This window comes from Colossoma macropomum, unplaced genomic scaffold (genome assembly GCF_904425465.1).
Source record: "Colossoma macropomum unplaced genomic scaffold, Colossoma_macropomum, whole genome shotgun sequence".
Taxonomy (NCBI): Eukaryota; Metazoa; Chordata; class Actinopteri; order Characiformes; family Serrasalmidae; genus Colossoma; species Colossoma macropomum.
In genome coordinates, this window is record NW_023494787.1 from 15,478,127 (window position 1) to 15,766,484 (window position 288,358).

The 288,358-nt window shown below is 39.1% G+C and overlaps 2 protein-coding genes across 2 annotated transcripts; both read left to right on the forward strand.

The window, feature by feature from the left end:
- Window positions 1-21,614: 21,614 nt before the first annotated feature.
- thsd7aa (thrombospondin, type I, domain containing 7Aa) lies at window positions 21,615-190,546 on the forward strand. Its single transcript, XM_036566242.1, has 28 exons — window positions 21,615-22,053; window positions 90,061-91,138; window positions 99,409-99,657; window positions 106,410-106,591; window positions 112,986-113,141; window positions 118,836-119,039; window positions 130,225-130,419; window positions 138,066-138,318; window positions 142,322-142,437; window positions 143,861-143,993; window positions 144,460-144,563; window positions 149,373-149,567; window positions 150,507-150,773; window positions 155,147-155,325; window positions 155,725-155,730; window positions 155,839-155,972; window positions 156,577-156,730; window positions 157,601-157,742; window positions 159,633-159,748; window positions 159,826-159,943; window positions 164,158-164,303; window positions 166,615-166,789; window positions 171,810-171,983; window positions 174,001-174,096; window positions 177,665-177,747; window positions 180,420-180,633; window positions 182,122-182,209; window positions 187,546-190,546. The coding sequence occupies exons 1-28, from the start codon at window positions 21,912-21,914 to the stop codon at window positions 187,631-187,633; spliced, it is 5,187 nt and encodes a 1,728-aa protein (XP_036422135.1). The 5' UTR covers window positions 21,615-21,911; the 3' UTR covers window positions 187,634-190,546.
- A 10,979-nt stretch (window positions 190,547-201,525) lies between these two features.
- Window positions 201,526-243,931, forward strand: nxph1 (neurexophilin 1). The gene is made up of 2 exons (XM_036566243.1): window positions 201,526-201,961; window positions 241,760-243,931. The coding sequence occupies exons 1-2, from the start codon at window positions 201,908-201,910 to the stop codon at window positions 242,522-242,524; spliced, it is 819 nt and encodes a 272-aa protein (XP_036422136.1). The 5' UTR covers window positions 201,526-201,907; the 3' UTR covers window positions 242,525-243,931.
- Window positions 243,932-288,358: the final 44,427 nt, after the last annotated feature.

Consider the following 288,358-nt stretch of genomic DNA (forward strand, 5'->3'; position numbering starts at 1 on the left):
CTTCACCTTTTCCTGAACTGTAGGAAAATGAGGCAGCTGCTGTGTGTGCTACAGCGAAATGGGCTAGAGGCCCAGATGTTCAGCTTCACTTACCACCTCCTCATAGATGTGTTTGTGAGTGCTGGAGGGCAAAAAATGCTGTTTGTTCGCTTGTTTACAGTCATTAACTCAGTTAAGTGCTTCTCTGCTTTTAAAGTTTTAACCCTTAGAAGCTGAGAGTTCTTACTTTTATTTTGCCTCAAATATAATATCTTAGGTAATTACATAGTGATTTACATACTAAATTACAATCACAGTCAATTCCTATGTCAGAAGATTTGAATCTGCACTTCCACAAAACAAAACTACAACAAAAGCATTTTATTACATTCAATCATAATAGAATATCTTGTATACTTCTCTTACACAAGCACAAACATGGCATTGATTGAAAGTTTTGAGTCTGTTAGGTCTGCAGCGATAGAGTGATGTAATTCATCACTGGCGATGATTGACAAATAACCCAAATACACTGATTCCAAAACTAGGGTTTGTCCTGATGCGCATGGTATTAAGCTATTAATTTTTTTCTATATTGGGGTTGTGAGATGATACATGCTGTGAATCATATACAAATAGATTTCACGTTATGAAAAACAGGATATTGAGGATGGTTTCTATAGTTCTATTTTACACAGTCCATTATATTGCAAAAAATTGCAACCATGAACATAAAACTTTGCTGTGCAGCTCTCGGAACTGGGAAAAAAAAGGTTTGTTTAGCTCACCTTGGAGGAAGCCTTGAAAGCCAGCTTTGAATTTTTTGTTCTATCTTAAATGGTGCAGCAGTTACACTTTGGCACCAGAGAAAATTGAACGTCTTCCTTGGATGGTTAAGTAATGGAGAGAGCAACCTTGGCTGGATCAAGCAAAGTGAACTCGGGTTAATCTCCGGTTTGTGAACACATTGGTTGCTCAGTGGAGTACAGTAATGACAGGCAAAGAGTGGTAGACTGAACGGCGACAGTGTGCCAACGTTGCGTGAATACTGGTGCTAATTCCTCAACTATGCTAACACATTTGTGAAGACATCACCCAAATGTATTACATTTTATCAAGAAAACTATTTCTCCGCACAGGATTCAAGCAGCCGTCAGGTGCCGATTCTGAATGGGCAAAACAAATAAGGGTGATTGTAGCTCCAGATAGTCACTCCATTGTTGTATAGTTCTAGATTCCACAGTTTGTTAGGAGTGATTGAGCCACATTAGAAAATCCCCTCTCATTCCATTTATTTCAGCCAGAAAGTAAGAGCCACACATTATATACAAACACGAGATCCAATTGGAAATGAACATGTAAAGCTCAGTTTGTTTAACTTTGAGATGCATTATTTTTATTTATTTTATGTATTCTAAGAACATTGCTTGTGCCAGTTATTCCTTACACAAGCACTGTCATCTTTTTTGGGAATAAAATTGGAATTACTGAAAAAATTCAGTTTGCATTTCTTTTCTGATTCTATATCACAATCATATTGTGTTGCAAAAAAGGACAATATGTTTCGTATCATGACAATTGTGTATTGTTGCACCCATTCAAAAGCACTTACTGGGAACGAAAACTAGAGAGGTATAATCTCATTTTAAACAGCTTTCTAAATAATATTACATAACACATAATGTTTTATATCCTTTTACAGTGGTTTATTACAGGGCATTAATAAGCTATTAGGCTAAATTTTTCACTGTCTCTGCTGGTTTCCCTGAGAACAGCATACTGTCTGATGAACTGATGAAAATACAGTACTTCATGGTTTTCCTCAGGCATCTGTTGTTGAATTCCTGTGCTCCTCCTCTATAATGATGGAAAACACCTCTTTTTTTTAATATAAAAAGCAAGTGCACATAGCTTTAGAACTCACCAGTTTACTCAAGCATGTGCTGTAGTTTGAAGGTTCTCCACAAGCATGCAAGTCACATTCATGTCTGTCTTTTAAAGAGAAGAAACAGCCATGAACCCGCACCAGCAGGGGCTCAAGAATGCACGTTAGCAGTCACAATTTTCAAAACAAGAATTAAAATAGTTTTCAAAAAATGTTGAGACAATCAGTAATGAGTTATTTAATATGTGACATTCATTCAAACCAGTTAAGATTAAAAAAGCATATAAGAGGTAGGTCTAAGTAGCATGTGTGTGTGTTTTTTGGTGGTTTTAGGGGGTGAGTATAACTATAACATTACAACAGATAATCCAGTTTTTTTTTTTAACAATTAAATATTGTGGGATCTGTTTTTAGATATCACCACACTCCTGACAGAATTTCACCTTTCAAGTTCACATTTCACTGAGTTAGAAGTGAAATATAATTAATATCAAATTACACATGCTTTAGTACAGTACATCTAAGGGTTTCACACCAATGTTTTTGAATTACATATTAGTTTTGTCCTTCACTGTTTTGATTGTTAGTCATCATTTTATTTTTTTTACATTTTGAATGTAAACCAGGCTGAACATTTTTGCAGTTCTGCATCACCACACAGACTTTCTGTTAATCATGATTCATTTAGAGCTTGACTCATCTCACTGTGCCGGTAACATGTAGCTTGTAAACTGAGAGGTTTCTGAGGACGCTGGTATTGATCCCATTTGTCCTTGGGCTTGGCGAGTGACATTCTTTCAGAAAGCAACACTTCACCAGACAATAGCAACAATTAGAACCTGAAACTGAATACCTAACCAAAACACAAAACCCTTTCTCTCATATTCTGCTGATGTATTTGCTAAAACAAGGGCAGATCAGACCCATAATGTCATAGTATTTCTTTGACACTATGAATATTTGTATGAGGAATGTATTTTCTGTGAAACTAAAAGGTTCTTTTAAGGGGAATTCAACTTATTTTTTCAAATTTCTTTATAATTCTATCATTAAACAAATTCAGAGTATTATTCAGAGTGGTTTGATGTGAAATACACACTCTAGAGAAATTCAGTCTGAATGGTTCACAGTGGAAGTGATAGGAACCAGACTTCTGAAGCATTTAATGCTGGTAAAAGCTATATCACTACATTATACATTTGTGAATATGCTGCCAGATGCTTGAGACTTTGTTTTGAAGTAAGGTTTCACCTGAAATTATTTTAAATATACATTTAGGGCCAAGAAGTACATACAAATGCATGTTGTAAGGTAAAGTAGAAACCAAGGATTTTTTTTTTTCAGATTTACTGCTGTATTATCCGCACTACTAAAGTCAGATGACATGTGTAGGTTCACTGGTCATTTTGGAGAGCAAACAAAATTTGCATTGTAAACATTATGACCCCTGATTCCTATCACCATCACTGTACATTAAATTTGTTGTTGAGTTTCTCTACAGTTAACCAATACACATCAAACCCCTTTGAATGACAGTATATATTTCAACAATTGACCTACGCAGATAAACATGGTGAATTCCCCTCAAATGTGGTGCCAAAGAGGAGCCACTTTTGGTTTCTTAAAGAACCTTTTAATAGATGTTTTTTAAGAACCAATATGGAGCAAGCCATTTTTAAATTGAAAATATTAGCTCTGTTAAAGTGAGTTCACTTCAACCACCTTTGAAATGTGATGTGTGAGCACGAAGAACCTTTTAAAAAGATTTAAAGAACCTTCACATATTGTAAAGGTTGCATACCAATTAACTGTTTTTTTCTAGAACCATACGTCCAAGCCATGTAGGAATTAGTGTACGATGTGACAACTCTCCATAGATCAACCCGGCTCAACAAATCTGAGTTAATGCATGTGTATCACTGGGTTTGTGAGTTTGAGCGTAATCCCTATTGTCTTGGAGCATGCATGGCATCACTAGGCAGCCTCATATCTGCAGGGTAGAAAGCATGAAAAGCCCCATATTGCACACTGTGCCAACAGAAAGGCTGCGATGCGGAATCATCGAGGCCTGCCGTCTGATTGGTGTTGAGCAATGCGAGTGGGGCGTAGGGGGGGTGGGGAGATACCCCAGACTCAAAGTGCACTGTCTCTAGGAAGGAATGCTGCTGATGCTCACTCATTGGCAGACCAAGGAAAGATTCTGGGGGTCGTGGGGGTGGGGGCGTTGGAGGGCGTGAAAAATAGGGGGAGGGGTACCATGCTTCCAGGGTGAGTAGGATGAAAACGAGTGCATAGCTTAGCTCTCGTTATGGCTAATATTCTCTCACTGTAATGGGAGCACATGCTGAGGTAGCGGCAAGCCTTTCCTGCTTACCGTCAAGCCCCAAAATGACTGGCTCTGCAAGTACGCTAATTAGTCTTGAGCTTAATTCTCACTTTCCAGAAACCCTTGTGCTCACTTTTGTAGAATGCCTGGAAACGCTCCAGAAATTTTATTTATGCTTTACTGTTTTGTGCTGTACTTTTATGCTGCACCGTTTGATCTTTTAGTCACAAACAACAAGGCTAATAAGGAGTGCATGTTTCAGTTGGCTCCCCCCTCTTCATTCCATCCTGCTGCCCTGTGGTACAGTAATCCGGCTCATGCATATCTATGCTTTTCAGCTTCAAATCTGTAGGTTTGCTGACTGATTCATAGTTTAGCATCATTATATTTTCCAAATTTATCACGCCATCAGGAATTTTAAAGTTTGCGTTATTAATATTAAAGAATGAAGAAACATCTTGTAAACACATTACAGAATCAGAAACTAAGATTACTTACTATTCACTTATTATAAATTTAGATTTTATGTATTTTGAACTGTTCTTTCAAAACAGTCTGAAGCACCAGCAAATGACATACATTGTAGTTATCTGTCAGGTCTTGGACACCAAAGTACAATCAATAGGATTGCAACTGAAAAGTAATAGGGTTGCATCGATACCGATACTGTATTGGTATCAGCGCCGATACTGGCACAAAGCAAAAGCCAGTAGACAGAACTTAACACATCAGCAGTGTGGGCTGACATGCAGCAGTAAAAATGCTCATGGCAGAATCTGTTAGAGCAGCATTTGGTGAGAAAAACGTGGTAATGGAGCTGCTTACCTGAACGGCCACTAGCCGGGCCTGTGCGTCCACTAGTTCCACTTGTGGTGTCAGCCTCCGTTGGTCAGCTGTATCACTCAGCAGCGGGGTCTCGCGGCCCGTCTCTTCAACCAAGCCAGAAAAAACACTGCAAGTTGCTAATACTGACAACGTGAACTATGGTGTTATTTACTGAACTGACACTCAAAGATGCAGCATGAGAGAACAAGATGTATGTATGAGGCAAATGACTTGAGATATTTGGATGTGAAACAACATTCAGCTCCGTTTTTGAGCCAGAGAACTTTTTAACTGTTTTGCACAATAAAGATAGTTTATTGATCCCGAAGGAAATTTAGCAGCCAGTAGCAGTCACACAACTCAGGACGGTATTGGTATCGGTACTCAGTATCGGCCGATACTAAAGGATCAGGTATCGGTATCAGAAGGGAAAAAGTGGTATCGGTGCATCCCTAAAAATTAATGTTTTTGTGCACACTGACATGCAAGTATAGATGATGTAGTACCCAGCACTACTTCCCTTTAATATGGAATAAGGCATTTTGCATTATAAAACACTTTTGAAGTGAGTTGACTTTCGCTCACTTTAAAATGTGGAACCCTTCTGGGGGAAGAAACTGCTTTGGCAGCCCAGGTGTCCGGAAGTCATGTGATATGTGCTATGATAGAGCTTCTTTTAGCCCTTCAGTTTGACACAGCACTGGGATGGGAAGGAGCCCGGCAGCTGTTGCTAGGAAACACAGTGCTTCAAGAGTTAGGCCTCTCTCCTGCTAGCTGGCGAAAGTTGTGAACTCCGAACGCTGAACCCAGAGTGAGCAGCGAAGACAATAGCAGTGCTGTCAAGGTTATAAATACTTCAACAAACTTCAGCAGGGCTTTCGAGCAGGCTTCTCCAGGCTCACCAGCTTGGTTTGCTAAGAAATCTTTGTCACCTAGAATGTAATACAAAGTATTCCACATTCAGTTTCTGGTCTAAGGAGGGTTTTTTTTTGGAAATGTTGGCCTATAGCACACCTCCTTTCCTCAGTCCTCATAACCCTAAAGCAAAGCTGACTCAGGATGCTAGAGCTGGGCAGTACTGATAAAATTCAATATCATTATATTTTCAGAATATTTCACCATATATCCTCCTGAATGCTGGTACTTAAAGAATGTATTACACACCTGAGATGTTTTGCTTATTTTGGTTGCACTATTTTGCTCTGTACCTTAAATATAAATAATATATTAAAAATAAATATAACTATATTTCCTTGTGCTTGTTTGAAAACAACGGTATAACACATGAGTGTCACACAAATAATCTTAATTCAGTCTTTATATCATATTTTACCCATATCATATCTTCTGGGTGGTGATTGTGTATGCAAAAGACCACTGTTTTTATTGGCTATCTCAGTAGAAGGGGCAGTGCAGGAAGTGTGGCCACTGTGCCTTGTTGGAAAGCTCAGTAGTGGCTACTTTTTAATTCACTTTGTAATTAACGCTTTTTACCTGTTTGCTTCTGCTAACGTAATAGTAATTTCCACTAATAAGCTGGTAACGGTTGTTAATATTTACATGTTTCTAAATATCACTGGTGCCTGTTAGCTCAGCTGTTTGTCCAGCATACTCTACTGAGGACAGAATAGGGTCCAGTTAACCCACAGAAAGCTTGCTAACTCCTTTGAAAAAGTCTTCTGAATCAGTGACTGATTCAGAAATTTACAGAAATTTTAAGGAAGTTTAGTGCTGGTGAAATGTGACATTAGATCACATTTTACACTCTCCTTACAGCTGTGACAGCTGTGAAATATAAAGCCTGGCTGAGTGGATGTGTTTATTTGAGTGGGTTGCACCATCGAGTAGCACATCCTAACAGCCCTTAGAATCACACGCTTTCTGTGACAATATCAAGTAAAGAATATGTGAACTGGCAAGGAAAATGTAGTTTTGTTTATATCTCCTTTGAAACAAAAGGAACCTTGCATAAGATTGTAAGTGTTCACCAAACTTCAAGTTTTATTCACCTGTGTAAAACCAATAATCACTATTTCGTGACAATACTGTTATATCGGTAAAAGTGATACTGGTCGGCACTACAGCCTTTCCACCAGCCGCATTGACCCCCTCTTTTCTCCTCTCCTCACCTCTCCTCCCCTTCCCTTATCTCAGATTGATCCATATCAGCCATCAATAGCAGAGCTGTTGATTTGTGCTGTGAGCCAGCCCCCCTCAGCATTGTCCGAAGTCCGCAGGGGATTGGCCGAGTGGATGCTGGGCCGACGTGTTTAACTGCAAAACATCCTGCTAATGGAATTAATTTGGTGGGAGGGAATTGAATTAGGAGCCAGAGGTCTGCATGAGAGCACTGAGGCATCCAGAGGACCGGTGAGTGGGGAGGAGCCTGGCCAGTCTGCTTTTCCGCCCAGCTGTTTGTGGAATTATCAAATCAATCAGTCAAATCCAGAGAGTGGAAACGCGAGATAAGACTGAATGTCAGCCTGCTAGCATGTGGGCTAACTGATACAGACGGCGCTTGTGATCTAACCTGGGCGATACCCATTCTACAGTTTACTCAGTGGCTTATGCAAATGGACATATGAAAAATCAAATTTAGTGTAGTTCAGTGACCAAGGTCACAGACATAACATACTTCTGGAGTAGAGATGCAGAGGTCAGTGAGAAAATTTTTGATGGGGACATAAAAATATAATAATGTATAAAACATATATATAGAGAAAAAAATGCATTGAATTTACTTGATTCAGATGTATTTTTCAGCTCCACATAATATATTACATCAACACAGTGATTCATAATGAAGTAAGTAAAGTGAAAGACACAACTATGGTGATGGAATATATTTTATTTTGCGTGGAAATGTTCTTTTCTTCGGTATATGCATTTAGACACAAGTGTAAATTTAAGGACACAAATGTTATCTTATTGGACCAGATTCATAAAACTCAGCCTCAAGTGCGCAACACTATGCAAAACGTGCAGCACAGTAATTAAGTCCTATTCATAAAGTTACCATGGCGGTGATGAGTGTGCCAGTCTCTCCTTACTGCTGCAGTATTTTTACATATGACAGGTGAAAGCCAATCAAAATCGACATGTCAACGAGGTGATACATGCTTCTATGCATGGCCAAAGGAGGTCAGTGTTTGAAGGTGGCGTGACATCTAAAATACTATGTATTTTTATATATTTAGATTTAAATTGCACACCCTGCTGTCTCTCATGCTGGACGAACTTTATGCAAAAGAGCAGAGCGTCAACCAATTACACTGTTGATAAGAGGATACAGAAACCACATGAGTCAGGCCTATAATCAAGTTACATATGCACATCTAGAAGGAGGTTATTACAGTGGTTGAAAAGAATGGGTGAGAGAGGGAAATAATTACGTTGGCTGGAAGTTTTAAGTTTTTAAAATTTAGGCTGTTTCAAAACACAGGACTAGCCTACAACTCCTGCTAGTGTTTTGGGACATGCCTCCAAAGCAGCGAGCTGGCTCTAAAATGCAGAGTTACAGTGCATGCGTACTGTACATTTTCAATATATATAAACAAAGCAAAATTAACATACAAACTCCGCCCTACAAAAAACCACATGGGTCTTTGCTGCACTTAATTAAGTTATGTTTTTGTATTTTTGGGCATTTTTCTGTTATTGTTTTTAGCCGTGGCTGTTTGACAGTCCTGAGATTTGGGAGTGCTGTAGCCCCCTCAGGACCCCCACTTCCATCACTGGGTGAGACAGAAAGAAAAGAGAAAGCATCCAAATATCAGCCCTACACTGTACACAATGCTGTAAATTTAGTTTTTATGTTACAGTAAAATACTGTTTTTTATTTTACAGGATCGTACTGTGAAAGAATGGACATTTACAGTGATTCATTAGTTTATAGTGACATACCAGACAATGCAATGCACAGTGGAAAGTCTGCATTATAAGAAATTGTGTGATTTATGCAACAGCAGAGTTGCCAGTAATACACTGTATATTCACAGTAAATAATTATGGAGCATATATATACAGAAAAGTACTGTAAAATATCTAAATTATGCCTGAAAATCTATTTTTATCTAGTTGCCTGAGCCACGTTCAAAACATTTGTATTTCTGTTAAAATGCTTTGAAATCATTCTAAAGAAAGTCACCTTGCTCTTCTTCTACTCCTACAACTCTACTTACACTGTTTGCCATGACTCTTAATCCATCACATCAAAATGTGCCTTTTAAATGTATTACCTAATCAACTGAGTGGGTTTATGTGCATAATTACTTGATGACCTGCATGTGTGACTAAACATGTTTGAAAACATCGTTGAGAAGATAATTCAATCCACATCTGACTGTTTACTGTCGCACTAGTTTAGGGACTGAGTTTGTTTATGAATCGCTTCCAACACTTGCAAATGAGAGAAATGTGTGGTAATGCAACGTATCACACAAATGGTAAAGCACAGCAGTTATCCGCATTTATGAATGAGCAAATGTGTTACGCTATTTTCTCTTAACGTCATCGTAAATCAGGCGGAGCGATTTATAAATCTGGCCCACTGTCTTTACATCACATACCTTGTCTACATCACTGAACTGTGTTATGGGAAGCCCAGTGAAGTCTTTTTCTGGTCATTCTTCTTGTCTGATCCTTTCTGTTTTTTCCATAGCCAGTGGCTAACCTTATCAAGCGCAGTTGACCGATCCTGACAGGCCTAAGTATGCCACCCTTACCTGAACAACTCTAGTAGAATACAGAACACACACTGCACCACCTCCACTGAGTGGATAAAACAGGAATCATTACATATGTCTCTGTTTCTGTATGTGGCATTTACTCACTGTCTGAATCAGTGACCTTCTCTGTAGGACATACATTGTGTTATTAAAGCCACATCGATCCTTATGATATGTTGCTTCAGATGGTTTAAATCTGACTCGTTTTAAAGTCCATGCCTGCACTCTAGTCGCGTAGCTTTACTGCCTTGACCTCATATCATTGTGTGGATAGTTATCTCAATTTAATTCCTCAGCATTCATGGCCGAGTAGATATGACACTGTATTATGGCTTAGAGTGTCGTTCATTGTGTTAGAACTGATGTCTTGTATTCATTAGATATTTATGGAAGGCCTTGGATGGCTGCCCAATTAGCATGTTATCTAACTTACTGTTAGATTAAATCGTAAATCATGTGCTAATTGATGCCAAGTTGCTCTTATCATATAGACTCGCCCCTTTTAAAAAGTCACCTTCAACGGAATAAGGAAATTCAGACGTCTATTCGTCACTATACAACTCCATACCTTACATATTAGTACATAGTTTTTACTAAATACTGCATAATAAGCTTTAAGGTTAATAACTGAGTAATAAATCTAGAGTCTAACCCTTAGAAGTTGCTGTTGTCTTAGGCAATAAAATGTATTTTTTCATAGCTCTTTGAAACAATTGGAGAAATGCTGTCAAAGGGGGTAGTCTTGTGGGGCCGGATGTATTCTTGCAACCGCAACGTCTGGGGGGTCAACGATGAGGAATTCTGGGGTAAATGTGGGTGGGAATGTTGACTTATTAGCACCAGAACAAACTTAGTGTGAAATTTCAAAACCAATACAACACCTTGTGACGGTGGAGCTCAAAGTAGGGGGCGATGGTCCCCTCAACCTCATCCATCAGGCAACAGTGCTGTCGTTAACCCATGATTGGCTGTGTTTACATGCAGAGATTTTTTGCCAATCCGATTGAATACATTCTGATTATAGATCAAGATTGAGATGTTTATATGTTCACTCTGCTCAACAATCTGGTGGAAAATCTCTGTTTACATGCACACTAGAAGTAATCCGATTCAACATTAAGTGTATACGTAGAGCACCACTTAGTGTAGACGTTACCATGACAACGATCATCACGTGAGGCCGGACAGAGTGAGACGAGCAGCGGTGAGCAGTGCTTGTGTTTTTATTTGCTTTAAAAAAATGGCAGACTCGTGAATATGTACATCACATGTACTTATTAAAGAAGGGCGAGAGGAAGACGTCGTGTTCTGAGACACATAAGCTGGACGCCCGTCCCACCGCCCTCTTTTAAAGCTCAAAGCATAAACTTCGTCTTCTCTGCAGACCAGTTTCTGCTCCTGCCATGTTGATTGTTATAAACTTTCGCTATGACGTGACGCACATGTGCAGAACATACTTACAATCTCTGATTGGGAATGTAATCAGATACAGGCGTTTACACGGCTATTATTCTTCTATTTAACTTTCAATCGAATAGAAATTGTATTCCAAATGGCCTCAATCGGACCAGTCTATTCCAATTGAGTTGTATACATGGACATATTCTATTCCGATTGAGCTAATAGTTGGATTATTAACGGATTATCAGGCTGCATGTAAACATGGCTATTGTGATGAAAGTTGGCTGTTAGTTCATACAGTTATTGTTGTTCATACAGTCTTGTTTGGAAGAATTAAAAAAACATCCTTTACATGTTTACCATGTTGTCACTACTTGACATCAGAACAAAGAAGTGCAGATTTGAAGCTGTATAGAATGCAGACATATATTTTTTAGTAGGTCATTACATAATTAAATATTTAATTAACTTCTTAGGTAGTAAGTTAATAAAAGCCTAGAGTTTAAGGAGTTACATGTTGAGTTAGGTACTGTATGTATGATTACGGTAGCTGTCTTCAAGAAAGCCATGGCAGATGTTTCATGTTCCAGTGACAATCAAAGCAGAATCTCCATTCTGACAACCAGGCTTGATGCCTCCACCTGGGGGACAGTACCTGTGACCCCACCCCCTCAGCCATCAGCTCTCATCCCCCCACTTTGCCCTGAGACCACCTTCAAACGTGTAGTCCCACCGTTGCACTACATCATGTAGACAAGGTCATTAAAGAATGAATCAATCGAGCACACACACGCTGCTCCACCGCATCAGTGTTTAAGCCCGCCGTCTTTAAGGATGACTGCAAAACAGCAGGGGTCACGTTCATTTGCTTCCTCGCCCCCTCGCGAGGTCTGGTTGGGTCAGCTTCTGTCTTTTCTATATCCTCCCACTTTGAGCTGAAAACTTGTTTGAAATTAACTTGGTGCATAATGGGTAATTATATTAGTGGCTGATAACTGAATGGAATGGAAGGGAATGGAATTGAATCTCCATGGAAATTGCATTACTCACGGTGAATGAAGGGAGGAAAAAAATTTCATTAGGTGCAGCGAGTGGCCGCTCGTTGTATGAAATGCACATCAGTGCGTGGAAGAGTGAGACCGCTTACTAAAAAAAAAGAAAAAGCTTTCCTTCATTTATTTTGGTTTGCTTCCCCTGAGGACCAGCCTTATGTTGCTTGAAGAAGAGCGGGTGGTAAACCCGTTTGAAATCCTCTCAGAAATGGCTTTCCCCCCGTGCCCCCCTCCTCTGTTCCGTGTGAAGTGGGGTTTGGGTGGGCGTCTAACAGAAGGGGGGTCCCCCGATGCCTTTGTCTGGTGTGCTTACGTGCTGGGAGTCAGTGAAGCAGAAGACAATGGAAGCGTGGTGGGCTCAGCCAGGATCGGGTTTAGGTTTGGCGAGGAGCGTGCCTGGCTGAACTCATTTCAAGCTTGATTTGCCTTGACAAATATGAGCTGCTTAGATTAGCGTTCATAGGAAGTTTTAAGTCCATTATTGGGAAAGTGCTCGGGACAGCCTATTTAGGTCTTACAGGCTGGGACGCTTTGCTCCTGAACTGGCAGGTTTTGGAAGTAAACGATGGCAGAAACAATGGTCTACATGTGGGATTACAGATCTAAGCAAAACAACCTGGAACAAAATCATAGATGGTCTATTTCTGTGGCTCTGAGAGTGATGCAGTCCTAAAGCAGTACAGACAATGATCTGTGATTATTATAGAAATTCTCCAGCATTTTTCAGCCTAATCACTATATGTCACATCTGTAGCATATGGTCGATTATCGTGGACTATAATGTCCCTGTAATTAGTAACAAACAGAAAAAAACTGTTGACTTACAATAGGAGCTAGTGGGCAGATGCTGAAGCATTGGTTTTTATTATAAGTATGTTCTGAGTCAGCATTTATTTTTTCTATTGTATTACAAAGTTCATACAAACACATCAAAATTATTGTATCTTACAGTTGAGGCAGATTTTTTATTCTTTATTGTTTATAAATGCGTGGTAAACTTATAGGCTCTATTTGGAAGAACTCCATTTAAAGCCCTTTGTAATATGCTGGTGCTAACTGAGACTTCATTTATGTAGCACTGCTTTTCTATATTGTTAGACCACGTGCCCAAACTGATGGCAGATGATTTAAAGAGGGGCCCAGTGGGTTTTTGCTCTCTCTGTTTCCGTTCCCCACACCTTATTGTGAAATCGCATGTAATTAAATCCTTGATCGAGGGCTAATCAATGCTAAATGTTTAATTACATTACGACACTGGTCCTTTTTGTTCTCCCTCATTGTCTTCCCATTTTTGCTCCCGCAACTCCGATAATATTTGCATATTTAAATTGGATCAGCTTGGCTGGGCATGCCCCTCCTGCCTGATTGGTTGGCTCCTTGTCCTCTGCCCCACCCCCACTCCAGCTGTTCTCTGCGGTTTGAAAAATAAGTCGGGCTGTCAGCGCTTTCTTCAAAGCAAAAACAGTGTGCGGGGTCCGCGGTGTGCTGTGCCCAGTCCGCCTGCTAACCTTAGATATGGATATGACCACAGCAAGGCTGACTTATCTGGAGGCATTTGTTGCATTTTCTCAGGGTGCAAAGGCGAAAGTTCTCAAGCAGTATATTTCCAATTCAATATCAATGTCACCAATATTTTTACTGACCTTTTCTCATGCAATTGAAATGGCTCCCTCAGTGGTTTCTGCTTACCATAAAAACACTAGTGCATAACAGAACTGTAAAAGTGCACATTAGGAGTCTTCGGTTTGAAGATAGGAAGGAAGAGCACTGCCATGTTTATTGATGTAAATGGTGATTTTAGCTTCCTTAGAGCCAGGACATGGTCCAGAGGTCGAAGAACATGATCTGTGTCTGTTTTATATTCAAGGAATACAACTTATAGTCCTTATATTCATGAGTGTATGAATTGATTTTGTTTTCAAAAGTGCTGGAGACAACGAGAGTCAGGCAACAACAAAAAGTAATGTGTTGTCGATTCTCAAAATGATATTACAGCATGTAAATATATGTGTGCATGGCCAACACACACACACACACACACACACACACACACACACACACACACATACATACATACATTTACTATGTAGGGATTTAAATACTGGATCCTGCACCTCAACAATGCGAAATATACCTAAGAAATAGTCATTTGGGACTCATCCATACTCGATAAATGATGCACCCAATTGTCTGTAGAGGCTAGAATGTTCAAACTTCTGGGAACTGTTCAGGGAATACAGAGCCATTTGGGATTCAGCCTGGGTTTGATGCTACTTCTAACTGAAACATGAACATTTGAAGCATATAATCCATTCAAGTAACATTTTTAGATTGTTATACTGCAATTTTACAGTTAATCATACCGTAAGTACTTTAATTCAAGCCTGTGATATTAATGTTGGAGTTGTTTAGGCTGTTGGCTCTTTTAGCCTGTTGGCTAGCTGACCAGCCTAGTTCTAGTTAAGATCATAAGTTGTCAGCCGCTCAGTTTAAACAAAAAACGAGTTCTTACTTCATCAATATACTCAGTGGTCCATGCGAGCAGCATGAGATTCAAAGATTATTCCATTAACAGCACAAGTTTTATTTTCTCGTGACATGGCTCAGTAATACATAATTCACTTGTTGTGAGGTGGTCATAGGTGTGCGTATATCGTGTCAGATTTTAGGACCAGAGCTATCCGTTTTATAATAAACAGTTTATGCTTGATGTTGCTTTAGCATCTTTAGATTGTATTGCATATAAACAGCTATACCCAGACTGCACTTTCAAAAAGTGGTGGGGACAAAATTGAGATTTTTAGAAAGTAGTAGTGACTCGTTCCTGTGTCCCCAGCATAAATTATGCCTATGCTAATATTCCAGTACACGTCTTATTGTTTGTACATTCCAGATGCTTATTGTGTTATGGAAATTGCATGTACTTTGGATTTGATCTCAGATCTTAAGTACATCACTGGCAGTTTACAGTGAAATTCTTTGTCAGCTGCGTGTTAGGTCTTTATTTTTGTAGTGATTGTGCTGTGTTGACTATGTAGCACAACAGTGAACAATGCAGTAATTTATCTCATTGACATGACACGGTGTTAATCAGGTTGGTAATTGTTTCCATCACTTGTAATTGCGCTGAAATAATTGTGACGTGTAGCAAACACCCCCCCACTTTACACACACACACACACACACACGTGTCCTGTACACTGTCACCACCTTCTAAATGTAGTCCTCAGAGCACGTGTGCCTTTTGTGAGAGAAAGGAGGGAGAGCTTTGTGGAATTGCTTTGCAGCCCAATCTATTGTTTGGCTAATTTCTCTGAGCCTGCAGTGGGAGAGTGTGTGACAGTGGGATAAATGTGTTTTTCCAGCCCCAAATGAATTAGGTGCTCACACATGATCAGACTACAGTGCTGCGTGTGCTTCTTCTGCAGCTCGTTCTGCAGCTCCACACCACCAGGATCTTTCCTGAATACAGCACACAGTCTTTTTAAAAGAGCTTTGTTCTTCACTTTGCTCTTTTCAAGCTTTGTTTGTTCTGTTTGTTCGCTTTTATTCTATACCATATATCTGCGTACAGTGCTGACTTTATTGCTGTAACTCTCTTCCTTTTGAAGCTTCAATTTGTTCTTATGGTTTTGTTCTGTAAACACCCCCTTTCTTTCATGTGCTGATGTTCACAATTGAGGTGCAGCAGGAGAGGCCAACTGGGTCTCTCTTTGGTGCTTAAATGGGTTTGAGAGGATATGTGTGTGTGTGTGTGTGTGTGTGTGCGTGCGTGTTTGTTTGATGTTTATATTTTATTGACAAAAATAAAAAAAACCCCAGAAAAACCTATGTTATGACCAGCAAAATGGATACTTACCTACTGTATATATAATGCACATATTATTATGTAAGGTTGGACACTGTATATATGATGTATATGGAACATATTATAACATAACATCACATACAGTATATTGCTGTTGTTGGAACAAAACCTTGTATCTCCAAAATGGTAACTTTACAGGAGAAGAAAAAAACCTACTTTACTTTTAATGTAAGTCAGTGGAACCAGACTTTTTTCCAAGTCATTTTGGGCCGTTTCTTTTAGTCCATTCATCATGAAATTTACGTACTATGTAAAGGGCAACAGGCATTTTCAAATTATGCCAAAAACTGCAAAACAACAGAAATGGAGATATGAGGTTTTGTTCTGACAACAGCGATATGTATTGTATATGTGAAATACTGTTATTACACAAGTTAGAAGCCGTATATATAGCATGTAGGACATGTAATTATTATTACATATAGATACATAGAGTATATGCAATGCTTATGGCTCATATTATCACATATCGATACTTATATATCGCTGCTGTTAGAACAAACCTCGTATCTCCAAAATGGTAACTTTACAGGAGAAGGAAAAAAACATACTTTACTTTTAATGTAAGTCAATGGGCTGTTTCTTTTGGTCCATCCATCATGAACTTCACCCACAATGTAGAAGTCAACATGCATTTTCAAATTATGCCAAAAACTGAAAACTGAAAAAATGAAATATGGAACCCATCTTTACATATAGGTACATATAGGTATGATGTCCTGATATCATACCTATATGTACCTATATGTAAATCAAGTGTGTGTGTGTTTGTGTGGGGAAGCGAGTGTTTGTGTGTGTCAACATTGGCTGAAACTGCAGGACTTTATCACAGAGCACAGCACTGCTACATTTGGAATTTTATGTGGGAGCAGCTGAATGTGCAACATCCCACCCAACTGATTGCAAGTAATCAGAGTTGCTTTTTTGCCACATAATGCAGCCATCCACCTCCTCGCCTTCCTGAGCTCTCTCTCTCTCTCTCTTCTCTCTCTCTCTCTCTCTCTCCGCTGGGCTTACCATATGCGGATGCACAGCACTTGCCATGACAAATCCACCAGCTGCAGTGCTGTGTTGCTCCCGCCAGATAGACTCAATAGGAAGTGTTTTTGGATCCTTTCCAGCCTCTTCATTTTTGGCCTGATGCCATGCCAAACATGGCCATCAAACTGACCTCCATGAGCTTCTGGCATGGTCACTGTTGAAATTTCAAAAATATTACACCTGCATATGTTTGCAAGGTTTGTGGTGTTGTTGAAGTTAATTTAGTGTAAAAATGTCAGTTAGACTGTTTCCTGTGACACTCAGCATGGCCAGTCCTGACACCATCTCCACCCCAGCCCACACAAGCTCTGTGTCCATACATGTGTTTGTATCTGTGTGTATGTGTCTGTTTTGGTACATTTACAGGACAAAATTTGAACACCAGAGGAGAAAAGCTTGCAGTATCAGGGTCGACAAAATGGACAGAGAAAAGTGCTCATTGAAAAGCTGTTTGTTAAAAAATAAATAAAAATAAAAGAGACAAACGATTCCTTTCTCGTTTCTGAGTTTAAGGCAAGGATTAGATGCTTACAGTACTGTACCAAAGTCAGAAACCCTTTATTTATTTAATTTCCAGCCAACACAGAGATTAAGTACAAGTTGTCTATTTTCAGAGTCAGGAAAAAAGCAGAAAACATAAGACTAAAACAGAAGACTAAACAACTAAATATAATATCTAATATCTAATATAATAGATAATTTCAGTATCTGCTTTGTCCACTATTTACCTTTATTGCAGTTTGCTTTCAGTTTTTCAAAGAAATCTGCGGGAATATTTTTCCGCACCTCCAAAGTTCAGTATTAGAAGTTGGTTACATTTTCTGCTTCTCACAATCCCAAACACATTTAGTGATTTTGAGGTCTGGGCTCCGGGGTGGTTAGTCCATTGTTCTAAGGACACCAGCAGCTTCTTTGTTTGATTTTGCAAATGTTCTTTTTGTCTATTACCTTTTCTTAGTAGCAGCTTCTTTTGCTACACATCCTTTCAGATCCACAGTGTTGAGGTTATCTTCTGACAGTGGAAGGATGAACAGAAAAAGTCTTCTCACTTTTGCACAGTAATGCATATAATACATACAGGACTTGGTATTATCATACATGAGCTTTTACATAATACATATGAAACATTGTTATTACGTACAGCTACACACCTGAAAAAGTTGGCTGTTCAATTGTTCTTTAATAAAGACAATGGTTCTACATAAAACCAAGAACACTTAAAAAAAACATTTGTATGCTTAAAGTGTTCACTGCATCATGTAATGGTTCTTTAGATTGATGGAGAATGTGTTGTACATGGTTCTGTATAGAACCTTTTCAAAAATGGTTCTATCCAGCACCAAAAAGAGTTCTGCTGTTGTTGCAAGCTTGACATGATAACAATTGAGGAACCCTTTTTGGTGCTTTAGAACCATAAACAACACTTTCTCCATTGATCTGAAGAACAGTTACACCATACAACAAACACTTTAGGCATGCAGATGTTTTTTTGAATGTTCATGCTTCTATGTAGAACCACTGTCTTTATTAAAGAACGCTTGAAGAACCATCTTGTTTAAATGTGTGTTTATATGTGGTAACAATACGTTCCATAAGAAGAACCATTTCACCACACAAAGAACCCATTAAACATGCAAATGGTTCTTTGAGTCTTCATGATTCTATATAGAACCATTGTCATTACTAAAGAACCCTTGAAGAACCATTTTATTTAGACTGTACTTACACATATGATGACTTATACACCGATCAGGCATAACATTATGATCACCTCCTTGTTTTTACGCTCATTGTCCATTTTATCAGCTCCACTTACTATATAGGTGCGTGTTTACAATTACAGACTGTAGTCTACAAGGTGGACTGACAAGGTGTCTAATAGAGTGGACAGTGAGTGGACACAGTGTTTAAAAACTGCTGTGTCTGATCCACTCAGACCACCGCAACACCACTAATACACCACCACCACATCAGTGTTACTGCAGTGCTGAGAATGATCCACCACCCAAACAGTACCTGCTCTGTGAGGGTCCATGGGGGTCCTGACCACTGAAGAACAGGGTAAAAGGGGGCTAACAAAGTATGCAGAGAAACAGATGGACTACAGTCTGTAATTGTAGAACTACAAAGTGCACCTATATAGTAAGTGGAGCTGATAAAATGGACAATGAGTGCAGAAACAAGGAGGTGGTCATAATGTTATGCCTGATTGGTGTATATGGGATATATAAATGACCCCATGTCCTGACAGTGCACAATAACAAGGCTGTGTGTATTGGTCGGGGGAGTTGGAGTGCTTTCCGTCTGTTGGTGCTACAGCTTGGCTAATTTGTTCAGCGGTTTGCTCACTGTGTCTCGGGTTGGCAGGGGGTGAGTGCTTTCCTTTATTATCCTAATCGCTGTGAAACGACTGAAACGGACATTAGCTGGGGTCTGGCGTTTAGGGAAGGGAGGAGGGAGCAGGACACACAGTGGGCATCCCTCTGGTTTGTGCGTGTGTGTATTGTGTGCATGTGCGAGACAGTGATCCATTATTTTCAGGTTACACGGGTTTATAGTTTTTCATTGTAATATTAATCACTGGCGTTGTCCATTGATCTTACACAAGCGCTGTATTCTCCGCTCATTGGGCTTATGTGCTGACATGTTGATGTAGCACATGTTCTTCTTCAGAATTGAATTTGTGGAAAGACCCCTTAGGCGCTGTCTCGGTAATGATCGCGGAGACGGTATCTCATAACTTACCTTCGTCTGCAGGTTGAATATTGTACAAGGTCAAACTGTGCTTTCTTTAATTATTCATCAGGAATTTGACTTCTCCTTCTCTGCTGATCTTGCCTTCCTTACGTTATATTTCTTCATGTCAGTAAAGCGGTTTACTCCTCCTTTTTTTGTCTCTCACATCTTTTCTCTGAGTCTCTTTATAGTGTGTGGTCCCAGCTGGTGCTTGTGCCTCCCTCTGACGCTCTCTCTTGTTCTTTCTGTCTCTTTTAGTTCAGCGAAACCACACACACACACACACACACTTCACTTGCCCATGTCCAGCTGCTTGTTTGTGTTTGTGAGGGAGGGAGAGAGGGAGGGAGAGAGGGAGGGAGGGAGGAGGGGAAGGAGGAAGGGAAGGAAGGTGAAGAGTGAATTAATAAAGGAGAGAGATAGAGGGAGGCATAGGGCTGTGTAGGCCGTGCAAGAGTGGGGAGAGAAAGAGAGGTAGCTGGTGAACAGACAGACAGCTAGGAAGTTTTGAGAGAGAGGGATGGAGAGGAAAAGAAAAAGAAAGAAAGAATTCAGAGAGTGAGAGAGGGAAAAGGGAGAAGGAAAGATAGCAGGTGAGGAGAGAGGCAGGGAGGGAGATCTGAGATGAGGGAAATGCAGAGAGTGAGCGAAAAAGAGGAAGGAGGAAAATAGAAAATAGAGAGTGAGAGACAAAGAAAGAAAGAAGGAGGGAGGGAAAAATTGAATACCCAAAGAGAGATAGCAGGTGAAGAGAGGCAGGGAGGTAAATCTGAGAGAAAGAGGGAGAGAAAATACAGAGAGTACAAGAGAGGGAGTGAAAGAGCGAAAGCGCAAGTGAGAGAGAGAAAGAGAGAATGGAGGTAAAGAGGGAAATATGAGAGAGAGAAAAAGAGGGAGAGAACACAGTGAGAGACAGGCAAATAGAAAGAATACAAAGAATGAGAGAAACGGAGCAGAATAGAGAGAATACAGAAAGAGATATCAGGTGAAGAGAGAAGCAGAGAGGTAAATCTGAGAGAGAAAGAGGGAGAGAGAGAGTACAGAGAATGAGAGAAAGCAAGAGAGAAAGAGTGAGCAGAATAGAGAGAGAATACAGGAAGAGAAACAGATAGCAAATAAGAAGAGAGGCAGGGAGGGAAATCAAAGAGAAAGTTTGAGCGAGAGAAGAGGGAGTGAGAGAAAGAGAGAGGGAAAGAGGGAGCAGAATAGAGAGAGAGTACAGAAAGAGGGAATGAGAGATGCAGGGAAGGTCATCTGAGAGAGAGAGTGAGGGAGAGAGAATACAGAGAGGGAGAGAGAGGAAGTGAAAGAAGGAGAGACAGAAAGAGAAAGGGAGCAGATCAAAGAGAATGCAAGAATAGAGAAAGAGATAGCAAGTGAGGAGAGAGGCAGGGAGAAAGATCTGAAAGAGAGAGAATTTGAGTGAGAGAGGAGAGCAAGAGAGGGAAAGAGGAAGAGAAAACAGAAAGATAGAGAAAGAAGGTGAGCAAGGGAGCATGCAAATAGGAGGAAGAGAGAAAGAGATTGAGTGAGAGCGAGAGAGTGTTAGAGAGAGCTGGTGAGAAAGAGAAAGCGAGAGAGTGTTAGCCAGTGAGAGGAAGCGAAAGAGCGAGAGGGGGGGAGTGGAGAGTGAGAGAGAGAGAGAGAGAGAGAGAGAGAGGGAGCGAGTGGGAGGTGCTGCATCAGCTTCAGTGCAGGCGGGACGCTGCAGCCGCTCCAGCAGCAGCAGCCTGAGCCGAGGGATCTATTGTTCCTAGTGTTTTTTTCCTCCTTTCCCCCCCACTCAGACCCCATTCTGCTTCACTGGCCCAGGCACACAGAGCGAGAGAGAGAGAGAGAGAGGACAGGAGAGCAGAGGAGGAGTGGACAGTGCTTGGTGGATTACTCTTTGCTGGAGGAAACCTCGTGCGCGTGTTAGGGAGTGAGAGAGAGGGGGCGAGTGAGGGACAATAGCAGGCTGTTTCTGCTCGTTTCGCTCCGGCTCTCCGGCTGAGTGTGCGTGTGCTGCTGCGCTTTGGACTCTATTGGACCAAACCTTCACTGTGTGGATCTAAGCGGCCGTGCTGAAGCCATGAGGCTGCCGGCCGGCGGGGCTGCAGGACCACGGCCAGCTGCCCGGCTGCTCAGGGCCGCTCTGCTGTTCGTGGGGCTGTGGGACGTGCAGATGCAGACACTGACCAACATCAATAAACCCACCTACATCTGGCAGACAGGTATGGCTTTTCACTTTCCCTGGATAAAGTCCAGTCGGAGTCTGTCCACTCTGTGGTCAGTGAGTTTGCCCTGCTAGTCATAAAGGAGGGCACACTGACAGATGAAAGGGTTGGTTTGATTTGTATGGATGAAGATTACACTGATTTTATTCGTCAGAACTGTTATTTCGCTTTGCTTCCTTTGCTTATCCAGGGATCTCTTTGACTTGAATAAAAGCACTTGTTTGCTAAATTGAATGGGAAAATATTTCTTACAGTTACGGTAACATTTAAATTTACAGCATCTTGCTATGTGACCAGAGTGATCGTTGTGTGGGTGTTACCTCATTAGGGGTTCTGCTGTGGGAGGGGTCAGGCTAATTAACTTATTGGACATAGCATTTACTGGCATAGGCAATTAAAGAGAAGTGTCTTACTGTACAGGCTTGAGAACTACAAGTATAAGTGAGTATGATGGGTTCATTTTAAAAGGTGTTGGATGAATTGGATGAATGCTTGTAGAAGTAGGTGAAAAGCCTCTAGACTTGCAAGCTGATGTACTCCGGATAAATGAAATGCATTTCCATAAGAAACTTGATCCTGAATGAGTGTGTTATCATAATACTGCTGTCAAGGATATCAGCCCAGTAAGAATAAATAATTGAAGAGCTGTGTAGAAAGCATCACCTCTCTATGATGCTGTGGGAGATGTGGACTATGAGGATAGTCCAATGCATCTGGATGGGCAACTAAAACAACAAAAAAGGTGGATATAATTCTAAATTTCTTGATGTACAGTAAGTTTCTTGAGTGACACTGAGGCTTTCTTTAATATGGAAAATACTGCAGGTCTTTTTTTCTGCACATGGACAGATGCAGATGGGAGACAACGCCGTCTGTTTTGGGTGGTGCCTTCCTCTCCCCCATGCCTCCCTTTCTTTCCCTCTCTCCCTCCCTCCCTCCCTTCTTCTCTCCCTACATCACTCTTTCTGCAGTCGATTTGAGATAACCTCTCATCCTCAGGGGGGCAGTCACTTACTCAGGCATGGGACAGGCCTGGGGAGTGCTAGAGGGTGCGAGACTGATTTGGATGCACTGGGGTGGGAAACTGGCCAGAATGAACTGGGGTGGCTCCTCTGATCAACCTGGGCGATCGATGGGTCATTTGCCTGCTGTCTCAGCGAGGAATGGGTGGAGAAACTGCAGATCAATGGTCTGGAAGCAATGGGACCTCTGGTGTCCAGCATGAGGAGATCAATGCACAGCTTTATGGCTGGACAGGACTGAGATGCTGCAGGATCAATGGAGGATCCGCTCAGATCCATGGCCTGACCCAGATGGGGTTGGATCAATGCAGAGAAAGGTCCATTGCAAGCCTTCTGGACCTGGCTTATAACTGATCAATGAGTCAATCTGATAGATTCCACAACTTGTTATAAAATAACTTAAGAGCTAGTTGGATAGAACACATTTTGTTCCATTAGAGTGTCAATCCCGCTGTTAACTGTGCGACACACTGTTGTCTATACAAGAGCTAATTTAGGGGGGGACAAGCTAGAACAAAGGCAAAAATAAAAAAGCAAACTTCAGACTACAAATATGTCTTTTCTCCTCAGCTACATTTGGACTAAGGAGAAAATTTTATGAATGATTTGAAAACTGTCACTTTAATTTTATTGCTGTTTTTTCATGTACAATTTACAACTGTTTTCAAACATTAAACATGCCCTACCTGCTAATTTTCTGCTGGTTTCAGGGGGTTTCATCTTTAGTGTAATGTGATGTGCGCATGAGTGAGTGATTCATCATTATTTCCCCACACAGCTGTTTTCATTGCTGAAAACAGCAGCTGGAAAAGCCAAAGCACTGTGCCATGATACAACTCTCTGTCTCCTTCTGTGTCTGTTTCTCTTAGCTCTTTAGAGGAGTTCATCCGAGTGCAGGAGATTACGCAGAGAGAGAGAGAGAGCGAACAGATTGGCCGGAGCAAGATAACCTACATACAACACAACCCTTATTTTGTTCACACATAAACACATATGGACTCCCATTCATATGGTTTGGGACATGCAACATCACGTATAAGCAGTGCTAAGCAGAACAATATCATGCTGAGCACTTTTGTTAAAACGGACCCATCCAAGCTCGCCCACAAATACATTCTTTGCAGTAACTGTGTTGCAAGGTTGGACAAGCTTTGCAGAATGTTGGGAAAAATCTCTTTTGAACTAATGAATTGCAGTGCAGAACCCAGTTTGGGTAAAAAGAAATTTTGAATACATTATGCATTTAAAGTGATATTTATTTTGTAGGGGTATGACATTCTTAGAGCAGTTTTTGTGCAGATTTTTGTTGTGCAATCAAGCTAATGCTAGTATTGGCATAGCTAGCTAGTGGTGCCAGTTCAGCCCTCATAAAGGCCCAATCCCATTTCTTATTTTTACCCCTGCCCCTAGTTTTTGAGTGTCACCTTGTCCCTTCATACTGAGTTACAAGGGGTAGTGGTTGAAACATTCCCCTATGAAATGGGACAACTCTTAAATAAAAAAGAATATTATTAACAGGCTACTAGTGGTGCTCTGTAGATGACCCTGCCAATCTGCAGTGGTAGGAGAGGAGGGTAAAGTTCAGCAACCTCACTGCTGGTCTTTAGGTAAATTTAGGGAATTGCATGCCTTCAAAGGCAATTTATTATCACCCACCCCTAATTCTTCAGTGATATGAAGATGAAGTCAGCTATTCTCCAGCTTCTTGTTCAAATTCTTCCATTCCACCTTAAATGGCCATTTAAGGTGAAATGGGACATAGTATACTAGCAGCGATTTTTATGCTTTTTATGACAAAAGGGACCATAATATACTGAAATGACATTTAACTAAGATAATACAATGGTTATCGTTATTTTTTGACAAAGAAAATTCTCACATTTGTGGGTTTCTTTGGTCGTTTGTGCAGCCATCTTGTTGGTTTTTCTTTTTTTCTTTTTACGCTCCATTTGGAGTGTGTCTCTGAAAAACCTCTGTTTGTAGGGCTATGCAGTCCCAAACACTTCACCCTACCCCTATTATCTCAGCAAAAATCAGGAGGGTAAGGGCTAAGTGGTAGGGGCAGGGGTGAAGTGGGATTGGGCCAAAGTAACTCGAACAGTGGCCCGATTGTTTTGAGTAACTATGTTCATGGTGCAGTCTGAGGTAGATGGCTGTAAGTTCACGTACAGAGCATAATTTTCTCCTTTCCAAAATAACTGTCCCTGCATTGGACGTGACCTTCACTGGTCAGTTTTTGCGTTCCAGTGGTTTGATTGGAGAAAATGAAGCAGTTTAAACTTAATAAGAAATGGTAACATATGAAAATGCTTAGACTACAGGACATTTTTCCTGGACAACCAATATCCAGGACAATCCAGAACAATCCTGGATGGGTGGCAAACTAACCTTAGCATGGTGGCAAATTTTATGACATTGACGTTTCCAACTTAGTTTTGCAGGCTACACCGACATAGGGCAGCTAAGTAGCGTTGCTTTTTTGAACATTTTAATGAACCACATCTGGGGACAGAGCCTAGCAAGGTGTGTGGGGGTTGCCTATGGGGACTCATTTGGGACCAAATCAGGTTTTTGATGAAGGCACAATAAATTGTGTACCTTTGACAAATAAGCTTGCCTGCATGCTGCAGCAGAGGCTGCTGTATACAGCTGTACTGAGGAGCGATATGAGTAGCTGGGGGAGAATTCCCCTGTTTCCCTCTGGAGGCAGCTCGATGTATGAGTGTGAAGAGGGGGTGAGGGGTGTATTGCAGCGTGCTGCTTCATCTCTGAGAAGCACTTGAGATGCTTTGATCCAGAAAATTCTTTTATCTAAATTAGCTGAGGCCAGTTATTGTCAAATGCCTAGTATATGAGTTCAGTATGTCAGAGAAGCAGATGGAGAAAATAGTAAAATGTAAAATGAAGTTGTTTGTAAAATGTTCAGATCTGAACATGATTGTTTTTTAATGTTATGTGCAGTGCTGCTGGGGAACCAATGTAATTTTGTCTATTTTTGATGACATTACTAAGCATGTCTACATTTTTGAGTTTTCTCCACATTACAGTAGACATCAGCTTGCACCATGGGCCCATACATTGTTTTAACTGAGTTATTTAGTGAAAAAACGGTCATCTTGTCATCTTGAAATCTGACATTTGTTGTCTATTTGTATAGATAACTGTGTCAGAAATCACATAAGCAAGTGTATTCAAGACTACTTGACAGCTCAGTGTGGTTTGAACCAAGTGTATGATGATTTAGGCAAGTAGTTTGTAATGCTAATTGGCGGGGTATAAGCTTCCATTGTTTGTTAGCTCCTTTAGCCTAGTAGCTCCAGTACAAAACTAAAGACCACTAAAGAATGTTTGGATGTAATACACTGACTACATTCGGGGTAAAGGGAAAAATCTAGCAAATTTAAGTGTTTTGCCAAACTGTTAGTCTACTGCAGGAATTATTTAAGCCTATGTTATGTTCAATAGGTAGGTTGGGTTGTTGTTGTCTCAAGTCTATGTTGGGTACAAATGTAACCTGCACTCTTGGCTGACAGCACTGATGTGCTTTCATGTGGTCCATATTTTACACCATGTGAAAACACTAGGTGCCCTACATTGTGTGAACACTGCATGATGAATGGACCAATAGAAATGTTCTATAATCAATAGAACTATAATTAAATTAGCATTAGGGATGTCAAGCAATTAAAATAATGGAAAAAGAAGCTCTCATTGGGGTCAAATTTGAGCAAAGATAAATCTGATTAATCACAATTAACTACACAAAATGTGATTAATCATGACTAATCACATTTGTCTTTGCTCACATTTGACCCTAAAGAGAGATTTTTCTCCATTTAAAAAGCAGAGTGTTTTATTATAGCGATATAAGTGGAGAAAATAGGCTATATCAGAATGTACTGCATGTTACAACTCCTTCATGATTGTAGCCTTTGGCTCTTATACCGCTACATTATGCCTTGTTTTGAAGGGAACTGGAGCTTTCCACTTAGTTAGTTTGCTGCTCAGTGATTTTAGTTTTAATGTGAGCTCTGTCCAGTGCAGTTGGCCGAAGACGTCCTCTCGTTATTGAGGTTACTGATATTACCTGCTCACTCACTGCATTAGTGGTGTGTTTGACTCGTAGATAACACATCAGCCTTGGTTTATTTTGGTGATAAAGAAGTTCACATCTTGGCCGTAGCTGGAAATATCTGGTTGTAGGAAGAGAGCTGTCAATGTACTGCCTTTTAAAAGCTGTATTTGAAATACAGGGCTACAGTCACACAGTCAGTCGAAGCAACATACAGCGAGGGAGCAGCTGAGCTTCAACCTGGAATTATGGATTGTCTAAAGGGTCAAATCTTGAAAATGTGTGAACAGCAATAAAAAAAGTAGCATTAGTAAGTTGACACCACAATTTAACATACATTACACATTGCGTTTTTTTTCCCATTGCAGAAAAACAAGGTTCTGTTACAGTGGCTTGGGGTCGTCCTTGTGTCCATGGTGGCTGAAATTTTTACACATGCACACTACAAAACACAACGAGCTGATCTTAATCGACAGGGCTGGACCCCCTCTTCACTCTGCATTGTATTCAGTGATGAGTTCAGTCACCTTCCCCCATCTGCCCTACCCATCCTTCCCTTTCCTTCTTACTGTGCTAGTGTGCTGGCCCCGTTCTCTAATGTCCACTGATGCTCATAAAGGACACTCTCTCCTTTTCTGTCGTCTCCTCCTCTCTTATCCTTTGTTCCTCCTTTTAACCTCCTCCCCCCCTCCCCTTCAGACTTTTTTTTTGTCAGTCTGACCTTTGACTCTTTAGTGTGAAGGGTCTCTGGGGGTCGTGAGGAAGGTGTAGAAGCAGGTGGGGGTTAGCGCCAGCGTTAGTGGGCCATGGATCAAGTGCTTAATTCAAACATTTCCACTCGGCCAAGCTTCAGTGGCACAGTGGCCAGCAGAGACTACAACAAACAACAAACGCCGCTCCGCACTGCTGTGCGGCCGTGAAGACGACAGACGCAGATTGCAGTCAGCCCAGCCTGCAGAAAACAGCCAGGATTGGAGGAAAATGAGAGAGGAGCATATGGATGAACTCAAAGCACAGCTGAGCTTTTTCTGTGGGGTAATTATGCCCAGCCTCCAGGTTGGATTGTATGGTGGAGGCAGAAAGAAAGAGAGAGAGAGAGAGAGAGAGAGACAGGACTAATGTAGAAGGATGAAATTAGTTGTGTTTTCCTCTGGATTCATCATGTGCCAAATTGGCGCTGATAGTTTAGCTGTTTGACTCTCCAGCTGTTCCCAGCAGTGCAGTGTACAAGAGCCATTCGTCGAAGGTGGAAGCAACTCATATGAACACTTCTCAGTGCTCACTGCTTTCTCATCTCTCTCTCTCTTTCTCTCTCTCTCTCTCTCTCTCACTCACTCCTTGTCTCTCTCTGGCTTCTTGTCTCTCTTTCTCTATCTCTCTTTTTTTCCCTCTCCTCCTCCCCCTTTTTTCTCCCTCTGTTTCTCTCACTCTCTTTACTTCTTTCTCTTTCTCTCGCTCTTTCTCCTTCTCTCTTTCTCTGTCCCTTTCACTGTCACTCTTTCCCTCACACTCCCTCACTCTCTCTCTGTCTCTCTTGCTCTTTGTCTCTTAGTCTTTCTCTCACTTCTTGTCTCACTTTCTTTCTCTGTCTCTTCCCCCTCTCCTCCTCTTCCTATTTCTGCCTCTTTGTCTCTCCTCTCTCTTTCTTTCCCAGTCTCCACCTCCTCTCCTTTTTCTCTCTTTCTATTTCTCCCTCTCTTTTTCTCACTGTTTCTTCTTTCTCTCACTCTTTCTCCTCCTCTCTTTCTCTGTCACTCTCTTTGTCTGTCCTTCTCAGTCACTCTCCCTCTTTGTCTCACTCTTTTGCACCTCTCTTTCTCAATCTCTCCCTCTCCTCCTCTCTCCCTCCCTCTTTCTCTCTAGTTTTCTCTTTTTCTCTTTCTTTCTAATCTCTCTCTGTCTCTCTCTGTCTCTCTCTCTCTCTCTCTCTCTCACTCTCTCTCTCTCTATGTCTGTCTATCTGTCTCTCTACCCATCTGCTCTCTCTGCCCTTCAATTCTGCATCTGCCTGCTCTATTCATTGTCCTCCACTTCTCCTGAAGAGTGAGGGAACGTCCCTGATCGGTATTCAGGGTAGCCAAAAGGATGACAAAAGATGGACTGACAGTGTGATTTGTTCCGCCTGCCCTCTCTTCTCCGTTTCCCTTTTCTCTTATACTCACACTCACACTTCTGTATGCATGCCTCATTAGGTTGCTTATAATGGACTGTTATTGGAGTGTGTGTGTGCGTGAGTGTGTGTGAGTGTGTGTGTGTGTGTGTGTGAGTGTTGGATGTGAATGAGCTGTTTTAATTATCTGGGAGTTCCTTGTTCTTTAGAATCATGTACTTTTGTATGCCTGGTTTCTCTCTGCCTAGAGGGCCAACCCATCACTGGGCTGCTCTCTGAGTGTTTAGCCAGTGTTCATTAGCACACTGATATCAGCAAATAGCTCTTTATTCTGTGATAAGGCAGTTTTAAAATAAGATTCTATTAGAGAAATGTTTTAACGTTTCAAAATGTTTGACGGTGTAGATCAGGGATCATCAGTCTCATCCACAAAGGGCCAGTGTGGCTGCCCAGTTTTCATTGCAACCAAACACAACACATAAAACGGATTAGTTATTTGAAGACTGAGACCTACTGATTAAACGAGTGAATGAAAACCTGCAGCCATGCCGGCTGTTTGTGGATAAGATTGGTGACTGCTGATATAAATGAACAAAGTTGACAAATTGTTTGTTGATACTTTAAATGTTTTTGACAGGAAAATAGTGCAATTACTCATTAATTTGGTGTTATGTGACAGAATTTATCTCATGACTCCGCTACAGTGAATAACCTACACTCCTGGGCAAAAAGCCCAAAAGATAATGTTTTTTACTGATGGTTTTTGCTGGTCAGAGTCCAGATTCAAACCCCATAGAGAATCTTTGGTCTCACATTAACCCTGGTTTGGTGTTAATGTTTTTGTTGGACCCACCACATTATTGTATTTTTTAAATCAATACAGTCATAACAATTTATGTAAAAATATCAGATGTTAAAATATCACAAGTGGCCAGTGTAGGGTCCTCCTTTAGCAGCTGTAGCCAGTCAGCAGCCTGTCTATGTTGTCCCACCCTCTCACACACACACATGTACAAGCACAAACTAGCTCGGCAGTGTTTTTCAGCTGTTTGAAGTTGTCAGTGTTAAGTGGAAAAATACTGACTTTCTGTGAAAGGTTGCCTGCCAATTTAAACTTTAAGATTTATAGAAATGAAAGTGAAAAGGTATCACATATTAAGTTACTTTATCTATTTGTTTAATGATTTGATTTTAAGACCGATTAAAGTTAAAGTTTTTTGCCAAGGAGTGTAGAGTGGGACATTCCCATAAATTTGGGCTTAAAAGGGGATCTCCTTGCATCATTTGATTAATTTTCCGAAATCGTTGGAGAAGATTAAGTGTGGTAATTATACATACACAGCATCTTTGTCATTACAAATCAATTTAATGGAAATGGGCTGCCAGCAAAGTATTGAAAAAATATTTTAACTCATTTTTATTGAATTACCTGCAAAATGTGTATAAAGTATAAATGGAAGCAAACTTAAAGATATTCTCTACACACATGACACATTTCCACATCAGATGCCCATCAGACATAGGTAACTTGAACGTAGTGGCACTGTTATAAGTGTGTGACGGGTGAGGAAATTAACCTCGGAGTTGACCTCTGAGTGCTCTGTCTAACTCCTGTGAGCTGGGTAGGAACTTGGTGCACTAACCCAATGACACCAGTAACCAGATTAGAGTGCAGAAAGCCTGCCAACGCCCCTGATCCCCTCCTCTTCCTCTTCCTCTTGCTCACGTTCCTGCAGTAGGCTTAGCTGTTCAGAAACGTGCAGGGGGGGATTTCACTAATGCCTCTAAACTGCTTTAAACCAACACCTGAAAAATCCTGAGGGAGCCCATGCTGTGGCCCCAGACAGCAGGCCTAAAGACAAGTGGGTGCCCTAACAATGGGGAATGGCCTAACACAGAGCAGACAAGCAAACACTAGGCATGCACTTTGTGCTTATTTGAAGATGGTGCCGATGGTATAGAAGAGTGTCTCTCTCTCTCTCTCTCTCTCTTTCTTTCTTTCTCACACACATGATCTTTCTTTCTCTTTCTTTTACACTCACACCTTGCTTGTCTCTGAGGGGCTGAGAGGTGCAGTGCCATGCTTTATTGGATCCTGAGATGTATGAAGAGTTATAAATAGCAGGTAGGCTGCAGCATGCAGCAGCTGAGCTCTGCTGCCAAATCCTCTCTGCAGCTGCTAATGGGAGACAGTGGAGTGGAGGAGCTGCCAGAATCAAGTGCATAAGAAATAGGCGTGAAAAAAAAAACGGCTAGTTGGGGTGTTTTGTGTGTGTGTGTGGGATTTATTTATTTATTTATTTATTTATTTATTTATACAGGACTGTTCTGTGCCTAGAAAACATATCAGAAGAGCTTACCATCATATTGCTCACAATGAGCCACCTGCAGCAGCTTTTAGCACAGACAGCACACAATCAGCAAGCCAGCACAAATTGAATAACACCCTGGAGCCGGGAAATGCATCTGTAAACTGCCGGAATAATATTTTCACGCTTAACGTTAAAAAAATAACATTCTCACAATTTCCCTGCAGTATTTAAACAAGCATTATTCTTAAATTATTCACACAAGTCAAAAATATGTGACCATAGAGACATGTACATTTATGGCATTTTGACGTGTTCTTATCCAGATTGAATCATGTTAGACTGGCATGCAAACTAAAGTTAGGTGTCTTGCCCAAGGACTCTCATTAGTATAGAATGGGGTGCTTGCCTGTACAGGGAATCCTACTCCAGACTTTCCACTACACTATACCAACTACAGTTAAACATGCAGAAGGGCACATCTGTAATAATGGAAGAGAGATACAGTACTGTGAAAAAGTCGATGACCACCCTTTATTTATATAATTCCAGTCAAACTGAGTATTCATTTTTGAGGGAAATAAGAAGAAATTGTTCAACAGAAACTTACAGAAGCCTCAACAACTAAACATAATACATTTTTTTTCAGTATTTATTGTGATTTTATTACAGCTCCCATTCTTTTCAGAGACTTGCTTTCAGTTTTTCAAAGAAAGCTGCAGGAAATCTTCAAAGTTCAGTTGCAGACGCTGGTTGGTTTTTCTGCTTCTCATGATCCAAGTAATCTAAATAATCTATGGTGCCTGCAAGTAATCCCAAACACATTATTTAGACTCATCAGTCAGTAAAATCTTACTCCACATCTCAGTTGTACAGTTTTGCTGTTCTAGTACACACTTTTCTTTCATTTTGAGAAAAAAAGTTCATTTTCTCAGATAGCTACACATCCTTTTAGACCCGTAGTGTTGAATTATCTTCTCACAGTGGAGGGTGGACAGAAACACCTGTGGATTTTTTCAGTTGTGAATCAAGAATGGAGCTTGATTTTCTTCTCTCTTTCATAGATGAAAGCTTTTGTTTGTAGACTGTTTATCTGATGGTGACATTTGGTGGCCTACCAGGTCTTGCACAGTTGTCACGAGTCCCATTTTTCTACATCTGTTAATACGTTTTATTTTTAAACGTCTGTTTTTTCCACTTATTTTCCTTTTACCTTCTCCTTCCTAATGCAAGTGGGTCTTATCAAATCCCATCAGAAATCTCATAAAAATGAATAACTTTTACTTAATAGCTGCTCTGACTGCAAATGAAATAAATGAAGGGTGATCTTTTGCACAGTACTGCACACTCCTATTGAAGCTGATGGTAAGAGCCCATTACAAATGAAAGAAAACTGCACACTCAGGCTTCATGTGCTTAATTGAAATACCCACCACTGCAATCAATGGGCCATATCTGGCCATATATTACAGCAGCTATGGTGCCTGCTTATCTTCTCAGGTCACGAGATATTCTGCACCAGTAGAATAAGCATTGAGCTCTGCATGGGGAGACGAAGTGAGTTGTAAGCAGGAATCCCCCAGCCTTCTTAATCACTGTCTTGCTAATTAGCTAACAGTGATCTGCCACCTTTCTTCTTAGGCCCTGACACCCTGAGTCAAGCAGCGAGGCCTGGAGTAGTGCTGGACCCATCTGAGGTGTCTGAAAAGATTAACCTTTACCCGGCCATATGTGTGTTTGTGTCCTGTCGGCTAACACCTTGTGAAAGTTTGTTCAAAGACGATTATGCTTTGCTTTGTTACATGCTAGTCTTTGTATTTACCTCCATTAATACATAGAAAACTTTGTTAGCGTAATAAAAATGTGGTTTTAACTTAGAAATGTTAGTTAAAAGAGTTAATTGAACTTCAAATAGTAAGTTAACAGAACAAAAAATATTTTTTTATGCCCTGTTGACTTTATTTGAAGATCATCTAACTCAAAATTTTAAGCCCAGTAACTTACTTTCTTTTAAGTTATTTTTTTTACAGCGTATCCTCAAGTTACCTGTGGAAATTCAATAAAATGCAAGTGAAGCGTTTTAATAGAATAAAAGCAGAAGTTGGGTGGCTCTGTACTTGCATGTAAATGTCAGAGTATATGTAGAGGGAGAAGAGATTATCAACCAGACATAGTCTGGATATCAGTGTGAAGAAGTGTGAAGAGCAGCACGAGGAATTTTTGCATCACTTTAAGTGGGACTGCAACTTTGTTTTTCACATTTTTTTTCACAGCACATCTTCTCATTTTGTAGTATAGATGTACCGCATGACCAGGCAATGCTTGCTGCACCCAACAGCTCAGACATGTAAACAGTCCCACCATGAATTCTCATCTTTGGCATTTACGTCAGCTGTACAAATACCAGAATCATCATCTGTTGGAGATCAGGGGGATCTTTACTCAGGATTAGCCACACCAGTTCGTGGAACACATTGAGTGGAAGGTAATCTCTCTTTAGATTGTGAGGGTCTCGTGAAGGGGCTTTAAAAGTCTGATAATACAGTGCAACCTTAACCCTTAAACGTCAAGAGCTATTGCTTTCGATTCGTTAAACTATTCATTTACACATACATACTGTATGTGCAGTAATGTTATTTCATCAGGCCTCTTTGAAATAAATAATTTTCACACAATGAAAGGCATGTGTAGTGGGGAGGAGGGAATTTTATCTATGTCATTTGTCATAGCCTGGTCTGCTGGGTGTGCTTCAAGTGAGTTACAGTAGTCAGTCAATTTATCATACTTATGATGAGTGGTCAGCCATTGTTCCCAATGAATCAGCGTTCAGATCAACCCTCACTTTCCCACATTGCATGGTCCCAATGCCACCTCCTCTGTTAGATTGTGTTTTCCATTCAATAGTGAAGAAGTTCATGAAAGTGCAAAACAAGAATCAACATCAACAACAACATCTTTTTACTTCGATAGACATGCATTCAAGAGTTCTCATGAATTTATGGAGAGATTACATGAAATTTGGCATACACTGATTGAATACATATCACTGCTGTGAGAAGAAGACTTTTTATCTCCATTTTTGTTGTTTTTCAGGTTTTGACATAATTTGAATGTACCTATTACCCTTTACATTGTAAATTGCATGAAGAATGGGCCAAAAGAAATGACACAAAATGGCTTGGAAAAAGTCTGGTTCCATTGACTTACATTAAAAGTAAGGTAGGTTTTTTCCTTTTCCTGTAAAGTTACTGTTTTGGAGAGACAAGGTTTTCCGACAACAGCGATATATTACATATCTCTATTTGCATGGGTGTATAGATGTATGATTTTACATTGTGTGTGTGTGTATATATATATATATAATGTTACTCTTTCTTTTATACGTTATTTTATTATTCAACATTATCTCCACATTACATTTTCTATTAGTAGCTTCGGCAACAATTGTTCACTACAATTCATGCCAATGAAGTTATTTGAATTTGAAATGTGAATTTGAATACAGTCTGTAATGGTTATGAGAGCAGAGAAACCTGGCCTGTCAGACAAATGTGGTGTAAAATTGGAGAGAAAGGAGCGTTGTTGATTTGTGATGGCTCATGTCTGTGAGAATTTCATGGAAATCCACTAAAGCTCTGTTCCTTTGCGCAGCAGCATGCATGCCAACATATTCTGCACACAAAACACAGGGCTGTCACTGTCTTAGAGCACCAGCTACACTGACACACGAACACCGAGTTTACCGTGGAGGAGGAGAGGAAGAACTGACAGGTGTGTGTGTGTGTGTGTGTGTGTGTGTGGGAGAGAGAGAGAAAGAAAGAGAGAGACAGATAAACAGACAGATAGACGCAGAGAAAGACAGAATAGAGAGAGAAGATGGAGAGAATGAGAGAAAGAGAGAGAGAGGGAATGGAGAAAAAGAGAGTGAGAGAGATAAGACAGAAAATAGATAGATAGATAGATAGATAGATAGATAGATAGATAGATAGATAGATAGAAAAAGAAAGATAAATGACAGAGAGGGTGGGAGAGAGAAAGACACAAAAGAGAAAATTGAGAGAAAGGTAGATGGAGAGGGAATAGAGAAACAGAGATAGTGAGTGTGGGATAATAGAGGGAGACGACAGAAAAAAGATAAAAAGATAAAGTGAAAGATAAATAGAGAGAGAGAGAGAGAATTGATGTAGAGAGAGATAGAAAGAGAGAGAAAAGATAAGAGGTAAAGATAGATAGAGAGGGAATAGAGAAACAGAGAGAATTGAGGTAGAGAGAGATAGAAAGGGAGAAAAAAGATAAGAGCTAAAAAGAGAAAGAAAGAGAAATAGATATAATATATATATATATATATATGTATATATATATATAGAGAGAGAGAGAGAGAGACAGACAGAGAGAGAGAGAATTGAGGTAGAGAGATAGAAAGGGAAAGAGAGAGAGAGAATTGAGGTAGAGAGAGAGAGAGACTGTTTGTATTAATCTAAATGGCTTGGCTTACACTAAGTCGCGGTCATTACCGATATGGGGCTGCTGCATGGATTATAGATTAGAGTTTATTCATAAAACTTTATTTAGAAAGCCATAAGAGGATTGCAAGGTTATAACCTATTGCACTGTACTGTCCATTGTATGGAAGTTGTAACGTGAACACTGGTTTACTTTTTCAATTTTTGAAGTGACATGAAAAGGACTGAGCTGGTATTACATACTCCATGCAGCAGTCCATAATTCATATAGCATTTTAAATGATGTACAAGACATCATGACAGTGCTGTGGATCTATATTACACGTGGCCTTAGAGGCAGAATAAAATTCTTATATGTGTATCACATAACCACAAAATTAATTTACAGTACACTTCATTTTTTTTCTCTCTCTCTATAATCTAACTTGCTTTGGTTTTGACATGCTTTGCAGTAAAGGGCCCAGAGAGAACAGCGAGGGTCCATATGACAATGATCCTGAGTGAACATGACCCTCATTTCCCTCATCAGCAGTTTGCTCTCACCACTGAGTCAGAGAGTGTCCTAATCCAACATGGCGTTCCTTCATGGCCAATCCTTTAGCCTTGAGTTTCAGTTCCTCGTCATTAAAACACTTCTCCATCACTCTCTTCCCTCTGTCTCATTTATCGCTTCTTTTTTCTTCGCTCTGTGCTGTGAACACCCACCTTTCCGGGCCATTTCCTCAGCAATCGCTCATTTCCTGTGCAGCGTGCTCGGCTGGACGTTCATACCATCATCGCCCTGCAGATGTTGTCTCTAAAAGCTGTCAGACCAGCGCTGATCTGAAAGCAGTTTGTGGATGTTATGTTAATACTGAGATGATAGACCGGTAATAGACTGGCCAGTGACCGAACTGAGTAGAGGCCGAGAAGGGTCAGAGACAAATTTAATTCTCTGACCCTGCATTATTAATCGAGTACTTCGGGAATGTGCTAGACGCTTTTTTTTATTCTTCCCCCAATTGTCTCCCCAATTTAGTCGTATCCAATTCCACCCATTAGTTAGGACTCCCCCGGTCACATGATACTACCAGCGATAAGAGGGTGAAGGCTAGGGCAGGCTTCCTCCAAGACCTGTGAAGCACCACTGCATCTTTCCGAACTGCCGCTCATGCAACATCATTAGACAGCTAAACGCACTCTGAGGAAACGCCAACTGGCAGATCTGTTACGTCAGCTAACAGACGCCTGCACTGACTAGCATCGCGCTGAGTGATGGAGGGAGAGGCGGGGGCATCCCGGCCATGGATGGCTGTAGCATCACCAGGGATCAACTCTCGATCTCCTGATGGTAGGGCCAACGCTTATACTAGACACTTTTAAAGTAGATAGTGTGCTCACACTAGGAAATGCAGGAGTGTCCTGGAATTTACTGTTAATACTCAAACAATGTTGTAGAGCTTCCAACAAATATGATTTATTGAACATTACCTCAGTCTGCTGTATGTAGCGGAAGGGGATTAGCTTTCAGACGAAGCTGGAGTTTGAGATCAAACTTTTAAATGTGAGTTAGATGTCTTTGTCATTCAACAACTGTATTTCCATGCAAAGTTATTACAGTTGAAATATGCACCTAACAGTGATTCAGTGAGTCAGTGACTCGGACATTAAAGTGGGACAACCAGCCATTAGACTCAATTTCCAGCCTTATATGTGTGACTTTGCCTGTCAGTTTTGCTACAGCTTTAAAAATAACCTTTTTATCATAGAAAAGTCTTTAGTCTGAGGGACAAAACGGTTGGCTAGTATGTAGTTTGGATAATAAATCCTGTAGGACAGTAGCTAATTTAGCTGAAGTTGCCGGCTAATCTAGCTGGAGTTTTAGCAAGTCACATTCTTTCAAAATGCATTAATTTTTTCTGGATTTGCTAACATGCTAGCTTGCATACTTGCTATACAAACTGCAGAACAGCCAACCATTTAAAGTTAATTTACTTCTTTCCTTCAAACACCACATTTACTGTGTTTAGCACTTTGGTGAACGTATTTCTGTAATGACCTCTTATTTGAAGTTTTGGACTTGAATCCCAGTAACTCAAGATTTGACTCGGACCTGAACCCCAGTGACTTGAGACTTGACTCGTACTTAAGCCCCAGTGACTTGAGACTCGATTTGGACTTAAACCCCAGTGACTCGAGACTCGACTCAGACTTAAGCCCCAGTGACTTTAAACTCGTCTTGGACTTGAACCTCTGTGACTCAAGACTCAACTCGGACTTAAACCCCATTGACTCAAGACTTGACCTGGACTTGACCCCCCATGACTCGAGACTTGATTCAGACTCGTGTACAGTACTCGACACACAGACTTTATGTACATTTGCGTACATGTCTGCCATCTAAAGATTTCAAAATGTAGCAGTAACTGGGCATTATGCTAGAGCTAAATCTGTCTAAGGTTAGGTAACTTCTAATTTACAGGTGATTCAATAACATGATACAATTTGTAATTTATCATTTCCATTTAGTGCCTGACATTAGTGTTTAATTTTCTATACTACTTGATGATACTGCATTGGAAAAACGTGGCACTAGATAGTGTGTACTGCACAAATATAGTGCACAGCACACATTTGGCATGTTATATTGATGATGATGCTCCATTCCTCACTAAAGAGTGGCGTCCCTGTTGCCATGCTGGTATGAATAAACTATGTAAGGATCTCTTTGGAGTCATTTTAAGAGACAAAAACAGAACAAAACAGTCCAATCAGAACAGGCTTTGTCAGGTTTGTAGGACATCAGCGAAAAATGGTCAGCATAGATTACTAGTACTCTGGAAGTATGACTTCATGGCCTTTATTAACCCCTTAAATGGCCAGGGCCCACCAGCAGGCCCAAAATCTTATTATACACTTCTGTTACCTGAGAATAGCTCAGCCAGTTTGCATTGAAGTCCCTGTAGTTACTAATAAGCCTTAGTATGTAATAAGCCTGAGATTTTAGAGGGTTAATACAAACTTAAATATAATCAAATGCTATAATACTGAGATATATGTGGAAAATATTGTGATACTGACTTGTATAAGTCTAGCCCAGATCTACCACTTAATAGAAGGCTGCATTGTGGTGTGTCGTGTCTCTGAGTGTGTTAATGGGTTTGTAGACATGCTCGTCAGTGACACGGCCTCTCAGCAGTGGCCTCAGTAATGAAATGCACAGCGTGTTAGCCATGAGTGAGGTCAACCACACGCCTGTCTGTCACACTGATCCAGCTAGCCATCCCCTCTTGGCAATTCGCACATGAGTAAAATTATACGGCCTGCCTCATCGTTTACAGCGGGTGCTGTTAAATGAAATGTCACTGTGCAACATACCCTTGCGCTCAAATAGCTGTAATTTGTTAGCCACTTGAAGGGCTAATAGTACGTAAACATGACAGAGGGAATTGTTTGGTGTTTCTCTCTTGTATTGTCAGCTAAAGGGCAGCGGGGTGCCACCTTGAATTCCTGTTCTGTGAGTGAATGGCCTGTGGTCATTACTCTGCACTACGAGGAAAAGCCTGAGAGGGAAGCAGTTTTTTCCCTGTTCATTGTGAATTTTATTGCATTGATTTCATCATTTACTTATAGCCAAATATGGAGACAGACTGCTGGAAGCAGGATTTATGTGATCAGCGATGCATGCACTTTGCCGTGTTCAATAATTGCTACATTGTTTTGCGAGTGTTCGTCCGTGTGGGGGTGTGTGTGGGTAGTAGTCATAGAGTGTGTAGTTCCTTAAAGGGCCCATGTCCTACATTTTTCTTCCACGTATGCCATTGTGTGGCTTCATATATTAATAAAAAGTCATATTATTATTGTGTCTTTAAGACTGATATATTTAAATAACCTGTTTTCTGATTGGCTGCTCTGTTTTCTGCCTCAGTCAAAAAGCAGTCCAGACTGAAACACTCCTTATAACTTTAACATGGGTGGGGCTAAACTGTTGTAGGCTGAATAGGTGGATATATGGAAATGCATCTGTTTTCATGACATTTCATTCAGAATGGGTCATTTGTGCAGGTTTTGGAATATGGACTGTGGGCAGTGAATGGCAGGTTTTGAAACTTTCACAATGTTTACATACTACACCAAACTCTCTCACTTCAAAGAAGAAAAAAAAAAGAAAGAAAAATATTATTCCATGATATGGGGCCTTTAAAGGCAGCACACAAAGCTGGGAATCCCGAGGCTCCTCCCAAAGTATGTGTGTGTGTGTGTGTGTGTGTGTGTGTGTGTGTTCTTTTGGTTTGTTTGTACCCCAGCAGTCAGAGACAGTGTTGGCTTTCTGACAGCCATAGAAATGATAACGGGGGAGAGACAGACAGACAGACAGAGAGAGAGAGAGGGAGAGAGTTAGAGAGAGAGAAATACAGGAGGATGAAGAACAGGGAGAGATGGAAAAACAGAGGGGAGGGAGAGAAAGAGATAGACAGAGAGAATGGGTTAGAGCCATGGAGAGAGAAATAGAGAGAGAAATAGAGAGAGAAAGAGGGACAAGCAAGGAGAGAGAATGATAGCTTGATAGATAAGAAAGATAAGATTAGAAGGAGTAGGAGAGGGAGAAAGAAATACAAAAAGAGAAAAAACGGGGAGAGGAGAGAGAGACGGAGGGGGGCACTGAAAAGTGGGAGAGACAGATGGACATTTAAAGACAAGAATGGATTAGAGAGACGGAGAGAGTGATGGAGAGTGAGAGAGACAGAAAGAGAGGTGAGAGACAAAGGGAGAGGTACAATGAGATAGATAGATAGATAGATAGATAGATAGATAGATAGATAGATAGAAGAAGAGCAATTGAAAAATACACAGAGAGAAGAGTGAAAGAGGGAGAGAGAATTAGAAAAAGGGTAAGTGAGAAATGAATTGGATAGCTAGCTAGTTAGAGAGAGAGAGAGACAGTAAAAGAGAACGTGATAAGGCAGTAAGCACTACAGTCTTTTTCAGTCTGTAAGAGACACACGTTCAAAAATTGATGGTGTTTTTGTAAAGGAGGCATTAGAGGCTTCGCTGTTGAGCAGTTTGAGGCAGTTTCTTTGATTGCTGTTTGAGTTGCTCTTTCAGTACATCTTTACAGAGGAAAGAAGAGAGTAAAAGGAGAAGCTTGTTATTTTACGCAGGAGCTGGTCAGATTGAGGCAGAGAAGGAGAGTAGTAGAAATTGCTCACTAAATACTTATCATGTGCGGTTGTAGGAGAGAGGGAGGGAGAGTGTGAGTAATGAAGTCTGGGCTGCTCTCATTACTGCGGGACACAATAACACACCCCTCTCCTCGCCTTGGGTTCTCTCCACGCCAGCGCCCGCAATTCCGAGTGTCCTTCATCTTAATGGAGCACCATCGACAGCCGGAGAAAAATGAACTTCGCATGCCCACAAATGACACACACACACTCCATCATGGCTCTCCGCGCCGGCCGCAGCTCGCACGAAACATCAATGCAGAGAGGAATGAGGGAGAAACCCAATCAGACAAGCAGTGGCTACCAAAAGCCCATTCAAATCAAACATAATCACGGCAAATGTGGAACAAACCGCACAGGAGCAATTAGCCTGCCACATCTCTCCATTCTCTTCCTCGGCCGTACGCCTGTAAAGAGATTCTCCTTTGAAGAGCACGGCCTCATTAACACAGTGAAATAAGCAACAGCATGAAGAAAAAACAGAGGGAAAGGGGGGAGAGCACAGGGGAGCTACTGCTCTCTGTCAGCTTCCTAACGCAAATTCTAGATTGCCATAGAGAAGGGCCAAAACGGTTCTTTGGAGATGCTAGAGAAGAGTCAACTTTGGTTCCCTGAAGGAAAAGGTTCTTTAGGAAACCAAAAGTGTTTTTTCTCTATGATCACATCAAAAAAACATTTTTATCTGTATTTTTATGCTTCTGTCAAAATGTAAAAATTTTGACTTATCTCAAAATAATGACTTATTGTCTTGAAAGAATGTTGAACTAAAGGCATTAAAAAATATGACTTATTATCCCAAAAGGAATAATAACTTAAAAATTACTTTTACATTTAATGTCTCCTTATTTTAACATAGTATGTAAAAACTTTGAGAAAATAACTCATTCTTTCAAGATACTATGTCAGAATGTTGAGAAAATAAGTCATATATTCAATTATGATACAATAAGTCAATATTTTAAGATATTTTGAGAAGTAAAAAAAACCAAAACATTATTTTGAAATGCTACACCAGTATTTTAAACATTGCTGCCAGAAACCGAGAAGAAGAAAAATAAACGTGTTTTTTTTCTCTTCTAATTGGCAGAAATGAGATTCTAAGATTTTTGGCATCTTTAGGGCTACACCATATACTGTTTGTTAATCATTACTGCAATATTGACTTTTGCAATACTCATTTTGTGGGTGTTTTTATTTAAAACAGGCAACTCATGTAACCCAATAAAGTAATAATTTTGGACGAAAATAATACAGAGCAGCTTTTAGCCTTGTTACATCTGTTTAATCTTTTTAAAGCAAACTGTAAAGACTATATGTAGCATTTTAATTGCAATATGGTATGTTGTTCATATTGCGCAGCTCTGAGAGACTTTTAAAGTCTATTTGAATGTGTATGTGTGTGTATGCGTGTGTGTTTGTGTTGGGTGAATATGATTTGTGTATGAAGGGGTTAGAGGCTCTTTTGATCTCTCACCTGCTGCCTGCTTTTCTGAATTCTGCTGATAGTGTCACCCTGAGGCTGATAAGCAGGCATTCTCCTGTTTGAACGTTTCCTTCACTCCTCTCACTCTTTCATACCAGTGCTTCTCACTCTCCAGCAGGAGAGGAGCCTCTAAAATTCTGTTTGACCTACACTCTCAATCTCCCTCCCTCTCTCTCTCTCTCTCTCTCTCTATTGACATGACACTATTACTGGTGGGTTAAAATGATACAGTATATATCAAAATATATAAACAAAGACAGCAGCACTGTATGAACTGCATAGTAACAATATAACAAGTAGCTTGTATTTTGTCTGTTGTGCCCAGAAAATGTTAGAAGAGAGTTAACAGAAATGTTAGAATATAAAGGGAAATACCATCATAGAACATGCGTCAGGCTCCCGTACTTTCGGGCCAAAACACTGCAGACTTCAGCCCAAAACTGCCTCATTAAACGCACCTGATTCAGCTCATCAGCTAATTAGCAAGGACTTCATTAATCGAATTCAGAGCGTGAGATGAGGGTAAAAGCAAATCTTCACAGCACTTTGGCCCAGTTTGACATCAGTCCATCAGAGAACGCATTAACGAAATATACACATAACAGTTATAAAGTTACATTTTTGCCATTTTGCCCACCCCTTACAACGTAAGATACATACATTATAATAAGATATACATACATATTTTTCTTTCTTTTATATATATATATATGTATATAGTATATATATATATATATATATATATATTGTAACTTACTTTCACTTAGAAAATCAACAAAATGTTTCACTTGACCAGGGGTGCCCAAATTTTTGCACACCACTCTCCAGTGAATGAAATATTGCCTTAGTGTAGCTGAGTGTGTATTTATTGGAAGGACAAAGCTGGGTCCGTTCTGTGGCCTCTTCCCGTCATTGTCCAGTTCTGGCACACTCCATGTCTTTTATCTGCAGATTTGGAGCTGCAGCCTGTTCAGAGTTAGAGCTCATATCAGTCAACATGTCTGCTTAAATCCACAAGAACAAACCAGCAAAATTCACTCCTACACTTTAAGCACAATACAAGCAGTAGATGATTTAAGCTGTCTGGATGTTTGTCTGAAAAGGCTTGCTATGGATAGCAGCTCCATATTTAGAAACAAAAGCCATTCATGTAAGGAAGCTGTCATTAGTGACTTTATATGGTGCTTATTTTATGTGTAGTTTCCCTTATTTGTCTGCTGTGTACCAGCCGTCTGTTGAGAGTACCCAGGTGGCTTTGCTGTGGAAGGTCAGAGGAAGTGCACTTCTCACAGAGAGTTTGTGTGTGTTCAGCTGATAGTCCATTTTTTTCTCGTGACCAAAGGAGAGAGTTTGTGTCTCTACTTTCAGGAAATGATTTAGTGCTATCAGGACAAATACTGTATCTGAGTGATACTGCATTCTGCTTGCTATATTCTGCTTGCACTATCTAGGCACATATCACTGTAGACAAGGCATGCTGGACACTGTGGCCAAAATATTGGACAGTATGGCAAGAATATCAGGCTGTATGGCCAGAAACAAATGGCCTTTGTTTCCAAATATGGAGCTGGTACTTAGAAGCCTTTTCAGACAAACATCCACTTAAACGTCAGCTTATGTCATTTTCCACTTGCCTTATATTTAAACTGTAGAGCTGAATTTGAGAGATTTGATGTACATCATTGGTGTCATGCAAAAACCATGTATGTCCATTTTTGTCTTTTTCTTTACATAATTTGAAAACTCCAGTTACCCTTTGTGTTCAAATTTCCAGATGAACAGACCAATAGAAATAGTCCAAACTTACTTGACAAACTTTACTCAAACAAAACTTTTACATTAACTTCTATTGTAAGTTATTATTATTTTTCTTTTTCCTGTGAAGTTATCATTTTGAGGGTACAAGTTTCTGTTCTGATGATATATACATATGATAGTTTAAAGCCTGTATCTAATAAAGCAAGCTGCTTGTTGTATCGAGGCATAAAGGCATGTAAGCAAAGCCTAGTATAGCCACAATTTAGCATAGAGATGCACCGATACCACTTTTTCCCTTCCGATACCAATACCGATACCTGATTCTTTAGTATCGAGTACCGAGTACCAATACCGATACTGACTCTGTCTAACCTAACTCATATATAAGTCCTGATATTTAAACAGTTGCATTTTTAAAAATATTTATTTTGGTAAAATCTGTGTTCTGCATCACAAATAAAACACACCCAGCTTGGCTTAATGGCATTTACTTGTTGGATTATATTTATCAGATGCTTAAGAAAACTTAGCTTATTTACTGTGTGTATTTACCATTATGTAATTAGTAATAAGAAGCATGTATAACTACTTAAGTAAATGTAAAATATCTTATATCGTATATTGTGCAGAACAGTTAAAAACAGAACTGAACAGTATACAGATAAACCTGTGGTGTTTACATATCAGCACACAGCAGCTTCTCTGGCTCAAAAACGGAGCTGAATGTTGTTTCACATCCAAATTTCTCAAGTCATTTGCCTCATATGTGCGTCTTGTTCCCTCGTGCTGCATCTCTGAGCATCAGTTCAGTAAATATCACCATCGTTCCCGCTGTCAGTATTAGCGACTTGCAGTGTTTTTTCTGGCTTGGTTGGAGCGACAGGCCGCGAGACCCCACTGCTGAGTGATACAGCTGACCAATGGAGGCACACTGCAGGCAGGGCTAGTGGACACACAGGGCTGGCTAACCATTCTAAATTGAAGCTAAATGCTATCATTACACAGAGAGTCCGGCGGTTCCTTTACCACACAGTAAAAGACGAGCGATTACTAAAAGAAGCAGCTCAGCCGTTTATGTACACGGGTCCGTAAGCATGTTTGTCTCACCAAATGCTGCAGTTACAGATTCTGCCATGAGCATTTTTACAGCTGCATGTCAGCTCACACCATCAATGTGTTGTTAAGTTCTGTCTACTGGCGCGTATGCCAGAAATTGCTTTGTGGTGTCAGTCATAGGTATTGGTATCCCCATCACCGATGCCGATACTGTGTTTAAGTGCCAGTATCGGTGCCGATACCAATACAGTATTGGTATCGGCGCAACACTAATATAGTCAAACCAGAAACAAATGACCATTGTTTCCAGATAGAAATCATCAAGGCAGCTTAAATCATCTGCCACTTGCCACATTAACTGCCATTAACTTTACTACTTAAAGTAATTGTACTACTTCATTTTGGAAGATATTGTACTTTGCTCAAGTATTATTAAAACTGAATACTTTTAATGTACATTTTTCCAAGAGGACAAACATACTGTCCTTTTTACTCCTTACTTTTTCTTTTAAACCTTCAACATAGTAAAATAGACACAGTATCCATGCTTAAGTGCAGTTACTTTTTCCAGCCCTGACTTGAGAGTTTGATCTTGTGAACAGAGAAGTAGATGCAGTAGTGTTTACATATCTGTTGGATAAAGACTGTTTAGTATTCACTGGTAGTGACCACAGAGAGTTGGAGTTCAAAATTAAAGCGGCTTCAGTTGAATGGACTTGCCAAAAGCATTATTCAACAGGACGACAGTGGCATTTATGTTGATTTCCCGCCGTCTGGCCGCCACTTTTATTGTTAATCAGTCATTCCAATAATGCTCTGCGCCCAGGGGAGCAATATGTGCTGCAGTTGTCTCAATAGAGGCCATTGAAGCGCACAACCTTTCATTTTGCTTAGTAAAGAGCTGTTGAGCATGCAGGCAGAGTTGAATACATAATGCATGTCAAAAGCATACAGTGCATGACTGTGTAATAATTGTCACCATGTGAGATTCTGAGTAGAGATATTATGTAGGAAAATAAACAGCGATCGTCATTTACAAATAACACTCCAGCACTTTTATCAGGGGCACAGAAAAGACTGAGAAATATAAAAACCCTCTGCCATGTAGAGTGGGGAGAGAGAGAGAGAGAGAGAGAGAGAGAGAGAGAGAGAGAGTGAGTTGAAGAGAGCAGGGGACAGAGAAAGAGATGGAAACAGATAAGGAAGAAAAAGAGAGTAAGAAAGAGATGAAGAAAGATAAAGAGAGATGGAGAGTAGAAAGATGGAGGAGAGGGAGAGGCAGAGAGAGATACAGAGAGCAATAGAGAGAAAGAGGGAGAGATGGAACGCAAGAGAGTGATGGAGAGAGAGAGGGATAGGGGAGGGAGAGAGAGATGCAGAGAGCATGAGAAAGAGAGAGAGAGAAAGAGGGAGACAGAGAAGGAAGTAAAAAGAGAGAGAGGGTTGGAAAAAGAAAGAAACAGAAATGGAGAGAGAGAGAAATGTAGAGAGATGGAAAGTGAAAAGAGAGAGGGAGTGAGGAAAAGAGAAAAGAGAAAGGGAAAGAAAAAGAAAAATGGGTGGAGAGAGATGAGCAAGAGGGAGTAAGAAAAAAGGAGATGCTTAAAGAAAGAAAAGAAAGATGAAAGACAGAAAAAGAGAGATGGAAATAAAGAGAGGTTGAGAGAGTGATAGGGAGAGTAGGGACAGAAAGAGAAAGAGAGAGGTAGAGAGAGCAGTAAAGAAAGAGAAAGACAAAGAAAAAGAAGAGAGAGATTGAAAGAGATGGACAGAAAGAGAGTGTAAAGAGAGAGGGGAGGCAAAGAAGTAAGAGGGAGAGAAAGAGAGAAAAGAGAAAGAGGGTAAGAAAGAAAAATGGGAGGAGAGAGCATTGGAGAGAGGTGAGCAAGAGGGAGTAAGAAAAAAGAAGAGGCAGAAAGAAAGAAAGAAGAAAGAGATGAAAGACAGAAAGAAGGAGAGAGATGGAAAGAAAGAGAGGTTGAAAGAGTGATAGAAAGAGGAGGGACAGAAAGAGAAAGAGGGAGAGGGGAGGTGGAATAAAGGGGAGAGAAAGAGAGAGGTAGAAAGAGCAGTAAAGAGAGAGAGAGGGACAAAAAAAGAGGAGAGAGATGGAAAGAGATGGAGAGAAAGAGAGTGTAAAGAGAGAGGGGAGGCAAAGAAGTAAGAGGGAGAGAAAGAGAGAGATGGAATGATGGAGGGAGAGAGCAGAAGAAAGACAGACAGAGAGAGAGAGAGATTTCATTCGTCTCTGGCTGAAATTGAAGACAGCAGCCCTTGTTTCACCCCCAGCCCCCTCTCACTGTGACCAGCGGTCTCTGAGGAGCACTTATTGCATTGTGGGTAATTTCAGTTCACCAGGACAATTAGATTTCTCTCTGTAAACGTTTAAAAAAAAACTGACTGTGGTTTGAGGTTTAGCAAAATAAAGCCCCACCATTGCTTTGCTAGGGATGTTTTGTGTACGGTTCTATGAACAAAGGTGCCAAAAAGGGTTCTTTGGAATGAGAACATAGAAAATCCACTTTTTAGTTCCCTAAAAAGCTTTCAGTGGGGAGTTCTTTGAAGCAATGGTTCTCAAACCAGTTGTAAGGGACCCAGACAGCCCACGTTTGTGCTCTGTGCCTATTTGTTGGGTGTTGTGATGGAGGTCTGGGGGGGCCCTGAGGACCAGTTTGAGAACCACTGATCTACAGAACAATTTTGGAAAATGAGTTTTATAAGTGTGAAGAACCTTTTAAAGAACATTTGCGTAACGTAAATGTTCAGTACCAGTTAAACGTTTTTCCTACACTCTTAAAAAAATAAGATACCACAAAGGATTCTTTGAGCGATGCCATCAAAGAACCACTTTCGGTTCCCTAAAGAACTGTGTTTGTTTTTACCAGTTTAAGGGTTCTTCCTGTAACCTTACCAGTGGAGAATCTATCAATTTTACAAAGGTCCTTTACATTCACATCTCATTTACAAAAATGGTTGTCTAAAGAACCATTGGTAGCACTTTACTTTACAGATCCGTAATAAGTGTGTAATTATATGGTAATATTATGGTAACAAGTTGTACTAACTTAAATATGACATGCTTTAGGGAACCAGAAGTGGTTCTCTTCTAGCATGTTTACTGTATAATATACATAATATTTTTTGGCATCTTTATAAGAGGCTAGAACTGTCCAAGCTAACAGCCTTGTTTGGCCTTTATTTTGTCTGTGCTTCATTGTTTATATTGAGCTTCAGATTAATTTTACTTTCATTCTCTTTCCAGTCATGTGTGTCTAAGACGTTAATTGCTCCATCAGCTGTGTTTGTATATGTTTGATTATAGCCCTGAAATCCATTATATTGCTCTGTTCTCCAGAGCAGTAATGGATGGAGTCTCTGGAGTAATTGAGGCTTGTGTTCTGGAAGTCCCACACAGCGGTGAGGCAACCACAGCTAGAATTCAATTATCACCCAGTTAACACTTTCTTAACATATTCACACAGTGTGGTGGAGTTGTGCTCTTGGTGGTTTTAAAACCTAATTGAAAAGAAAATTTCCTCAGTCATTTTTTTCTTCCTTTGACAAACAGTGAAGGAAAGCAGACCAGAACAGCTGCAACTAATCGACAATGTCATTTTTCATGGCAAGGCATGATGCTTTGCTCATTCTGCAGTAGCTGATGTAATAATAAAATGACACTGAAACAATGTCACCTTTGCCAGAATAATTATTTACATATGTATGCCTGTGGACTCACTCTTACTTGCCAAAGTTATTAGAAACGTGAAGCACAAAACTGAGCAGCCAATCAAAAAAGAGGTTGCATGTTTTGTTAAAGTTAAAACGTCTCCTGCAAATTCTTCAAATTTTGAGTGTTGAGTTTAACATTTTGGGGGAAAAAATACAGACAATAATATAGGTGCCATAACTTTTTCACGTGTCACATTTTATGTTTTATTTTTTTTCCTAAAATAATAAATTCAGCAAATTAGTAGTAACTGTGCATAAACATACATGTGTTGACCCCTTAAATGACCTGTCCACGGGCCCAAAGTTTTATTGCACTCTTCTATAACCTAAGAGTAGTTCAGCCAGTTTGCATTGAAGTCCCTGCAGTTACTGAATAATAAGCATTAATATGTAATATGTCTGGCGTTTTAAGAGCTAAACTTATTTTCACATAGAAAATCCACAAAACATGTAATTTGATGGTTTGTTAAAACTTTTGCAAATTATTGTAAATAAGTCTTAAAGGCGTAGTAACAACAACGACAGTCTATTTAGTTCTAAGGGATAAAGAGAGTTTGTAAAATGGTCATGCTTTTATGAATTATGGCTGTTTTGTACATAAAACCACTCAGATGTCACAAACAGACCTCAGGGAAAAAAATAATAAACTACAAGAAAAATGTAGGATATGGCCCTTTAATGTCTTTCTTTCCAGAGGCATGGCTTGGTTTTCCTGAAAGGTGATCTAGATCTAGGACTCTATTTCTCGACTTCCCGCCGTCTTGTGGGAATTCTGGGATTTCCCTCCATTCCATTAGGGTCAGAGCGCCATCGCAACCCGAGGGCACAGGAGCTATTTCCCCTGTCTGCACCTGAAATGATACTTTGATATTAAATATTAATGCTGGTTATTTTGTGGCAGCGCTGGCCTCAAAGACTGTTGTGATTTGTCTTTTTCCCTTTTCAGTGCACACATTTGTCATTACGTTCAGATAATGTCGAAGGAACTCAGGGAGGCAGACAGAAGGAAACATGTTGTTGCAGACACTGTTCTGTGCCTGAGTGTAGCGATAATAGAATGTCATGTTCTAGGCTGTGATTGGAGATAATGCAATCAGATGGAAAATAACAGTCGACTCGTCATGGCTGCCGCACTTTATGCTGTTGCTATTCAAAGACACTCTTGATAAGAAATGTCTCTGTATTGATCTCTGCCGCCTAAAGCCCTGATGGGGAGAGAGTGGTGGGCATATATTGGCAGATGTTAGCGGAATAAGAAAAGGTCTGCTGCTACTGTGCTTTTTTATTCATTATAGTGAGCAATGGTTTTGTAAAACACATCTGATTTTGATTCAGTCAGTACACCTTCTCTAAAACATTGATCTTTTAACAGTTTTTTCTCTTTGTCGAGTGTAAATGTCCAAAAAAATCCAAAGAGTAAAAAGAGCAAAAGTGAATCCAATAACTAGCAGTAGCACCTCTAAGTAAGTCAAAGTCTACAGCTAAATGTATATGAAGCATATCTTTTCATAGCTGCTAATTTAATGCTTCATTTACACTCAATGTGACATTCACTATATCCAGTGAGAGCTTCATCCTACTTGTTTTCACTGAGATGGGTCATTAGAGAACAGTGACAAATTGTGACTAATAGAGCTAGAGCTTTAGTCTGCATTCTAGTCTAGTTCTATGCTAGTGCTAGTGCTTAGGTCCCACAGCTATCAGGCGCCCCCTAAAAACCTTTGGGTTATTACTGTACCAATAAGTTGTCAAGTGATGAGAGGCAAATAGTGACTGGTTAATCATGTCTCAAAAAAGAATGTATGCATCTGGAGCCATCCATCCATCCATCATCTAAACCGCTTATCCTTCTGGGTCGCGGTGGGGTGCTGGAGCCTATCCCAGCCATCGTTGGGCGGAAGGCAGGATACACCCTGGACAGGTCGCCAGTCCATCGCAGGGCCATCTGGAGCCAAATAACTGAAAAGAAAAAAAGATGAGAAGAAACTGATGAGGAGAACTTCCAGAAGGCCCACAGCAACATTTTTGCTCACAAAACTGGTTCCACCCTTTATAAATCAAAACACGATTCGATGATTCCTCTGTCAGTTCCTAATTATGATTATGTTGGTACTTAATCTGATGTGTTAGGCCTTCAGTTCAGCTCCAGTGGGAGAGCTAACTCTGTATTTATCTAGATAACACAGGGAAAAAATTCTGATTGGACAATTTTCCCGTCGGAATTTTCAATGGTTTTCGTTTGGTTTCCGACCAAAACTTCAACAAGCATGATGATTCTATTAAATAAGAATAAACTAGAAATCATTAGGCCCTTTCTGAAGAGGCCCTGAGGGTTCCCTCTGTGTTACAGAGCAAAAAGCACATCTTTGGCCTGAAGAGTAAAAACCTCACACCGAAAAAAAAAGGTTTCAGGAGGGGAAATGTAGTAAAAGTAAAGTAGGTCATCGGTGAAGAAAGCGCGAGTGTAAATCTGCTAACAGCCACCCTCTCTAATCCACACCAGCATAGAGCTGTCTGCTCTTGCTCAGAAAAACAGAAAAAAAAGCTCCCTTAGCTTGATTTAGGGCTGTAGCCTTACTGCAGCGTTGTCTGCTGAAGTAAATATTATTTTAGAAATGCTGAAATGTTCATATGACTACAAAACATAATTCATAAACCTGGCTTCATTTTCACGTATGGCTTTACCAGTTTATTTCAGGTGATGCTCCTACTCAGCTCCTGCAGCTTGTTAGTACAGCCAAGGATCTACAATCATATACAGACAGGCCTTTTTTTCTGATCCACACCCTTTTTTCGCCTTTCATGTTGCCATCAGCCACAACCAGCCGCACTGCATGAGCTCTGCAACCTGCTAATGCGGCAGCATCATTAAGCCTGCTGCTACTGTGCCTATGAATATTTCAATAAAGGCCTATGCTAATTCTCTCTATTAATATACAATAGTCAGTGGCATACAGCATTTGAAGATTTCCATAAGCTATGCATATGAGAAGTAATGAACATGGCAGGGAATCAATCAGAAGGTTTTTTTTAGATGAGATATCATATGTAGAAGGAACAGTTCTTTATGAAGTGAGGTGCAAGCATGTGGTGCACAAATATCAGATCAGACCGAAGCACACGAGCTGACGGAGAGAGAGGGTAAAGACATTACAGCCTCGTGCATGATCATTTCAGGTTGTGTTCAGCCTGATCAAATATTGCCTGTAAAGCACTTTTATAGACTTGAGGTAAGTGTGCTGATGGAAAAATGTAGAATTCCAGTACTTGAACACATTTTCTCAGTGCATGATTTATGGTAACTGTGGGCTGATGCTGATATCCAGTGTTTTTCATACTTTTATCGGCCAATTTCAATGTCAATACATACATATTTATACAATATAGAAATTGGCACTACATCAATCTGGATGAGCATTACAGAGAAATAATGTTTGTTTCTACAGGGTCACAAATGCACTTAAATGAATAAAATGCAGATATTTTGAGGCAATAATCCAGCATCATCTAAATGTTTTGCTCTCCCAGAGTATAAAAGTACCTAATCAAATATCAGTCTGAAATACCGATCAAATCTAAACATTTGTCCGATGCCCATAACTTTCATTTAAAGCAATTATCTGCCAATACAGATAAGATTCTGATATCATTGTGCATCCTTAATATACATCTTGATATGTTTTCTGCACACAAGTTGAAATGGACAAAGTATGGACATAAAAACTGTGAAAACAATATATTTTTAGTTTAACACCTGCAACGTAAACAGTAAGACTTATTTGACGGCCACCTACATAATGCATGCATTAAACAATACTTGAGTGTTCATGACCAGTTTATGCCACTAATAAGATAAAAACATAAGATGTTTTATGAAGTAAATGTAATAAGCCAGGCATTTTATGTGGTTGACATAAGCGAATTTAAAAAAAAAAAAGAGACAGATATTTACTCCACTTATATGGCTGTTATGAGGCATTATTCCCAAATAATGGAGCTCATAAGGCAGAGACCCAGTTAAGAACAGCATATATTGTAATAATTTAATAGAATTTGTGTTTTTACACTTTTACAGGAAAAAAAAATAGGTATTTATAGTGTTCTTTTAAAGGCCTCTGCCTAGCCAGGCTCCATTACTTTGGAATGATGCTTCATAACAGTGAAGAAACCATCTTATGACAGAATGCAGTTCTGAGATGAGCCGGTCATAAACACTTAAGTACCACTTTATAAAAAGGTTATTCCATGCTTATGTATGTGTTATGAAGTCCTTATGAAAGTAGTGCTCAACTGAACTGTTACCAGATTAACCATTTAAGAAGTAACAGAGGTGAAAATCAAAGAATTGGTAGAATTCTCAGAAATAAGAAGAATAGTGGACTGACTTCTGTAATTCTGTGATTCTATAAGCTATTTGTTACTAGGCAGTTACTACGCATTGGATGCTGTTGTAACATACACTCTTTTTTACATTCATGTAGGTGCTTGGTTTTCTCAAAGTACTGATGATTAATAATTATATACATAATGAAAGCAGATTGTTGCTTATTTTTTTCATGGTAACTAGTGATGAAGATCCTGGGCTAAAACTAAAACTGAAATTCAGGACATACTTGGTCAAAAATCAAAACTGAAAACTTGGTGATTGTTGTTCATCCAAGGCAATTCATTATTTCATTGTGCTTTGCATTTTGGCACTGTAGATGTGAATTTTTCATCTTTTCAAAAACCAAGGCTGCAGATGCTGTTAGCGTGCTAGTGGGGACTTTTGTGCTTCTGTTGTTTTGCTGTATTCAGTCACTGTGCCCTCTCTTGATACTCAACATGAACAGTTGTTATGAATCACTTGTCTAACGTCCCTTGTAGAATCTGTGAAATAGTTTCGTGTAGCAGACATTACTCTGCTGCTGTTCAAACTGTTTTAATGCATCAGTGCTGGCTGGTTCAGGAGAGCTAAGGATAAAAAAGAGGTCTCTAACCACTATTTCTCATTTTCATTATCATTAAAATAAGTTGCATAGTCTTTTATTTTGACACTTCATTGTAAGCTTGTTTAATCTTTGTAAATGTTTCTCTTTCCCTTTTTCTCTGGCTGAAACAGAACTAGGCCACAGGATGGACTGGATAAACTCAAGGGGTTAGCAATATGATGATACCAGCGTATGCAAAAGTTGGGGTGCCCCTGGTCAAATTATATGTTTTGCAGATTCACTAAATGAAAATTACACATCCTCTACTGAGAGCACAGTTCTGCACATTTTCAGGCACAATTACTGTTTATTTGCTAAATTTAACATAGTGAGAAAAAAAGAAAATGTTATATTTAATGTTTCAGTTTTTTCTAATATGTTAAACTCAGCAAATACATGTCATCAGACCAGGGGTGTTCAAACATCTAAATATGACTGTGTGTTATCGTTATCATTAGGGATGTAGTGAAATTTCAGACACTGAAAAATGGTCAAAAATGGCACTTTTGGTTTTCAGCAGATTATTCTCATACATCTCTAATGGAAACAATAACAAATCATCATATTGTGAACCCCCTGAGCTTATCCAGCCCATGCTGTCCCCCCAATATATTCTGAAAAAACAAGTGTGGCCTAGTTCTGTTCCAGCCATTGTAGTCCTAATCAACACCCCTACTACACACCACACTCTGTTCCTCTTCAGTCACACACATGAGCACACTTGCTCCCCCACTTTATCACACGTTTCACCACCTACACATACACACACACGCTATCACGCATGCACACACTCCCTAGGTGCCACCATTCTCCCATCTGCTGTGTTTAGAGCCATTAGCATGGATAGGGGGAGGACATGTGGAGGCAGGAGGGAGTCCCCGGTGACCATGGTCTCCCTCACACACACACACACACACACACACACACACACACTGTAATATAGTCTTACACATTCTGTAGATAAATGCACACCTACTGATATGAATCACAAACTTGTTACTCAGATATGGTCATGCAGTTTTGGCTATGTAGTTTTAAACCCAATTAGCAGGCATGTATTAGTGTTAGTTTTGGTTATTGTGTGTGTGTTACCACTCCCCACACCCCCCAATTTTCATTGAAAAGAATGCCCTGCAGGCATGCCAGAGAAAGGTGACTGCTTCTCGCCATCTGAGGTGCTAAAATATGCCACACTATTCCAGATCTGTCCAGTCCATACGGCTGCTGCAGCGCACAGGCTTATACCATATGTGGCACAGAGGTGTATTCCCCCACACACCTAATAATGGCCGATATGGCAAAATATAACATCATGATTGTAATGATTTTTGAAGGGTGGGAGGAGTGTTGACACCTGGGGCTGGGTGTGGAGACGGGGAGCTTCCTTTATTTATACGTAACAAAAAAGTCACTCTGCTTTTCAGACCACATATAAAGTTAAAGAGCACGCTCGCTGGGACTTTTCAGGCTTTGCTTTGCTTTGTTTGGCTTTCTCTCAGCTCAGCTCTGCCCTCGGGTCTCCGTTGGTCTGCTTCTCTCTAGGCTCTGCCACCTACTGACTAAAGAGATGGCTGTAAGCAGGCTGGCAGAACCAAGGCACAGGTGAATATCATCAGCTGCTTAGCCCGCTGGTTCAGCCCGACTGGCTCTCCGTCCTGCATATGACGCTTGGCCACTCCCCCTCCTCCACAATGATACTTTTTAATGATGCAGGATATGCATGATATTTAGTTTTTCTAAGGCTTGCCAACAAATTTGTTTGCTCAATTGTTGCCCCAGCATGCGGAAATCCTAAGTCTTTTGCCTGAGAATTGACTGGGAAGACACAGAATGGGCAGAACAGGCTAACTACTGTATCTGATACATGCTTAGCTTAAGAACAGTGTCACATTTAAAGAGTAATTATACCCTAAAGCCAATGTTTTCATGAAACACTGAAATATAAAGCTTTGTAGTAATAAATGGCATTGATCTGGTTGAAATTTTAACATTTGTTTTCAAACTGTCAAAGTAGCATCATCACTAATGTCATTTCAGCATCTGCAGCGCCCCCTCTGGTTAAACTCTGTCATTGACACACACAACGTAGCTCAGTAATACAGTGTAAAATTCGTTTGTCCATTTAGCCTAAAAATTACTTCATATGGTAACAGGTAATGTGAAGGTAAAAGTTAAAAATTGCAATGTATTTACTTGAGTTGTACAAAACAAGTTAAACTGCTTGTTTTCATGTGAAGTAATTTTTTTAGGGTGAACAGACAAACCATTTTGTACAGTGTAGAGTATGAATTTACATCACAATATGCAAATCAATCAACCAGTGTTACCTCCCTCTGATGACTGTGGCTGCCTCACGCTGTGCTGAACTGATACATGAGTTTGAAATAGACTGGGAGAACACAGTCTGCAGCAACATTTTCTCATTCAGTTTTTGCAAAAATAGGCAATTTAAGAAGGAACAAAAGGAAAAATCAAACAATTAATAATCATAATGGTATAACGGGCTGTTTACTTTGTACTTTGCTATTTGCTCTACATTGATTGTTGTTGTGCATAGTCAAGGCAAGTCAGTCAAGTCAAGTCATAGTTTATTTATAAGCGCTTTTTACAACAGACGTCATCACAAAGCAGCTTTACAGAAAAATCTGGGTCCAAGCCCCCATGAGCAAGCCAATGGCGACAGTGGCAAGGAAAAACCCCCAAAGAGCAAGAACCAAGGAACCAAGACTCAGCAGAGGAACCCATCCTCCTCTGGTTGTCACCAGATAGCAAACAATAACAGCAGAGTGAGAGTTGATCATTAGTATAACATATGAAAAAAGGAGAAAAGTAGGATTAGCAATGTCTATGATAACAAAAATGCAGCAGTAACATCAGGAATAGACTCTCTATAATTGGCCTAAATGTGTATTTCTGATAAATGCAGTTGATCAGTGTTCTAGAAGTACTAACCAAGCCTATAGTGTAGTTAAAAATTCATACAGTGATGTAATTTATCACAATACTGACAGCATACCCTCATATTGTCCCCAGTCTACACCACAAACCCCAAGTCACCTAAACCCATTTGATAAATACACACCACTTGATGGTTGACTCTTTAAGCAATTAAACCTCCTGTGTGGTGCTAGCATGGTCTATTATAACATTTTCATACCCTCTTTAGCTGTCTGCTTTTGAGAACAACATTGCCTGGTTGCTTGTTGAATAATTCAGCAGGCGGATTCTCAGTCATCGAGTGGAACATGAGCTGATTACGCTGGAAAAGCAGCGCTCCCCCTAGTCCTCTGGAAATTGATGCCTTGTCATTTTATGGCTCCTTAGTTCAAGGTGCCCTCCTTGTATACAAATCTGCCAGCGAGATGGGAAGTCATCATTGATGCGTAATATTAACATCACGCTCAAGAAATACGGCCACGTCAGTGCATTTACAGTCACTCGGCCCGCTCTGTAGGCCTGAGCCTTGATGCTGTATGATTTAAGGACCTTGCTAGAATGCTAGATGGTAACATTTAATAGTGCCTTGGTTATTGTCCCAGCGTGCAGAAAGTTGGAGAGAATGATACGTGGTTTGGCTGAGAACTGACTGAGAAGACATGGGAAGGACAGAATGTGTTAGCTATTGCATTAGAATGCTAGATAGTGAGTGCCTAGCATCAGAGTGTGTAACATCAGAATATTAGTGCTAACATACAGTACAACACCAGTACCTCTGTTGTTGTCTCTTCATGTAGAAAGTGGGGGAGCTTCCTACATCGCTTGGCTGAGAATTGACTGAGAAGATGCCCAAAGCACAGAATGTGATATCTATTCAGAATGGTACATGTTGAATGCTTAGTGTTAGGGTGTGTAGCATCAGAATGCTACATGTTAACATAACAGCAGTACCTATGCTGTCCCAGCATTCACAAAGTGAAGGAGAATCCTACATGGTTTAGCTGAGAATACACTAAGAAGATGTCCAAAGCACATCATTTATTAAGTATTGTTACTGAATTCTAGATGATGAGTGCTTAGCATCAGAATGCTACATGCTAACATACAATATCAGTGTCTTGATCATTGTCCCGGAAAGCGGGGGAGCATCCTACATGATTTGGCTGAGAATCGACCATGAATATGCCCAAAGCACAGAATGTAATAGCTATTGTATGAAAGTGGATCATTATTAATAATTAGCATTGGAGTGTGTTGCATCAGAATGTCAGATGCTAACATACAACATCAGTTTATTGTCCCAGCTAGAATGAAATATGACATCAGAATGCTAGATGCTAATATATAAACTCCATGCACAAAGTGAGGGGGTATCCCAAATGGTTTGGCTGAAATTTGACTGAGGAGATGCCCAAAGCACAGAAGACTTGACTACTGTGTTTGAAAGCTAGGTGATTAATGCTTTAGCATTGAAATGCTACATGCTAACATACAACATCAGTGTCTTGATTATTCTCCCAGCATGCACAAAGCGGGGGAGCATCCTACATGATTTGGCTGAGAATCGACCGTGAAGATGCCCAAAGCACAGAATGTAATGACTATTGTATCAAATGGAACATTATTAATGCTGAGCATCAGAGTGTGTAGCATCAAAATGTTAGATGCTAACATCCAACTTCAGTACCTCGGTTATTGTCCAAGCTAGAATGCTGAAATTTGGACAGCATCATACATGGTTTGAATAGAAAATCGCCTGAGAAGATTCCCCAACCACAGAATTGATCAGAATAGTAGATGATAAATTCGTAGCATCAGAGTGTGTAGCATCAGAATACTAGATGCTAATATGTAACACTATAGAATATAATAGAAACTCCCAGCATGCACAAAGTGAGGGGGCATCCTAAGTGGCTGAGGAGATGCCCAAAGCACAGAATACTTGACTACTGTATTTGAAAGCTAGGTGATTAGTGCTTTAGCATCAGAATGCTACATGCAAACATATAATGTCAGTGCCTCGATCATTGTTTCAGCATGCAGGAGGTGGGGGAGCATCCTACATGGTTTGGATGAGAACTGACTGAGAAGATGCCCAAAGCAAAGTACATTTAATTACTGAATCAGATTGGAAAATCGTGAGTGCTCAGAATCAGATTTGCATATCATTGAATTCCTAGATGCTAATATACATCACCTTGGCTGTAGCCTCAGCTATAATGCAAACAATTAAAGGGCATCTTGCATACGGTTTGAATGAGAATTGACTGAGAAGACACAAAAAGTGCAAAATCTGTCGACTATTATATTAGCATGCTACATGATGAATGCTTAGTGTTAGAATGCATAGCATCAGAATAGATGCTTACATACAACACTCAGCTGTTGCCCCATCATTCAGAAAGCAAGGGAAAATCCTACGTCCTTTGGCTGAGAATTGACTAAGAAGATGCCCAAAGCACAGAATATTTAAGTATTATAACTGAAAGATAGATGATGAATGCTTAGCATCAGAAAGTGAGATGCTAAAATATAACATCAGGGCCTCAGCTGATATCCCAGCAGGGGAAACATCCTACATGGTTTGGCTGACAATAGATTGAGAAGATGCCCAAAGCACAGAATGTAATAACTGTTGTATGTGAGACCAGAATGTGTTAACTATTGTATTGAGTCCAGGTCTTTTTCACTGTGTACAGTGTGTCACATTGCTAGTGTACAGTGTGTGATTATAGACTTTTGTCCTTCTCCCTCATTGTTTCACAAGGACACAGCGGTTTCATGTCTGCCCTTCGGAAAAAAAAAATGTTATAGAGCAGGTAAATGGCTAAATGGCTTGTGCTGGCAGCGCTAGGGCTTGTGGGATTGATTTCTGTGCTTGTGCCTTTTCAGCTCGCAGTCGCGCTGACACACTGCCCTCATATCGAGCACCACTCTAGCATAGCTGCAGGGCACTTTGCTCAGCAGAGACTGTAATGTACGAGCGTGTGTGCGTGCGAGAGTGTCTGATTGTCCCTGAAAATGTGCTTTATATAGATGTACATATTCATAAGGGAAAGCTGCTTTGCTTTCTATTCAGTGCCTGCACTGAAATCCCAGCAGAAGCTCAGGGCCGTGAATCCACCTGTGTAGAGAGAAGCAGGAAACAGACAGGAAAATGAATCTTAATTAGTCTTACCAGTTGGGCTGCATGGTAATGGCTAAAACTGATATTCACGATTATTTTGCTCAATATTGATACCCTGATTAGTCCTATTTTGTCATCCATTTAAGAAGCAAAATGCATTTCTTCACTTTTAAATAACAATATAGACACTAAAAGTGCAACAGGGCAAAAGTTGATTTGAAGCATTTTTGAGGTTTGAACTGATGTAATGTGTTCCTTTTGTTCATCTACCTGAAATTTTTGCTGTTTTTTTTTCATACAAAGTATTTGAGTTGAATAAAAATTGTAAATTTGCTTGATACCACATGACAAAAACTAATAAACCATTTCCACAATGTAATACAGCCAATTATCTATCATTAGCTACACTGTCACTGTCCACTGTAGATGCTTTGTAGAAGCTCAGCCTTTAAGTAACATTCAATTAAATATCTATCAAATGCAACTGAACTGTAAAAGATTTTCTTAAATCTAACTCTAACCTTAAGCCTAACCCTAACCTTAACCTTAAAGGAAAACCTACACCTACTCCTAGACCTAACCCTAATCAACTGAGGATCACCAGAGAGTTTGTGAATAACATGAGTATCAGTAGACCATCTATAGGGGACCATCCGAGTAAAGTGTGAGCTAATTTGCTCTCTTGTTGGTTTTAATCAGATTTCTCTGTTCTTAACAGTATCAGTTGGGTACCCCCAAAGGTACAACATGGTTCTTAAGGTCTACTGTACACCTTAAGTGAGGTTTAAAGGAGCACTACATTCACTTTCCCAGGAGAAAGGAGCAGATCTGTACCGTTTTATAGCTTTTCTAAGTAGAAAAATAAATTAAAAAGCCTGGAGTCAAGACAGAGCATTTGGAGTTCATGCAACTGCAATGAAATACTGCAGTTATGTTTGCTAACTAAAGGTACTGAAGATCTACCCCTGAGGGTACCACCCCAGTAACAGCCTTTGTACGCTGCTGCACTCACCTCAACTCGGAAGTGGTAACTCGAAACTCAGAATGTTCAGCTTCTGTAAGCAACTAGCTAGCCCTATAATGTTAGTGATTTGAGTGATAACTCTATCGATCATGATGTATTTACCTTCCCAAAACAGCAAACTATACAGTGAGTGTAATAGATTCAACCAAACACTGTCCAGGGATGCAGGAAGATGTTTTAAGTTGGGGGTGCTGGAATTTTTAGCAGCATATATGTGACGTACAATGTGATGTCAGACTAAACACTGTGTTTTATTTGTTTATGTATGCATACGTTTTTGAATTGTTTGGATAACATGAAACAGAAGGTATCATAACACAGAAATCCATGCAGCAACTGCTGATGCACACCCTGTTTATGCAAATAAGCGGAGCATTGACCAGTCAAATTATTGATGTGAAGCATGGAAACCATGTCACACTTATAGTCAAGGTACACATGCACATCTAATCTGTTATTAACTAGTGGGAGTTTATTACAATGAACAAAATACAAACTCTACCCTACAAAAACACACAAATCTTTGCTATGCTCAAATTAATAACTTATTTTTCTGTTATTGTTTTTAGCAGTCGCAGTTGAAATCTGGGAGTGCTGCTGCCCCCTCAGCACCTCCACTTCCTGCAAATACAACTATAATCTCATTAAAAGTATAGAAATGTTATTTTATTACTGTTGGCAGTGTGAGCATGTTTCTAATGCTGAACTGGGAGTTGAGGACACCCTCCCAGCTTCCAGAGTTGAAATTCCCAGTTGATAGGCTTTAGTTGAATGCAGCATAAGTTTACCAGCATTGCAAATAACAATGATTAATTAACTGACAATATCATGACCATTAAATTATGATTAATAATAGAATTAAATTATGATTAATTGTGCAGCTCTACTTATCTCTGCTGTTCAGTGACTGAAAGATTCCTATCCTCTCTAAGGAATAAATAATATTTTCATGGAAGTGTTGCCCAGTCCTTTGTCGCTTTAGCACACTCTGTCCAAGCCTCGTAGTTCAAATAGTCTGTGAAAAGTTCATACTGTACTGTACTTGAGGTCTCTTTCTGGGCTGAAGTGAGGCAGTGGAACTGAATGCTTTTTTTCCCCTATAAAGTTACAGCAGGGTCTCAGTATGCAGTGGAGGATCCCTGTGGATTTCCTCACATCATTAAAGAGCTGTCGTAGCAAAGCCTGGCCAAGGGGACCTCTGAGCGACCTTGTGCGGGCAATGCAGCTTTTAAATGAGCTGCATCTGGGGGAAAGAAGGGTGTAATTGTATGCCAGTGTGTAAATCACATACACTGAGTTCTCATAAACAAGCTGTTAAGGACTATGGAGTGGCTTGTGCCTTGAAGTGTGGTGTTGGTCTTGGGTTTGCCATTATGTGAGGACAGTTGCAATAGTGAGATGCCATGATGTGGCATTGTAATGACAGTGTCAGCTTAATGTGGGTTGCTTGACTTTTATTGTGGTATTTTGCGTAATGTGTGATGAAATGGTATATGATACAATGTAAGGACTTAACCTTGATGGAATCTCAGGTCTGCAGGTAAATCTAGAGGTGTTTGTCTTCTCTTGATGGTGTTGAAATAATTGTTGTTCGTAGTTAGAAAGCTGAACTAAGGAACTATTAATTAAAGAAGGACTATTGGACTCGGTACCTTGCGAAAACTTTGTCTAAATTGTTTATTTGTCTACACTGTCTAATAGTGCGAAGAACCATTAGAGACTGCTTACAGTAATTTTGCCATGGCTAATAGGCAGTGGATCTGTTGGGCCCCAGTGCAACAGAATTAATGGTCCCCTCCGACAAAAATTACTTTCAATGAATCAAAAAATAATAATGCAATTTGTTTGTTTACTCTCTATTATTATGTCTGGAATAAGATGATGACCTCAGCGCATGCCTCACTAGCATCTAATATTAACCTGTATGTTTACATTCAACCAATTTGTATCACAATAGTTAAACGTCATAGCTGCCTGATGCATAAATAAAAAGGTTACATAGATTCCTGAGAACATTTGCTTTTCTTTTTGATAGCAATTATATCTTGGTAGATTATTTGAAATAATTATGATTTTTATATGATTTTAGAATTACAAAGAACAAATATATAGAATCTGTTTGAAAATGGTTACCATGGACAAGATGATAATGAAGATTATGAAGATGAGAGATAAATAAAATCAGAGCTGTCTGTGCAGTATTGATGGTTGACTGGTGGAGTATATTGTTAAGAAATTGGATCTCATGGGTGTACAGTTGGGTCAGTATATATTTCTAGTATCCAATATAGATTCCAATCCATTTTAGGGGGTGTGGTCACTGCAGGACCCCCTAAGGCATAGGCCATAGTACAATTACCCCATAACCATAACCTGCCAGATATTATGCCACTGTTAATGGATTTTGTTAGTCAAAAACAGGGAAAATCATTGTAACACTTAGCCTCTCTTTCTCTGATCGCTGTCATAAAATAGTGACAAAATACAATATGATTAAATATGTTCAATTAATGATCACAGTGATCAATTATTTTACCAAAAAATATAGTTTAACTACAGGCAATGGCTGCCAAGTAACATATGGTCCATGAACAGCACAATGGTTTTAATACAGAATACTGCAAAACAATGCTAATAACATGGACCTCTTTCTGTGGGCCCTCTAGTGGCCATCCCATTGAATGGAAATTAACTTATATGTGATGTTTTTAATCAATACAATCAAAAATATTTGTCCTTGTAACTCTGTTATCAGATTAACTAGGACATTATTGGCTCCCAGTGTGTGAAATGTTATGACTCTATGTTGAGCTGCTAGTGAGCAGTGAGGGGTGAAAGAGGAGGGACGAGAGCCCCCTGCTGTGAAAACAATGGTCTTGCAGAGATAAATCGGACACAACTGCAGCTTCCTTCGTACCAAAACATCACATTTCAACGCAATAAACACTTTTTTATAAGCATTGACGTGCTTGTTCACCTACAAAGACAAAAATACAGTTTGCTTCCATTTTTGTAAATCATACACATATCCAACAAATTATACTCCTTCTATGATATTGAAAAAAATGAATTGTGCACAAAACTGCACTATGAAAAGAAAAGAAGAAAGGTTATAACTTAATTCAATTGATATGTGTTGCCATATACGTATATCAAGTATTGTAACTTTGAACATTAATCAGAGTTTAGATCTGTTTTGTAAAGCTTTATGTAACTCAATGTCAGTTTTATTATTTTTCTCTAGGCGTACAATGATTATAACATCAAATGTACTCTACATTTAGTGTGTGGGCCCTGATCCAATCATTTGAAATATCATTATTCCTGCTGCTTTACAAACCAACAGGTATGTTCTATAGTAACTGTGCCAGAAGCAGAAATGGAACAGGCCCGGGGGACACATATTTTGGACACATATTTTGTTTAGACTGAAGGCGTGATTTACCAGGGGAATACGAACAGCTTGAGACTGTCACCTATTCACACTGCACTTGGAGAACAGGAGTAAGACATCATACAAAGTCATGCTGAGGCAGTCAGCCCATACGGCACGTTTCCTCCTTCCCTAATCTTAACCAAACTGAGACGTTGGATGCTAAACTGACATATCAATCACTTGAGATCAGCATAATGTCTCTGAAAGTTAAATACAACTGCAGATAACTCTGTTATGGTAAACCGATAAGGACTTTGCAATCCTTCAGAATCCTCTTGTGTATGGATCTTATCCTGTAACTGGTGTGCAGTAATCTTCAGTAAGCTCCCATGACTTACAGAGGTTTAAGTTCAATGCACAAAACACACACATACACATACACACACACACACACACACACACACACACACACACACACACACACACAAAGACTCACACTCAAGCACTCTTCAGCATAATGTCCTTGGCTCTGACTGACTGACAGACAGAAGGGGAGGGGTCTGTTTACTTTGGCGTTCAGTGGGTGAGTGGGTGAGTGGAGAGTACAGGCTGAAGTAAATGCCCCTCTTGCAATCAGGCAAGTAATCACCAGCTCTCTCACTGTTAACTCAAGTGACTTAGCTAAATATACCAGACATTCAGCAACACACATGATTGCTGTTTTCTGCAGAAAACATAATAAAGTATAAAGTCATCACAGGGCATCTTCTATTCAAATTACTCTAATTATATTATTGTTTTGCTATCTGCTGTCGACCAGAGGAGGATGGGTTCCCCTTTTCAGTCTTTCAGGTCTCTTCCTCTTGCTCTTAGGGATGTTTTTTTTCTTGCCACTGTCACCCTTGGCTTTCTCATTTGGGGCTTAGACCCAGATTTCTGGAAAGCTTCTTTGTGACAATGCTCATTGTGAAAAGCTCTGTGTAAATAAATCTTGCATTGAATTTTAAATTGAAACCTGAACTAAAGTGAACATTTGAAGCTTGTAAAAGACTTTTCAGATGTTTTATATGATGCTTGTAGCAGACATTACCAAATTTTTTACCTTGTATGTAGCACTTTTACAATAACTCTTTAACGCTCCACTCCATCTCTCTCTGACTGAAACCTTGGTAGGCTGCCATTCATATTTACACTCTGAGACATTTCTAGAACTTCCAGAAGGCCTTGAGTGATAATGATTCTCACAAATTTGGTCCCACTCTTTGGAAATCAGAATGTGATTGGCTGATTCCCCTGTCACTTCCTAATTAAAAGCCTTGAGTCCAGCTCCTGGCTCACTTGGCTGTATCCATAGCTACCCAGAGTACCTACATCTACCTGCATTAGGCTCATGGATTAAATAATACACCAACACTGTCTTTCACTTTTGAAACTACAGTGCTGATGTAATATAGTTTATGGAAATGATGTACTTATTTGAAGTAAATTCACTACATCACTTTTGTCAGTGCACACATGCTCCCTTTTCAGCTCTTTATGTTTCACATGTAAACAGTTCTGAAGTCTTAACACACTGAATGACACAGGCATTGAAAGCTAGTGCCACTGTATGCTGAAGTAGCTTTTCACATTGGTCCTTATTCAAAACCCCTTCTTGACTTATAGCACCATGGCAATGGAATTCATTTTAAGAGGAGACAAGAGAGCAAATAAGCAATATCATGTGTGTAAGATATTCTTTTAGTAGTACACAGGAAGCATGGGGCATTAAGTTTACTTATGCATTCTGACATTCTGACCTAAAGCCAGCTTTTATGTTATATGTTGTCTTAGTGCTACTCTGTAGTGCAGCATGTTGTCCCTCACTGTCTTCAGTTTGACAAAATTCATTATTTTATGTCAGTTTCATGTTTTCTTTCATCATAAACCCTTAGGGAATCTCTGTGGTGTCAGCTAATCCTAGCCACGGATCTGTTGGCTAATAAAGACAACCAAGCTAGTACAGTGTTGTCAAACAAAACTATAAAGAAAACTGATTCTGTCTGCCATTTTTTTACCATTTCAGCTAGAGAAAGGTATCTGGACACCTGAGTTAACTTTAGGTTGTTGTCCTCATTTGATGAGTCATGTCTGTTGTTTGAGTAATTCATTCCCTCCATGAATGAAAAAAAATCTCAACATATCTATGGGCCAGTGAACACTGCTGTTCTTATTTCATTTTCAGTCAACATTTTGCTATAACCCAAACTAACCATTGTTTATTCAAAATACACCAAATTGTCAACAACACAATATAGGCACGTGTAGTAGACCTTGAAATATTACATGAATACTTGAAATATTCAAAATGTAAATGTCCCCAGGAGCTCGGTCTTTTAAACCTACCTATTGTAGATGTAGCGATGGTTACATTTTACATTTTGGCCAGAGTATTAATACTGTGATAGATGTGCAGAAATATCCCGATATAATTTTTTTAGCACCTCATATCTGTGCAGCAGTCTGCCAAGCCTGTGGTAATATAAGGCAGGAGATTCGCCTTGGTCAGACATCATTGGGTAATTTCAAGGTCATTAGACAGCAATTGTCTTTTCTTCTTTCACTGTTCTATGCTGCACATTTTCTCTTCAACCATGACTAACTCTGCTATTACCATGTCAGAAGTGGCTTATTAAAAGCTTATAGGGATCAGAGGTTGCTGTTAACTGGGTTCTTTTCGTTATAGTGTAAAACCCGGGGTTTTGTGCAGCTCTGCCCCTACGCGCACTCTATTGCATCTCTCTCTCTCTCTCTCTTTTTCTCTCTCTCTCTCTCTCTCTCTCTCTCTCTCTCTCTCTCTCTCTCTCTCTCTCTCCGTCGCTGAAGACAATAAATGGATTCCATGTTTGTAGTTGCTGCCTGTGCCTGTCTGATAAGCTCAGAGCAGATCTTGCATAGTTTGTGATTTGTCAGCTTTCTCAGCCGGCTTTGATTAATCAGAGTTTTGAAACTTCTCAGAATTGCTCTCAGAAATCACAGTGAGTGCAGATTACTCCTTTCCCAAAGCAGGCATTGCACAGGCTTTTTATTTATAAGGCTTTTCACGCTCACTGGGGTGAGAAATAGGAGTGACTCATAAGAGCAACTCTGAGCCTGTTGTGTGTCTACTTACAGCCAGCATGTTGCTACGACGTAAATGAGTGGGATTTTTCTTCATGGTCTGACTTGCGCTTCACTGCACATCCTCCTAAATCGATAAACCCAACGTATATGTGCTCTGAATCACTGCCACTAACAGCAGATGCAGAGCTCACCTGCTGTCTCATAGCTTATGTCTTATGTGTGATGAGTTTGAAAAATCTAGCACAAGTGGGCTGTTCGATTTCAGCCAACAGTCAGAACTGCTGCTGTACTGCAGATGGTGTTATAATGACTGAGATGACGTTTCTACACACTTCACTGTATGAGGAAGCAGCTGGGCAGGGTGTTGTCGTGTTACCAGCTCCGGCACCAGAACAACTTTGTCGTACGCAGGAGAGCAAAGAAAATAAAATGAAAAAGTGAGGAGCGGTAGTTGGAAGGGTTTGGGATATATTTTATATATTTGCATGCCCCACAATGTCTTCACATTGGGCTACAGCCTGTTGCTAACAGTGGTATAGTCATCATCCTATCTATTTCAAAGCTACAATACAATAACATGACTGTGTACACATCAATGAGAACACAGGTGTTACAGAAACCCAGCCGACACTGCAACACTCTTCATGATAAAGCTCCTGATAAGGCACAACTTATTTTGACCACAACACAAGGACATCATAGAAAATGTCTAAGTCTTTAAAAAAAATCTGCATCTGTAATAACAATATTCTAATTTAAATTTCTGACAGGTTTCCTGTCATATGTATATGTAAATGACCTCTACTCTGATTGTCTGCTGTTTTTTTTTAGTTTCTACATATGAACTGTATGGCCTGTGGAGTAAATTATATTCAAATGGTTTCAAATGAACAGTGTTTACATATTACAGCAAACCTTTTTATTTCCAAGAAAAGTGAGAAAAATTAGGTTTTCCATGATATATAGGCCATTCAGTGTGTTCTCACACCCCTCTGACAGGGGGGTCTTGCTTTTAAATGTTATGCAAAATTATTTATATGTAAAAGAAAACCCACATTTTTTTTTCTTCAAGAAGTGTCTAATCTCTGATCTGTAGAATGTGTTTATGATCGTTAACATTTCTGTTTTAATAATTTCAGTAATTTCATAAATTCGTTTTTCCACTACTGATTTTCTGCCTGTGGCTGTGTTGCTTTAGTCAGGCTCATGTCTGTTTTGCTTGGCTCTCTGAGTCTACATAATGGCTCCCTGCCACTTGCTGGCTACACTCAGCAGATCATGTGGAGATCCAAACATGTGCTGTTGCTTAGCACACTGTTTAACCATTCCACTTCCCTCATTTCCCTAAATCCTCCCCAATCTGTTCAAACCATCATCTACTGGCAGCCCTCCTCTCCAATCAGATCCCACTTCCCCCTCTCGCTCTCTTCCTGCCCTTTCTGTACACAGCTTTGTCTGTATCTGTCTTTGTGGATTGCTCACTTGTGAACTGTTCTGGGCACAACTGCTTGCCAGCCGCTCAGCTGTGATAGATTTTGATGCTATTGATTCAATTTGTTTTACCACTTAGCTTATAATATGACACATGATGACATCACTATAATTTTCATCATCATCATCATCATCATCATCGTCATCGTCATCATCATCATCAGTGTTCTCATCTTTTGTACTCCTCGGGAAGGATTGTTTTTTTCATGCTGCAGTAATCAAGTCAAGTCAAGTCGAAGTTTATTTATGTTGCACTTTTTATAACAGGTGTTGTCGCAAAGCAGCTTTACAGAAAAATCCAGGGTCCAAGCCCCCATGACCGTCGCCAATGTTGCAAGGAAAAACTCGAAGGAAAAAAAAGAGCAAGAGAAAGAAACATTGAGAGGAACTAAGACTCAGAAAGGGAAAACCGTCTGGTCGACACCTGATAGCAAACAATAACACAAGAGCAAAACGAATAGAGGATAAGATTTTGACGTTAGTATAAAATATAACAGACAGAAAAGGGGAAAAACAGTTGAAGCAATGGCTATAATTAAATTACGTAATTATGTATTATATAATGTAACTATTGCGTATGAGTATGTCAGATTAGTTCCATCCGAATCCATCGTGCCAGTAACTTTTTATGAGCTACAAATTCTTGTGTTTGTAAAGACTATGTAAGTTTTTAACTACTATAAAAATGAGTGGCACGAATAATCCCAGGTCATATCCTGTGGGAGAGAAGCAGGCCTGGTTGGGGCTCTGCCTGTGTTTGATTGCTGAAAGACCCTGTAGTGTTCTCTCTCCACTCTAGTTCAGCGGTGACCAGTCCTGTTCCTGAAGATTTCAGATCAAACACTCATGGCTCTAATGTTGAGATGCCTCTCTTAATATGGTGGTTTGTCACCAGAAACAGGGCTGGGCAGCCATACTTTTTCTGGACATTCTTAGGATAACTGTAGACATAAAATGTTTTTGGTCAGTGTACTCTGGCCTTGATTATGGAGGCACTCAGTGAGGCATTGATTTGTATTATTTGTAGCCCAAATGAACCTAATAAGTATTGGCCTACATCAAGCGTGCATTGCCAAACATCAAAATTTGTAATAAAACAAAAAGGTTCCATTCTTTTTGGGAGACTTAAGAGTCTTGGTTATGAGCTGGTTGCTATCTTTGCTTCTCACAATCCAAGTAATCCAAATACATTGCACGGTGTTGTTATCTGGACTCTGAGGTGGTCAGTCCCTTGTTCTGAGAACACCAGCAGCTTCTTTATTTTGTTGTTTCATTTGCGTCTTTTTTTCCTTTTCTCAGTAAGGCTTCGACACATCCTTTCAGACCCATAGCATTGAGTTGTCTTCTTACAGTGGAAGGATGGACAGAAACATCTGTGGATTTTTTTTCAGGTCTGAAGCAACAGTGGAGCTTGAATTACTCCTCTCTCCCAAAGATTGAAGCTTTAAGTGCTGTTCATCTAATGGGAACAGTTTTCGTGGTCTACTAGGTCTTGCATGGAGTCCAATTTTGTCTATATCTTTTAATAATTTTAATTGCAGTTTTCTCTCTTTCTGTTTTTCCACTTATTTTCCTCTGACTTTCTGTTTATTTTGCCTTTTTAGATTGTTCTATTGTATCTAATCTGTTTAGAAACATCTCCTAAAAATGGAATAATTTGTACTTAATAGCCATTTTGAGTGAAAATGAAATAAATGAAGTATAGTGTCTGACTTTTGCACAGTACTGTATATAATTAATACAGAGATATTTTATTCAGCATGACATCTAACTTCACTGAAATGTCCAGAACACTTATCTTGTCAGACTAGCTCTTTAGTCATTATCCTTGTCTGCTCTGTGCTGAACCTTTAGAATCCCCTCAGGAGAAAATGAAGTTGTATTCTCCTTAGTATTAGACCTTTATAATTTACTGTCTCCTTGGATTTCTTTTTGTCTCACCAGTGCATCTACATGATGTTCAAACATCAGCAGATGAGTTTAAAAGTCAATGCTTCATGTCCAATTTAAGCCTTATTGTTTTAAAAAAGCAGACCAATGCAGTGAACAACCCTGCTCTAGATTTGACTTCAACACTGAGCAGCCTTAACTTCTGCGCTGAGGGGTGCAACCTAAAGAGTTGAAGGTGTGCCAGTCTGGGAAGATTTCTGAGGCTCAGCTACAGCAGGGGGCTTTTGACGGATTTGGCTGGTGGGTTTGAACCTGTTATGTCTCATCCTGACTGGGCCAGGCAGCTATCTCCTCCACATCCTGACTCTGCTGCACTGCTCTATCAGTACAAGTCCCAGGCGCAGTGGATTATGTCTCCTCTCTAAATAGACGTAGACGGTCAGATGAGTACCTAAAACATATAAACAATATGCCTGTTTGTTTGTAATGGTTTAATGTCAATCCATGCACAATAGCATTATTAGTAAACAGTCATTACAACCATAAGCAGAAATAAAAGTGTAGAAAAATTGGTAACACTTAATAAGGCTTCATAAGGATACATGACACTTACATAAGATTGTCATTACAACTGACATCACCCTACGTAATTGTTTATAAATGCTTATTATAACAGGCTTCATCTGTCATAAAGGCTACTTTGATCTTTGACTTTGATCAAAATTGGTAAATGTAACCTTTATAGCGAATAAAGATAATTGGAACAAGCATTTATAAACAGTTATGTAGGGTTATGTTAGTTGTCATGACAACCTTATGTGGTGTCATGTTGCCTTATGAACAGCACCCTATAGCAAAGTGTTACCGAAAAATCAAATGCTTCATTTTCTTTTATTTGTGCTAGATTTAACCCCCTAAACGCCTACATTACACTGAAAAAAGTGATGCATTGATTCAAACATGCACATACTTTTCCCACTGATAAACTATGCACAATTTTGTCTTCCACTTTACTTAATTTTGGCAGTAGTGAACCATGACTATTAGATCTAGGCCCTCAGTTTGAATCCTTCATGTCAAAACAAGAAGAAAACCCACCTCTTCAGTAATGCTAATTTCTGCTTGTGCCCTCATGGATTTTCTAATAGCATTATAGTGCTAAGATAGCGCTAATGCATGTGAACGTTTTGGCCTTTCTAAATTAAGCAGACTTTTAAAGCTTATAGAAAATTCCAACTATTTTATTTGAAACCTGCTTAGCTTGTAATCACAGTCAGTGATGTATCTAGGATTCCAGAAGGCTTAGAGTGACGGGTTTCTCTCAAAATTGGTTCTAGCCATTGGAAATCAAAACATATTTGGTTGATTCTGCTGTCTCTTGGTAGTTAATCCAATGTGTAAGGCCTTTTATTCAGCTCCTAAAGTCCTAACCAGTGGGAGAGCTTGCTTGGCTGTATTTACCTATATACTGTAGAGAAAATAGATTCTAACTGAACAGTTTTCCATTGTGCATTTCAAGATTCTAACCCTTTGTTTTCAACCAAAACAAACAACAAAATAAGACTATTACTTAGGGAACGATTTGAGAGGGGATGCAAGGAGATGCCATTCCCTTGTCAAAGGAAAAAAAAGACAAAAACCATCCCCCTTGTAAAATGATCACCCCCCCCCACCCCCCCACTTGGAAGGACTTAAAATGTGTATTACTGATATTTTCATTTTAACCATATGTGAGATTTACACACTATGGGAGCTCTTCATCTCAAACAAACGATGTATGATTAGGGCAGAGCACGCACAGCTATGGAAGAGATGCTTATGTAGAATCACATACTTTGGCTTTTTGCTATGCTGTTTGGTACAGGGCATGCACCTGCCATCAGGGTTGCCAGAGATTTCCCGCCAAACTGGGCCAATGTGAAAAATGCAGTCGTGGAACAAAATAATAGTTTCAGTTTCTGGTGGGCAGTTTAAAGTAAACATTGGGATGGAGATTTTTGCTGGACTTAGCAACCTAATCCACCATAAGGAAACTCTGAAAATGGTCGGCTGAAATGACCCTCCCCCAAACACAACAAGCATGATGGTTCTATTAAATAAAATATTGTTGGACATCATTACGTCTTTGAAGACCTAGAAGACCCTGAAGGTTCCTTTCTAGTTTTTTGACAAGAATTGTATAATTTATTACACGAAGACACTTCCAGCTTACTTGCTTTAGGCAATTATTCTGTTGATGTAATATATTTTATTCATGTGCAAATGAAATTTCAGTCATGTCAATCAAGTAAAAGCAATGTGTCACTTTTTCAGTATTCATAAGTTGCATTATTGTTTCATTCATGGAATCATTTATAGCAGTTAGAATCATTTCTCTCAAGATCAATAAATGAATAAACCTGCAGTTGAAGTGGTTAAATAATTTTACAGTTCAATGCTGTGATTAAATTTAATTTGTCTTTTTGATACTCTTGCTTTGATTCTGCTTCTGCGATGCGGAGAGGGAAATGAATAGCAGGCCGTTTGTGGAAAGGAGCGGTGGTGAAAAGACACTGGTCACAGTAGATCACAGCATATGCTGAAGTGATGTGAACATGATGTTAATCAGAGCAGCAGCGTGGAGCCTGTAAACCCGCTGTGCGTGCAGCCTCTACAGGCTCAGTGCTCTGCTGCCAAGCATCAAGCCTGCAGCTTCTCTCCCTCTCATTCTTTCTCTCGGTCTCTTTCTCTCACTCTCTCACCCCTTTCACTCTCTGTCTCTCTCTCTCTTTCTCTCCCTTTCACTTCTGTGTCCCTCTCACTCTCTTTCCCCTATTTCTCTCTCTCTCTCTCTCTCTCTCTCCTCTCTCTCTCTCTCTCTCTGTTCTTTATGTCTGTGTTAGTTTTTCTTCCCCCGAGCATGACATATCTCACAGACGAGTCTGTTCAGATAAGTCTCAGTGAGTGCTGCGTTGTTGACCACAATGTCCACCCACTGTCAGGACTTCTCTGCCTACTACTGTCCACTGTCCATCCATTTATGACTGACCTACAATCCATTGCTTTAATAGTAATAAAGGAATCATTTCATCACTGTCAGAAGAACTCCAATTTCATCTTCTTTTCACCATTTGAGCAGCTTTCCCCTTACATCATGAGAAAATGTAATTCTATTTTATGTATTGGCTGTTTAATAGAAAAAGATACATGAGAAAATTACAAAGCATATATCATAGCGTGAGTATCTATGGGCTAATTTGTAGCGATGGACCATGACTTAGTGCTAGGCCTTTAGTTCGGGACATAAATGTCAAAACAGGGGAAAGAAGTAGTTTGCAGACTACAGAGCATTTTGCTAACTGTATATGAAGAATACCTTTTCATAGCTACTAATTAAGAGCTCCATTTACTACTGTGGCAAGCTGTAAACATTCAGTGAGAGAGCTTAGTCCTGCTTGTTTTAGCTGATATTGGGTTATTAGAGAAGAGTGACAGACTGTGACTATTAGAGCTTGAGCTACAGTACAGACCATTAATGTCAAAACTTGGTCAGAAACAAGGAAAAAAAATGCTTCTATGATAATTTTATTTTCTGCTAGCACCCCTATGGGGTTGCTTGTAATATGTTAACTATTGGCAATTCAAATGAACATTTTTTGGCCATTCTAGATTGCTAGGATGCTTTTTCTCACAAAATTGTTCCCATTCATTGTAAATCACAACATATTTTTTTAATGATTAATTACCCTGACATTTTATAATAATGTTGGTGTCAATCTAACATGTAAGGCCTTTAGTCCAGCTTTAGTCCTTATCCATAGGAAAGGTTGCTTGGCTGTGTCTGCCTAGATACCACAGAGGAAGGAAATCCTGCATAATCACTACAATGCTTGCAGTTTAAATTGAAAAAAAAAAAAATGACAAACTGATATATTTTTATTTCACAGAAATTAGTAGGCCTTCTCTGAAAGTGTCGAAGGCCCTGAGGTTTCCCGACACCTATGTAGATGGGCATTTAACATAAAGCCCTAAATAAAGAATAAAACAGAGAAAAAAGAAAATCAATACAACAGGATTTTGTGACAAATGGACCAATAGAAATGGCCAAAAGTAAATCTTTAAGTCAATTGGTTATGTTAACATATGTTTAGTTATTTCCCTTCTTCTATGTTTTGATAGATAGAAGATAAGAGGTTTTCTTACAACATTGTCAGTAAGCTTGTTGCAGCTATATCTGTAAAACAGTGTGAACAAGGGTGTAAAATTCACCATAGAATGAACTCTGGTTGTGCAGTTAAACTGCATTCTGCAGGGGCCTCCAATCTCCATTCAGGTTCCCTTTTGAAAACAAGCTTTCACAATGGGGAATTCCTTGTAAAATGAAAGATAAACAAATAACACAGAGGTGTTGCTTAATTGAATTGTCGGTGAAGCTCTTGCATGCAATCAGCACAGCAGCTCAAACACATCAGCAGGAATAACCTTGGCAGAGCATCAAACCTTTGTGTGTGATTGTGTGTTTGGAGTGTTTTCACCTTGGAGCCACACCGGTGCTTTTTTTGTCTCCCCCTCACCCATCTAATTAGTCTGTGACTATAGCATTAATGGTGTCAGTGTTTAGATTTGATTTATTTTGCTGTGTGTCAGAATTAGTGGAGACTCAGCAGCGGTGGTCTGTGCAGGGAGCAGCTCAGCAGCTTCGGTTCTGGACAGAGACGCATTTCTGAATTTAGAGTAGAACGGATAAAGGACAAAGGATTTGGTGTGTGTGTGTGTTTTCAGGAAGCTAGGGCTAAACACTGCGCTCTTTGTGTGCGTTGGGCTCAAACTGTCACAGTGTGCGGCGTCACACCCCTCCAGATTTGGGCGATGCTTTTTTGTTTGTGTACAGTGCAGTGTTGTCTTTCATCAACAATAGCAGCAATGTTGGCAGCATCCTACTGGCACTACAGCACAGACCTCCACCCTATCTATCTATCTATCTATCTATCTATCTATCTATCTATCCATCCATCCATCCATCCATCCATCCATCCACCACCCACCCATCCAAACATCCCTTGATCTTTATCTTAGATAGATAGATAGATAGATGGGGAGGAGAGGAAGGAGGAACAGATAGATAGATAGATAGATAGATAGAAAGATAGATAGATAGGGAGGGAAGGAAGGAGGAATAGATAGATAGATAGATAGATAGATAGATAGATAGATAGATAGATAGATAGATAGATAGGGAGGAAAGGAAGGAGGAATAGATAGATAGATAGATATAGATAGATAGATAGATAGATAGATAGATAGATAGAAAGATAGATAGATAGGGAGGGAAGGAAGGAGGAATAGATAGATAGATGATAGATAGATAGATAGATAGATAGATAGATAGATAGATAGATAGGGAGGAAAGGAAGGAGGAATAGATAGATAGATAGATAGATAGATAGTTAGATAGATAGATAGATAGATAGATAGATAGATAGGGAGGGAGGGAAGGAAGAAGGAATAGATAGATAGATAGATAGATAGATAGATAGATAGATAGATAGATAGATAGATAGATAGATAGTTAGATAGATAGATAGATAGATAGATAGATAGATAGAGAGGAAAGGAAGGAGGAATAGATAGATAGATAGATAGATAGATAGATAGATAGATAGATAGATAGATAGATAGTTAGATAGATAGATAGATAGATAGATAGATAGATAGATAGATAGATAGATAGATAGATAGGAAGAAGGAATAGATAGATTCTCTCGCTCTCTGTCCATTCTCTCCGTTCTCTCTGCTCTCTCTCTTTTTTGGCTGTCTAACTGAGAAACTGACTCAGAGTTCTGAAGGCATTGGAAGGCATTTCTTTTTAAAACAAAGATCTCCAGAGAAACACTGAAAACACAGGCTCTGCTCTGCTCTGTGTCTGAGTTCATCTGTGTTCTTTCTGTACATATTTGTTCAAATGACTTTGTGTGAAGTGATCTAATGGACTCTGATCTAACATGGGCCTCAGTGCTGCACAAAAGTAGAAAATGATTTCTGTTCAGTGTAGCATGTGTCTGCATAACTTACTGTGAGGATGGCCACGTTGGCTGGGTGTTTAGATGTGTCTTTTACTTTGTATATATGCAGTTTGTATACGTGTGTGGGTTGGTGAGTGTGTGGGTGGGAACTTGTAATTAATCTCCGTTCAAAAAAAGTAAATCTCCCACATATCTGGCTTAGCATGCAGCTCTGCAAGACTTAAATATTAAAAATACATGTGTGTTTTCTGTGTTCATGTTTTCTCACTCTCAGATTTTGTTGTATGCGTGTGCATTTGTGTAATCAGAACTGACCTATCCAGGCTCTGCTCACAGCAACTGATGCAAGGTTGGAAAAGCTTTACAGAACGTTGGCAAGAATCCCACTTAACTTAATGAGAAACTGCAGCGCACGACTCAGTTTTTTTAAAAACAGCTCAATTTGGAATACACTATTCAAATGATTCATTTTGCATATGTGTGGCAGGTCATACTGTTAAGACTGAGTGTGTTTTTTTAAAAGTGTAATCAAGCAAATCTGTCGCTGTGCCTGTGTTTTTTTTATAAATTTATTATACACTTTTCTCCTAAATTGGTCATTGCCAATTCCACTCACCTAGCTAGGTTGCCTAGGTTGCAGAGCGGCACACCAGGTAACCACCCTGGAGGCTGGCAAATGCATCCTCTAAAACACATGAAGTCAACACATCTTTTCAAACTGCTGCTAACACAACATCGCTGTACAGCTCAACACGCTTGAAGGAGAGCACTAACTGCTAATTCTGTTCCATCAACTAACAAGACACCCGCATTGCCTAATATTGCGCTGAGTGATGGGAGGGCCATCCTACCCACCCAGAGAGAGCGGGGCCAATTATGCTGTCTTGGGTCCCATTTCGAAAACTCTTTTTAATGTGCCCTTGCACACTTTGACTCACCATTCAGATGCATGTACCTCTATGGCACAGCTTTTCTGCCATTATTTTTGGGTTTGATATGAGAAGTGTGTCAGATTACAGTGACATTTGGACAAAATTTGCTTCCACAGATGGCTGTGGTATTGCCGGAGATTGAACTTGTGATCTCCCAGTAATAGTGCCAACATGTAGATTATCGTGACACTTGGGACCCCTGTGCTTACTTTAATTCAGTGCAACAACATAGTGCTGCTCTGTATTGTAGCATTTTAAGCTGGAAACTCAACATTTTGTAGAGAAACCTAACAAATGTTACACAGTCTATTTTTAATAATATATATGTTTTTGAGTTACAATGTTTCATTAGGTCGTATGGGAGTTTTGTAAGCTTGCATTTGTGGTCGGAGCATAAATAAATAAATTCTGTGATGTATTTCTCTTTAGAATTTTTTGTTAATTAAAAAATCAGTGGTTCTCAAAGTGGTCCTCAGGCCCTCCAAGATGGTCCACATTTTTGCTTTATCCCCCTATATGTTAGAGGTTGGAAACTGAGCCAAAATGGCCACTGTCTTGCGAGCCCTGAGGTTCTGTTTGAGGACCACTGTGCCCAACTTGAATATAAAATCATGCTGCCACATTTCTACTTGAATGTGATTCCTGAACGAAGAGAGAAACCAAAGTTTAAGAAAACAAAAGACCAACTTTTCTAAGGCTGGATCTTCATGCTGTGCTGAAACCTGACAGGCCAGGCAGGTGGTCACACATTTTAGACATACACTTTCGCTGTGATTAATGCATATGCTCGCATAAGTGCACATACACACATACTGGTGCATAATGTCTCTGGAAATCTGTGTGTCAGATGGGATTCACAATATTTCCTGCTGTGAACCTATCGTGACCTGTGTTTTCCATGCAATGTGAACGCACTTCAAGCAGATGTTTCCACTGTTCAGAAGGGAAAGTGTAAAAGCTTTCCACCACCACCACCACTGCTACTACTACTACTACAGACACACATCCTCTTCAACTATTGTTATGCTCCCCCCCTTGACTTCCCTTCACCAATGATTTATAGATGTTGGCAATGTAGCGCAGCCTGTTTGTTGATATCGGAGAGAATGTGCTCGTGTACTGGAGGGGATTGGCTTTGTTGAAGCACGCTCTCGTTGGCTCTCTGACTCATACGCTGATGCGCGCTCTGCTGTGCCCTGGCATGGGTGCTGCATGCGAGTAGGTGTGTGTTTGTGTGAGTGTGAATGTACAGCAGCTTTTGGGATCTAAAGATCAGCTGAAGTGTGAAAATCTGCTCTTGGTTGATTTTATTACTTATGTATTTTTAGGCAGTCTTTTATATGAACTTTTGCTCTTACTGAAAGAACAGCTGCTTTCCTTTTAGCTAGTTTTATTGCCATGTAGAACGATCTTTCTTTACTTTCTAAAGCCTAAGTGAAGTGTTTGGTAGGAGAATATTATCACTGTCATAAGAAACCTCATAAAAGTTTTTATTTTTTAGTAAATGCCATTTGAAAATGCCAGCTGCATGAAAATTTCATGATATTTGGACCAGCAGAAATGCTTGAAAATTACAAATGCTTTATTCCTTCTGTTATAACGTTATGAGGAGAATTTCAGAGAAACTTTTAAAGAGGGTTTTCATGTGCCTAGCTGTTCCCAAAGCATCATAGTAATTATTCTGAAAAATTCTGATCAGAATTAACCACAATGCTACAAGCATGCTTCACTCGCCCATTTTGATAAAGCTTCTATTACCCCCCTTCCATTGCACATTTTCATTCATTCCGAAAATTTTCCCACGGTTAAAATTAGGCTGGGTCTGGATCACCATGCTGAATGAACTTTCTGCCCTATGCTACCCATAAGTAATTACAAAAATATGCAACATACTAAAATTTATCATGCATTCTGCCTATGCTGGGACACCTAGTAGCATGTTTAATAATTGTTCTAACAGTTAAGCTCAAATGCTAGAAAAGTAAGCTTTATTGTCATAAACGTGCCGTATCTGGCTGAATCTTACATACTTGTGTTATATCTGTAAACTACACTTTGCAGCTTCTAGTATCTTAAATCCTGCATACAAGAAATTTGACCCCAGTTAGTGCTGCATCTGTCACTGATGTGCAGTAGATGATACTGAAAGGAATGCCTGCAAGGGTGTAACGTCTTTATTTGATGTTGTGTGACATCCTAAATGAGGCATGTAATGCCCTCCTGCAAAAAGGATGAAACTCCTGCTCTTATAAAAGATGTAAGAATGTCATTTTAAGCTTCTGGTAGCATGCTTCTTCTGCACTTGGATGACTGTTGTACACATTCTCCAGATAAAACAGTGCACTCAGACCTCTCTCTTCTTTGCCTTTGTATATGGGACAAAGGTGCTTCGTCCTTAACCTTTTGCCTTCCCGGTCCAGTTGACCCATCTATGATCCGCCCACAAATGCATAATTCCTTTGAAGCAATTGAGCCCCTTCAGCAAAAAAAAACATATATTAACCATTTTACCTTTTTTGGATTATCAGATGTTTTGATTTCTACTTTATTAACTTTTACATTAAAAAGCCAAACTAAGTTTAATTACTTTTTAGTGACCCATTTGTTTTAAATGCAGGGTACAAAGTTATATCATACCATGTTTACATGATTTTCCATATGTTCCATATCACACCGTGTTTATATGATGTTTATACAAGCCTTACAGGATATTGACAAAAATCCCATTCAAGCTTACAAGAAATTATATCAACCTTTTTTAGAGGTGATATATACCACTGACTTTGCAGTTCAAAATGCTGAGCTGGGCTTTGCCGTTGTGGCTTATCTAAACTATACAGGTTGGAAATGACAGCAAATTTGCCACCATGCTAACAAAATGTACCCGGTCACATGCATATAAAATACATCTTATTTGAAATAAATAATTACCTCTGAATTTATATGTTTTGTCAATGTGATATATATCCATTTATCCTTTGCAACAGATGGTATGAAAAAGCATTATTGTGGGTAGAGCACAGTTGTTCAGTTGTCATGGTACTGTAGCTATAGTCCTCGTCCTTGTCCTGGGTTTCCTCTCTGACTCATCCTACACATTATTGTTACTACCTGTGTTTTGTTTGCTTCATATATTTAGCATCCTTTGTTCAGATTCCTCATTGTGAGGTCCCTCGTACGTTTCAGATATTTTTACTTGATGTAGATTTAATATTTCCTTTGCATTCTTGTTGTCTATTTTGACTTATTTTATTTGTGTTTAGGCTTTTTCTTACTTCTGTACTGCTTGCACTTTATCCATTCCTCAGCCTTATTCTTTTCGGATATGCCCTAATAAATCTACTCAAAAGTAAAGGAATCAGAAATGAGAGGATTCTCGGAGATGGCATTTATTTTTGATCTCAGCAGGAGAGTCATTTTCATTGGGAGCTAGCATATAGCCTGGATACAGTGAGCTCCAGACAAAAAGCTCTGTCATTAACCTTTAGCTGTTTGATCTCCATGGCTGAAGATCAGAGAGAGGAAGATGGAGTCCTGCACGGGTCACCTCGTATGAGGCAGAAAGCATTGTGCATTGACCTCATTGCATGGCGTATATTCTTGAGAATGGAAGCCAAGCGCATGGGTTCCTGTGGTCTGTTGAAGGTTGCCTTCTCATGTGGACGTTTGGGATGAAAATAGAGAGAGAACTGAGATGAGATGAGCAATGATACATTTTGGTAGAGCTGATAAGAAGCAATGGTCTTCTGTCTGAAGAGCTTCATTCTAATCTCTGCCCTATGCTGTCTCTGCTGCAGCTACTCAAAGGATTGATGCAAAGCCAATGTTCTACCACATGGAAAGGGCTCCCCAGTGTCCCGCTGTGAAACCAACACAAATCGTAGATAACCATACACATAACATTTTTTGGACCTTCTTCCTGCTCTTGACCATGAGAATCAGAAGAGAATATGAAGCATTCTGTGGAAAGCAGGTTGTAGCAGCTGACTGTTTACCAGGCAGTGACTGACTGTAGGGAGTCTGCTGGCAGAGAAAGGTGTCCATTCACCACAGAGAAGTGTGACAGAGCTGTGTGAGATGATTAGGGGCATTAGTGTTTGGCCACGTTGGCCGTACATGAGTTGGAGATATTTGGGAATGCCAGCCAAGTCCACATCTTGCCATGTGGGTGGCATGATGGTGCTATGAGCTGTGCGCCGTCAGTCTGGATGCCACTTCCCATCAGGTGGGCTTATCTGCTTGGGCATGGCCAGAATCTTACTTTCTCTTTGCCTGCAGTCCAACTAAGACATGGAGACACAGTATGATGAGGATGGATGCAGATACAGTGAGATGCAGAGCTTAGATACAGTTTGGCAAACAAGGGAACATGAAATTACTGCTGTACACTTCAATAAGCACCCCCGATTCCCAAATCAATAAAAAGTTATCATTGTGCAACGGCAGCAATATAATATGTGCCCTGCATTCTTATACGTAAGTTATGCAAGTTAGTTTTTTGTAAGTTATTATTTTATTTATTATATTATCAACTTTTTAGTTCATGCTTAGTTACTGTTTCCATTCTTTTATTTATTTTATTTTCTATGTTTTTCTTATTTTTATCCCTGTTTGATTTGTCATTTATTCTTTTATTTTGTCTTCGCAATTTTATTGTTTTACTCTGATTTGATTGATGTTACTTAAATTTCACTATTATAAATATATATTTTTCTTATTTGATATGTTCTCACATATGTTTTTTAAAAGTTGGCTTTCACTTAATAAACTGCAATTTGTGACTGAAAACATCTGGGCTTTTGTGAGATCCTGCTGGTGTGAGGGTGGTTTCCTCCTTTTCAATGATGCACACTAAAGTTTATTGAGTCCTAATGCTCCCCCTTGTGGAGAATCATCAGGCTGCTAAATGTGAGTGGGTGAGTTACAAGCCAGGTCTATGTATTGGAGGAATAGACTTATGGGGACTAAACATGTGAAAGAGGTGATTCTCTCAATGGTAATAGATATAGGCAGATTGACTATGGATATGTATATCTACCACCTACATTATTGGATATCATTGAATCTCTGCTAGCAATAGAGAAGGCTTATGACAAGATGTGGTAAGACTGCAGAGAACATAGGAAGCATCATGCAAATTTAAGGATCATATGGAAAAAAAAAACGAATTTTCTATTCTGTTTTTAATAAAGGAGGTTGATCTACTATGAAAACAGAAGTGTTTAGTAGTGTTTTTGGTACACAAAACTGTGTAACACAAATGTTATAAGTAGGCAAGAAAAATGTAGAACATAGCCTCTTTAACGTAACAGCATTTTTGGCTTAGCTACAGTCCAAATCTTACCAGTAGTCGGTGGTGAAGCACTGGCCTTTTCTTAGTCTGCCGTTCATCATGTGGGAGTGTAGGGCGTCTGAACACAGAGCGAGTGTCCACCACGCCTCCACCGGTCCAAAGCCTCTGCATCCAGCGGAGCTGGCAGGGAGCGCATTTCACACTGCTTTCCATTTTCCCCGGTAAATGCCAGCTTCAGCCTGGCACGGCGGGAGAGCGCATGGACGGAGAAGAGAGGATGCAGAGGAGAAATCTCATTACTGCTTTGGAAATGATTTCGCACAGATCTCATTTTTTTTCCTGGCAAGCAACAGTGACGATAAGCCACAGGAAATCTGCTGCCCTCCACCCTCCTCCCCCACCAACTCCCACCTCTCCATTGCCCCATCCTCCTGCTTGCTTGTCCACCTCCATGTGGCGGTCAGCAGCAGGGGCCAGGATTCTGATAGCTACTAAGCAGACTAGAGACTTTTATCTCCGAATAAGACAAATTAGTTATAGGCTGTTTCACAGACCCCCCCACTGCAAAAACCCCATACTATCCTCAAATGATAACCTCTCTCCCTTTATCGATTCACACAGGCCTTTGAAGTGCCCTGGCTGATTACAGGGAATAAACAGTATGGACAGTGTAATTGATTCACTGCTAATACAGGAGAGAGGAGCAAAATCGTAACAGTTCACAGTGTAATGTGTTAGTTATAAGTGCTCAGGTTTCTGTGAAATACTATAGACAGCCTTTTGAAAGTTTTGCACATTTGCAGTTTTGTGTGGCTTGCTGGTGGGTTTTCAGAGATGTGTTTGGAAATGAACGCTGTGGGTGTTAATTCAACATGGGAATTTGCTGTGCATGTGTAAGCAGGCTGTGTATGTGTGTGGAGGGCTGATATAGGCATGTGAATGGTAAGCAGTAGGTGGTGAAAGTAAGAACAGACCTCTGAAGTTGTGAACATTTTGTAGTTGGCATCATGCCTATATTAGGAACTCTGGGTCTAAGCTGTTTTTCCCTATGGGAAAATGAATGGTGTTTTCAAACACCACTGCTATCGCTTTATGTGGTAAGCTAAATTGTTCCAAACCCAAAATGTTTTATTCAGTGTAGATTTTTCCCTCTGAATGTCACTGGATCCTCTGAATTACAAGGAGTTGAAATATGAATGTTGCTACATGTAAGCTAACACTGCTGCACATGGACCTGACATCATAAAACTAGCAAGCTCACCACAATAAAAGCTTTGTCAAATGTGGTGGTTAAGCTAGTTTAGCAGTAATAGCATAACATTTGAGTAGCTGGTGTTGTTATAATAGTTTCCAATAGTTACCTTCACACTACGTCAGTTCAAGGGAGCAGGATTGTTAGAGTACCTATAGCAATATCAATATTTTAGTTCTTAATGTCACAATAGATTGAAAACTATTTTAACTATTGAAAATTAAATTTTCCCACAGAAAAAAAAACAAGGTCTATAATCCATTCACTAATGCTTGTGCCATGTCCTCTAGCTAGATACTTAAATTAACTGGTTTCCAGCAATAAAGCAATGCTGTATGTTAAATGTCACAAGGCTCAGTTTTTTCCAGATTGAAAATTTCAGTTTGCCAACCTTTCAGCTTGATTCCAGGCAGGAATGGAGAGTCAACCCCAAAGCTTTGGATTCAGTTGCACACAGTTACCTTCAAATTTGCCTTCCACAACTTTAAACAAAGTGTAATACAAAGTTAAATTTAAATCGGGTTACAAACAACATCGTCAGCGCTGTAACATCTACTCACCCAAAGGAGCTGACAGAGGAGAATCAAATACAACTAAATACTTTACCTTAAATAAGCTAATTACAGTAACACTTAGGACCTCTGTCTTTAATTTTACTTTTTATGTTTTTATTTTGCTTTTATGACATTGTTTGAATGATCAGTTTTAATCATTTCAAGCTATTGTTTATTTACTTTTATTTGTATTGTTTTTCACTCAAACTTTTTTTTCTGTTGATGTTCCTTTTGATTTTATTTATGTAAAACACATTGAATTGCGTTTGCGTATGAAATGTACCTTATAAGTAAACTTGCCTTACAACTTCCTTGCTAAGGTCCATGATAAGTAACATAGTTTATTATAATTTGAATAGTTAATAATTAATATAGTTTTAAAATACTTTTTTAAAATTTTGCCAGATGGCCTTCTCTATGTCTTAGTTTTTGGAATGAGAGTATTGCAGTGGGTAGCGCTATCGCCTCACAGCAGGAAGGGTCTGGGTTCAATTCCCCGGCCGCGTGACCAGGGTCCTTTCTGTGTGGAGTTTGCATGTTCTCCTCGTGTCTACATGGGTTCCCTCCAGGTACTCGGGTTTCCTCCCACAGTCCAAAGACATGCAGTCAGGCCAATTGGACACGCTAAATTGCCCCTAGGTGTGTCTGCCCTGTGATGGGGTGGCAGCCTGTCCGGGGTGTATCCTGCCTTCCGCCCAGTGACCGCTGTGATAGGCTCCAGCACCACCCTGCAAACCCAGAAGGATAAGCAGTTTAGAAAATGTGTGTATTTGGAATCACCTTGATAAATTGACTCCATATGAATCCCATCATAATCTGAGGCGACTAACATTTCTGGAATCACGGCAGCCCTGCCAATCACTAGAAATGATGTTGTTTGACATCACCTGGTGTATGCTTGATGTTTTGATTGGCTGTTTCATTAAACTCGTTACACAAAGCCCTCTTCCAATTTCTTTCCCGACCAGCCATTTCCCATTTCCCATTCATTTATATGCTCTTTTTTATCTATTTTTAATAAACCAGCCTTGGCACCACAGGGAAGAAGCAATGAATGTGTCAACCCAAATCCCCTAGCCCTTTTACCCATTCTCTCTCTCTTCTCTGTGCTCCTTTGGCAACCCTTGGCAAAGGATGGTGGGTGTGCTGCCCAATTCTGCATCCTATTATAGTGCGCTCCTCCCTGGCGTCCTGTGGCCTGTGGATAACCACGTCACCCTGTGACACGCTCGTAAATTACCCCGAACACCTGCGGCGGGCCTAGAGCTCTTTAGAGAAGAGGCTGCGGCTCTCCCGGGGGAGGGCTAATGTGTTACAGCTCTAAACACATCACGCCGCTCCCATGATGGAGCACTGGTTAAGATGATAAACCCCGCCTCGCCAAGAGTGTTTACTCGCATGAAAGATGAGTGAGTTTCTCATCTCTCTCTCTCTCTCTCTCTCTCTCTCTCGCTCTCCTTTTCTGCCCTCAAGAATCAAATCAATCTTAATTTCTCAGGAGAAGCCTGTGTTTACCTTAGCTAACCATGTGACAAAGTGCTTAGGGAACGAGATAGAAATTACCGGCCGCGAGATTGCTTTAGTCAGCAGGTTATGTCTGCTCTGTCTGATAGGGAGGAAAAAAAGCACCTGAATGCATTGAAGCTTTTGTTGTGAAAAAGGTCAGTGTATCATAGCTGACATAGCAATCTGTTTTTGCGGCGCGATTCACATTTGCTTGTTTTTTTTTCCCCCCTCTGTCTCCCAGTGAAAAAACCTGGGTATGGCTGAGTGTGGATGACTCTTGCATCTGGGCCAGTTTCTTGTGGTTGGTATTGATCTTTATCGACCAGGCCGCTGCAGCTTCAGCTGTAGGCTAATTCTGCCCGCTGCTTCTTCCGTTGACATTTTCATTGCCCTGCCTCGTCTTTATCGAGTGGGGCCATAAAGCAGGGCTTCAAGCGGCTTCTGTCCTCCCTGCCCCTGCTAAATCACTCTCCAGCCCGGGCACTTTGTGCTGTAGCTACAAGAGCACTGAGTTAGCATTCTCGCACGGCTGTGTCAGAGAGGACATCCGACAATGCTGAGCAGCTTTTCAGGAAAATACTTTACAACCAGCACTCAGGCATTCGCATCAGGCAAAGACATCAAAGAGAATCGCTCATGTTCAGACTTCAGGCAGCAATGGCTGTAAAACTGAGCAAAGAAATTGCCAATAGACAGTGAAAAAGTCAAAATTGTCAGTACTAACAGAACACTCCCATGTTTTTGCTTCAGAGCTCTGACAGTGCTTTCAAAGAAGGAATCCGAAAGCTGATGGGTGCGTTCAGAAGGCATAGCATAGCACCATCAGCTCCCATTTACTGCAGTTTTTGACCCTCTGGTTCCTTTTCAGGCAGTAAGAGGGAAAGTGAATTGAAAGAGAGAGAGAGAGAGCGAGCAGAGAGGGCTTTTTTCAAAGTACACTCACCCACTTCCCTAGAGCACACATCGCAGGCTCAGTTTCTTCTGCTTATGCAGCTCATTCCAGCCCAATCCATCACCACTGGCAACCAGCTAGTCATTCCTGGTATACATCCCTCCCCTGAGAGCTTTATAGCATTCCTGAGGATACAGGAATATCGATTCAGGAAGTGATCATTTGGTTCGATGGTATTTCATGTGTTTGGTTTAATGTTTTGGATTTAATGCCTTAAGTGCATGCATACTAGGAGCATTAATTAGACTCTCTAAATGAAGGGTGGGATTTCAGTCAGGTTATTGGAACTAAGGCTATTTCTTCATATGTGACACAGATGTGTGTCTGTGAGGCAGTGTGAACAGCAAAAAACACATTAAATCTGACATTTTCAATTCCGATTTGTTTTCATATGTGGTACTGAAATCCGATACATATCCGATATGTGGCAACGCGACTCTGAACAGCCAGATCAGAATTCATGCGACTTTTATGTCAACTGAACTCAACATTTGTCATAATTTTGCACTGCTGAGACCTAATAAACATTTGGGGTAATTGGGGTAATTATAAAAATTAGAAAAGTCTTAGCCAAAACCTTCAGTGTTTAAAGAGATTTTGAAAGAAAAGGCCGAACACAGCCGCAAGAGAACAAAAATGCAGTGTGAAAGAACAGTTAAAAGTCTGAAAGCAAAGTTTAAAGAATCTGAGGACACGAATAAAAGAAGAGACCGTAACGTATTTATGGCGAGCTCGAACACATTCTGGGTAATAAGCCCAGCTGTCAGTCAATGAAGATTCATCCTGTGATACTAGTGAAGATGAGACTGAAAGCTCTGGGAGTGACTGGCGTTCGTTGGTGTCGCATACAGGTCACGTTTTAAAAGATACTGTGAACAGGCAAACAAAAAAATCGGATTTGGTGAGAAAATCAGATTTGGACAGCTTTTACCTGCTGTGTGAATGTAACCTAAGCGTGTGTCAGGATAGATATTTGTCTATTCAAGAACATTCATTTCATCAGGGAGAAAGGAAGCACTTTCTTTGTGTGTAATTTGTTGAAGACATCACAGTAGCTTTAATCCCTTAGGCCAGAAACATACTTTACACAAGTACGCGAGCAGAGGTGCTTTGAACTACGCAGACATGATGCGTTCTAAAATGTGTCAGAGTGTAATATGTAATGCAATGCAAGTGCAAGCTGCATTCTGAGTGTTACAGCAAGGGCCACAATAATGAGAGCCAAGCGTGGTCAAACTGTCTTGCACCACCATCATGCTTTCTTCTTGTCAGATGTCGTAGAAGACGAGCAGCTGGATGAGTCTCTTGCAAAAATTATTTGCTCACATAAACTTATATATAATACATCATCACCTTTTTCATTCTGATGGAACAGGTAAAGCAGCTCACGCTCCTCTGCTGTTATTGTGGCTTCTGATGATGTATCTTAAAGGTGGAAGGAACTTTTGAAAAACTACAACCGCTTTTTGGGGGCAGGCTGTTTAGATTTTTTTTTTCTTTTGCTAGTGAAGGAAGCCTGATGGGTAATGTTAGTGCTAGCATGCTGAACATCTTATTGCAGCCATAATATAACCGTAGTAACTGCCTTCAAATCATCATTACAGTGGGGAGAGCAGATTACTCAAATGACAGAAGTGACTCATCAGATTGGGAGGACATGTTAAAAGCTAAAGTTAACAAGGCGGCTACATCTTACATCAGTTTGGCTTCTTTTCTCTGTCTGAAAGGTTAAAGATTTTTATCTGCTATTCATTTTGTGCTGAATAGTGATAGAATCATTGTATTGTTCATGACTTTCTTTGACTTCTGAGGAGTTGCGTTAATGCTAGCTTGGTTGTACTTATTAGCCTATAGATCAGAGGCTAGGCTAGTAGTCAGGATTAGTTGACAGAGATTCCCAGTGGTGCAATGATGTTTTTGCTCTTTGCATGCTGGGTATTGTAGTGAGAGAACACTGATGAACAAAAACATGCTGCACTACAGAATGCTGCATAACCCAACAACTAACATTAAACTTAGTTTCTAGAGCAGAATGCTACTTTAGGTAATCTTTCTTGTGTGATTTCTGTCACTGTATTATGTGACAGAAATCACACAAGAAAGATTGTAGGTAGAAACATAGACAAAAGTGTGTTGTGTAGTTAAAAAAGTAGCAGCAGTATCCATCTTGAAGCCTGAGTTTTGTCTGTACTCTTGTTCATTTTTATTTTACCACATTTGTTGTAAGAGGGGAGTTAGATTTTTGCCTGCACCATTGTTTTAAATGGTTAAACAAGATTGTTTTTCATTTCAGTGACCTTGAGGCCAAGTTCAAATGATTTTTATAAAAAATAGTTGGTGATACACTGAAAATTGTCTAAAAATCGTTCTTCTTCTCTCTCTCTTTCTCACAGGGCCCTGGGGCAGGTGTATGGGCAGTGAGTGTGGTCCAGGGGGCAGTCAGAGCCGAGCAGTATGGTGTGCTCATTCTGAGGGCTGGACCACACTCCACACCAACTGCCCGCAGAGTGAGCGGCCCGACAACCAGCAGAGCTGCTTCCGTGTCTGCGACTGGCACAAAGAGCTGTACGACTGGCAGCTAGGTGCATGGAACCAGTGTGTGCCCGTCTCGCTGCGGAACCCTGGGGTGCCGCGGCCGGCCGTGTGCACACGGGGTGAGGAGGGCCTCCAGACCCGTGAGGTGGGCTGTGTCCAGAAGGCCGATGGAGCGCCTGCTGAGGATGCCATCTGCGAATACTTTGAGCCCAAGCCACGGCTGGAGCAGGCCTGCCTCATTCCGTGTCCGCGGGACTGTGTAGTGTCTGAATTTTCTCCCTGGACTGCTTGCTCCAAGACATGTGGAATGGGCTTGCAGAACCGTGTGAGGTTCATCCTGGCACCACCGCTATTTGGGGGCTCTGCCTGCCCTAACCTGACCGAGTTCCGCACCTGTCAGCCAGGTAACTGTCCTGGTCCAGAGAGCATGTACAGCCTCAGGGTTGGCTCCTGGGGGCCTTGTACCACTACCACGACCCCTTCACGCCAGGCCAGGCAAGCAGAGCCTGACCCACCTAGTTCTCCAGACAGACCAAATCGTCCAGGTAGACGCAAACGTCCAGACAGGCCAGATCGTCCAGATAGACCAAAACGTCCAGACAGACCAAACCGCCCAGACAGACCGAAACGTCCAGACAGGCCAAATCGTCCAGACAGGCAAAATCGTCCAGACCGACCAGACCGTCTGACGAGACAGGAGCGGCAGGCAAAGCGGCGCAAGAACAAAGAGAATAAGGAAGCTAAAGGCGAGCGGGTGAGGGAGAGGATGAGGGACCGAGGCAGGGTCAAGGATCCAGAGACTCGAGAACTTATCAAGAAGAAACGTACAAGGAACCGGCAGAACCGGCAGGGTGGGAAGTTCTGGGACTTGCAGGTGGGCTACCAGACAAGGGAGGTGACGTGTGTGCACCGAAGTGGGACCACAGAGGAACTCAGGTTAGTCTTACTGATTCGTGTCTCTACTCACAAACCCACTACTCATGTCTTTGCCCACCACTGCACAATGCTAAAGCACAGCAGCTACACTCTTCACAGGTTTTTTTGAGTAATAACATAGGATAACCACTTCTGGTTCCCCTGAGGAAGCACTCAGTGGAGAGCTCTTTAACCTTTTGCCAAAATTTGAACTACTTTTTTGAACAAACACATCAATAGTATGAAATGATGAAGAAAATCAATAATAATCAGAATTAGAATCTTTATTTGCCAAGTACCAGATCTTTTGGTGCAGATGTCAACAAAAAGATATCCAGTAAAAAACAAAAAAAAACCACAACTGTTTATACACAAACAGACAGTACAAGTAAATACTTTGCAAGTCATTTAAAGGATGTGCAATGGGAGTTAAGTATAGTTACAAGCAAGTACTGAAGTACATATAAACAGTATGTATAGCTAAAATTGAGCAGCTAATAGAAATGTAAACATATTTATTGAATATGTATATTGCGATAAATCAAAGTGCAAATGTGTACTGAGTAGTGTAAAGTGGAAAAGGTTCTTATTCAGAAGAATTATGGCTATTAAAGCAAAAAGATGTTAGAACTCTCCTTATTTAGGAGGATAATGGCCTGGGGAATGAATCTGTGGAAGTGACAGTTGGTCTCAGTCTTTAGGGTTCTCATTCTTGGTCTCTGCTTGAAACCGCTGAAAGAGAGAGTGAGCGGGTGTCAGGGGTCAGCCATGATTTTCCTCGCCCTTCCTCATCCTAGACAAGTAAAGATCTTCGAGGGTGGACAGCCAACAGCTGATTATTTTCTTTGCACATTGCACAGTTTGCTGCAGCTCACGCTTCGTATGCAAAGATGCAGAGCCAAACCAAATGGTGATGGAAGATGTGATGATGGATTTTATAATGGCAGTGTTGAACTGGACCAGCAGTGCTTAAAGCAGCCCAAATGTCTTGAGCTGTCACAGGAAGTACAAGAGCTGCTGGGCCTTCTTCGTAACTGCCATGCTGTGTCTGTCCCATTTGAGATCCTGTTGGACAAGCAGTTGTGGATCATGTAGCTGACAGCTGTGGGGACATTGAGCTGCTGCAGTTTATCTAGTAGAAGGTCAGGAATGATGGAGTTTAAAGTGGAGCTAAAGTTGACAAACAGCACTTGGGCACAAGTGTTAGGGATGTCCAGGTATATGCCAAATTAATGGCATCATCTACAGGCCTGTTAGCTCTATATGCAACTACAGAGTCCTGGAGGGCATCAGTCATGACTTTGAGGTCCTGAAGTAAAAGTCTCTCAAAACAAATCATGACTACAGAGGTTAGAGCAACTAGTTTGTAGTCATTCAAGGCAGGAGATCTTCTGCTTTTTAAGAACTGATATGATGGCAGAGATCTTAAACAAGCGGGTACAATAGACTGGGTCAGGTACTAATTAAAGAGATCAGCAAGGATGAGAGAAAGCTGTTCACAACGGTGCCTGAGCATTGTAGGGGAGGCACCATCAGGGCCAGCAGCTTTTCTAATTCTGTTTCCTGAGAACACGGCTGACCTGCTGTTCAGTGATAGTAGTGGGAAGTAGTGAGGAGGGGGTTGTAGGTTTTGTGGGGCTGAGAACAAGGGGGGATGAGGTTTGAAGAGGCTGCAGACAGTGTGTAGCAGACACACTTAAGCTAGACTGGGGTGGGGATATCCTTTGTATTTCAAATCTTGAGCAAAGGTTGTTGAGCTGGTATGGGAACAGAGGGTCTGCTGCTATGATTTGGATTCCTTTCCAGATGTAAGAACAGTCATTTAAGGAGAATTGCTGCTCCATTTTTCACTGTATTTGTGTTTGCCAGCTTTGACTGCTTTGTTGAGTGCGTGCCTTGCTCTTTTGGATGCATCATGGTCACCACTCTTTTCCTTGGCTGTGGGTAGTTTCCCGAGCTCATTGGATAGCCAGGTTTTGTTATTATTGTGCATGTAGATCTTTGATGGTGTTTAGGTCTCCTCACAGAAGCTTATGAAAGAGGTGACAGCATCTGCATAGTCATCCAGGTTGTTATTTGCAGATTTGAAGAGGTCCAAATGTTATGGTTTCAAACTTTTGCCTATATGAGGGGATTAGTGGATGGTGGAATGGTTGGAGTTCCCAAGTGGGGCACAGGATCGATAAGTTTCACTCTGCACTACCAATTTTTTTCAGTTTTTCAATGTCAAACAATGACAAAACATGGCAAATATGTAAAGGCAAAACCTTTCATCAAATACCCCATAGTTTACATTTTAAACACAAATGTAGGACTAACTGGAAGTTTAGAAACTAAAAAACTGACCTTCACAAAAACTTTAAATTTTGAAATCTAGAAGCTTAGAGCTGAACTAATGTCTGTGCTGAACCACAGAGAGACGCCTCCACCAGCTTTCATGGGTTCGATTTGGTTCAGCAGTGCACTGAGTCCTCTTTACTCCCTTCCATTCTCATTACAACCTTCCTCTCAGACACACAGAGCTAACTACTGCTAGCAATCTTTACCACACACACAAACACATATACAGCAGTGAATTAAAAAGAGTCGCTTTGCAGGATTTTGGGTCAAAAAAACATTGAACTTAGTTGGATTATGCAACCTACTGCATACACTCATTTCATTTCTTACTCTGCTTGGTCTTTGGATTTGGCAGGGGCACTACAGAAAGGACCGTGGAAAGTTTAGAAGTAACTCAGAGACCCTTATGGCCATTAATATTAATCATATCAGTTGCTTTTCTCTGATCTGAAATATTTATGCATCTTCTTCGCTTCCAAATTCCTAGAAAGTAGAGCAACCTTTCCTCCATGGTGAGAATCTGGCCTGGAGTGATGTTTTTTCTATAATACTGGCTGAATTCTCTCACACCATGTTGTTTTATTCTCTGCCAATTGCCCCTTGAGTACAGTTGCTGGGGAAATGTAAGCATCTCCACTGTAACATTTTATTGTTTACTGTACTTGCCAAGATCTTGACTCAAACTGTTGAAGAAAAAACACATTGTAAAATTGAACTGGAGGCATAGGAGCAAAGGTTTCATGCAACAGTTCAACTAAAGTGGACTTCTGTGGCACAACAACCCAGCACTTTTACAGCCATTTGAAGCCTTTTGTAATGTAATGTACTGTCGGTTTAAGTAATTGTATTTTCAGCAATTGTTCCAATGCTGTGAAAGCATGTTCTTCATCTCCTCTAGACTAAGGACATTTTTCCACTTCCATTCTTAGCTCCAATGCTTTTTTCACTGGACAACGGCCCAGTACCAAATATTATGGGTAATGATTAGTTGGTGCCTGCTCTAGATTGGTACCAACTGAATCATTCTCAAGGATTTCTCCTCTGTCTTTGGTATCACTTGCAGCTGAAGTCACTGACAATTTAGCTAATTCTTTACTCTTCTAGGTGAAGATAAAGTGACCAAGCACTATCAATGACCAATAAGTGCTCTAGAATATAAATTAGAAAGGTATGTTCATGCCTCGATTGCTATTTAGAGTTATTACTTAGTAAAGAGTACACTAATGTGACATAAGCTAGTTAGGACACTAATGTTAGTGTTAAAATTCATGTTAGCCTCCACAGAAAGATTAAATCTGCTCATATTTTCACACTTTTCAAAGAAAACTATAAATTTAGCTTGATTCTATATTTGATTCTGTGTTATTGTGGACATTTATGTGAGCATGTGAGAGCAGAAAAGTGCACTATATTATTATGTCAGCACATTATTATTAGGGTCATCATTAAGATAACTTTTAAGCAAGATAGCTAAAAACAAATGAGATGGTTTCAACTTGTATGTATAAAATGACCAAAAAGTCAATTAAAGACATTAATCACGGTTATCATGATGGTTCCAGCTGTTTGGGTTTTTGTGTAGGGGAAAACAAAAGCCCTAAGTTTGCAGTAATTGGTTTATTTTTTGTCAGTGGGAGGATTAAGACTGATAATCAGTCCGCCTCATAGCAGTTGCAGAGGAAATACACAGGTTTTGAAACAAGGCTCCCAAGGGAACATTGGGAAAATCAACAGAAGAAGAAATCTAATATGCACAACTGCAATCTTAGATAAACCAATTTTGGTCACTCAGCGTATTTGTTGATGTTGGATAAAGCCATGACTGTCATTATTGTGATAAACTAAATGATCATTCAACCTTACCCGGCCATTATGTTCAAACAGCACTGTAGAGGCTGTACAATTGAATGCAACTGTATATACTTCCTGAGATAAGATATATTTTGTATTGAAAAGACTCATTATGCTTCTTTCCAACTGGCTGCTTCTTTAAGTGTTTCCTTCCATTTAGAAATAGTTGTTTTTCCTGGCTGTTCTATCTGCCATTGCGTTTGATGTATAATATTGGAGAGCATGATTCTAATTGCTTTTTCCCATGAATGCACGTGTTCTGAGAATCAGGAGTGCATCTCCAGTCTTCCCTTGTCCTCTGTCTCTTTGAAGCAGTGGCTAAAAGATGACTCTTTCTTTCTTTTTTTCCTTTTCTTTTTCTATATTCAGTAGAATGTATATTTCCAAGGGGAATGACATGGCTGAAAACTATTCCTCTCCGCTTCAGTGAACTATGATTCAGATTTATGATTCAGAGAGGAGAGTGGTGTCACAGCCAGTGCATTTGAGCTACTCTGTGACATCACAGATGGCAGAAGAGGCTTAGCTGACACTGATGACCGCATTAATGCGACTCGTGCGCAGGATCAAGTGTGTTTTTGTGAGTGTGTGTGTGATCATTCTATTTACATCTACAAGCAGAAATAGAATTGGTTACTTTTTATTCTTCTTTGTATTTATTCTAATGTTATGCAGAGTTTTCACTGGAAAAAGCTCGCTTACTGCTGAGAAAATGTTTTAAAGTATTTGCTCAGGCACCTGTGACATTTCTACACCACTCAAACTGGTTCTCTTTGAGCCGTTTGACCCATCCGATGCATTTCCAATTGGTTGTGCATCTCCATCATTGTTCTGGTTTGCCTCAGCGAGAGTCATCAGTGGTTCAGATCTGTTTTCCAGGTGTAGAGATGGTAGCTTAGCATTGGCGTACTTAGACCAAGTAGCAGTTACCAGAGTTGATGATGCTAACTCTAATGCAGACTCAATTTAGACTTGAGTCTAGCACCTTGTATACACCAACGATTGGAGCCCTCTGTCAGCTCAGCCTCACTGTTCAGAGTCTTAACAGCTTTGCTGTCCGTTGTTGCCAGGAGTTCTCATAGCACTACAAGTATTCTTGTTTTGAATACAGGGATCTTTTGCAGTTGTCTATGGCTCTGACTGAAATAGATCACTTTTTGCATTTTAGGGCACTATTACATACCTTGGCCATCTTCCTTTTAGTGTCCAAATCCTAAAATATAATTCCAGAGTGTTTCTAAGGAAACTGTCTCTCACAGTGCATTTGTACTTTCTAGTGAACAATGTGTGTCACTACACCAGCTGAATGTATAACAAAGTACATTGCAGGTTTTGGTGCTACACATGGTAGCGCACTCATCATATAGCAAAAAAATTGAACGGTAACTGTTACTGCATTCATGAACCAGAAATTAAACATATAGCCTAGTCAAATTTTGTACTTTTTCTGGCCCTCATCTCCTATGCATTTTTGAAAAAGCTCTGCTGGTGATGCTGTGGTGGTCCCAGATTGGGCATAGTTAGGCAGCAAAATGACAAATTTCCCTTGTAGGACCAACAAAGTACATAACGCAACATAACATAAAAGATATGGCTGCATGTACAGATACAAATAAAAAGAATATGTTGTTCATGTGACTGGTGAAGACTGCTGCAGACTGAAGAGAAAATGTCCAAATTAATTTATTGATTAATGGGTTTTAATGCTATTTCGTAAACCAAATAGTTCACCCCTGTGTGGACCATTCCATTGAATTGGTTTAGTCAGAGAAAAAAACAGACTTTTAAATGTCCTGGGCTTTAGACAAAAATTTTTTGCTTTAGGTGACCTCATACCCCAGATAGCGAGCATTTATCGGTCCACTGGCTTGAAAAGGTCGGCACCCCGCTGACTGTTTGCCACTGTTGGTCCACTCTCAGAGCAAACATAACACAACAATCATAACACTAACAAAACCTTACCAAGTGTTTTGGTAGTGTTTCGATTGACAAGTTTAGCTAATTTTGAGCAACTCATACATACATACATACATCATCTAAACCGCTTATCCTTCTGGGTCGCGGTGGGGTGCTGAAGCCTATCCCAGCTGTCATTGGGCGGAAGGCAGGATACACCCTGGACAGGTCGCCAGTCCATCGCAGGGCAGACAGACAGACATACACACACAATCACACCTAGGGGCAATTTAGCATGTCCAATCAGCCTGACTGCATGTTTTTGGACTGTGGGAGGAAACCCACACAGACACGGGGAGAACAGGCAAACTCCACACAGAAATGACCCTGGTCGCCCGGCTGGGAATCGAACCCAGGCCATTCTTGCTGTGAGGCGACAGCGCTACCCACTGCGCCACCGTGCCGCCCTTGAGCAACTCAATGTGGCTAAAATAAAGCTCCATCTATAGATTCGAACTCTTTGTGTTTCTGTCGTGACATGAAAATGTGGAACTCATGATGAATCTAATTCTTTGAACTTCACTTTAAAAAGAAATCAAAAAGATCTTTTTAAAAACAAAATCTTCAAAAAGATCAAAAAGACCTTTTTAAAAAACAAAAATTTGGGGTTAGGGTTTGGCACAGTCACCTCCCAATAGAAATACCTTATTAATGATGATTTCATGTATATTTAGCGTATTACTATCTTTATTAATACCTTGGATAGATAAAAATAGAATGTAACCTAATGTTTGTGAGTATCTACGGTCCAAATACTTTTTACTGCGTAACTGCAGTTTGAACTAGTTCAGTAGAATTGTCCATGTAGCACAATACCAATACGGGAGTAGGGATCAATTTCAGTCACAGCCTATGACAGTTTGAGCAGCAGTATAAGTTTGAAACGTAAGGCGTTGTGGTTTTGTGAGATCTGAAACAGTCCAGTTGTACCTGGGTAGTAGATGGGTGTGGGAAAGAATTTTGAGGAATGAAATTTGGAAAAAATATCTGTTCTGATTGATGTAGTAGGGATCTCCGTTCTGGGTTTGAGAAGACTGAATAACAGGAAAGAAAAATTACAAGCAGAAAGTGTGCAGCCAGTGGGTAGAACAGGAAGTAACATAAAGGCAAAAAGCCACTTGAAGCCATGATTTTGGCACAGTTAAAGAGTGTTACGCACACCATGAAGCAGAATAATGCTCTGCATCTTGTGGCTAATTGCTTTTATGTCATTGTATGTGCAGTGTCCTTTTTTTGCTCTAAATGCATCAGGTTGTAGACTGTTGATGCTCAGTGCTTTAAAAGCACTGTAAGCATTTAGCTGTTTCTGAACCAGCCAATACCCTGACTTCAACTGGGTAATTAAGACACAGCAGGAAGTGAAAGTCTACCACCTGCGAGTCTCTAAGGACCTGCAGAGACTAACACAGTCTTAATCATTTCGCCCTGCTTGCCAGGCGTGCCTTGAAAAATGGATTTTGATGCCTTTTAATTAGAATTCATGGAAGTCATAGTATCTACATATCTATGTTAAATTGTAATCAGAATGGCTTTTTTGAAAACAAAAATAACTGAGGAAATATGCTCGAGGAAAAAAAAATCCTGGTGAGAATTTAGGTCAGAGTGTAAGCAGCATTAAGAGTTTTATCTGTCTGGAAATTCTGTGTAAAACCATAATCATATATTTGGATAGCATCGCAGATTATCAGTCCATTATGGTGCTCTTTTGATTCCAGCAGTGATGGGATAATGTTTGCATCTTTGGAATACTAGAGAAAAGAAACTTTCTTATATTGGGGAGGTAAAGAAAGTGTGAGAGTCCTCTAAGAGAAGAAGTGAAGCCCTCTGTCATCATCTGTAATTGGCTATCATCAGGCAGAATCAAGCACTAAAAAGACTCTCTTGAAGAACTGCTCAATCACCATCCTCTAAAAGCCTTCTGTCACTTATTATGCTGCATTTTACATCTTGCTGACAAAAAGTGAATTTATAAATGCAGAAATCTTATTGTAGGAGTGCTGAATCCCAGAGTTTTTTTAAAGAAAAGTGAGCACCTAATGTAATTCATAAGCTTATGTGTTGGCAGCCGTTGGCTCTAAAAGCAGCTGGAAGAACCTAAATTGTATTGCATTGGTAACAAACACATTCTCTTGCTCTTTTTGCAGCCTGTGCAATCAACAAACCCTTCCAGTACCATACCAAGCCTGTGTTATCATCAAGGACTGTGAAGTGACTGAGTGGTCTGAATGGTCAGCCTGCTCGAAGGAGTGTTACGACCTGAATGGGCCCAAAGGTCAGCGGACACGCACACGACGTATTCAGCAGTTCAACGTGGGCGGAGGTGCCGAGTGCCCCCATCTGGAGGAGTCCGAGCCATGTTCTCCTCAGGGGGAGGGAGTTCCACCGTGTGTAGCGTAAGCCATGCAAGATTTCTTGTTTCTCTCGATTGCAGATGCAGAATGACTCTGATATGATGCAGTACTCAACATGATAGGTTTCAATTCATTTTTAGGAAAAGATGAAACTTTAGATGTGTTCAGAATGATGAACAGAGCTGTACAGGACTTTATGTTTTTAAGGCACTTTGTATGAGTCAATTCTTTAGTCTTCAGTAGAAGATTTTAATTTAGTCTCGTGATTAGCTGCATACATTCTACAGACACAGCTTCAAATAACCTTTTCATTTTAGCAAAAACTTTAATCCAAAGCACAGAACGAAGCACTACGTGTGGTGTATTTTCCACAGTAGCAATAAAATGCACTTTCCACCTGTTTTGGAAGTGACTCAGTTTTTGGGCTATGCAGTTTTTATTTCTTCAGTAATGTTGATATAATATGTCACTGCTGTCAGAAAACAAAACCTTGTATCTCTGTTTTTCAATTTTTGACATAATTTGAAAATGCCTGTATCCCTTTACATTATGTGTAAGTTTCATTATAAATGGACACAATAACTTGGTAAAAAGTCTGGCTCCATTGACTTACATTAAAAGTAAACTGTGTTTTTTCGTTCTCCTGTAAAGTTACCATATTGGAGATACAAGATTTTGTTCCGACAACAGCGATATGTTGATTGAAGTTTGCATGATTTAGAAAACGAAAGTGAACTGGCTTTTCGTCTTGATAGGTGAGCGAGCAAGTGAACATTAATAAAAGTGTTTTTATACTGTTGAAATGCATTTTTCAGTATGGCAATTGCACTTGTTTTTTAAGTTAAGAACACTGCAGTTGTGCTGACCATTTTATCTCTGCATGGCCATCTTTGTGGAGAGGTTTGAATTGTTTTCACAGCAGGGGGTTCTCACCCCTTCCTATTCACCCCCCAATGCTCACTACACACAGTGAGCAAACAGTGTCCTAGTTAATCTGATAACAGAGATATGGAGGGAAATTTGTTATTTGATTATATAATTTAAAATATCTGAGTCAGCTTCCATTCCACCAGCAGAATGGCTTCTGTGGGGCCTGCAGAAAGACCTTGGCTAACGTAACATAGGTTAGGTTTAAGCATAGAGGAAAAATCAACTCAAAATGGTTGGTTAGTCTATACTTTGTATAGCAAGTATGCTAGATAGCTAGCATAATACTTAACCCAAAAGAGGTTTGTGCTAATCTACATTTAAACTTAACCTGAATTTCTTATTACAGCGAGCATATTTGCTGTTCAAACTACAGACTAACCAACCATTTCAAGTAGTTTTCTTTCCTTTAAATACCACATATACTGCATTTACTGTAGCACTTCATTCTGTCCATCACACTGAACATTTTTTCTGTAACGAAAGACTCATTATTTAAGCCTTATTCCTTATTCCACAAGTCTTAAGTCTCGAGTTCAAGATGAGTCATGAGTCAGTTAAGGACAAGTCAGAGTTAAATCAGCTTGTGACTTAAGTCCATTTGTCTATTCATGAGAAAGCAGCATAACATCGAGAATGAAGTTGAGATTAGATCTTGAGGTGGCAACTTGAGTACACACTTAAAAAGGGGCTCTTCAGGTGTTCTTTAGTAAAGCCAATGGTTATATATAGTTCAGTGACAACTCAAAGAAGCATTTGAATGCCTAAATGTTTCTTCCTCATGATGGATAACATGTCATATAAGGTTCTTTAAAGAACATTAAAAATTTTTTCTCTACAGTGTTAGAAATAAAGAAAAAGTGCACGTACATTTTCATTCATCAAGATACAAACAATGTTGATGTTTCCTCAAAGGTACAACATTGGTTTTAAGGTCCAACTGAGCACCTTAAATCGATTTTTCCCAGGTGAAAAGTATGCATTTGTATCTTTTCATAAACTAATGGTTTAAAACAGAACAATAAAATAAAAAGCCTGGAGACGAGACGGGGTGTGTGGAGTCAGTACAACCTAGAAAATATAATTTCAGTGGATTATGGTACAATTATGTTCCCTGACTAAAGGTACTGAGATGGACCCTTGAGGGTACCACGCCGGTGACAAGACGGGTACTGCCCCAGTGACAGTTTACTACCTTTTTGAGAGTGTATAGGACCAAAAAGGGTCATTGTTGCAAGTCATAAAACCTTTTTGAGAACATTTTGCTCAGACTTTATGTAATTCACCTTTTAATTCCTTCTTTTTTCACTTGAAATATTGACTAACTCATCTAAAAATGCATTCCACTGTCTAGTTTATAATATCTAGTCTATATCATATAAGCTACTGTTGAATGAAGAACAAGGATTGTTAATTAGACAAGGCATTCCACACTTCAGGATGGCATTTTATGTCTTTATGTAGTGTAGAGTATGTTTCTTTAGCGAGCCGCTAATCAGCAGTATTTTCAGACATTTTTTTGAAAATGGCATTGATTTAAGCCAACTATGGCAGTGTTTATGTCATAAACACATTGTCCTCTCAGTGGGATTATTAACGTTGAATGGCTGCTCCATGCTGAGGTATGTTCGCTGCTGTAATAACAGCAGTTTGGCCTGGTGTTAACAGTGGGGAGAACAATAATAAGCCTCTCTTCATGCCTATCGTCTGCTGGGGGGCTTTTGTGCAGCTCATGAGGGGAAAACACAGACGGAGGGTTGGGGTAGGGGCAGGGCTGCGGCTGCCTGCTGGAGGAGACGGGCAGGGAGCAGCGGGCGGGGGCACTGGCACATTGCCAGGCTGGAAGGGGGAGGTGATGAATGGAGAGAGTGTGAGAGGACAGGCAACGTGGCATCTAATCTGATCTCCACCACAGATGGGCCGGTCCATGCTCCATCACTCAGCAGCACACCGCTCACTGCCTCCCTTAGAGAAGAATGTGTGTCACTCAAAATTAGCCCCAGCTGGTCAGTTCCCAATGAGATGTGATGTGTGGTCCAGAGAGGTCTTCTCCTTTAACCCCACACATGATTGTACTTCCCCACATGGCTTTACAGCTAGTGTTTCACTCTGCAGAGTTACTGACTCATTCTGCGTTATCAGTGGTTAGTATAGCATGGTGTCTTCTATGTGGCAAACTGGGGTTTGGTTCCCCACTTGGGCAAACATGCCACACTACACCAATAAGAGTCCTTTGGCAAGACTCCTAATGCTATATTCACCCGCCTTGGTAAGTAGCGCTGGATAAAAGTGTATACGAAACATCATAAATCTAAATTATTATAGAGCTAAAAATGACTTTGTCTTTTAATTTACTTACTTTTTAAGTACTTACCTTATAATAACTGTGTTGATGTTGTACTTTTATTCTTATGTAAATTATAAATACATTTGCACAAAGAAATTTCAGTGCACTACTTTTTCACAGTACTTTCGTCTACTTTTCTTTAACCCTAGAATGCATAAAGAATGTCAAATTGACCCAGTATGTTGTCATTTTTTGGAATATCTTATCAACAAAAACTTTTAATTCCTTGATATTCCATGTATTCCTTGAGGAATCTTGTTTGTGAGCCTCACAAAAGTCATTACTATATTTCTTCATCATAAGTTCTGAACATGTAACATTTTTGTACCAGGGATTAATCAAAAATGGTTGTATATCGGTTTCAAAAGACTTTTTTTTATGAGTAAAGGGTTCATTTATTTCATATTTCTGTCTATTCTAAGAACATCTCAGCACTTGTAAGGCCTCTTCCATACTCTCATTTTGTCCCATGTCAGTTACTGTTCAGAATGTTCTGAATTTTCAGAATTGAAGTTTAAGATAAAAACAGGAGACATTTTCTTTGAAGAAAACCATTAATTCCTATATGGGTCATTTTACCCTTTTATGTATTTGTGTAGATTTTTGAGTCATGCATTTAAGGGTTAAAGAAATAGTTACATTAGCATTCAAAAGCTTGGAATCACTTGATGATATTATCAGTTTTTGTTATTTTACATATAGTAAGAACTTGTTAACATTGGAAACTATTCCCCAAAAGGTAATTTTAGAGGTTTTATTCTGTATTGCAAGAATTATGTGAACAAGAAGTGAACAAAATGATGTATAATATACTGCAGGTATCTATTTACTTTATTTTTGGTCAGGTCTGAAGTATCTGCCTTTTGAAAAATTATGGACTCTGGATAGTAATTTAATTATGACTTTTTATTTTGTCATTCTTGAAGTTATACAAACTTCTCAGCCATTTTAAAATAATCTACAGCTCTTTTCATCACTCATAATAGATCTAGCATTCTTCATTTTTATTTACGGCTTCCTAAGGTCCCTCCAATTATTAAGCTTGAACCGAAGTAGAATATTAAAATCAATTTATACACTTTTCTGTAACCAAATTGGTTGTTTTATTATTAAAAACATTTTTCCAAGACATGTCAGCTGGGATAGGCTCCAGCACCCCACCGCGACCCAGAAGGATAAGCGGTTTAGATGATGGATGGATGGATGGATGTCTGGTGTCTGAAGTTTTTCTCCTTAGTTTCGCACTGCAGTGCTGATGGAAGCCTATACTTTGTATAAACTACATGTCTAAATCATCACACACTGGCCTCAAACTACATCAGGTTGTTAAGTAATCTCAAATAGACTCGCTTGGGGTTTCTGTCATACCCTGTCTTACCATTTTCTAAAAAAATGGACAAAGCTGACACGTTTTAGGCTGATGACTGTGGCTACTCTTTTTCTCTCGTTCTTCTGTTGCTGCATTTCTTATGTTGTCAATATTAAAAATACTTCACTTACATAACATCAGGACATCACATCAAAATGTTCCGTTCCGTTTAAATTTATCTTTATGGATTTTATTTGTTCCAATAGACATCAGATAACATCAGACAATCGGTTTTGCAGATATAGAACATTTTGATGTATTCATCCCACTTTAGGATATCAAATGTGATCAGAACTGATGTGGTGGCTTTGACCCTTAAATAGAACAGCTTTTTTTGTCCCTTACTTGTAATGAGAACGAGGGAAAGTAATGCAGGCAGGAAGGGAGATGTGAACCCTCTGACATTCTCTTACTTAGCAGGAAAAACACATCACTGTCTGGCTTCCAGACAGGGCTGTGAGCAAAGCTGAAAGTAGTCTGAGCTACTGCCTTCTCTCTCTTTTAACTGGAATGTCAAGAAGGACCCCATTCTGTGCTGAAACTGTAGCATAGTCATATTAGATGATCATGTATTGCCTCTGAATAAATCAGAATAAAGTTATTTTGTGTGTTGCAGAGTTGTGTGTAATAGTTTGGGCACCATGGCCTGTTACATGTGTTGTTGATTTTCTACAATTAAATAAGTACATATTTCAACACACCTCTGCCATTTTGATGCACAATTACCATTTTTTTAATAGATTAATAAATAAAATAAAACAAGGCCTGTGCAAAATGTATATTTTATGTTGTTTCCAATATATTACAGTAAAAACTGTGCATTCAAATGTGCAGAAAATTTCATGTTTAAGTTCCCTGTGGGTGTTTTTTTACTTAGAAAATCAACAAAATATCATTTGACCAGGGACGTTCAAACTTTATCATACAAACTGTATGTACAATATGTAATTATTGTGATATTCTCTGCTACAGTGATACATACTGAGGCACCAAAAAAGCATTTGCACGTGTGCCATACTGAAAGATGTTCATTGTGTTGGCAAATCAACATCAAACCAAGTGGCATTTACTTTATGTAGATCATTCCAAGACTAATTCCAAGGTATTTCTCAGTGCTATGAAGAGCAGCATTCAACATGTCCTGTAACTGAATTACATCTAATGTCACTCTGTAACAGTCTGCCTATCTCTTGCTTTAAAAGGAGTAACCACTTGACCATAACAGCTGTTATATTTACAGAATCTAAGACCCCCACCCCAACAAACACTCTCATTCTTTCTCTCGCCCACCTCCCCCATATCACATCTGTAAAAGGTGGTGAGGGGTCAGCTGTTCAGACGGTGGCCTTTAAAGCTTCTTACATCCAATGACTATTGAACTCCCTCTCACCCATTACTGCTTACGCTCTGTTTGTCATCGCCACTTCATTTAGCCAGAACTCATTTGTTGATGACATTAACAGTAATGACAACGAGAGTCAAGATGAAAACCTAAATCATTTTGGCTTGTGCATTTCTGAGAATTATTTTTTCCTCTCAAATTAATTAAATAGGGTATCTGGTGCCAAAGTTTGTTTGTCTGTATTGTTCTCCTTTTGCTGTCTAATAGTCTAATAGAAGTTTCTGACGCTGCAGGCGATTCTCCCCGGGCGCTGACAAATGATTATGATGAAAAATATATGCGGCTCATCCAAGCATAAAATATCAAAGTGCGCACAATAAAATTACCCCCATTAAAACCGAGCCAGGCGGTCTGTCTGTGTAATTCTGCCTCTGTGGAAGGATGTGACTCCCTCGTTTGTTTGTGATTCCTCCGTTTGACTCATGCTGTGCTGATATGATAAATCAGAAGGTTGCAGCCCTGCCGTCAGAGTCGATCAGGCTCAATAAGACTGTGACCTAAACACAGAGACTGGTTCAAGCATGGCCTTGGACTAGTCCATTAGAGAATTAGCTTCTTTCATGGCTCCACTTTATAGAGAGAACTGCTGTGGAGTAGGAGGTAATAAGAAGGTCACGGTTTTCTGTTTTTCACTCAGGGGTGTACAGCAGAGACCATTATTAGAATATTAAATTAGAATATTATTCTAAAAGTTTGTTTTGAGGCCCATCTCTTACTTCCTCTCTCTCTCTCTCTCTGTGTGTGTGCAGGTACACCTGGAAGACTACTGAGTGGAGTGAATGTAGGGTAGATACTCTACTCAGCCAGCAGGACCGTCGGCGTGGTAACCAGACCGGATTGTGTGGAGGTGGGATGCAGAGTCGGGAGGTGTACTGTGTTCAGGCCTCCTCTGACCCACCATCCAACCTCAGCTCCCTCAAGAGCAAAGAAGGTAACCTGTCTGCTCATCACAAACAAGCAGAACTTGACCAGTAAATTCTGTGTAGGGCAGGGCTTCCAAAAAATGGCCTGCGGGCCCAAGTTGGACTGTGAACCCCCAGTCCATCAGAACCCCCACCCCAGGCCCAGCTAGAACCTAATCATAAGTGTGGCATTTGGAAACTTCAGAGGGAGGAGTGGGCCAGGGGAAGGGGGGGTGGTGCAGCATATCATGCAGCCCCCCCTAAGAAAATATGGGATGGTAAATGCACAATAGGACATTCAGGAGAAAATCAACAGAACCACATTTACAGCAAATCGTCAAAGTTCTGCTCATTTAGGAAATCTGTGTGCTGATGTATCTTCCCATAACATGCATCATGTCCCTAAAATGCATCCACTACAGAGCAAGGCATGCAAACTTTTAAGCCTACGTTCTTTATTTGCATATAGTTTTGACTTTTTGCCCACAGCCCACCACAGACATTGTGCATTGGCCCCCCAAAACAAAACGTTTAGGCACCATACTATCATCAGTGTATATATAATTTTTATGCCAAAATTGTTGTTTTCCCATAATCTTTGTTTGACACGTCGTGACTTTTGTCTGCCTTGAAAATGTGTACTGTGGTTTGATTATATCACCAGATGGTGGGGAAAAAATAACATTAACCAATAATACATTTAAACCAACTACACACTTTCATTCGCACATTCAGATGTACCAGTTGTAACTGATACTGGTATCTCTGTACGTTTTCAAAGATGAAAGATGGAACTCAAATCTAACAGGGCTTGAAAATCTGTCACACACGTGCTGGCTGCTTTTTATCTCTGTCCCCTTTCACCCACCTGGAAAGCAGCAGAGCCTGTCTGGTTTGCTCCTGCTGCTGCAGAGGAGAGGAGCTGACAGGCAGGTGGACTGACCTGGCTGCTGGAGCTCTGCATGCCTGACAGAGCTTTCCATTCATTTATTTAGGCTGGCATTGCACTTTAGGTTTGCAACAAGCTGTCAGATGCTGTCTCAGCTCGTGTTTAACACAAGAACAAAAAGCGAAATGGAAACTTTTTAAGGAGTATGTCTTTTCAGATCATCTCCTTCCCAGTTCAGCTTGTACAGATTCATAATTGCTTCCTTCTGTGCGATTTTTAGTTCTGGGCTGGATAAATGTTAGAAGAGCTCCTAAGAAGCTCCTAAGTGCATATTAATGCATTTGGTACTTTGATACTTTAGTATTTTAATAAGTTAATGCTACCAAAAATGGAAAAAGCACACACACACACACACACACATACATACATATACATGCACACTCATTAAGTATGATGTGACATGGCCAGAGAGCTGTGTGTAACCCCATGCTGGGCACTAAAGCTGGTAGCATGCCCGCACTCTTCCACAGTCTGACACAGAAAGTCCCCTGCCATCTGCTCTGAGTGTTGAACTGGCGACCTCTCACAGAACTTATTCAGATGGCCACAGCTGCTCCCAAACTGCCAGTCAGAACAAGCTCCTCCACAGAGAGAAGAGCACAGTGCAATAAAAGAAATCTGGTCAAAAAAATGGCATTGTACTCTGCACCTTTTCTGTGCATGAGGCGGTCCTGGCGGGTGCTGTTAGGATGCTGACAGTGCTCTGGCACCAGCAGCAGTACATATGTATACACACACACACATATGTACACACACACATATGCACACACACACACACACACACACACACACACTGTTGTTGCTCTTGTGCTTTTTTTCAGGGACACCACCAAAGTTTAGTCCCAAGTGCTCCTAAACACATTCTGTGATGTTGAGATCTGGACGCTGGGGTGGTGTATCCATTTTTCTGAGAACACCAACAGCTTTCTTTTTTTTGTCTGTTTCCTTTTCTCAGTAATGGCTTCTTTGTGGCTACACATCCTTTTAGACCTATAGCATTGAGTTTTCTTCCCACAGTGGAAGTAGTTACATGCTGTATTACAAGCTGTTTTTCATACAGGTAAACTTTTTACTATAGTATATAATATTATATATAAAACAAACCGAAGAACATAAAAAGCAAAATAAAATCACAAGGCAGAAATGTACATGAAGGCAGAGCAGCACAGTAATATACAGTGAAAGAGTGAAAAGGTTACAAGAGTGAAACAGTGAAAGGTTACAAAAGGTTTTTTCTTCTATGTCTGTGATGAATGTAAAATCAATCCGGTGCTTTTCTCTGCTGGAATTTTAAGTTAATAGAAGGGGCTACATTGCGTACAGTTGACCATGTGGGTAATGTACTGCTAGTGTGTTGAATTATTCACAGATTTTTGTATTAATATGAGGCAATTAGGGCGGCTCTGCATAAGGACTAGCACGGTGTGTTTTATGCAAATTTAATCTGGTCATTTGCTTTCAGGGTTGATGCATAAATCCTATAGTAAGACTCACTGGTGGCCAGCCACATTTCTCCCCCTACTGCAGTGTTTAGCATGCGCAGTAAGCTCAGTAATATGGGTTGTTGTGATCCCCATATGTGTCATTACCATAGGAATGTGGAAGCTTTGTAAGCGAAAGCTTTGTTTGAAACCCAAAATCTGTTTCAATCATTTGGGGATTAGGGCCGACTTCCCAAACCCAGGTTATGAATGCCAAAACTGGTGCTGAAACCCAATTGTACATTTTACATTTCAAATAAAGGCAGCTTTCAGTGTTTTGCTCTGCCAGTGAAAGCAACATCTCATCCAGCTTCCTGCTCTGCTGTTTATTCGTGCCCCGCTAAAGCTTCCTCTCTCAGCGGGGGGGCTGCAGATTCTCAGACGACGGAGGAAAAGCAGCTGCTGTCTCCGTCTTTATCCATTAACACACCGCGGTCGCAGGGAGCCAGAGTGCGAGAAAGGCAAGGCAGTGTTTGAGCAACAGTGCCACTGATGTTCATTAGTTCCACCCTGGCTGTGTTTCCATCCTGACTGTAATCGACGTGGCACCCTGTCGTGGGCCTGCACAAGCGCTTCTGCGTGATGGCTTTGTTACAGTTCCGCTATGCATATCTCCTTTGTGGGTTACGTGGAGTTATTGATGATGATGATCCAGCAAAGGGGCTGGTTGCTGGCGGCTAGTGAACGGGCGAGGGGGCTGATGGGATATTGGTGCCCTAATTAGGCTGGGGAACCCCTGGGTGGGCAAAGTGTGAACCATCTGGCCTATGTGCGAGTGATGTGCCACCTGAACAAGGTCAAGCCACAAGGAGAGAGTCATTAATCAGGCTGGGTTAATGAGAAGGTGAGGAGAGACATTTCAGACTGAGACACGACCAGAGATGAGTATTCATCCATCGGAATGCCATACGATCAGATGGTCATGAAGAAAAAATGGAAGACATAGGATCATGCTGAATAAAATGGAACTGAGTTTCTTACAGAGCAGGACTGTTCCAAAATCAATCCAAGCAAATGATGCTGTCTGGTGGCGAAAAGGATTCCGGTAAAACTTTCTGTGAATTCTATGAAACCCCCATCTGATGTCATACTGAGCAAGAAGCTACTGTGAAGCAAAAGCAGTGGATAGTGAGAGGGATTTTAGAGGAGACCCATTATTATTATTTATTCCCTCACTGGTCCTTTACCTAGACTAATCAGCATTGCAATAATGTTAATAGCATCTCTACTGAAGTTGCAATACTAAGTTAGCACCAAGTTAACAGTGGTGTACATTGATTTTGGCCCACTGGATTTAATACTGCCTCTGCTACCACTAGTTTTTTAAACATTTCACAAGACATGCCTTTTTTTCATTACATTTGCTTTGCTGTAAAATTAAAAACCTTTAGTGCTAGTTTGCTTTGGAACATTGTAGATGAAATGACTTTATTTTATCCCATAACCTAATTTAATCTATGCCTTTTTTTACTTAGAGCTCACAAATACAACATGGGTTCCTTTAATTGATTTATTGTATATGTCATTCAGTGCTAAACTGTACACATAATGATAAGTAGATACATTTTCACAATTTAATAGAAGCTTGCATAGACATGCTAAGAATGACCATAAGCTGCTATTCCATTCCAAATTCCACGTGTAATTCATAAGTTGTTAAAAATATCATAGCCCTGTATGTACTTATGACTAGGCAGTTTTGCTAGTGATTAAGCATTATTTACAGTTTTAAAGTTTCTTTGAAGTGTTAGCATAGATGTAATTTTTAGAAGTGTAAATTGAATTGGACCTTCTATACACTGGCCAGGCTATAATTATGTCCTTGTTTTTTTTTCGTTATCAACATAGTTGAGTGTTCAATTATGTGTGATGGTTGGATACGAGGTTATAGCATCAGGGTATTCAAAAACACATTTTAAACCCACTTAAACATGCCTAGCCTAACAATGCATTTGATGACCTATATGAACTTATTTATAGCAGTTAGCAGACTTATTTATTTCACAGTTGGGTTGAAATTGATAATCAGCCAGTAAGTCCATTTCACACATCTTACCCACCACACAATACCCCCCAAACCTACGTACACACATACACACACACATGCATGCACATTTTAAAGGTTCAGCTCCATCAAAGCACACACCTTTTGGCTACACAGAGCAATTTGCATGTGAATGAAGTGAGGATCTGTCACGGGGCAATGGTGGCAGATCCATCAGTGCTGTGACCTTGCAGAAAGTCACCTACCACTCAGTACGCTGCACACACACACACACACACACACACACACACACATTGGAGGACAAGGATGAAGGGAAAACAAACATTTCATGCACCCAGAGGATGTTTCAAAATTAGGGATGCATCTGGATATAAAAATTAAAAAAAATCAAAAGCCTGGATGATTTCATGCTTTTTGTGTGTTTAATTCCACGAGGCCATGAGGAGCAAAACCTTAAGAATTGCACTTCTGCATTTTCCTCTGGATTTGCTTGTGCTATTTCTGTAGTTCTTATACATCTTCTTTAGCAGTGGGGAGACCTCAGGGCCTTCAAGACCTTCAAAGAATGCCTAATGGTATCTGTGAACTAAAAAAAATACGTCTGCAGTTTTTAGTTAATCTTTATAGAATAGAATCATGCTAGTCTTATTGAACCCCTTCAAATTCCAGGCTTATTACATACTAAGGCTTATTATTCAGTAATAATAATACAAGTAACTACAGGGACTTCAATGCAAACGGGTAGAGCTATTCTTATGTTATAGAAGTGTGTAATAAAACTTTGGACCTGCGGACGGGCCCATGGCCATGTAAAGGGCATTGTTGAAATAGTCTTATTTCATTATAAAGTTTTGGTTGAAAACAAAGGGGTTCATTTTTTTTTTAATTTTGGGAAATTCGTCCAAGCCAGTCAAGCTTGCTTTCTCATTGGTTAGGCCTTCAGGAGCTGAACGTCAAATTTACCACCTGCAATATTTGGAAATGTCAGTGGATTCAATCAAACAGATATATTTTTTTTATATAATTTTTTTTTTTCAATTTTTGCCTGATTTTCTCCCCAATTTAGTCGTCTCCAATTCCACCCGCTAGTTAGGACTCCCCCAATCACACACAATACTATCAACGCTAGGATGGTGAAGGCTAACACAGGCTTCCTCCATTGGACAGCCGAACGCGCTCGGAGGAAAGCGCCAACCGCCAGATCTGTTACGTCAGCTAACAGACGCCTGCGCTGACTAGCATCGTGCTGAGTGAGTGATGGGGGGAGAAGGGCAGCCATCCCACCCACCCAGAGAGAGCGAAGCCAATTGTGCTCTCTCTGACGGATGGCTGTAGCATCACCAGGGATCGATCTCGCGATCTCCTGATGATAGGGCCAACGCTTAGATGGTTGCGCCACTTGGGAGCCCAATCAAACATACTTTACAATTTTTTTAGAAAGAAACTTCAGTCTGGACCTTCTGGAAGCTCTGTATAAGCCACTAACTGAATATGAGGTGTGGCCTAACCAGGCTTCAATTATTTGTTAGGAATGAATAAAGCTCTATATCAGTGTTCTTTACTAAATGAGTCAGTGTAAAACTGCAACACAGAAGGCAAAATAAATGTTATGTGTCTGTTACAAGCTGAAAATAAAATATGAAATGTCTTTTACAAGTTTCAAATGTCAAAGTGTTAATCAGCTGTAGGTTATCACTAACTTGCTACTAGAATCCCATAGGGACGCTTGCATTATCATAGTTTTTTTCTTTGTGTTTTGACCAGGTTTTGATTTTTATGGCTCAAACTAAAGGCCTAGCTCCAATAGTCACAGTTCACCTCTGCTTATTAGTGTGATCATGTAATGTATTTTTCAGCCTAGTAAAGGCAAAGCTGTATGTCTATAAGTACAGAGAAAATAGCATACATAATCACAATATGTAAAAAATGAAGGATAAACTGTACATCTGTATTGTTGCATCTTGGTAATCTTTTGTGTTTCTCCACAGCGTCCCGGCCCGTGAACAGTGACCTGTGTTTAGGAGTGCCTCCAAACACCACTCAGCTGTGTCACATCCCCTGTCCAGTGGAGTGTGAGGTGTCTTCCTGGAGTGCCTGGGGACCCTGCACCTTCGAGAACTGCCAGGACCAGAGCTCCAAGAAAGGTAAGTGAATACTGGCATAACTTTATTATGTACAGCATGTTTTAGTCTGTACAGTGTCACTTTAACCCCTTAAACAGCAGGCTTATGATTCAAGTATTAATCGTAGTTCAGTGAGAAATCAAGTTTTCACAATGTTCCTCTTATTATTAATGTAGTCAGTCAGCCAAGATATATTTGGTGTTTGAGGCTTGCATCTTTAGTTTTGCACAAAAGCTGCAAAGCTAGTGTTATCCTTAAAAGTACAGTCCCGTAGCTAAATACAGCAGTAGCAGCCATACTGAAGCCTGAATACTACACTTTTGTGTTTTTTTTTAGACAACAGTGTGACATACACCACATAAGCAAGCCTATTTGAGATTACTTAAAGGGGAATTCCACAGATTTTTCAAACTTTTAGCGTAAAAGTAATAGTAGTAAATCTAAAACAGTACATTTTCTTTGAAGTCTATTTTGTCTGCATGTACCTCTCCCCCATGAATGAATTTTAAACAATACCTTTTAGTCCATGAACATCTCAAAACTATCATCAAACATTGTTTCAGGTATCAGGAAGAGTATTTGTTGCCATTTCATGTAATCATTTTCTGTGAGAGAGCTTTTAGAGGGCAGTAAATGTTTTGGATGTCTGCTTTCTATCACCACTGTGAACAATTCTGACTTGGTAAGTTTCTCTACAATAAACCGTTTCACATCAAACCACTCCAGATATCTTTGTTTAGATGCAAATTATGTATTTATGTAGATATTTAAAAAACTGGTGGACTTCCCCTTTTAAATTAAAGCATGGATTGTGGCAAGATAACCTAGACAATGTTTATTGGTGAGGTTTTAGCTTCCATTACCTGTTAAAAGGGAAAATCTGTGAATTTTTCAAGAACATTGCATAATTTAGTTGTTAACATGTAACCAGATTCATTCATGAAGGTTTGGTGTGAAAGATGTAGATCCAGTGAAAATCCAGTGAAAATAGGGCTCTAAATGATACTTTAAAAACAGTTATTACATGAAATTGTTATGAAAACGTGGTCTGGTGCCTAAGACGTTGTTTTATGATTATTTTGAGATACGATTTTGGCTTAAATTTAACAGCAACACTGAGGTGTTTTAAAACTCAAGCAGCACTGCTGTGTCTGATCCACTCATACCAGCGCAATGCACACTAACAAGCCACTACCATGTCAGTGTTACTGCAGTGCTGAGAATGATCCAGCACCCAATTAATGCCTGTTCTCTGGTGGTCCTGTGGGGGTCCTGACCATTGAAGAACAGGGTAAAAGGGGGCTAACAAAGTATGCAGAGAAACAGATGGACTACAGTCTGTAATTGTAGAACTACAAAGTTGGTGAGTGGAGGTGATAAAATGAACAAAGAGTACATAATGAAGTGGCTGGTCAGTGTGTTTACATATATACAGATTACCTTAAAACTTAGAAGACACATATAGGCTCACTAATAATTTTGCATAGTAAATAAAATGTCTACAGTTGTGCTGTAAATATCACAAACCCTGGTTCCTATCACCAGTAAATCACACTACTATATATGGCTTTGTTAGCATCTACTGTATTATACAGAATTTTTGAAAAACCTGTGGAATTCCCCTTTAAGGCATTAACTCGTATAATGTGCCTGGGCTCTGAAATTCCTTTTATACGTTAAACACATTATGTGTGATGAGCCCCTTCACCTCTGAGCTCAGACTGCATCACCTTTTGCCTCTCTCCATCAGCACCTGTACTGTGAGCTTATCAGCAGCTGCTGGGAGAGAGAATGCATTTCCACAAAAGCTTATGTGCTGAGGGGGAGGAAGAGAAGACAGTGAGTGAAAAAATGAAAGAGCTGATGACAGAAAACGTGCAAGATAAAGGAGATGGAGGTCAAAGGGTTAAAAAAAAAACACAGAAAATGGGCTTTCCTCCTTTGTGTGTTCTTTATGGAGAAAGAACTGACGTCTGAGGTAAGAAGAGCCACAGCGCGCGTTGATGCTTGCTCCTCGCTGCTGGTGCTGACAGTTGGTACTAGTCCAACAGAGATACTGCCACGCTGGCTGCCTCCCTCGTTAATTACGGCTGGGACAGCGACCTGTGTGCCATACTTAATGCATATTGACTCTCCCCTAATGAAGCGACTCAAATGGATAGAATGGGAAGAAATTCTCCCTCATGTATCTTAATGATGGATACTCTCTGTATCCGTCTGCCGCGTTCTCTTTCTTCCACGCCCACGCTGCTTTACTGTACAGCACACACGTCTGTCGGCATGCTTCGACGCTTGTGTCCAGATATGCATTCATTACCCAGAAAGCCGTAGGCTAAGGGAGTCACACAGGGTGCTTTGTCTTTTTTATGTCTCATATAAGTATCAGCACACTGTGATCTTACAGCAAAACAGATCAGCGTTTGTCAGCTCCCCGAGGAGAGTACTCTTGCCTTGCTTAACATGAGCAGAAGCTGCCAGAGACATATAGTGACCTTTCATATGTACATCTAAATTAGTCAGTTTTGTGCTTTGAAAATTGTAGTAATTGATGGATCCATGTTCCACCCACAAATGCCTTCTTTTATTAACACACTGAGAAAAAACTGTATCTTTCGGAGTACAAACACTGTTACTGGGGTGGTACCCTCAAGGATACGTCTTCAGTACCTTTACACAGGGAATGTGTACACTATTCCCTTCCAGTTTTAAACTGTGTTGATTCCATTGACGCTGCTCAAAAAAAAAAGTTATGAAAAGGTTTAAACTTTTCAACTTTTACATTGCAAAGTGAATGTAGAATAATCTTTTAAAATTCATTTAATGTACATAATTACACAATTGTACATTTTTCGTACACTATTAATAACAAATGTAATAAATATTTTGTATACATTAGGGAGATAGATATCTATCAGAGAGTTAGATATTTTTTTAGAGTTAGTTTTTTTTGTTGCGTAATCAATCTAATATTAGCACAGATGCAAATCTGCTGTTGTTTCCAAAGCAGTCTGAATAGTTTAAATTAGCAGCATACATAGCCCTCAGTAGCAGAGGATTTTAACCTGCAAGCTCAAAGTTATATGGCGATTCTTGACAAAGTGCACTATAATTTATTTTCAGATTGAATGAGTCTTTTGCCAGTGTTTTGTAAAGCAATAACTGCCACAAAAGCACATTCATGGCTAGAACAAATCCATGAAATCTTATAATTAAAGGTACCGTAAAGGGTTCTTGGAGATGCCATAGAAGAACCACTGTTGATTCCCCAAAGAATCATTTTTGAAAAGAGATTTGCAAGTTTAAAGAACCTTAATATGATATAGGTTCTATACCAGTGGGTATAAGGGTTCCCCCTTTGAACCTATTGTGGAGATTCTTTAATAGTTTTTCACAGTAGCCATGCAATTTCCACCTATTTGGAGGCTCCTCAGTTGGGCTGTGCATTTTGTTCTTCAACAATGTTGGTTGAATATATTTGTATGATGGTAATGTGTATAAAGTGATATGAATATTTGTCTTCAAGCAAGTCAGCATTTCTGACAAGTGTTTAAATGCTGTTTTCTATTGTGGAATGGACACAGTTATTTGCATATCAAGAAATCTGCAGTTGAGTTGTCCATTTCATGGACAGTACGGCTGTCTTTGGGGAAAGGTGTGAATGGTTTTTACAGTATGAGGTTCTAACCCCTCCCCCTTTTGACCCTCATTGCTCACTAGCAGCTCAACACAGAGTCAGCACAGAGAGCCGGTAGTGTCCTATTAATCTGGTAATGATGTCAAAGGGAAAACATTTTATACGAATATATGAATCAAAAATATCTATTTCTATTCTGGCATTGGAATGGCCACTAGAAGGACTGTAGAAAAAATGGTTCTGTAAAGAACCATTCATTGAAAGTCTTTATGCATTGCATATGACTGTGGATAGGCCAATTATCATAACATTTGTAGCTTTTACTAGGCATCTTGTAAGTGCTTTGACCTTATGTTGCCTATGTTTACAATGGCTCACCAGTGGTGTGCATGACTCTGACACAGATGAAATTTTTGGAGGCTCTTGGCCCTCAGTGTTTGTTACCTGGAGGCTCCAGACTGCTGCAGTGTTAGTGGATCCCCCGGTGCTCTATTGCTGGCTGATAAAAGGAAAAAGACAAAGCGAAGTCTCACCTCCTACACACACATACACACACTCTCCCGCACATCACATACACCTTCACACTCCTCAGATCTGATTAGCAATATGTGACACAATTCCCTCCATCCCCCTCTTTCTCCAGTACGCTAAGGTCTGTGTGGATCATGTGGTTAAAAAAGGCCAGCAGGGAGACAAGGACAGAAATAATCAGACAGAAGTGGACACCTCGGCCATCTTGGCCCCGCAGGCCCCCTCTGTCCCCCTCTGGTCCCTCTTATCGGCTCCAAACAGGAATGGGGATTAAAACAGTGGCCTGCAGAGTTAAGGGGGTTGGGGGGACACTGTAGGTGACCTTGGGCCATCTCTGGGTCCAGCCCCCATAGACCTGATTCTAAGTCTCGTATGTATTACGAACTGCTAAATGCAGTATTCCCCTTGGAGGAAATCTAGTGTAATGAGTGAATAATAATAATAATTATGTTCAGCAGTTCCAGTAATTTCCGTCATCTTCTCTGCCTAATGGGCTGCCATGTTAAATGCGCTATGATGATTATCACTCTAAGCATGAAGCTTCAGTCGACAGGACTTAATGCCCTCTGTTAGCTCTTTCAGTCAAAGTCAGCTAAAAACTCAGTGGTTCATTTCAGTTCAGTACTTTACTTTCTGTAAAAGTAGGTCTTAATCTGTGATAAAACAGACAAGATCTGGATCCAGCACTCCTCACATTGGATTTGGCACCTATTGTAGTGGATCCGACAGCTTTTCACCTGTTAAGTAAGTTCATGTGATGATCTGTAGAGATGCAAGAAAAATTACACTAATATTTTCTACAAACCATGCAGTATATTTAACATAAAACGTGGAATGGTGAAATAAACAGCAGCACGCTGAATGCACTTTCACTTTCAACTCCTATTTGGGCGCACAGAAACAGAAAGAGTAAAGAAAGCAACACTGACACTGTTTATCACTCGCGAATGCGCCACTTCTGCTGTTATTGTTGTTATCATCTCTTAAATGAGCCACATAACACTGAGCAAACCACTGGCTTGTGATATTGATTTATTAACTAATGAAACTCATATATGAACGATGTACGAACCTTGTCAACATGTAACATCATGTATACTAGTCATAAAATCCAACATTATGATGAAACCTCTCACATATTTGTGTGTCTAATGCACACTCAATTATATAATTATTATTTTTGTTATGGGACCTCCACCTTCCCATTACCCTGCTGGAGTTATCACTACTCATTATTCCAAGACCTCATCATTTCCTGCCTGGAAATCTGTTTTGCAGTCAGGTGTAATAAACATGACAAACAAGCAAGCATATAACATGCACAGATGCACACAGTACACATAACACCATATGCAATTCACTGAAATCACAAATGAATGTTATAAACACAGTATCAGGTTATGAAAGAGTTTGTCGATCTGTTTTCATACGTCAGAATCTGTGGCCTAAAGGACAAAGCTGGTGGGTTGAGTGGGGTTTCTGGATTATACGTGTAGCTGTGAAAGAGTAAAGCAGTGTTAATGACTGATTGTTCTCTTGGTTTATGGCAGGTTTTAAGCTGAGGAAGAGAAAGATTGTGAATGAGCCCACGGGCGGAACAGGAAACTGCCCACACTTGACGGAGGCGATACCGTGTGAGGAGCCCAGCTGCTACGACTGGCTGCTGGTGAAACTGGAAGAGTGCATTCCTGACAATGACAAAGAGTGTGGACCTGGAACCCAAAACCCCCAAGTCCAGTGTATCAACAGTGACGGTAAGAAACCCTCATACATGAGAAAAGTCTTTTAGAACAAAAGCATTCTTGTAAAATGGAAGTTCGTTTCATACTCATGAGAGGTTTTTCTGACACTCATTCTAAAAAATAAAGAGTCTTTGGAGTTCTCTAAAAATCTTTCAGTCAATGGTTTAAATCCATGTATCCAGGATTTTACTCCAATTATTGTTTTTTCCTAGAAAAACAAGTTCAAGCCAGGAACCAGTTAAAAACCCTTATTTTTAAGAGTGCTGTTGCCCTCAGCTTGCTCACTTGGGGGAATGTGGACCTGGATTTCTGTAAAGCTACTTTTGGGTTAATGTCTATTGTACTTGATAGTTTTATATATAGAATAGTTTTACATATTCAAGGTTATAAGGTTAAACATATTTGGTTATTATTTCTTTAACCCCCATACAACTTTAAGTGCACTTTTACAATAGTGAAAACACATTTTATTCCTAAAGTATTTATGGTGCTGAAACATTTACAAAATAAATGTAGTTGAGGACTACAAATAAACAAGATTCAAACAAAAATCAGCTTAACGTTTCCCCCACAAACCTGAAATATCCCTAGTTATCTTAAGTATAAAGATTAAAACAGGACACATCTCAGTTAGAATGGCTGCAACAAAAAGCTTCTTTGTTATAATGACTAAAACAGAAAGCATGTCTTAGGAAGATTTTCCCTCAAACTCATTAGGCTATTGCATCTATATACAATAAAGCTCATTCATGAGTGATCACAGACTGCTTTTGTGTGAATATGGAATACTTTTTCACATTTTTGGACTGAAAATGCATGAAGTGGTTTCCGAATACAGTTAGAAACTACGTTGTACGTATCTAATAGGCAAACATTACAGAAATAAGACTCCGCCAGTCTCTGAAAGCCAGTGTCCTTGAGCACAGAGAAAAGCTGATCATCCCTTATCATAAACTCCATCACTTACCATGTAATAATTTTAGCTTTAGTGCTGTCTGAGTTGAATTCTCTGTGTTTTTTAATGGTTGTGCTGGAAATGGAGTAGTCTTAGTTTTTGCCAGGAACACTTGTAGTTATCCAGTTTTGCCTTTGGGAAGCTATTAATGTTCCTCAACATGTCACACATTCAGGAGAGTAATCGTTTGTTGATTTAAAGTTTTTAAGAGCAGTGCTGCCTCATTAAATCCTAGCAGTACACAGCTTGCATATAACATATTTTCAAGTATTTTTCAAATGCTGATGTAGATCCACATCACAGAAGTTCTGCTCACTGCAGTTCAGCTTCATAGGCTGGCGTGTGTTTTTTTGAGGACTGGGCTGTAAAGAATTTCACCAATAATGTACTGTGTCCCAGCCAGTGTGATACTTTGTGTGTTTCACAATTATAGCAAAGGACCCCCATCTGGAATACAACTTAATTTCATTTAATTCAGTTCTCCATTATTTACATGTTAAAAGAGTTAGCTGAGCTGGAGTAATATATGTGAAGCAGGGTGAATGCAATAGGTTTATACTTAAATAGTGGTAACACTAGTTACTATTGACCTAGCTAGCTTATGCTAGCTAGTGATTTAGTACCTTGCCAGCTTACCTAGAACAACCTTTACCAATATTAATTTAATGGATACCTTTAATGTCAAAACTTTCACTTTGTGATGCATCCTTTTTCTTTGTAAGTATCTGATTAGCACTGCTGCAATAATGCTAAATTCAGCTAGCTATAGGATTCAGTTTCTATGGCATTTGCAGGGTCATGTTAGCACCAAGCTAACTGTGGTGCACATAACATTTCCACATTGAGTTTAATAATATGCAGCTCTAACTTAAACACTGACTTTTGGAGCTTGTAAAACATGCATGTAGTGTATTTTTACTTTGTATCATGCAGCTTTTCAGTGAATCCTTAATCCTAAGTAGTTCAACTTAAAGCCTAACTGTAGGTATTATTAAAGAAGCCTGTTAGCCTGTTAGATTGTGAAAGAATAGCTGGAATTAAAATATTAACAATTATCATTATTTTTTTTTGGTAGGATTTTTGTCTCTTAAAAAGTATTTCAGATGCAATTTAACCACAATTCAAAAAGTATTTTTACCTATCTATCTTTTTCATCTCCTAATATATATAACTTCTGTAGTTACAATAACATACTACTGTAGTCTGAAATAAAAATACAACACATTATGTCATTACTGTAAACAAACATTACAGTATGAGTGCTGTAAATATTAACTACACTAACTACCTGCCAACTTCGCTGGCAGTAAGTTACTGTGACTTTACTTTTAGAGTAATTTTTAATAAAATAACAGAAAAACACTATGCAAAATGTGGGAATCAGGGCACTGTGAGTATAGATCATGTGGCAAAACAATCTAGTTCATAGAATTAATCATGCTAATTAAGAGTACCCCAGTAGACTTCATGGTTTGTTCGGGGTTCATGTTCTAGCTGTGGGTGAAATGCCCTGAAATGACAAACCCAGACTGTTCAGTGCAGCTCAATGTGCTTCTTGAACTCTATCCATAGGGCCTCTGTTCTGGACCACTGCCCAATGGGGTAATTGCTGTTTTTATAGTGTCTGCTGGTAGTAGGCTTGAATTGTTCGAGTGGCCAAAGGGTGGTTTCGGAGCACTGTGTGGAGCGTGATTGGTGGCTTTTACAACTGAAAACCCAGCATCGCTGCAGTCTGCTTTCTAACTAGCCCAAAGGCTCAGCACTGTTGACTAGTGTTTGGCCATTATTGAGCTGACTGAACACAAGGTAGAGGGAGTGAGCTACGCTGGCACCATCTGTGAGATCAGAGAAACACATGCTTTACCTAGGGACAAACATACACCTATAACTGTGACAAATAGCTCACAGCGCAGTCATCCGTGGACAAGAAGATACTTCACAGTGGCTCACGCAGAGCAGTGCCGTACAAAACACTGAGGAAAAGATGTTGTAACCCGCCTCTACCCCACCGCCACCACCCACACACCCGTAAACAAGCACAAATATAGACTCTTTTACTCCTAGTCTGAAGAGCAAGATATCAAGGGACATAAATATTATATCACTGCTTTGGGAACATTCTGGTGAAGGTCTTTAGTGATAGATTTCTTAACCTTATACAGATTTAATAATGTGTGCACAAGCGTTCCCATTCCCGATAACATGGAGGCTGAAAAGCGGTCCTGTCTAATGAGTTTCGAGCCGTTCGCTTCTTTCTCGGTGTTCAGTAGACGTGTTTTAAGTGCATCTCTGGGAAGTCAGGCACCCAGACATGTTGCTCTAATGCATTTTTAATGGGATTTGGAGGATGAATGTTTTGGTTGACTTGATGAAGGACCGGTGGGAGGGATATGGGAAATTCACTACAGTTTAATTGCAATTCTAATTTATCCAATCTAATTAATTTCATATAATAGAGAATTGAGCATAGCTGATTGAATATTGAATATATAAGAATGTACAAAATTAATTCTGGATGACTGAGAGGGGAGGATATATAAACGAATTGCAGTTGAATAGGGTGATTCACTGCAATTTATCAGTAAGAATTAACCTTAGTTTATGGTGAATATAAGGAAGGAACATGATTAGCACAGTGCTGGAATAGTATCGACTGTGTTTCTTTTTAAGGTAAAAAGTAGTCTTGAGAATTAATGAATGAATTATTAGCGTGTGCCTTGTAATTGTTCTTCACATCTGCGGATTTCACTGCTTGTCTAAGTGAATTTTGGTGTGCGGACATGGCAATTACCAGGAAATTCGACCTCGGCATCCACACAGCTAATGAGCACCCAGGGGAGAGGGAGAGAGAGAGTAGTAAGAAAGGAAGAGAGAGAGAGACACACACACAGATGTGTGCGCGTCTCAATCAGCGTGGTGAGTCTCATAATCACTGTCCCCATTTCACACCAGCTGAAAGAGTCCTACTGCCTGAGCCTCAGCTGTTGCCACGGTGATGGCTCCCCCTTCCCCCACCAGTCCCAGGAAGAACATCATTTTTTATTTGTACACGCTTGTGATAATGCCACGTATGTCTGTCTCCGTTTGACTTCTTATACCACTTTTAGAATACCCCAGCAATGTGGAGTGGTCATCTATTACTAACCGCTGTAATAAGGATAACATATTCATCACATTTTAGAACAAAAGCATAAGTTTCTAGCAATATATGTGTATATAACATAACTGCAAACTTAAAGTGGCACTCCGGATAAAGAAAAGCGCAGCATTTATCTTTTGTAAACACCCTGACTGACCTCCTACAGTGGTACTGCAGTAGTATCTGGTACGAGTTTCTCCAGTTTAAAAACTAACGAAACCCTTTTCTGATGATGTATCTTGAAGGTGGGAGGAACTACAAACGTTTTGGGGAGCATCCTTAAAGGTGGACTACCCTCCCCCTTTCTGTCTTACAGAATTATGCCAGAAATGCTCTTAGTCAAAAAGGTTCTATATAGTACCAAAAAAGGTTCTTTAACTTATTGTGGAATGCTTTTTGATGCTACACTCGAAAAAAGATGCTTCTTCCAGGGTTCTTTAGTAAAGACCATGGTTCTATGTAGAACCAAGAACACTTAAAGAACAATTTGCATACTTAAAGCGTTCTTTGCATCATGAAATCGTTCTTCAGACTGATGGGGAATGTGTTGTGTATGATTCTTTATCAGACCTTTTTCAAAAGGGTTCTACATAGCACCAAAAAGGGTTCTTCTATTGTTATGGTGTCAGGCTTTTCAAAAAGCTTCTTCGTAGAACCATGGAGTCTTTAAAAACATGGTTCTTCAAAGGTTCTTTAGTAAAGAAAATTATTCTATATAGAACTGTGAACACTCAAAGAATCATTTGCATGATTAAAGGGTTCTTTGCATCGTGAAAGGGTTTTTCAGATTGACGGAGAATGTGCTGTAGATGGTCCTTTATAGAACCTTTTTGAAAAAGGTTCTATATAGCATCAAAAAGGTTCTGCTATTGTGACAATGTCAAGTTTATAACTACAGCAGAACCCTTTTTGTTGCCATATAGAACCCTTTTCAAAAAGTTTCTATATAGAACCATCTGTAGAACATCCTACATTAACCCTTTTCTTGACTAAAGAACCCATGAAGAATCGTCTTTTTAAAAGTGCACAGCACATTCTCCATCAATCTGAAGAACCATTTCACAGTGCAAGGAACAATGTAAGGATGCAGATGGTTCTTTAAGTGTTCATGATTTTATGTAGGACCATTGTCTTTACTAAAGATCCTTTGAAGAACCATCTTTTTAAGAGTGTATATAGAGAGGTTCTTTTATGAAACATTTATGCATTTGAATGGTTCTTTTAGTGTTCATCGTTATATATATAACCGCTTCCTTTACCAAAGAACCCTCGAAGAACCAGAATTTTTAAAATTGTAGCTAACAATACTACTAGACAGCCCAATATCATGTCTGTATTTGTTAGCCTCTACATCAGTGTGCCAGTATTCAGGACTTCTGTATTACCAGGAGATTCACAATGGCTGTATGGCCTATTTGTGTAATGCATGCTGGGTATGATAGTGAAAGGACGTTGATGGACAAAAACACAAAAAAGCATATAAAATCACAAACTCTGTGAAATGGATGAGGCAGAGTGATGCAGTGCTGCACTACAGAATATTACATAACATGACTAATAATTCATTAAATGTTAGCTCTTGGCTGGAATGGCCCTTAAATGTACTTTTTATGCTTGTCTGCCTATGAATGATGTTTTACTTATTGTATCATTGAATAGTAAAAGTCTGTTCTGTTCATTTCTCTTCTATTTGTGAACTGGTAATAGCAACACTTGGTGCATTGGTAGTCCAGGATAATGCCTTTGTGGCTAAATGTAATTATCATTAATGAGTACAGGGACACAGTACTGTGGAAAACAATAGCATCTCAAGCCATTTAGTTCTGCTCCTTCTCCTTTTTCCTGCCGCTGATCCCCATGAGCTTGCAGTATAACGACCCATTTAAGTCCAGGTAGCCTACCCTGCTTCAGCGAGAAGTAATACCATTTGTTCAAGGTCACCTCTCTCTTTGTCCTCCTTCATGGTCAATGAGATCGTGAACAAGGTGTTCTGGCCTGCGTGTTGAATCATTCTTATAAATGAAATTAAAGCTCAGTGCATGTCAAAGTCAGCTCGAATTTAGCCAACCCCTCTTTCTCCAGATTAGTTTAGAAAGAGTATGGCGCTGTCTCCTTTGAATGTGACAGGACCCAAAAGAGAACAACGCCAGACGCTGTCTGGTACTTTTCCATTTGAAGAAGCACATATGAAGGTAAAGCAGGGATTTCCGCACATCTGTGCTGTTTAAACCAGAAACGTCAAACACGTATGGAGCTCCCTCTGGGAATGTTGCACACATGTGTAGTTGATATTAGACGTTTTGTGAAGAAAGACTGAGTAAATATGGAATTTACACTTCAACACATGAACCCAGGGGGTTGTTTGTTTTACAGACTGTTGACTTTAGTTACAATTGCACTTTATTTTGAGGTAACAAAGCTTGTATATTGCCAAAAACCTTGTTTCTCCAAAATGATAACTTTACTGGAGAATGAAAAAACCTTCTTTACTTTTAATGTACGTCAATGGAACCAGAGTTTTTTTGGGCTGTTTCTTTTAGTCCATTCATCATGAAATTTATACACAATGTAAAGACCAACAGGCATTTTCAAATCATGTAAAAAACTATATAAACAGAAAAATGCCAAAAGTGGAGATACAAGGTTTTGTTCTCACAGAAGCGATAAACTGGCTGTACATGATTGAATGGAATTCTTTGGCACGATTATGTTTATACAACAATTCATATTTTAAATGTAGAATAGACCACTGGTCAAAATACCAGTAGTTTGTCATTTTGAATACAAACAGAAGTTTTGTCTGCTTTTCAAAGACACATCTTGGTCTTAAAAGACAGGTTTCCATCCAGCTGTTGAATTAAGTTCAAGCAAATAACTGAAAAATATTATGCAGATTAGGTTGAGTTTGCTTCAGTTCTGTGCGAGAGAATAAAACTGAAGCTCATAAAAACACTTCTGAGAAATTTGGGCCGAGTTTATAGACAAATCTTCTCTTTGCAGCTTCTCTTTGCTGTTCTTGGCTATATTTTAAATCTTGTGAGTGCGGAGACGGAACCCGCTGGCTTAGGAAATGTTCATTAATCACCTGCAGGCTTCTTTTGTCTGTCTAATATCAGTGTTTGTTTTTTCTTTGAAAAGATAAATGTACATTTTAATGGCTTCATTAGTTTACTGGTACCTGCCACCTTCTGTCATGTTTTCTAGCTTTTGCCAGGCAAAAGCACAAACATGTGATCAGTCATATGACTTATTTCTATTTCAGTTTACATTATTGATTAGGTGAAAGCATTTCCATTGTAATTTATCACGTCTTTTTATCTGTAAAAAACTGTATCCATTGCACACTTTAATGCAAACTGTGTCTATTTTAAATTTTACACTTTTTTTATTCAATATGTCAAAAAACACATTAAAATACATGGAAGGAAACCTAGTTGTCACAAAAGGCAGTGAAAACAGTCCTTAAGAAACTCATCAATGTCAAACAAGAGATGTAATGATTTTTTCTGCCGTTGAAGACTTCCTCTTGGATGTGTATCCATGTCTGTGGTGTGAGTTGGGCTAACTGTGTCCCACCCCCTGCTCCTTTGCCCCCCCTTTCCCCCAAGCCTTCCCTCCCTCCTGGCCTTTTATTGATCCCTGTTGTCTGCTGCTGATGAGAATGGATCTGTTGTGTCCCACAGGGTCCTGGTGTGTCATCTGACTCAGTGCCTCTTCTGTCAGTTTGGGCTTTTTTTGTGATCCGGGATGACCAAAGCAGGGTGGGGTGTCACAAATCAATACAGGGCAGCTCACAGAACCACAGAGGGGCCAGTGCCTAAAAAAGTCCTTGAGATGACCTCAGTGTGGTACATATCCACATTGATTTTACCACCAGCTGGTTTATTTTTCACTGCTTAAAATAGAGGTGTCCAGCTTTAGTTCTGGAAGGCCAAAGTCCAGTTTAATGTATTTTTTCTGTTTCTGTTTTCATTTATTCAAACACACTGATCCAGGTTACTCAGCTTCTTAGAGCAGGAAAATAACTGAACTGTGCTTGACTCTGGCCCTCGAGGATGAATATTGACCTGTCTATGCTCTGTCCAAAAATTTGTTTTTTCATAGCAACTGTTATGAGGTTGGACAAGCTTAGACAAGACACTGTAACTGTCTTTGTGTAGAGTCACTTTGTAATATTACGTTTTAAAATGTTACACTGCTGAGCTGGACTATGCTGTGAATTGAAACTAGACAGGTCGGAAATGATAGTGACAAGTTTGCCACCACGTTAACATTAACTTGATTATACAACAAAAAAACCTACACTTAAGCTATTCAAACAGTGTGATTTTTCACATGCATACAAAATACATGTGATTTGAAGGTAACATCTTAGTGGTCATTCTGCTGGTGAAACAGAAATCAAATGGGATATTTTAAATCAATATAATCAAATAAAATATTTTCCCCATAACTCAGATTAACTATGACACTGTGGGCTCTCAGTGTGTGAAACGTTGTGACTGTGTTGAGCTGCTAATGAGCAATGAGGAGTGAAAGGGGAGGGGCGAGAACCCCCTACTGTGAAAACAATTCACACCTCTCCACCAAGACAGACATGCTGAAATAAAATGGACAGAATGACCCGCAGCTTTCTTGATATCAAAAGTGCCACATAAAAAACATTTAAACACAATAAAATGTTTTTATAAATGTTGACTTGATTGCTCACCTAAAATGCCAAAAATCCAGTTTGCTTCCAACTTTGTAAATCATGCTTATTGAAATATATTTAATCAATATTTCTGAAGCAAAAAAACGAAAGAAGTGCGTAGATCTCTGAGACAGGAGGAAATTTTATAGCTAATGTGAAAAAGGGTAATGCCCTCTTAATTTGGGTATTTTGCCAAATTCTGACTGACTGAATTTATCATTAGGTTGAATGTGATTTTGCTAATCTTGTGTAAATCTTAAATCACAATAGTTGATATTAAAAAAATGCATTTTGGGCAGAGTGTGGAAATATCAGGTGAACGCTCCCTCCTTAAGTCGTTCCTGCTTTTTGAGTCCTTTAAGCTACTTATTACGTGGTTTCACCTTCGTATATAGGCTACCCTTTAGAAACAGTCTATTAGGACTGATGAAGATTTTATTAGCTGTGTGAAATGGACCATGTCCAGGCCTCTGTTTCTCCTGTTCTGTCACTAAATGGAAATGAAGTCTTGTTATGTTAGGCCTCTCTGCACTAATTTGGTGTGGGACAAAAGCATGATGGGCACTTAAGTTGTCTTAAAAAGGCACTTGGCTTGTCTTGAGTGTGCATGGCTTCATTCATGTTTCCAAACTGCTCTGGATCTGAGGCTCTCCAGTGTGCACATCTGTCAAATCCATTTGGCATGGACCCAGGTTGAGGGATGAAGTAATGTAGAATTAATGTCTGCTAGAAGCCAGTGAACTGCAGCTGAACCTGCAGCCTGTACGGTTGGACTTTTCCACTGCATTAGCCTATGTATTAAGAAAACATAAGCAGGAGCTATGTGTATGTATGGAGGATGCTGCATCCTTTTTATACATCTAAGTAGGTCTATATTGGATCTTATGAATATGCATTAGATCCGATGAATGTATGTACACTTGATTATATGAATATATGAACATACATATGGGTTCCTGTGCTGGAAGCTGTTTAATAAGAGATGTGTGAAATTATGAGTTTCTAGATTGAGTGAGTGGAGTGATAAGTAGAGCGAAGATGGCATGTTTTAACAGTCTAGGAGCGATTCTGTTTGCGGACGGATGTTTCAGATATGGAATATCCAACAAAAGATTTTAAAAATGTAATCGCTCTTAATCACATTATCTTTTGTATTTAATCACAGTTAATTGTATTTGTCTTATTTTCCCAAATTTCATTCTAAAGAAAGGTGTTTTATATTTAAAATCAGTGCATTTTGTTTGAGATGTAAGTGCACAAAATAAGCTTAATTACAATGTATTTATTATTTTCTTTAAGTCAATGTCTTTTTTTCATCATGTGTTCACAGGGTTCACATGAATCTGAGATTCACAAGATTTCTATAGAATGGATACTGTTTCCAGTTTTCATCAATGATGTTTAGTGAGCACAAGATGTTCCAATTATTGGATATGTCATATACAGTCATGTACAAACATTTGAACACGTTTTGTTGATTTTCTAAGCATCAGTAAGTTAACACATCCTCTACAGAGCACACTTCTGTACATTTTACTGGACGATTACTGTTTATTGCTAAATTTAACATATAGAGGGGAATAGGTTATTCCCCACGTTATTGAGAGAAAATGTGACTTGTGCAAATGTTATGGCACATTTTGTATGTTGTGTTTAATTTCTTTCTAATGTGTTAAGCCCAGCAAACAAATAGAAATTGTGCATTAAAATTAATGGAAAAATACCATATTTAAGTGTGTCCTCCGTAGAGGATGAGCTAACTTATTTTCACTTAGAAAAAACAAAGCATGTGGTCTGACCAGGGGTGTTCAAACCTCTGCATATGACTGTATATCATATATATAATCAATGGTTCCAATTCTGTGACTGTAGCTCTCTGGCTCTCGCTGTTCACAGGTTTCATGGATTTTTGTTATAGTGGACGTCCTTGAGAGGAATTGGAGCTTTTGTTAGTTTGCTGCTGGTTGATTTATCCTTCAGTCTTCACCGAGCACTGTCCAGAGATGTCTGCCAAAGCTGCTAAAAGTATCGCTGTAAAAGCCATTTAAAAGCTATATTTGAATGAGAGGGCTGCAATCGTGGATTCTATCATAGCAGCACACAGAGTGCTGCAGGTGGACTTCAGCTGGCACTGCTGTGGATGCTTTGAAGGGTCAAACTAGGAAAATGTGCTGAGAGTGTTAAAAAAAATAGTGGCATTAAAATCAACTTTGACAGCCAAATAATTATATTAATGTCACACATCAGTATTGAATCATTCAGTTTGAGCTTTACACTTCTATGGCAGGAACAAAGCTTTTGAAGTTTTTTGGGAAACCTCATAATGAGGTTTTATTACTACAGTAAGTGTATCTTCTTATGTTGCTATTTGGTCCTTGATAACAACTATCTCTGTGTTTGCTTCACTCAGGTGACTTTGTGGACAGGCAGCTGTGTCGGGATGCCATCCTCCCCATGCCCGTGCTGTGTGAAGTGCCGTGTCCGAAAGACTGTGTGCTGAGCCCCTGGACAGCTTGGTCACTCTGCTCTCACACCTGCTCAGGGAAGAACACGGAGGGCAAGCAGACCAGAGCGCGTTCCATACTGGCCTACAATGCAGGAGAGGGTGGGTGTCTCTTTAGTTGTTCATTGATGCATACATTTACTTATCTTTCATTCTCCTGGTTTAACCTTTAAAAGTCGAGAGTTATTATGCTAATTTTGATAAGGACATGCATATGTAATGGGGTAATTATATAATTAATTACATAATTACTCACTCAGTTTCTTTTTTGTTTTACTTTTACAAAAATCATAATATCTACTTACACATTTTATTTCAGAAAGCAAATGTGGCATTGGTCGAAAGTTTTATCTTCTTGTTTTACTGAGTGAGAAATGTTTAATATAGAAATCCAGCACACGTTGATGGTGATAACTGTGACTTCTGATGGTTAACAGTGCTGAATTGCTTTTCCATTGTGCACAGTCTTTAACTTCTTGTTCTTTCTCTGATCCACTCTTGATGTAACATCTCCAACATTCTTTCACAGCGACTGCAAAAATTGTAGCTTGGCTAACAGTGATGCAGGGTAAGGATAAGTGTGCTGAGTAGGAGCAGAGCTGCTTGCAGTGGAAAGTGGAATGCGTCTTGCATTGCATTTGACAGTAGCATTGGCTATAGTGAAAACACCAGCAGTAATTAACCCTTAACCCCTTAAAGTGAAAAAAAACTGGTAGTGTCTGAAGATTTGAAACCATTGCTTTTAATGAAGGTGACCACACCACCGACATCTGGCAACTTCCAGCACTGCTCAGCTTCTCTGAGCACCAAAGCATGGCTCTCTGCATTTTGCTATTACAGCAATAGATTATACTCAGAATGAGACCACAAATCAATAGCAAGTGACATTTGACTTGAAATATACTCAGAGAAAGGGACTCAATTTAGAGTCTTAAAGATAAACAGACAAATGCTAATGGTCTGTTACCTCAGATAATGTCACTAGCTTTTTTTTCACCTTGTACATTTTAACTTGAAAACAGTTTGTAAAGAGTTAGTTAGCTCATACCAAATGTGGTAAATGTACCACATGATGTTGAATTTAGTAAATTTGATTCCATTAAATCTGTATGTGTAGAGTGTACAATTAAGGGCCCATCCATAGTATATCTGGATATTTATGACGATATTTTTAAAAACGTTTTTTTCACTGTTTTTGCCCCTTACTCACATCAAAATGGCATTTTCAAAAACACTGTCCAGGTGGAGATTTTTGAAAATGTTTAGTGTTCTTGTGTGGATGAGCAGCAATTCTGGGGTTATTGTGTTTTTAAATTAATTTGGCTTTACTTTTTCATTAAACCACAGTGTGGAGGTGTCAGAATGCACTCAGTTCTTAATTAAGTATCACCTTGACACTATTAAAAAATGCCTAAAGATAAAGTGATTCTAAAGATGTTCCTGATGATTGTTTACTAGTGTCAGATTCAAAATAAATCCAATCTCCGTTATTTAAATGGAGTGAAAAACTAGAAAAACTCAGGTTCTGTGCCTGATCAGGACTGTGTGCATATTCTAAAGATGACGGTGTAATGTCAACAAACCCATGGCAGATGGTATGTTTTCTTTAGCTTTTTAAAAACAAAATAATCTGTATGAAATATTGAATTATGAAGATGTGACAGCCTGCTAATCAAAGCATACTCTATTTGTAATGTTTCCTTCACTTTGTTAGCTTTTCTTCAGCTTTGTGTCTGTATTTGCACAGTGTGCAAGCTCACGATGTTCTTGAGGTGTATGACATCTTTATGGGGTATTATCTCCCTGAATCGTGTGCTCATGCAACCATTTTCAAGTTGTTTTTGCATTCTCGAGTGGATATAGAGATTTTTTTAAAAGCATATCAAGTGTGAACGAAGAATGTTTTTGGTTTGAAAAATGGAGGAAAAAAATCTTTAAAAATATCCAGATACACATGGACAAGGCCTAAGTTAGAATGATGTTCATCACTGCACTCACATTCTATTTGGTACAGCTGTGCTATGTCCTATCACCTTATGATGAGCGGTGCGTCTGGTGTGTGGTTGCCTTAATGTTCCGTTGACAAATCCAGATTTTCCTTCCTACCTCTACATACCTTACATACTAGTTTGGTAACACTATACTGTAAGATGGTGTTCATAAGACTATATGACACCTACACCCTTCATGACAACTGACATAGACCTCCATAAATAATTTTGATGTCAAGTTGACATAAAATCTTTCACACGACACTGATTTTTATGAGTTTCATTTTACCATTTGTATGATATAAGCTGTCACATCATCAGCCTGTCAATGTGATATACACTAAGCTACAAATTCAGATGTTATAACACGCTGTGTCACCCAAAAAAGTATCATGACACAACCCAGTGTCAGAAAAAAAACTGTCACCTGATTTCAAATGTGATATCAACTTGACATTAGAGCAGCCATTATGACAGACTGTTGGAACAAGTCTTCTTAAATGTTTATGTAGGTTCGTGTCAGTTGTCATGAATGCTTATAAAGATGTAATGTAGCCTTATGCGCACTACAATACATACTTCTTACTGAATTATTCGAAGTGACTGAGCAAGCCTTAATATTAATAATTAAATAATAAACCTAGAGTTCACCATTTCATTGAATCATCTTGATGGTATTCTAAACATATAAAAGGCCTGTTCTCTTTTTCAAAGGTCTTTCTCAGGTTCCAAAGGTTCCTGCTCTTTTTGGTAAAATCACAATCTTCTCTTCTAGGGAACCCCAGCTGTAGTCGCTTTTGCTGATGTAGAAGTATAGCCTTGCACATATTTAAGTAGGCCTGAGTAGATGTATGAATATCTAGCAGCACAACCATCCCCCGCTCTGCTGGTTCTGCACTATCCCATGCTAGGAGACCCAGAGGTAATGAGCATCTCAGAGTGTTAAGTGATTCAAACCTCTGGTGGGCCAAGCTAGGAGAAAGAGAGTATGATCTGTAATAGAGTGATGGTGAAGCGAGTGCCTCTGGGTGAAAACCCTGTCCCTGCGAGCTGCCACTCACCGGCCAGTATTCCATTTCAGCAAATATGATGTTTGAGCGAGTGGGACTGGCATTGCTGTCTGGGAGCAAATCAACTCGACTTCATTTTTATATCACAGCCATCAGTTTAATAGTCATGCAAGTGTCTCCACTAGACTATATCTCTACCAGACCAGAACATGTCACTGCCAGGAGAAGCATATTAATATGAGCAACACATGGAGGGAGGCAGTTTTAGGCGCTACGGATTTAGCACGCATGTACGCCCGCACCTGCACGCGCAGAGGAGGTGAAACAGTGCTACGTGCTGCGGCGCACGCTTGATTAGCCCTCAAACGATTTGGCAGACAGCGTCCAAAATGGATGACAAGCGTCTGACAAACCAGGTGTGTGCTGACTGCAGCATGAAGTTGTGTGTGGACACACTTCTGTCTGCCATCTGGCTCTTCAGGGGATGATGGAGAGCTGTGTGTTGGCACCGTGTGGGCGAACTGTGGATGGGTGTAAAAAGGCCTTTTTCTCTACACTTAAAAAAGAATTGTTCCAAAATGATTCCTGGCTTCTAGAAGAAAAACGTCAGTTGTTATAGACCCTCTACATTTAATCTTTACATTTTGAATCTTCTTCTTACTACACATTTGATTTACAAAAATGGTCCCCTGAAAATCCATCCATCAAAAGGTTATTTAAAGGGGACCTATTATGCTTTTATAGTTTTTTTGCTTTCTTTTAGTGTGTTATGTAGCTTTTCGTGCATGTAAACAGCCTGCAAAGCTACAAAGCTCAAAGTACATACCAGAAGAAGTCTCTCTCTTCTACAGTAACCATTTTTCTCAGCTGCCTGAAACACCTTGTTGGGATTCCTGCCCTGTTCTCTGTTACAAGATGACTCAATCTCATAATACAGTCCTTCTTCCCCACCTACTGGCAAGCTTGGCACGCTCTCACACAACGCACAGTAGCTACTGGAGCCCGGGAAGAGTTTGTTCAGTTTTCCAGCCATGTTGAGAAGATGCTCACCCGACTTTCAGGATTGGACTCTGGCTGACTATATAACTGAAATGGCAGAGCCGGTGCTGTTAGAAGAATATCTACACAGGTGTTTACAGCTGCTCAGGAGAGAAGGTTCTGTCTGCAGACTGCAAGACAGGGGCAGAACGTGTAGAGGTGGAACCGCTCTGGTGGTTGACCAGTTAGAACAGATTGGGCAAGCTAACCAATCAGAGCACACTGGCAGACCTTAAAGACACAGGGGCTCTAACAGAGCAATTCAGACAAAGGATGAACAGAGATGTACAGTATGAGAAAAAATAATGTGTTTTTGGAACACTGACATATGTAAATCTATTCTAGTGGACCCCCAGATAAAATGATGAACATAGAAGATGAGCATAATAGGCCCCTTTAAGGAATCAAAAAGTTATTCTTCAGTGAACCCTTTTTGGAACAAATTTTTCGGCCTCAGTCCAATCTGAGTACATCAGTGTCTGCCGACTTGCTGTTACCAATCTGAAGCAAATTATATCAGATCTGACATTTGTATTTCCACATATAACACAGCCACATAATTTAGATAAGATATTGTCACTGTCCAAAAAAACTCCAAATGCCAGTTTTACAGAAGAGCGCAAAAATCTTCATAAATTGTAATGTCAGTTAATGTAAAAAAGATTTTATACCAAGTAATTTTGAACCATTTTATTTGTCTGTTTATTGTGAAATTTTCACACACTGTCAAAGGCTGTTGTTGTGTTTAAATGATATAGAAAAAAATTTTTTCCAAGGAAGTGCACAAGCTTTGTTCAGTTTGGATCAGTAGGCATTTGTTATCATTTTGTTTAATCAGAGACACAATAAATGAGCTTGTGTTGGCTTTTTTAGATGCCATTCTGTACATATCAAATAAATACAGCCACAGCGTTGAGAAATCACACGATTAATGGAGAAGAGCAGATAAAACAGCAAAAATAATCTACATTTTTACACCAAGCCTAATCAGAGTTAATACAAAAGTAAAATGACTGTTTTAGTCTGTGCATAAAGTGCCATTGCAGGCTGATATGTTTTGGCTCTCTGACTACTTTGTAAAATCACTATTTTATAGTGAGTTTATTATAAACTATGATCCAATTTTGACACCCCTGAAGACTTAGTTACTTTAAAATGCAGCGGTAAAATCATTTATGATATAGGCATAATGGTTCACACTCTGAACCCTTTTCTACTGCCTGTAAAACAGAATGTTCATGCAGTAGTCTCATTTTCAATCGGTGGCGACTCATGACTGAAAAAAACGTGATGCTAGTGTATTTTGTGTGCTGCTCATGATAAATGGCAAAAAATAGACTCAAAGTGTAATAGATGTGCAGTCACATTTTATGTGCCAACATTTAGACTGAAAGGCCACCAGTCGAAAAAAGAAGAGCTGCGGATATTTCACATTTTATCTTCACTTTTAATTACTTCGACACTGACATAGGTTGGGGATAATGTCCTTTTATGGAGGTGTATGTATGTAGCTGATCCCTGATACAATAAAATATGCTTAGATCAGCCACGTTCCCAGTCCACTGGATTGAATATGGATGTTCCTATTCATTTGTATGAGTTTATGAAAGAGATGAAGCTCCTGGCTGAGCTTAATTACACTGAGTTATGTAAGGGCACACTTTTGCAATGACACAAAGGATTACCGTGCGTCCAAGTAGCAGATCAGTAAATAATAGAGGGCAGTGTTAATGTTAATCCTCATGTGAAACACTGTGTGCTTTCTTGGAAGGGTTCATTAACTTGCTGTAATACAGTACAAGATGCTTTGGAGGTTCTGAGGTTTTTTGTGCTGTGGAGAAGAGTTTTCTTGGGTTTTTAGGACATGTTGTCTGAGCTGTTTTTAGCACATTATACTTAGCAGTCCTAACAGTTCTCTGCAAGCTTTTTTAAACGCACCTAATGAGGGATGTGTTAATGGTCAATAACCTCTGTAGAAGGACATTATCCAGCACCGCTACAAAGGAGAAGTCAATTATTTGTAATTTCCAGTTGCCTCGGAAGAAGAAAAACCTCTTAATGTATGATTCATCCATTTTTCCCCACTCCAGCATTGATTGTGCTGCGGTCAGTGCCCACCACAGAGCCAATAGCTGACCCCTCAGTGGGGTTCCTTTGACCTGGACACTGCAACTGCTAATGACAACCAGCAACAGTCAGGGGTCACTTATGGCCCACCTGGGTCCCTCCTTAGCAGGGCTCTTTATGGCTTTGTTAAAGGTGGGCTAGTTTATCATCTTGGTAGCACTCTGGGGGGGGGACGACTTACTGAGTGAAGGATAAATTCATTTTATTTATTTTGCAGGGGACAGCTAACAACACACCACAGATGCACCAAATACACCAAACACAAAGATTAGCAAATGAACAAATACTGCATAAACAGACTTTCTAGTTCACATTTGAGTCATCAAAGCACAAAAAAGCTGTAAAAATTTCCCTCTGCAAGAACAAAGCAACAGCTGCCTTGTGGTATCTTATGAAAAATAAATGAACCTTATCACGGGTAATGCCTGTTAACAAACACTGAGGGGGTTTTGTGTGAAGGCTTAGTGAGCTAATCAGCTTGTTGCTATTCTAACCCGATCTGGTCAGAGCTCATTAGAACCACTTTCTTTCCAGCTCATAGTTAGATGTGAGATTTGGCGGTGTATCTGCAGTAGGCTGTGAGTCATCAGTCACATCATTTCATAGAGACACAAAACATGCAAATATGACGTTTTGTGTTCTGCTGAGAGGCTAGTGTGGCTTTGTGGCAGTGGATTAGTTTGCTAACATTGGGCCATTGTCTCCATTATTCATACTTCAAATTTCAGTGTATTTTAAACATTACATATTCAGACATACAGTACTGTGCAAAAGTCAGAGAGCACCGTTAATTTATTCATTCAATTTCCAGCCAAAGCTGCCATTATAAAAAGGATATTCATTTTTCAGTGTCAGAAAAGAAGCAGAAAACATATTTAACAGAAAATTTAACAGAAGCCTCAACAACTGAATATAATATCTTTTTTTTCAATATTTAGTGTGTCCAGTCTTTGTCTTCATTGCAGCTTCCATTCATTTTCAGTCATTTGCTTTCAGTTTTTTAAAGGAATCTGCAAGGATATTTTTCCAAACATCCAAAGTTTAGTCTTAGAAGTTGGTTGTATTTTTGCTTCCCATCATCCAAGTAAACACCAGCAGCTATTTTTTGATTTGCAATTTGTCTTCCTTGAATTAATCACTTATAAATACCTTGTACTTATACTTAGGGAATTACTTATACCTAGTGTGGTCTCTGAGCTTTGCACAGTACTGTATAATGAGGAAATATGTGTACATATCATTACTGCTGTGATAAAACCTCCTATGTCCATTTGTTTTGCTTTTTATTTTTGAAAAAAAAAACTCTCCTTTACATTGTGTGGACATTTTATGATGAAAACCAATAGCAGTGGTCCAAAATCTCATTACATTAACTTATAATCAAAGTTAAGCTTTTTTTTCCCTTCTCATTTAAAGTTACAATTTTTTAGTTGTGAGGTTTTGTTACAACAGCTACAGTGGGCCTGTATGTTTTCTTCTGTATGGCATAGATGCAGAAGGCTGGTACATGTTACTACAAATAGAACATGAAAATCAAATTGGTAAATTACCATTCTAATGCAGCTGTGCTCTTCGTGTCCAGGTGGGGTCCAGTGTCCTAACAGCAGCTCCCTACAGGAGGTCCGAAGCTGTAATGAACACCCCTGCACTGTGTACCACTGGCAGACGGGCCCGTGGGGTCAGTGCATAGAGGACACCTCTGTCCCCTCGGCTAATGGCTCAATCAGCCGCAGTGGAGCTGGGGCCAGCGGCACTGAGGCGTCCTGCTCTGTGGGCATGCAGACCCGCAAGGTCATCTGTGTGCGCGTCAACGTGGGCCAAGTGCCACCCAAAAAGTAAGATCCAGTACTGTTCACTGTCGGTCACACTGTGATTGTGTGCTTGATTTCTTTGCCTTTCATGTTGGATTGGTAAATGCCTTTGCATTAGAGCTGTGGATGGGCTACAGGCTGAAAAATATGACCTCATTGAGTGCAGTACAATGAAAAACTTGAATTAATTTAATCTTAAATTAGTGTCTTCTATACAGTACAAACTGTAAGAAGGGTTTTTTTGTGTTTGTGCTGTTTCACATTTGAAATGAAACAATGACTATGAGGTTAATGTGCAGAATCTCACATAAATCTGTATGGATTTTATCATATTGGAATCAAAGACAGTTTTAATGAATAGCCTCCCATTTCCATGGTCTTAGTTATGATTGTCATGTTTCATTCTTGGTCAAACACAAAAACAGGGTTTTTCAAAATTTCTTCAGAATTCAATCGTTAAGTTGTAAACAAAGTCATTCTGAGTGCATTGTTGTGGAATGGTGCGTTGTAGAGAAGCTTTTATGAGCTTTTATATGTAATGATGATGGTAAAACAGCAGTAAATCTGAAAACAAAACATAAAAAGTCTTCTTTGGGTACTGTTTTGCCTTTCAATACCTGCATGTCCCTTTCTGCCATAAAATGATGCAAAAAATACATTTTAGACCAAAACTTTGTTGCACAACTATCATAAAACAATGTCTCAGGCAAGGAATTCATAACCATTTTGTGTCATAACTTTATGTGAGGGAGCTTTTAGAGACATTAAATGCTTTGGACATGTGGTTCCTATCACCACCACTGTGAACAATTCTGATTTAAAAGGTTTCTCTAGAACAGAGCATTTTACACGAGACCAGTCTGAACGACTTTGTTTACAAAGTTCTTAACATTTTAAGAATTTTTGAAAAATGAATGAAATTTCCCTTTGAGACCACAGCATGCTTCAGATACCATAGCAGGGATCAAGGTAAAAACAGACAGTGGGCTCAGGAGTATCAATAAAAAAACACACTAGGAAAGGCAAGAGACAACACAAAGAAACCAATAAACAAAGAAACAAACAAACAGAACAGAACAAGGAAAGGCTACACTGTTGGGGGTGGGGATCTTAGTGGTGGATCTGATTACCCTTCAAAATGCTGTATGATGTATGCTGTTCCTTTTTTCTCCACAGTTTTCTGATTCAATTATTCAGTTTTGTGTACAGGTTAATGTTTATCTCATTGATGTTATAAAAATGTGTCTTTCCAGACTTAAAGGTAACATCTCTGAGATGCTGGTACAGCTGATTTTGACCCCCTATTTTTTGGCTATGCCTCTGATTAATTAATGATGACCGGCTTTGACTGGTCATATGCAAATGTCACATTTGATTACGATCAGATCACTCAAACCACATTTGGAGGTGACCACATGTACCACAAGAGTAAATTAAATGTGTTTTTTTCCATATTGTATATCCATACCCAATTGTATTAGTGGAAATAAACCTGCTTAACACTGACTAGCAGGTGAGAGGACAAACAGTAAAATAAAGGTGGAGCGAGGCTGGAGTTATCCCCAAACCAAGTGCCTTCTTGTACTTCTGGCCGATGAATGTGTCCAACCGAAGCTTGTCAACTCGCGTTGTAATGGGCTGAAAAAGTAAACCAAAGGTGTAAACAGTTTCATTATTGGTTCTCACTTTTTCATCACTTTTTCAATAAACCATATGGAGCCTTATCCAAATGTAAAACTTTTTTATGCAACATTTAGGTATTTTTGAATTTCTGTTTTTTCCATTCAGTTTTTTAGTGTTCACATAAAAAAGGTGGATGGAAAACTCTTTACTGTTACCTTAAAGTGGAAGGACTCTAAGAGGACATGGATTCTTATATTTTTAAATACGTAGAGCTCTAAATAAATTAAATTTAAAGCTGACATTCTGGCCTTAAACCCTAACATTGTTTCACTTTGAATCCACTCTGCCCATGTACACTGTCCAATTACTTATGACACTACTGCACTATATATTTTCCTAATTTAGAGCTATTCTGACCTGTCTCCCATGCTTGTCCACCCACCGTCGAGTTATGACTTAGATTCAGCACTGATCCACAGCATTTCTATCAGTTAATGGACTCCATTCTTTGTGTGTGCCAGGCTGTTTCTATCTGTCTGGAGTGTGATAGATTTTAGTAGCAGACAGAGCCAGTGAGAGGAGGAGCTGCCAGCCTGTTGTTTTAAGCGCCTGGGCCTGGTCATCCCCTGGAGCTGGCTGCTGGGAGAAAGAATTATCTATTTATTTATTCAGCTTAATAGTAGAATGATTGTGTCAGTGGCTGTGGAAGAGTGAGCTGCCATACTGACCCCATGCTGGCTATGGAAATAAGCCCCACTTTCTACCTGGGGTTATTCTAGCACCGGCTTTTACCTGCTACACTCATATGCACAAACTCACACTCACATTCTCTTTCTATAAACGTTGTTCAGATAGAGCTTTTGAAGAAACCATTGATAGGTTACCTACATATGGACATCATAGCACATGTGTAAGCATTGAATAATGTATTTATAAAGCAATACTTGACTATTTATAAACAGCTTATGCCAGTAACGATGCAAGATGACATAAGATGTTTTATGATGTAACTGACATAGTGGCAGCTTTCATAAGGCTACACAACACCTACACCTATACCTAATGTATATACATTTATAAAGGCTTATTCCAACAAGCATCAGTGTCATAATACTTGCTGACGTAAAATGAAATCAAAAATGACAAAAGCAGCCTTAATGACAGTTGAGGCTTGTCGGAATTCATCTTTAGGTTTATTTCAGTTGTCATAGTAGGTGTCATGTGGTCTTATGAATGCTGCCCTCCAGTAAACTGCCACATGCTGACAGATATTTGTTCCATTTATAACACTGTTATAAAGCATCATGCTCAATTAATGCACCTTACAAGGCAGATGCCTAGTTAAGAACACCACATATCAGCTTAGCTAGCTCTGTGATTTCGATCCCCTCGAACTTAAGTGATAATTTTGATGCATATTGTATGTATGAACATACATATCACTGTACAAAAATCCTGTAATTGAGTAAAAGTAGAAAAGGTCCCTGGCTGAATGTCTGCTTGAGTATAAAATGACTTGCTTTTAAACATAATTATGCATCAAAAGTAAAAGCACTGAGTTATTACCCTTATTTTGCTATATTATTTTGCTGAACAATTTCAACTTAGTAGACTCGTCTGACCTGCAGACATAAAGAAGTTAGTTGTTCATGTCTGCAGACACAGGTATCCTTAATAATAATCAAAATAATTATACTTTAATTCAAGTAGAAATATATAAAACTTATATATGGTGTTCTAATAAGTTTCTTTACTTTGGAAAAATGCTTTACAACAATGCTATGAAGGAACAATTCTCTGTCACTCTAGTTTAAGGCCCATTATGTCAGTATGATGTCATTTAATTCATAAAACATCACAGCGAATATTGATATCAGCTGCTCTTTAACCCCTTAAACCTGCCAGCAGGCCCAAAGTTTTATTACACGCTTCTATAACCTAAGAATAGCTCAACCAGTTTGCACAGAAGTCCCTGTAGTTACTGAATAATAAGTCTTAGTATGTTATAAGCCTGGAATTTTAAGAGGTTACATTTGCTATTCAATGCCAATGCATGTGTTATAAACTCCCTGTGTAGACAGCCCTCAAACTGAGTGTTATCGAAAAAGCTTCTGAACATGCTATGCTGATTGTTATAAATTTCTCAATAGGGATTCATCAGCCCACTGGTGTGAAAATCACGGTCTGACAATTGTATGCAAAAGTTTAGGCACCCTTGGTCAAATTACGTATTTTTTACACATTATCTACAGGAAATGCACAATTCATAATATAAAATCTGGCACATTTTATATTTTACATCTAATATGTTAAACTTAACAAATAAATAAAAATTTCAAACAACAATGTTCAGAAAAATGTCTGTGTGCATATATGACTGTGTATGTACGTGTGTTTTTCGTAGGTGTCCAGAGAGCCTGCGTCCAGAAACCGTGAGACCATGTCTGCTGCCATGTAAGAGAGACTGCATTGTCACCCCGTACAGTGACTGGACCCCCTGTCCCACTACCTGCCAAGCAGGTATATCCTTTTTTTCAAGCTCACATTAAGCCTTAAGGATAACCAATGGCCTGGCCTTCATAAGCTATATATTGAGTTCTAATCCAGTCGTAGCCTTCAGTCCAAGCCAGTCTTAATGTAGCCCTCTTCTGTTTCTTTTAATTGTGGCTGTGCTGAGCCTTTCGTTGCTCATTGTGCAGAGATTACTGACGTTATCAAGGAAATGGCTACATTGTTAAGAAGATAGCGCTTATGAATTACAATCAGCGGGGACATTGAAAACATATTAGACTGAACAAATTAATAATTAGCAACTATCTGTGGATTCACGAAGCACTTAAAGAAGCATGTTGTTCCAGCACTGACAGTCTATCATTACTTTAAAAATAGATTGTTGCCTGGCAACCCTCGACACGTACGGAAACAGAACAAATGCTCTAATAAGCAAAGTGGAGGCCGGTTTCGGCGTAATTTTCTGTGTGAGGCAAGCTGCTTCAGTACTCCAGACGCTTGTTAACATGCTTATTACGTGTGATCGTCATCCAAGGAGTGATTTGTGTGGAGTATTGACACGGCGCCTTTCAAGGAAACATCTGCTGGAGAAATCCTTTACTGTCTACCCACCAAAGTCTTCCTTTCCATACACTGTCTTTTCCTGTTGAGCTTTCTATTCAAAGTGGGCTTTATGCAGATGCAAATATTTGAAGTGTTAAGAGACACCATATTGTTATATGTTCAAAGCCTTGATAGTTATTTTTATGCTGTTTGTAAGCTCTGCTGTGGAGTTGGAAGCATAAGCGTACAGTATTAAAAACGCTATGTTCTTGTATGCTTTTTGATGTATTTCTTTCCCAAAGATATTATTCTTTTTTTTGTAAAATTAGCTTTAAATGAAAAATAAAAAGTATTTTGAACAGTTCCTTTTTTGCTTTAAATAGTTCGGTCTGAAATCAACCCACTGGAGTACCTTCTGCTGACTTGATTATAGTGATTGTAGTGACAGGGCCAAATTAGCAAATTATCCACATCCACTTCACACATTTCATTGAAAATGAAGGATAGGAACTCGCCTGTGTAGTTAGCCAGTTAGTACAATTAATGCGCTGGTAAAGTTATGCCATAGTAACAGCTTTAGACAGTGTGTTGCTGTGCGGATGGTGCAGTCTATCGCAGCTAGAGCATCAAACAGATGATGCCAGCACAAGGAAACTATATATATTATGTGAAATGTAAATTTAATAGCAATAATAAGGTGTATTATCCACTGCATTGAGTAAATGTTATATTGCTTTAGCAGCTATAATGAAACAGTGCCAAATATACTTTTGCAGGTCAGAGAAAAGTACAGTATTAGAGTATTACACAAAATGCAAAATGTCAGAGATTGTAGTTTGGGTTACTGGTTTACTCATTCAGCCGTGACCATGTTTCTGTCCTTCTTAAGGTGGAGCCACTAAGAAGAAACAATCAAGGAAACGTATCATCATTCAAATGCCAGCCAATGGAGGTCAGGACTGTCCGGAAGTTCTCTTCCAGGAGAAGGAGTGTGAGGCACCTTCTGTCTGCCCTGGTTACAGGTGAGCACAACACAGAACTTACTGTGGTGTCAGTGAGGCATGGCAAGGAAACAGAGTGGAAAATAGCAATTGCTCTTTTATTAGCAACGCATGTCTTCAGCACAAAACAGAAGGCTTAGTGGTTAGCCATAAAAAGCAGCTAGACGAAGCCGGCGGGAGTTAACAAAGCCCACCGCACTCCTCCTGACAGCAAGCATAAACAAACACCAATGAAAATGTCGATGTAATATATGCTGAAACAAACAACCAGAAAAAACATGCTTTTTTTTAGCAGGTAACACTTATTCTAGTAAAACATCTGCATAATACTACATTTACAGGCAGCTGGGGGGCTCATGCACACACATACACAGGCACAGCACCATTACAATATACAGTTAATCATGTCATTCTAGTGTATTATTTATAGAAGTAAGCTTGAGAAATCATTGGAGTAATAGCACTGTGCACTCTATTTGTGCTAAAGGTGGAAGACTCATAAGTGGCGGCGGTGTCAGTTGGTGCCGTGGTCCATTCGGCAGGACAGCCCTGGAGCTCAGGAGACATGTGGACCAGGACTACAGGCTAGAGGTACAGAGAAACAGGGGCACCATAAGAGGGTGGAAGATTTGAACGATTCCAAGGGCCTAAGAGATTAAGGGCCTGCAAAGTTTGGCCCTTTTTTTGTTTGTTTTGCATGTAACTCTTACTGAAGGCTTAGTGAAGGATTCTTAGCTGAACACTCCATTCTCTTAAATGTTAATTAGAGACCATTATTAAAGACTAGTTTTATAAACAGTGCCAGCAGTGGTCCGGTGTCTGCTTTGCATGCTAAAGCCACTCTCTTTACCTATAGATGAATAAAGGGAGTATGTTTATGGAACATTTAGTGGGCTTTCAATAACAAATCTGTCCTATACCAGTCAAAAACAGTTCATTATAGAGTTTTGCTTTGACAGCCAAGATTCAACTCTTTTAAGAAGCATTTTTAAATTTCAACCGGTTGTATACAGTATACTCATATGCAGTCATGTTGCCTATATTAATATTCACTGCATGCTGTGTTCTAAGAAGGAAGTTTATGAAAAATTTGGTATGTTTTAACATTCAGCAGAGAACACAAATTTTGAATCTAAACTACCCTACATTGCACTAAAAGAACTTATTTGATCTTCTTTTCATGCACAGTTTTTATATTAGTCATCCGTTAGCCCTTCCTTAGTGGATAGTTTCTGATCATAGGACCACTGTTGGCTGGATATTTTTGGTTGGCAGACTATTTTCCACAATAGAGTGACTCTAATGTGGAAATAGAGACATCCTATAGACTGTTGGTGTGCTTATATGGTAGGTGTTTATGATAAAATGGCCACTGAGAGTTGGTACAAGGTAGATGTGCCTAGTAAATTGACCATTCAATGTGTGTAATTCACCAATATTTCTTTTAGTTCCTGAATCATATCTTGATATTAATTACTAACAAAGAATCTGTAGTATAAAGCTGTGCTATGTAAGATTTTTTTTTTGTGAAAAGCGGAGAACTAGCATTATATGAGAGAAAAAAATGCTAAAATATGGTATGTGTGCACTGCTGTAAGTCGCCCGGTAAAAACTACAATAATAATCTAAAAGTTAGAGGTGTCATAATTTGTGGGAGTTTTTCAGATTAAGTCATAGGCCTTACATATTAACATCAGGCTCTAAAAGAAGGTCCGGCTGTATGTTTAGGTCTAAAATGCAAAATTAGCATTGTACTATGATGAAGATATGATGACAATAGCAGATCATTCACTCACATCCTCAGAAGACATGTCCTTCACCAAGTTTTGACTGAGTTCTCCGTGAATACTCTTTCAATGCAATCGTCATATTCATCCAGATTCGTGGGAAGGAGTCTGGAGCATAACTGACATTATGACATCTTTCTGCATGTTTTGTGCAATTACACATTTCCACCAGAGAGGTCTCCAAATCCCCAGAATTTACATAGTGTAGATTGAATTAGCTGTAGGATAAGCTATTGCAGTACTGCTGTTCTTAAGTGCCTTACCTCCATAAGTGCAAGGTTGTGAGTTCAAACATATTCATGGCACACTGAAAAATGATCGTCACTCCATATGCGATTGCCACCTGCTAGAAATGTGTTCTTCATAACATGGTGGGTCTTATCACAGTGAACCCAGTTGGTGCTAACAGGCTTTCAAGTAAGGAAAAGAGCCTGTTCAAAGAGGGCAGGTAAAGCCTAATCTGAATGAGCTGAATGCAGAAAGAGTTCAGAAAACACCCACGATCGTTACAAAACAAAAATCTTCAGAGCTTTGTGAGATGTGCTGGTGTGTTTGTGTGTTTAGGTGTGTTTACTATGTGTATAAATGAGCTTACAGCTCAGCAGGGAAGTGTGTGGGATCGGAAGTGAATTGATCACCATCTCCTACCACTTCTGACAGTTTCTGAGAGTGAGGGAGTTAGTTAGCATCAAAGTGCTACCCTGGGCTCTTCTGCATACAACATTAATCTCCATGTAAACGCTACAGGATCTAAAGGAGAATGCATTGCAAGAGGTTAAGGAACCTCTCAGATGCAGTGGAAAGCTCAGCCCCAGGCTCAAGCACATACTGATAAAACCCTGATAAAAATTCAGACCCAAACACGCTCATCATACGCCAGCTCAGTGGGACCACTGAGTATTTTGGCTAGGTGAGAGTGTACCAATCCAGTGGTTTAAAACTGAGGATAACAGATTTGCTGTAAACTGTAGCAGGAGTATGTACCCTAAAGACTGTTTGATTGTCAGTTTATCTTTGTCGTGTGGAAGAAAAGAACAGCTTAGCCCTCCAGGTTTACTCAGAAAATAAGGTAGCAGTGTGTGACAGATTTAACTTGCTAAGCTGAGCAGAGAGGACGAGAAGATCTTTTGCATAATTGAATTAATTACGAAAGTACTAAGAATTAAAGTGCTTGTTAGAGACTACAAAGGAGCCAAATAGGGCATAAGTGAAAACACTGAAGTCTGCAGTGCTAATAAACGAAGAGCACTAGACAAAGAAAGTAAAGCTTAAGAGGCTATCTGCACATCTACTCTCAGACTTCTATTAGCAGCATAAAGAAAAGAGGCATTACACTGGATCAGATCATAAGACGGGCATCTTTTAGCGGCTCTCTCTGCATTAGGCCTCATTACCTGTAATAGTATCCTGCTAAACACAGACACGGAGAGGCAATCCAATCCAGGGCCTTTTACCCTCTCTCACTCATACAGGTCTGAATCTGTTCAACTCTGCCAGTCAATAAGCATTACACTGCCCCCATGCTAATCCATCACCGGTAGTTAGTTTATTCAATACCTGTGAACAAGTGTGCAAGAGTGTTTCAAGATGTGTCCATATGAAGAAGTGAAGAAGCTGGCTTATAGGTTCTTTCCTTGTTTTCCTTGTTTCCTTCTCTTATCTTTTTGACTGTTTGTCTTCTGGTTGTTTTTTTTGCCACTTTCTGTGTTACTGAGAAATGCCACCATTGTGTCCTCTTTTAAATGCAAGCTGAAGACCTCCTTTTCATCATTATTATTATTATTAGTATTATTATTATTACTACTAAAGTAGCAAATCATCACATAAACATCAAATCTCAGTCAAAAGTGAGGGAAAAACACCCCTATGATAATGCTAAATTCTGTTAGCAACCCTAAACATAAACATTTGAAGCTTGTAAAAGACATTCCATGTTTTATTAGAAGCTTCTAACAAACACTAACATTCACTCTCAGAAAAGTGTCACTGGGGCAGTACCATTGTTGTTACTGGGATGATACCCTCAAGGGTACATCTCAATACCTTTAGTCAGGGAACGTAATTGTACTGTAATACTATTTTTTTCTATTTTTTGTATTGACTCCACACAGCCCATCTCGTCTCCAGGCGTTTTATTTTATGGTTCTGTTTTAAAACATTAAGTTATGAAAAAGGTACAAATATGTACTTTTCACGTGGGAAAAACTTATTTTAGGTACTCAGTTGGACCTTAACACCACTGTTGTATCTTTGAAGGTACATTTACATTGTTTGTACCTTGATGAACAAAAATGTACCTGCACAGAACCTTTATTTCCAACAGTGTATATTTTACCTAGTAGCAGTTTTACAGTGACTCATTCAGTAAACAGTCCTGGCATAAAGCTGTTTTGCATTTTTAACATCTGACTGAAACCTTAGATTGTGGCTTGTATTCACTGTCAGTGATGTATTTGGAACATCCAGAAGGTCTGCAGAGGCTTTTTTTCACAAAATTGGTCCCATCCTTTGCAGATCAAAGCATCATTAGTTGAATTCACTGTCACTTTCTCCTTGTGTTGGTAGTTAATCAGTCATGTAAGGCCTTTAGTCCAGCTCCTGAAGTCCTAACCAATGGGACAGCTAACTGGGCTGTTTCTACCTAGATACCAAGGGGAAAGAAATCCTCAGTCAACGATTTTTCTAGGATGTTTTAAGATCTTTAATGTTCTGCTTTATACTGAAAATGTAACAACGAAATAAGCGTATTGCTGCAATGCTTGCAGAGTTTAAATGCAACATAAATACAATACATACAAATAAAATAAAAAAAAGATATAATGAACCCACACCAGCACATCCATGTCATACAATATATTTCCAGCTCCTGGCCTCCTCCCAGCTTCATTTATCCATTCAAAGTTTGTTTACCATTTCAGATATACCAAATTGTGGACCTTGTAACATGATTTGAATCATATTGTGAGCTAAATGTATTGTTACAGCCCTTGTGCATGGTGCCTGAACAGAGGCATGGGGCTAGTTTAATAAGCTGAGCTGGCTGATTAGGGATGTTGAGAGAGGTTTCTCTGCAGGGACAGGCCTGTCCTGATTGGATCATTTTCTGTTGGTTATTTCAAGAATTTAACCTAATAATTTTCGACCAAAATTTAACAATAAAATAAGAGTATTACTACAACACTTGCATGCCCTGCGATGGACTGGCAACCCATCCAGGGTGTTTTCTGCCTTCCGCCCAATGACCACTGGGGTAGGCTCCAGCTCCCCCCTACCCACCCCCCATGACCCAGAAGGATAAGCATCTTAGAAAATGTGTGTGTGTGTGTGTGTACAACACTTGCAGCTATAAAATAGAATAAATGTGACGATTGCATTGAATAAAAAGTCACAAAAAATTACAGACATTTTAGTTATTTTATTATACAGACATCATTAAGGTTTTTCCAAAGCCCTGAAAGGCCCTATTCTGCTTCTTTTACTTCTTCTTCTTCTTCTTCTTCTACTTCTTCTTCTTCTTCTTAGTAATAATAGTAGTAGTAGTAGTAGAAGTAGAAGAAGTAGTAGTATATTACTAGATTACTGACATCCTTTCTCTCCCTCTCTCCCTCTGAAGCGGTGTCCTGCAGAAAGCAGGATGGTGGGCAGGTTGACATTGGGGTCTGTCTGAAGCTGGCTGGTCCGATGCCCTCCCTCACTCAGGCCTGTCAGCTCCCGTGTCAGGATGACTGCCAGCTGACCAGCTGGTCCAAGTTCTCATCCTGTGCAGCTGACTGTGTGGGTGTGCGAACTCGCAGGAGGGCACTTGTGGGTGAGCTGCACATATTTCATTGACCCATTTTTCTCACTGGTCAGGCTACTTCTCTATTCTACAGCTTGAAATATTTTTAAGCTTAATTTAAAATGAATGTTTATGATTTTTTGACAGATTTGCATGTGATGTTCTGTTTTGATTGTTGTGTGATTCCAAGGAAAATGTCTTTCGAGTTTGTGTTCCTGGTTTCTGCTTCTGTTTCTCTCTGTCTCCTTATTTTGCTGTGTATATGCATTTGAGGGCATGTTGTGTAGTCACTGACCAGCGGGGATGACACTGTCCAGCGTTGTCTCTGTCCAGAAATGGAGTTGTCTTGACAACTTTGATGAAGTGAAGGTCCCATTTGAGTCCATCTATAGCTGATATCTGTAGGCTGATATTTGTTTTTAAATTATTCGGGTGGAAAATCCTGCACAGTGTACAAGGTCTTATTTAGGGAAGCCAATTAGCCTATGTGTTTGATCATTCTCTGAAAGTAGCTTAAACATTTGTTACAACTGTCACTAATTGTCTATTTAAAGTGCTTACTGCAAAGCTGAGAGGGGGTAATTGTAATCTGTGTACAAGTCGTAACCGTCCTTTAAGAGATGTCCTTGAATTGCAAAACTTTGCAACAGGATTACACAGGATTAGGCCTATGTGCCTTTGGTTTAGACTGAATAAATCTATTTACTCATGGTCAGCAGATCTGAGGGAATGTTTTAGGAGTTAGGGGAATGCAGAATGCTATCTACAGCCTATTTCCAATGCTTTTTTGAGGAATACAGAAGAATGAGAAGTGATGCATCTTAACTGAACCTAAATAGCAGCCCATTTTCATTTACATTTGAATCCACTCTGACTTTGAATGACGTCCTTGATGTTCTTCTGAGTCCTTGTAAGTTCTATTCAAAGCTCTGAACTGTGTGCTTGTGTGAATGCTTTTTATGCTCTAAGGTAAAAGTAAGAAGCGAGACCACTGCAAGAACACTCAGCTGTACCCACTGAGCGAGACACAGTATTGTCCCTGCAATAAATATAACGCCCAGCCGGTGGGGAACTGGTCGGACTGCATTCTGCCTGAGGGAGGCCGTGTGGAGGGCCTTCTGGGCATGAAAGTACAAGGAGATATCAAGGAGTGTGGTCAGGGCTACCGTTACCAGGCCATGGTGTGCTACGACCAGGACAACCGGCTGGTGGAGACCTCCCGGTGCAACAGTCATGGTAAGATATGAAAATATGCTTACTAAATACAGATATCCCCTACAGGCCCAAAGTGTGGAGGCAACACTGAACGTGCAAAAATAATCATAAAATGTTATCCTTAACGTAGAAAGTAAACATAGAGCAAAGGGTTTGACTGAAAATCTCTAGGAATAGCATCCAAGTAACTGAATCTTCATTTGCTTAGCTGCTTGTGATTCCCCTTCAGAATTTATGTTAACTCAGAAGTGGGAAATCTGAGCTTGGAGGTCAAAATTCCATCATTTTAGACATTTGCGAACTCTGGTTTGAAACACAAATCCCTCCTTGAAAGCAAGTGCTCTTATCAAACAGCTGCCCGGCTAATGTTAAGGATATGAGTATTAACTTTAACATTCAGGATGTATTTACCTCCTCAAGTTAGCAAACTTTATGGTCAGTGTTATATATCTAATCAAATGCTGTGTCTGTATGTTGAACAGTCTGAAGCAAATGCTACTGCAATCTAATTTAAACGTAGAGAAGTAGTACTTTGTCACTGTTGACAGTGTGAGCAGCTGTGTTGATATGACCACATGCTGAAGAGCACGTCCCTGACTTTACAAGCATAAATTCCAAGTTGTTTTTCCTAGTTAGAGTTTGAAAATTCTGAGTTATGAGCTTAAGTCCAACTTATTGCAGCCCTAATCCTCTGCGTTCATCATTTCCTCCAGTCAGATGCTCCTGAAGGCTTGATGAAATGAATCAGGTGTTTTAAATTAGGCTTAGTTTGTAAGTAATAAAAGCAGTGAATGTAAAGGACTGATATCAACAAAGTGTATGAAGGGTTTTCTCATATAATATGCTGGAGTAAGCCTACATCACTGCAAACTAATGGGATATTTTGGATTTTTATTTTTTTGCTTAAGCTAGATAAAAGGTTTTGGTAACAGTTACTGAGGTGAAAATACATTGAAATTGACAACTGGTGCTTGTTGGAATAAGCCTTAATAAACTTTTATGTACATTTATGTCATTTGTCATGAAAGGCGAATGTGGAATGCTGTACTTATGTAAAGTATTACCAATATTTCTAAAACTTCCCATACTTTCAGCTTGCACTATAGTTATGGACTGTAAGCTAAGAAGTGCAGTTAATACTAGAATTCACTCATATGAAAAAAAATCCTCAGAACAGATTTTGCGATGCTTCTTGGCTGTGCATTTTACCCATTATGTTTTAGCAAACGAAAACATTGTTAGACCATTTTGTGCGAACTCTCCATGATCAGTTCCCTTCATTTGGTCCATCTCAACAGGAGACAGGAAAGCACTTGCCTCATTGTGTGCGCTTAGTATCCACTGATGGGAAATTCAATAGTAGCAAATCAATGTGGAAAGCGAGAGCCCTGCTGCATCATTCACAGCCTAAATCTGTCAAGGCGTCTCCAACCGAGCCAAATTAGCATTCTGCTGTATGCATTGTGGAGCCCAGGAAAGAGAATTGGGCATCAGTGTTTGGGAATTTTAGATTGTACCGTGGAAGTGCACAGGGCTGCCTCAAAGCGTAGCGGATGATGGAGCAATCTGATGGGTTTTGGGGGAGATGGCGGATACTGGTGACGTTAAGTCTCCTTCTTTTTATGAGTCACAGTCAGGTTTGATTTCTCTGCTCTCGTCTGGATGGTGTAATCCCAGCGTGAAGCCTGTGAGAGGCTCAGAGACTCAGCATCCTGTGCCTGGAGCCGTGCTGCTGGAGACAGCTCTCCTTTTTCCTCCCCCTCTCTCTGTCTCTCAGTGCATCATCTAAGCTGCTCTATCTACCTCATCACTCCAGTCTGAACCCACAGTGTTCACCATGTGAAGCACGGCTGCCATTTCATGAGCTGGACTGACATGCTGCCTCAGGCAGTTTGCAGGGGGTCGAATTTGTGTAGCTTTTCAACCTATGAAAGAAAACCTTTAGGCAAGCAGTAATCTGTGCTTGCTGACTACAGAATTGTATATAAAATAGATATTAAACCCAAGACTGCAGTATTTCCCTGAATTAAACTTGCTAAATTGTATTTGTAGATCTTATTATATTCTGTACTTTGAAAGGATGTTCTTCAAAGAAGATGAGCGTGCTGAAACTGCAAGGCATGAAAGTAGCTGTGGTGGGTTGAGGCATATCACTCCAAGAATGAAGATAATTGAAGAAAGACATGCACACAGATCTAACTATATTGACTTTATCTTAAACCATCACCATGGTTACTAGCATGCCTAAGAGGTTTCCCATGCCCTGTGGATAGGCTGAATATGATCTCTAATTGCTTAATCCAGATAAGAGTGATGATACTGAGAAGCATGAGAAAGATCAATCACTGAATTCTAATATATCTTTTTCATCCTTATTAGTGGAAGATTGCTTGTTCCTAGAAGGAAAGATTAAAATTTAAAGTCCTTCAGCCACAACATAGTGTCTAAAAATGAGGTGACTAAAGATTTTAAAGGGATTTGCTCACTCATTCTCATAAAGGCCCATGTCATAGAAAACCCATATTTGAAATGAAAAAATAAGGTATGGTTTGGAAACATGTTTAAAAATGTGGCATTCACTCCCCAGTTCTTAGAGTTCATACAACGAAATAAAGCTGCTAAAAAGGCCCTTTTGGGTTCATTACGTTTTCTTGAAAAAGCCAACTTACTGTTCTTCACTTTCTTCTTATTATTATTCTGCCGTCAGAAATTTGCATCACAAATGGTCCATCTCAACAGGTCCATCTGTCACAGTGACAGTAAAGATAGTAGGTGTAGATCTCAACCTAGAATAAAACAAATACAGAGGAAATGAATGGTGAAATGTTCAGAACTTTCAAGTCTGTCTGCCACAAATGATGTTACAAATAATACCTCTCACTCTGACCCTCATAGACATTGCATACAAATTGACATACTACCTCACACCTTAGCAATGGACACCATAGCAATGGCCTAGCAACCACCTGGGAATCCGTAGCAATGGCCTAACAACACTGTAACAACCACCTGGGTACCATAGCAACAGCTTAACAACAGCTTAGCAACACCTTAGCAACCACCTAACAACTGCCATGCAACACCTTACAAGCAAGCCCTTTGAGTACAGCTCGGCTTGACCCGCCATCCTTCAAGGCACGTGGAAGGCAAGCATCTAGACTGTTCTCTGTGCTGGCACCCAGGTGGTGGAACGAACTCCCACTGGCTGTCCGTACAGCAGAGTCTCTCGCTATCTTCAAACACAGACTGAAGACACACCTGTTTATACAGCACTTAAATGAGCACTAAATTAAGTATTGATTGGAATGTATTGTACAGCACTTATGTATTGTATTGTATTGTATTGCACTGTTCTGTGTTTAACTCTGTCCCTTTTTCACTAGGTGTCAATGACCTTCTGATTCTAGCAGTATCTGAGCTTAGGACTGGCTTTCTCTCTAACCTATTGGTAGCTAGCGAAGATTCTTGCTCTGGATAGACAAAGCACTTTTTGTAAGTCGCTCTGGATAAGAGCGTCTGCTAAATGATGTAAATGTAAATGTAAATGTAAAAAGCAAGAATACCATAGCAACCTTGTAGCAGCACCGTAGCAACTGCCTGGAATAACTTTCTTTAAACCCAATTTAGTTATCAAAGACAATCAACAGTGTTTAGCTACTGCTTTAGTTTTTAAAGCGCTTTAAGCTGGCTTTGTCAAGCCAACTTAAAGTCTGTTCACAGACTTTACCTTCCTACTTAATTTTGTGATGTCATGAAAAACTAAAACGCATATATACACCTTTTTAGCCTCCATCAGTTAAGCTCTGTCTGTTACCATTGAAGCTATAAGGAGCGTTTCATTCTCGATAAACGATAAAGAGAGGATGGAAAATAGTAATGTAATAATGGATCTTAAGGAAAGAAAAATTGAAGAAAAATTGATGATATGGGACCTTTAAAATGAATGAATAAACAAGTTAATAAGTGAATGAATGAATGAATGAATGAATGAATCAATCAATCAATCAATCAATTACTTTTATTCTGCATCAGTGAATAAATTAAGTACTAATTAAGTTGCTCAGCACTATGTTGCAAATATTCAAGCCATTTTTATGTAAACATATTTTGTAGACTTGACACTTAAGCTGAAAACAGTGACAGTAAAGATAGTAGGCATAAAAGATCTTAACCCAGAATAAAACAAATACAGGAACAGAACAAATGAAAAAGCTGTACAGTCACCAGCAATTGACTTGCGTAACAGAATTATGAAAGCTCCAATAGCTAGTGTCATAGCAGTGTAGCGCATGATCTGTTTTGGGAAAACAGTTATTTCAGGCAATGAAGCTAAAAAATTGGTTCTCTCGCTGTTCTATTTGAGATGTTTTGACTCATCTTATCTGCTTGTGTAGGTTACATTGAAGAAGCCTGTATCATTCCCTGTCCATCTGATTGCAAACTCAGTGAATGGTCAAACTGGTCACGCTGCAGCAAGTCCTGTGGAAGTGGGGTCAAAGTGCGCTCCAAATGGCTTAGAGAGAAGCCTTACAATGGTGGTCGACCATGCCCCAAACTAGACCATGTTAATCAGGTAAGCTGGTGACTTTGAACTGCGTTTGTTCACCACCTGGGGATAAGGAAGGTCTTTGGTCCATTTTAATGTTTAATTACATTACCAGGGTATCATTAATATTTAATTACAGGACCAAACAGAATTATATTTCTGTTTAATGCACAGCAAGGGATGTACTATTATATATGTATCATGTTTATTTAACATTGACATTAAACATTAATATTAAAACATGTTTATTTCATGTTTTATTTAATGTCGGAGATAAAAGTTCCGACTTTATCTCGTAGTTATAGACTTTTAAAAAATAGGTGAGCTAGGACACTATGATGGGTCTGGCAACTCAAGTGTTCTTTGTTAACCCTCTCTTGTTTTTTTCCCCACTATTTCTTCTTGGTCATTGAACTCACACCGTAGGCTCAGGTGAGTAATACACATTTTTCAGGAGAAGTAACCTGCTTTGGCAATGTTTAACATAGATCTGATACTGGTTGATCAATATGTAATCAAATCCATGTGGTATTTTAACAGGTATATGAGGTTGTACCATGTCAGAGTGACTGTGGTCAGTATGTTTGGGTGGCTGAACCTTGGAGTGTGTGGAAAGTCAGCAATGTGGATCTGAAGGAGAACTGTGGGGAGGGAGTGCAGACCAGGAAAGTTAGGTATGATTTGCATCACCCAGATAAAAATATATGATTCATGATTCCTGTTATGTATTTATGCTACATGTACGCAGCATTTCAGTGTTATTTGTGGCTTGATGTGTGATTGTATTTATCTGAATAGGAGTCTATCATGTACGTATATGCACTGGGTACAGGAAGCCACTCCTGTACTGTTGTGATGTTTTAGGTGTTATGTATGTATATTTGTATGCTGTTGTCTTTGTAGCAATTTCTACTGGCCTTGATCATGTGGAAATAGAAGCTTCTATTTTATTCTATTCAGGGCTCCAGACAAAAAATTAGCGTAAGGAGCCACTGGATCCTTAAAGAAAAAAAAAATCAGGCACCAGTATATTTTTTTAAGTGCCAAATAATAATATGCAAAAAAATAAAGCTTTTCAACTCACCTCAGGTCACCTCTGTGATTCAAGTATCTCTGCCCTCCATTGTGCCCGTTCTATTCTGCTCTATTCTATTCTATTATATTATATTATATTATATACTATTCTATATCTGCAGACCACAGACTGCCACACATATAAGTTCAAACTACAACCAAATACAAATACGTTACCCTTAAAAAGTTGTTTATTCTTTGTAGGTGCATGCAAAATACAATTGATGGTCCTTCAGATCCTGTTGAGGACTATCTGTGTGACCCGGAGGAGATGCCACTTGGAGCCAGAGAAAGTAAGCTGCCCTGTCCAGAGGACTGTGTCCTGTCTGACTGGAGCCCCTGGAGTCGATGCCCACTGGTGAGAAAATGATGAAGTCTGTTTATTGACCAGAGAACTTATTTTACAACTTTTCTTAACACTATTGGTCTCATTTTGACATTGCAGCCTCCTTCTTTTCCCAATGGCATTTTAATATATGTATCTGAGCCCCAGGCTCGCATTCAGCACAGCATGGTGTGTAATATGAAAGTGGGTTCAGCCCTTCTTCAAAGCACCGGTGAGCATGGAGCTCTTTCAACCCCAGAAACCTCCGTCTGACACCTCTAATGCAAACTGACTGGTCGGTGGGAGGCCCTGACTCCTCTTCCCCTACCGATTTTCCATTCTCCTGTTGAGAGGGTTGTGCAACACAGCATGTTTCTTAGAGCTGCTCATGGGCTCAGCTCACACCGATTTAAAGTCATGCCATTCGGACTCAGCAGGGGCCCGGCAGCATTCGAATAAAAAGAAAAAATGGGCAGATAGGAGGGGTCCAAGAAAAGGTAGATTATGCTTGGTTGGTTAGGTCTCACTGTTATAAATAGCTTGTGGTGGTTTAGGTTGGTAAAAGTGGTCATTATGGAGGATTCTTTGGGGGGGGGCTATTCTGTCACATCAAAATGTGATTCCCAGACACTTTGCCACAGAGCAGCAAAGGATGTTAATTACCATGCATAGAGAAAGTGTCCCTGCAGAAGAAACGGCAGGGGAAGGGAGACCCTCCAAACGAATGTCTTGACATGAGAATTTTTTCTTAGAAAAGGTTGGCAGTGCTTGAAACAGTAAGACATTTTTCCTGTCTAAAATCATTCTGCTGGAAACCTTCTGACAGTATTCAGCATAAACTTTTCTCTCTTGTCTAATGTTTAATTAGAGTTAGGGTCACTGAGAGTTTTCTGCTTCTTTCAGCCATGCAATGCGAATAACACCCGAGAAAGGACAGCCAGCCCAATCCGTCAGCCCGGCGAATCAAAGCAGTGTCCACCCACAACTGAGCGAGAGCCGTGCACTCTCAACACCAACTGCTTTCACTACTCCTACAACATCACAGGTACCTGTCAGAATTTGACAGTGAACTGGTTTAGTGGTCTAGTGGTTTTGTAAAAGGAATATATCCTGTTAGTATAAGATGACTGTCTGTGATCATGTTTTGTTACTCAGTGGTCTGGTGGACCCACCCCATTATTGTTTTTTTTTAAATCAATACAGTCATAACAATTTATGTAAAAATACCAGGTGTTTAAAATATCACAAGTGGCCAGCATAGGGTTCTCCTTTAGCAGCTGTAGCCAGTGAGCAGCCTGTCCATGTTGTCCACCCTCACACACACACACACATATATAAACACATTCACACACACACACACTTATACAAAGACATTCACACACACACGCATATACAAACACATTCACACACACACACACACACACACACACAAGGCCAAGAAATCTGTGGTTGAAATAATAAAAAATCACATCAATTTTTCTTTTGGTAAACTTTGAAAATGGGTCCCACAGACCCGAACACCACACAAGGGTTAAATTTGTCTATTGTTTACTTAAAATATAAACCTTATCATTGGAGATTTGTGAGTGAGTGAGAGAGAGAGAGAGAAATAGAGAGAGAGAGACAAAGAAAGATTACAAAACCCTGTAATGCTCATTTTTTGGAAGAAGGGAAAAATTTGAAGTTTCATATACGCTACTGTAACAACATTTTATTTGAGACATCTTTGGACAATTTGAGAAATTTTTGGACAATCTGTGATTTTCATGTTTTTCATATAATTTTTTTTATGTCCAGACAGAGAAAGCATGACAGAGAGAGAGACAGTACACTATAAAACACTGGTGTGAATGCAAATAAAGCATAAATACAGTGAAACTAAACAACATCTTTTTGGCCAAAACAGCACAGTGGTTTGAGTTTGTACAGAGTGGTGTGCACCGCTTGCTGAACAGAACTAGTAATCAACACATTGTTTGTTCTGAGACCTCTCTCTGACTCTGATTGATCCATGTGTCACATAGTTGCTTGTGTCAATGCACGTAGCCTCTAGCAATGCTGAGATGTGCCTGGAGTTCAGTTTATGTATTTTTACAACAAACTGTTCGGTGGTAGTTCAATTTTATTTAATTCTTTCATTTTTTCAAGTGGTAACACTTTATTTGAAGGCTACTTACATAAAGACACCATAACACATGCATAAGTATTAAATAATGTATTTATAAAGCAGTATTTGTGTCTTTATGAACAGCTAATGCCAGTAATCGCAAGATCACATAAGCTGCAGTAAATGACGTTGTATTGACACTAGGGTTTTGTACTTTAACTCATGTAAAACTATGAAAATGATGCTTCATAATAGTGTTATAAATAGAACAAATGTCCATCACTTTAGGTTAGGGTCCTTTATGTCAAAGCAATGCCATTTACTTCATGAAACGTCTTTTGTTGTCTTGCGGTTTCTAGCATAAGATGATCATAAATATTCAAATATTGCTCATAAATATGTTGTTCAGTGCTTATGCATGTGTTATGTAGTCCCTATGTAGGTAGCCTTCAAATAAAGTGTTACCTTTGAAGTATACTGCCAGCTGTAGAGGCCATTGCATAGATTTGTTATTTTCCAATAAATGAGTTCCATTCAGCAGCACACCTGATTCGATTCAATGAAGGATTGGTTAGTTGAACTAGAGATTGGTTGGTTACAGTAAATGCTGGCCTTCCTCGAGAAGAGATTTGAAAATGGATAAGTTTCAACAGTGAGAGACATATAATCACAATGTATTGTTTTTTTGTATTTATTCCGATGTTAGTGTTGTTTTGAACAAATAAATGCCTGTTGCTCAAATAAATGGCATTACCTATCAAGATTTTTATATAGTTCTGTGTTTTAGAGGATTATAGTTATACTTAATGATTCTTACCGTGTTTTCAGACTGGAGCACATGCCAGCTGAGTGAACGAGCTGTATGTGGCAGCGGCATTAAGACGCGCATGCTGGACTGTGTGCGCAGTGATGGCAAGTCTGTGGACCTCAAGTTCTGTGACGAGGTATGATACTACCCTCAGCAGATGTGTTGTACTACTCTTATGACAATTATTTGACCATATGATTCTCCTTATTTTAGCTTAACCTTGAGAGGAAATGGCAGATGAATGCTTCCTGCGTGGTTGAGTGTCCCATCAACTGTCAACTGTCTGACTGGTCCTCCTGGTCTGAGTGCACTCACAACTGTGGGCTAGCAGGTACACCAACACCTCCAAGATGTGCTATACACACAGAGTCTAGTGCTTCCATAGACTTACACAGACAAACTGATTAAATGGGCCTAGACAGAGCTAGTCAGAATTGGCAGGTAATATTAACTATCACCTATGGATGACTTCATAAGCCTTAGGTGGTGAGGTTTTTGTGGAATAAGAAGTGATGTCAGTTAATATGATCAGTTTCTCAGTTGTTAGTTTTTCACAGGATTGCTCAGAGCTCTTAGCTGTCTTTCACAATAACATCAGCAAAGTAATGACTGAAACCAGAGACATTTTATGGCATGAGAGCGATTATGTTATCGCCCAAAAGCAGCATTTGAGAGGAGGATAATAATGTCCTTGTGTGTAATTCCATCAGCTCAGACGATTGATTGGGGGTCCATTATGTCTGTGCGCCCGGGGCCTGCAGAACCACTCCACTGCAGGAAGCTGCAGCGCCAGCGGCCAGCTGTAGCCAAAGCAAACGCTGCCTCCACAGAACACCTGCACTGGCCTGAGCTATTGTGGCAACCTTAATCTCTCCCCAGGCACAGGGGATTTTCATGAAACTAGTCAAGCAGGTGAACCTTCATCTCTTAATAGGAGGAGATTCAGCTTCTCCATCTCACTGATAGAAGCTCCATTCACACAAAGGCAATAATGACCAGCATTAGAGACGTGCACGGGAAAGGACAGGCGTGACTTGTTTCGTTATCAAAACACAAATCAGAGAGCCAGGCACAACGTGTCCTAAGGAGGTGCATAAATAATCAAAATAAATTCCTTTGTGAGTGTTCCTGTGCCAAGCGCTGCACAGTGACAGCTGGTGCTGGCTTCCCTGCCCAGTAGCCCCTGGCCCCCCCACTGTTCACCCCTGAAATGCTTGGCACCCAGGACACCTGCAGCGCATGAGGAATAACAGTGAAGCACTTAGCGTGAACTCAAACTACAGAAAAGAAAACTGATAGCACATATTCTGTTACCAAAAATGAAAAAGTAGTAGTGATATAGTGAGGTGTAACAAAACATTTGATTGCAAAAAATGTGACAGTGCTTTTAGTCTTAGTCATCACCTTCAAAATTCAGTCAAAAAATTTTAAGAATATTTAACCCACCAAAATAATAATGCTATTCTCTGATAGCCCTCCTGTGGGAATTCCAATAGTGTGTAAGCACTAAGCCAACTTTCTGGCCATTCTAGATTAAACACAGACGTTTTAAGCTTGTAAAAGACTTTCCATGTTCTTTATTTGAAGTTTTCAACAGATCGTAGCACCTGTTTTACCTTGTTTGTTGCAGTGACTCTGTTAGTAAAGGGCCATGGCATAGAGCTGCCGCTGTTTTCCATTTCTAACATATGACTGAAACCTGACTAGACTACATTGCATATTCACAGTAAATGACATATATAGGAGTTCCAGAAATCCCACAATATCTTTTTCTCAAAAAATTGGTTCCACCCATTGAAAATCAAAATGTGATTACTGTCATCTTCTAATTATTTTGGTAGTTAATGTAACACGCGAGTCCTTCTGTCCTGCTCCTGAAAGTCTAACCAGTGGAAGAACTTGCTTGGCTGTATCTACCTAAATACAGCAAGGAAAGAAATCTTAGGTGAACAATTTTTTGTAGGGTATTTTAAATCTTAAATGTTTTGCTTTCAGATAAAATGTAGCAAGAAAACGAGTATTATTAAAATACTAGAGTTTAAATGCTACATAAATACAGTGCATACAAATAAAACAGATGTAATGAACCCACACCAGCACTCCATGTCATACAATATATTTCCAGCTCCTGGCCTCCTCCCAGCTTCATTTATCCATTCAAATTTTTGCTCTCTATTTCATGATAGTACCAAATTGTGAACCCTGTACCAAGGTTTGAATCAAATTATGAGCCAAATGTGCCTGAACAGAGGCATGGGGCTAGTTTAATAAGCTGAGCTGGTTGATTGGGGATGTTGGGAGAGGTTTCTCTGCGGGGACAGGCCTGTCTCAGCAGCCTGTGGAGAAGATGAATTGGCAACTCGTCAGACTTGCTGGAGGGCAGTGTGTCAGCACGGGATGCTCTGATCGTCTTTAACATTAAGGAGCATCGCGATGCACGCTGTAGGGCCATGTGCACTCATTCTCGTTAAAAAACAGCTCAGAAGATAATATCAGTTGTCGACCCACCATGGCCCGAGGATTTTTATTTGATGCAGCATCTTTATTGTGATAGCATAAACATGGGCTAGTCAGAGACTGTGGCTGCTAGCGTAGCGGGCTAATTGGGCGTGCTGGACTGGGTGACCTTTGGATGCAAACACTGGGGGAAGATGTATGGCTGTGTGTCGACACAATGAATGGAAGAAGTCGGCCTTTAGGGTTCTTACAGCAGTCGACTTTATTTCTGAGTTGAGTGCTAGTGGCCTGTACTCTGAGCTCAGCGGGGAGCCGAGCGCCTTGAAAACTGTGTCAGAGCACTGGCCCCTAAACCCAGTGAATCGTGTTAGATTTCATAACCAAGGCTATTCAGTGAAAGCCATAGCTCCTGCTTTCTGTCAGTTCCCCAGCACACGACTTACAATTTTACATGCAGTGACTTTTGTACAGCTTTATAGATTCTAGTGTTTTTGCAGCCTGCACAATGATACTGCCTACCATGCAAGATAATTGTCAAGTAAGTTGTAGGTAAAAAAAAGCTCATATATATTCCCCTGAGACAGTGGCTAATCGCTACAGCTTAATTGCAAGTGTCTCTTGGGTTCCACTCTTAAACAGCAGGAAGCGTTTAGGATAAGAGACGGCTCTCCTGCGTTCTCTCCCTTCTTTCACAGCTGAATTGAAAAACAATGGAGATGAATATTCAAAGCAGTCCCTGGCACTGGAATCAGGCTTGAAAATGGCTCTGCTGATTAGGTTATTTCCAGGAGAACAGAACAACTGGAGCGATATTACTCAGAGACAAATGTTTCAGGTCACACGCCATTTCGGAATTGGATATCAAGTTATAACATGTGGTAGTGTGTGTAATATGAAACGCTTCCCTTACAGTAAAAACAAAAAAAGACTTTTTCAAGGACTCTGAAGTGATTCTGCTGGAGGGTGAATCTAAAAAAAGAGCTTGTAACAGGAGAGCTAAGCGTTGTACATTTCTTTTTCAGTGTGTTTCAGTGCTGCTTAGTGGGGAACTAAAGATTTTTTCTCATTGTTTCTTATTCTTGTATTTTTAAGCAAGATAGAAAAAACTAATTTAGTAATAATTATAATAATTAATGATAAGTATGTGATTCTCAGCAACAATGACAAAGTCTTCTGCATGGAAAACCTAAAAAAGAACTTTTAAAGGGAGAACGAAGGTGTGTTTATTTTCCATTGTGTAAAGGAGAATTAAAGGTCATACATTTAAATGGCTGTTTAAAAACAACAAAAATAACAATTAGACAATTAATTTAATCAAGTTTCTTGGCAGGAAGTGAAAATAAAGCTTTAAAAATACATATATAGAAGGATAAGACTCTCTCTCTCTCTCACTTTCTGTTTTTGCTCACTTTTGATCTCTTCTTTTCCTTTCTTTCTCTTTCTTTGTTTCTCTTTCTTTCCTCTCACTTCCTCTTTCACTTTCTCTTTGTTTCTCTTTTTTTTTCTGTGTTTGTCTGTCTCTTAACTATATTACAATTGGCTTATTTACTTAGTAATGTTTTTTGTCAAAAAAGTGACAATAAAATGTTAAAAAAGCATATATAGGGGAATGAGAATGTACAGTACTGTGTAAGTCTTAGACACCTAAAGAAATGGTTTAAATTAATTTATGTCAGCAGTGAGTGTATTTCTGACACTAAAAACTATATAACATTAGAATAAATACAATTAATATTATTACAATAAAAGTAACAAGTATTTGAGATGTTGTAAGCTGGTTAGATGAACAAAGTTTGGTCTCAGATTTTTCCATGACACCCCAGCCATCCCATGGATTTGTGCATCTCAGCAGCACTTCTGATTTAGTATAGCCAAACTGGATGATAACTACAAGTAATACCGGGCTTCCTCGAGGAGAGGTTTGGTGCTTTTTTTGAAGACAGTTGGATCTTTAGTCGACATTTGAAGGAAGCAAGGGACTCAAGGGAAGTTTCTTTTGAGTTGTGTTTTTCTTTTGAATTGAAGTAAATGTCTAATGTTAATTTTCATGGTCAAAGTGTTCATTTCTCCTGCTCTTTTGCTGTGCAGGGAAGTTGTGGAGGCGGAGGACAGTGATCCAGGCGTCTCAGGGCGATGGCCGACCGTGTCCCTCTCAGCTGGAGCAGTGGAAGCCGTGCCCCGTTAAGCCCTGCTACAGCTGGAGATACAGCGCCTGGTCTCCGTGCAAAGCTGAGGTCAGGCTACACTCCAGCTTACTGCATTCTGCCTCAGGCGTGCTCTTAATTCTCTGTTTTATGTGCTTAATAATTGCTCGTTGTCCGACAGCGTTTCAGTTCTTTTGTCTAGCGCAGTCTTTAGGCTCCTTTGCTCCTCTCTCTCTGCCTCATTCTTCTCTTTTCCTTTGCTTTTTCTCTTTTGCACTTTTGCATTTGTACTGTCTTCCTACTGTTGTCATGTGTCTAGATTTCCAGGCTCATCGGGGGGTTTAATTAAAGACAAGCAGCAGAAGACATAGCTCCCCCAGTCTCTCTCTCTCTCTCTCTCTCTCTCTCTCTCTCTCTCTCTCTGTTTTCACCCTCACTTACCCATAGACTTTTCCTCTCTCAGTTTCTCTCTCTCCCTCTGTTTCTTCTCCACCTCTCTCTCTTTCTTTCTCTCTGCCCTCTATTGTCTGCCAGCTCGGTGCCACACGCCCCTGTCACAGTGCATGCTCTGAGGACTGGAGTGAGGCAGTATTGTAGTGACTCCCTCCTTTGTTCTCCACTGCCTGGCTCTAAGTCGTGCTTTCTGACAGAGAGGCTCAGGGCTTGCTGCACTGTCTCGGCTGTGTCTCATGTTTTGAAAGATTTCGGATGGATACGGGGGAAAAAGATGATGCTGAGAGTTGACAGATTGAAATGCGTGTCAGACACTGAGCATTACACTGTGCACTGCAGTTCTTGGAGGATGTGCTGTTTGTGCCCCATATAGGCATTAGCAGGCTGAATTGCCACAAATCCAATTTTTTCTTAATATGACACAAATCAGAAATTTCAGAACTGTGTAGACAAGCAAATCTGATCTTTTCAAATCTTTTCAAATTTTTCAGATCTGAGCCAATTTCAGATGTGGTCCTAAATTGGATACATATCTGATTCGTGGTCATGCAAGCTCAATGAGAAAAGTCAGATCAGAATTTGTTTTGTTTTTCACTGTGCATTCACCACTATTATGTGTTAATGTGGCAACAGTGACTAACCTGATGTTAAGACAAGCAGTGCAAAAGCAATTAATCCCTTTTTTGCCTTCTTCTTTCTGTAATTATGAACAGCTGAGAGCTATTTAGAGCAAATTATTGTCATGACAAAGGCTTATTCTGCAGGTTAGTTTGTTTGTTTTTATTGATTAGGATTTGTACATGCAGAGTGTTTCAAGAGACAAGTTCTTTCACATTAATGACGGATTTGAGTCACTTACCCACAAAAATGTTAACCATCAAGGTAAAACGATTGGATCTTAGGAACTGAGATCCTGTTGGTGTGGGTTCAGGCCAGTTTTCTCCCTCTCAATGATGCACACAAAAGAGGCTTAAGGGCTAATAGCTCCCCTGTGGAGAATTTTCAGTATTAACTTGCTTAATGAGTGAGTGAGTTAATGAGTCAGTCAGTCAGTCAATCAGTCAGTCTCAAGATGCATCTATGAGGTTACATCTGAAAATTAAGAAGTATGTAATGTTGTATTGCTTCCATATGTGGTATAAGTGCAATAAGAGAAAAGCTCTTTCGCATTCACAACAGATTTGAGTCACTTACCCACATGAATGTGAACCATCAAGTTAGAACGATTGGATCTGAGCAAAAAAATTGGGACCGAGCAGTGCGGCTTGTATTATGACAGTTTTGATTCAGATTTGGACCACTTTCATATGTGGCTCTGAAATGTCATACATACCCGATATGCGGCAATGTGACCCCTGTATGGACAGCCAGATCAGAATTTATGTGACTTTTACATCAATCCAACTTAATCATTACCATAATTTCTTGCGCCCGAACCCTTTATGGCAACATCCTCAAAATGCCTGTTACTAGGGTTACGCTTTGCATCTTCTTTTGCTTTAGAGAAAAAGCGAGACCAGTGTGGTGTAAACCAACAAGCATGGTGCTGTCTAATGAGAATCATACATACAGCTATCCAAACTGAAGTTTACTTCAAGAATATTTGATTCACAGCAGGTAAACAAAATAAACTGTGCTTTCTTTCTCAGCTTCCACAAATAAAACAAGCACAGAAATTCATTTGTACTCTTATCTGTAAACTTTGTCCAGCATGGTTGTTCAGGTTTCTGCTCTTTGTCCTTAAAGTTGAACCACTTAACCCAGGCTTATTACATACTAAGGCTTATTATTTAGTAACTACAGGGACTTCAATGCTATTCCTAGGTTATAGAAGTGTGTAATAACAGTATGGGCAGCCAGTCCGTCAGTCTGAAGACACGTCTATGGGGTTACATGTGAAAATGGAGAAGTGTGTAATGTGTTGTTTCTGTACGCGGTTTATGTGCAGGGTGCTCGATGTGGAGAGGGCCTGCGCTTCAGAAACGTGTCCTGCTTCGTTTCGGATGGCTCTGGGAAAGATGAGGGCAGTTTGGTGGATGAGGAGCTGTGTGGAGACTTGGAACAAACGGTGGATGGAGATAAACAGATCACTCTAGAGGAGTCCTGCACAGTGCCCTGTCCAGGTAAGGTCAACCACACACACAAATATGCATATGCATGAGCCTTTGATAGTGAGTGTGTGCAGTATATTATAATGCTATAATGAGTTTTATTCTATCAGAGTACCACATTTGTTCAACACTTAGAAGTTGCAGTGATTGCCAGCGATAACAAAAGTTATCAGCAACATTTGTGTCAAAATGTGGATGCTAAACTTTCAATCAGTAGCACATTTGATATTTTATTATAGTTAGAATTTGATGAAAGGCTATTGTTGTGCATTCAGTTGTAGCTGTGAAACAATCCATTAGGTAAAGTCAACATAAAAATTTGACATTTTTGAGTTTGTCATTTCTTGACATAAAAGAATAATTAGAAGTGTAGACACGGATCTGTCGATACAGAATGTAAATCTAGTATAAATGTAATATTATTACCTACCTATGTATTTAATTATGGTGTGTTCATTTTTGTAACACTTTCATTTTCATTTTTTAAACACTTCAGACCTACTAAAATATGCCTCTCTGCTCTGAGGGGTATTATATAGTTCGCTCTGGTGCTGCACTGACATTCTTAGACATCTGAGGAATAGCTGCTCTTCTGTTTTTCTTTATATATCACACTAATGCACAAGCTTCACGCTCAGTGAATGTGCACTTTCACTTTATTTTCCATAGATCTAAACACAGTTATCACTCTAATCACTATTCCTTGTTCTGTTCTGTAAATTACATTAACATCAGCCACTTCTCCGCAGACATGCGACTGAAGAGCGTGTCACAGAGCGTTTCTTAGGCTAGACCTGCTAAAGCCATTTGCTTTTAAATCACTCTCTGTATCAGCTCTGGTTTAGCACATTTATAAGGGGCGATGACTTTTATGAAGTGAAGTAGAAGCAGGTTTCCCAGGACCCCAGGACACTGCTCTTCTCACCCGCTGTCAGAGTCATGCCTTTCACTCAGGCATCAGGGTTTACAGGGGTTCCAATAAAAGCTCTACAAACCTGACTTATTCCTGACAGTCTCCACATGCTGTTTTATTGTGCTGCAAATCTGATATATGTTCTATTTGCTCTTACTTTGTAAGAACATTCTGGAGGTTATATAGACTTATTTTAGTGGCACACCTACACACGGCTCTGTCTCTCAGCTGAGTGCAGCAGAGTGGACATGGAAAATAGTGTACTGATGTTTATGACCATTAAATATAGACCTCTCATAGATCTCTGTCTCTCTCTCTCTCTCTCTCTCTCTCTCTATTTCTCTCTCTCTGTCTCTCTCTTTGTAAGTCTCTCTCTTACTTCTTTTTCTCCATCTTTTTCTCTCTCTCTCTCTCTCTTATTTTTTTCTCTTCTCTCTCTCTTTCTGTCTCATTGTGTCTCTCACTCCTTTTTCTCTCTCCTCTCTCTCTCTCTGCTTCTCTCTCTCTCTGTCCATCTCTCTCTGTCTTTCTGACTCTCACTCTTCTTTCTCCCCCTTTCCCTCTCTCTCTTTGTCTCTCTTTATCTGTCTCTCACTTCATCTTCATCTTTTTCTCTCTGTCTCTTTCTCTTCTCTCTCTTTCTCTCTCTCTCTCTCTCACTCCTCTTTCTCCATTATCTCTCTCTGCTTCTCTCGTTCTGTCTCTGTCTCTCTCTGTCTTACTTCTTTCTTCCCTTTCTCTCTCTCTGCTTCTCTCTCTCTCTTTCTCCTTTTTCTTTCTCTTTTTCTCATTTCTCTTGATCACTCCTCTTTCTCCCTTTTCTCTTTATACTTCTCTCTGTCTTTTTCTGTTTTTCTCTCACTCCTCTTTCTCTTTAGTCATCTCTATCTCCTCTTTCTGCATCTTCCTCTCTCTGACTTTTTTCTCTTTTTCTTCTCTCTATTACTCTCTCTGTCTATGTTTCTCACTCCTCTTTCTCCCTTTTCTCTCTGCTTCTCTTTCTTTCTCTCTCTTTTTTATCTCTCAATCTCTTCTCTGTCTTTTTCCTCTCTCTGCTTCTCTCTCTTTCTCTTTTTGTCTCTCACTCCTCTTTCTCCACCATTTTGCTCTATCTCTATCTCTCTCTCTCTCTCTCTCTCTCTCTCTCTCTCTCTCTCTCTCTCTCTCTTCTCTGTTTAAATTGTGATAATAATGCTGGGATGTACAGAATCATTTATTTTTTTTAACTAAATTTTTTCGGGCTCAGCCAGCGTGTGTGAGTGACAGATATATCCCTGTGTTTTGACATGTTCTGTGTAGCTGAGGCAGAGAGTTGTGACACAGGTTTTTTTGCAGCAGTGAATGTGACAGTAATGATTCACCAGCATTCATGTGTGTCTGTGTATGTGAGGGAGGAGGAGAGACGAAGAAAGAAACGGTGAATATTTGGGGTGCGTTGTCAATTAGATGAAACCAACGACACTCTTTCCGCATCTGTGCTGTGTGGACCGATTCGTTACGGAGTTCTACTGTCAGTCGCAGGCTGTGAACTTTGACCTACATAAGGTCAAAATATCATAATGGAATGATTTTGGATACATATTGCGATTACAGCATACATTACAATATTCTGAAAAAAAACATTATTAACTCTTGATGTGATGCAGTTAAAGGCTCGCGTGCATTTTGTATTCAAAATTGTGGTAACGCTTCCATATGGGGGGACTTTATAACACCCTTGTAATGCCCTTATTAAGCCACTAGCTGGTGATTAAATGGTTGCTCCTTAGTACTTCATTGAATAATAACAAGAGTGAATAAAGCATTTGCCACAGCAGTTTTATTTATGTATTATCAGGTGCACATGCCTTACCTATCAGTGGGCCTATAATATGCTTATTTTCATTTGATTCCTATCAACATTACTACCAATGAGATTAAAATTAATATCCACTAATTAACTCTATATAATGACTAACTTACAAAAAGGTGCCCCATTTAAACATTGAGTCTGCATGAACTGGCCTGTTAGAGTCTCAGCAGTCTTAGAAAAGCACTACTTGAATGTCCTCATATAAATAAAAGATTTGTAAAAGATTATTATGTTTGATACACAAATAAAAGTACCTTGGAAATGCTTAATTTACTCTAATTGTTGCTTAATAAAGTAATAATGAGCAGCCAGTTTATTATCACCTATTGGCTTGAGAAGTGAGTGAACCAGCTGTGGGTTCAGTAAGGCTTAGTAAGGGCACAATAATGGAGACCTAAAATGTTGTGCAAAAGAATATGATGTATAATACACAAATAGAAGAGTTAGTATGCCTAATGCATCACCTTACTTGTTGCTTAATAAAGTAGTAATGAACAGCCAGTTAATTGCCAGCTGCTAGTTTGTTAAGACTTAATAAGAACAAGGGCATTGGATCATTTGAATGCCTTGACTCATCCAAAAGATCACCTGTGATTGGTCAGGATGCTCCAGCTCAAAGTGGCGTGATTGGTTAAAGGTGCCTTTGCGTATTGCACATTTCCAAGCACCAGTATTGTGAAGGTCAATATTATGATAATAATACAGTTGTATGCAAAAGTTTGGGCACCCCTGGTCAAATGATGTGTTTTGTAAGTGTAAATAAGTTACACATCCTGCTACAGAGAACATACATCATGGCGGCACAGTGATGCTGTGGTTCAGTTCCCCGGCCGGGAGACCAAGGTCCTTTCTGTGTGGAGCTTGCATGTGTCCGTGTGGGTTTCCTCCGGGTGCTCCAGTTTCCTCCCACAGTCCAAAGACATGCAGTCAGGCCAACTGGACACACTAAATTGCCCCTAGGTGTGAGTGAGTGTGAATGTATATGTCTGTCTGTCTGCCCTGTGATGGACTGGTGACCTGTCCAGGGTGTCTTCTGCCCAATAACCGCTGGGATAGGCTCCAGCACTCATTTTAGAATCATCTCCAACTTTGTTCTACATTCTGGACACATCTCAAATATCTCCCCCTTTCCATTTATGTATTGTGTTTTTTTTACAGTTATCTACTAATTATTTGTCATTATGTGAACCTGTCTAGTATATCAGATTCATTTTGTATATTTATCTGCCACCATGCAGTTTATATTATTGAAAAAAACATTTCAAACATTGAACAGTACTGAATACACACACACACATAGTGTACATGCCAGTGACACATTTTCAGCCATACTACTATGTCAGTATGTCTGATTCCTTATGCAAATACTCCTGACAGCTGCCCTTGTGTAAAATCTTCCCAAAGCTGGAGACAGGTAGCCAGCAATACCTGCCCCCAACACCCCCTCCCCTCCCCCACACACACTCATACTTCACACACCATCATGACTGTCCTCTCAGCCTCTGTGCTGCTAATGTGCACGTGTTCTGATAATCACAGCTGGGATTAGGGCTTTTGGAAGGGCTGCTTTATGATGAATTAACATGTGAGGTATTCGCCGTTCTGTGCGGCCGTTACAATAGGACAGTCTGACCTACTTTATGCTAATGAGCGATGGCTGAGCCCAGACTGAGTCCATACACATGATGAAACCCGCAGCCAAGTGCAGGTGGAAGGTATTACCACTAATACATTATGAAATTCAAGTCACTTTTCAGGAATAGGAATAGGACTTTTTATTTTTAACAGCAGCCTTAACACAGACATTACAACATAGATTTGATTTGTAAATTCACTGGAGTCACTTTGTCCTTGATATTTGATTCAGTGCTTTGTAGGCGTGGTGCTTTGCTCATACAATTAGAGCCACCGTTGATACGGATACTTTTGTAAGAACATGTATATATTTTTAATGATGACCAGATTCCATAATTGAGAATCAAGAATAATTAAATGTATATCTAGAGTGTCTTGTAATCAAAAAGCAGTGATCAAATTGATCAAATAACTATTTATAGTTATTTCTGGACAGTCTAAGTTATTGTTCCCAAAACAGACCAATAAAATGCTCCAAAATTCCTTCTATACCTCAAAGTTAACTAAACTAAAGGTTACCATATTGGAGATTTTGTTGTGACAGTGATGAATGTGATGTATTGATTGTTGTACATGTTTTATACATTACAGAAATTGATTAAATATGTAACTTTGAATTGTGTGTTTGGCAGGTGAGTGTTATTTGACAGACTGGACCTCGTGGAGTCCGTGTCAGCTGAACTGCGTGGGTGGGGATGACCTGGGCTTCGGGTCAGTGCAGGTGCGTTCTCGGGCTGTGCTCGCCCAAGAACCGGAGAATCTCCTGCAGTGTCCGGAGCAGGAGTGGGAGGCCAGGCCATGCACAGGTGCAGTAACAGGAAAACACAAAAACCAGCTGTTTATTTTCCCAAACGATTCTGAAAAGAATGCAGTCTGACCCCTTAAACTTTTAATGACCCATAAATGGGTCCACACTTTAATTCCTCGCTCTCATGATTGTGACATGTATGTAACAGACATATTACTTCATAGTAGTTACTGAATAACCGAGTAACTGTAGTTTTCTGAGTATTCAGAGTGATTCTGACTGTTTATATTAGCTGGGTCATTCCACCATTGTGGTGGCAAACAGGGCACTAATGTTGATAGGCAGTTAAAGTGTAAATAGTAACCTGTTATACTGAACAACATGAGTAAAGTTGTAGCACTACTGACCTAAACACCAAGTTGTAACACCACTGACCATAACAAGTCTGACTTATTACTAAAATCTGAGCCCATTGCCGCTTTAGTTTCTAAGTCATACTGTATGTAGAAATTGATGAATTTCACGAATAACACAAATGAAACAGTCTTTTTGCTGCACATGAAGCTGGTAAGAATTTTAATTATCAAAAAGATACAAAGAGATTTCACTATCCCTGTACAGAGTTAAGGCCGTATTACATTGAACGCAGTTTATTAGTGTGATTTATTAGGACGACAGTGAAGTAATTCAAACATGTGTATAACTGATGATATAACTGATGATATGTATTGCACACTAAATTTAAATTTTTAGTATGGTGAAAACATGACATTATTTTATTCGCCCGCTGATTTTTGCATGCTTTCACCAGCGACATGACCAATCCTAATGGCCTTGGTTGTTGCCATGATGACACCAAGATGATGGAGCAGCTGTGTTTCAGCAAATAGAACTTTATCCCAAACACTAATAGGATCGGAGTCTCCAAAAACAGCTCAAACTGAGCCACAAACATCAAGTTATATGTGGAAACTCAGAGTTTCAGCTCTTGAATGAGGTGGAGAAATTCTCCTTTCTCCTCGCTGTTCCACAGTGGAGAGTATCCTGCACGCTGTCACAGTGCCTGTTTGTGAGGAACTATTTTGATATAGTTCATATATATTCTGACAATATATATACTTTTGATGCACATTCTGCCCATTTCTTTGCGGACGAAAAACCATAGTGAAATTCCAAAAAAATCCCATTGTGTCTGATATGTATAGTTGTAAAATGAAAAAAATTGGGTCCATAATATTTTGCAATTTTATGATATTTTCATGTTCAGTGTTTAATGGCCTTTAGTCTTTCTTTCGTTATTTTTTGCTGTTGTTTTCTAGATATTCATACAAAAAGTATTTCATAAAGGCCTTTTTTAAAAGGACATATGTTTTTTGTAACACTACTGACAAGAAATCTCAAGATTCATTATTAATATAAAATTATATTTTTTTGTTTAAAATTATCTGAACATGGGACAGACCATAATTTTAATGCATTTTTTTACAAATCAAACTGAAAAACAAGCATCAAGCAATTGTACATACATAATCTAAAACGCTTATCCTTCTGGGTCGTGGTGGGGTGCTAGAGCCTATCCCAGCTGTCATTGGGCGGAAGGCAGGATACACCCTGGACAGGTCGTCAGTCCATCACAGGGGAGACAGACAAACATACACAGTCACACACTCACTCACACCTAGGGGCAATTTAGCGTATCCAATTGTTTTTGGACTGTGGGAGGAAACTGGAGTACCCGGAGGAAACCCACGCAGACACGGGGAGAACATGCAAACTCTGACCCTGGTCGCCCGGCCGGGAATCGAACCCAGGACATTCTTGCTGTGAGGCGACAGCGCTACCCACTGCGCCACCGTGCCGCCCCTCTTATCACTACTGTAACATGCTGTTTTTATACATGCCATGACTAAAAAAACAATTAAATAAATAAGAAAAAAAGAAGGGTTTGCTTGTGGGACGCCATTCCCCCTACAATGGCAGTATGACCCAGTTACTGAATAATAACTAGATAATAAGCCTTCGGTTTAAGGAGTTAAAGTAAATCCTCCTTCTTCCTTCTCTCACATCTGTACCAGGCGGTCAGTGTTATGAGTACAAATGGATGACCGGTCCATGGAAAGGTTCTTCTCGTCTGGTATGGTGCCAGCGATCGGACGGATTGAATGTCACAGGTGCGTCCTTCACCATATCCGCACACTCTTTCCAATGGCTAACGTATAGATTGTAGATCTTTTCACAGTGCTATTGTAAAATATACAACACATACACATATACAGTGTCTATGTTTTGACTGCTGGAATCAGGTTTATCTTTAAACTGTTAACCTGAATCTTTGCTAAACACACTTGCAAACTGATAAACAGTAACGTGTCCTCCTGGTTTTTCCAGGACAATCTGGAATCCAGGCTTTCTGTACATGCTGTACAGCACTGGAGAGTGTTGAGTGGGAGAAGGTTGAGAGATAAGTTGACATTATGAGCTGTCAGGCGCTGTCAGAGTAGAGCAGGGCAGTAGGGTGTGATTACTCTAGCAGAGCCTGTGTATAAGCTGTGTGGAAATGAGCTTTTAATCCACGACAATGTCACACTCCCATTTTAATCCCATTCCCTATCACACTGATTTTCTGCTCGTGGTGCGTGTGTGTGTACAACTGTGTGGGAGGTTGAAATGTGAAGCACAAGAGCTTTTTGTACCATGTTGTATATATCAACATATATTGGATGATAATAATAGTAGCGATAGAAATTGTACTCATAAGGGCCTTTCTAAATATCCGACTACAGTACTGTGCAAAAGTCAGAGACCACCCTTCATTTATTTAATTTTCAGACAAAACCTTTAAGTTATTCTTTTTTCAGGATATATTTTAGAGACTCAATATAAGATAATCCACTTGCATAAGGCAGGGAAATGTCAAAGGAAAATAAGTGGAAAAAACAGGATTTTCCAAAACTGGAGTTTACAAAAATGAGACTCCCAACAACTATGCAAGACCTGTAGACCACCGAATCTGTCCCCATCAGATAAACAGCACTTAAATCTTTCAAAGCTGCTGCTGTCCTCAGAATAATGGACTGACAACCCCAGATCTCAACATCACTGAATGTGTTTGGCATTATTTGTGTCATGAGAAGCAGAAATGAAACCGACTTCTAAGACAAAACTTTGGAGGTGTGAAAAAATATTATTGCAGATTTCTTTAAAAAACTCAACGCAAGTTCCCTGAGAAGAACGGAAGCTGTAATAAAGGTAAAAGGTGGACACATTAAATACTGAAATATTTTGTAATACATTTAATTGTTGAGGTTTCCTTTAAATATATGTTTTCCTGATCCTAAATAACTTGTACTTAATGGCCATTATGGCTGAAAATTAAATAAATGAATGTTGGTCTCTGACTTTTGCTCAGTACTGTATACATCAAAGTATCAGAAAAAAATGGCAAAACATATTGCCTAAAGGAAAATATAATGTTTTGATTCTTGTAATACAATTTTAGGTGTGTTTAGTCTATCGTACTGGTTTGCTTATTCCACATTTATGCTCAACATGCAATTTTTATTCATGTATTTGCTCTATGCTGAGACATCCAAATTCAGCTCCTTCCAGATGGCATGCATATGCCTGGCCACTTTGATTGACAGAATGCTGCACTGGAGCTTCTAGCACTTACTCATTTCCTCTCAAACAACATGGACTCTCATGAATATTCATGTGTTGTTCTGAGGTGTGAAGCGCTATGAATATTCATTGGAATAACTTGTAATAGGTAAACACATTTTTGCAGATGCCTGCAGTTTATGTGAGGCTTCAAAGGCCACCCTCATGCGCCTCCCAGCAGCTATAGCTTATTTCCAGTTGCTTGTGGGTTTGGTAATAGAAAACAGTAGCACACTCTAGGAATTGTGGGGAGGGAGATACATTTAGAATATTTTCCTGCTTTCTTTGGTGGCACCTGCTTAAAGGGTCCATGGGTCATGGAAAATTTTTAAAGAGTTTGATTTAGTGGGTAAACATTACTGCAGAATGTTTTGAAACTGTTTCAGTCACTGTCCAGTTCATAAATGGAAATTAAGCTCCAAAATCAGCTTGTTTTTGATACCTGAAAGTATGTTTATGATATCTGACAAAACAATGAATGATATGATATGTCTACCTATTCAGTCTATGGCTGGTTAGCTCACCCATTCATGATGAAGTTATAAGGAGTGTTTCAGCTTGGACTGCTTTTCAAATAAGGTGCAACACAGAGCAACCTAAACAGAGGTCATTCACATATGAGTCTTTAAAGCACAGTAACAAAAGCGGGATAAGGGGAGGATGAAAAAGGGACATATACAATTAAACGGATGACTATTATTGTATAAAAACTCACACAAATGTCATAAACAAGTTAAATGCATGATAAACCGTCTATATCTATGATTTGGCCCAACTACCAAAAAAACTTGAGCTATATCGCCATAGCAGTCATCTTGAGCTATATTGCCATAGCAGTCATCATTGGAGCAGGAGAGGGCTGCTTCAGAGACGGGGCACTGGGTGAGGTTTCTGTTTCACCGCTCTCATTGCAGACTGTATTGATTTATCTGAGCGTAGAGAAAATAAAGGCTCACACAGAAGCCCCGCTGTGCCCGCTGGCTGTCCATTTCACTGTATTCATAGGCCCATTGGATTCTCCCTCAGGCTAGAGAGAAGGAGAGAGAGAGAGAAAGAGAGAGAGACAGAAAGGGAGGAGCATACACTGTTATTTCTCTCCTTGTGATATGATTCCTGGGCGTCCCACAGAGAGATTCATTTTTAATTGTGTGCCACAGTGCCTCTGTTCACTATTGGCTATTCACGTGGGACCGGGCAGGAGTGTAGCTTCACCATTCATTCTCCGTGTGTCTCTCCTCACATATTCATGCAGTCTGCCAAATGATGAATTAATGGTCATGTATGTGCGTGCCTAGAGGTCTGGTCCAGTTTCTGTACTAGGTAAGATGAGGCGGTACTTTAGCTACTTTCACAACACAGCAGAGTTACCGTGAGAAACAGAGAGACAGCAGTGCTGAGAGGGGGGAGAGAGGAAATAAAAAGAGAGGAATGGGAAAAAGAGAGGAGAAGGGTGAAAGAGAAGGTAAGAGAGAAAAAAGAGAGTGAAAGAGTGAGAAAGAAAAAGATGAAAGAGAGAGAAAGGGAGAGAGGAAAAAATGAGTGAGAAGGAGAGACAGAGATAGAGAAAGAGAGACAAAGAGAGAAAAAAATAAAACAGACAGAGAGATAAAGAAAAAGAGGGATGAAGAAAGACAATGAGAGAGAGAAAGGAAAAAAGAAAGAAGACAGAGGCACAGAGAGTGAGACACAGATTGTTAGAAAGACAGAGAAAGATGAAAAGAGAAGTAGAGAAAGAGCACAACAAAAATAGAGAAAGAAAGATAGTGAGAGAAAGAGAGGGAAAGAAGAGAGGGGGAAAGATGAAAAACAAAGAGCGAGAGAAAGAGAGACAAAGAGAGATAAAGACAGAGAGAGAGAGAGAGAGAGAGAGAGAGAGAGAGATAGAATAGATACTTGTAAGAAAAGAGTGAGACTCCAACACAACAAACTCAAAATAACAAAATAACAAGGAGACAGTAGATGAATCTGGGCCGTGTGTGTGTGTGTGTGTGTGTGTGTGTGTGTGTGTGTGTGTGCGTGTGTGTGTTTGTGTGTCTGTGTATTTTCTGAAATACTGACGTTTTATCATTTGCCCTGCAGGTGGATGTCTGGCGACAAGTGAACCTGTGTCAGACAGGTCATGTGACCCAGCCTGTGACAAACCCCGTTCTTACTGCACTGAGGTTTGTGTGTATGTGTGTGTATGTGTGTGTGTGTGTGTGTCTGTATGTGTGTGTGAGGCACAGGAAAAGTGTCAACAGGGCTCAGGGGGACGATTCTGCTACAGCAGGGTCTGATACTCTCACACAGTAAGTGTGTGAGAGAGAGAGATCCAGAGAAAAAGGAGAGAGAGATGAAATGTGAGATTCACCACCTCTCAGCTGCACTGAGGCTGGAAAGGAGCACTTGTGCTTCATGAATCTCTGGTAATCTAATACATGGTCACTTGGGCTGTATTAAAAACTCTTTTTTCGTTTTATTTATTGTTAGGTCATTCAAAAGTTTTAACTGCTCTGTACATTTTGTTGTCATTTAATGATAAATGGACCAATATAAATAGTCCAAAATTCCTAGGAATAAAATCCACATTAACATACATTAAAGTTAAGAACATTTTTCTTTTTTGTATAAAGTTGCCATTTCAGAGAGAGAAAATTCTATTATAACAGCAATGATATGCAGTTCACTACTTCCTGAAAAAAGATCTCTCCAGTATCTTCACAGAAAAGAAAATGAAAAGAAACAGAGAAGAAAGTGTTTGTAGAAGGGTCGTATTCTACAATTGCAGCAGCTTCTGACCTTTATACCAGTGCCAACAGTGCCTTCTAGGGAGCTAAAAATATATATCTCTATAATTTTGAGTTAATTTTAATTAATAGAATCATCAACTAATGGACTAAAATATAGGCAGATACAGCCAAACAGCCTTTTCTATTGGTTAGGTCTACTAATATAATTAGTAATTGACCGAAAATCAACCAAGCATGGTTTGATTAGCAATAAGTGGGACTCTGAAGTTGTACTCTGAATAGGTTTCAGTCAACTGATAGAACTGGAAACCAGCAGCAGCTCAATGCCAGAGCTCTTTACTGAAAGAGTCACTGGAAAACTGCTACAAGCCAATATATTGCTTCTGTTGCAACAAAACCTCGTATCTCCATTTTTGTCGTTTTTTAGTTTTTGACATAATTTGAAAATGCCTGTTGGTTTTTACATTTTGTGTACATTTCGTGATGAATGGGCCAAAAGAAATGACCCAAAATTACTTGGGAAAAAGTCCATTGACTTACATTAAAAGTAATGTATGTTTTTTCCTTCTCTTGTAAAGTTATCATTTTGGAGATGCAAGGTTTTGTTCAGACAGCAGCGATATATGTTAATGTCTGTTATAAGCTTCAAATAAAACATACAGAGTGTCTTTTACGAGCTTTAAATGTCTGTGTTTAATGAAGAATGGCAAAAAATGTGAATATGTTAGCGATAATATACCATAGAGGCAGTTATCATTATCATAGAAGTCTTTCTGTTTTATTTTTTTGAAAGATTTTTGATATTTATGGCCCGAACTGAAGGTCGTCTCTAATAGTCATGGTTCACCACTGCTTTCTATTTTCTGTGACATCACAGAACATTTTTAGCATATGAACACCAAACAGAAACCATGCAAACAATCACGAGTCAAAAAATCATAAATCTTCAAACCAGAAAACATTGAACACCAAACAAATATGTGAGATGCAACAATCAAAAATTCAAAATACAAGAAAGGAGCAAAATGTCAGAAAATACTGCAGTCATTTAAAAATTCATATGTAAAAATAGCTTTCTGTCCAAGGAATAGCTACTCATGCATCTCACAGTATATGACTTGTATTTCTATAACAGAGTGCATCAGTGCATGTAGCTCTGAATCAGTGGGTTAACCCCCTGCTGCGTATTACTATATTCCTCTATGAGTTTGGACCAACATATCGCTCCTGCTCCTTTTGTCTGCTGCTTTGTAGCATGAAATGGGCCGATTGCATTGCGTTCTGTCATATGTGCCCTGATCTGAGCGCCGTGTTTGTGTTGGAGTGATTATCCTCCTGAGATTGCTGGGGGAATAGGAGACCCCCTGCTAACTGCAGGCAAAGCAAGCAGAGTACACATCAGAATTCAGTGGGTTTGAGGAACGCCTCTCTGGATGTCTCCACACACACATGCACAAATATTTTCATAAACGCATAAGCATGCAGGCGTAGACAAATGTATGCACACCCATAAATATCAGGAGAACATGTGCTGTGATTTCTCCAGTCAAATCACCCCAACAGTGCACATTTGCAATGCACAGGCTTGTTCTCAGACAAATCCCAGACACTACTGCTTTGATTGAGGCACATCTCATCTGCTGTTCTTTAAAAAACATGGAGAAATACCAGCACAACAGGGAATCACCCTCAGAGGCATCACTGCTTCTTAAGAATTTTCAGCTAAAGAGAGGAGCACCAGAGAATATAATGAAGTGCTCAAAGGACGGGAAGTAACTACAGTAGGGCTCGATAAAACTAATAATGAAGCAAGCAGAAGCAAAAGCATGGGAAGCTAAATAAATTTAGCAGCATGAAAAATCCCAAATCATATAGCAAGATGAAGGAACAAAATGTCTAAAACAATGGCTTCCAGTCCTAGACTATCTCTGTTCTGCCTATTTTGGTGTTTTCTCCACCTGATCCAACTACTGACATTGATACATGTTCAGTTTGTTTGGTAGCTCAGTATATACTAAGAGTTTGCAGTGAACGCAGCAGACTGATCTTGGATCAGCTATCCTCTGTTCTTTTTTGTGTAACTGGTGTGTTGCTGCCCTCTGCAGGCTGGTATATGTGGTTGTGAGGAGGGCTACACCGAAGTGATGACATCAGATGGGGTTCTGGACCAGTGCACAGTGATCCCAGTGCTGGAGATCCCCACTGCAGGGGACAGCAAAGCTGACGTCAAAACCATCAGGGCCATCAGCCCCACCCAGCCCACCACCAACCTGCCCGGACGCTCCGGTCGAACGTGGTTCCTGCAACCCTTTGGGCCAGGTGGGCCTTAGCCTCATATGCTGTGGATTGTTCAGTTATCACTATGAATTATTCTATAAATACTACATCATATTGCTTTTGTCAGGATAAAACCTCATATCTCTATTTTTGTCGTTTTTCAGTTTTTGACATAATTTGAAAATGTCTATTGTCCTTTACATTGTGTGTAAATGAAGAAGTGGCCCAAAATTACTTAGAAAAAACTCTGGTTCCATTGACTTACATTAAAGGTAAAGCAGGTTTTTTCCTTCTCCTGTAAAGTTACCATTTTAGAGATACAAGGTTTTGTTCCGACAGCAGCAATATATAAAATATGCAGCTGGCCTCTTCTCAAAGTTTTGTCACCAATAACAACTTGAAGGAGCTAAACATTCCAAAAATCCATAATACTAGCCAATGTAATTTTATATGGTCAAAAATTAAACTGACTCCAGTGATTTTAGTTAAACAGTGTTTTAATGTGTAACATGATTGTCAGTTATCAATCATGAATCATCAAATATGGTGGTCACCTTTCAAATTTCTTGAGCTTAAATAATAACAGAAACACAAAACTCTTAGATAATGTAAGTATAAAACCAGTCTTGTGTAATCTTGAATCTTAAAACAAGCACATAACATGAACTCCCGAAAGTTGCTCTGCTCTCAAACAGGAGCATATTTACATTTGTTCTTGTACTTCACTTCCACTGTGCTTGCACACCAAGTCATTTTCTGTTCAGTTTTATGCGCGACTTCATTCCCTGATTTCCACTCCTGCCTATATATTGGAAATATTGGCTGATTTCATTGGTCAAATGATGTACTGTTCAGCCCCTAGTATGTGCAGTCACATGCAAAAGTTTAAACACCCCTCGTCAGATGATGTGTTTTGCTGATTTTCTAAGTGAAAATATCCTCTGCATGAAAAAAAAACTTAAATATGGCATTTTCTGCAAATTTTAGTGCACAATTTCGATTAATTCACTGAGTTTAATATAAAAAATAAAACATAAAATGTGCCATAACTTGTGCAGAGGCTACATTTTATGCTATATTTTTACCAGTATTTTAAATTCAGCAAATAAACAGTAATTGTGTGCTATTAGTTATTTGACCAGGGTACCCAAACTGTTGCATAACTGTAGCTATGACAGTGAGGAGGGGAAGTCTGGAGTTTAATAGGTTAACTACACTTAACAAAGCTTAATTGAATGTGCATTTCCCTTTGATAGAGCCTCACAGGTCTCAGTGCTAACAAATATACAGACCACCATAAATACTTCTTAATTACTGTTGGTTGTTATTATTTTTCTCCACAGCAGGGGGCTCAACTTGTTCTTTGTGCTTGGAATATATGAAAAGCCTGTGTGAGATCAGCTAGTTCCAGCAGGTAGCAGGGGATGATGCTGCTCATGTCGTAGAGCCTCCTGCAGGCAGGTTTTAATGAGCAGCAGTTCAGAAGCAGCCGGTGTTGATTTGTCTGTGTTATTCTGTTATTTTTTATAGACGGCAAGCTGAAGACCTGGGTGTACGGCGTGGCAGCAGGAGCTTTTGTGCTGCTGGTATTCATCTTCTCCATGACTTACTTAGCCTGGTAAGAATATTAATGACAGCAACAAGACAATGTTACTTTCACTCTGTGCGTCTGCAGTTATATAACAGCAACATTTTGGCAAACTGTTTCACATTTCAAAGCAGTTTTCCTGTTTTAAATGTAATATACAGTACTGTGCAAACATTTTAGGAGCCTGAGAAAATTCTATTCAAAAAGCTGTTTATCTAGTAGATAAACATTTATTCACACAGAAAAACACAGTAAATACAAATGACATTGTTACAACATGAAGTCATGATTTTATATTTGGCAGTATGTTCACTTACTCATTTCCAAACCTCTCTATGTGGCAGCCAAGTTGTATTGGTAATTACCATCCACTGGTTTGTCTAGTGAGTGCTTCATTATGTTAAATCCATGTGATGCCTAGAGGTGTCCAAGAGAAAACTTTTTTTTAAATAAGAAATTCTTATTACTTTGTGCTGTATTTATGTGTATTTGCATCTATTCTAAAGATATGTGGTGTTTCCACTGGAACACAAAGCCACAATTATTACCCAGATGAATGGTTTTAAGCAGTGAGCTTAGGTGCTGTTTTTACAGCACTGTATTTGTGACATTTTGGTATGACTTGATTTTTTCATAAAGAAAGAGAACCAAGTGCAAAAGCTTTCAGCACATACAGTATGTATTCCAGGGCATGCAGTCTATGTTATGTATTTCTGACACACAGTACATATCACTTAGTATAGTTTTAATACATGTTGATCTAGAGCCAGCTCATATGTAGATCCTTATCAGAATCTTATGAATTGTAAGATGACCATTAAATAAATGGTGCTAAAGGGCAAAATAAGCACTAAACATGTAGATTAGAAAGTGGACTCAAAATAGCATATTTGCTGTAACAAATCCAGAGATACAGTTGTATGCTGAAGGTTGAGTACCCCCGGTTAAAGTGTAAATAGGTACACATCCTCGTCAGAGATATCTTTCTGCAAATTTTTGTGCACAGTTTCTGTTTATTTGCTGAGTTTAACATATTGGGGAAAAATTAAACTAAAAATATAAAATGTGCCATAAATTTTCCACAGAGCACATTTTATGTGTTCTTATTCCCAATATGTCAAATTCAACAAATAAACAATAGTTGTGCATAAAAAGTAACAGAAAATCAACAAAATATAATTTGACCAGGGGTGCCAAAACTTTTGCAAATGATTCTGTGTGTCACCAGAGATGGGTAGAGTAGCCTAAACTGATGCTCAGGTAAAAATATTGTTACTTATGTGAAGTAATGACACAAGTGGAAATAAAATTATTTTCCCAAAAACAACTTGAGCAGAAGTATAAAAGTCTATTTAAGTAAAAAAAAAACTACTTAAGTACTGAATACATTATAGAATGCAAAGGAGCTTTTTATGCATCTCTCAGCATAGGAATTGAAGTTTGTTTGACTCTGTTCTTCTCTTTTTGGGTCCTTTTGGTCTAAAATAAAATGCTAAACCTCAGAAGTCAGATGTGATCAATTGCAGAGCAGAACAGATATAAATCCAAAAAGCAATTATTGACTAAACAAAGACTCAAATGCAACTGAATAAAAAGTAGATTACTTTCCTCACAAATGTAGAGTAAATGTAACCAGTTCCTATCCACCTTTGTGTGTAACCATACTGGTGGTTTTACATTTTATATCTTAGCTTTATTTAAAAATGGGCACTTGTTTTTCAGCTCCAGTTATAAATAACTAAAGTGAATTTGTGCTTCACTGTTTCTCATATAAAGACTCACTTCTCTGGAATATGAAATAGTTATTTGCCAGAATGTTGTAGTTATGCTTCTTTCCATCATTTTCCCTTCATTTGAATTAATTTAAATCCTTTTCCACTTCTTGTATCATTGTTCATTCTAAATCATTTCTTCCATCATTCATTCTGTTCTTTTCTTTTCATTCTTTTCATCCCTCCACTCTACCTCTCAGTATATGTATTCTGACCCGGCACTCGGCTCAGAATGCTGAGACTTCATCAGTGGTGTGGGTTGGAGCGAATGACCAAGAGATAACGTTCACATGTCCTAACTGCCAACATGCTGAGACTCAAATCAACTAAATGGCTGAGCTCAGCTCTGCCCCCTTCCCCCGCGGCCAGTCAGGCCTCCTGCTCCCACTCGCCGTCACGCTGCCTCACATTCACTCGTGCCTCTCTGACCACTCAGCTCTGGAGGAGTTATTTGGTGGAGGTGAGCAGGTAGTCCAAAGTGTAGAGATGATCCCTGCTCTTATATCCCTTGTGCCCTTTGTAGTCAGAAACCTCATTTATACCTGGTCATTTCATGCAACTTTTATCAGGATTGCAAGATTTTAACCACATCCATTTACGCTTAGGTTCTGTTTGTACCTGATATTAACATCCATCTTAAGTGATCTCATCTCAAGTAGACAGCGAGACATATAACTGTTTACACATAGCATTTCCTTGGGTCTTAAATGCATCTACAGTGATCACTTGTGATTGGTTCAGATTTCATGATTGATGGAAGGGTACCATAAAATGCAGACAGCCTCATCTATGCACTATGTACTATGACCGACATGCTCTTACTGCATTTATTTTTAAGTCAGAAACATCCCACAAGTCCTTGTTCATGTACATGTACAAGCTGTTATATGTGTTTAAACCGCATGGACTGCAACTTCTAAACAAATGGGAGAAGAGATGAATAATGAAACAGCGCAACTGCTTTCATCTTTACTGTGATGATGCAGTTGATTTAGGTGATCCTTCATTATTGTTAAGCATGCATTGGGATTCACCTGCCCAGCATCAGAAGGTCTTTAACAGCCAATCATCATACCCCACTAAACCCATGATCTTGTACATGCTTCTATGGTAGACAGCATCAAAGTTAAGCTAAGCTACCTGTGAGTTGCTACACTGCTGGGTATAAAAAACGACACTGATTAACTAAAGGGGGTATTGTTTGCATCCAATTATATTGGCTGCATTTTTGGGATGTGGTGGGAAGATATGTTGTGCTGTCCATTTGATTCTTTCCTGAATGTTGGTGAGATCTTCCATAGATTTATCACCCTGTATTTTCCTTCGCTGTTTGTTTGGTCCTTCTGCTTGGATACCACAGCCCCCCCATGTTTTTGATGATCAGTAAGAAACACTGGGCGTTGTTCACACCTGTCACATCTCACATCTGTCCACCCATGAAAAACCACCCAAGCCTTAGTCAATGCTTCTGGTTGTCAGATTGAAATAGCTGGCATCAACTCATAACACAGCAACTAATGGCTTGTGTTATTTCTTGTTTCCTTTTTTTCCCGCATTATACAAAAAATAAAATATGTTCTGCATGACTTTGTTCATTTCCTTACACTTCTTTTCTGCTGCACCAACCATGCATGTCTTTCACGATTAACCTGATTGTGGTTATGTGCATTATGATGGAATGTATTGGGTACATTTATGCTTCACAAACCACCTGCTGTAGTGATCTAAAGAATCGGATAGGCATTTGCTTGGGTACATTTACACCTGCATTTTACATGGGTAATCCCTGCTAATATTCATATGCATGAAATGACCAGGTCAGAGGTCATCTCTGAGATTTACATTGTTTACCCTTTTCCCAATTTTAAAGATCCTTTTAATATACAGCTGTCATACTGCAGGAGGCATGAGTTGCAATATTTTGATCAGCACTGCCCCCTGTTGGTTATGTCTTTGCGTGTATCTCCGAATCCCAATCCTCAGAGACATCTTCATATCTTTCTCTTCCTTCTTGTGTACCCTCTCATCACCCATCATAAGAAGTCCACTCTAAGTGATTAGGTTATTTTACCACATAAGTCTTGTTAATATGAAGTGGCCATTGAGATTTGTCATAATCATATAATCTTACCCTTCTGCATTATTTCTGTCATAGTACTCACTAAGGTAAGACTGTGGAGTTCTCAGTGTGCTGTTATTTACTGCCTCATGCTTTTCTGTGCTCCTACATCAGTTCTTTTACTTACACGGCGGCAGTGAGTTGCACTATTAAAAGCCTTTGAAGAAAAATGAGCTTTTTCTTTAGTTGCATCATTAACATGCTGTAGTAATTTTGGACCACACAGTACATAAACCATGTAACATATAGTATATTGTACTGTATTAAAGCAGTGTAAGCTATAGCATAAGCAATACTAGATTTATCCATTGCATGATGATTACTAAAAGCATGACAGCATAGATAGGAATGCATGCAGTCTAACAGAGCACAATGCTATGTGGTAAAGTGTAATTATTGATTATGGAAGCCATAAGATGCGTAGATACTTTTTTGAGTTATTTTGGGTATTTATAAGGTAATTAGACAGTGCTCACTGCATACTATTTTAATCTGAGTGACCTAGACGTGCAAAGAGGCAACTTTTTAAGTCTGATGTCATCGGCAGAGGGCAAAGCATATTTTGTGCTGGAGTACAGTGCCTTGCAAAAGTATTTAACCCCCTTAAAAGTCATCAGATTCGTCTGGATTATAAATGACACAGATTGTTCCAGACAGTGTTTTTTATTGCAAACCAGCGTTCTCTTAAAGTAAATTTCAGAATTCATTATTTGTCAGCAAACTTTTAAAAACTTAAAAATTAAAAACATAAATGCTTATCACTTAAGTATTCAACCCCTTCAGACTAGTGCGTGGTAGAACCACCTTTTGCCGCAATAACAGCTTCGAGTCTGTTGAGGTAAATTTCTACCCGCTTTCTACACTGCCTGAGAGAGATTTTAGTCCACTCTTCCTGTTGTTGCTGTTCAGTTTGTTCAGGTTGGTTGGAAGATGGTTGGGGACCTCAATTTTCAAATAGTGCCATTGATTCTTGATTGGATTGAGATCTGGACTATGACTTGACCATTGTAGTACATTCACCTTTTCTTGTTTTACCACTCCTGTGTTGCTTTAGCTTTGTGCTTGGGATCATTGTCCTGCTGAAAGGTGAAGTTTCTACCAAGCCTTAGGTTTTTTTTAGCAGACTGAAGCAGGTTGCCTTGCAGTATCTATCCATCCCTCAGTTTTTACAAGATGCCCAGTCCCTGAAAAGCTTCCCCACAACATGGTACTGCCGCCCCTGTAATTCACTGTTGGGATGGTGTTTGTTCAGGAATGGGCAGTGTGAGATTGGCACCATACGTAGCATTTTGAATTTTGGCCAAAAAAGTCTCGTCTGACTACAAAATCTTATCCCAAATTTTAGCCGGGTCACTATGATGCTTTCAAACTCCAGACTTTTTAGGGCTTTTACATTTTTTAGCAAGGCACTGTATTTGTTGAAAATGGTACCAATTTTAAAAGGTCACCTAATGATTGTTTCTTTTTCCTCACAGCAAAAAGCCAAAGAAGCCCCAGAGAAGACAGATGAACAACAGACTGAAGCCTCTGACACTAGCTTACGACGGCGACGCTGACATGTAGCCTCCCTGGAACCACTGATCCTGTAAACCACATTACTCCACAGCTGCCTACTGGCTAAAGCCTGCGCAGACTTTATGGACTGCTTTTTCTATGACGTTATGGAACCTCTGCCCCAGTTTATAATTAGCCCACGTTTGTCCCTCCTTCCTTTTTTATTTACTTTTCAACTTTTTTGACTTTCACTGGAGCCTTCACGAACTTGTATCTTCTTAAGGAAGTCTGCCTTCGCCTTTCTGCCATTTCTGTACCATAGACTTGTCTTTCGGAAGGAAATCTGTTGGAGAGGGCCCTTTTTTGAATAGGGAGGTTTTTCGCTGAGAAAGCACAAGGATACCTTTTCTCTCCTCAGGCGTGTGCGGCTGCAACGTTTGGAAAACTCCTTATCTCACAGCTCGTGTAAAAGTGATCAGTCACCGTCCTACTCCGAAACACACTCCATTTGTGTTTGTTTGTTGCAGCCGTTTCCTCAATAGTATCGTGGCGGTGGATTTGAGGTCAGTGCTCAGATTTTACAGGCCTGCTAGTGCCCCCTACAGAAACTCTGGCCTGCCTCTCCCCTCTCCGTATTCAGGTCCCATTTTGCACTATATTAGTGCAGCATGATTACTTATAACATTGCCATAGAAAACTGCCTCTCTCAATACAGACGATGTACAGTCTCGTGCTAGACGTGTAAAAAAGTAGCCCTTTTTTTGCAGAATGAACTCAACAATGTCTGTTTAAAGTTGCTTACTTTACCTCTTGTTTGTGATAATATGGGGCACAAATGTAAGATAATTTCTGTGGTTGCCACTATCCCCTTGTAACATGTACAGTTGGAGTCTACTAAGTGTTGCGTTCTTTGCCTGATTGACTTTATATGTTATTTCATTTTTATTTTGACTGGGGGTTTTGAAGGCTCAGTAAATCGTTGGGCATCATTTCAGTATAGAGGCACACTATAATAGTTTAATAATGCTCGTAATTAAGCCTTAGGAAGCTGGTAACTGGCTACTCATTACTATTTAATTAACACATTATTTACTACTTTATTAACAATAACTAGCAGTAATTAGGCATTTTCCAGAACACTTTTTTGTGTATTATACTGCAGTCTTTTGCAAAAACACCGCAGGTGTGCATTATTATGCTCTTATTAAGCCATTAGCTGGTAACTACTTTATCCAGCTCATAAAAGCTAATTAACTGATGGCTCATTAGCACTAACTAGGGTGAATTAAGCATTGCATGTTTTATATCATAATCTCATATACATCCCTTTCCTGAGCACTGGGTCTATATGGAATGTGCTTATTAATAATCTCTGTAATGAAATTGCTAATTACTCACATTGCATTTCATCAGAATTGTTTATTTTTTGCTTTTCAAAGCAATAGTTTGGTGTTGTTATATATTTTTATCAGTATCGCAGCAGAAAATCACCACTTAGCTCTAAATAAGGACAAACTGAACCACTGTTCTGAAGATTTTTAGTTGACATGTACACCTAAGAAGGTTTAACTCAGACTATGTATTGCTTAATATAATGAGCAGCCAGTTATTTACCAGCCACTAGCTTGTTAAGGCTTAATAAAAGCATTATTACAAGGACATCGTAACACACGCTATACTGAAGTGTTGCCAATTTTCTATTTATTCCTCTGATTTAAAAGGGCTCCATTATCATGATATGAGAGCTTTCAGAGGTTTTAGAACAAGAAAATGCTTGTTTTAATTAATAGCGATTCTACTGTGTTTATCATTGCTGTCCAAAAAAAAAGAAAAAACAAGCATCTTAATTTTTTCGGATTTTTATTTTTCTACATCATTTGAGCACCGCAGATATACTTTACATTGTGTGAAAATTTCATGATAAATGGACCAATAGAAATGCTCCAAAATTGCTTAGAACAAAACTCTTTACCTTACATGATAACTAAGAAACGTTTTTTGCCCTCTCCTATAAAGTGACCCTTTTGGAAATACTGTTTTTTCTTTGGACAGTGATGATGTGTAAGTCCAAGCTGTTGTGTAACACGTTAATTACACACATCATAACAGCTACAGTCCCAATAACTAAAACAGTGATGTTTAGCCAGAATGTTAAGATAAATTTGGATGGTTTATCTAACTGTTATGTTTGGTATTTTGGTATGGAGAGTTAAATACAGCAGGTGGTCATCTTTACAAAGAAAAGACATCATGTATAAAACTCTTAAATAACCAGTTCAACTTGAAGTGCTAAGAAAAAGTGAAGAAGCTGAACTCGACTGCATTAGCTATCACAGATTGCCAGACTTGAGTGGAAAACTGTACTTTGCTGTGGCCAGTTTCTCTCCATAGTACATCAGTTTCAATGAAGCAAAACGTAGCATCCCCAAGGATGCAGATTGTAATGATCTGTGAAGTGAGCAGCATACTTAGAGAAAGAACATGTTTGGATCATAAACACAGGCAGTATTACAGTGCAGACTAAGGGATAAGCTATATCTACAGTATATATTATAAAACATGTTGGTCTGTAGTGGCATATCATTAACTTATTAACATTTTAAAGGTATCAACAGCAGATGAAAGGAATGTTTACTTTTTGTTAAATTATGAGTTGTAAATACATGGATGATGATTTTATTTAATAATTTTCTGTATTATATATAAATATGTTAATTTTGTTTTTTTATGCACAAAACATTAGGGGAAAAAAACTGTGCGTGTGTGTGTGGGCATGCGTGTGTATGAGAGAGAGCAAGAGATAGAAAGAGTGAGAGAGAGACAATAAGGGTGAGCGAGAGAGAGAGTGAGTCAACAACTACTGATCTTCTCTGGGGCTATCCAGATTTACTGTGTGAAAACGTTGCTCAGCTTTGTCCTTTTCCTACAGGTTGTTTATATGTATCTGATGAATTGCTGATAATAAACAAGAAAAAGCCTTCAGTCTGTTCTGAATGTTCATTAGCTCACAATATATTTGAAATATATATAGAAAATATAGAAAACTTATATAGAAATTTGATTAAAAAAAATGAATAGCAATATTATGGTAACACTTGAACATCATATATAAACACTTCATAACATGTTCATGAATGTTCAAATCAACATTTATGAAGCATACATGTTTTACATGATATTAATATGGACTATGACACTTCTGAGAGACATTTTTCAAAATAAAGGTCCTCATTTTTTATTTTGAAAAATTATATTTTCAGTAAAACACCTAATTTCTGGACAGCCAACATAAAAATAACCTCACTTTATAGACTTTGGCCATTCAGTGCTTTGACACATTATTACATATGTGCATCTACATTGTTACATTTTACATGTATAAATGTGGAAACATTGTATTGTCATTGTTAAAAATCAAGCTCAGCCAAAAAGCAGCAAAAAGTTGTATATCTGAGTTGCTACATTGGAATAGATTTATGTTTTGGAGGTAGTTCAAGGCTTGGGAAGCAAGGACAAGAGTTTTGTATTTGATTCTTTCTGCCACAGAGAGTCAGTGGAGTTATTTCAGTCTGAGAAAGAAAAGAAAAACTGGTAACACTTTACTTGAACCCTTCTGCATAACATTGTGCCTCATTTAACAACGGTTCTTATGACAAAATATCTGCTTAAAACCCACTTACGCAGTTTTCACAAAGGTTCTGACATTCACCACTGTTTTCTTATTTGGGATTTGTTCTTAGGTAAGAACAGAATCTGCACACACTCAAGAGCACAAAGGTGAGAACAATTCTGTGGTTTGAGAACACGTTATGAATCTGACCTAGACTTTTTCTAAAACCTTTCTCAAGAACACATTTAAGAAAAAAACTTTTCTTAAAAGATGATTTTGGTGAGCCAGGCCCACTGACATCACCATGCCATGAACATGTCATGGTAGATGCTGTCATGAGTTTCTTTCAGTAATGTAACAGTTTTGTGTTATCATTACCAGAGATTGTCATGACAGATGCTATAATGCTTGATGTCATGACAACTTATGTGATGCTTTTTTGCCAGTTAGCCATCTTTACATCAATTATGATAAATGCCATGACAATTACTAATAATGGTAACATGACATTGTTACATTACTGAACATAATCTGTTATGACATATCATGTGAGCATATGACACTTGTCCTAACATGTTTATAACATGGTTATGTCAATATTTTGTAGCAGGGTTTAAGTAACCAGTGAAACCAGAAAGTGTTGTGAGGGTTTAAGTCAAGTGGACACCAGAGATCAGTATGCTTTGCACTGTAGAGTTTCAGTAAAGAACCTGGGAATCTTCTGTTGATAGAAAGGAGTAATGCTTTGGAATATGATGTTGCTGCCTTTGGGAATGGATTTAATACACTCCACAAAGCCAGCTGATCATTCAGTGCATCACCAGGATTTTAATAGAATATAATGGATGAACAATGGGGGTGTCAGTGGTAATTGAAAGGCCCAACAATGGAGAATGTTTAAAGCCTGTCCTGTCAAAACTGAGTTTTAGATGGTTGGTCTCTTTCTAAGAAGAGATGTCAGAGAGGCAGTTAGTTCTCTTCTGTGACACATGAGAGAAAGAAGCAGCAAAACAGAAGTGCACTTCTGTTGCCAAGCAATGATGAGGAAAGACATGGAATGATTGCCAAGCCTAGAGATTCAGAAAAATAAGAGTGGACCAAGAACTCACCCGTGGGGACACCAGTTCTAAGGTTATGAAGTGTTAGCATAACCTATTGCAGGCTACCTGGTTGACTTTGAAGATGTGATGAGAGCCCAGAGAGGATGCAGTTCTTCATGTCCAAGTTTGAAAACGTGGAAATAAGTATCTGGTGATTCATAGTGTCAAAGGCAGCACAAGTCAAATGAGAGTTAACCTGGATTTCTGGAGGGCTTTAGCGACTGCCGGGAATACCGTTCCAGTGTAATGCCTGGCCTTGTAAGACTAGAGGGTGCCCCGGAGATGGGATGGTACTTGTTCTAAGACTATCTGTCCCAGGGTTTTTCTCAGGAGTAACTGGAGAAAGACAGGGTGATAGTTTCCAGCACTGTTAAAGTGGAGGGTAGCTCCATAAGCCAGTTTGAAGATGGATGGAAGTTGTCAGGCAAGTATAGATTTCTGAAGTTTAAAATGCTGTGAAGAAATCTCTTGGAGAACGTACATGGGACTGGGTGAAGGAAGCAGGATGTAGAATGGTTGGTGATCAGAGCTTTCACAATGTACTCCTCAGTGAGTGCTCTGAAAGTTGGCCGTGTTGGATTTTGAGTTCTGTGTTCTTCAGTCCTGACATAATGACTGAAAGACTTGGCAGCAAGAGGGGATGTGGGAGTGGGAAGAAGGGGATTAACCCCTTAAAACCCCAGACTTATTACATACTATAGCTTATTATTCAGTAACTACAGGGACTTCAATGCAAACTGGTTGAGCTAGTCTTAGGTTATAGAAGTGTATAATAAAACTTTGGCCTGTGGTTTGAGTGGTTAAGAAAAGCATATGCTAATCCTAGAAAGACTTTTTTCTGTAATAATAGACCTTGAGACAGAAATTAGCTGTGTCTGATTTTCTGCCGGGTCTACTGAAAACAAACAGATCTTCTCGTCTTCCTCTCAGATTACCATAACATTGTTCTGTTGAATGCAGAATTGCCATTTAGCTGATAATCACTTTAGAAGATCTGGATTTCAGCTGCATTTAAGTTTATGACCTCTGTGAATGGCCTTAAAGCTTAACGTGTTTGTATAGACCTGTGTCAAATTTGTGTTTCTCAGTGACATCTACACTCTCAGAAATAAAGGTTGTAAACTGTCAATGGGACAGTACCCCGTCTTGTCACTGGGGTGGTACCCTCAAGGGTACATCTCAGTACCTTTACATAACTGTACCATAATCATACCTGTTGAAATTATATTTTATAAGTTGTATTGACTCCACACACCCCGTTTCATCGTCAGGATTGTGATTAAGTAGCTTCTCATCGTTCTGACATTCATATAACTGTAGATGATGCAATTACTATGAAAGCCACTAGATGCCACCAGAAGACAGTGGCTAGAGGTGAAGACAGCAGCCAAAGATGATTGGTGAATGCTATGCTATTGAGTTGAGGTGATCATCTGAAAAAGACTGTCAGATTTAGTCACAGCATAAGTACCAATAAGTGAATTTACAAACATCGTATAGAGATTGATTAAATATTTATTTAGCATGTCACCTCTCAGTATTTTGTACCATAACTTCACTGTTGGATGCCTTCAGCTGTTTATCTTATCATTGTCTGCTTGATGTAATCAAACATAGTCAAGCAAGAAAAATGTTAAAGATTGCAATTTGTTTATCAATGCATGAGCTTTCCAAGACATTGTGGTTGGAGGTTAGCTGAAAAAGTTGAACATACATCGATTCCACTTTAGGGAGGTCTGCCTCTATTCATCTTGAAGTCAGCTGGATGTCCTCCAGTTAGTTATAAGTTAAATCTGGTCTTAATCAACAGGCTCACAAAGCTTCTATGATTATAATCATGGCTTCAAGCCTCCGGGAATCTTCAGTCCTCATTACCCAATCACTAATTATCACAATCATGTCTCTTGGCCCTTATTCCAATTGAATTCCACAGCTAAGAGTAGGAAGTCCCACAAACTGATCTAATCAATCAAGCCCAGTGCAAGGCCACTTCAAGTGGTTGACTTTGTCCTAACCTCTGAGCTATCAAGATGGACAGAAATTTGATTAAGGCAAGCAGACATCAGGTACAGGAAAGTAGAGGATTTCCAGCCTATCAGCTCCAAAGACAAGGAAGTTCTGACTGTGCTTGGCAGTAGAGAGAGAAATGAGTCATTTAAAACTGATCATCTTCAAAAGATAAAATTAAGCTCAGTTTGTATTAAGTAATTAAGACGGGTGCTTTTGGGTAGACTTCTGAAATTACAGTGCACGACTGAGGCCAGAATGCCTTCTCCAGCTGTTAGGATGCCAGGATCAAGCTTGAGGAAGAGATGGGAATGATGGTCTACATCATGGGCAAAACTACTGGGTGTAAGTTTGATGCCTATAAATCCATATGTTTATGTAGGTGTACTCATAATGTTACCGTCAAGTATTTGCAACAGAGTTATACCTCTTATAAGAATGTCCTCATTGGTGTACTCATATTAGAAGCTGTACTACTACAAAATATGATAACCATGACTTTGTACAGAATCATTGTAAGTTTCACAGATAAACTCTTTTATTTCATTTCCAGTTGTAATTTGTTAAATATAAGTTACTTATTTTTCACTTTCAGGGGAAAAACAGAAAATACATATTCTTATAATATATTCTTTTAGTGTTTAGTGTGTTTGTCCTTTTTTATTTCAGCTTCTGTCATTTTTATGAAACTTACTTTCAGTTTTTCAAAGAAATCTGCAGGGATGTTTTACCACACCTTCAAAGCTCAGTCTTAGAAGTTGGTTGCACTTTCTGCTTCTTACAAATCAAATAATCCCAAACACATTCAGTGATATTGACTAGACTCTGGGGTGGTCCAGTCCATTGCTCTGAGAACACCAGCATCGTCTTCGTTTCTTCTTTTTTGTCTATTTCCTTTTCTCAGTAAACTTCTTGTCACTCGAATTGTTGAGTTGTCTTCTCACAGTGGAACAGAAGCACCTGTGGATTTTTTCCGATCTGAAGCAAGAGTGGAGTTTGATTTTCTCCTGTCTTTTAAAGATGAAAGTACTACAGTACTGTCACCTGCTTTCAGTCTAGACTGTCCATTTGTATGTAGTTCCTTTACCAAATTAAGAAGATAAAGAATATCAAGGGTGAATTTTCAAAGGGAATGGCTCTATAAAATAGCTCTATGTGAAAGCATTAGGGAGGTGATAATAATTAACAATAATTGGGACAAGTGCGCATATAGAGTGCACTTCAAAACTGTTGGTCTATGGCACAAAGTGCACTCAAATGAACTGCGTGAGCTGAAAAATAGTAAAGGTGCTAATTAATAATGGCTCTGCCATGTAAACACAAAAACAGAAGGGAATGAGTTAAGGAGGAAATTCAGGTGGCTGTTAACCCCTTGAACTGAAAAGGGACATGGATCCACACTTCAGTTCTTCTCTCTTATAACTACAGAACATGCACATTAGTTTATAGTACTTATCAAATGGTTGATAATAGTTATCAAATGGTAAATCTAAAGAATAATAATTAAAAATAGGCCTGTTGTTCAAGAAATGAGTCTAAAGGTCTGCTAATTTGCACTTTGTGGTGTTGAACTTGGCTTAGCTTGCTGATGCAGATGATATAGACCAGGGGTGTCCAATCTTATCTCAAAGGTCCAGTGTGGTTGCAGGTTTTCATTCCACCAAAGCAGGAGCACAAACAAGCAGTTGCTGAAGATGGAGACCAACTGATTAAACAAGTAGAATCAGGTGTACTCCAGCTTGTTTGGAATGACAGCCTGAAGCCACACTGGCCCTTTGTGGATAAGACTGGATACCCTTAAAGTAGATCAACACTGTTCATGAAAATCTCCCTGCTCTGTATTTCCAAAATATCCAGATTCCTCTTGTAAATTCTCCTGCTTTAAGGTTCACCCATTGCTGACACAGGTGTTGAATTATGCACACACAGCTTTTATAATTTTCATAGAAAAGCATTGCCAATAGAATGGGATGCTGTGGAGCAGCTGCACATGAGCCTAAGGTCACCACGCCAAATGCCAAGCATTGGCTGGAGGTGTATAAATCCCCGCTCAGCTGTGGTGCAGTGGAACTGCATTCTCTGGAGAGATGGATCTCCATCCAGTACCTTTGGGCTGAGTATTCCAAAGCAGACCTAGGTCTCAAGGTCTTGGAAAGACTGATTAGCTGAGGTGGCAGATAAGAGTTCAACCTAAAGTTGAAGAAAGATGGATCTCCAAGAAGAGAATCAGTGACCAATGATGTGGAGCGAAGCCAGGATCAACCACAGTCAGTGATTTTGTAAAATACATCAGTTCTCAGTGAGAACTTGCCTAAAATACTCTTTTTATGCTATAAGGTATGCAGTGTGAATGGATCATGAACATTATTGAACCTGAATGCAAGGATGGATAACTGCCTGGGCCTTTGGGGTAGTGTCCAAGGGACCTCTGACTGCAAGGGGTCCTGGGGGCCTTAGACCTCAAGGCTCAGATACATGGAACAAACTTTTTTCTGTTTACTGCTTGTGTTGGAGTGTGGGGGACTGCCTAGGGGCTTGGCAAGACCATCACCCAGGGGTTGGAGAAATATCTTTTTAGCACTTTTTATAATTTTAGCGTCACTTTATTGGACAGATGCGGTTCTACTGGCCAGGGTGAAGTTGTCTGTTATAGATTTGTATTAAGTTGTACTTTTGCTTTTTCTGAAGATCTGAAACTTTTACAAAGACAGGAAGACAAAATGCCTCCTAAGCACAGAGCTGTCACCTCTCATTGAGAGGCAATACCAGTTGTCATTATTTGAAGTGAGCACTTTGTAATAGGCCTATGCACATGATCCATGTGTGAGTTATGCAGCAATAACTCGTTGCATTCTGAATTCCAAGTTCTGCAAGTGCTCAGTGCTGCAGATGCACTGGACTTTGTAGAGAAGCTACATTCAGGCAATGTCTCTGAGTCCTGCCGTCAGTCTAATTGCCATGTGGAAGCACTTGATACACGCCAGCTGCATCCTGCGACCGGTGCTGTGCACCCACATTTGTCTCTGTCAGTGCCTTCGGGGCCCGCCCGCTTCTGCACCCAGATGAGGCACCCTGGCACAGTCACCAGCCTGCATCAACCTGGCCTCTCTTGCGGCCAATGTCTTTCTCACAAGCGGACAATGTGTGTGCAGCACTGCTCTCTCTGGCCATTTCTTATCCACAGTGTCATAACAAAATCTAACATCTCCAAAGGGTACTGAAGAAATGTTCTGTTGAATTTCCTCAATTCAAATGTGTGCATTTGTTTCATGAGAATGAAAAATAAAACATCACCACAATTACTGTCTTTCAGTTTGCTTACTTTTGGCAGTGACTGTGTTCATGTGCTGTAATATATTCATGTGGAACTCAGAGACCATCCTTAATTTTTCTCATTTACAGTCAAAATGGCCTTTAAGTACAAGTTATTTGTATAGTATAATGTCATATTTGTCAGTATTAAGTGTGTCCACCTTTTGCCTTTATTACAGTTTCCACTCTTTTCAAGAGATTTTCAAAGAAATCTACAGGGATATTTTTCCACACCTCCAAAGTTCAGTCTTAGCAGTTGGTTTTCATTTTTTTGCTTCTCACAAGCTAAATAATCCAAAACATGTTCACTGATGTTGAGGTTCTTTGTTTGATTTGCAACTGTTCTTTTTGTCTATTGCCTTTTCTCAATGAGGGCGTCTTCACAGCTACACATCATTTCAGACCCATAGCATTGAGTCATCTTCTCACAGTGGAAAGATGGACAGAAACACCTGGGGATTTTTTCAGATCTGAATCAAGAGTGTAACCTGATTTTCTCCTCTCTCTCAAAGATAAAAGCTTTAAGTACTGTTTATCTGATGGGGACAGTTTTGGTGGTCTACTAACTCCTACTTTTTCAATTATTTTCATTTGACTTTCCCTTTCTATATACAACTGGATTTGTTAGGTCTAATCTCCTCAATATGACTTCAAAGGAGCAGGAAAAAACCTCACTAACTTAGGTTATAAGTTATTTTGCTATTTTGTAAGTGATTTTAGACCACTTCCATTGGTCTAAAATCCACACAATTTAAAGCTGGTGTGGTTGAATAGTGTGACAAAATAATAAATAAATATAACATAAATAAAGTTGTGAACTTTTGATATCACAGTGAAATTATGTCTGCATATGCTTAACCCCTTCAAATCCCAGGCTTATTACAAACTAGGGCTTATTATTCAGCAACTGTGGGGACTTCAATGCAAACTGGTTGGGTTATTCGTAGGTTATAGAAGAGTGTAATAAACATTTGGGTCTGCCGGTGGGCTCTGGCCATTTACGGGGTTAAACATTTGCCTGTGGAGTCATGTAGCATTTCAGGCAGCACCTGCCCAACAGAGAGCCAGGCTTGGGCCTAATTGAAAACCTCACCACTATGTCGTCATGGCGCCCGCAGAGTTTGCTCCCCTACTTCTCTGACATCTGCCTGCACAATTGGGCATTCAGCCATGGCAGCTGAGCTGTAGCATGCCAGCGCTCTGCCGGCGTCACTCAGCTGGCCCAATCGTCTTTATCCCTCACTTTTCTTCCACTGGGCCATTAGGAAGTGGAAGGCTTCTACCCTGTAATCTCCTGTCCTTTGCAGTAGATTAGATGGTGTGATTAAAAAGCCAATGCATGCGAGCGAGGGCCAAAGGTACGCTGTGCTGGATTAGACCCACTTGACCTCTTGATTAGCTCCATGCACTTGCGCTTTGTGTTGGAGTATAAGCCAGCCTGTGGCTTTTTACGCAAAGAAAGAGGGAGGAAAGTGAGTGAGAAAAGAGCTTTCTCTATGCAGGTGTCCTCTTGTGGATCCACTCAAACATCAGACTCTATCTTTACACCCTTCTTTCACATTGATCACAGCCAATGCATGATTATGTAGCCTTGAGATCAGTGCTAATAACTAGCATATGGTTTGTATTACTGGGAATAGAAATGGAGCATTCATTTGGACATTAACATGCACATAGATGGATGAAAAGATAGATAGATAGATAGATAGATAGATAGATAGATAGATAGATAGATAGATAGATAGATAGATAGATAGATAGATAGATAGATAGATAAACAGTACTTAGTAGCTTTCATCTTTGAGAGAGGGGGAAATCAACCTGCTTCAGATCTGAACAAATCCACAGGTGTTTCTGTCCATCCTTCCACTGTGAGAAGATAACTCAACACTACCAGACCTCAACATCATTCAGTGTGTTTGAGATCACTTGGATCACGAGAGACAGAAAATGCAACCAACTTCTAAGACTGAACTTTGGAGATGTGGAAAAATATCCCTGTAGATTTCTTTGAAAAACTGAAAGCAAGCCGGCTTAAAAGAATGAACGCTGTGATAAAGGCAAAGAGTGGGACACAATAAATACTGAAATTCTTGATTTTATATTTAGTTTAGTTGTTGTTTTTATATTTAGTTGTTGTTTTCTAGAAAAAAAGCAAAGAACATATATTCTGAAGTGCTCAAGTACTGTTCACACAGTACAACAATGTCAATACACAAACATGACCTAAAGTGCAGAAAACTATACCAACTTAAAATCCACACTTAGTAGTATGAGGAATGTGGGGTAGTGATTAAATACAAAATTCTTTGCTGCTGCTCATTCTGAGTGACTTGGGGATGCACACTCCATAAATGCTTCTAACTCAGTGGTGTGAGATTGCATAGTTAAAGGGGTGCCCAAATCTAATCCTGGTGATCTACCATTCAAAAGAGTTTAGTTTCAATCTTACACCTGATCTACACCTGAACTCACCTCTTCAGGTAGGCAGATAACCAGGACTGGACATAGTTTATCTGTAGTGCATTTTTGGGTAACACTTTATTTGTAGTGGTCCTCTGAAGGTGATTAATAAACTCTTAACAGAGTATCAGTAACACATCAACAGCATATCAGTGAAGTAGCAGTAGTGCAGCATCTGAATACACTGAAGTAAATATCTTGTAGATGTTCTGTTGATACATTACTTACATTAAGTAGATGTATTGTTAATGTATTACTTCTATTATGCAAAACCTAACCTTACCCAACCTTACCCAAAACCTAATCCTAACCCTAACCTTAACTCCCAACCCAAAACCTAATCCTAACCCTAACCTTAACTTCCACCCAAAACCTAATCCTAACCCTCATATGTTTTTAACATGTTACTTAGAGTCTGTTGAGTGTTTGTTTCATCTAAAAAGCACCACTCAAAATAAAGTGTCACCCATTTTTTAGCACGTTTAAAACCAAAAAAAAGTGTGGTCAAAGTCACAATCTGAAACCATAACAGCCTACAGGGCTGCATACAGTGGGCCCAGACTGGATGCTCCAGCAAAGCAGAGCTGAGTAGGTGCACAGAATGGTTCGTCAGTGAAGCTGGGCAGGGGTGATTAATCCCTGCAGGCTCTATTGCTCCATGCTGGGACTGTGAAGGCTACTGGAGCCATTCACAGCCGCATCCCATCAGCCCCTCTGCCTGAGTTATAGTGACATGCTCGGACCGCCGCTATGCTGTTGCAATGAGACCGCCACAGATTTATGAAGGTATAGCCATGCTGTCTTTTCTCCTCAACTCTCCACTCCCTTTTTCTTTCCTCCCCCTTAACGGCCGAGCTTGTCAGGGAATGGAGAGGAAAAAGATGACGGCGATCTATCGTCCTGAGACAAGAACACAGACTCAGCATGTGTCACCTTCTGCACTGACAGCGAATCCTGGTTAATGCATAGTTTGGGAATCTAAGTGATGCCAACCTGCACATGCATTTATTCATGATTTCATTCACACACAAATAAAGTATGAAGTTGTGTCAGTTGGGATCTTTTAAGACAGATCTAAGAATGATTTGATCATGAAGTAATTTCTTCTGGTCTAATTCACCACTTAAAAGTTTGATGCAGTCCACTTCAAAGCATAAGCATTTCTGGTCCTCTGTCTCTGTCCGACCCTCTCATCTCTCCTTTTCCCACCCGTACTCGGACAAGCCACGCCTCCTGCGCTGGGATAGGCTATGCTATCACCTCCTGAGCTGGGATTGGCTGGTTGTAATGCCTTCTGTGCTCGGATTGGTCAATATCATCCTCCCTCCTGCGCTACGATACGCTAATAGTTCCTTCTCAAATGACTTACTAGCCAATCCCAGCTCATGTGGGCGTGGTCTGTCGCAATACAGGTGGGAGGGAAAAACAAAAAACCCTCACCGCCTCCCCGTTGGCTGCGCCGGGTTTCTCTCTCCGCGCGCCTTAGAGGAGCGCGGGATATAAAGACCGAGAGAGAGAGAGAGAGAAAGAGAGAAAAAGAGAGAGAGAAATAAAGCTCGAACCCGTTTTGTTGTTGTTTTTCCTCTTTTCTTTTTCTTCAAGAGGGAACTAACGGCGCTCACTTGCAGCCTGAAGCTTGACCACAGCGTGACCATGACGGCGCTGCGCCCTGCGTAAAAACCGCGCTCCTGTGCGTTTTTTCCCCCCTGGTTGTTCTCGTGGTGATGGGCTCCGCAGGCTCGTTTTCCCCTGCGCTGAGGCTCCTACTCGCCCTGTAAAGCGGATACCAGGTGGGATCTATGGTCCTCACAGCCGGAGGGACACGAGAGGAAGTTTGAGAGCAGAGGGAGGATGCGGGCTGCGTGCTGGTGCGCCGTGTTTCTTCTCACGCCAGCGCTCTGTCTGGTGAGCAGCTTTACGATTACACACTTACACTTTTCTTTAAGGGGAAAGACAAAAACATTGTTTTGTCTGCGAAAGCACAAAGTTAGCTTTCCTTTTTTTCTTTTACTGCGTTTCTGCATCTGCGCCTGTCCAGACAAAACCATTAGAGGCGGTTGAAAACACGAGTTTTGTGTGTTTAACAGTAGATTAGTGAGAAAACAAGCACATACTGGTGAGGTAAACTGGTACCGTCATACTGGTAAGAGAACTGGTTCACCTTTTCTTATAAAAAAAAAAAAAGCTGCTGAAATTGTAACACTATGCATTTTCTACCTGTTTTAGTCCTGAATCTTCCCACCGAAGAGCGTCCTGCTGCGTAAAAAGTACAGAAAATGTGTAGTTCTGGTGTTTAGACACATGGGGGCGCCACAATAAATGGAAATAGCATTGCGTGTTTTTTTTCCCACCAGTTTTCAGGGAAGCCACGCCCTACTGCACTCTGATAGGCTCGCTAAGTCCCGCTTACGTGCGCTAGGACTAGCTCGTGGTCCCGTTGAGTGGGCGGTTTGTGAGTATAAGCTGCTAGCCAATCCTAGAGCAGGTGGGCGCGTTTTCCGGAATACGGGTGGGAAACAAAATCAGCGCGTCTTCGAGTGAACTGCTGAGAGACTGTTTGAGCTTGTGGAGGAAAACTAGTCTGATTATTGAGAGACGTTTGAAAGAAAGTGTCACATATTTTCAAGTAAAAGCAACAGGTATCCAATCAACAAGTCATCACATATCAGGTATTCTCATAGCCCTGCTGTTCATATGAAGGGTTTTGCCGCGATTACAGGTGTTAGAACAAATATGCAAAGTTTGTGTTTTTAATTTAGACTTAATTGATTGATTTTTTTGTAGAGATTCTCAAAATATCCACATCTGGTTTGACTCCATTAAAACGCACATTAAAAAGTTTTTTCCCTTTAATTTTTCAAAACAATTCACGTGTAATTTTTGGCTTTACGAGTAAACTAATTAAGCAGAGCTGCAGAGAAAGTGAAAGGCCTTTGAACAAACAGGACGACAGAAACTATAATTATGGGACGTTCATTTTCATTTAGCACGAGCTAATCTGAACGTTTTCCATCGCGTTGTTTCAGTATTTTAATGTAGGCATTTTAATAGAAAGCAGTAAACTCTATTCTACAAGATTATAAACGTGTCGGGTTTATAAATGATTAAATTCTGGCATTAATTTGATTTATTTAATCTGATTTAAGCAACGACAGACATCAGCACGTCACACGTCCGCATTATTGCAGCTGATGTCCAGAAAATGAAGTATTCTTCCTCTGTTAATGGGGTCTTTGGTATTTTCTCGTTCGATGGGCTCTCCTCGTGCTCATCGCGGTTAGAGAGTTTTAGACATTTCAAAGCCTGCTATCTGGACAAGATGTGAGAGGAGATGTGGAATAATCCCTCAGGCTGAGGGACTCTCTCTTATCACCCCTCCGCTTAAACGACTTTAATGCTATCTGACTCCAAAAAAAATCACTAATGTTAATTAAAACTTCAAATAAAACAGAAAAACTGATTTTAATTAAAACAAACACTTTAGAAAAAAGACAGTGAGGCATGGAGGAATTTTGAGGCTGTCGTTTAGCACTTTAGGAAAGAAAGATAAAGAATGAAAGAAGTGAAATGAAAGCGCGGATAGATGACAGCAGCAAATTAAAACGAAGTTTCTCTCAGCGTATATTTTTTCAACACATTTTCAAGCTGTTATTTTTAATTCTGAAAAAAGTTTAATATTATTTTCCTCTTCTTGTTGATGACGTTTCTGCGGGCTGAATTCTTTAGGTGGTTTTATAAAGAAATGAACGGAAAAATAATTGTTATATCGTCTCAAAGGCGGTTGCTGCGGAATAAGCCGCGCTGAGAGGAGCTGCTGAGTCTGAGTGGGTTTGGAGCTGAGCCGCTGTCCTTGGTGCTGACCTTTCACAGACGGATTTCAGCACCACGGACAGCGACCAGACTCTCAGCGCAGTAATGACCGAGCCAAACACGCAGCTTTCTTTCTTTCTTTCTTTCTTTCTTTCTTTCTTTCTTTCATTTCCGTTTATCTATTTTCTGCCACTCTCTCTTTCTGTCACTCTCTCTCTCTTTCTTTCTTTCTTTCTTTCTTTCTTTCTTTCTTTCATTTCCGTTTTATCTCTTTTCTGTCACTCTTTCTTTCTTTCTTTCTTTCCAGCAAAATGATATAAAATCACGTTGAAACTGTATCGTTACTCCGTGTTTTCTGCGTTGTCCACATCACACCAAACCCTATAAATTAGCTTCGTACTTTATTGTGACAGACTCGCACCTTTACTTTCTAATTTTGTTTATTTTATTATACTGTACCTGATCTGTTTCACCTCGCAGTTCACTTCTTGTTTATTTAATAATAGTATAAACAGTGGTTTGTTCAGTGTTCGTTTCAGCTACTGGAGCGACTGCATCTTCAGAAAGACGTTGATTGCAGTCAGAATGAGGCTGTTTGTGCATTTCTTTCAGTTTATAAGAGAAGGTCTAATTATCCCACATTCAGCGCTGGTGCAGTTAAATTCCGCTTAACAGATTTGACTCGGTCAGTGAAACCGCGGCTCGTGCGGACCCTGTGAGGATTAAGGGCTGAACCTGGATGGTTTTATTTCGTGTTTAAGTCTCTTGTCTCTGTTTAAGCCTCTTGTCCGCGGCGGCTCGCCGTGACCCCGATAAGGCCTCCGAGCCAGAGCGCGAACAGTTCAGCTACAGCGCCGAGTTTTTATACAACCATTAAACACAGCGCGCGCAGAGCAGAGCAGCACACACACACACACACACACACACACACGCACACACACACACACACACACACGTACGCACACACGTACGCACGCACACAAGCCAAGCTTTGTCAATAAATAAATAAATAAATAAATAATCGGGACCCGCCAAATATCCCCATACATTCTTAAAAAGAGGTAAAGATGCCACAAACGGTTTTTTGTGTGAAGCCATAGAAGAAGCACTTTTGGTTCCCTAGACAGTTTTGTGAGAGTGAATAACCTTTAAAAGGCCTAAAGAACCTTGTAAAGGTTCTACCCCAGTTCAAAGGTTCTTTCTACAGGGATGATTTTAACATTAAGAGCTTCACTCTTGGAAAAGGGTTCTTTAGGAAAACAAACATGATCCTACTGTGGCATCACACAACGATCCCTGTTTGGCATCTTTATTTCTAAAACTGTATTGATATTATTGATGATCATTATTGTTATTATTGAAAATTTTTCCTCTCCCTGGATGCACAAAACAGCTTAAATATTTCCACAAAAATCTAAATTTATGGCTATTTAGTCTGAAAAAAATAAAAAATAACAAAAATAAAAAAAATAAATAAAAAGTCAGGTCAAATTGAATTTTTAAGTAAAACATCCACACTAACTTTAGTCAAAACATGGTTTAGTTTAAAGCTAGAATTTCATTAGTCTGAATTCTGAGAGGAGAGGAGTACAAGAGCGGAAACCCCCTGTCCCCCCACCCTCACTGTGTGATGGGGCAGTCCTATTCTGTGGGTGGGAACTAGCAGTGACTAAAAATTCAATGTAGGTAATTTCAGATTATAAGGAAATGACCACATCCACAGTTTTTAAATAAGCCCAACTTTAACTGTAGTTTTAGACCTAACTTAGCTGCAGTACTAAAAATTGACTGACTTTTAATTTTTACAGTGACAATGAAGACAATCTAACATGACTTTAATTTGAGATCTATATAAAAGCAGTATCTTGATCTGCATTTATCCATCGTTGGCAGGCAGAAAACTAACTACAAGGAAAAAACTGTAAAGCAGACTCATCCTTACCACAGCGCTGTGGTCACATCTCTGTTTTCATAAACAGCATCATAAAATTCATACGGACACGAGCCCAGCACGGCTATGGAGCTAAACCTAGTGAGCCGCACAAATGCATCACATCATTTATGCCATAAAAAAGTGAAATCCTTTCCTTCCCGCACGCTTCTCTCTCACACTCCGGGTGTTTGGAGGTGCTGCTTTAGCTGACTAGTTCCACTCCACTTAAGACTCCATTGGAAAGCTGTGGCCAAGGTCTGCGCTAACCCACTTGAGTCTAATGCAAGGCCAAGCAGGTGTGAAATGACTTGTTCGAGTAAAACCCCTCAGCCTTTTGTCCATTAAACCTCATCCGTGCCTCAGAAAGCACAAGCACGGCTCTCCATCACCTGGGGAGATATCAGCATTCACGCTTTCACATAGACAATGACAGTAATGGGGTTAAGTAGAAATGACAAGACCCAGCCTCAAATCACTCTCTAGGGAAGTATATATATTAACCACTACATCAGCAGCACAATCATAGGATCTTTCACTTTCACAGGTTTTTTTTTTCACCCTTAAATAGCCCACGTCCTGCAGTCTCATGAGCTCGATTTCTTTCCCTGAAGACATTTGTGTGACTTCATGTACTAAGAAACATCATTTCATTTTTGTATGACCATTTTCCAGCATCATTTTATACGTTTTTGTTTTTTTTTGTTACTATGCCTTTAAGACTGATATATGTAAACAACCTCTGTTCTGATTGGCTCTCTTCTATCTCCTTTCTCTATGCTTCACTCAACAAAGCAGTCTGGGTTGAAACACTCCTTATAACTTTACCATTAATATGCAGGATGAAGCTGCTTTGGATCGATAAATACATTGGTTTTTGTTACATCACAAAGATGACAATTCCTAATGGGCTGTTTGTACAGCTTAGTTTTCATATATGAATCACTGGACTGCAAAGTGGGTAATATTTTTATAGTTTTTAGATATTTTCAGTTTTCAAACAGTGCTTACGTGCTGCGTCATTCCTTTTTTATTGTCAAAAGATGTCAAAAGAGATTTTCCAGTATATGTGCCTGTCAAAGGAGCAGATAAAATTAAATGCAAACCAACAACCACCAGTTAGTATTATACAAATGACACTATGACACCATACTAATTTGCCACCAGCTTCTGTTCACTGATAGCCACATTAGCATGTATGGACATACTATTCCTTTAATGCTACAGTGGTTCTTCAAGGGATTTTAAGTAAAGGCAATGGTTATGTATAGGTCAAATCAATTAACTATTTGAATGCATAAATGGTTCTGTGCATTGTTAAATGGTTCCTCTTTGCAATGGAACATTTGTTGTATGTGGTTCTTTAAAGTAAAAAGGGTTCATATAGGTTCAAGTCATAAAGTCTTTTTTGTTTTTATCTTAAAAACAGATTTAAAAAGGGTTCTTTGTGCAACGCTATTGAAGAACTACTTTTGGTTCTTCAAAAATCCTTTCAGTGAGTTGTTCTTAAAAGAACTATTTTTGTGAAGGAGATGTGTGAGTGAGAAGAACCTTCACATAATATAAAAGTTGTAATTCAAACCCTTGAACTTCTTTAAACCTCAGTAGGGTTCTTCACACCCATTTTTTCCTTAGCCAACCAAAAGTGGTTCTTCTATGGAATTGCTCAAAGAACCCTTTGTAACACATTTTTTTGTGAAATAATGTAGATAGAACTCTTTTCTGCTAAGAGCATTTAATACTAATAGTAAACCTGTCAGTAACAGGCTGATGTAAAGGCAAAGGGCTGTTGATGGATGTGTAGCTTTAAGAAGGCATTACTTATCCTTGATAAAAATAAACGTAACATTGGGAAGTCATGGGTAAATCAGAGGTAGTGGATGTGTAAGACATTTAGAGTAAGAGCCTTGAATGAGTCAAGGCTCTGGATGTGTGCGTGCATGAGCGAGTGTGTGTGTGTTTGTGTGTGTGTGTGTGTGGAGAAAGGCTGCGCTTGGGCTGTTTGTGTCATGCAAGTGTGTTAAGCTTGAGTGATGTTAAGCTCTGAAGTGATGTAGAGAGGCTGGAGAGAGTGTTTAAGAGAGAGATGGAGGAAAATATGAAAAATGAAGAGAAGCGGCATGTTTAGTCTCAGCGAAAGCTCTTTACAAACAAGCCAATACGCACTTCCATGCCAACACATACAGTACTGGGCAGAGACCTCCATTCCATTTATTTAATTTCCAGCCTTTAAGTACAAGTTAAGCTAAATATAGTATCATTTTTTGTATTAATGTGTCCACGCTTTACCTGTATTACAGTTTCCATTCTTTTCAGGAAACTCACTTTCAGTTTTTCAAAGAAATCTGCAGGAAAACCTTCAAAGTTCAGTCTTAGAAGTTGGTTTTGCATATTCTGCTCCTCACAATCCAATTATATTGAGATCTGGACACTGGGGTGGACAGTCCATTGTTCTGAAAACACCAGCAGCTTCTTTAGTTGATTTGCAAATTTTCTTCTTTTCAGTTCTCCCAGTTGCAGCTTCTTGACAGCTACACATCCTTTAGACCCATAGTGTTGAGTTTGTTGTTCTCACAGTGCAGGAATGGTTTTTTTTTAGATCTGAAGGCAGAGAAGGCTCCTCTCTCTTAAAGATAAAAGCTTTAAGTGCTGTTTGTCTGATGGTAACAGTTTTGGTGTCTACCAGGTCTTGCACAGTTAGAAGTTAAAGACTGTTTTGACTGGAAATTAAATTAAAGAAGGGTGGTCTCTGACTTTTGCACAGTACTATACACAGACAAATACATAAACACAGTCTGTTTATATTTAACAGATATGTGTTCACATTCATTTCACAGTCCATTTATCACAGCTCACTTACTCTGCTGAAGGGCCTGCATATTGCAGTTAAGGACATTTGCATTATGTTAATGAAACTCCAGTGCAGGTAATGGCATCATCAGCAAGAGTAAGAACACTGCATGTATTTGATGTAGGTAAGAATCCACACACTCACATATGCTAGTCTGCAACACTGTTGACTGAGATAGCAGTACACTGTCTGCACCAGGGCTGCACATTGTTAAGAGTTGCGATTATAAAACGTACCAGCTTCCCTCATACATGGAGCATCAGGGTGATGTGTTATAAGCTAAAAAAGTGTGTGTATATATAATATATAATATATATATATATATATATATATATATATGACAGTAAAGTTATTAATATCTTGGTGATCTTGGTGCATGGGGTTGTTAAATTCCATCAGTTCAGTAGCACACCTGATTTAATAAAGAACTGGTTTGGTCAGATTACCTAGGTATTAGAAGGTAACTGTAAATGCTGGACTTCCTGGATGAGACAAATAGTTAACACAATCACACAAAGCACAATGCATTATTCATTTGTAATTATTCTGATGTAAGTGTTTTTAAAAACAAATGCTTAATGCCCAGACAAATGGCTTTACATATCTTCTTATGTGTGTGTGTGTGTGTGTGTGTTGTGTGTGTGTGTGTGTGTGTGTGGTTGGGTGGGTGGGTGAGGTTAGTGCTGTGATACTGGTATTTAAAAGGTCTACTGTATGTAAAAGAGCAGACTGGTGCACAGCACAGCCTAAGAACCCACACACTGCATCTCCAACTGCTGCTGTGCTAACATCTAAACTAGCTGACTGTGATGTCTGAGAATGGAAACATCTCATCAGGAGCTAGAAGAATGCAGAGAAGGAACAGCTTCTTATAGAAATGTCCTTTTTCAGATGTTTTATCATATAGCCTATTCATGTGAGACTGACATAGGCCTGTCAAATTATTACATGTTACATAGTTGCCTGGTCACAAATATGTAAGCTGATCCCAATTATTTTCGATGTTTGTCATCATATGTTTATGTTCCAACAAACAGGACAAAACAGCTGTGGAAAAAGCAGGTTAAGAAAAGAAAGCAGAACATTCTCTTACAAAAAACAGCTTTAGAGGGCAGCAGTGAGTAATGTTTGTTTGTTTGAGCTGAGAGTAAATTGTCATTTGGAAGTACTGACAAGAGTTGTATGCAAAATTTTGGGCAAACCAGTCAAATCACAGATTTGTGAATTTGGGAAATAACATATTCTTTACAGGGAAGAAACTTGAATAGGACTTTTTTTCTGCAAATTCGTGCACACTTTCTAACTTTCTTTGTAGGATTTAATATATTTGAAAAAAAAAAAACTAAATATAAAGTGCGCTGTAACTTTTGCACATTTTATTTTACATACATTTTTCTCTAATGTGTTAAATTCAGCAAATAAACAGTAATAAAAGTATAAGTTCTCCATAGAGGATGTGTTAACTTATTTTCACATTAACAGAACATGTCATTTGATCAGGGGTGCCCAAACTTTTGCATACGACTGTAGCTAGTCAGCTGACTTGTCCACTATAGGCTGAAACAAAAAGGTTATTTTTTCTACTCACTGATTTTGATATGACTGCTAATAAAAAACTATTAATGTGTGATGGTAATAAGTCTAGACTGAGATGGATTTTATTATTATTTATTATTATCAGTTTGTGTGATATTATGCTTTTTATTCATAGTTTACATAAGAACAGATGAATAATAATGCCATAGAAGCCCCTTTCCCATTCCTCATGTCTATCCAGTGCAGTACTTATATAGAAAATACTCATGTTAATGTATGTATGTCATACATTTACATATGTACTATCAATCTATCTGTTTGTTTATTTATTGTTGTCCTTTATTGTCACTTTTAAACTTTTTTGACCCTCAGTTCCTCAACCTTCAGTGTCCAACCTTTATGCACCCCTCAACTTCACAATCACACAGACAGAGAGAGAGAGAGGGGGGAGAGAATGAAAGAGATAGAGGTAGGCTCAGGACGCGTCATGGGGTGGAGACAGTACAAGGTTGGTTTGATTAATGGCCACAGTCTCCACTCTCCCCTTCACAAACTGCTCCCGAATTTCAATCACACTCACAGGTCAATGGTCAAAGCTCACTAGAAGCACCGAAGGGCAGCGGATGTGGAAAAAAAATCACAGTCCAGACTGACCTGAACCTGCTCTCAGTGGGCAATTTTTCCATCTGCACTATATATAGCAGCATTCTGCCCAATCCTTTGCCTTGTGTCACCTCATGATAGGAGCTCCTTCAGAGTCTCCATGCAAAGCGTTTGGAAAGGCAGAAAAGAGCAGATAACCTCGCTTGGCTCCCAGAGACGCTGAGACAGTGGACATCTATTCTTGTGTTTAAGAGGCTGGAACAGCAGAGATGAAAGTGAAATATTAGAGCCATAAACATCAGTCAGACAGCAATGGTGATGGATTACTCTGCAAGCATGGCCTGTCGGTGTTTGGACGAACGTCTACCATCATTACGCATGCCAAACAAGATTCATGTCTCTGTGAGCGCATGTGTACGAAAAAGAGATGTTTGACGATTAACCTTACCTGACGTATATTTGACTGTACATTCAGAAACTTTCTCCCTGTTATGTCATTAATATCTGCCCCCAGAGTAATTAGGCCACCTGCTCAGCCATAGTACAATGGATCAACATGTGGAAATGGAGCTTGCTGTGTGCAACAGTGTATTTTATAGCTGTTTAAAAGAAGCACCATGCTGTCTTTATCATTGGGTGCCCTGAATGAGCATGCACACACATTCAGAACACAGTTCACATTGCTATAGAAACGCTTCTTACTGATTTCATCACAGTAACAAAAAAAGGTGACTGAAGTGTGAAGTATATTGCAGTTTTTTTCTGGCTCAAAATGATATTTTGGCACACAAACAATCTAAAAATCTAGAAAATTATGGCTTTGTTACACTCTTACACAGGTTCTGTATAGTATCAAAGAAGGTTTTTCATCAAAGACAAGAACCATTTATGCATTCAAATGTTTTTTTGCATGTTCTATATGTACATACTGCCTTGACTAAAGAACTGTAAAGATCCATTTTTAAAGGTGTAAATTCAACAACACCTTTAGAAAACAATGTTATTAATGGAGAAGAGCAGATTAAAAGGAAGGAATCACTGCTTTTTGGCTCAGCATTAAAGGGGTTAAAAAGAGTACAAAGTCTTTATCTTTATAAGGACAGCGCTGTCTACAGTAAAACTGCCTTGTCTAGTCCAGTTTAAAAGCAATATATCAGAATGAGTTAGATGTGGGCTTGAGGTCTTGAGTGTCACGCCATGACCGCTGAGGAATCTCTGTGTCCTATAGTGTGATCATCAGCATTCAGTATATACTGGCAAACTTTATTCTCCTTCACAAACTCCACCATGCATCATATTAAGTTTTACATCTCAGCCCACAGAGGGAGCGATGTCTCATACTGGAGATGCTTAGAAAGGGTCCTGGAGATCCACCTTCCTGCAGAATCTGGTCCCAATCACATCTGCTATGCCCTCTCCAGCTAATTAACTTCTTAAATGCTTGATTTGCTGGATTAGAAACATAAGTGTTAAATAAAGGTGGTGGTGGTGTTGGGGTTGCAGGTAGGAACTAAACTAAGCAGGAAATTAGATCTCCAGGAAGAGGTTTGGTAGCCACTGCTTCAAAGGCTACATATTTTAAGGCTGAAAGTGAGTTATTGAATTTTTTATCCAATATCATTCCATTTCAAGGCAGTGTTGTCTGGAATGGGCAGTGAAATTATAAAGTGAATTTTGATGGCTACTCCGGTTTGGATCAAATGCAGATCCAAAACAGCACTCTTTCTTCCAGAATAAAAGTTGACAGATCACATTAATCGTTACTCACGCCACCGATAAATTGGATTCATTCATTAGATGCCCTTATATTTATTTCTTTTTGAGTTTGTGGTCATTACAATGCCACATTATACACATTATTACACAAATACACTATGCAGGAACGTCTATACTTGTTTTTGTGTGATAAAGTATATTTGGAAATAGAGCTGTCATGATACTAGATTTTGACCAATAGCAAGTCACAATGCTCAATACAGAAATCATAAAAATCACTATTGTACTATGCACTATTTATTTTTTTACTGCAAATGTAATTACAAAATACAATGTCAGCATAGTGTTAGCCTATTTCACTGATCCATATCATGGAAATCCACATTTTCCTCACCTTTTTTAATTAATAAATTAGGTGTAATGTATAAACACGGTGAAAATATTATGGAATTGTGTTTTTTTTATGGAACAGTCGATATATGAAAACGAACTAGCATTAATTCATTCATTTAATTGTTTTTGCGATGTCATGAAAATCTATGCATTTACATATACCCGCCTACTCAGGCTACAGTGACATAGCTCCACCCATTCATGCTGAAGGTATATGAAGGAGCCGTAATAAAGGACAGCCATTCAGAACAGAGGTCATTTACATATCTCGGTTGTAAAGACACAGTAACAAAAACAGTGTGTTTTATTCTAGTGGACAAAGAGAGGCTGGAAAATGGTGATGTAAAATTATGACATAAATTCATACAAATATGATGACTACTTGCACACTACTTCGAACTGCACACATGTACAATATACATGAATAATAGTATGGAGGCAAGTTACCGCACACTGTGAAAGAAATGACTCCTGATTGTTCTAATCTGCTTTCGTGTTTACAGTAATACAGTTTGTTGTTTCATTACATGTCCAAAAGTTTGTAGACGCCTACTCATCCACATATCCATTTCTCCTGAAATCAAGGTTATTAATAGGGAGTTTGTCTTCCTCTGCTGCACCAACAGCATCTACACTTCTGGGAAGGTTTCACACTAGATGTTGAAACCTTGCTGTGAGGATTTCATTGCATTCAGCCACAGGAGCATTAGTGAAGTCTGTTACCGATTTTGGGTGATTAATGCCACTCCATCTCATCCCCAAAGGCATTGGATGGAGCTCCACCTCTCCAGAGAATGCAGTTCTACTGCTTCGCAGCTAAGTGCTTGGCATTTGGCACGGTGACCTCAGCATCCTTTGGGGCTGCTCCAGAGCATCCTATTCTGAAGCTTTTCTATGGGAATTAAGCTGTGATTGTGCAACTGAACCCTTGTGTTAGCATTAGGTGCACCTTAAAGTAGCTCACTAATTAGAAGGACTGTCTGGGTACTTTTTGAAATGTAGTATATTTAAAGAAGAGAAGAAACTGTGCAGAGGATAATAGAGAATAGTTATATTTGTACATTGTACAACTTTTGAGAACAAATGCATTTGCCTTTGCATTATGGCAAATTTTATGGCCAGAGTCTAGTTGACGAAAAATTGAAAAATGCTACAAATACTTTACTATGTGGCCTCTCATAGCAGTGCTAATGAGCCTCTGTAAGTGTGTGTTCGTGTTGGCAGAGCAGGGAGAGTGGCTGACTTTACAGTTGCTTTGGTCTGTCGTGCACAAGAGGGTTTTTTTTTTTATTTTCAGTTCTTCAGTTTCTTAAAAAAATGCTCCTGCTGCATAATGAAGCCAATTTTCTCATCAGAACTGTTAAAATCATAGAATTATCCCTTCAGGAAATGTCACAATGTTCCAGTAACTGCCAAATATACCGGCAGTACTTCAGTTATTTCTGGAGAGAAATATTCCTGTCAGTTTCAGGCACAGAACTGTAGAGCACTTCTCTGTCGTACTCAGCAGTGCAAGCGCACAGCAGCACAAAGCGTTTTACACTCACACAGTGAGGTTCAATCTGCCCTTATTGGCTTATTGCTAACCTATCGACTGAATTTATTGGCTGGCTTGGAATGAAACTTGCTGTTTATACTAGTGACAATGAAGATAAATTGGAAAATGAAAAAAAAAGGAAATGGACAAAATTAAAAACATAAATAAATGCTAGGAATGCTAAACAATTCCTAGCTAAAACAGCTATTAAATGACTACTATGATTAGTACTTTATATACACTTTTTGGTGGTACAGAGTAGTCAGCACATTCATAGTTCTTGTTTAGTAGTGAGCAGAGGAGAGAAATGTCCTCATAACCCCTTTTAACAGTAGCGATGAAGTCCGATTCCCTCTTGTTTTATGGTAGATTCCTCAGTTGAATTTTGTATTTTTCTTTCTTCAATAACATCATAACATGGAATATAATATTTTGATGGAAATACATATGAGTTACAAAAACATAAACAAACTGGACTTTTGTCTTTGTAGCAAGTAATCAACATTTATAAGTGTTTTATTACATTTAAATGCTTTTGTATTGTGGCAGTTTGACATGATTGTTTGACATGAAGGAAGCTGCAGTTGTGTCCATTTTACCTTGGCACATTCGCCATTGTGGAGAAGTGTGTTATTTTAACAGCAGTAAAATAGTGGAAAATCGGAAATAAGAGACTATTTTGCCTTACAACACCCTGTCTGTACCTTTCCACCATGAATGGATTTAAAAAATTTGTTTTTTAGGCTCAAACTTTCTCAAAACTATTGCAAAATTATGCTTCAGGCACCAGGCAGCGTATGTGTAACCATTTTTATGTAATAGCTTTCTGGTATGTAGTTTTTAGTGGCATTAAGCTACACATCTAGACATCTGGCTCCTATCACCACCACTATGAACAATTCTGAATTGGTAAGTTTCTCTAGTATGAAGCATTTCACATCATATCACTCTGAATAAATGCTCACATCTTAAGCATTTGATTATGCAGAAATTTTGAAAAATCAGTGGAATTCCATTCTAAGATGATCAGGTTTGTGTAATAACAGGCAATAACATACTTCTACATTCCAGCACACACCTGTCTTAATTATGATCACAAATTTTGTGATGTGTGTGTGCATGTGCGTATTTTAGTGCGTGAATGTGTGTGTGAACATGTGTGTGTGTGTGTGTGTGACCATGCAGTCGTCACATTTCCAGCTCCAGTCCTCAGCTGTTAGTTTTCTTCAAGCTGTCAATCAATAAGCAATACAGCGAGATCTTACATTCGTACATTTCTCTCATTATTGGAGAAGTGTGCAGAAAGAGAGAGAGAGAGAGAGAGAGAGCGAACACTTGTGTGGCAGAAGTGTTCGAACACTGCATGACTGTTAACAAGAAGAACAGACCAATCAGACTGCTTATCACTCCTCATTCATTGGATGACAGTATTGCATTTCACGGCTGGGCTCGGGAGATTTCAGCCTTATTGATTTCCAGAATTACAGTTTTTTTCTCTGCCCGGGTGAGCACACAGTCAGGGCAGGGTGCTGAGAGGAGCCTTTGGGAGGAAAAAGGAGACACGGAGGAGAGGAGAGAGGCAACACAGAGGATTTAAACGCTCAGGCACTTTCAGTGACACCTGTCACTCACTGTCAAGATAAGATTCATCCTCCTGTCTGAAGTCCTAAAGTGGTGAAGGATGATATTGAATAAGAATTCAGAACAATCCAGTGATGCGCCCTGTCTCTCACTCTTTCACTCTCTCTCTCTTTTATTCTTTTATTTTTTCACTCTTTCATTCTCTCTCTCTCTTTCTGTCCCCTCGTTCTCTTACTTTCTCTACCCCCGTCAGTACTTCCCTCTTTCCCTCTGTCTCTCTTCTCTTTCTCGCTTCCTCTATCTCTTTTTATCCCCTCTCTCTTACACTCTCTTCCCCCTCCCTTCTCTTTTTTCACTTATTTCTCTTGATCTCTCTCTCTCTCTCTCTCTCTCTCTCTCTATCTCTCTCTCTCTCCCCATTATTTTAATTTCTCTCTTTTTTCCTTCCTTTTTTCCTCTCTCTCTCTCCCTCTCTCTCTCTTTTTCTCTTCTCTTTCCTGCTTCCACTATTTCTCTTTATCCCCTCTGTCTTACTCAATCTTCTTCTTTTTTTCACTTTCTATCAGTTTCTATTGATCTCTCTCTTTCTCTTATTTCCATTTCTCTCTTACTTTACTCCCTTACTTCTTCCTTTTTTCTTTCTCTCTCTTTCTGCCTATCCTTTTTCCATCTTTCTCTCTCTCTCTTTCGCTCCTGAATTTCCATTTTTCTGTCCTTATCTATGGCTCAGACTCAAAGTATTTCTTTGCGCCTGAGTGTGTATATTATCTTTGGTTTAATGTTATTTTTTAAATATTATTATTTTGTTTTACGCCGTTGAATGCAGTGAAAACAGTGGAATAGAACCTTCTAACTATAGGATATGATTTAAATGCACTGTTGCAGTTCACACATTTACAGTGGGCTAATCCTGCTCAATTCTCTAGGTGCTCTAGAGTGTGTTTTATTATCTGTCCTGATTTAAGGAGAGTACTCACGGCTAAACAGTCTAGTGTCCACCCCCTATACCATAATGTCCACATGTTTATCGGTGTCTTTATTCACTGAACTTGAGTGGAGAAAACACTCCAACTGACTGCGTGGTTTGTAGCTGCTTTGCTGCTGCAGCTCCTCTATTTTTTTACTATTATTTATTCATTTTATTTTAGCTTTTTTCTATTATTTGAATTATTTAGTTTCACACTGAAAACGTCACTTTTTCTCAGCGGTTTAACCCACTTAACAAGTCATGGACATATAGTTTTATTACACACTTGTATAACCTAAGAATAGCTCTATTAGTCTGCACTGAAGTCCCTGTAGCACCTGAAAAATAAAGCTTTGTATAAAATAAACCTTGATTGTTAAGGGGTTAAACAGAAAGACCTCTTAACAACAGCAACTTCTTTCTCTAAGAAAAATAGTCTTTAGATTTACATGATTTAAATGTTTACATTCAAAAGAAGAAAATTGCAAACCACTGTGTTGATGTAAGGCTCTTTTTTTACAGTGAGTGAAGGTTTTCAGCTATTGAATAGAATAAGTGAGGTGATATAAGCACAGAATTCATTTAATTTCTCCAGAGATCTAAGAGTTTAGTTCTGTGTGGCAGTGGAGCTTCAATGTGTGTTCATCAATGTTTATTTAGACTACAGCCTGATAGTTGATAGTCACTCTCTCAAGTCTTATGGAATACTTCTGTGATCTAAACATCTCTTAAATGCTCCTTCTTAATTTCTTAATTTCTCTCTCCCTGTGGAGCTTTTTTTGGGTTTTTTTTCAGCTGCTCACCATAAACTGATGCTCACTCACCTCAGAGGACAAATACTTTTCTCAGAGTGTCCATAGAGATCCATTCAATCTGGGTTTCTTTCAAAATAGTCAAATGAAATGATTTATGGTTTGTTCTTATACTTTATATTAGTTGTAGTGTCACAAGCTGAAAAGGCATTACATCATGTCTTAGTGTTTTGTTAACGTATCCTACACTCTTCAGTGTTCTGAAGAAGTTCTTCAAGGGTTCTTTAGTAAAGTATAGAACTGTGAACACACAACTTGAACAACTCTTGATTAAAGAGTTCTTTGCATCTTGCAAGGATTCTTCAGATTGATGGACAATGTGCTGTAGATGGTTGAATGATACCCTATTCAAAAAGGTTTTATATAGAACCATCTACAACCCTTAAAGAACCATATTTTTTAAGAGTGTAGAGATATGAGCCTCTGTGAAGTTTAGAAAGGAATCCATAAACAGTGACGTTCAGAAAAATATTTTGATTAGACTATTTTGTTCTATTTTCTTATTTTAAAAAGACACAAAAATGAGCTTTACACTGTTCTCTGTACAAAGGGTTTGTCACTAAAACTGAAAAACAAACTGTGCAAATAGAAGCCCATACTTTGTATATTTTCCATTGCTGACTCTTGAAGTGAAGCAAATTCAGCGGTTGTACACAGCTGTATGCAAAAGTTTTATTTTATTTTTTTAAGTGAAAATAAGTGAACACATCCTCTACAGAGAACACACTTTTGCACATTTTAATACATAATTACTGTTTATTTGATTAATTTAACATATTGGGAAAAAGAAATAAATTTGACCTGTACAATATTTTTATTTTTTTCCAATATGTTAAACTAGCAGAAAAATGTCACATTTAAATGTGTTCTCTGAGAGTGTATTAACTTATTTTCACTTAGAAAATCAACAAAACATATAATTTGATGAGGTGTTTCCAAACCTTTGAATACACCTGTAGTTGTTGGGTGAATGAGGCCGATGATGATGTGGGTGAACAACAATAAAGTAGTTGACATTTGACATCACATTTATGAAGGTATTTATTAATTTCTTAACTCCGAAATGTAGGTCATGTTCTTTAAAAAAAATCATCCTACCATCATTTCTTACAGTATGTACACATCTAAACATTTTATGTATACATGCATGTATGTATGTATGTATGTATTTATCCATTTAATCAAATTTAACTAATCATGAGTTTTGACTTAGACTTTTGACTTTGACTTGTGTGTTGTGCTGACTTTGGCACGAATTCAGCACATGAGACACCCACTGAATGTGAACAGTAAGAATCAGGAGGAAGGTTGACCCCAGTGCTGTAGCCTACTGTCAGTGATTCAACTCTAAAGTGCTTTGGAGGATTGAACAAAATGACCATGTTGTTTTTTTTTTTACATGAGATTTTTAAAAAGTCTGTCTCATCACATTCATTAAACCGTTATATAAATAATGAAAGCAATGAAAGGGATACCCACCTTGTAAAAAGACTTCTAAAGTGCTGGTTCCTAAAAACAATTACAAACATAGCAAAAACGTCATGGAGTCCTAGTATAATTTCCTTTAAATGTTCATTTAATGGTCTCACAACAGCTCATTGTGCTTTTGTGAGACCATTAAGTGAACATTTAAAGGAAATTATGCTAGTGTTGTCTTTTTATTCTAGAAAAATAATGAAAAAAAAACTTTTTGACTGACATCTAGAAGCCATTTGAGTTTTCTTTCTCCCAAACAGTTAAGACAAGGTTGAGGGAATGAAGTTCTCCTGTCCTTCTCTCATAAAGCCCCCTGAAGTGCCTCTTTTAATTAGGGAGGCTGTGCTTTCCTGTGTGTGTATTGCAGAGTATTTATCAGATCGATTGCGGATGATGGGAGTAGTGAGGGGTGGGAGCGGTGTGGCATTGTGATAGATGCGCTCGGTTCTCCCACTGCAGCCTGAGCACTGCCAATCTGTCACCTCTCAAAAGCTATTACTTAAAACATTAGTCTGCCCCGTAGCAGCAGCCTCTCAGCTCCAGACAGCTAACCATGAGCGCTCACAATGTCTCCGCTGGGAGAACGCTGCTGCAAAACGGTGGAATGCAGCTACATCTGTGTGTGTGTGTGTGGGGGTGGGGGTGTTCTTGTTTTCATACATTTCAAGGATAAATATATTGTGACTTTGTAAGAAAATCAGAGGAAAACACAGGCAATGGATTTTGAACAATGCGTATTTATTTATTTATTGGTATTTTATAAAAAAAATATATGTTTCATATTTAAACATGTATGAATGACATGAATGGAAAGGCTTTTTGGTTACTGAGGTTAAAGTTAGTGTTTACTTTGAAGCTTAATTCTTATTACAAATAGGTACTATTACATATAAATTGAGGTATTAGGTATTATTACACATAAAGTGAGATATTATGGGACATAACCCTCACAGAGCAAGTGCTATTTGGGTGGTGGATCATTCTCAGCACTGCAGTAACAGTGACGTGGTGTGTTAGTGGGTGTTGCGCTGGTCTGAGTGGATCAGACACAGCAGTGCTGCTGGAGTTTTTAAACACTGTGTCCACTCACTGTCCACTCTATTAGACACTCCTACCTTGTCAGTCCACCTTGTAGATGTAAAGTCAGAGACAATAGCTCATCTGCTGCTGCACAGTTTGTGTTGGTCATCCTCTAGTCCTTCATCAGTGGTCACAGGACGCTGCCCACAGGACGCTGTTGGATGGATATTTTTGGTTGGTGGACTATTCTCAGTCCAGCAGTGACACTGAGGTGTTTAAATCGGTTTAGATCAGTGTATATATTATATATACTTTATATATAATTTATCTATATATTATATGTAGAAACATAGACTTCTCCAATCTGTCCCCAGTACATCACCATGATCCAGTAACTCATGTTACAAATTAATTTCAGTGAAATGACTGTCAAGAGTGACCTAAAAAGGCCCAGTGTCCTCTGGGATGTAATAGCTAAAGTCATGCTCTTCTCATTGTCATCCTTTGTGGACCACTGAAGCTTCACTGCAGCCTTTCTGACCTGTCATAACATGATGGCAACAGATTTGATGTTTACTGCCGAGACTGTTTTCACTGAACTGGACTGTCCATGTCTTTCCTTCCCTGCAACTCGTCTACAGCCAGACATGCAAATTCACTGATTTGGTCATTCAACTTGACAGTTTTCAATTTCTTTCTAAAAGCAGCGTTTCCGTACAGAGCAAGAGCCTCCGACTGCGTTCTGAATTATTACTGACAGGTCCTATAAATGGTACAGCATGCTTTTAAATGGATACATTTACATTTTAAAGAAATCTCATGTTGAAATGTCTTTAAAAATGACTGCTCTTGATTTATTTTATGAAATTCAGTATGAATTGGCTGTTTTCAGATATCAGCCTAAGGAAACATCGCTGATGAACTATCTCTCTCTGATGTGTTCCTCCTCTCTCTCTCTCTCTCTCTCTGCCTTTCTCTCTGTCTTTCTATCTGTACATTTAAATCTGCAGGAGAAATCTGTAAACTATTGACTATACAGAGTATTCAGTGAATGGCTCAGGCAGTAAAGCTGCTGCCAAACAGCCACAGTATTAATTGAATGGGTTTATAGCTGGGATGTTTTTTAGAATCAGCACAAATGCTTCACTTATTTTCTTCTTAAGATACGAATGGGTGCTGCGAGGCAGTGGTGTGTGTGAGTGTGTGTGTGTGTGTGTGTCTTTGAATTGTGTGTGTGTGAGTGTGTGTGTGTGTGTGTCTTTGAATGGTGTGTGTGTGGGTGTGTGTGCGTCTCCATATTGGGACGCAGTATAGGTACTTACACACACACATACACACACACACACACACATATATATCTGTTGTCGGAACAAAACCTTACGTGTCTGAAATTATAACTTTACAGGAGAAGGAAAAAACCTTGTTTACTTTGAATGTACGTCAATGGAACCAATGGACCCAACCAAGGAGTCCATCCAGATTATTTTGAGCCAGTTCTTTTGGTCCATTTTTCATGACATTTACACACAATGTAAAGGACAAAAGGCATTTTCAAATTATGTCAAAAACTGAAAAATGCCAAAAATACAATATACAAAAATACACATAATATACAATAAAATACAAATGGACTAACAGAAATGGTCCAAAATTGCTTAGAATAAAATCTTGTTTAAATTAACTTATATTGTAAATGAAATACGTTTTTTTGCTTCTCCTGTAAGCTGTAGCTACTATTTTGGAGATAAGGTTTGTTCCAACAGCGATGGTGTATACAATTCGGGGCATATATACTTAAAAGTATATAACACTTATTAGTATTGTATATATTTTAATGAGACATTGTATGAATGAGCACATATGCATTGTATAAACACAGTGATCAGATATTCTGACCTACTCATTTGAATGACAGCTTTCTAGAGGACATGCAGCGCTGTAAAAAGTATTAGGTGTTTAACTTAAGGATAGTTTTTAAGCAACTTAATAAAACCTAAAAAGATTTTAAGGTGTAACTAAAGGAAAGTAACTTAGCTGCCTTAATAATTGAGTTCATTGAACATATAATAGTCAGTTTAAGGAAAAATAATCTTTGCCTTATATTGTGCTAACATATTATTTGAGATATAATCAAACCTACTTTTTAAGGCAGCCAGGCTACTTATTTGTTAAACATTGATTAAGTTAAACATTAAGCCCTTTGTACAGTTTTTAGGGCCAGTTCTATCAGCTATCAAATGGGGGGGCTATTATATGCTACAGCACTGCACCATTAATGCACCACTGATGGTATCACTTGTATTTGCACCTCTATCAGGTGCCACTGCTCAGATTGCATTGCCATTGCAAGATAAGAATGAGATTTGTAGTTATTCCCTTTAATAAACTCATTTATTTATTGATGCATAGAATGTGGTGTATAGTATAGAATCTATTTAATGTGCAAGATACAAAACAAACACTCAGCATATTATATAACAGTTATATAACAATATTAATATTAATGAGTTATGCTACACTTTTGCATTCAATCAAATACAGTTAGAATGTACAGGATTTGTTACTTCCACATTAAATAAAGCTGCAATTCATGTTGATATATTTTTTAGTTTATAAGCCAAAAAACAATGTAGTTTATTATTTTGAGTGTCAAAATGAATTTTATTGAAAAGCAATTGATCTGAGATTAATTGTAATGTCTGAGTGTTATATTTTGCTGCTTATTAATTCTATTAATTTCACACTGTGATTAATTATTGGTCCAGCTGTAGCAGCATCGCTGCTCCTGAATGCCAAACCTGATGTGTCTTACTGTATTAAACACAGTGGAGGAGACTGCAGCCTGTGTGAGAAGAAAAAGGGGAAGCGGTGTCTGTGCAGCTGCCTCCGCTACTCCAGGGCTCGCTTTGATGTGCTATTAGTCTGTGAAAGTGCATTAGACCAATGGGACAGTGTGTGTCTCACCAAGTAATACTTAGTAATCAGAGCGCTGGATAACCCAGAAGGGGGGTTTTGAAATTAGTTTTATAATCTCCACTTGACACAAATATATCCACTCCCTTTTAAGTAACACCCTGAGAGCGTGTTAGGAGATGGAGCAGCAGCATCACCACAGCAGCACGGTAAAACAGCGATAAGGGAGATTTTATACTCTAACATCATTGCAATAACAAGCTGCCAATTTGAAAGACATGATATGGTATCACTTAATGTCTGATTGAACAGAACAGTCCACAACCCAACTTAACTGAGCCGTCGAATTTGGAGTAATTTCATGCCTGCTGTATATTTAGGAAGTGTCATTGTAGTGAAACTGTCTGCAGCAACTGTTGAAGTCAAATCCTTGAATTAAATATCAAAGAGCACTTCAGTTAAGTTGATGTAACAAGATTTTATTGTGTCAATTTCAGTCATTTCTGTTGGTCCGTCCCTCATAAAACTGTGATAGTGTTAAGAGAAGCTGGTCTTTTTGAATGATATACAAAATAAAAACTTGTAAAAATGGAGATAATATGTGAAAACTACCAAGCATGTGCAGCAGTATTTAGAGCTACAATGCAGAAATTACTCAGAATTGTCTGGTATTTTTCACGTTAGGTACTATATACTTAAATATTGTCACTGTTGGGATGAAATCACTCCATTTTGTCTTTATTTTCAGAATTTGAAAATTCCAGTTGCTTTTTACATTGTGTTAAATTTTGTGATGAATGGACCAGTAAAAATTGTCCAACTTATCTTGTTCTGCTAACTTCCTATTTAAAGTTATGAACATTTTCCCTTCTCCTATAAAATGACTATTTTTTGAGATTAAAAGTGCAAAAAATGCACCAAGTATTGCTTGAAAGTGTTTCTTAAATACCTATGAAATTCAGAATAATTAGTGCATGGTTGCACCGAATACTGCTGTACACACCTAGTAGTTTACACATACACTACCATTCAAAAGTTTGGTTTTCAATAATCTTAAACCAATTTGGCTGCAGACAGGTGTATAAAATGATACACTCATCCTGTGCAACTTCACAGGTTTCAGAAAATTAGTTGAACATTAGGAAGCAAAAAAAATAAAGAATGATGAACCGCGCAGTAGAAAATTCTAAATTCACTAAGATAGTGACTTCATAACTTCAAGTTATAATTAAATTAATATCTAGAATTCATCATTTTTCAGAAGTGGAGGTCAAATCTCAAGGCAGATGACAAAAAAAATGTATTACTGTACATCATATACAGGCATATGCAAAAGCTTGAATATCCCCAGTTAAATGACATGTGTTGTTTATTTTCTAAGTAAGAAAATAAGTGAACAAAATCCTCTACATAAAACTGAAATATGGTATTTTCCTGAACTTTTGTGCACAATTTCTATTTATTGACTGAGATTAAAACATTACCGAGAAAAAAAACATTAAATATGTGCCATAACTTTTGCACAAGCCAAATCTTACCCAATACTTTAAATTAAGCAAATAAACAGTAATTGTGTATTAAAGTGTGCAGACGTTTGCTCTCTGTAGAGAATGTGTTCACTTATTTTTGCTCAGAAAATAAAAAAGGGCATTCACACTTTTACATATGACTATGTGACTTCATTGTTCAAAGAATTCCTAAAATATTCAATAAAATGTCTAAAAATACATTTGGGTGAATAGTTTGTAATATGTAAATCTACATTATGTAGGTTATTGTATATAAAATAGCAAAAGTTGGTAATGTGGCAAGTGATTCCAAACTTCTGAACAGCATCCACTAGTAATTACTACTTATTTACTTATTTATACATCCATACATATTGCATATTGCACTGCCACCTTGTGTGTACATCTGTGCATATAAAACCTATTGACATATGTTAGCGTTTACAGTGTATAGTCACTCGGTTCATTCACTGGATATGACAGGCACTACTACACTGTCACCTGCATAATATTCATGCAATTTTCCTTATGTATTTTCATACTGCAAATTATATTTCATTTCTGCTTTCAGAACATTTTTACTTTTTGTTTTGTATTACATATCACACCCACCGAACGTAAAATGAAGTGCCACCAAAAAGTAGCAGAGAAACCAGAAATCCCTATTGTTCCTAGTGGAGTGGATAAAGAATAGGGGTTACCTGTTAAGTTCTTTTAAAGTGGTGTCATCTGTAAGCGTATATCTGCATGGAGAATAGTATTTCCTATCAGGAGAATGGAGACTGGGAGGTGACCCTCCCTGCACAATTGTGAGAGATGATAGCAGCGCGTGGCGAAACCATTTAAGGTTAAATCTAGCATACAAAATCCACTTTCATTTGTAATGCGGCTGCTTTCCTGCACCGCCATAAATGCAAGTCATTCTGAATGAATCTTTTCTGCTTCTTTCCCTACCTCATTCTGCTATCTCTCTCTCTCTCTCTCCTCTCTCTCTCTCTCCTCTCTGAGTCTTTGTTTCTCTCTCTACCTTGTGAGCTCACACACACACACACACACACACACACACACACACGCACACGCACACACATCCAGTCTCTCTGTGTGAATCTGACTCAGAGGAACATAAGCAGCTCTGAAGGTTCTCAGCCAGCCAGCTGAGAGTCAAGCACCCAGATGCATCATGGGAATCCTACGCACCACCTTGTCAAGAATCCGTGAAGCAGCAGCAGTGAATTATAGGCTTTCACACACCTCTTCTTACATTAAGGAGGCGTTGAGGTGTGGCAGGATTATTCTGCACTGCTGTTGAATATTCAGCAGAAACACTTTGGTTCAGTCAAGTTGACTTAAATCACTGTATTCTTATTGCAAATAGATGTTAATATATTTGGAAACTGAAAATATGTTGTGACTGTCATATTAAAAAAGTTTACACATCCTCTACTGGGAGCAAGCGCAAATATGGCGTTTTCAGCAAATTTAAGTCTTTCTTTTTTTTCTTTGCTGAGTTTAACATATTGGAAAAAATAAAACATGAAATATAAAACTGCTGTATGTTTTGCAAGAGATACATTTCATGTTTTATTTCTTTCCCCAAAATGTTCAATTCTGTAATTAAACAGTGTAAAGTGTGTTCTCTGTAGAGGATGTAGTAATTTCTCTTCACTTCGAAAATCAACAAAACGTGCAATTTGACCAGAGGTGCACAAACCTTTGCATGCAATACTAGCTGCCCTTTATATAGTGTGAACATTTAAGTAGGAATGGACAAATAGAAATGATTCAAATTACTTTGGACACGTTGACTTCAGGAGAGTTTTTCCTCATTTATTATTTTGCACATTTTAGCGTAAGAGTGAAGACAACGATGCTATGAAATTCTATTCTATTTCTAATTCATTTTTTAGATTCTGTCAGAAATTAGTTCCCCTTTTTCTTGATACAGCTTCACTCAGTAATCTCAAGCAGCGTCATGGTGAGCAACCCAGCGAAAATTCTCCTACTTTGCATTTCTTTCTAATTTAAGTTTTTCATCACAAATATTATTAGCGCACAACAACTTCAGTAATTTTTCTTTTTTTTATTTACTTGAATTTCTGAATATCTTAGTATTTGGTATTTGGTCTACCTTAAAAAATCCCAGGTTTATTACATACTAAGCCTTATTATTCAGTAACTACAGGTACTTCAGTGCAAATTGGCTGAGCTATTTTTAGGATATAGAAGTGTGTAAGAAACTTTAGACCCACTGATGGGCCCCGGCCATTTAACGGGTTAATTGCAGCATGCACAAAATCACCTCAGCTGATATATGTATATATATATATATATATATATATATATATATATATATATATATATAATATATTTATATATATATGAGTGAACTTCCTCGAGGAGAAGTTTTGGAAATACAAACATCAACATGCATAAAATTAATACTTATATATTCATGAAAGTCAGTGTTTGCATTTAACCATCAAACCTCTCCTTGAGGAAGCCCAGTGTAAGAGCATCTGATAAATGCCTTAAATGTAAGAGTATTATTAGTAGTTACCATCTAATACCCAGTATAGCTTATCACTAATTCATTTTACTTTATAATACATTAAGCTTCAGTTGCATTGATTCTAATGACATAGGGTGTTTTGACAAGCAGGAACACTCAATGTGCAAATAAACAGTTTTAAACAATTCACATAAGTGTCTTTTACTCACTACTGTATATATACAAATTACACATTTACATTTAAGCATGAGTTTCATAGATAACAATTCCTTTAAGACTATCAAAACATTCAGAATTTAGACTGATAGTGTATATAGAAAGATAAGATTCTTTTTTTTCCCTTTTCCAAAGTTATCATTTCGGAGATGATAGTAATGATATGTATAGATATGTATGATTAGGCCTCCATGAGTCTTATTGTTTCAGACATTACTTTTTCCTAATCCATGTTTGGCTTTGTTTTTTCTTATTTCTTTGTCTAAAACACATCAGAGAATGGAATTATCTACAATTGCTATGATGAAATGATGGACAGAGCAGGCATAAGAGAGGCAACAAAATATTTCTAGTCCAAAAAACAAGTTTAAACACTTCTTACAGGATGAGAGTTTTGTATCCGGACAATAAGCAAAACAATCTGTTGATTAATTCTTTCATACGTCTTTGCTTTCCAAATTAAAGCATGATTTCAGTGTGTAACTACACAGAGCTTCAATATCTTGCATTTACACACAGGCTTTCAAGCTTATAACCTTCCTTTTTCATGCATTTGAGGTTCATTCTGTCGCTGGCACTGACTGCAAGTATTCCTTTGGTTGAAATGAAAAGGGAAACAAGATTATAATTACGTTACTGTAATAAAAGAACTCACTGTTGTGGAGCTCTGTTCAGCACAAAAGCTGCTCAACTGATTCAATACACGGCACCATTCCACCAGTCAGAGATGCGCAAAACAACACACGGATGAGCAACATGGTTGTATGACCCTCCTTAACCTCCCTCAGGCTGCTTTCTCAGGCTTTGACCCCTACTGGGCCATCAGATACAGGACTCTTCTGTATAGCAGCCTGGAGCAGCTTCAGCAGCCCCGTATGTCACTCTGTTGGTACTGCAGCTGGCATCGCTTTCCAAGACGAGCTTATTTTAGGGTAAAGCAGTCAGAAGATGAACTTAGAGGTTGAATGTTTATGAACAGCACATGCCATTACAGCTGATACCACAACAATGGTACTGTATTGTCATGAGGTGCCTTCCTAGACTGAAGTCACAGATGGTTGTTCCATTTATACAGTACTTTGCAGAAGTCAGAGATCACTTGTTTAATTTCATTTGTTTAATTTCCAATCAAAATAACCATTGAGATAAAAAGGGAAAAAGTGGAAAGAGAAAGCAACACACAAGTTTCAACAACTAAATATAAGTTGTTCAGTATTTAGTATATCCGCCCATAAACCTGATTGCAGCTTCCATTCTTTGATTGCTTTGATTTGTTCAAATAAATCTGCAGAGACGTGTCACACCTCCAAAGTTCAGTCTTAGAAGTTGGTTGCTTTTTCTGCTTCTCACAATCCAAGTAATCCCAAACATATTCATCAGTGTGGAGATCTGGCCTTTGGGGTGGTCAGTCTATTGTCCCGAAAACACTCAGCTTCTTTGTTTGATTGGCAAATGTAACTCTTTTTGTCTGTTTCCTTTTCGCAATAAGGGCTTCTTAACTGCTACAAATCCTTTCAGACTCATTGAGTTGTCTTCTCACAGTGGAAGGATGGACAGAAACGCCTGTGGGTCTCTCAAAGATGAAAGCTTTAAGTGTTGTTTATCTGTGGTGGACAGTTTTGGTGGTCTACCAAGTCTTGAATGGTTGTTAGGAGCCCCATTTTCACTGTATCTCTTAATAACTTTTTAAACTTCAGTTTGGAAAAGTGGATCATCTTATATCCAAACACAGGACTGCTGTTGTCCAGATACTATTTTGGTGGCGGATCATTCTCAGCACTGCAGAGACCCTGACATGGTAGTGTGTGTGGTGCTGATATGAGTGTATCAGGCACGGCTGGGTTGAGAGTGGTCCACCACCCAAAAATATCCATCCCAGAGCAGCTCTGTGATCAGAAACTGAACACTGATGAAAGGTTAGAGGATAGATAACTCAAATTGTGTGACAACATATTGCAAAGTGAACCTACATGTTCTAATAAAATGGTCTATAATCATTCACATAAAAAGGATGTGTGTGCTTAAATCAAGGCTGCCTTATTAGCTGACCTTTAACAAGAACAACTCGTGTTCTATCTTAATATATGCCGTAATAATGTTTTCAGCACATGCTGTGACTTCCTGTGGACATATTGGGCAGGACAAGCTGGAAGTAGAGCTGGTCGCTGGTAGGCCTTGGGAATTTGGATGGATTTAGTACGCCCACTTTGAACAGCACAAATATGGGCCGGTTTATCTCTGCAGTAAACCTCACTGGGGTATGTCTGGCTCAGCTGGACTCAACAGCCTTTCAGCAGGAAATTGCATTAGTTTACTGGCTTCAGGGTCCGTCTCGGGCCTCGCTTATACTGGGCTTCTTTATGAATATGGTGCTGGGTTTAGCTCTTATTGCGGCGAAGCAGCCCGTATATCCGATAGGCTGCGATATATTAAATCTCTCAGGCCTTCAGCTGGCTGAGCCTGCAGAGCAAAAGGTGGCCAGGTATGCCAGAGCTAGGCTTCATTGTGCTGAACATGGACCTCACTCAGTAGTGTGCTTAAAGCAGTGCAGACGTGCCACATGGCTTGAATGGAAAGCAATTTAGCAAAGTGTAATTGGAGGGAAGTGATAAGGTTGACTGTCTCAGGTTTCACTGCTTAAATTTCATTAGGTTTAGGGTTTTTTTTTTCTGGAAGAGGCTCTCCTAGTTTGACTCCTGTGCAATTGCTGTAGCATTTATCACGAGTGCTTTTGTAGATTATGCAATTATTTTTGGAGTGTACTTTTTTCTTATGAATTCCTATTAACGTGTTTTCCTCTTGTTCCATTTTCTTTTAAAGGGTAAAAGAAATGTTCTCTGCACTCCAGAGCATGGTTTGCACTTGTTACACACTCTCCTGCTCCTTATCAGCCTCACGCACACACATTCACACGCATACACAAACCTAAATGGCTTGCAGCTGAAATACAAAGGGAATCATGCTGGGCTTGAAAATGCAGCCTGATATTTGCTCTTCATTTCAGGTTTAATCCTGCAGTACAGGGGAAAAAAAGAAAATTATGCGAATCGTGCTCAAACATTGATGATTGCATTGTTTTGGCAGTGTTTACATGAACAAATAAGGCATTGGGCCACTATCAGTGTAGCTGCATATCAGCTGCAGATTTGATTGCCCTGTCACGCGAAAAAACAAAAGCAAAATGAAACTGGAATGCGTTTAGCGCAGAGCCGAAACCCTCCCGGCAGGTGAGAGTCACTGTCAGACACTGTAAACTGTAAGTGGCCTTGTCGATGGCCTGCTCAAATGGACACCAGCATATTGATCACTGGCATTCAGTTAAATGCCCCTCGAGGGGGTTATCATGATAGTAGTCTCTATCTAGTCTCTGGATTCTCTCTCTCTCCCTCCCTCTACCATATCTTCTCCCCTCTCCAGTGCCAGTGTCACATTATGTACACAAATCAATGCAGGACTGTAACAAACCACAGGTCGTCTATAAAAACGCAGTCGCAGACGCCAATGCTGAGCATGCCGCCAGTGCCGCTACACCACTCCTTTTCTCCCTGCCTGAGTTATGTGTGTCCTCAACCACTAAATCATATTGATTAAAGCTTGTCATGGATTTGAAATGAGGTCCTGTGGGGTCACTCGCAGCAGAAATGGCAGTTTATTGGATTACAGGCTTAATTTGATTTGGAACGAGGATCGTGCATTATAATGCATGCCTCCCCGGAGAGCGCTGCTCTTCACCTGACTCCTGAACCTTCTCCAGCGCTTCGGAAAAAACACACAGTGCACATATTCTGCTAGACAAGACTGACATTATCTGCAAGGTGGATGCTTCTGCTTTAGTGAGTTAGGCAGTACTTTCATGCAGGTTTTGCAGTTTCTTCGTCTATGTGTTTGTGTTGCATGACATGCTTTTTTCAGTATTATGACATTGTAAAGAATTTAGTTCTCTACAATTCTATACTCTTGATTCTTTACTGAAATAGACTCACACCATGTAGATGCTGCCTATAGCTGAATCAAATTGTGCTAATTTGACTCAGATGGGCAGAAACACTCATTAATATATCTCCAACAGACAGTCGTATGCAAAGGTTTGAGCACCGCTGTCAATTTACATGCTTTGTTGATTTAAAGTTGGTTAAGTGAAAATACATCCTCTACAGGATGTCCACCTCTGGACTAATATAGTCTGCAAATTTCAGTGCACATTTTCTATTTTCGTTTTAGTTGAACATATTGGAAAATATTAATATACAATATGAAATGTCATATGAAATATGAAAGACCACATTTCTTTTTCAAAAATGTTAAATTTAGCAAATAAACAGCAATTGTACATTAAACTAATACAATGACTAATACGTGCGTTGTGAGGAATATTTCATTTCATTTTCAAACTTGTTATAAACTTTTCAAAACTGTTATAAACCACTTTTAAGATTTTTCTTTTTTCAATACCACCTTCATTAGAGAAATAGGAATGTGTTTTCCATTATAAGTTAGTAGGCTTTTATTTTTTTCATAAACTCAAAAATATCTAAAATTGTTACAAATGAATATATACTGCAGTTTGGAAATACATTCTTTAGATCATCAGTGTCAGAACAAAGCCTCATACACCAGAATGGGAACTTTTTACAATCAGGACAAAACATTCTTAACTTATAAAAGTAAAAAAAAAAACTTTTATAAAATGGCAAAAAAAATTTTCAACTGATTTTGGATCACTTCTATCAAATGCATGTCCATGCATTGTGAAATTTTTACACAAAGTGGTGTTTACAAATTATGTAAATGACAAACAACAAAAAAAGAGGTTTTGTCCCATTCATCTCAGTGTCTAACAGAGTGTTTTACAGTGTTTACTTATTTTCAGATCTTACCACAAAGAGATTGAACTCAAACATCAGAAATGTTAGTTAAGTTGAAGTCTCAGCCTCAGAGGCTCCGCCCACAGAGGTATAGATCATGTGATATCTATTGCACGCTAAGTTGGCCACAGTTATTAGGATTCAGTCAGTTGCATTCTTATTGGCTGTCCATGCTTCTGTTTGTACACACTAAACACTAGCTGTATTCAGAAACATATGTGAAATTCATGTCGCCACATCTTTAAAAGCTATTCAACAGCATTTAGAAGTTAGTAAGTGAGATGTCCTTGTGTGTTTGCTGGTGCATACCACTTTGTTCCACATGGGCGTGTTTTTGTTGTAGCCCCATTTTTAAAAATGGCTTGCACCAACATGTCATGCAAAACAACAGTCTGTGGCTGGTTATTTTCTGTCAGTAAGACCACTTTCTGTCAAAGTAGGCACCACATTCTTCACTTTGTTAAGCGACAAAATATACCAGACTGTCAGATGATAGGTTGCAGGCTGGCTTATTAGACTACTAAAGCTGTTGATATTATACCTGCATCAGTTGTCAAAGCTAAAATTCTGGTAATGTCACAACTCTAGTATGTGTGACTAAATATCTGATCGCAGTACTAGAATCACTGCAATATTCTTGCAGGTTCCTATTCAGACTGCCTACACATATATTGTGAATACTCTTTTAATAATTTCTTGTGCTTGTTAACATTGCACTGCTGAGAACACTTTTAATGAGTTATAATTCATGAATATGCTAAAGAAATAGTGGCATATTACATTTCTATACTTTTTTCTACAAGTCATCTGCTTTCTTAATCAACTCATTTATGTCTTTATATACTATGGTGGTGTCAGTTGTCACTACAATTATCAGTTCACATTATAAGCTCAGTAATTAAAATGTGTGAGTTAAAAGGTATGAATAGCAGAGACCTACTGGAGAACACCATGTCATCAGTCAAGCCAGGCAAGCCAGTTTTCACTTGGGCGCCTTTAGATGTCTCACATATAGCCACTGTAGACATGTAACGATACATGAGGGGATCCAGGTCTGGAGGAATAAAAAAAGAGAAAGAATTCATTTGGAGAAGAGCAGCGCAGCTTCAGTTTATTATTCCATCCCAAAATCTCATTAAGTGTGACATTGAAGATTAGTTCAGAGGGAAGGGAGTGGAGAGAGAGGCACCCACAAATAGCTGAGAGGAGCCTCGCACTGGCTTTGTTTGCCATCATTAATTCAAGCCTGGAGTGGCTCAGAGGAAGGCCCAGAGTCACTGATCAGAAGAGGCCCGGATATGACAGCTGAACAGGTGCCCTCTCTCTCTCTTTCTCTCTTTTCCTCTCTCTCTCTCTCTCTCTTTCCCTCTCGCTGCGTACGCACTCCTCTTGTTTGCCTCCTCGCCTCTTAATTGGGGTGATTGGGCGGTGGGGCCATCTGCGATGCTGACAAAGGAAAGCCTGCTTTGATTTATGGGGCCTCAGGACACATTAGTCTCGAGATTTCCCCAGTAAATATCTCTGCTGAGAGCCTGACTTCGCCCTGGAAAAATCGCCATTTCACTGCATTACTGACTACTACTGCTGCATTCGGATGATTTTAAATCTACTGATATTTCACAGAGCGTTTGCATCTTAAGTGGGGTTTTGTGGAAGGACATAGAGGCTGGTACATCTCTTTGTTTCCGTTATGATGACAAATTGTAAAACAGTTGTGTTGCTAGAGTGTGGCTTGAGTATTTAATTATGGAAAGGGGGGAAAAAAATTAAACATAGTGTCAAAAAAGATGTCAAAGAGCTCTGAAGACTGGCACCTGTCGGTATGTGCCCTGCATACTGATGTACTCTATGTGGCTCATAATCATGGTGTGGACATCAGAATTAGAAATGATAGATATCATTGGTCAAGCGCACTCAAGTGTTCTTATGTGTGAAGAATTTGTTTTGGTGAAATAGAAATGGATATACACAATACAAATATTATCAAAAACACTACAATACAATATAGCCACATATATATATATATCATTGCTGTCAGAACAAAACATCTTTGTCATTTTTCAGTGTTTTATATAATTTGAAAATACCTGTTGCCCTTTGCATTGTGTGTAAATTTCATGATGAATGAACCAAAATTACTTGTAAAGACATCTGGTAACACTGACTTACAGTAAAAGTAAAGTATATGTTTTCCTTATCCTGTAAAGTTACCATTTTGGAGATACAAGGTTTTGTCCCGAAAGCAGTGATATATATGAATATGTCCAGGAGTTTGTTCTCTGTAGACAATGAGTGCTTATTTTCACTTGAAATATTATTAATAAAACAAGGAATTTGACTAGTTTCACTCAAGCTTTTGTATACAACTGTATATTCACATTTATGCAATATCATTAACTGATCATATGATCATGTGACATGCAAACATTTGGGTACAAATCCAATCTACAAATCCAAGCATTAAGCCTTAATTTTTAGTAAGCCCATGGAAAACAGTACACACTGGCTGAGTTATTCTTAATTATCAATGGAAGCTTAGACCTGGTTCTGGGCTTTAAGGGTTAAAGTAAAATGGGAATATATGTGTCATATGTGCAGGTATTCTATTTTGGAATGGAATGATACTGGTGAGCATTACATCATACTAAAATATTATAAGAAATGTGCTATAAAAAGTATGCCTAATGTATGAGTCAAGTCCTGTAAATATACACTGGAGAGTCCAAGTTTCTCATTTCTACCCTGCTTTGTGTCCTTTCCCTGTAATGAGGATAAATATAAATAACAAAGCTCTGCAAACTGCTTTCTGAATTAATGCAAAACATAAAGATTTCGCATCACATTCATAGCCACTAATGCGATTTTAAAGAAAGAACTGGTCCTTATTTAATTCACACTATTTGCAGAGTGATGAAGGCTGTGCTATAAAATGTTGAAAAGCTGTTGAAAAGTATCCGCTCTATAGTGTTTGGTCTTAAATTAGCTTCATTACTGGTGTAGCTAGTTGTTTGGTCACAGAGGAGCCCATGGTCATTTTGGCATGCACACACAACACAATCTCAGACAGACACATGCAAACACACCCACATCCACACATAAGCGCACACTCTTTGGACAAAAGAGCCTGCTTTAATGGTGCATCTAACAGCCTTCTTACAAGGCCATTAGGCAGTTCTAGTGCATGGACACAGTGTGATATTACAGTGCTGCTTAGCAGCTGTCCAGCTCCTCTGCTGGGCCTCATGCATCCCTGCCCCAGCGGCTTATCCCAAAGCTCAGCGCCTCGTCATGGCGCTAATGGGCTGCTGCTCCATGCTTCTGTGCCCCCCCAACCAACACACACTAGAGGGAGGCAGACGGAAAAGCCTGCACAATGCTTTGTTAGCAGTAGTGGATTTAGCTGGAATCCATCTTCATTTTTGCCTCTCCTTTTCATTTCTCGCAGGCTGGGCACAGCATGGGGAGTCTGGTTTAGGAATCAGCCTATTGGGAACAGGCGCGTGTGCTGAGGAGATGCACTGTTTTCTGAATTTTTTTGAATGTTTAGATGATGTGGAACATTTTGGTGTGCTTCTGTCATAGAGTTTATGGCCTTTTATTTTAGGTTTATATTTACATTACTGCATTTGGCAGATGATTTTATCCAGGAAGACTCCAGAAGGCCAGTGTAACATTAGGAGTCTTGTCCAAGGAATCTCATTGGTGTAGTGTGATGTGCTCATTCAGATGGGAATTGAAACCCCAGTGGAGGGCAGCGGTGTTACCCTCTATGATATACCAGAGGATTAACTGTAAACAGTACAGTTGTTCTCTTCATACTCCGCCCATAAATGTGTTCTTTTATAGCAACTGTTTTGAGGTTGGACAAGCTTTATGGAACATTGGCAAAAGTCCCATTGAACCTAATTGGAAATTTTTGGAAAGTTTTTCTCAAAAAAAAAAAAAAATTAAGTAATGTAGTTATGTTATAACTGAGGTTTGGGGGGAGGAACATGGCTGAAACCCCTCCTTCTTTCAATTGAATGCCCTATAAATTCACATCCTCACCTACCGTTCCTGTGACGAAGAGTTCGCTATCCCCACCGCCACCCCATCTCCTCCCTGTTCCTCAGTCCTGCATCAGTCCTAATACAGCTATGAGGGGGGTCTGGCCTTCTAGCTACAGGCAGAAGCTGCCCAGAAGTCCAGCCCAAGTTCTCAGAGTTCTCCCCCCTTCCTCAATCAGTCTTCCCCCATACTACCACCACTTATTGAAGGCATGGTCTGAACTTACAAAAGCAAATGATTTATTTTGTATGCTTGTGAAAGCACTTAAAGCTCTACTCTACTTCTAAAATGGGTAACAAATGCCTGTGCAAGTTACGTACAAGGGCAGGAATAGATAATCTATGTAGAGAACAATATGATCCTTTTACAATTTATATGCGTCATGCATAATTCATATTTTTTTCTCTAAAAGAGATATGAGTAATGCAAGTAACAGAATTCTTATTACGTCCGTAACTGTAACGTGATTACTAGAATTTAAACTGTAATATGTTACACTACCTTGTTACAGAAAAAAGTAATTACATTACTGTAATGTTTTACTTTGTTCCATGCAACACTGGCTATCGTTAGCAAGGTAGCAAACTTCCAAATTTTCCAAATTGCAAAAAAATAACAACATAGTACAGTTTAGTAACATAGTCTTTATAAATATAGTTTATTCTGGAAACTCTAAACAAACATTGTAGCATCCCTATGTGAACAATTGAGACATTTTGACATGCTGTCATTCCTCCTTAGCTTGAAAGGGATTTTTGCTCATACATAGCTTGTAAAGCTTGTCCAACCCAGCAACAGTTGCTATAAAAGAATATATACGAAAGGCAGAGCAGGGAGAGTTCAATGGAAATAAAGTTTTTGAAGATTTTCCTTTCCATCAAAGCATGTTTTATTTCTTTATTGTTATTTGTACACTCATTTTGATAAAGCTCTGCTGTGTAAAAAGTGAACAAATCTGAACACACTTATGTCACAAACCCTGAAAGTTCTCTCTGTGCACAACATAAAACCCACTCTACTCATTCACTTCTCATTTTATGAAAGCTGCAAGCACAATGCCCATTATTGCCCGGCCTTCAGTTAGCCTTCAATCTCCTGGCTGTTTCATGTACTGACTCTGTTGAAGACACAATAATAAGCTCTTGGAAAGAACTGCCACATTGTGCAAGGTTACTACAGCGAGGGCTCTTCATAGGATCCTGCCACAACTGTGTTTGATTGCTTTCTTAGAATGTATCCTATTGTTCGGCTGAATTTGATTAAGTCTTTTATGGATTTAGTCTGTTGTTTGGTTATTTTATATAAGACCTCCAGACTTCCACAGTAGTTTTCTCATCAAATGAACGGTTTCGTCTCAATTGGTGTTTTGAATAGGTCGTTCGGAATATGATTACATTATACAGCTCACAGTTAATTTAAAGAACAGAGCATTTGAGGAGCCCAAATTTCTGCGAGGGAACATTATGCTTTCAAAGACAAATAAATCTGGTGACAAAATGTCAATAACTAACACGTGACAGAGCTTAAATGCCAGCTAGTGCTCTAATTGACTTATTGATGCATATTAATACCTTGATTAGTGCAAATTAACACTTAGATGGAAACACAAATGTGTGGCAATAGCATAATTGCTTTTTCCGAATTAGCTTGTGTAATTATTCCATTTAATCCACTAACTTTAATTACTACTGGAATCTGGCTCTGCTTCAGTGAAAAACAAGTATCTTCTAATGCTTGCTTTTGGAACGGTCTGTTGGACGAGTCAAAAGGCCTGTCCAGTGACACTCAACATACAGTCTGAACTATGCTTTAGCAATCTAAACTGTGTTTTAGCAATGGCAATATTGTGAAATCTGATCAATGCTGCATCAGCTGCCACAGTTACATGGCAAATCAGTGCTAAAGAGTCTCTTCAGAGAGTAATTTGGTTCATTAATCTATGTTTGCCGACTGTTCGTTTCATGTTTTTGTTTATGCCATTCTAGTTGACTTGGTTTTAATTAAAGGAAATGAACATTCAGTGCTCTTGTGTATACATGTGAATGTCATGCTGGCAGTCACAGCTCAGAACAGCACTCTAGCACGTCTTAAGCCAGTCTGCTCATATTTTCCTTTTTATCTTGCCAGATGTGTAATATTTACAGTATTTTGATGAGGCTCCTGCTCTTGAAACTTATTTGACATATCAATATGTCAGGCTACGTGAACGCAACTGCTCCTCTATTTATTTTGTGAACTGATGGACTCCCTGGTGGTGTCAAGACCACTGATGCATACAGCTACAATCGAAAACAAGTTTTACAGAGCATACAAGGGAGACAGAACACTCTTCTGTGTGAATTTTAATGGAGTAGAGATTTAATGCTCTGTAACATCTGACCGTTATGAATCAGAGTTGTTGGCGTCATTCTATTAATCTTTATTGTCCATCTGCAGACTGTTTATGTGGGAGAAAATCTGTGGAGCTTGTGGTAGGGATTTTCTGTGCTTAGGCCACAGATTTTAACCCTTAGAAGTTAAGAGTTGTTATTTTTGTTTTAGTATTCAATACTATTCAAATACAGCCATGTAATTACATATGCACAGAATTATATTTAGGTTCAGTTCGCATTCTGTATCGCCAGGTTTGAGTCTGTACTTTTTAATGAGTTTTGGTGTCAAACAATTGCAAATGCATGGCAAAAATGGAAAAGATGGTTTTTAGTTTAACAAAACAACACTGTGTGAATATTTTACCAAATTCAAGTCATAGTAAAATATCTCTTCTTCTACATATGAACACAAATGTGGTGTTGAATGAAATGTAGAGTCTACACTTTTGATAGAATGTCTCTGTTTGTCTCAGTGAGCTGTACAACTTTTCAAAAGTTTGGAATCAAATATTCACAGTTTGTTATTTTAGATAAATAACCTATATTGTGTGGATTTAAACATTACTAGCTAAAGGTATTTTTAGATTTTTTATTCAATATTTCAAGAATTACTTACAAGAAGTGAATCAAATTATGAGCAATTTTCTGTAATTATTTATAAAAAAAGGAGTATTTTTGTCAAGTTATTTAGGGATTTTAAAGTAGGGGTTTGATCCCCACTTTTCAAATATGGTGAATTCTGGGTTATAATTAAATTCTCAATTCCTTAGAGCTTCAGCCATTTTAGAGTCTTGTACGGCTCCATTTATCATTTTGGACACATCTAAAGTTTCTTATTTATATTTAAGTTTTTGTTTACTTTCTTAATTACTAATGTTCTACTAATTATTTGAAAGCTGTGAAGTTGCATATGACATATTAGAAGCGTTAGAATAACTTTTGAACAATTATACTACACTTTTAATTGGTAATCTATGTAGGATAAATAATATATATTCAAACATATTTACATGAATTACACCATGTTTTCTTTTCTCCAGTGACAAGCGTATCTTCTAAGGGTCAAATTAACCTCACGTCAGCCTTTGAGCAGTGAAAGAAAGCAGAGCTGTTAAGTCGCATAAGGCATATCCACATGCTGCTCTTGCTGACCCGGCCCAGTCCAGTGCCTGAGGGAGCCCAGCTGTTTGCATCTGTCTGCCTGTCAGTGGTGGAGGTGCAGGGCTTGGCCGTGGCTTTCCCCTGCCCATGTTTACCAGATGCACTGTCCCCTCAGGTGAACGCTACAGCTGGCTGAGTGGAAGCTCCAGCAGACAGACTGGCTCCCAGCCCAGCATGGGCTGGACAATGGATAGACCGAGGCTTGCATTCACATAACTGTTGTGCACACAAGCTTTATGGTCCAAAATGATGTTTTTTCAAACCATGGGTATGTTTAAGAGACATTTTGGATTTTTGTGGAATCGTATTCTCCTATATTAGGGTTCTTCTGATGGACATTGCCCCTAGATAATAAATGTGATAGAGGTTAAAGTAATGTTGAACAGGACTGTGGAGAATTACTTTTCTACTGTCTTGACATTTATAATAAAGCCAGCTCAGGTGTCCACATGCCACCCTGCGTTTGTAAAGGTCTATTCATCAATACGTATGCGCTCACCCTTCACCAAGCTGCAATGAACTGTACGCAAAACTGCTCTTTCAAAGTTGCTCACTCTGTGAATGTGTATTTTCCCTCCAGTTATTAGCCATTAATAATTGACTCAAGTCTTTAATCATGCTTTCCAAGCATGTACTCACTGGCCATAAAACACACATCATTACACTGTTTCAACACAGGGCAAGGGCTGACTGGCCCATTATCCCAGGTGAGATGAAGAGTAATTGATCTTCATTAAGGTTTCTTTTTTTTTAATAGTCCTTTCTTCTGAAAAATATTCAACTCATTTCCCAGAGCTCTTAATCAATATGAGCTGTGGGCAATGAGTTTAATGAAGTATGTCTTCATAAAGGGTAGGTTAGAGGAACCATTCGGATGATCTGTATTCCAGTGGTAAGATTGATCGGTAAAGATACAATGCATTGCTCAAACAGTTGAGCTGAATTCTTGAACGAGGCTTTTATCCAAATATCCCTAGGTTTTTAGATTTTCTGAGAGCAAATATCATTTCGATTTGCAATTCAAAGCAATCTTAAGGTCAGCTATTGATTGCTTCTATTTTTTTCTCTGTGAATTTCTCAGGTGAGCTGCCCTCGCACCACCCGCTTTCAATGTTTAAAACTAGCCCGCATCGCCCTTATGCTGACACGCGCTGTGAGGCAATTCCATCCGAAGGGTCAGCCTGATTGGTAGCGAAACCTTATTTTCTAACTATCGATCCTGGGGGCAGCCTACGAGATGCAAAAAACACTGCAAGACGGATCTGCTGTCACGTCTTACAGTAGAAATCAGGCAATCAATGTCACAGCACTCCGCCGTGCTCTGTATGAACCTAATTCCACTCATTGGCACTAAATGGAGAGAACCCGGGGGTTCATCAATCATCAATTCAAGGAGCACTCGCTGGTTAATAGTCTGCTCTTTACTCACTGAATGGCTGCCACCATTATCAGGCCAGGCTGTTGGAGATCCCTTTACCACCACCATCCCGTCCGTAGTGGCGGATGAGGAGAGGTGTGGGGTAAAGGCGTAGAACAATACTGTTGGAACTTTGATCGCTGTGTTCTTTTTCTCATTCGCCACGCTCTGCTCCATTTCCCAGATGGCTCCTGTCAGCTAATGCTCTTCCAAATTGAAGCTTGCAGCTAGGATCGATTATCTCTTTTTCCCTCTAAATCCATTTGATCTGTCTTTTTTTTTCTTTTCTTGGGATGCTACATGCTCGAGTAAGGAGGTGGAGGTCAATATCTGTGGAGCTGAAGATTAATATCTGCTAAAATTTCTCATGGCACGTAGCATGAAATTAAACGCTCACTTGTTTAACACTGTTTGTCAGGTCAAGGCAGCTCAATAAGCAGTATCTTCTCTGTTGTTCTCCTAGGTTTCAAGCGTTCATGGTTCCATCCCGGGGAAATCAGATTTACTCAAGTCAGGAAGTCCCAAATCAACGTTAAAGCACATATGGACAGAAAGCAGTAAGGACTTGTCCATCAGTCGGCTGCTGTCACAGACTCTACACGGCAAGGAGAACGCCACAGCCCTGGACCTGCGCTATGACACGCCGGAGCCCTATTCGGAGCAGGACCTTTGGGACTGGCTGAGGAATACCACTGACCTGCAGGACTCCCGGCCCAGGGCCAAGCGGCGGCCCATGGTCAAGACGGGCAAGTTCAAGAAAATGTTCGGTTGGGGAGACTTCCACTCCAACATCAAGACGGTTAAGCTCAACCTCCTCATCACCGGCAAGATCGTCGACCACGGCAACGGCACCTTCAGCGTCTACTTTCGGCACAATTCCACAGGCCAGGGGAACGTTTCCGTCAGCCTGGTCCCGCCCACCAAGATCGTGGAGTTCGATTTGACGGCCCAGCAGTCCGTCATCGACGCCAAGGACTCCAAGTCCTTCAACTGTCGCATCGAATACGAGAAAGTGGAGAAGGGCTCAAAGAACACGCTCTGCAACTTCGACCCGTCCAAGACATGCTTCCAGGAGCAGACACAGAGCCATGTCTCTTGGCTCTGCTCAAAGCCCTTCAAAGTCATCTGCATCTACATCTCCTTCTACAGCACCGACTACAAGCTGGTGCAGAAAGTCTGCCCGGACTATAATTACCACAGCGACACCCCCTACTTCCCCTCTGGCTGAAGCCTGCCGCTTATGCCCCCGTGTGAAGGACAACAGAGGCAGAGATGGGGCTCTCTTCCCAAGCACAACAGATATGTGTTACTTGTACTGTCCCAAACATGCCTACCTAAAGTGACCCAAGATCTGCTGAAATGTTTCAAATTCAATTTTTGTGCAAATATCTTACAAAAAATCATCATTCGGAGGGCGAGGTTATATGCTGCTGTGTTTTTAAGTTTAAGGTGTCAAGTCTGGTTATTATTTTAGATTAGTTTATTTGTACTTGTTACTGTTTTAGGTGGTTTTATTAATGAAATGTTGCATAGATTACTGTGTCTGATCACAGTTGTAGGGGCTAGCAGATCCTGGCAACTGCCAGCTATGTTTCTATTTCTTCTTCATTATTATTATTATTATTATTATTATTATTATTATTTACAAACTTGTGAAATGTTTTCATTTCTGTGTACTTTTGTTTCTAAATATCCTCGTACAAGTGTTTATTTCTTAAATACACATTCATTGAAATGATTTGATTAGACATTTTTTTTTGTTGTTTTTCTTAACCCCATTGACAGTATGCGACGACAGTACGTTTTCTGCCAACAGTTCACCACAGCAGTGGTGCAGTAGGGATGGACGTTGTAGTCTGAGAGGAATCGGTTGTACAATATCCAAAAGAAATTTCCCTTATCCATCCCTAAGGTCCTTGAGAACCCCCAAGCTTTGCTGAATTCTCCCCTCTGGAGCCAGACGCCTGCCTGAGACCTAAGGACAACCCAAAAATGTGTTGGCACATTTGTGGATGAGGAAGTGGCTTCTATGAGAGATGAACACGCCTTGACTAGGGGCATGTTTTCTACCTTTCAAAGAAAAAAAAAAGAAAAGAAATTTCAGAACCACAGTTGTTCCTCAGCTGTCCCAGCTATGTTCTAGTACTGTAATAATCCTGGATGGTTCAGCCCACACTGTCTCCTGTAGTGTTAATAAGATCCAGCAGTGGTTGGAGGGCTCGCTCATTGCCATTATACTACACAGTAATGTATCGAATTCTATATCTTAGAGCTTAATTTGTATGAATGGTTTGTATTTGTACATAGTCGATCCCGATGGAGCTGCTTCTGTATATGCCCTCATCCACTGTCTGTTGATCCTTCTCCCTGCGCTTTTCCCCATCTCTCTACCCTCCCAATCCCCACCCCACCCCCCCATCCCATATATGCTTGTTCTTGGTTTCTCTGACAAAGAAAATGATGTTGCTGATGTAGATGTGAATTCCATGAAACCTATGCTCTTGTACAGAGGCTGTAAAAGTTGTCAAAAAATATATATATATTATAAGTACTTACCATCTGTATGATCACAATTACTTTCAGGGCAAAAACTGGGGGTGGAGATGTATATATGAATAAAATACTGAAAGTTTTATCAGTCGATTTTCTTGAGTCGTTTTGAGCTGCCTGAAATGAACCTGACGCTATATAATGTTATAAAGAGACTTATAGATGTCCATTCTTGTGTGTTGTATTAACAAATAGCTTTATATGGAAAAATAGTTCCATTCTTTTTCTAGAACAACCCTCCCTCTTCCTGAAAGAGCAGCTGAACAGTGTTTGTCAAAATCCACAGAGGGTTTTCTCTTTTTTTTTTTCAGATGGTGCGTATTTTAGTGCCAGCAAAAGGGGGGGGAGGAGGATTGAGAGCAGCAGGCCAATAGCGTCTGTTCTGGGAGCTCACAGTGGCACCTGCCATACAATCCTCTGACTCGGCAGTTAGGATCAGCAGTCCCTTTTAAAGTGATTAGAGCCTCCGGTGGGAGAAATCCACTGTGTTTAGCTGGCTCACAACTTATCAGTAATTAAAGAGAACTCCACGTTTCTGTGTTCATCGGGTCTCGATGGGGGCGCTTCTACAGGATTTCTCGGTCTAGAGCTCTTTCCAAAGTTCCCCCGAATGCTCACTTTTTAAACAGGCTTAAGGCTTTTGAGTTGTGTACAGTTATATAGGTATTTGTCAATATTCACAATCTGTGGCCTATATGTAAGTATATAAAGTAGGAGAGAGTAACCACACCTTCCTATACTAATGCAGAGGAATATCTGAAAAAGGTGAAATTAAAACATACTATAATCTGCCATATATTACAAATACTATAAACTACTACACCAACAAATACTTGAGTAATCTACCATGGGTGCTTTCTGAAACAGTGGCTTTACTCAAAATGCAATTGCTGCCAAAGAAGTAATAAAAGCTAATAGTTCAATTAGCATGATGTTATTAGTTTAAATGGCTTTGTTAGCTAGTCAATTTAGCATTTTTAGTTTTGAACTCCTCCATTTCGTTATATTCTGGCATAGTTGCTTTTCCACCATGACTATAGACCAGGGGTGCCCAATCCTGGTCAGAGAGATCTTGCATCCTGGAGAGTTCAGATCCAACACACCTGGCTCTAATATTCAGATGCCTCCAAAGGCCCTCAGTGCCTGTTCCAGGTGTGTTAGACTGGGGTTGAAGCTAAACTCTGCAGAGTTGTAGATCTCCAGGACCAAGACCTGGCAACCCCGCTAAAGACTGAGTTAAAAGAATGGTTAATGAAAAAATCACAATTTTCTCCACAATGTAGTCGATCAGCCAAGACATGTTTGGTGTCCAGCATACAATGAGGCTAATGCTGCTGACAAACACTAGATGTCAATAGTCACCCAAAATCTTTTCTGTAACAAGTGTTACAAGGTGAAGTTTGTCCACATTGACAAGTCTTCATGACCTTAATGAAGACCTTGATGTGGATTTGGGTATGTATTTACAGGATAGATTTTGGGTGACTACTGACTACTATTGTTTGCTAGCACCATTAGCCTTGTAGTGCCAGTTTAAAACTAAAAAGGCAAAATTTGGGCACCAGACATGTCTTGGCTGATCAACAACATCTGAGGTAAGTGGAAAATTGTGTTCAATAGATTTTTTGCTGAATGACTCCTTTAAAACATCTATTTTACAGTGCCTATGGATAACATTCATTGTCTGGAGTTCAGCTATTGTTATTCACCATTTCCTGTCAATGATCTACTCAACTCGAGTTTTATTGGAAATTTTCCATGAAACATAATCACCTAGAAATATGCTCGCCAGTATCATCAAATCTCATTACATACAAGCAGCTAATACAAAGATCAAGAATGTCTGTGTATTGTCAGTGGCTTCACGGAAAGCACAAAATGATGATGCATTCAATACATTTGCTCGGTCCATCAACAACCCCCTCCTCCTGTGCAAGAGTCAGAGAAAACTGCATTTCTCCTCTCTGCTGGGTCAGAACATTTCGATCTCTGAAACATACCCTGCGGCAGAATCATAATTAAGTGACAGAATAAGCGAGTAGACTATTTATTCAATTACGCCGCTGCCTGACACTTCCCTCACCCGGGCCAGTTTCCTCTTCATTTATGGGCCTGACTATCATGTGCATTTAATTCAAACGTTACTCAATACAGATTACCTGCTAAACACCTCTATGATGAATGTCTTTAATACCTCTAGATCAGATTTAGCAGTCGGCTTCCCCTTGTTAGCACTGCGTGCCTATCCCGGGAGGGAGAGAGCGCAAGAGAGCATATCTCGGAAATCAGGAACCTTCTGAACAATGGGCTTTGGTGCCTTGCCCAACATTAAACCGTCCCTGCCAATCCCATCCCACTCTTAGCCCTTGCTTTTACCTCCGCAGAATTTCTGTTTTAATCAAAAGCGGAATGGAAAAAGGACCCTGCATGCCTCTGGGATATTTTTCCATTAACCATTCTGACACATGACTGACTGTGGGGGATTATTGGTTTTTGAAGAACTATTAACAGCTGTACATTTGCATTTTAATACAGTTCTCCTCCACTACTAATGCAATTTTGGTTCTCAGCTTTGTTGCCGCCTTGTTCCTGGAGCAATTCAGAGCAACAGCGAAAAGGCCCTTCGGCTTTAATCATTTTAATTGCCATGAAAAATTAGTTTTCATTAATCACTCCTGAATCTTTGCGAGTGCGCCAGAGCGCCATTACGGCTTCCCTCAGAATGGTCGCTCATCCTTTCCTGAAAGTTTTCCACGGCGCTGACCAAGTTTCCTCCTCGGAATTTTAAGTGGCTGAGGTGGTGGAATTCAAGACAGAACAAGATTTAAAAAAAAAAGAAACCTCACAGTGTACTTCACTCCACACATTTGAAGCCTCCTTTATTTTTTGGCAACTGACATTTTTCAGCCCATGGAGTCTTTATATTTCTGCCTCCCCCCACTGTGAAGCACGTTTCAGCATACCTCAATCAGCCCCCTCACCTGCTGCCTATTTAAAGCACGCATGTATGGCTGAAGACACATTCAAGGTCATTAGTATGAACTGTGAGCAGCTTATTCAGATGTAACATTTCCTTTGATTTCTGCGCAGGAGGCTGAGGCAACGCTCTGCAGAGGAACAGTAACCTTTACCTCCATTATCATTTTCTCCCTGTGCTCTGGATCTAGCTCCTTCTCCTCCAGTGAGCAGGTGAGCACGCAACATTAGACATCTCGCATCGGCATCACATTTGAGATGACATTTTCTCTTCAACACTTTCGGCCACCTTGCAAAAGTTGATTTGGTTATATTTTCTTTAAGCTGCACCACTGGATAGCTAAAGCTGATTGACATAACAATGCTCCACCTACAATACATTCTTCTGGACATGCTTTACAGAACCTTCAACCTAATGAGATATTGTCTCAATTCAGTTTCTGTCAATATACTGAACAAAAGACAGAGACCATCTTTTGTTTATTTATTCATAATAGCTGTTATGTACAAGTTATTAATTTATCACAGCATCAAAAGAAGTAGGAAACATATTTCAGAGAATATTACACAAGTTGCAACAACTTAATTTAATATTATTTTTTTTCAGTAGTGTCCACTCTTTGCCCAGATTCCAGAGACTTGCTTTCAGTTTTTCAAAGAAATTGCAGGGATATTTTTCCACTCCACAAAGTTCAGTCTCAGAAGTTGGTTGCATTTTTTGCTTCGCTTGATCCAAAAAATGAAAATGCATTCAAAGAGATTTTCACTGATGTGCAATTGTTTTACTTTTTTGTTTGTTTTCTTTTCTAAATAACAGCTTCTTGACAGCTACACATCCTTTCAGACCCACAGCACTGAGTTGTCTTCTCACAGTGGAAGGATGGACAGAAATACCTGTGAATTTTTTAGATCTTAAGCAAGTGGAACTTGGTTTTTATCTCTGATGAAAGCTTTCAGGACTGTTTATCTGATCCAGACATTTCTACATTTCTAGGTCTTGTGTTGTTACGACTCCCATGTTCTGTGAATCTTTTAATAATTTTTTGAACCGCTTTAGAAACTTCTGTTCTTTTCACTTTTTTTCTTTGACCTTGCCTTCCTGCAAGTAGATTATCTTTCACTTTTACACGGTGCCGCACCTACATTTAAAGTGTATTTGTAACGGGTCAGAATAACTCAGATACTCGTGGTTAAAACAAGCTTTGAGGCTTTATTGAAAAGGGGATGATACAGACTCAGGGTGAAAAAACAGGCCAAGGTCAAAACCAAAAACCAGAACAGACATCCAGAGAGTGGTAAAGGTACAAGCCATGTCAAAAAACAATATAAAATAAAAACAGCAATCACAAAAAACAGTCAACAAAGCAAAAGGGCAAGGGCAAAAACAGAGTCAGGAAAAACAAACCAGGTCAACACACAATAAACAGGCAAGAGATAGAAACACTCATTATACTTGGAGAACTTGGGCAATACTTCACAGAGACAAAGCAAGCCAAACACTTTATATAGAGCTGAGAACAGGTGAGACAAATCAGTATTCAGGTGATGCAGATCTATGATAGGCTGATGCCTGAGAGTTCAGTCACATGACCTCCTGGGGAATTCTGGGAGTTGGAGTTCGGAAGCTGAAAAGTGTCAGTGGAGTCAAAGGGAGGTGTAACAATTAATTTCAAGTGATGTTTACTCTATGCAGGGCTTACTGCTAAGATATATCAGACATTTTGTTCTGCATATCAGGTAGTCAGGATGATGTTAGCATTATGACAAATCGTCATTGAATCTGCTTTGTGGTGTAACATTTTAAACTCAATGTTATGTCTACACAAGCATTGAGTTATGTCTAAATTCAATGTTACGTCTACATAAGTTTGACACTTTCTCATTAGACTCTATAAGATTGTTGCCAACATTCTGTAAAGCCTGTCCAACCTCAGAACAGTTTCTATGAAAGACTGCATTTGTGGGTGGAGCCAATTACAGAAAAGCCAATTACAATCCCATTTCATGACATTCATGACAGGATTCAACCATTAGCAGCAGTTGTTTTGCTTGGATACACATTATGAATTTTGCCCCAAAGGCTATTGTTCTTGATTTAAACAATTAAACTTTTAAATAAGTCAGGACCACCCTCTCTCCTCCACACCTTCCAAAAATCTATTTAAACTAAATTACTTGAGAAGAGAGAAAACACTGCGCAGTAAAGGTTACCCTCACATTTAATAACCTAAATTTCCCTGGGGAGGCCTGGGGGTCTGTCTCTAGACTACCTTCTCCTAGAGGTGTTTGTTATCCTTATTAAAACTTTGAAAGCGCATTTTAATTAACACAGATTGGGTGTGAACGTGTGCATCCTGGTTCATGCCATGGTGAAATGTCTGCAGGATTATACTACTTTTTAATCATAATTAGGATGGTAAAATGTTTTCTCATGAACACGTCTCAGATCTTACCATCCTACCGTCATTTTCCTTTCAGTATAATTTCAGATTTTAGTGTTTGCGTGAACATTCTTATTACACATTTGAAGAGTAAACTGTATTGTTACATTGCACTGTAGCTGACAGGAATGTCTCTTTGTTAAGTCAGTTCAGCAGATTGCTTAAGCACACTGTTAACTTTTTAACCACTGTAGTACTGATTAACATCTTGTAAAAATATAATTACTTCATATAGTCAATAATGTTCCTTCATTGATCTTGGCTTGACAGAGAATATGTTGTACATGGTTTTTACAGAACCTTTTTAAAGGTGTTCCATACAGCATCAAAGTGGGGTTCTTTCAGTGTTATGATGCCAAGCTTGTAACAATAGAGGAACCCTTTTTGGTGCTATATAGAACCATTTTCAAAAAGGGTCTTTATAGAACCATTTACAGCACATTCTCCATCCATCTGAAGAATGCTGTCATAATGCAAAGAAACCTTTAATTATGCCAAGGGTTCTTTGAGTGTTCATGTTTCTAGAACAGTTATAGAGCAGTTTTCTTTACTAAAGAACCCTTAAAGAAACATCATTTTAAGATTGTAGAATGGTCTAGTATGGCGCATCTAAGCAAAGAACCATTCACAAACCTTTATTTTTAAGAGTGTATCTTTCTACAGAACCTTTGGCTTGTTGTAGATTTTCATAGATGTGCTGTAGATGGTTCTATATAGAACCTTTTTAAAATGTTTCCATATAGCATCAAAAAGTGTTCTTAAGCTTGATATCCTAACACTAAAAGAACCTTTTTGGTGCTATATACAACACTTTTCACAAAGGTTCTAGAAAAATCATCTATAGCACATTTTCAATCAAACTGAAGAACATTTTTACCATGCAAAGAGCCCTTTAATCATGCAAAGGGTTCATTGAGAGTTTTTGGTTCTATATAGAACCATTTTCTTTACTTAAAAAACATTGAAGAATCATAATTTTTAAGAATATCTGAAAAAAAAAACATTTAGCACAGCTTTTACATTATTTGTATAAACTTCTATTTCTCACTTAAACAATTTGAGTATCTTAGCAAGTTCATATTGTTTTGCTGATCTTAGACTGTAATTAGTATGTAAATTAAAAGGATTTAAAAAGGTTCTTCATACTTACATGTCATTTACAGGAACAATTCCTTAATTTCAAAGGTACTTCGGGAGGCTCTTGTATTGAATTACACTAAAAATCCTTTTTTGTACTTTGAAATTGAAATAAGAGTCATATTGATTGAACCAGAGTGCATGAAGGAAAAAATATGAGGATACAATTTCTTTTTTAATAGAGCATCTCTCAGGGCAATGTAACCTTAAATGTGACCCGACCTCTGCATTTAATCAGCCCATTTCACAGGAGAAGAGGTCAGTTCACGGTTCACAAGATAACAAACTGATATAAGAGAAAAAGCGAGAGAGAGAAAGTAAGAGAGAGAGAGAGAGAGAGAGAGAGAGAGAAAGAGAGAGTAATCATTAACACTTTTTCTGCTATCAGACATGGTTAAAGACATTGTCTTTTTAAAAGAAGGCTCTTTGTCAGGGTTATCATTTGAAGACATGAAGATGTGGGTCTGGCACTGAAGCATACAATATATAGAGCGGATGCTGCATGGTGAGGGTAAAAGAGCCGTTTGGATTTGCACAGCACCATCCCAAAACCACCCGTAATAGGATTAATGTAGCCCCCAGCCATGCTGTTCCGCCTGGCAGAGGATCAATCGAAAAAAGGCAAGAGCATATTAAAAGGATTATAGATTAGCAATTAGATGTCTTTTGACTAGGGGGAAGAAAAAACTCTCAATGAGGTGATGGAGGTTCTGTATTTCAAGTCAGCAGTTCAGAGGTAAGCAAAGATGGCACAGTGAGAGAATGAGGCACTATAACTCACAGCAGAGGAGTGGAGAGAGAGAGAGAGAGAGAGAGAGAGAGAGAGAAAGAGAGAGAGAGAGAGAGAGAGAGAGCAGAAAGAAAATGAGAAAGACAGAGGAAGAGAGAGCAGAAAGAAAATGAGAAAGACAGAGGAAGAGAGTGATGGAGACAACATTGAATGAAAGAAGAAAAATAGAATAGAAAAACAGAAAGTGAAAGAATAAAAGACAAATAAAAAGAGAGAGGCAAAAATCAGAGAGAGAAAAGAAACCAAAAAAATAGAAAGATGAGAAATAGAATGAGAAAGAGAGAGAGGGAGAGAGAAAGAGAGAAAGAGGGAAAGGAGAAAACCAAAGAGAGAGAGAGAGAGAGAGAGAGAGAGAGAGAGAGAGAGAGAGAGAGACTAAGAGAGAGAGAGACTAAGAGAGTCACTAAGAGAGGGGATAAGAGTGATAGTGACTAGAAGAAAGAGAATCAGAAAGAGAAAGAGAAAGAGTGAGAAAGAGGAGAAAGCAAAAAAGAGAGAAAGATGAGAGTCAGAAAGAGAGGCAGAACAAAGAGAGAAGAAAGAGAGAAAGATGGAGAGTAGAAAGAGAATCAAAAAGAGAAAGAGAAAGCGAAAGAGAGGAATAGAGTGATATGGACGAGAGAGAGAGACCTAGAATTAAGAGAGAGAAAAGCTAAAAAGAGAATCACTAAGAGACAGAGAAAGGGAGAGGAACAGAGTGATAGGGACAAGAGAAAGGCAGCTAGAAAAGAGAGAGAGACAACAATGTTGATATAGTCAACATTGTTGTTGTTATTATTTGATATATTATTAATATTATATGTTCATATTCTTATTGTCATTGTTGTCCGTGTTATAAGGCTTTGGCAATACTGGACCCTACAGTCATTCCAATAAAGCTACAGTAAACTTAAAAAAACAGAAAGTAAGAGGAAGAAGAGAATAAGAAAGAGAGAGATGAAGACAGATGGAAAGAGAGAGAGAGATGTTTTGTAATGTTGATTTGCATTCATTCATATTTTGGATGCTGCATGTATAATTATGTATTAAATCTCTCCTCCATGGTGTGATGTGTACAGTGTCACTGCCTTTCCAGACAGGATGTTCCAACACTGTGATGTCTTTCAATCTTTCACGCACTGTGAAATTATGATTCACTTCACAGAACAAGAACAACTTCTTTTCTTTCACCGGTGAATTTTGCAAACACGGCTCAAACCGAAGAAGTGGGGCAGGAACTGGACTGTGTCCAATGTATATTGATTTGTGGTCCACCTTGCCCCTGTTCTGGTATTGGTGCAGAATGCAGCGTGCAAGTATGTCCACAAACAAATGGACTACTTCATTGGTTGTGACAGCTCCATTGCGTTTGATGGACAGGAACTAATTTCTCCATCATACGCAAATAAAAACAAAAGAATGGGACTGCATAAGTGGCTTATTAGAGCCAGGTGTTGTGCAAACCCTATAAATGCAAATAGCTCTGTTCACTGTTCCCTGAGCTCGCTGTTTCTGGATGCAGTTCTTTTTAGGGGCTGTAGCGACAGCGCTGTAGTGCAGTTCTCCACTCTGTTTTAAGAGCAGCGATCTTAAGGAGAAAACACACATAAACACATAAGAGCTTAGGGCTCTTTTAGGTCTTGGTAATTTTGCTCCCTCTCGCTGGTCACTTTATTAGAAAACCTGCTGTTGCAGAGACTGCAGCCCATCTGTCGATGCATAATTTGTGCATCTTCTACCTCCATCAATGATCAGTTTCTGACTACCGAGTTGCTCTTGGCTGGATATTTTTGTGGGCCACTGTCATCCTAGCAGTGACGCTATGGTGTGTTAAAACCCCAGCAATGCCTGATACACTCAAAGCAGCTCCACGCACCATGTGTCCTGTGTTACTGCTGTGCTGAGAATGGACCACCACCCAAATAATATCTAGACAACAGCAGCGGAAACTGACCATCAGCAGAATCTGACCAGCAGCAGATGGGCAACAATCGGTAATGTACACCTATATAGTAGGGATGGATGATTGGCCTCAGGCAAGATTGTAACCTGCAGGTTTTTGCTCCATGCAATCGGCAATCAGACAAAATTTGAATATTTGAGTCCTACAGCTACACATATATCAAAATGTTGACATGACTCATAAGATCTAAATAGCCAGTTGGCTCATTTGATGTAGCACTTTATAGTATTTAAACAGATTTTTCATTTACAAATTTAAAATGCTTCACAATCTATGAGCAGCTAATTTGGCTACAAAGTACTCAGAATTGGAATCGGCCATAAAAGTTCATGATTGATTCATTATTGTATAGTGAACCTATGAGGTGAGTGGGCCCCATAAAGTGAGTATATATCATTGATAAATTTGAGTGAACTCTCCTTTGAACACTTTCCATAATACATACAATAATAGTATTCCTCGCTTTTATTGGAATAAAATTGTTCGACATGGTACATAAACACTGTTAAATTTTCATTCACTTCCAGTCTGTACTGTCCATATATGGAAACTCAGCTCCAAAACAGATTATTTTGTACTAATTATTTTGTGATGTCATGACAAGCCAAATGATTTTCATACATCTGTCTATTACACCTACATCAGTTCAGTCCTAACAATTCATGTAGTTATAAGCTATAAGAAGTGTTTTATCCTGGACCGCTTTTTAAATAAGACACAATACTGAGTAGCCAAAGAGAAAAGAGATTATTTACATAGCGCTGCTGTCAGAACAAAACCTCATATCTCCATTTTTCAGTTTTGACATAATTTGAAAATGCCTGTTGTCCATTACTTTTTATGTACATTTTATGGTGAATAGACCAAAAGAAATGACCCAAAATTACGTGGCAAAAAAGTCTTGTTCCATTGATTACATTAAAAGTAACATGGGTTTTTTCCTTCTCCTGTAAAGTTATCATTTTGGAGTTATGAGATTTTGTTCTGACAACATCGATATGTCAATCTTAAAGGCAAAGTAACAAAAGCCTGTTTAGTTCTAAAGGATAAAGAAAGGGTGGAATATGGTCAAATAAAAATAAATTCTGTCCATTTTCAGCACAAAAACATACAAACATCATAAAAGGAACTTAAGGTGTTGGATTTGGGCCCCTTAAAACCACATTCTTCATAGAGGAAAAAAAGATATATTCATAGGTTTGAAGCAGAATAATATTTTCAGGGTTGAGGATTGCAAAAACGTCAGATCAAAGCTCTTCCTGCTCTTTACACTGGCAGTGTGTCTACTCGTGCAGCATGGAGAACAAATGGGGGGATAACAGAGATCCAAGCCTAGCTTAGCCTAAGTGGTTTGAGAGCAAGAAGACCGAGGCACATAGAGATATAGTAAAATTGAACATCCAGGGTGAAATTTACTACAGTGAGAACGAGACAGATCTACTGAAAGCTCAGCATGAAAGCCAATCTGGAATAAGGCCTTCATCCATCAGTGTAGTTTCGCCGTGTGATGGGAGAGAGTGGATGTAGCATAGCGTGACCGTGCGGACTGATATTTATCAGATGCTGAATTAATAGGCAGTCTCTCCGCTCTCTCCTGCCATGACAGGCTCATCGCAGAGCCAGTGCCAGCCACTCCTCATCATGTGCTGGTGTCAGCAGCAGGCCAGCCTCTACACGCTCGCTCATCCCACCCAGGAGATGGAGTCATGAATCATCTTCATGGAAGCTCCATGCTGTCAAGAAGCACTTCAAATATGCATGTGGTAAATCGAATCGTAAATCAAATTCCCACATGCAGCTTTTTACGTGACCAGGGGTTCAGCATGACCTGTTGTTTCTTTTGGTGGCAAAACACTTTGCGCAGATTCTCGCTGTCATTGTCTCCAGCTCGTGTAACATTGATCAGATGACTCCTGCTGTTTTGTGTACCCTCACGCCAAAGCTCATGCTTTCTTCTCCAGAATTTTCCCTCCTGTCCCAGACTCTTCCTTAAGTGTGGACATTTTTCTTGCGACTTTCTCTGGGTGGCCAGCTTCATCAGCGAACTCCTGACATAATCCCAGCATGCATAATGGCTGCTGTCAGCATGGCTGAAAAGGGGACCGTGAAGAACTTCCTCTAGAGTCATCGTTATCGCGTGTAAAGCCTTGTACTTAGCCCTGTCACCTGTAATTAGCATCAATGGAGAGCAGCCGCCGAGCTGACACACTGTACTATGACATCCTGTCAAAGCTTCCCTCTCTCTCTCTCTCTCTCTCTCTCTCTCTTTTACTCTGTCTGTGCCTCCTTCTGTTGCTCACCAAAGGGAGGCCAATATTGAGAGAGAGATTTTTGGCAACAAGCAGCTCTAGCAGAAAGTAAGAAAGTAAGGCACAATGTCTAAAACTCATGCTGGATCCTCTCTGCAGAGAGTATTTTATCATTTTGAAAAATGTCCCCTGAAAGAAGCAATGCATTGCATGTATTTCCAGCTGAGTAAATTATATTACTACTACTGCCAAAAGTAAGCAAACTGGAAGACAAACTTTTGTTGCTATAACATATTTTCTTCATATGAAAATGATGTTCATACTTGAACCAGTTAAAAAATCAATGCATCACTTTTTCAGTGTGATAGGAAATTTAATGCAAAGCAAAGTCAGTTAAACAACAGCAATGTTCTTCATACAAATTGCAGAAATACTTCAGACTCTGCCTGTTTCCATCTTTAAGAGTTTATACCACCCTAATGAGTACATACCATCAGTGGGGAACCCTCAGCAATGCATTGAATGCATTCCCAGCTGACTAAATTGTGTCACTACTACTGCCAAAAGTAAGTAAACTGGAAGACAAAGTTGTGTTGCTATGACATATTTTCTTCATATGAAAATGATGTTCATATTTGAACCAATTAAAAAATCAATGCATCACTTTTTTCAGTGTGATAGGAAATTTAATGCAAAGCAAAGTCAGTTAAACTGCAGCAATGTTCTTCATTCAGATTTCAGAAATACCAAAGACTCCAGATTCCTGTTTCCCTCTTTTAGAGTTTATACCACCCTAGTGAGTAAATTCCACCAGTGGGGAAAGTGGGGAACCCTCACAACCTTCAGAGAAGGCCTAATGACTATTAGGACCTAAAAAATCTATGTCATTTTACTGAACTGAATCATGTTGTTTGCATCTATAATTTGTATTGGTGTAATATTCCTATTTCATTAAGCTTTGTTTTGCAAATCTTTGGTTAAAATTTTGAAATACCCAGCAGAAAATAGGGAAAGTAGGATTTTTTCCTTGTGGTATGTAGGTAGACACAGCCAAGTGAGCTCTCCCATTTGCTAGGACTTCAGAAGCTGGATATTATATTAAGTACCAAAATAACTAGCAACAGGAATCAACCAACAATGTTTGATTTACAATGAGGGGGACCAATTCTGTGAGAAAAAAAACCTAGCCTGTCTCAAAGCCATGGAGCAGCTGAGAAAGGCTGAATTTCTTAGCCATTATTTCACTGAAGGCTGCCCCATTTGGTAAGGTCCTTCAAATGTGGCAGAGAAATGCTCTCTTTGTGTCTGAGAGTTTGAAAACTCAGCTGGTGTATACTTCAAGACTTCCTTCAGTCAAAATTAATCAAAACATTTGGAAAAAAAAAGCTGGACCTGGCGAGATGCTGTAGCACCAGTGTTTGTGATGACATGAATTTTAACTTCTTGTTTTTAAATGTAACAAAGAAGTTTGTAAATCAGGGCATTGAAATGTACATAATGCCCAAAAGCTGTTAAGATTGGGGCTGTAATGTTGTACATGAGCAATGTTTTTCATAGTTGCAATGACAATTTGTTCAACTTATGATGTATACTTTCTAGAAGCATTTATTTAATTTTTAATCTTGGTGCTAAAATTTTTTAATCTCTGCCTCAACACTTTCAACTTTTATAGCACCAGTGCTATGTGCTCAACAGTTTTATGTACAGCTCTGTGTAAGATTTAAATGTGTTGCATTGCTTACATCAGTAAGCCATGACATGCCAATACAGCCTGCTGAGGCTCTCTTGAATGTGTGTCAATGAGCACTGAAGAAGAGCTTTTGTATACCAGTGCTGGCAAGATCTCTCCTACGTCAGGACACATCTCATGCATGTAAATACGTGTCCCAAGTTTCAGTCAGTTGTGAGAACTGAAAAAGCTCTCCTAGGTCTCTTTACTGAAGGAACCACTGTAAAACTTATACATACAAGGAAAAGCTTCAAATAAAACATATGGAATGTCTTCTACAAGCTTCAAAAGTCCATGTTTCATGTAGAACAAAAAAACAAATGTGCACCACCATTAGCTTAATTAGCTTTTGACCACATCTTGGCATTTATGGTTCACACCGAAGGCCACTAATAGTCACTATTAGCCACTGCATATGATGAGTGAGGATTTGATCTCTGTAGGCTTTTGTAAATGAGCAAGCAAACGAAGAAGGTGATCTAGAGATATTCATCTCTGGAACAGTGAGCGGAACGGAGAGCAGCTTTAGATAGTTGTTGTTGCTGTGATTGATACCTTCATCTAGAAGCACACTCTGGATTATGACCTGTAATTATGACAGAGATTGATCTGCTGCAATCAGCAACTTGATGAAACGAGATCATGATCGTAGCTACAGATTCCCCCCCAGTGCTTTCTCTAGAGTCAGGTTACAGCATCTGTGACTCATGAAGAGCACCATAAGGCCGTCATCATTTATCTAACTTATCCACATGCAGAACAGGTCTCATTTTGGCTACTCTTACCACAGTTTAATCAGGCTACAGTGGTTTATATTCACCCGATTCTCCGTCAGCTCATGGGATCATTTACATGAATATTCTAATGTTACCTTCCATTCAAAATTGCTAAACTAAAAATGGATGTTCTCGCATGATTATGACCCAGTGTTATGACATTTATTTCTGTTTTGATGTTTGAAACAGCACTGATTTTACTTCAGGGGCAGATTGCATTATTGCAGCTGCTGGTGGACATTAAAATCCAATGAGATGCAGGAGTGAGAACATTAGTCTATTAAAATGTTTCTCCATTCGCAGCATCCTAATGACATTAGTGCTTCATTTTTCAGCGGATAACGATATAATGCCTTTCTACCTATTTGTGCCCAAAGGAGACACTTTTGCATAATGAAAACATTTTATCTGCTTTGCTTTTCTCCGCACAGCCTCATTGGAAATAGACGCTAGTGCGTAATATCAGTGCAGCAAGTCAGCTTTGTGGTTATAGCAGTTGTAATTACACAGGTTCATTAACTTTCCTTAGAGTCTCCGGTTATAGGGCGGTTTGCTGGAAATTTACATTTCTGGAAAATGAATACCAAGAAACCAGGGAGATTAAAGTCAGGCATATTCAAGGTTAGGTTCTTAATATGAGCTGTACATATGTGTCTTGGATTCAGTGATAGCTCATCAGAGATTATGGAAAAGTGACTTAAAATGTACTTGTTTTACCCAGTTTGCGGTCACATCACAAATAAGCATTCTGTAAAAATTGCCAGAGGGACCATAAATGTTTCACCAGGCAGTAATCTATGTACATACACTATATGTCCACAGGATTGTAGACACCTGCTCATTCAGCATTTCTTCTGAAATCAAGGGTATAAATATAGAGTTTGCCCCAGTTGTGGCACCAACAGCCTCTACTCTTGTATCAAGACTTTACACTAGATTTTGGAACATTGCTGTGAGGATCTGATTGCATTCAGACATGAGAGCATTAGCAGGTACTGATGCACTCCAAAGCATCCCAGAAGTATAAGATAAAGCTCCAGATCGCTTCAGAGTTCACTGTACAGTTCCTCTGCTCTACAGCCCAGCGAGGGAGGACTTTATACCCCTCTAGCCAGCACTTGGCATTGAGCATGGCAACTGTGGACCTCACGCCATATATAGCTGAAGATTAGCTGAAATACATGTTTCTGCTATGTAGATTAATAAAAAGTTTTTAGCGAATTTTAAAACCAATAAGCTGTTTCCTCCAACAAAAGCTGTTCTCAAAGGAGTCACTGACATATATTCTCCTTCAGAGAGGCACTCACTCAAACAACTACTCTAACACACCTTGACTGAGATGTGAAGTAAGATTTTATTGACTGACAAGTCTAAAATTGGAATTGGGATTTTTTGAATCATGAGAAGCAGAAAATTCAAACAATTTCTACGACTGAGCTTTGGAGGTATGGAAAAAAACATCCCTGCAAATTTTTTGAAAACCTGAAAGCAAGTCTCCCAAAAAGAATGGAACCTGGGGGAGAACACACTTTCTTTCTATGATAAATGAATAGATAACTAGTCAACTATTCATGTTGAGTAACAAGCTGACTAATAAAAAGTAATGGTCAACTACACACTTGGTTCTTTAAGGGTTCTTTACTACATACAATGGTTCTATATAGAACCATGAGCACTCAATGAACCATGTGCATGCTTGGTCGAATTGTTCTTCTGATGGAAAATATGTTGTATATGGTTCTGAATAAAACTGTTTGATATGAAAATGGTTCTAAATCACACCAAAAAAGGGTTCTGCTATTGTTATGATGCCAAGATTGTAACAATAGAAGAGCCCTTTTTGGTGCTATATAGAAGCATTTTCAAAAAGGTTCTATATAGAACCCTACACGCCATGTTTTTCATCAGTCTGAAGAATGCTTTCACCACACAAAGAACCATCTAAGTATACAAATGGTTCTTTCAATACTCATGGTTCTATATAGAACCATTGTCTGTACTAAAGAACCCATAAAGAACCGTCTTTTTGTACAATTATTATAGATGCACATATTGCTGATACATGTGAAAACTGTGTAAAAAGGCATAGATTTTAAGCCATTTGAGGTTGCTGTTGTGTTAACTAATATTAATTAGTGTAACCTTAATGTAAAGTGTTTCCCTTTAAACTGGAGTTGATAAACGACGGCAATCTTTGATGCCATCTCTCTGAATTCTGATAGTAAGCTGAAGCAAAATTGGCACATGGATTAAAAACCGAGTAAATCTTTAAAGCACATCTGGATAGTGCTTATCTCACTGAGTGGCACTGTGAGTGGGTATATGTGTTAATAATTTGCACAGATAAGCAGAACTGTTGCTGAAAAGTGGTGCGTCTTTGAAAGTTAATAGATGACATTATAGAAGACTTTATCGAGCTTTGTGTCTCATCGTCCGAAAGCAGCAGTCTGGAGTGCCTTAGAAAAGGCAGAATGGGTGGCAGACTCAAATGGCAGAAAAAGCACTCAGTGGCTGCACACACACACACATATGCACACTCATATGTGCACACATATGCATACACACACACACACACACACCGGCTGGAGTGACTGCAGCCTGCTGCTTATAAACGTTAGTGAGAAAATTCAATTATCACAGGCCCACACACTTCATGCCGCTTTGCCTGAAAATGTGGACTGAGCGGCTTCTTTCTCCCAAGCCTGCTGTGGTTAACTGGATCTTACGAAGGCACAGTGATTGTGGGGAAAGGTTTTAGAGCAGGTGGCTGTAAGTGCACAGCAGAGTGTGTGCTACTAGAGCAGAAAGGACTAAGGAGCCAGAAACAGGGCTAAGAAGGCTTTTGCTGCATTTCACCAGGTTGGGGCATGAACAAGGACTGATTAGAGAGAATGACTGGAGCGGGGAAGAAAGCAAAAACAACACGGTCTCCCATTTTGACCAGTTAACTGCCTGTTTTTGTTGGACAAACATGTCCATAATTGCATCATTGTGCTATTTATAGAGTATTTTGACCTTATGCTTATAAAGATGAACAAAAAAGATATATATATATATTCGAAAGTATAAACAAAGCGACAGTGGGGGTCAAAAGTCTGAGACCACACTGAAAATCAGATTTTTTTCAGTTAACGTTAAAAATAAACAACAGAACATTTTATATGTTATATTTTGAATAATTATGACACTTATGGCAAGTGAAAGGAAGGAAGAATATTCCAGATTTCTAAGACATTACTCAAATTTATGACACTGACCATGTTGAGGCCTTTGTACAAAAAGGTCACATTTTCTTTTAGTCTTCTCTCTTCCATTGAAGCTCGTGTTCAGACGATTCTCAGGAGCATTTGATCTTCTCATCAGAGGCTTTTGCTTAAAACTTGTGGAGTCTGTGCCAGCTTGAGCGCATGCTGTCATTAAAGTAAAAGAAAGACATATCAAACAGTAGAAGTTCTGAAATTCATGTTAAAATTTCTACTCATTTAAATTGTTATGCTGATAATTGCAATTAGAATGACAAATAGAGGCATTTTTACTAGCCGTCTCAGACTTTTGGATCCCAGTGTATGTTAGTAAAATGAAATGGTTCGGGAAAAAGTATTCAGACACCACAAATTAATGACTTTTTTGGCAATTACAGCTTTGAGATGTCTATGGTGAGAAGTAATTAGCGCTTTGCAGCATTGTGATGAAATTTTGGCGCATTTCCTTTTGGCAAATCATCTTCAATTCCCCAAGTTTACAAGTGTCCCCCTCAATCTCTAGTCAAGTTCTCAAACTGTAGTGTAGTTTAGTCTAGCAATGTTTTTCAATGGTCAAGTGTTCATCAATGGTCAGGACCTCCTCAGGTCCACCACTGAACAGTCATTATTCAGATAGTGGATCATTTTCTGCACTGCAGTGAGTTTTCAAACAACTCAGTGTTTGCCGGGCTAAGAATAGTCCACCAACCAAAAACATCCAGCTAACTGCATCCTGTGGCCAGAAACTGACCACTGATGAAGGACTACAGTTGCAAACGATGAGCTATTATCTCTAACTCTACATCTACAAGGTGGACCAACAGAGTAGGACTGCATTGGTTTTATGATGTATTTAGTGTTAATTTTCTTTGTGAACACATATGTTTTTGTCCCTCTTGGCCTGAGCTAACCATGTGACATTTGAATCTGAATCATCCTTTTTTCTGTTTTTTTATTGGGTTTTTTCATCTCATCCATTGCAAATCAGAACCTGAACACTGCACAGCTTGGTAAAGACATTATCACTCTGTCAATCTCTGTTTTTTTATTATTGCACTCATATGTAATGTATGAAGATAATAGAGGAAGAAGACAGCCAGCAACAAGATGGATGGAGGCAATCGTAGGACTCATGAACAATCAATTAAGATCTTCAAATGGATTGATTCGTCTTTCCAAACAAAGATACAAAATTGATTACTAAATTGTCCAGGCTGTGGTCTTTTCTGTGGTTCTTGGTCATGACAGCTGGACAATTAAAAGGCAAGACAGGAAAAATATTGATGCCTTTGAACCTTAGTACTGGCAAAGAATTTGGAAAGCACCCTGGACGGCAAGGAACACAAAAAATGGATTCTTGACTAAATCAAGCAGCACCTCTCAAATGAAACCAAGATAACCAAACTGAAGCTCTTATTTTGGACATCTTATGAGAACCAATTCATCAGAAAAGACAGTTATGCTTGGAACAGATAAAGGTAAAAGAGGAATCATGACTATTCTGGAGATATGGTCACCAGTAGTCCGAAGTGACTTGACAAGAAGGTCGGTCTCATAATAAATCACAGAAGCAATACAATTTAAAAAATTATATTTGCTTTGAATGGGTTTCCACATTCTTTTAATTTATTGAGTAGTTGATTCTGAGACACAGCATGTTATCATCAGTCAGTACACATCATTAAGCTCTGCGCTGTATCTTGACCAAGGCTTGGAAGGTAAATTGCACTGAAAAAAATAGAAAAGAAAAAAGAGTTTTGAACTTTTGGCTCTTATCTCTCCTGCTGTTCAGTGAAACTATGTGCTTATGTGATTTCCATATGTTCAAGGACTTTCTAAAAGTCTACAGTCAAGCTTTTTCAACCTCATGTGATGAAGAATGCAATTATAATCTATTTACACAAAGTGAGCTCTATTTGCTTTGTTCTCAGGCATCACATTACAATGTGGACTATTCAATATGTGTTAATTATGCAGACAAAGACATGCCTGCAGCCAGAAATCAACGACTACTTAGAGTCTAATGCGTTTTAATCTCTGGCGTGCCTTAAAAGAACGCGCCAGGCTGATCCTCCTCTGCCTAGGGTCCCCTGCAATCACTAAGAACCCAGCATGCTCTGGGGCCCTCCCTCCGCAAGCCCACTTCCTGTGCCTCATTTCCTCCCTGAGTAGCGGCAGCTTTTGGCAAGCACAAATACAATTAATCAGATGATGGGAATTTTTCATTTCCTGTCGTGCCTTTTGAGCCAGAGTAAACACATCTCCATTAACAGACTCACATTGATGATTCACGGACTTAATCCCCAAGTAACGGAGTAAGAAACAGGGCTGAAGCAGATTTAATCTCAGCCCATCCAGTGCATGTTTTAGGCATGAGACTTGGTCACCTACCCTGCAGATCTATTATCTTATTGCAAATGTTGAAGAGCCCATAATCTGAGAACACTCTATTTTAAGAAACAAATATTGGGCATTAATTAAGGTCTTGTTGTTTGTTCAGTAAAGCCAAAATTAGACCCTTAAGTGTTATTTATTTTGATCTGTATTAATACAGTCATAAGTCTGTTATATGAAAATCACCAATACATTTAATTTTAAAAATGGACAAGAAACACTTAAGTTTAAGTTAAGACTAATTTTTGAGCATGAAGTAATCACCTAAATTCACATCTAATTAGCGGACAGTTTCTATAGGTTTTAGGTAGCATCATGTGACTTCTGGAGTTTATTACTGTAGAGCTAATAAGAGTTTACAAAGTCAGTAATACTTCAGAATATGTTCTATATTCTAAGTAGAGTTTTAGTCATCACTAATAAGAGGCTCAAAATGCTAAATAACTTTTTAATAAGTCAATTTACATCCCATATTTTAAAGCCAAAATCATTTCCTTGCTTTTTGGAAGCCACAAACATACATACACACTGGGAATAATTTAAGTTCTAAGTTGTAACTTATTTTAACAACCTAATGCAAATAAACTGTACTGTACTGAACATCATAACAATATTATAATTTTAATCATTTATTGATTTAACAGCTTATTGGTACCCTCTTATTATTACATTTTACTTTTATGATTTTTATTATTTAATTATAGCATTTTATTTATTTTTTTATTGTACAACTTCTCAATCCATGATTCCTGTATTACTCAGCTACATTGTAAATGAGGGTCTCCCTCAATGTATTCCAAGTTTAAATAAAGGTTGATTGATTGATTGATTGATGACAAGCTATTGAATTTGTAATGCCAATGATGTGTTTGACTCTTTTAAGCCTTGAGAACCTATGTAAATACTTTTAAGCTTCAAATTAATGGTACTAAAATTCTACTTTAGAATATAGAACACAATCTAAGTGACTTATTAAAATTATATTACTGCAGAAGTCACCTGGCCCTATCTAGAACCTATAGGAATTATACACTACTGAGATGTGAATTTAGGTGATTGCTTCATGTTAAATAGTTTGCATAACAATGTCTTAACAGAGTGCTTACTGCACATTGTTACAACTACAAATGCAATTATTAATGATTTTAACACAGCAGGCCTCCATGTTATGATGAATAACATATAATAAATAAAGCTTAATATGTAGTGAATAATCAATTTAGAATTGTCTACTTTGGGCTTTACTGAACAAAGAACAAGACTTTAATAAACCCCAATAAGAGAACCTTAAAATAAAGTGAAACCCTTATCTTAGATTCTCTTGCAGTTTTTCTCTGAGGTCCACTTTGTACATACTAAAATGCACTAAAATGTCATAATTCATTTTTACATGACCAATTTCTAATATTGCTTTATCCTTAGAATTAGCCAAACTGTGTATGGCATTGTGCTTTAAGACTGGTATATGTAAATGAGCTCTGTTCTGATTGGCTGCTTTGTATTGTGCCTCATTCAAAAAGCAGTCCACATTAAAACACTCCTCAGAACCTCAACGTGAATGAGCAGGGCTAAACTGTGCTGAGTAAGCAGATTTATATAAATACTTCAGTGTTTGTGGCATCACATATTGACCATAAATAGTAAATTTTGAGGGTAAACAATTTTTAGATTTTTAGTTCATTTCCTATAACATGGGGTTTCAATAGTGATTAAATGAGGTCTTATTTTAGTTCATTTTCAACAGCTATTATAGATGATCAGATAAAGAACAGTCTTTTGTTGCTGTACAGCAACAACAGCTTATGGTGAAGTGCCAGATTTCCAGTGTATGACCAACACACTGTCTCTAAGTCAACATCAGACAGACTCAAAAATGCACTGTTGACTGAGAGTGAGTGACAGAGGAAGAGAGCGATGTAAATAAAGAGAGAGAGAGAGAGAGAGAGAGAGAGAGAGAGAGAGAGAGACAAAGCGAGAAGAAAACAATATGCAGAGAACACGCAATGCACCCAGCAGGAGGCGGCTGTGGCGAGCCGTCTGTTTTCCAGATGCAAATGTCTGAAATTATTAATATCAGTGCGTGTTGATAATCGGGTTATCCACAGAGACCCTGCGCTGGTTGGGCATCCTAGGTTGTCTGTGAAATTCTCTTCTCTCTCTCCTCTCTCTCCATCGCTCTGTCTTTCCTTCTGATCCTCTGATCATGAGGAGTCAGGGGTGCAGGCAGCAGGAATAAGGAGCTCTTCACTTCTTATAATGTGACGACCATGTCCTGAGCAGAGCGAATCCCACTCTTATCCTCTAAAACAACAGGCTGCTTAAAAACACAGCAGGCTTCAGCACAATGGCACAGTCTGTTTACTGCAGTCTGCATATACACATACACCACCGCTCAAAAGTTTGGAGTCATTGTTTTCAGTAATATTACACCAATTTGGCAAATGTATGAAGTTATTCTAGCATGATTGGTCAAACACAACTGCATGTGTCCAGAATGATGAACAGAGCTGTAGATTATTGGCTGAGAAAGCATTAAAAATGATTATAATAAATATATAATAATAAAATTACATCCAGCATTCATCTGGATTATATTTTCAAGTGTTGTTCAAGAGGCTTTACTGTCATTTTAGCCATATACAAGTACACAGTGAAACAAAACAACATTCCTCCAGGACGATGGTGCAACACAGGAACACAAGTGCAAAACAATACAATATACACAGTGCAGACAATACAGTACAACAAATACAAAGACTTACAATAAATACAAAAACAGAACGCAGGCAGTACACGGTACTGAGAATATGTGGAGTTGTGCAAAATGTAACATACTATGACATATTAGCAGCTTAGCAGATAGCCTAGCATATATGAGCATAGCAGTCACTGAGGTAGCAACCAGAACAACAGCAACAGAATACAGTATTTGGTTGATACAGTATTCTAGCAGACAATATTGTTAAATAAGTAAAATGTGCAAAAAATGCAAGTACTCAGATATATGAATTATATCAAGGGAAATATTTCAGTGAAATACTATAATTATATTTAAATTTGACAAAAAATAATGCAGATACAGTCATGTGCAGAAGTTTGGGTGTCTTTGGTCAAATCACATGTTTTATTGATGAGTTAAGGACATCACATCCTGTACAGAGAACATACTTCTGCACATTTTAACATACAATTACAGTTTACTTGCTGAAAATAACATATTCCAAAGGTTACAATGGGACTAATTTATTTATTTATTTATTTGTTCATTTATTAATTTTAATTATTAGTTCGATTTCATCACTGTAATAATGTTCAATCATTTAGTTATTGTCTTCTTTCAGTGCTGGTGGTGCAAATCTTTTCACAGTAGGATGAAATTCACAATTCATCGTGTTATTATTTCAGTCTGTGCTTTAATAAAAAGATATTGAGGTCGTCTTGTGCTTTCCACCTTCCTGAGCAACCTTAATTAAGCAACACTGTCCAGTTGGACAGTGAAATATTTAAAATGTAGTAAACAAACATCAAAGTACACTCCCTAAACTACAGAACAACAGAGATTTTAATGACATTTGTCCAATTAAACATTTTACTATACTAAATAAGCCAGAACGGTACATGTAATCTAAGAACAGCTTTCCAAAACACAATATGAAGTATTTTATCATCTTTCTCTGATTGTAACAATAACTATGCCAGTTTTTTCTGAGACGTTCCCAGCTGCTAACTTCTTTTGAGCTGTTTGTGAAGTTATCACTAGTTTCAGTCATTCAGTTCTATAACTTTTAATAACATTTTAATGTCATTTGATAATTCTATCATGTAAATTAGTTGAATTAACGACATTTAATAGCTACAGTATAGCCATATCAAAGCTCAGATAGGCTTTACTGGTTAGATCATTGCTGGTTGGATGGTAATTGAGGTAGGAATACATTCTGAGTGAGAGAATATTAGCTTGGGGGAAATCACTCTGATTAAACTTTGCGACTCGACTCATCTGTGGATCAGGCTGCTTGGTAATGAAAGACCACTTTGGGATCTGCTCTCTCCTCTCATCTCGCTGCCAAACAGAGAATAAAATTTAACCTTTACAAGATTGAGATTTCATTTGCTTGATCCACCTGTCTAATTAGAAGAAGGTGTGTTTTGAACCTGCTTCTTGGGGGCAGATTTAATGATCTGGGTTTAGTGTTTGGATTCCCTCTCTGACTCTTTCTCTATGTAAATAGTCAAACATCTCCACTTAATTAAATATTCAAATGACTTCCAATGAGCACAAATAACTTTTGCATTGTGCCATGAGGTAAAGTGCGTGTGAATGCACTGAATACTTGTTTTCTCATTTTCAGTCAAAGCAAGAGCTAAATGAGCTTTTTGCATTCGCCAAAATAACACTTGCATATAACCCACTGAAAATATTCAATTCAGCAGATGCGATAACAGTTTAGATTTGCCCTCATTGCATTTTCCTTCATGTGTGTATTGACTGTGCATGTCATACTATGCTCTTTCATATGCGCTACATGGCCACTCCAAGCGTCTAATCAATCACCACAGCAACCGTGTTCCTCTGGACCGCTACCAGCGAGCAGCCTGCAAAGGCTTGATAAATCACTTGACGCCGTGTTAGACATGTAACCACACTGCAAGGCTCTCAGCAAAATACAGCCTCCGATGTGGAGTGGATCAATGGCCGCTGATCCATCTTCTCCATGACCTCTTCCACACTCCCGCCTCTGTATAACTCTACCATTGTGTTTCTCACTAAAAAAAAAGCCTCTAAACACAGTCGGTTTGTAGTTGTAGGTCAAGCTGTGCAGCGAAGAGCTTAGTCGTCTCTTCTTTGTTTGTTGGTTCACCATTCAATTCATTGTTGTCATGGGTCAAAATGAACTTTGGGCTCTCTAAAGAACTTTTCAACCAGTTTTGTAAATGCAATAGTGAAGAGCTTGGTTAAAGCTTAAAGAACCACAAAATAATGTAATAAAACATATATATAGAACCATAACTCCAAGCCAAGAGTCATTTAGGAACCTTTGTTTTTATAAGTGTAGATATAGGTATGATAGATTACAGGACTACAGTAATATTACAGTGACAGGGGCCTAGCTGGGGATGGGTGGGGGGCGGGGCGTTGGTTGGGGGGTGCTCTCCCATACCCCGCAGACCTCAGATTTCTTGCTACTTAAAATAAAGTCCTCCAATGCCAATGGCAGTGTTACAAATTCATCTTGTGCTCTTATAATACATTATGAACCCAAAGGTGGAAGTTCTTGCATCTTACATTGAGTGTCAAAGGTCTCTAGTCCGCAGCCACTATCACCTTGGCAATGTTTTAAATGGCTGCACACTGTGATGGGTTACATACCATCACTGTTTCACACCAGTTCTACAATGAGGCACAGTACGATGCTTGTTTTTTTCCAGCCATGTAAACACAGCACTTTCCTGCTCACCTGTTTCTGCATATTTTGAGAATTTTTGTTAACCTATGCTAGTTAATAAGATAGGCTGCTACTTAACTTGTGAGCTAAGTAATAAAGTTGACAGAGGTAGAGAAAACTATTTCAATCACAGTCTTCAACCTTTCACCATAGACGTCTGCAGCTAATGCTGTGAAAGGTAGGACTGTGGTTAGTTAGCTTTTACCTGACGTAGTATGCTATCAGTTGCTATAGAAATCAGGTAAATAAATAAGAGGCCAGCAATTGCGTGTTATGTTCAAAATTTTAATTTATTTGCAAGCTATAATGGACTTCAAAATAGGCTAGTTGGCTGGTTGGTGGCTGTCAGCTTGTTTATATTGATTTTTGTGGGATTTACTGCTCTTGCTACCCTGCCGAAAAAATTCCATAAGTCTAGTTTGGGTTGAGCTGGTTTTTGCTGGTCTAGTGCTGGTCTGGTGCTGGTTTAGCTGATCACTCAGCATGGTCATGCTAGTTGACCAGCATATCAGCATCCAATATATTGCGTATGCTGGTTTTGCTGCTGACCAGCATTCCAGCATCCAAAATAAAATATATGCCGGTTTGCCTGTGACCAGCTATAGAGGTCTATGGTGAATTTTCTAGAAGGGAAGCTGAGCTCCTAGCCTGTAACTTTTAACTCCCTATCTATGCCACTGCAGCACGGTTACTAACGAAAATACAGAATTTTTCATACCTTGGTGGAGAACCTGTGTCGGTTTCATATCACACAATGGTATCCTTGAACAAAATGTTCTCTGGAGGTTGTGTGGTGGTGACACGATTTAAAACATGACACTGGTGTTAACACTAAACACAAACAACTATATTTTACCTGCATTTAGTTTTATATGAAGAGATACAGAAGTTATTCTGGCTGGTTAATGTTCTTTAGACATATTAAGTGAGGACTACTGAGGATTCTGTGACAGCTGTGTTTGGCCAATCAATGATCTGCACTCTTTGTAGCTCCACTCTTATGTCCAGGTCCAATGCTATTGGTACCCCAGCAAGAAGGATAATCAAATTTACACACGTTCGTAACCATAGCATACTGCACTACCCAATAGAAAAGTGCCTTTATATTGCAGAATGTTTGGGAAATGGTTTTCCTGTTAGTTTTATGTTAATGTGTTCGGCAGTGTTTGTCCAGTTTTTCTGTAAGGACTCTTATTCTGAAGGTACAGCATGGCTGTGGCCTACAGCCCTTTAATAAAGCACAATGACTTGTGCATCAATGACTGTGCCATCTTTAATATCAGTAAATGCTAGAATATGGAACCTAAAGTATCATAGATTATTATATAAGCATTTTACAACACTGTAGAAATCTTATTGCCCACCTACAGTTCTTTTTCATCTTTCTAGTTTTAAATATGACACAGAGTGAAAAAAAAAAAATAGTTAGCAGTGAGAAATCAGATGAGTGTGGGGAGAGCATGTTCAGAGTGACATTCGTGAGTCAGCCCAGATGGCAGAAAGCAGCAATCAGGCTCGGGGTGCAATCAGGGGAGATGTTGCTCCAATGATTAAGAGGAGGTGACAGGAGAAGAGCCACGTTGGCCCTGAGAGAGGCTCCTACGTTCCGACAGGAGCAATGCTCACGTATAGAAATATGAGCAACGACCAGCTCCTCTAATCAGGCCAGACAAGAGACAGAGAGGAAGAAAGAGAAGAAAGGGAGTGGGATGGAGAGAGAGAAAGCGAGAGAGAGGAAAAAAAGAGAGAGCAGATTCCCTGAAGACTGTCAAGTGGCGTCGAGCTAATAATCAGTTTGTTCTTGGCTGATTAGGGGCTAATCATGGCCCAAACAGTGAGTGAGGCTCCACCACCTCCTGCATACGCTCAGCACTTCTACTCTCTACTCTCTATCTCTCTCTCTCTCTCTCTCTCTCTCTCTCTCGCTCGTTCTCTTTCTCATGTGATCTACCAGCCTCACAAAACAGAGAGATAGAGAGAGATGGAGAGAGAAATCAACAGCTATTATCTATTAAGAAGCTTCCCTGGTGTTCCAAGGGTGACAATATTTATGCGATTATGAGTTCTAATTTGCATCTGAACGCACGCGCAGGAAAGCAAGGATAAACAAACAAAACAAAACAAAAGAATATCAAGCGGCTTCATTCATATCATTGGTTTGATAAAAGATCTGAGACCAATTTCTGGCTTACAAATCTACCAAAAGCCATCAGATAAACACTCCACAAATCAAAGAAGAGAGCAAATTTTTACTGACGGATCACAATCTTTAGGATTTATTTCCCAAATTTTGCAAAAAGAATGAATTACTGACCAGAACAGTTCACAACAAAAAAGCTCACAAAAGGTAACAACATTTCACCCATTGTCTTAATCAGATATTGGTTTCTTTATTTACTCCTATAATAATAGAATAAACAGGTTTGCATGCACCTGGAGTGAAAGGCTTACACCTATCTTTACACTAATGATGTGGCTTTCCTGAAATTTTATGCAAACAAGAGAAAAGATTTTGTGCCTAAAACCTTGGTGCACTGACAAGCCCTTGGTCAGAAACTCTGTTTGTATGTTATTGTTTCAAAAAACACATGAACAGAAAGGCAAGGATACAAAATATAATGTAAAACAAATGAATATTAAGAAGTTATTTTCTTATTGTTGGTCTGTGAAGTGTTAGCATGCATATTTATTACTGAAGTGGCTTATATATATATATATATATATATATATATATATAAATGTTCTTCTAGTAATCTCTTAGCCTCACTTCATTTTGATGGTTACCCTATAGCTCAGGGGTGTCAAACTCAACCACTGAAAGGGCCATATTAAAAAATGTACTTAACATTTGCCATGACCCCATATGCAAAAACTACAGTGGCAAAAAATAAGCACTGAACACTTGAATGAGTCAAAAATAATTTCAAATAAAAATTGTTTTATTTAAAACAATAGACTACATTAGCTGCAGATAAATGTTAAACCTCTTTAAATGTCCCCAATATGCAGTAGGTTTTTTAAACCTGCCTGTTCGCTTGAAGTAGATACCCGGCATCTTTTTTTTTTTTTCTTTTTGTGGTGCTGTCCCATAGATCGTTGTTGGGGAGGAGCTAGGAGTACACATTATGTTGCAATGCATGCTGGGAACGGTAGTGCAGCTCATGGTAATATGGACTAATATTAATAGAAAATTGGCAGAGTACGATTGTGCCACAGGCCTGACTTGGCCCGCAGGCCTTGTATTTGATGCATAGGCTATAGCTTATCTACAAATGGCTTCAAATGTCTACATATTAGTAGTTTGGCTCGATCCAATCCTGGATTTTCTGTTTCACAATGGCGGATCACTTTTAAGGCTGTATCACCAGTGTAACTTATTAGGCCATTCTCATGAAGCAAGTTTAATTTAGACAGGTTTCCTGACTAACTTTCAACTTTCAACTGCAGTTAACTTGTTTTACAAAGGTGGTTAATAACTTTTCTGTTAACCCAGGCTTAGATACACAGGCTGTGATTAATCTCTGCACATGAAGCATGATGCCTATGACAAACAGATAATCACAAAAAATGGGGAGGAGTCAAGCAGTTTATTTTTTAATGGAAGACAAAGAAATATGCATAAATATGTAGAAGGTAGTAAAAACAGTTAAAAGTGACACCAAAAGTCACCACTGCTACCACATTAGTGCTTACTGGAGTAATAATGTTTCATATTCTTAACATCTATATCTTCCTTTGCTGAAGAAGCAATGTTCTTTACTGGCACCACAAATTGCGTGAAGTAAAATTGGGTCCACCTTCATCAGCTCTGATTGGTCTAAGAGCTCCTTATGACCTGAAATCTCAAGCTTAACTTGCCCTAAAGTGATCTGCCATTGTGAGGCAAAAAAATCCATGGTTAGATCGAACTAAGCTGAACATTAGAGGGTTAATCAAGAACTCCTGCTTCATGAGACAGGCCCCTGCTGTAGGGCAAGTTAAGGTCAAGTCCATTTATTTTTCTCTGTGACTTTCATCACATTAATCATGTGAAAAATATTACTTTTCAGTGATATTTTTAAATCACACTACAAACCCATTTCTAAAAAAGTTGGGTCAGTGGATAAAATGCAAATAAAAACAGAAAGAAGATATTTATAAATCTGCTTTGACTTTAATTTGAACAAAAACAATGCAAAGACAATCAGAGAGTGCAGGTGCTAGACTGGCCTTCCTGCAGTCCATAACTGTCTCCCACTGAAAATGTGCTTGTTATTATTATGACAGCAAAGGCCTTGTATGGTTCTGCTTTCAAAACTGGATCTGTTTGTGTCTTCAGACCCCAAATGATTATTCAGTGCTGGTTAAAGGAAAGGTGAGGTGAGTTAGTGGTAATAATGCTTCTGTCCCAACTTTTTTTAGAACGTGGTGCAGACATTATATTCAGAATGAGCATATATTTACAATAAATGATAAATTTCATAAGGTAAAACATCAACATCATTGTCAATTTAGTACATGTCAAACAGAACTTACAAATTACTTCTTTCTGTTTTTATCTGCATTTCGTCCCAACTTTTTTGGAATTGGGTTTGTACATAGATATTGAAAATATAAAGTAACTATTCCTCCCGTAAGCACTAACATGGTGAGGTGGCAACATCATTGCATTGTACAGCATCGTATTTATAGTACTGCTGTAAATGCTTCTTTTTCTACATATTTACGAAGAATGGTTTCATTTTTCCTTCTTTGAAAAATTAGATGCTCGACTCCCCTTCATTTTTCACAAGACTGGGTGTTTGTAAATGTAATATTTAAGTGCTTATTGTTTTATATTCATGTTATCTATCTATGTAGTATTATTTGTTTCCTCCACTGAGAATATATTTGTTTTACATACTTGAAGCCACAAGCATCATGAAGAAGAAAATATATGACCTGAAAAGGACTAAAGGGGTCCACTGCCATCAAAAGGCTGTCCTTGTTTGGTCAGAAGCTCAGTCCTGATTGGTCCAAGAGTTGTTTACTTAATAAGAACTTAATCTGCCCTGAAGCATGTTAGACATGTAGCATAAGTTGCCATGGATTTGAGTTAAACTTAAAGTTAAGGTTAGAGTGTTAAGTTCAGTGTTGTAGAAGGGTTAAAGGGATTATTCACTGCTCTTATCACCAATACAATCCAAATATTTAGGCTCCTTGAAAATGAATCATTCAGAAATGATTTGCTGTTGTAAAGTGACTGAACCACAGCTCCACCACAGCCCAAAAACTCTTATATTTATTCTTACTGAGATCTCCATGAGCTTTATTTTTGAAAACAACAACTTTGATGATGCATTACAGCAGCCAGCTAAGTAGACACTCCCATATAATGGCCAGCAATCTGAAGGGGCATGTTTACATCTGAATAGAAGTGAGGCAAATGCACTAAAAAAGAGCAGGGTTAGTTTGTTTTGCAATCTTTGATAATTGTGTGCTATTCACGAAAATAGGGCCGGTCGTTTGTGCCGTGCTGAAGTGCCAAAGTTACAAGACTGCAAAAGCAAGGGGCATTACCTGGCATTATTTACCAAGTCAATTCAAACATTACAGTGGCTGGGCTATTCAAACCTGAAATATCCACATATAAGACAAACATTCCTCTCTGGAGGACTCTGAACATGGTATAACTAAAGTAGGTCATCCCACACATAAAGTGAAAGAAACTGCCATTTCCAATGCCATTTCCTCAGTGCTTTTGAGATGTGAAAGGTCCATCCGCTGGAACCTCTGCTTAAAAAATAAGTAAAAAAAAAAAAAGGTTATCTAAGCTAATTTGCCAACTTTAGACTTGCATGTTTATTTGTTTTTATTTTTTAAACAAAAAACAAATAAATAAACGTCCAAGTCTAAAGTTAGCAAATTAGCTTAGATGACTTTTCTTTAAATCGTTGCAGCTTAGTTGCAAACTTAATTAGTAGAAGATGAATATTTTATTATGTTAAATGTCATTGCTGTCCAAAGAAAAACAAGTATCTCCAAAATAGTAACTTTACAGGAGAAGGCAAAAATGCTCCTACCTTTTAATGTAAGTTAATGTAAATAGATTTTATTCCAAGTGATTTTAGAGCATTTCTATTGGTCCATTCATCATGAAATGTTCACACAACATAAAGGACAGCTGGTGTGTTGAAATGATGAAAACTAAAAATTGACAAAATGGAGATACATGTTTTTTTTTGGACAGTGATGATATACAATACACACATCCATCTATGATATATGCACTGGACTCAACAGTCTGCATTTCATGAAAAATCAGTTATGTTTCTTTTTATTTTGTGAACAATGAATGGCTATTTTTTTAACCCACAAAAGTCCAGAGCTGCTAAGAGGTGTTTAAAGCTTTCCCAGGTAAACTCACTGCAAATAGATTCCACATCTGAAGACTCTGAACAAACATAAATACTAACACAAATTCTACAAAATAAGTCTGTAGCACTGTATTCTGGCTCAAACATATAAAATACTTCTTTTTTTTTCATGAACATAAATTTTGATGTGTGGAATCAGCAAGCTTCCCCTTTAAGTTAAAGTTGCCACATGTATAGTTAATACATCAGTTAAAGACAGTGTGAGCATCTACAAAGCGTCTACATCATTTCATAATTCGTCTCACTTTTTTTTTAAATAATTAATTCCACCTAATTTAGTTAAAAAATATTATGTGGTAGTAGTTCTCATGCACCACAGTTAACAGTCCCGCATGTATGTTTTCATAAATGATACAAGCTTACATTGCAACCTCTGTTTTTACCAGCTGCACCAATGAAAGTGTGATGAACCCCTTCTCTCCATTGTCAGTCAAACTCGTTTCTTGATGAATCTAATCACTCCAAAGTCTGATCACTTCATGTCAACCCAACGGATGATCCATCAGTGAAGTTGTGCCAAGCGATGTGGTTCTCCAGCGCTGCATTGTATGCATTTCCCCAAGAAGAGCAACACGCAACCCCCCCACCCACTCCAGAGCCTGTGAAATTGGGCCGAACTAATTAGAATTTAAATGAAACCATAATTGGACATTTTGTGCTTGTCAAGCGATGAGAGACAGATGGGTTTGTAATTACATTACAAGTCTGACATCATGGTGGTGTGTATGCGTGGTGTTCAGTGTGCCCTTCATGGAGAGCAGGCTGGTAACTGCACAGGTTCAAAGGCAATTTGGGCCTCATCTCCTTAATCACACGCTGGCAGCCCTGAGATTCAGCCACTCTCACACACACACAACACAACACATGCAGGCTCATACAATAACAGCAGCATCTGGGGCTTAAAGCCTTTCCTCTGTAGAGCCACCAAGTTTTGAACATGCTGCGAAATGGATGTGAGATAATAAACAAGTAAAGACTCGACTATTTGTAGAAATTTAATTTTTGGTGGATTTTTTTAGGTTAATATGGTGTGAGCAGGAGCAAGAATGAAAGGAATTGATGGATACACTTTTAAAAAGGTTCTTCAAGGGTTCTTTAGTGAAGAAAATGGTTCTATATAGAACCATGAACACTCAAAGAACCGTTGCATGGTCAAAGGGTTCTTTGCATTGTTAAAGCATTCTTCTGATTGATTGCGAATGTGATGTAGAGGGTTCTATATAGAACTGTTTTGAAAGGGGTTCTATATAGTGCCAGAAAGCATTCTTCTATTGTTACAATGTCAAGCCTGTAGTCATAGAAGAACCCTTTTTAGTGCTATGTAGAACCCTTTTCAAAAAGTTCTATATAGAACCATATATTAATTACATTCTCCATCAATCTGAAGAACCCTTTTAACGATGCAAAGGGTTCATGCAAAGGATTCTTTGAGTGTTCATGGCTCTATATAGAACCTTTTTCTTTACTGAAGAACCCTTGAAGAAACTCCTAGTTTAAGTGTGGTAGCTTGGAATTCATGATAGGCCACCTTTCCTATCTTATTGTTTTTTTAATATAAACTATACAAGATTGACTAATTTCTGCAAGATTTCAGATTCAGTAGCACAAGGTATTTTCCATAACACTAATGCAATATGAACAGATGGAAGGACATTGTACTTGCATCCATGTTTGAAAAACTGTAATTTTAATAACTGTAACTATAATAATTTTCCCCATTTAGTAGTTTCCACAATGTAATTATAATAATAAACATTAAAATAATTAGCTGTATAATTGTATAAAAGTTCATTATAATGATATAACTTTAGTATGTGGTGATTTTATGATACCCTGAAGCACAATGAAGCACACTGTGCTTACAAAATACTTGTTACTACATTATTAATCAGTAACAAGAATAAATTATGCATTATTAATAACATTAGATATAAAGCACTTTTCATCAATGTAGCAGCTCAAATCGCTTGAAATATTAAGTTTAAAAATAAAAGCAAAAACACCAGCTTCCAACTACTGGCTTGTTAAGCCCAAAGTGTTTTGTAATGATAAATTAGGTTTAAAAAATAAGAGCAAAAACACACGAGATAAAAATAATAAAACAAATTAAGTTAAACCAGTCATGTTCATAATTAATGGAGCTGCATTCTGAGCAAACTGAGTTGAATCTATTGTGGCCCAGCAAAGATCATCATCTTGGCTGTCGCTGCTATGGCAACCAGATTCAGCTCTGCACTTTGGTCTTTGAAACAGCTGATGAATTTAAGAGGTCTGCAAACTGTAATGTGAAACATGTAACCATGCTTTTCATTTATTATCTCATGTTTGCTGTCGAGAGACATTTTTAGACCAATATGGAAATAAAATTGCATCCTGGATTGCTTACAGCTATCTTGGGCACCACAATTTATTTATTATTATTAAGTTTATTATTCTGAAGATTGTGTGCTCCCTCCCCTACCCCCCACCCCCACCTCTATTTGAGGCTGCCATTGGTTTAACCCACACTCACACCTTCTGAGGTGGAGGAAATATGTTGTAAATATTTAGTATCTATTAAGGTCAAAGTTTGTGTGTTGCAACCCGTTTTGAGTAATACATAAACCTGAAATTTACATGCATCTGGTGCAACTGGCCCCTGAAGGGTTGAAGTCCAGCACAGGTTAATAATGTCCGTTCTCTAACAAACTTACCAACCTTGGTCATTAGGAGATGAGTTGAATCGGGTGTGCTTGTTCTGGGCTCTGCAGCTGTACATGTGTGTATTAATTAATGGCTGATAACCTTAACAGAATGTAAGAAAAACAGGTAAAAACAGTATTTTTGTGAAAAAAGGCAACTTTTTGGTATTCATAACTTTCACTGTGTGTGCAAGGAAATTCCAGTTTTGCTGCCACTATGCAGCTCTAGTTTATCTCACATGTTTCAGCTGGCATTCTTCCAGCTTTGACCTTCACAATGTATCTGCACTAATCCCTGACCTTTACTTCTCATTCCTTGTGTAAATATGGCTAAGATTGACTTATTAAAACCCTAATGGAATAGACTCACATTAATCTCATCTCTTCTAAACCAGGTGCAGCGAGCCTCTCATCCATTTATTAAGGATCTAAAATCCCACTGAGAGCTGGATGACAATGGAAACCTCTAAACTTTGATGAAATTTGAGATCATCCTCAATCATATATGAACGGATTTGATTTTAATAGCTGTCTTTAATCTCCTTGATGAGATTAGGTTTTTAGGCAGCCTAGGTCAATGATGAAAACCTATCAAATGTTATTAAATGTCTGAACTATTGGAGTTCTCCTCAATTATCTGTCCTGACCTGTGAGAGGAAACATGAAGGCAAATTTTTATCATTTGGAAAAATGATCCTTTGTATGTAAATCCGCTTACATGTTTGAAAACAGCCAAATAAAGCAGAAGAGTCTCCACCACTAACATTTCGGTTTGTGGGACAAACAGCCTGAGCAAGAATGAATAGACCAATTGTGTGGAAACTCATTCTAGAAATGTTCTTGATACAAAGTTGTATTGAGTTAGACATACAGGGGGTGTATGAAACAAAGGGAACACAACATGAAATGTCATATTCATTGGGAATTTTATCAGAAAAACCAACCACAGGGGTGCATTTTTAAGGTGTACCGTTACTGACTGTAGCCCATTTCTTGTTGCACAATTGGTCAGTGCTCTCTACCCCATCTATTAATAGAGGGCCATTCTCAGCTCATCTAGTCAACAGTGGTCTTATGGTCAGAAACTATGGTGGTACCTTACCATTGAGATGCCTTCAAGACTAGATGACCTACTAGATATAATGCTAATAAAAACTACACTGTTAAAATTATTATTATTTTTAAAGATTACTCATGCACCAAAATGAAGGCAAAATATGAAATAACTCATTTAAACTAACTGTTAATATTGTTTATTAGCATTTTGTAGCTCATTCAGTCTTGGTGACAACCTCACACTTAACACATCCACAGTGGCTGAATTTTTCTTCTCCATATGTATAATTTTGTACACCACCTGTATAATTAAAGTGAGTAAATTATATATACCAAAGAGAATTTTGTCAGTTCTGAAGAGTAGTGGCATATTCAAATACTCAAACTGCTTTCAACATGCTGAGGTAAAGAAAGAAAAGAGATTGATGATGGGCCAAATTATTTTACTTTGGTGTAAAGTGGTGCCTATAAATGTAAATGAAATTCCATATAAATGTAATGAAATTCCATGAAATAAACTATACAACAAGAACACATAAGCATGTATAAGAAGGAAAATCCATATTGTAAGTTGGCAGCCATCAACATAGCCGAGAAGACACTCAAAGACAATTGTTCAGCAATAGCCAGTTATGAAAACATGAAAATATGACCCAATAATATAATTAATTTTGAAAACACAGGAGGCAGTGTGGCCTGTTACATAGAAAGGCAAGGTATTGTCTGGTCAAACATGTTTATACAGACTGTTTATTGCAGTCTATGGGTTTTTCCTTTAGTACAAGCAGGTTTCAGATTGTGAGCTACCAAATGATGTTCATCAAAAAAACACTGTTTTATGAAAATATGGAGTATTTGTTTAACAATCAGATACGGGTCATTTAAATCTCTGCATAAATTTCCACTTAAATGGAAAATTGCTTTTGCATTTAGTAGGACATTAGTACCAGCTTGAAATATCCTATTCGTAAATATATGCCTTCCATATCCACAGCAGAATTACCATATGGTGTTCTAAGCCAAAGCCTTAGGCCTATTAAGGTGTGTCTATCTGCAATGTGAAAACCAATAGCTCACATTTTAATTTCAGTCAGCCGTCATTCAAGTCAACCCCCTAGGCTTTGATCATAGCTTGTTAGTTAGTGTCCATGCTACCATTTCTTCAAAGCACAGTCTCAAATAACATAAATTGTACCTTGCATCAATTTGAGCTTGGAGAAAATATACCAGCAAATTAGTATGAATATGAAAAGGAACAACCAATGAATGACCGTGGAGGAACTGAACTGAGGTTTGTGTGTGATTCGCTCCATAACCCTGTAAGTGTAACATGCATGGATTCCTCATCTGGATTGTGTTTAAACTCAATTGTAATGTACCACAGGCTGCAGAATGTGAGGCGCAGGCAACAGGGTCCAGCCATAAATCTGCCTGGATGGACAACAGGCTTGCTTTGGAAGTTACAGAGCATGTTTAAGAGCAATTTCACGCTCGGAGGGAAGCAGATAGATAGAGAGAGCAGCAGAGGTACATCTTCAGCGTGTAAAGATTGTGAATCAACTGTCAGTAATTAATTACACGCTAGATTCAAAATGACAGTGTCGTATGGCGAGGGCTGTAATACACATGCTGCCCATGTTAGCAAACATTCATTAAAGCGGAATTTAGATTTTTTGGTTTTTCAAGATTTCTGCAAAATTCAATTGTTTAACCCTTAAACGGTCAGACTTATTACATACTAAGGCTTTTTATTCAGTAACTACAGGTTTTTCAGTGCAAACTGGTTGAGCTATTCTTAGGTTATAGAGGGTGTGTAAAAAGACTTTGGCCTTCTAAGGGGTTAAAATATAAATAGAGTCACTCAGACTAGCTTGATACCGAATGTGTCAGTGGTGGTGATAGGGACCAGATGTCTGATGTGCTACAAGCTGTACAAGCTACCACACAGAAGGTTATTACATGAAATGGTTAGGAAACAATACCAGACATTCTTTTACAATAGCTTTCTAATACAATACTTTTACAGTACTATCATTATATTGTATAGCTGTTTTAGTATATTTTATTATATATCTTTACCTCTTTTTTTTAGGCATCTGTATGATAGCACACAGCAATACTTTTGCTCTTGTTATGCTCTTTTCTGTACTTGGTGCTGCTGTAATAGACAACTTTCCATCTGGGATTGATAGTGTGATCTATCTAATAGCTTTGCATTAAGGCTTTGGTCTCAAAACATATATTTAAATATACATTCAGGGTAGAAAGGTACATGCAGAGTGTTGTAAACCAAACTGGACCTTTTTTCCCCACACTGACCACCATTTTACTATTATCAAAACTGGAAGTAAAACCTCAGAGGACTCAAGTAGCTTCACGGTCATTTTGGACTGTAAATCAAAATGGCCATATTTGTGATGCAGACATCACAACCCTTGGTTCCTATCATCACCACCGTAAAGAAATAAAGGTCTATAAACATTTCTCACCATTTCACATCAAACCACTCTGAAAATTGGCCAGAATTACTCTTTAAAGCTTCATGCTATTTTGAATGAACAGTGTTTTGTTCAGACACATACTGCATTTGATACCCCACAACAGTAGATTTAAAATATCTTCCTGACGTTGGATGCAGAAATGCAAAATAATGCTGAAAGATGGTCCAGACAGTCTTAGCAGACTGTGACTGCATTCTTAAGGAGAAGCATGTGCCTGTGGAAATGGCAAGGTGGTGTGAGTGTGTTAGGTCGTTTGTTTGCTCAGAGTGGTGTGTGTGCGGGGTTTTGGCCCCATAGCTAAGTCACACCGGCTCTCGGGCCCTTGAGTCAACACAGCAGACCTCACTGTCTGCCTCTGAATGCCAGTGTGCATGAAAAGTGCCTTTCCATTTAATGTGCAAGCAGCTGCACTGACAGTGCATTTGTATTTTGGTATTACTGTTTTGGAGTTGCATTGTATAGAATAATTAATTAATTTGCACCAAATTCATTTAGGAGATTTTACTACGTCTGAACTTTGATGTATGCATTAATTAAACAGTTCATGCCAATTTGCCTTGTAAATAAAGTAGCAAAGGTTATGGAACTTAACCAACCAGCATGCTAGCAGTTTTGTGATGCCAGGAACATCATGGCTAAAGCTGACCCAGATGCTTTATCCTTTTAATATGGTTCCTGACATTATGGCATTCCTGGATCAACACAGCTATGAATTTGTCAGCTCAACATTAAGCATGGTGTTCCAAGGACTGCATTACATGCTGTTATTTCACGCAATTAAAGTAGATTTCGAACTGTTTACCGTTTGCCTACATTCCCTTCATTCAGTAACTTCACCTTGTTCACTTCAATACATTACAACAGATAATTTTGCTATCATTTGCTTCTGTATATTGGTGCATTGGGCCTTGCTGCTGTTTGTGTGTCTGATGTCTTGTTCAGTGTTGGGGATAATGTGATACAAAGCAATGTGGTACAGTAATGTAATTACTTTGTATTGTAACAATTTTCAGTTTAAATTCATGCAATCACATTACATTTACTGACTTGTTCGCATCTGTAAAAGGACAAAGTAAATTATTTACTATGCAATTAAAAACATATTTCCTTTATAAACATTTAGTCATTTATAAAGGACAATTGTTTTAAGTAACTACTCAAACACTAGTCTTGCTTCATTGCAAAGCACCAGGCTGACCTGTAGGGTGATTGTTCCTGGTGACAGTTGCTGTGACAGATGAATCTTCAGACTATGCTAAGAGACCTGGTGGCATGCTCTGAGGCTATTGTTGTATCGATCAATTAATCAATTAATGTCAGTTACAGTTAGGTCATTTTAATGTTCTAGAACTGGATAATTAATTCATAATTAATTCACTCGAACTGGATAATTAATTCATACTTAATTCAAGCTATAAATATAAAAAAAATAAAAAAGTTTTGTTTAATAATTATAAAATATAAATAAATAAATAAATAAATAAACGTAAAACTCTGTGGGAAAACTCTATGGGTTAGTTTCCAAGATCTGAATTAAGCCTAGTCTTGGTCTAAAGTGCAGTGCCAATGATGACTCACTGGTTACACTGAACCCTACTACCTAACATTGGCCTAACCATGTTATAAACATCTCATGGCAGATTTTGTTCAGTAATATAACAGAATCATGTTACTATTATCAGCAGTTATCATGACAGATGTCTTAATGTTTGATGCCATGGTGATGGCTAACCAGAGTATGCTTAGCAAAAGCTATGTGACATAAGCTGTCATAATATCAGAATTATGGCAACTACCAGTAACAGTAACATGACAGCATTATATTTTTTATAAAAAAAAATCTCACCTCATGGCAGTTTAAAACTTGCTTATGGCATGGTTATATCAATGTTATGTAGCAGGGTTTAAGTAAAGTGTTACTGAGTCACCATTGTAAGTCTAAGATTAGCCTTAATCTGGGTCTCAGAAACCAGCCTTGCACATGTCAAATCATTTCATTTGAATACATTTGGATCCTGTACTCAAACTCAATGCTATTCGCAATTCCTCAAGAACGTTATCTATGGCAGACATCGCTTTCCCTCATTCCTCTTTTATTGTAATGACCACCTGTCAACAAATCTGTCACATTCTCTAAAGAGCCATAACCTGTCTAACTTAGCAATAAAAGGTAGCATACACATTTAGGTTTGAGATATCCACACATCTTCCATCTTTTTATGGCCTGCTCTGGGCATTCGCCTCCACAATACAAGCAATGAAAAAAAACAGAAAAACAGGCAATTATCAATCAAGTACCAGGCAACAGATTGGAGCGTTTAAAAAGACTCATTCATACAAAGATTTGTGGCAGCGTTTCAGTGCCTCTGATTAGAATCCGGGAATTGTAAATTGTGGCTAATTAGGCTGTCATGGGTTCATTAAGGGCTTCAGCGCCTCGCCTCTCCCTCACCTGCATGTATATTAAAACTCATTAGCCTCCTTGTCTGAGACACCACTTGCATTAATTGCCATTGATGCCCCTGCTCTCTCTCCATGCTCCCCTGCACTGCGTAGTTAGAAACATGAAAGTCCTCAGAGGGTAACTTTTTTCCTCCCTTCTGTTCCTCCTCTTCTGTAGTCTTCTCCTCAGACCTCGTCTTCTGACTTTTACGCCCAAAAATTTGAAGTCAGGGAGAAAGAGAGGCTTTGTCTCTCTCTTGAACACACCCTCTCTCTCTCTCTCTCTCTCTCTTGCTCCCTCTCTCTCTCTATTGCTCTCTCTCTCAGTGCAGTACTAGTGTGGTTTGACAAGGATGAAACGCCTGTCTGCCCTGTCAGGATTTGAGCCAAACTTAATGATCCAAGCCAAACATCTAATCCACTGTGCTGCAGAGTAGTAGGAGTGACAAATGTACCCAGTGGAAGAGAACAGCAGTACCACAACTCATGCCATACATCTGATCCCTGCCCATGCCTCTCTGACACTAATGATATTACACTAGCAAGGATCACCTTCTCAAATATCCCCGTGTGTGGCGCACCATACGCTTGTTGCTTTAGCTCTTCTGTGATAAATGGCGCATAAGTAACTTCCTAATGTCTAGCTACTGTGTATCTCAGCTATATTGGTAAATTGTACTTGCAAACGTTTGCGCAGATTAATACGACCATTTATATGAGCATATAGCTAATGTTTATCCTTTTGTCAGGCATCGGGTGTTTCAATGAAGGAGGCCAGGGGGAGCAGATATGATTTGTAGACAGTACTGTTTGTGCTCATGTTTGGAGAACAAAAAATTATGATAACAAATGGTACCCTTCATTTTAAGGAACACATATTTGGGTTTAATGAAGGCCTCAAAACTAAGAAATGGTTTATTCGCTATGAATGAGGTTCATATTATGTTCTGTATTAGTATATATTTGGTGGTGTGTTGTGTAAAAATCACTAATAATTGTGTAATTACTTGTAACAATGAAAAATAAACACTTGGCTAAGATCTTGTTAGGCAAATAATTGAGCATGAATTATCAGCTAAATTCACATCTTAGTAGTGTACAATTGCCAGCATGTGATTCCTACAGTTTCTAGGAAGTATCAAATGTATTGCTTAATTGCAGTTTATTACTTAAGAGCTAATAGGAGTTTAATAAGTCGCTAATACGCCTAGTCACTCTGCAACACATACTGCATATTAGTGAAGTCTTTAATCTCTTTGGTGATGCAAACTGACTGTCTACAGTTAGTGCAAACTAAAACTGCATTTTAGAATACAGAACCAGATCTTGAAGTATTACTGATTTATAAAAGTCTTATTAGCTCTTATGTAATAAGCTGCAAGGAGTCAGTTGACACTACCACAAAATGAATTTAGATCATAATTCATGCTCAATAATTTCTAGAACAAGGTGTTAACAGAGTATTTATTGGTATTTAAACCACGTAGGAGTGTTTGATTTACCCTTTACAGAACAAAGAACAGGACCTTAATTAAACCCTAATAAGTGTTACCCAATAAGCACTTAATAATGTGAGGCATTGCATGACCATCCTTGTACTTTGTTCTTCCACTCACTGTCCAGTATATGAAGACTGTAGCCCATCTGTTGTCATATACAATCTCAACTTCTAACTACCCTATTCATCATCGCTCAGATCTTGACCATAGGACCACTGCTGACCGGATATTATGTGGGTGGTGGACCATCCTGAGCACTGTGATGATGCTGACATGGTAGTGACATGGTAGTGTGTGTGTGGTGCCAGTATGAGAAGGGCCGATTCTATATTTCATAGGAGGCTCTAGATAAGATTTTTCACTAATGCTTTACTTTAGGACAGTGTTCATAAGGCCACATGACACCTGACATAGACACTTATTCCACTTGGTGTTATTTGTCATAAAGGTTGCATTTGCTGATTTTGATGTCAAGCTAGCACAACATGTATATCAGGTCACACTGACTTTTTCTGATCTTAGGTTGTGGTGAAACTTTCTGGGGTGAAATGACGCAGACTTTGTAGCTCAGTGTGTCACAGTGACATAATACTGATAATATTCTGATAATTTCACTGATACTCAGATCTGCAGCAATATGAGCTGAGCAGAACTCTCAGATCATTACGAACTAGTCAGGTAGTCCTGCTGAAAGTAAAGGCAAGACATGAAGAAGCAGTGTTTAGCTACTACGCTTCTCTTAAATGGAACCAGTTGACAGAAAGCATTAGAAGAGCCCCGACACTGGACACTTTTAAATCCAGGCTTAAAACATTCTATTTGAGCAGCTTTCAGCACAGTTTAAAATACTGTTAGCTCTACTGCACTTCTCTCCTGTAACGGAACTTTATTATAGTAATTACCTTTTTTTATTTTAATGATTATTCTCTTTTGAAATCTATTGTTTTAGTCATGTTCTTGTCAAGTTTTTGAAGTTCAATTCTCCTTTAATTTGTTACTTTTTTAAATTATAATTTAAATATTATTAATCGGTGTGTTTCATCATTTGTAAAGCACATTGAACGATCGCAGTGTATGAAAGGTGGTATATAAATAAAGTTGTCTGGCCTAATATGACATAACTTGCCACGTAGGGCTTGTTGAACCAAACTGAACATTTTCTGTGGCCCTAAGATAAAGGTTAATTTTACCATTTATACGATTTATGTCACATCATCAGCGTTGTGTGACATACATTAAGCTACAAAGTCAGATGTTATAACATGCAATGTCATTTCATTCATAAAAAGTGCTATGACACAACCTAATGTCAGAAAAATCTCACCTGACATAGGTGCTATGTCACTATGTCAAACTGACTTTAGTGAACAAAAGCAGACAGTCGGTGCCTGTTGGTATAAGCGTTATAAATATGTCTGTAGGTTTAGGTCAGTTGTCATGACAAGCTTTTGTAGGTGTCAAGTAGCCTTAAAAACTCTGCCCTATGATACCAATTTCACTTTAGATTTTACTTTTTAGATGCCAAGCACTTCAATGACCTGGTTCATAGTTCTATAGTTTGTGCGGTTTCTAATAAAGAGGTCAGTGACTGTATAAGGTAGCATCATAGTTTCATTCACATTTTGAGTGGCATTTATGTTTATACATGTGGAATCTATATTTATTTGTATCTATCTCTTTCTTTCATTCACTTTCTATCTCCCTGCTTATTGCTATGTGTTCAGTGTGACTTAATAAGAGCAGGGTCCCTGTGGGAGGCCCTGTATCGAGTTTTCTTGTGGGCCCTCCCTCAAGAAACTGCACTGTGATGGGGCACTCCCTGGCCCAGATTAATTACCCCCCTCTAATTGGTTTAGTGGCTGACAGCTGGGCCACGCGGACTGCACGCTGATACATCCTGTTAAATGATGGCCATCCGTCATTGTTGGCTATTAGAGTTTGGGACTGGCACCCAAGTGGTCTGACTTTCTCTTGGAAAGTGAGACTGTGTGTGCTTGTGTATGTATGTGTGTGTGTGTGTGATGTATAATGCACATGTGTGTTTACTCCCAACTGGATAATTTGATACACATCTCATTGCCTGAGTCACTGTCAATCATAGCACACTGATGCATGGATAGACTGAGTGAATGTGAGAGAGAGGAGATTGGAGAGTAAAGTAAACTGAAGGCCATATGTTTCAGCAGTGTCTGTACCATAGTTCTGCTATGTTTACTCATCCTACTCACTTGCATGAAGGTAAAATAAAAAAAGATCACAAAAAATCATATCAAGCTTTACAGCACATTTACAGGGCATTTTTTGTTATAGTTGCTACATTAAGCAAACTCTTTAAAAAGATGGTTCGTCAAGGGTTCTTTAGTAAAAATAGTGTAAGACATAATCATGAACACTCAGAACCCTTTGCATGATTAAAGCATTCTTTGTATCATAAAAGGGTTCTTCAGGTGTTGTAGATGGTTCTATATAGAACCTTTTTGAAAAGGTTCTATTTAGCACCCAAAAGCATTTTTCTATCATTACAATGTCAAGCTTGTAACAATAGAAGAAGCTTTTTGGTGCTATATACAACCCTTTCTAAAAAGGTTCTATATAGAACCATCTATAGCACACTCATGCATATTTTCCATCAATCTGAAGAACGCTTTCATGATGCAAAGAACCCTTAAATTATGCAAAGGGTTCTATGAGTGTTCATGGTTCTGTACAGAACCATTTACTTTACAAAGAATGCTTGAACAACCACATTTTTAAAGAAACAAGGCAGATGAAAACAAATTTGCCACCATGCTAACAGTAGTTCAGTTAGATGACA

Bases quoted from the DNA above. Each gene is read 5' to 3' on its own strand.
- thsd7aa (XM_036566242.1), top strand. From the start codon at position 21,912: ATGAGGCTGCCGGCCGGCGGGGCTGCAGGACCACGGCCAGCTGCCCGG. The intron at 157,743-159,632 runs GTACCTGTCAGA...CCGTGTTTTCAG, and splicing joins CTACTCCTACAACATCACAG to ACTGGAGCACATGCCAGCTG. The intron at 182,210-187,545 runs GTAAGAATATTA...TTTTCCTCACAG, and splicing joins TCCATGACTTACTTAGCCTG to CAAAAAGCCAAAGAAGCCCC.
- nxph1 (XM_036566243.1), top strand. From the start codon at position 201,908: ATGCGGGCTGCGTGCTGGTGCGCCGTGTTTCTTCTCACGCCAGCGCTC. The intron at 201,962-241,759 runs GTGAGCAGCTTT...TTGTTCTCCTAG, and splicing joins TCACGCCAGCGCTCTGTCTG to GTTTCAAGCGTTCATGGTTC.